Source organism: Palaemon carinicauda, chromosome 34 (genome assembly GCF_036898095.1).
Source record: "Palaemon carinicauda isolate YSFRI2023 chromosome 34, ASM3689809v2, whole genome shotgun sequence".
In the NCBI taxonomy this organism is placed as follows: Eukaryota; Metazoa; Arthropoda; class Malacostraca; order Decapoda; family Palaemonidae; genus Palaemon; species Palaemon carinicauda.
This window is the reverse complement of record NC_090758.1, coordinates 71909338-72134337: the sequence shown is the minus strand read 5'-3', so window position 1 is coordinate 72134337 and position 225000 is coordinate 71909338. Positions and strand designations below refer to the sequence as shown.

General features: G+C 44.3%; 2 protein-coding genes across 3 annotated transcripts in view; one reads left to right on the top strand and one right to left on the bottom strand.

Moving 5' to 3' along the window:
* The window catches only part of LOC137626445 (major facilitator superfamily domain-containing protein 6-A-like), a 27117-nt gene extending 22827 nt beyond the window's left edge, over window positions 1–4290 (bottom strand). Inside the window, 1 exon segment of the mRNA XM_068357440.1 lies at window positions 3690–4290. The gene's annotated coding sequence lies outside the window, so the exon portion shown is untranslated.
* An 11367-nt stretch (window positions 4291–15657) lies between these two features.
* LOC137626444 (DNA-directed RNA polymerase III subunit RPC5-like) lies at window positions 15658–182846 on the top strand. 2 transcript variants are annotated; one of them, XM_068357438.1, is made up of 10 exons: window positions 15658–15824; window positions 85983–86084; window positions 86316–86470; window positions 95781–95980; window positions 97534–97681; window positions 117637–117863; window positions 145981–146189; window positions 158465–158631; window positions 174717–174795; window positions 182470–182846. In XM_068357438.1, exons 1-10 carry the CDS (start codon window positions 15789–15791, stop codon window positions 182596–182598), a joined length of 1452 nt encoding a protein of 483 aa, XP_068213539.1. In that variant the 5' UTR covers window positions 15658–15788; the 3' UTR covers window positions 182599–182846. The 2 variants fall into 2 exon arrangements, with proteins under 2 accessions (XP_068213539.1, XP_068213540.1); XM_068357439.1 differs by lacking the exon at window positions 15658–15824 and having other exon boundaries at window positions 86292–86470.
* The last annotated feature ends 42154 nt before the right edge of the window (window positions 182847–225000 follow it).

The window sequence follows — 225000 nt, the reverse complement described above, 5'->3', positions numbered from 1 at the left end:
TACTAATAATAATAATGATAATAGCGGTCGCAAATCTTAATCTTATTAAAGTTGTGAAATATTTTTTTTTCATTTTTTTTTAAAGTTGTGAAATATCTTTTTTTTTTCATTGTTTTTTTTTTTTTTTGTCTCAAAACAAAAAGGGCTTAAATGCTGAGATCACCTATTTCCTGGATATATTTTGCTATTTCGTAAAGGTAAACAATAACATTAAAATAATTCTTTTAAAAAAACATCCTTAATCTTTCAAAACAGGAAGAGAATTTCGTATGATCTATTTGTAAACATGAAACGGCCTCTGCCATTCATGAGTGGCCCTTAAACCTTTAAACTGACAGGAGGCGTTTTTCGAGGGCATAGATGACCCTCTTCAGCTGGTCTCATGACCCAGGTTTCTATGACGAAAGAAATTTTGATAATTCTCAAAACAAGAGCTGACAGATCATCTGTTCAGATAATCTCTGAGACAGAGAAGGACCAGCTTGTACCAGAGGGAACTTTGTTACAATCTCCACATAGTCATTTGTAAACTCCGGATTCGGTATCTGGTTTGTTCTGGTCAATAAGGGGGAGATATATATATATATATATATATATATATATATATATATATATATATATATATATATATATATATATATAAAAGGATGGTAACTTTATTATTTCCAATTACATTTTAAGCACTATATATGAGTTTTATTGTTCCTAAAATCTCTCTTATTGTTCAATGCAAAGTCTCTATAGCATAGTGTTTTATCTTTGTTGTCATTATTATTATTACTTGCTAAGGTACAACTCTTGTTAAAAAAGCAAGATGCTATAATCCCAAGGGCTCCAACAGGAAAAAAATAGCTCAGTGAGGAGAGGAAGTAAGGAAATAAATATACGATATAAGAAGTAATGGACGATTGAAATTAAATATTAGGAAAAATCGATATCATTGAAACAGATATTTCATGTATAAAGTATAAAAAGACTTATGTCAGCCCGTTCATTATAAAAATAGTGTGCATGAGTGTAAAATCAATTTACCATGACATTTCTGTAAAGATTAGAACAGCTTGTAATATTTTTCTTAAAAACTGAAGTTTAAATTATTCGTATACATCTCAAACTAGTTATTCTACCTGGCGTATGCTATCTTAATTTTCTTCCTCTTGTTTTGTAAAGTTTTTATATATTATATATGAAAGATTTATTTTCATGATTTTATTGATCTTAAGATATATATATATATATATATATATATATATATATATATATATATATATATATATATATATATATATATATATATATATACATATATATATATATATATATATACATATATATATATATATATATATATATATATATATGTATATATATATATATATATGTATATATATACATATATAAATACATATATATATATGTATATATATATATATATATATATATATATATATATATATATATATATATATATATATATATATATATATATATATATATATATATGCATGTGTGTGTGTGCGTTTTCATGTGATACCCAGACTTTCTAACTATAAAGCATTCCCAAAGGAAATTAACTGATTAAATTTTCAGTTGGATCTAACTCAACCATCTAGCTTAGATAAGCTGATAAGACTCTCTCTCTCTCTCTCTCTCCTCTCTCTCTCTCTCTCTCTCTCTCTCTCTCTCTCTCTCTCTCTATGGGAGGTACGTTAATTATAGTCTCCCTCACACCTGGCCGGATTGAATTATAATTCTTTAATTACACTTAGTTCAATCAAAATCAAATTCCCATTTGAGGTAAATAACTCTTCTTCCTCCATTGGCCAAAAGGAATCAATATTTTTGAACTATGATGGAAGGTTTTAATTATTTAATTATAATATAATATACTATAAGAGAGATGACCCGAGTGCCATATGTGAATGAGATCATGGCGAGGAGCAGATGGAGATGGTTTGGTCATGCTCTTCGCACTCCCCAAGAGAGATCAGTTCACCTACGTTCAGTTGGGCTCCACAAGGCACTAGAAGTGTTGGAAGACCCAGACCTACATGGGTGAGGACTATGAAGCGCGAAGTAGGAGATGAAGAATGGAAAAGTATTGATCCAAAAGCCCAAGATAGAGACGACTGGTGAAATCTAACCGAGGCCCTTTGTGTCAATAAGCCTAGGATGATAATTTGAATGATATTCTCTCTATTTTTGGTGTTCAGCAGCTGACTGTAGTAAGTCTAGTCAAAGATAATTTGGAATAATAAAATCTCTGATCTAAATATTAATCTCTGGAACCGTCGTTCAGTTACTTCTTTAACCAAGATTTTTCCTTACATAATTCTGACAAGATTTTTTTTTTTCATAATTCTGACAAGATTTTTTTTTTTTCATAATTCTGCCAAGATTTTTTTTCATAATTCTGACAAGATTTTGTTTCATAATTCTGACAAGATTTTTTTTCATAATTCTGCCAAGATTTTTTTCATAATTCTGACAAGATTTTTTTTCATAATTCTGCCAAGATTTTTTTCATAATTCTGACAAGATTTTTTTTCATAATTCTGCCAAGATTTTTTTCATAATTCTGACAAGATATTTTTTCATAATTCTGACCATCCCATGCTTAGATATTCACAGACAACATTATCCACGATGTATTCTGTTAATTCTAACATTCAAATGGCTAAAAACTACAGTGTATTCTAGAAGATTTATTCCGGATTTGGATAAATTATATTAGCGAATAATCTCTTGTTACTTATTTTAAATTTCTTTTTATGGTTTTGTTGATTTTCTTTTACAATTTTCTATTTCCTGTGGCATTGTAATTTTCATAATATTGTTGCAGATTACCTTTTGATGATGATAATAATAATAATAATAGTAATAATAGTAATAATAGTAATAATAATAATAATAATAATAATAACAATAATGTTTTAAGAAGAGGTCCAGTGGCGGACGAAAGTGTAGAGCATTTCTACATATACACACTACCTTTCAATTTTCCTTATGTGGACTAGTATATATAAAGTTATTTTCGTGCTAAGCAAGATTATCTCTCTCTCTCTCTCTCTCTCTCTCTCTCTCTCTCTCTCTCTCTCTCTCTCTCTCTCTCTCTCTCTCTCTTTATATATATATATATATATATATATATATATATATATATATATATATATATATATATATATATATATATATATATATATATATATATATATACATATATATATATATATATATATATATATATATATATATACATACATATATATATATATATATACATATACATATATATATATATATGTATATATGTATATATCAAACTAATATGGGCGGGTCAGACTAGTAGCTTATAACTTTGCTGATCATGGCATTACACAATCCCTTGCACCATGTTAAGGTATCCCCACTCAGAAAGGGTGTTGGATATATATATATATATATATATATATATATATATATATATATATATATATATATATATACATATACATATATATATATATATATATATATATATATATATATATATATATATATATATACATCAGCAAAAATATCATTAATCTTATTCATATTCTAGTAAATCCTTAGATTTTATACAAATGATGCAAACTTTATATTATGTCATAATTTCAAATATTATAAATACTAACCAAAAGAAAAAAACTGACAATAATTCATCTTACCTTAACAAAAAATAAAAAGCAGAACTGGTTCTGTTTTTTTTTTTCCTTTGTCACAGAAAAACTAGTTTTTTTTTTCTAGTGTTCGAGTTAACCATTTAAGAACTCTGAACTGTTTTGAGCATATTCTCACGTTTGAATTAAACTTCTATTTTTAAAACTATAATTCAACAATATCATAAAGAACCTTGTGATAAAATTAAACATATGTAGGCTAATATCTTACTCGCAAATACCTTTAAAACATATAAACAATTAATTAACAATTAAAACAAAAACATTAAACATGTTATATTTGTATTAAGCTGCTATACCGTTTTTGTTCACACTTCAAAGACGAATTTTACAATATTTGAAAAAAAAAAGACAGCACTCACTATTTCAACACTTCTTTTAAAAACTAAACAATAAATTACGGTGATAATCGTAGCTCATAAATTAAGTGCAAGATCTATATATAATTCGTGAAGATAATATTAAAATCAAACGAAATAGAAGACGACTTAGGAACAGAAATTGCTGGCGAAGTGGGCATGGTTAAATCGAGACGTTTTAACCTAGGGAGGAAACGTCTATATCGTCTGAAAGTCAGACCTCAACTGAGGTGAAGTCTGAAGTCACTGTACAGTATACTGGGCTCAGTGGGGCCGTGGGCTGACTCGAGAACCAGGGTTAGCAGATTATTTCCACTGGATTATCGTACACAAGCCTTAAAATTATCGTTTTTTTAACCAAAGTTATCGTACACACTTTCAACATGATTGTTAAGGAGTAACATAAATGACTTATTTCAAGGTATTTTATTATAATTGTTTAATCAACACACACACACACACACACACACACACACACACACACATATATATATATATATATATATATATATATATATATATATATATATATATATATATATACATAGCCTATATATATATATATATATATATATATATATATATATATATATATATATATATATATATATATATATAGTGTATGTGTGTGTGTGTGTGTACCTAAGGTATATATCGTACATCCTACCGTACATTCAAGAAGAAACTCTTGCATCTGAATTTCGATTAAATCTCACCTTTTTTGCGTTTTATATAAACAAGTCCCTTTTATTGGTTTTAAAACCTCTTTTAGGTTTTTAATGACAATTGAAATGGTTTCCATGTGATTGAGCATTAATATTAAAGTTATTAATAGAAATATTAATAGCTAGGTCTAATCCCTGTGACTGGTTTTAACTGGAAATCAAATGGGTCTTCGACTTTTTCTTTTTTTTTATAAAGTTTGTCCTGAACTCAATTTAGGAAAAGTTAAGGACTCAGTTCAGCCGCACTGTTCATTTGCTTACATTTAGGCCTATGAAATATTGCCCAAATTTAATTTCCGTATTTATAGGCTCAATTATTTTGTGCGTCTTAGGCCTATAGTAGTTAGAATCATTAAGAAAAAAATATATTAAAATGGCAAAGCGGACGAAGGAGTTAAAAGGTTACACAAGCTAACATATAACAAAGAAAATCTATGCAAAACTCATGTTAGTGTTTCCTGTATATCCATAGAACATAGACTCCACCCTCCTGTTCAATGTGGACTTCCGGTGGTGTTTTTGTACACACACACACAAACTCTCTCTCTCTCTCTCTCTCTCTCTCTCTCTCTCTCTCTCTCTCTCTCTCTCTCTCTCTCTTAGCATTATCATCAGCCGTATAGCTAGTTCACTACAGGACAAAGTCCTCAAATATGTCCTTTCCTCTCGCGTGTGTTAATGATCTTTCTTTGCTAGTCCACAGCCGCAAATTTTCTTAGTTCGTTAATCCATCGTCTCCTCTTCCTTCTCCTGCTTATTTGGCAATCTCTATGGACCCATTCTGTTGTTCTTAATGTTGCGTTTATATATATATATATATATATATATATATATATATATATATATGTATATATATATATATATATATATATATATATATATATATATATATATATATATATATATATATATATATATATATATTGTAAGGACACCGATCCTTTCGTCGTCCAGAAAATCGACAAACTACTTATTTATTTGAAATCTCTGTTCGCCACACTGTGGTTTCCCATGTATATATATTCCGCTCTACCAGAGCTTCATTTTGACATATGTATCATTTCATAACATGTTTCTGTTAACCCATAATTCATATATTTGTAAGTGTAAGAAAACACATATATTTTGGTGGGCACTTCAATCTGATTTGGCACCAGCGTCATCCTACCTTTCCGTCCGCACCTTGTAATATACTCCCGTGCACATTCGAATGTGCACGGGAGTATATTACAAGGTGCGGACGGAAAGGTAGGATGACGCTGGTGCCAAATCAGATTGAAGTGCCCACCAAAATATATGTGTTTTCTTACACTTACAAATATATGAATTATGGGTTAACAGAAACATGTTATGAAATGATACATATGTCAAAATGAAGCTCTGGTAGAGCGGAATATATATACATGGGAAACCACAGTGTGGCGAACAGAGATTTCAAATAAATAAGTAGTTTGTCGATTTTCTGGACGACGAAAGGATCGGTGTCCTTACAATATATATATATATATATATATATATATATATATATATATATATATAAAAGGTAAGGCAATCTATACAGACAGACAGACAGAATAAAGTATCAGTTGATCTTGGTGACGCTTGTCTCACTCTCCTTACAATATATATATATATATATATATATATATATATATATATATATATATATATATATATATATATATATATATATATATATATATAGGCCTATATATATACATACATACATTCATGCATACATCTACCCATAGAAGAGCCCGAATTTCTTGACCTACTGTTAATATCTAGTCCATGGGCACATTGAAGGAAGCGATGTCATTCTTTCAACCTTGAAATCCTGATGACTTCAATAGACGTCATATGAGCAGTACACGTTAATTGACTTCATCCTGTGGTTTATCATCCTGCTATGGATTATTAACAAGTTGTGCTTTTATGGGAAATAAAAAAAGCTACTTGATTTTTTAAGGTTTTCTTTAACTGAAAAGCAAAATTGGATTTAGGTCTACCGTGGTTGAGCGAAGATTTTTTTTTAGTATCAATTTTCATTTATTTTTATTAACCTAGGCTCTAAGGTATTTCATATATTTCCAATAGCCTAGACTTGAAGGTCTTCTATTCATTTTCATTTGTCTAGACTTTAAAGTATTTTACTTATTTTCATTAGCCTAGACTCTAAAACGGGTTTTGAGTAAAGTGAAAAATCTATTTTTGGGTGAAATAGCCATGTCATCCTGATGGAAGGTTCCTTTAGGTAGCTTTCTAAGGGAGATTTGCTAGAGTAATATTCCCAGAGAATTAACATAGGTCTCCAGAATTCTAACTCCTGGCGCGAGTATTCTTAATATATCTTTAAGGATATCGCATAATATCAGGGGACGTATTTTTCGATACGACACATAGCAATCTTCACCCCGAATAGATTTAACTCTTTGAGGGGGAAGAGTGGCGAACGAAAGGGGAGCCGTTATCAAGGTACCCGGTGGACCTCCTCCCTGTACTACTATGGCCCATCATTCCTTTTCCGTCCGCACTCTGTAATATAGTGACCGTTGCAAGTTTAGTAAACCAACTCACCTTCAGGGAAGAAGTCAAATATCTCAAGGGAAAAGCGGATGCCAGACTGGCAGCTATGAGATATATGACAAAACACAATGGCAGAGCAAATGAGCATGTCCAAAAGAAATACTATCTAGCTTGTTCCAGAGCGCTAGTGAAATATGCCGCTCCAACACTTACAAATCTAACAGATACACAAAAAGCCTCAGTAGAGGTAATTCAGAACAATGCCATGAGGCTCATGCTAGGAGCTTCAATATGGACAAGACTGTGCAACCTAAGGATGTAGACTGGACTACCATCCCTTGAGGATAGAATTGCACTAAGAAATGCAAGCACAATTGTAAAGATGTTTTTCTCACACAGAGACTCTATTACCAAAAAAAAAAAAAAAAAAGAGTAAGAGAGGAACTGTCAAAGCCCCCTGAGGTTCAAACCCCAAGCTCTTATGGCAAAGACCATAGCAACATGCTGCAACAATATAAAGAGCCTGAGCCTAACCGAAGTTATCCTGCAGCTAAGACCAGACTCAGCGCAGGGTGCACAGCACATTCCACCTTGGAGGTAGCAAGTAGTAACCCACAGGTACACCAAGTTTCTAAGGGCAAAGGAAGATTGCACAATGGAGGAACTCAGAGATGCAGCTCAAGCAGCAATCAGCTTAGCAGGAACAACTGGGGCACAGATCTACTATACTGACGGTACACTAGACCCTGGAACCCAAACAGAGGGAGCTGCAGTTTTCTCCAGCAACTTCACAGCCTGCTGGAGGACATCCAACCATGCCTCCACTATGCAGACAGAGCTTGTTGCAATACAACAAGCACTAAAATACTCTATTGAAAATTAGTAAGGACCAGTAGTCATACATACTGATTCACAGGTTGTTTGTATACACAGGCTCAGACTGGGATACAAGGCTAACTGGGAAATCCTGGACAACATTCAGAGACCGTGTGATCACTGTGATGTCACACCACAACACGCCCTCCTGCACTACTTTCTAGAGTGCAGAGAAACAGCACAGCTGAGAGATGATCTACAGGTAGATACCAACTCACCACAGGCCTGGCAAGCCGCGGCCACACTGAGAAAAGCAATTGTTGAAAACATAGACACACAATTGCTTTCAAGACTACCTCCACCAAGGCAATGACCTCAAAATTTGCATCTAACCATCTCATCCCCTCACCGTAAGGCCCTATTCACATCATCCTCTGTATTTTCTAAACTTAACCTACTACTAAGAGCTTTCTGGCTAGTACAGTGGTAACGTGTTTGCCTAGCATTTCGCATGGCAAGAGATCGATCCCCGCCCAGGACCGTGAGTTTAAGCTGTTTACTGGGGAGGCTACTGCTGTGGTAGGGCACCACAGTGGGGGGTTGGGCTTGCCCGGCTGACGTTCTGGTGAGCATCTATTCTGATGGAACTGGAACTGAAACCAGTCACCTTTAACCTTTAACCTTTAAAAGGTAGGAAAACCCCACCTGCCTCCTTTCCCCTACTATTCAAAGGCCTCACACCCCCAACTTTCTAACTACCACTATTCGTGAAATGATGGCCCTCCACTACTACCACCATCATCCTTACCCTGTCCACAACTATCTCTACTACTGAAAAATCTTCAAATTTCCTCTTATGTGATAACCAACCTTATATATCTTTACCGGTTACCTACTCGCCGACCAAGGGAATGGCCCGTGCCAACAAGAACTGTTGGCTTTAATCCACAACAACAACACATTAGCAAACCAGGTTCAGTTCTCACTCTGATCCCACAGAGAGAGAGAGGACCTTCTGGCTGCTGCTAAGCTGTCTCACCTCGCTGACTGCCGACCACCTGCTACTTTCACCTGGGGATTTAGCTGCTGCTGACTGCTGCTATTTTGCTGCTTTCTCTGCCTGCAGAGATCGCCGTCACTGTCGCTGTCGCCAGTATTCCTGCCTGTAGGGGCTGCCTTGTGCTACCCCTACTGTGTAGGCTGCTGTAGGGCACCTTTCAGCGCCACTGTCAAGGGCCTTGCCCTCAAAAACTGGCTGATCTTCAGCCTCTTTTATAAAGGACTTATTAGGCTTTCTTCTAAAGCTATCCTAACTTTTTCAACTACTTACAGATCCTCCTGTGAAACATCCAGTAGCCCTTGTGGTCTTAAAATTCTGGTCAAAGCAGGACTCAAGGATAAATAACTTCCCACTCTCACCGTCTGTGGCAAGTGGGACAAGGTGGCTAGGCTTGGCACCTATAAGCCAAGGCTAGGAGATAGGGCTTTGCTAACCTGGCATAAATAAGTCAGGATTTAAAAGACACACACTTAGTTTCAATAAAGTAATAGGATTGTACTTTGTTTTATTTCATCCCAAAACCTCCCTGCCTGCAGGAGTGGATTGCTGGGCCGTCTTAGTGCTTTGTAAGCAGTAAGGAGGCTCCCCAGCTGCGACTTGTGCAGGTCAGTACCAAGCTACAAATAGGATAGATAGGACCTTCCTGATTAACCGTTATCTTACAAATACTGTTGCTCATCCTTCTATCTCTAACTGTAACTTTGTCTGGGGCCTTAGGGCTTAAAGGGTTGGAAAACCCAACCAGACACACTGTCTGTCTTCCTCCCCCCCCCCCCCTATGGACTTGGATAGGAATCGACAATGGCAGAACTAGAACTCATGGCTTGCGACCAACCCAATAGGAAAAGGGTATAGGAAGACACTAACCAAGACAAGGAAAGCCGGAATAGACTCAGGTCACGAGAAAAAAGAAACAGGCAAAAACGAATTCTGCCCCTGCCCCTGCTGAAACCAGACCTCAGGCTCAAACCATCGAAGGAAACAGGAACTCAACCACTGAAGAGAATAACATCAGTAAGACCTAATACTTTAGGGTACTAGTCAGCAACTCCTTGGAGGCATCTAAGGCTATTGCAGCCTTTGAGGAAAAACATAGAAATTTTAAAATAGTAGCTAAATCCAACCAACAAGGGCAGTGGACCATCTCCATGAAGGATGCCAGAGCCTTAATTACTCTGAGAGGCACCTCAGACATTAATCTGAAGGAGCTCAGAGAGGAGGAGAAAGTTGAGAATGCTGTTGTTGTGGGCTACCCCCCTGACATGATGGAAAACCATCTGACACAACTGCCAAACATCACTGCGGAAGACAGGATGACAAACATGGCAGGCTATTTAACCAAGGCCATCCTTGTGACTTTCAAGGGGCCTCACCCCAAGAAAGTTGACCTAGGTATCTTCGGTAGTTTCTGGGTAAAGAAATATTACCCAGATCCCCTAAGATGCTACCATTGCCAGAAATTTGGCCAGCATAAGTACCACTGCCAGGCCAAATTTCCTACCTGTGCAGTGTGCAGTCAGAGACATCCTACTCAGGACTGCATAGATAAAAAGGCGGCAGGAATACCAACCACGCCTAAATGCCCTAATTGCAAAAAGGGCCACATTACCATGTCTTGGGGATGTCCTGAAAGAGTAGCAAGGGTTATTGCTGCCCTCCCCAAGGAGAAAAGAGAGGAGCCTAGAGGAAGGATGGCTCCCAAACCTCTGCCAAGAAGAAGGTTTTACTCGCAAGAGGAACTTAGGAAAAGCTCTAGAGCTAGATCCTTCTCTAGAGCCCCAACATCAACACCTCAACCCCAAAACCAATGCCCAGAACGATTTTCATTAGGACCACAGTCCTAAGGGGAAAACTCACTGACCTTGTCACCTCATCCACCCCATCCACTGAGGTCAAGACAAATGTCTTCGCTGCCAGGGACCCTAGACAATTTAGTTCAACATACACTCAGGAATAAGAGTCCTTAACTGGAACTCGGCCAGAGTGAGGCCAAAAATATCCTCCCTAATTGCGGTATGCAAAACGGAGGAGATAGATGTCATCCTATTACAAGAGACATTCCAAACAACAGGTAAAAAACTCAAAATGGCAGGTTACAATGCCTACACCACACCACAGATAGGCACGGACAAAGGCTTAGCTACATTAGTCAGAACAACAATACCAACAACACGGTTACACAACCCAATTCCTTGCGGTACCAATGTAGAGACACTGAGAGTAACAGTAACATTACTGAACCAAAAAGTAGATACAATATATATAATATATACAGGAAAATAAACAGGGAAGACTCAGGAGAACTGCAACTGACACACCTCTTTGCTCATGCAAAAAGAACACTAACACTTATATGTGGGGATTTTAATGCACATCATCACATATTATCATCCCCATCAATGACAAACCCTTCAGGGGAACACATAGCCTTCTCCCTGGAGGAATTTGAAGGAGTCACCCTAATAACACAGGGCAACCTACACACTTAAGAGGAGGCAGACTAGATCTGACATTTGCTCCAACAGCAATAAGACACCTAACCAGATAGCGAGTGCACTCAACCCTGATTAGTGACCACTTTGCCACAGTAACAGAATTGGAGATACAACAGCTACCTCCAATTCCACCACCTCCACCAAGATGGAATCAGGACCTAGCAGACTGTGTCTACTTTCAACTAGCCATAGAGGGATGGACAGTAAGCTAAAATCCTCCAGAGGACTTACATCAACTAGAGAAAAAACTAGTTGATGCGTTCCACAACGCAGCTAACAAAGCTATGCCCCTAAAGGTAGCAAGAGGTAACCACAGATACAATGACTCCTAGTAGTACTGCCCAGAAATAAGGAGACTTAAAACAAGACTAAATAGGATCACAAAAATCTACAGAAGGAGACCCACAGTTGAAAATAGAGATCTACTGCAAACAGATAAAAATGAACTACAACAAAAAATCCATGAAATAAGAATAGAAGAATGGATGGAATGGTGCACAAACTTGTTACAGTACACAGCACTCAAAGAGTTATGGAAATAGCCACCCAGAGTAGCCAGAAAAAAGAAGACATCAGTTGCAACATACCCAAACCCACAAGAGGTGACAGAAAGAATTGCAACAGCCTTTGCAAACAGAACATTATCAGCTAATCTCTCACCTGAAACCAGAATGTTGCTAGAGCAACTGGCACCAGCCAGGTGGGAGGAGATTAACACAGCCTGCTAGCTACAGGATGACACAGACACCCACAATTGAGGAATGAATGGCAGTACACAAGACAGGAAAAGACACTACTACGCCAGGAGCAGACTGGATCACTTACACAATGATCAAACTCATGGGTCCAGCAGGAGAAACCGCATACCTGAGGTTGATGAACAGAACACACCTTAAGCACACAAGGCCTCAAACCTGGAGACAGCAAGACACACAGCCGATCCCCAAGCCAAAGGATCCAGGAAATCCCAGACCAATAGCCTTAGTATCCTGCATGGAAAAAACAGGAGAAAAAATGGTTCTAAACAGACTGAAATACATAATTGGCTCCCTACACAAGCAGCTGTATGCATATCAGGAGGGAATTGGAACTTCTGAATGCATTACTGACGTTCTCAACTGTATCAATCAAAAGAAGGCAACAATAGCCTTCATAGACTTTGATAAAGCTTTTGAGCTTGTCAGCCCAGCAGCAATGCTGCATTCAGTAGCCAGAAAGGGAGTAAAAAGTCACCTACTAGCATGGACTAAAAACTCCATGCTAGGAAGACAACCTAGATTCAAATTCCAAGGAGTGATTTCGACTTTTCACGAATCGGAAAATGGCTCACCACAAGGAGGGATTCTCAGCCCCCTCATCTTCAACATCCTCATGGAAAATATAGCCTCACTCCAACTCCACGAAGGAATAGAGATATTTATCTATGCGGATGATGTATGTGTAATGGCTAGAGGACCAGTCAGAATTGTCAGAATGCAGGGAGCACTGAATATGAGCTGGGACTGAAAATAAACTTTGGTAAAACCAAAACAATGACAATCAAAGCTCCAAACCCCCTGCATCCACTCTCAATAGGAATGGAGCCCCTAGAACGGGTGGACAGTTACACATACTTGTGAGTTGTAATAGACAAGCAACTCACCTTCATGGAGGAAGTCAAATATCTCAAAGAAAAAGCGGATGCCAGACAGGCAGCCATGAGATACATGACTAAACTCAATGACGGAGCAAATGAGCATGTTCAAAAGAAGTACTACCTAGCCTGTTCCAGGACGCTAGTGGACTATACCGCTCTAACCCTTACAATCTTGACACACACTCAAAAAGGCCTAGTAGAGGTAATTCAAAACAATGCCACGAGGCTCATGCTAGGAGCCCCAATATGGACAAAACTGTGCAACATAAAGATGGAAACTGGACTACCATCTCTTGAAGACAGGATTGCACAGAGAAATGCATCCATAATTGCAAGGATGTTCCTCTCAGACAGAGACTCTATAACCAAAGGAGGGTACGAGAGGAACTATCAAAGCACCCTGAGGTTCAAACCCCAAGCTCCTTTGGCAAGGACCATAGCAACAACATAAAGAGCCTGGGCCTAACTGAGGGTATCATGCAGCTAAGGCCAGACTCAGCGGAGGGCGCACTCCACATTCCACCTTGGAAGAAACAAGTAGCAACCTTCAGATATACCAAGCTTCCAAGAGCAAAGGAAGACTGCACAATAGAGGAACTTACAAATGCAACCCAGGCAGTAACCCGCTTATCAGAAACAGCAGGGGCACATATCTACTTTACAGATGGTACAGTAGACCCTAGAGACCAAACAGAGGGAGCTGCAGTATTCGCCAGTAACCTTACGGCCTATTGGAGGACATCCAACAATGTCTTCACCATGCAGACAGAGCTTGTTGCAATAAAACAAGCACTACAATACTTCATTGGCATTGAGGAAGGACCAGTAGTCATACATACTGATTCACGATCCTCAATGCAAGCCTTGCAATAGGAAAAGAATAAAGAAAACAAGGCCCTGCTAGCTGGTGTCAAAACACTTTTGTATCAGCCCAATGAAAGAGACAGACACGTAACTCTAAACTGGATCCCCAGTCACATCGGGATACCATTACCAGGGAATGAGAAGGCTGACGAACTAGCCAAAAGCATCAGACACATCCAAAGTGTACAGGTGCATATATATATATATATATATATATATATATATATATATATATATATATATATATATATATATATATATATATATATATATATATATATATATATACATATTATTATTATTATTATTATTACATGCTAAGCTACAACCCTAGTTGGAAAAGCAGGATGCTATAAGCCCAGGGGCCCCAACAGGGAAAATAGCTCAGTGAGGAAAGGAAACAAGGAAAAATAAAATATTTTAAGAATAGTAACAACATTAAAATAAATATTTCCTATATAAACAATAAAAACTTCAACAACACAAGAGAAAGAGAAACTAGATAGAACACTGTGCCTGAGTGTACCCTCAAGCAAGAGAACTCTAACCCAAGACAGTGGAAGGCCATGGTACAGAGGCTATAGCACTACCCAAGACTAGAGAACAATGGTTTGATTTTGGAGTGTCCTTCTCCTAGAAGAGCTGCTTCCCATAGCTAAAGAGTCTCTTCTACCCTTACCAAGAGGAAAGTAGCCACTGAACAATTACATTGCCGTAGTTAACCCCTTGGGCGAAGAAGAATTGTTTAGTAATCTCAGTGTTGTCAGGTGTATGAGGACAGAGGAGAATCTGTAAAGAATAGGCCAGACTATTCGGTGTCTGTGTAGGCAAAGGGAAAGAACCGTAACCAGAGAGAAGGATCCAATATGGTACTGTCTGGCCAGTCAAAGGACCCCCTAACTCTCTAGCGGTAGTATCTCAATATATATATATATATATATATATATATATATATATATATATATATATATATATATATATATATATATATATATATATATATATATATATGTGTGTGTGTGTGTGTGTGTGTGTGTGTGTGTGTGTGTGTGTGTGTGTGTGCGTGCGTGTGTATCTTTGCACTCGTAGGCCTATATATATAATGCTAGAATTCTTCGATCCTTCTAACATCTTTGTTTACGATTTTTTTTAACTCAACCTTACATCTGAATACATATAGGCTACTGTAGTTGATTTCATTTTTTCACTTGCTACAAAGCACACAATACAAATAAAGAAGGTCAGAAACTTATCAGTCTCATCATTATCATCATTATTACTGCTACTATTATCATCACCAATAAATAATAAGTGTTTTTGTTGTTGTTTTTTAGCATCTTGGATAATTATAAGCAGGTACGACATTTTTATGGTAATGTACGACATTTCTTAGCTGTTTGGTACAACAACACCAAAAGTATCTGGCAGTGGGCCAGATCTCCTACTAAAATGGAAGAAGAAGAAGAAGAAGAAGTATCTGGCAACGCTGTTCGACAGATCGCGATGTAAACAAACCAATGTGGCCGAAGACTGGACTGACGTTAAGCCTTATCTTGTGCTTCTGGATTCTTATTAGTTTAGTAAATTGTGTCTAAATCATTTAAATATGAAAACTGACGACAGTGATCCGGTAGTGGCCGAGGTAAGTCTCAAGTGTGTGCTGAAACTTTAAAAGAAACTTCGTGTCCAGGTTCAGACTTAGCGTAACTCACCGCAAGTCGGGCTTAGACTTAGCGCAACTCAGGGCTTAGACTTGGCCAAATTTACCGTATGTTAGACTTATATTTAGCCTAACTCAGCTTAGGTCAGGCTCAGACGTAGCCTAACACAATTTAATGCACTGCAGGTCATGGCCACGTAATCTAATTTATCTCGGGCCCGGCTAAGGCCAAATAAGAATAGCCACTATGGTGCCTTTGTAGAATGACGGACTGGACCTCTAAGGTATATAGAATACCATCTAACTTAACCTATAAGCCATTGTAATTAATTTAGTTTAATGGTAAAGGCAATATCTCAATTATTACGTGTCAAATTGATATTTTTCTGATGGAAATCATCCTTTATATTGGTCTAATATATCATTTGAATTACATTTACAATTTACATATGAATTATAGTGGTGTACATATGATTGCTGCCACCTGTACGTATGATGATGGCAGACCAAGAATACGCCAGCATAAGGGGCGTCGCCTGGGACCGTTTGGCGAGTAGGTAAGGTCACGGCTTGTAGGTTAGGTTTCTGGGGGAGAGTTTAGGTTAGTTGGTGTCCATCTTTATGCATTCTGAAGGAGGAACTGGCCGTTGATATGCAAAGGCTCCGTATTATATTTACAATTTACATATCATTAACCTTTACCACGGCAATATTTTCAAAGTACTGTCCAGTCCACGCACTAGTCATGGGAAGCTCCTGCTAAGTTTACCAAATTCACGATAGTTAAAGCCTCTGTCGTCTTAGATTATAAAGCATTAGTTTTTACCATTTATGCTGTCCCATCCACATACATTCTTACCTTTCAGTTAAGTTTGTAGTTGGTTGGGACACATCCTGTAAATTTGCAATCAAGGCTAGAAAATGGTTCCAGCATTATACAAGGCTCCAATCCAGCTATTTTTCTGTCTTTGCTTTGTTTTATTGTTGTGGTTTCAATATTTATGTTTGAAAACGCACATTTTAAAAGGGGAATAAACACAAGAACCCCAACTAACATAAAGTTCAACTAACTTAACCTAGGAGCTGAAGAACCCCCCACCTAACTTAAGGTTCACCTAACTTAACCTAGGAGCTGAAGAACCCCCCCACCTAACTTAAGGTTCAACTAACTTAACCTAGGAGCTGAAGAACCCCCCACCTAACTTAAGGTTCAACTAACTTAACCTACGAGCTGAAGAACTCCGCCTAACTTAAGGTTCAACTAATTTAATCTAGAAGCTGATTATTCCCCTTAGACTGCCATATTCTTAGCATATCTAAGGCAGAGTCTCAACCCTATGTTTGCTTCCCAACTGGCTTCACGTTTGGTAAGGTAACATTAGTAAATAATAAGACTATTTTCGAATTATGTTTCAGGCCATAATAAACAAAAAATAAGGTTGATTTGACAGGTAATAAGAAAGTTTACACCTGTCCCAACGAACTGCATTCACCCCGACCTAGGATGCTATATTGTCTTACCTTATTAGTCAGAGTCTGATGTTCTCGGGTGACGGGTAGAAATATCACTGGAACGACCTGTAGTGTGGGAAGACCCAAATTACACTTACAAATGTTTTAGGTTTATTCTTACAAACTTTGGCGTGATAGTGCCAGTATTGTTGATCCGAACGTAAACTGCAAGGCTTACCATACTTAGTTTCTCTGGGAAGAACACCAGGGTAACATTAAAATTGGAAAAAAATTAATTACGTAAAATAAGGCTAAGTGTTGAACAACTCTCACAACTGTTGGATTTTACATTTGAAGGGAACTGCCATAGTGCATTTTTTAACGTATTTTATGAAATCCCAATAAAAAAACTTTATTAGAATGTACAGTATGTCAAATATGATTGGGTAATTTGAGGTTAGGCTTAGTGGTGAAGAAGTGAAGTAATAGAGTTAAATGGAGGACTAACATAACTGTAATTATGCTTGCTTAAGTAGATGGCGTTTATTGTACGACAGACAGGGATACAAATGATCCTGCGGAAGGGTAAATACTCATTTTTTGTGTGTTTAAAGGGCCGGTCTGTTGTTCTGCAATTGCTCTTGTGGTTTGAAAATTTTTTATAATTATACTTGGAGGAAGTTAATTGTTTATTTATGGTAGTCGACCCAACTACTCCCAAGACCTAGCAAATGTCAACAAATTTGTACAATATCTATGAAATAGCATGTACTGTATTTTAAGGCATTTCAAATGTCATTGATGGCGATAACTATCGTAAATCCATACAGTAGTTTATTAGTTATGGTAGTCAATTTATCCTTACTAAAAAACTATTGGTTTGTTAGTTATTTTCATTAAAAACATTCAAAGCACCATAATATAAACCTTGTACCAGTAAGGATTATTGCATTAATTCACAATTTTCAATATTAAACTTACCCGATAATCATGTAGCTGTCAACTCCGTTGCCCGACAGAATTCTACGGAAGGGATACGCCAGCGATCGCTATACAAGAGGGGGGTGTACTCACAAGCGCCACCTGTGGCCAGGTACTGCAGTACTTCTTGTTGACACCACTTCAATTTTTCCTCTGTCGTGCTTCCGGCAAGACGTTCATGGATACGCTTATAATTTTGGAGTCTTGTTCACGGTTTTTGGTGAAGTATTGCTCTAAGATTTCAGCTTTCGCTATTCAGGAAGTTTTATTATTAGCTTAGCTAACTTTTGGAATTAATTTGATTAATTATGGTGACGAAGAGAGTATGAACTCTCTTTCACCTTTAAATGGCCGACCCTTCCCTTAGACGGTAGTGTTGGTGTCTAAGAGAGTATAGACTCTCTTTCTTAATTTTGCTTAACAAAAGTTATAGATTTATTTTATATCTCTCCGCCTTTTATAGGCCTCTTCGATTAACTTCCTTTTATTATAAACTTATTAAAATTAATTTTTATATTTGTTTATTTTCGACCTTTCCTAATAGTAGGCGGTCTTTTCTTGGTACCGAAGTTAATTAACATTGAGCCCGTCATTTCGGTTTTACCTGTTAACATATTATGCTATTTTAATGTTTTTGAAAGAATTTCTTTGATAGTCTCGTACTGTTTTCAAAGTTGAACTAACGTTTTGTTTTGTCTCTGCAGTTGTTGACGTTCAGAACGTTCAACTTGCGCTCTATCGTTACGATAGAGAGAGAATTTTCACGGTGTCACGTTGCAGTAAGATTAACCGTGTCTAGCGTTTTGTTCATTCTTTCTTAACTTAATGGTTTTAATTCTAATAAAGGAACTTTTCATTTTGGGAAATATTTTCCTTTAACAATAATATGTTTTAACGATATATATGATTGGGCTCTTCTCTCAGGTTCTAAGTCAAGAGAGAGAGAGAGAGAGAGAGAGATAGAGACGGAGGGAGAAAGAGGAGGATAAACGTTTCGTTCAAGCGAGTAACGTTGTTATCGTTTTTGCTCTTCTCCCTAGTCTCTTTAGGGGAAGAAGGTAAACGTTTCTAGAGTTTAGTCTCTTTCCAGCCACTGAATTATTTATCTTTCATTAGATTTTTCTGTTACATTGTAATTCTGTTTTCGCAATTACTAACTTTTGAGAAAGGATAGAATTGCGTGTTTCAGGTACAAACCACTTAAAGTTTCGAGTTCAGTGAAATAAGTGCAAACAGAAAATCTAAAGTGATAAGTGATTAGCGCAAAGTGTGTCAGTGTTGTGCGTGAGGGTACTTCTGTGCGTGCCAGTCGTCCTCCCAGTCCGGGACCTCTTGCAAGCTCCCAAGCCCAGGGGAGAAGCAATGTCGAAGGGCAAAAGGGTTCGGCAGGCCTTGATCGGCGCACAGAAGTATCCTCGGTGGTTGCGGGCGTGTCTTACAAGACCGTCACTCCCACCCGCAGACGATTGAGCCCTTATTTTCCTCGTCTGCAGAAGAAATTTCGGGGAGAAAACGCTGGTCTCAGGTCTCAAGACCTCTTAAACGTAAAGTCCAGACCTATGCCAGACGTACGAAGTTAGAGTTCAACAACCCGGATGCAGTCATTGGGTTAGCTCTGACTCTCCTCAGTCATCAGGTGACTGCACACCTCCTTAGAGAGGTAAGGCGGTGCCTCAACAGACCTTATCGTCTGTTGATCCCAAGACGACTTTGCTGCAGTCCATGCAGTCGCAGCTTGCGGTCTTAATGCGTGAGTTTCAGGCTGAGAAGGTTACACCTCCTCAGTCCAGTCTGCCAGGCGTACGAAGTTGAGGTTCCTCAGGCTACCTTACCGCGTTCTGAGTTGCCAGTTACCAGCGGTGTGCAGCAACCTCCGCCTCCTCCTGCGAGAGCTCCGCCTCTCCGCAGTCCAGTCTGCCAGGCGTACGAAGTTGAGGTTCCTCAGGCTACCTTAACGCGTTCTGAGTTGCCAGTTACCAGCGTTGTGCAGCAACCTTAACCTTCCTTAAGGCAACCTCAGCAATGGGAGCAGGAGTCTTATGCCTTACTTCCTCCGCTTCCGCTTGCGGTTCCACCAGCGAGGCAACAATCTCTTGAGGTACGACAACCTCTTCCATCAATGAGGCAGCCACCTCAGCACTCGCTGCAGCGACCTAAACCCTCCTCAAGGCAAGAGTCTCAACTCCTTAGGCTAGCACCTCAGGAACCTCAACTCGCGAGACAAGAACTGCGTTCTGCGCAGCCGCTACCTCAACTCTCGCAGCTCACACCTCAGGAACCTTAACTCGTTCCTCAGGAACCTGCTACTGCGCATCCGCAATCCTTACAGCAAGCGCAACTCTTGAGGCAGCAACCTCATGCTATGAGTCAGCCACCTCAACGCATGCATCTGCCATTTTTTCCTCAACTTGAGCTTCTTCCCATTCAACTTGGGAATAACAATGACAATAATAACACCTCATTACTTTCATAACTTGCATTTGTAATCATATACATGTATGCCTACACAAACATTATGATAATGGAGGTTATTTGTATTACTTATATAAAAATATATATGTATTCCTTGCAATATATATTTTTAACAAATCGCAAAATATGGCAAAAATATCTTCTAAACAAATGAATCATGAGTTATGAATGTAAGGTAATATTATGTTGATATTAAACCCCATGCAAGCATGCATGAAGTAATGCAGTGTTGCCAACAGGGCGAGTTTCCCTTTCCTGAGGTAAAGTAGATTATAGTACATTTAGTGTAGCTTAATTCTACGATTATCATGCCGGCTATCAAATTCATCAACAAAACAGTCTAAATCAATTCCCTCGGCACGTGCACTTTCAATGGACGGTAATGCGATATTACTCACTCTAGCACTGGTCATGGAATTTCTGAGAAATGTTACACGCCATGCAACACGCTCTGCTTACCTTACAGCATGCTCTACATACAGCATGCTCTGCATACAGCATGCTCTGCATACAACATGCTCTGCATACCTTACCGCATGCTTCTCAGTCACACATCTTTGGTTGTTGCCAACTCACTAGACTGTCAAGCAGTTTCATAACGTTGCCTTCTAGTCTGCTGCTTTTGCACCAGTGAAACCCTCACTGAGAGAACTTAGCTTTTCTCGGATATGGTCCCTGTAGATGAGAAAGTGCTTTTCTCCCTCCTTCTGATATTCCCTTGAGGACTCTGTCATTTGGAGAGGAGCCTTTAGCTGCGTAGCCTCCTATGGACTTTTATTTAAGCATAACATGCTCCCAGGGAAGGTAATGGTTCCACTTCAGTCGCTAACCCCGTCTGTTACCACACCTGCTCCCATAGACCTTGAGCTGTGTTGCAAGACATGCAGTCCAAGCTTAGTCCTTGTTAGAGGTTTTTTTTTTGTTTACGGAGTCAGTGTGTCACTGGGAAGACGTTCAACAACCAGCAGAAGTGACTTGTTGTGACGCAGTGCGGCAACCTCAGCAACCCGATAAGGAGTTGTCTGTACGACCCAGACAGTCTAGACAGCTTCGGGTTGTCACTGTACTTCCTCGCTTCCCCATGGTTGACAGTTCACAGACTGTGCAGCAGTACCATGATCTTGTGTCCGGCTCCGTCAGACGACTGGCTTTTAAGAGCTCCCACAAGTCGTCGCTGTCTGGAGATTCTCAGATGGACTATGGATCTGACCAAGGAACTGGGCCTCCTGGTCAATTTTGAGGAGTCTCAGCTCGTCCCATCCCAGACCATTGTCTCCCTGGGTATGGATCTTCAGAGTCGAGCTTTTCGGGCTTTTTCGTCGGCCCCAAGGATCTTCCAAGCCCTAGAATGCATCCAGAGCATGCTGAGAAGGAACCGATGCTCAGTCAGGTAGTGGATGAGTCTAACAGGGACACTTTCATCGCTGGCCCTGTTCATCGTGTTAGGGTGACTCCACCTCCCCCCCTTCAGTATCATCTAGCTGCTCACTGGATAAAGGACATGACGCTAGAGACGGTCTCAGTTCCTGTTTCCGAAGAGAGGAGGTCTTCTCTCGCGTGGTGTAAGAACAGCTTTCTTCTCAAGGAAGTCTATCTTTGGCTGTTCAGAAACCCGACCGCCTTCTCCTCTCGGACGCATCAGACACGGGCTGGGGTGCGACTTTGGACGGACAGGAATGCTCGGGAACATGGAATCAGGAACAAAGGACACTTCACATCAATTGCAAGGAGTTGTTGGCGGTTCTTCTGGCCTTGATAAACTTCAAGTCCCTCCAGCTTAACAAAGTGGTGGAGGTGGACTCTGACAACACCACAGCCCTGGCTTACATCTTCAAGCAGGGAGGGACTCTTTCGTGAAGTTGTTCTAGATCGCAAGGGACCTCCTCATCTGGTCTAAAGATCGAAAGCTCACGCTGGTAACGAGGTTCATTCAGGGCGGTATGAATGTCATGGCAGATCACCTCAGCCGGAAGGGTCAGGTCATCCCCACAGAGTGGACCCTTCACAAGAATGTTTGCAGCAGACTTTGGGCCCTGTGGGGTCAGCCAACCATAGATCTGTTCGCTACCTCGATAACCTAGAGACTCCTGTTGTATTGTTCTCCGATTCCAGACCCAGCAGCAGTTCACGTGGATGCTTTTCTGCTGGATTGGTTCCATCTCGACCTGTATGCATTCCCGCCGTTCAAGATTGTCAACAGGGTACTTCAGAAGTTCTCCTCTCGCAAAGGGACACGGCTGACGTTGGTTGGCTCCGCTCTGGCCCGCGAGAGAATGGTTCTTAGAGGTACTGCAATGGCTGGTCGACATTCCCAGGACTCTTCCTCTAGGAGTGAACCTTCTACGTCTACCTCACGTAAAGAAGGTACACCCAAACCTCCACGCTCTTCATCTGACTGCCTTCAGACTTTCGAAAGACTCTCAAGAGCTAGGGGCTTTTCGAAGGAGGCAGCCAGAGCGATTGCCAAAGCAAGGAGAACATCCACTCTCAGAATCTATCAGTCTCAAGGGGAAGTCTTCCGTAGCTGGTACAAGACCAATGCAGTTTCCTCAACCAGTACCACTGTAACCCAGATTGCTGACTTCCTGTTATATCTAAGGAAAGTAAGATCCCTTTCAGCTCCTACGATCAAGGGTTACAGAAGTATGTTGGCAGCGGTTTTCCGCCACAGAGGCTTGGATCTTTCCACCAACAAAGATCTACAGGACCTCCCTAGGTCTTTTGAGACCTCAAAGGAACGTCGGTTGTCCACTCCAGGCTGGAATCTAGACGTGGTCCTAAGGTTCCTTATGTCATCAAGATTTGAACCTCTCCAATCAGCCTCTTTTTAGGACCTCACATTAAAAACTCTTTTCCTCGTGTGCTTGACAACAGCTAAAAGAGTAAGTGAGATCCACACCTTCAGCAGGATCATTGTTTTCACATCTGAAACGGCTACATGTTCCTTGCAACTCGGTTTTTGCTAAACGAGCTTCCTTCACGTCCTTGGCCTAAGTCGTTCGAGATCCCAAGCCTGTCCAACTTGGTGGGGAATGAACTGGAGAGAGTACTTTGCCCAGTTAGAGCTCTTAGGTACTATCTAAAAAGGTCTTAACCTTTACGAGGACAATCAGAAGCCTTATGGTGTGCTATCAAGAAACCTTCTTTTCCAAGTTCTAAGAACTCAGTTTCTTACTATTCAGGCTTCTGATTAGAGAAGCACATTCTCATCTGAAGGAAGAAGACCTTGCTTTGCTGAAGGTAAGGACACATGAAGTGAGAGCTGTGGCTACTTCAGTGGCCTTCAAACAGAGCCATTCTCTGCAGAGTGTTATGGATGCAACCTATTGGAGAAGCAAGTCAGTGTTCGCATCATTCTATCTCAAAGATGTCCAGTCTCTTTACGAGTACTGCTACATCCTGGGACCATTCGTAGCAACGAATGCAGTAGTAGGCGAGGGCTCAGCCACTACATTCCCATAATCCCATAACCTTTTAACCTTTCTCTTGAATACTTTTTATGGGTTGTACGGTCGGCTAAGAAGCCTTCCACATCCTTGTTGATTTGGCGGGTGGTCAATTCTTTCTTGAGAAGCGCCGAGGTTAAAGGTTGTGATGAGGTCCTTTAGTATGGGTTGCAGCCCTTGATACTTCAGCACCTTAGAGTTGTTCAGCCTCCTAAGAGGAACGCTGCGCTCAGTAAGGAAGACGAACTTATTTAAGGCAGAGTAATGGCTCAAGTCGACTTCCTTACCAGGTACTTGTAATTTCATTGTTATTTTGAATAACTGATAATATGAAATACGGGATACTTAGCTTCTTGATATACATGTACACTGGTTTTCACCCACCTCCCTGGGTGTGAATCAGCTACATGATTATCGGGTAAGTTTAATATTGAAAAATGTTATTTTCATTAGTAAAATAAAATTTTGAATATACTTACCCGATAATCATGATTTAATTGACCCACCCTTCCTCCCCATAGTACCAGTGGACCGAGGAAAAATTGAAGTGGTGTCAACAAGAAGTACTGCAGTACCTGGCCACAGGTGGCGCTTGTGAGTACACCCCCCTCTTGTATAGCGATCGCTGGCGTATCCCTTCCGTAGAATTCTGTCGGGCAACGGAGTTGACAGCTACATGATTATCGGGTAAGTATATTCAAAAATTTATTTTACTAATGAAAATAACATTTTTAACAAATCGCAAAATATGGCAAAAATATCTTCTAAACAAATGAATCATGAGTTATGAATGTAAGGTAATATTATGTTGATATTAAACCCCATGCAAGCATGCATGAAGTAATGCAGTGTTGCCAACAGGGCGAGTTTCCCTTTCCTGAGGTGAAGTAGATTATAGTACATTTAGTGTAGCTTAATTCTACGATTATCATGCCGGCTATCAAATTCATCAACAAAACAGTCTAAATCAAATCCCTCGGCACGTGCACTTTCAATGGACGGTAATGCGATATTACTCACTCTAGCACTGGTCATGGAATTTCTGAGAAATGTTACACGCCATGCAACACGCTCTGCTTACCTTACAGCATGCTCTACATACAGCATGCTCTGCATACAGCATGCTCTGCATACAGCATGCTCTGCATACAACATGCTCTGCATACCTTACCGCATGCTTCTCAGTCACACATCTTTGGTTGTTGCCAACTCACTAGACTGTCAAGCAGTTTCATAACGTTGCCTTCTAGTCTGCTGCTTTTGCACCAGTGAAACCCTCACTGAGAGAACTTAGCTTTTCTCGGATATGGTCCCTGTAGATGAGAAAGTGCTTTTCTCCCTCCTTCTGATATTCCCTTGAGGACTCTGTCATTTGGAGAGGAGCCTTTAGCTGCGTAGCCTCCTATGGACTTTTATTTAAGCATAACATGCTCCCAGGGAAGGTAATGGTTCCACTTCAGTCGCTAACCCCGTCTGTTACCACACCTGCTCCCATAGACCTTGAGCTGTGTTGCAAGACATGCAGTCCAAGCTTAGTCCTTGTTAGAGGTTTTTTTTTTGTTTACGGAGTCAGTGTGTCACTGGGAAGACGTTCAACAACCAGCAGAAGTGACTTGTTGTGACGCAGTGCGGCAACCTCAGCAACCCGATAAGGAGTTGTCTGTACGACCCAGACAGTCTAGACAGCTTCGGGTTGTCACTGTACTTCCTCGCTTCCCCATGGTTGACAGTTCACAGACTGTGCAGCAGTACCATGATCTTGTGTCCGGCTCCGTCAGACGACTGGCTTTTAAGAGCTCCCACAAGTCGTCGCTGTCTGGAGATTCTCAGATGGACTATGGATCTGACCAAGGAACTGGGCCTCCTGGTCAATTTTGAGGAGTCTCAGCTCGTCCCATCCCAGACCATTGTCTCCCTGGGTATGGATCTTCAGAGTCGAGCTTTTCGGGCTTTTTCGTCGGCCCCAAGGATCTTCCAAGCCCTAGAATGCATCCAGAGCATGCTGAGAAGGAACCGATGCTCAGTCAGGTAGTGGATGAGTCTAACAGGGACACTTTCATCGCTGGCCCTGTTCATCGTGTTAGGGTGACTCCACCTCCCCCCCTTCAGTATCATCTAGCTGCTCACTGGATAAAGGACATGACGCTAGAGACGGTCTCAGTTCCTGTTTCCGAAGAGAGGAGGTCTTCTCTCGCGTGGTGTAAGAACAGCTTTCTTCTCAAGGAAGTCTATCTTTGGCTGTTCAGAAACCCGACCGCCTTCTCCTCTCGGACGCATCAGACACGGGCTGGGGTGCGACTTTGGACGGACAGGAATGCTCGGGAACATGGAATCAGGAACAAAGGACACTTCACATCAATTGCAAGGAGTTGTTGGCGGTTCTTCTGGCCTTGATAAACTTCAAGTCCCTCCAGCTTAACAAAGTGGTGGAGGTGGACTCTGACAACACCACAGCCCTGGCTTACATCTTCAAGCAGGGAGGGACTCTTTCGTGAAGTTGTTCTAGATCGCAAGGGACCTCCTCATCTGGTCTAAAGATCGAAAGCTCACGCTGGTAACGAGGTTCATTCAGGGCGGTATGAATGTCATGGCAGATCACCTCAGCCGGAAGGGTCAGGTCATCCCCACAGAGTGGACCCTTCACAAGAATGTTTGCAGCAGACTTTGGGCCCTGTGGGGTCAGCCAACCATAGATCTGTTCGCTACCTCGATAACCTAGAGACTCCTGTTGTATTGTTCTCCGATTCCAGACCCAGCAGCAGTTCACGTGGATGCTTTTCTGCTGGATTGGTTCCATCTCGACCTGTATGCATTCCCGCCGTTCAAGATTGTCAACAGGGTACTTCAGAAGTTCTCCTCTCGCAAAGGGACACGGCTGACGTTGGTTGGCTCCGCTCTGGCCCGCGAGAGAATGGTTCTTAGAGGTACTGCAATGGCTGGTCGACATTCCCAGGACTCTTCCTCTAGGAGTGAACCTTCTACGTCTACCTCACGTAAAGAAGGTACACCCAAACCTCCACGCTCTTCATCTGACTGCCTTCAGACTTTCGAAAGACTCTCAAGAGCTAGGGGCTTTTCGAAGGAGGCAGCCAGAGCGATTGCCAAAGCAAGGAGAACATCCACTCTCAGAATCTATCAGTCTCAAGGGGAAGTCTTCCGTAGCTGGTACAAGACCAATGCAGTTTCCTCAACCAGTACCACTGTAACCCAGATTGCTGACTTCCTGTTATATCTAAGGAAAGTAAGATCCCTTTCAGCTCCTACGATCAAGGGTTACAGAAGTATGTTGGCAGCGGTTTTCCGCCACAGAGGCTTGGATCTTTCCACCAACAAAGATCTACAGGACCTCCCTAGGTCTTTTGAGACCTCAAAGGAACGTCGGTTGTCCACTCCAGGCTGGAATCTAGACGTGGTCCTAAGGTTCCTTATGTCATCAAGATTTGAACCTCTCCAATCAGCCTCTTTTTAGGACCTCACATTAAAAACTCTTTTCCTCGTGTGCTTGACAACAGCTAAAAGAGTAAGTGAGATCCACACCTTCAGCAGGATCATTGTTTTCACATCTGAAACGGCTACATGTTCCTTGCAACTCGGTTTTTGCTAAACGAGCTTCCTTCACGTCCTTGGCCTAAGTCGTTCGAGATCCCAAGCCTGTCCAACTTGGTGGGGAATGAACTGGAGAGAGTACTTTGCCCAGTTAGAGCTCTTAGGTACTATCTAAAAAGGTCTTAACCTTTACGAGGACAATCAGAAGCCTTATGGTGTGCTATCAAGAAACCTTCTTTTCCAAGTTCTAAGAACTCAGTTTCTTACTATTCAGGCTTCTGATTAGAGAAGCACATTCTCATCTGAAGGAAGAAGACCTTGCTTTGCTGAAGGTAAGGACACATGAAGTGAGAGCTGTGGCTACTTCAGTGGCCTTCAAACAGAGCCATTCTCTGCAGAGTGTTATGGATGCAACCTATTGGAGAAGCAAGTCAGTGTTCGCATCATTCTATCTCAAAGATGTCCAGTCTCTTTACGAGTACTGCTACACCCTGGGACCATTCGTAGCAACGAATGCAGTAGTAGGCGAGGGCTCAGCCACTACATTCCCATAATCCCATAACCTTTTAACCTTTCTCTTGAATACTTTTTATGGGTTGTACGGTCGGCTAAGAAGCCTTCCACATCCTTGTTGATTTGGCGGGTGGTCAATTCTTTCTTGAGAAGCGCCGAGGTTAAAGGTTGTGATGAGGTCCTTTAGTATGGGTTGCAGCCCTTGATACTTCAGCACCTTAGAGTTGTTCAGCCTCCTAAGAGGAACGCTGCGCTCAGTAAGGAAGACGAACTTATTTAAGGCAGAGTAATGGCTCAAGTCGACTTCCTTACCAGGTACTTGTAATTTCATTGTTATTTTGAATAACTGATAATATGAAATACGGGATACTTAGCTTCTTGATATACATGTACACTGGTTTTCACCCACCTCCCTGGGTGTGAATCAGCTACATGATTATCGGGTAAGTTTAATATTGAAAAATGTTATTTTCATTAGTAAAATAAATTTTTGAATATACTTACCCGATAATCATGATTTAATTGACCCACCCTTCCTCCCCATAGTACCAGTGGACCGAGGAAAAATTGAAGTGGTGTCAACAAGAAGTACTGCAGTACCTGGCCACAGGTGGCGCTTGTGAGTACACCCCCCTCTTGTATAGCGATCGCTGGCGTATCCCTTCCGTAGAATTCTGTCGGGCAACGGAGTTGACAGCTACATGATTATCGGGTAAGTATATTCAAAAATTTATTTTACTAATGAAAATAACATTTTTACCAGAATAGGCAAGACTGACGCTACCTCTTAACTTGGGCTAGAGGCTTTGGAGCGTTTGAAGGAGGTTAAGTAAAACGTCCTAACTTCACTTCTTGCCTTCCTTTCTTTACCTTATCTTACCTAAACTACTAGAAAAATGTTTTATGTCTTTGCCCACACAATACATACTACTGTACTAACTTTTATTTTAACAGGCTTTGATATGAAATAGGAATCTGGTGAGGTTTTCCAAATTACTTGGTTAAACCTCACCTTGGCCAGTTCTTAAATCGTTACCGGTTCACCATAACTTGTAGATATAGTGTCCATACTATGCTGCAAACCAAGCCCACATCGTCCTTACTCATAAGGCAGTGAGCCCCCCAAATACTTTACAGTAATCCACTTAGGGTGCCGTGTGCATACTCATCAAAGATCTTGGAATTGAAACGGTGCGCGTGTAGAGTTATGCTGGCCGCTTTGCTGTACAGTAGGTTATATACTGTACTGTATCTAGTTTGCCCTAATTATATGGAAAGCAGCTTTACCCCCTTGCATCAAAAGCGCGGAGGCCTATTGAGATTGTACATTATGATATTGAATAAACATACATTGTTTTAACACCGCTTGCATGTAAGCAGATACACGTATTCATATCCTCTCCATGTTCTTCATGCCAAATAAATTCCTTATGTGTAAATTTGGTCACAAGCAATTTCACCCATGAAATATTTTTTTCAAATACATTGGAACCTTGGTATACGAGCATGATCCGTTCCAGGAATAAGTTTGTAAAACAAAATGTACATGAATTGAAATCATTTTTCTCAAAAGAAATCAAAGAAAAGCACAAGTTACTCATACTGTAGTACGGTATGCTGTAAATCTTTTTTAAAGGTTTGTAATGTTATGTAAACAGGAAATTATAACCCCTAACGTAAAAAGCGAGTACAAATTGGTAATTAACAATAAAGAATAGAAATATCAACAAATTAAGTCGCACTTTAACTTTGAGGAGTGTCGTGGTTGGCATACGGGAGACGAGAGAGGAGGAGGAGCGGCTTTCTACTTGGAGGGAGAATCTCCCTCCCGGAGAACTGAAGGTAAAATATTGAAAGTTCTCTCTCTTGAATGAACGACATTCACTATCACTAACTGAATCACTTAATTTAGATTTTGTTTTTGACACTTCGTCGCCTTTTTTCACTCTAAGGTAAACTTAAGAAACGTACATGGCTGAGGACTATGAAGCGTTAAGTAGGAGTGGACGATGGGAGAAATATTGATTTAAAAGCTCAATATAGATATGACTGGCGAAATCTAACCGAGGTCCTTTGCGTCAATAGATGATGATAAGGTTAACTTTTACCTGGAACAATTGCTTTTGTCTATTTTTTTTTTAAAACCATATGGAAATTAGACGTTGCCTTGTCCGTAAATAGGTTTGCCGCTCGCCCTGCCGAAGCCTTAACCGGGCGATGTTTCTAAAGATTTTGCAAGGCTTTGCCTGAGGTAGCGCGCCAGCGCTCACCTGCGCCCCATCAACCTCCTGCGTGCCAGTAACCCCCTGCGCGCCAGCGCTCGCCAATGCGCCAGCGCGCTCCTGCGCGCCAGTGATCTCCTACGCGCCAGCGCTCTCCCGCACGCCAGCGCCCACGTACATCCATCTCTCCTGCGCGCCCACGATCTTCAGATCTGGGAGCTGTAGGGAAGTCAAGGACTTCGCCTACACACCACGGCTCGCCAACGCACCGCTGCAGTCTCCAGCGCGCCATCCCTCGCCAGCGCGCAATCTCCCGCGTTCACCTGCTCGCGCCCACGAGGATACGCCCACGCCCATCCTCTCCAGCAGTTATGTACCGCCATCCTGATGCGCGCCCACGCACACAGGTTCCGACTGCGCGCGTGCGCCCTACGACATCTTCTGGGGCGCGCGAACTCTGGCCCGCACGCCCACGGGGACAACATCCTGATCCTGCGCGCGCGAGCGCACAATCAGCCTCCTGTGCACTCTCCTGTGTCTCCCGCGCGCGCTTCTAGGTGCCATCACACGCCTGCGAGCCCTCGCAATCGCCCGCGCGCACGCACATCCTCTCCAGCAGTTATGCGCCGCCATCCTGACGCGCACCCATGCACACAGGTTCCGACTGCGCGCGCCCGCCCTACGACATCTTCTGGGGCGCGCGAACTCTTGCCCGCACGCCCACGGGGACAACATCCTGATCCTGCGCGCGCGAGCGCACAATCAGCCTCCTGTGCACTCTCCTGTGTCTCCCGCGCGCGCTTCTAGGCGCCTTCACACGCCTGCGAGCCCGCGCGCATTAGCAGTCCCCCGCGCACGACCTCGAGTATTCCCCATAGCGCGAGCGCCAATACCCTCGTGCGCGAGGCTGCAGGACAACGCACGGCAAGGTCGCCATCGCCACATTCCCCTCCCCGCAAGCGCAGAACAGCGCGCTCGGCGGTGGAGGGGAAGCTTTCAGAAAGGTCCAGGAACACTTCTTCTTTTCAGGTGAACCCCCCCATGGAACCCAGAGGGAGTGTCTGACAAGCCAACAGCCATAGTTCGGGGCACTAATCAGAGCGGTTATACAGGCTTTCAAGCCTGTTCTCTCTGAATTGGGCCACAAATCCTCGGCTGCGTCTACCCCTCTGAAGAGAAAAAGAGGAGTTTTGGACGCGGTGACTTCTCCAAGAACTAAGCTGTCTCCTCATAAGCCCTCGAGGCAGGTTGCCTCCCCCCCAGACTTTTTCTCCGTCCCTGTTGGACGAGGATTTCCTGTCCTCAGGGGAGTCACGTGAGGTGAGACGTTCCCCCATCGCACCCATGAGGGAAACCCCACCTCGCGTTGAAAAGTCTTCCCGGGTAGGGGCGGAGAAGAACTTGCCTCCGTCTTTGTTAGAGTCCTGCATCCTTCCCAGGAAGGAGACGAAGGACTCGAAGACAGTGCCAAAATCCTCGACGAGACTTAGGAAGGAGCCAACTAGTCACTCGGAGAACGTCCACGATTCTCCCCAAGAAGAGCCTTTGGGGACAGGAGACTTCGCTGCAAGTCCGACATCCGGAGGAGAACTACAAGAGTCAGAACATGCATTTTGGCAGGTTCTGACTCTTATGAGGACTCTCAATGGGTTTGCCAACCCTGAGATTCCCCCTTGAGAGGGCAAAGACACGGTCTTGGACCGAGTATTTGGAACTCAAAAACCTTCTAAGGCCAGTGCAGCTCTGCCCTTGTCTAAGGGGGTTAAGAGTACCAGGGACAAGATCGCGGTCCAGCTCTCTGAGTTAGCCTCCTCCAACCGCTCCAGTGCCGGCAACAAATTTCCCCACCTCCTCGCGTACAGCAGAGGAGGTACTTCGAGATCTTGGAGGAGCCTTGTTTAGCTCTTCCTCTTCACCATTCTTTGAAAGAGCTTACCAGGGGAGTCCCTCTTTATTATTATTATTTTTTCAATATTAATCTTACCCGATAATCATGTAGCTGTCAACTCTGTTGCCGACAGAAATCTACGGTCGGGATACGCCAGCGATCGCTATACAGGTGGGGGTGAACACCACAGCGCCATCTGTGGTCAGGTACTCTAGTACTTCTTGTCAACACCACCTCAATTTTTCCTCTGTCGTGCCTCCGGCTAGACCTACATGGATACGCTGTTGATTCTGGAGTTATTGCTCACGATTTGGTGATGTATTTGCTCTAGAGTTTAGCCTTCGCTATTCAGGAAGCTATTTCATTAGCTTAGCAAGTTTTTGGAATTAATTTGATTTAATTGTTGATTTAATTTTGGTTCGAAGAGAGTATGAACTCTCTTTCACTTTTAAATGACCGACCCTTCCCTTAGACGGAAGTGTTGGTGTCGAAGAGAGTATAGACTCTCTTAATTTTGCTTAACAAAGTTATAGAATTATTTTATATCTCTCCGCCTTTTATAGGCCTCTTTGATTAACTTCCTTTTATTATAAACTTATTTAAATTAATTTTTATATTTGTTTATATTCGACCTTTCCTAATAGTAGGCGGTCTTTTCTTGGTAATGAAGTTAATTAACTTTGAGCCCGTCATTTCGTTTTTACCTGTTAACATATGCTATTTTAATGTTTTTGAAAGAATTTCTTTGATAGTCTTGTACTGTTTTCAAAGTTGAACTAACGTTTTGTTTTGTCTCTCCAGTTGTTGACGTTCAGAACGTTCAACTTGCGCTCTATCGTTACGATAGAGAGAGAGTCTATCACGGTGTCACGTTGCAGTAAGAGTAAACCGATTCTAGCGTTTTGTTCATTCTTTCTTAGCTTAAATGGTTCTATTCTAATAAAGGAACTTTTTATTTGGGAAACCTTTCAGTTTTTTCCTTTAACAATAATATGTTTTAACGATTTATATAATTGGGCTCTTCTCTCAGGTGCTAAGTCGAGAGAGAGAGAGATAGAGACGGAGGGAGAGAGAGGAGGATAAACGTTTTGTTCAAGCGGGTAACGTTGTTATCGTTTTTGTTCTTCTCCCTAGTCTCTTTAGGGGAAGAAGGTAAACGTTTCTAGAGTTTTATTCTTGTTCTCAGACTTTATGCGGTGAGAGATTTTAAACGTAGTTTATTTGATCTAGTGTTTAATCTCTTTTCCAGCCACTGAATTATTTATCTTTCATTATGTTTTTCTGTTACATTGTAATACTGTTTTCGCAATTACTAACTTTTAATGAAGGATAGAATTGCGTGTTTCAGGTACAAACCACTTAAAGTTTCGAGTTCAGTGAAATAAGTGCAAACAGAAAATCAAAAGTGATAAAGTGATAAGCGCAAAGTGTGTCAGTGTTGTGCGTGAGGGTTCGTCTGTTCGTGCCAGTTGTTCGCCTAGTCTGGGACCTCTTACAAGCTCCCAAGCCCAGGGGAGAAGTAATGTCGAAGGACTTATGGGTTCAGCAGGCCTTGATCGACGAACAGACGTTTCCCTCCGTGGTTTCGGGTGTAACCAACTCACGTAGCCGACGTGATCACCCCACCCACACTAAGACGAGAGAGCCCATTTATTCCTCGTCTGCGGAAGAGGTTTCTCGCAGAAACCATGGACCAAATCTTGCAGCTTTTAAGTGCAAGTCGGTCCCTTCCGCGCAAGTCCAACTCCTAGGTGGTGCCATTAGCACTGGGTCAGTTCGGACTTGCTGCAGTACGACAACTGCACACCTCCCAGAGAGGCAAGGTGGTATCGCAACAGACAGTAACTCCGTCTGTTGCCGCACCAGCTGTTTTAGACCCTCAGTTTCAACGGACAGTAGCTCCGTTTGTTGTTGTCTTTCTTAAACTCTAGTGGTCTATGCTGCTGACAATGCAGTCTCAGCTTGCGGTGTTGATGCAGGAGTTTCAGGCAGAGAAGGTTTACACACCTCCTCCTGCGAGCGCTCCTCCTCCTCTACGCAGTCCAGTCTGCCAGACGTACGAAGTTGAGGTTCCTCAAGCTACCTCCATGCGTGAGCTACCGCGTTGGGAGTTGCCAGATACCAGCGTTGTGCAGCAACCTCCACCTTCCTTGAGGCAGGAACCTCTTACCACGCGGCAACCTCCTCAACAATGGGGACAGGAGTCTTATGCCTTACAACCTCCTCTACCTTTGAGGCAAGAGTTTCTTGCAGTAAGACCATCCTCGAGGCAGCAACCTCTTGAGGTACGACAACCTCTGCCATCCTTGAGGCAGCCACCTCAGCTCTCGCAGCTGATACCTCCACTTTCCTCGAGGCGAGAACCTCAACTCTCGAGGCAAGCACCTCAAGAACCTCAACTCGTGAGACAGGAGCCTCTTTCTGCGCAGCCGCCACCTCAACTCTTGAGGCAGGAGCCTTATGCTTTGCAGCAACCTCCTCTACCCTTGAGGTAGGAGCCTAATGCATTGCGACTACTTCCTCCATCCTCGAGGCAGCTACCTCTTGCGGTGCGACAACCTCCACCATCCTCGAGGCAGCAACCTCAACTCCACCTCTGCGCAGTCCACCCTGCCAGACGTATGAAGTTGAGGTTCCTCAACCTACAGCCACCTCCACTCTTGAGGCAAGAACCTCAACTCTTGAATGGACTCTCGTGGCATGGTTGGTTTCGACCTGGCCTTTCATTAGAAGGGGCTAGCGTTCGATCCCAAGTATGAGGTAGAAATTTATTTCTATTTTGAACACGATGTTGTGTTGATATTTATCCATATTGACTCATTAGGGGTAATTTGAATGAATTACTACCAATTGTGTCACGTGGTGGCCCGGGGAAATCTGGTAAAACTCGCTGGTAAAGAGACTGATGTCTCACCAGGTAAATCCTCGGACAGCTAGATTAGTGTCAGGTTCAGATTTCTTTAAAAAATCCTCCTCTACCCATGAGGCAGCCTCATGCTTATGAGGAGCCTCATGCTATGCGGCATCCTCCTCAAACCATGAGGCAAAAGCCTCATGCTATGCGGCAACCGCCTCAACCCATGAGGCAGGAGCCTCATATTATGCGGCATCCTCCTCAACGCATGCGGCATAAGCCTCATCCCTTGCAGCTTGAGCCTCATCCCATGCAGCATGAGTCTCATACCATGCAGCATGAGCCTCATCCCATGCAGCATGAGCCTCATCCCATGCAGCATAAGCCGCACGCCATGCAACATGCTCTGCTTACCTTACAGCATGCTCTACATACAGCATGCTCTGCATACCTTACCGCATGCTTCTCAGTCACACATCTTTGGTTGTTGCCAACTCACTAGACTGTCAAGCAGTTTCATACGTTGCCTTCTAGTCTGCTGCTTTTGCACCAGTGAAACCCTCACTGAAAGAACTTAGCTTTTCTCGGATATGGTTCCTGTAGATGAGAAAGTGCTATTCTCCCTCCTTCTGATTTTCCCTTGAGGACTCTGTCATTTGGAGAGGAGCCTTTAGCTGCTTAGCCTCCTATGGACTTTTATTTAAGCATGGTATGCTTCCAGGGAGGGTAATGGTTCCACTTCAGTCGCTAACCCCGTCTGTTACCACACCTGCTCCCATAGACCTTGAGCTGTGTTGCAAGACATGCAGTCCAAGCTTAGTCCTTGTTAGAGGATTTTTTGTTTACGGAGTCAGTGTGTCACTGGGAAGACGTTCAACAACCAGCAGAAGTGTCTTGTTGTGACGCAGTGCGGCAACCTCAGCAACCCGATAAGGAGTTATCTGTACGACCCAGACAGTCTAGACAGCTTCGGGTTGTCACTGTACTTCCTCGCTTCCCCATGGTTGACAGTTCACAGACTGTGCAGCAGTACCATGATCTTGTGTCCGGCTCCGTCAGACAACTAGCTTTTAAGAGCTCCCACAAGTCGTCGCTGTCTGGAGATTCTCAGATGGACTATGGATCTGACCAAGGAACTGGGCCTCCTGGTCAATTTTGAGGAGTCCCAGCTCGTCCCATCCCAGACCATTGTCTACCTGGGTATGGATCTTCAGAGTCGAGCTTTTCGGGCTTTTCCGTCGGCCCCAAAGATATACTAAGCCCTAGATTGCATCCAGAGCATGCTGAGAAGGAACCGATGCTCAGTCAGGTAGTGGATGAGTCTAACAGGGACACTTTCATCGCTGGCACTGTTCATCGAGTTAGGGAGACCCCACCTCCCCCCCTTCAGTATCATCTAGCTGCTCACTGGATAAAGGACATGACGCTAGAGACGATCTCAGTTCCTGTTTCCGAAGAGAGGAGGTCTACTCTCACGTGGTGAAAGAACAGCTTTCTTCTCAAGGAAGTCTACCTTTGGCTGTTCAGAAACCCGACCGCCGTCTCTTCTCTGACGCATCAGACACGGGCTGGGGTGCGACTTTGGACGGACAGGAATGCTCGGGAACATGGAATCAGGAGCTAAGGACACTTCACATCTATTGCAAGGAGCTGTTGGCGGTTCATCTGACCTTGATAAACTTCAAGTCCCTCCAGCTTAACAAGGTGGTGGAGGTGGACTCTGACAACACCACAGCCTTGGCTTACATCTCCAAGCAGGGAGGGACTCATTCGTGGAAGTTGTTCTAGATCGCAAGGGACCTCCTCATCTGGTTAAAAGATCGAAAGCTCACGCTGGTAACGAGGTTCATTCAGGGGGATATGAATGTCATGGCAGATCGCCTTAGCCGGAAGGGTCAGGTCATCCCCACAGAGTGGACCCTTCACAAGAATGTTTGCAGCAGACTTTGGGCCCTGTGGGGTCAGCCAACCATAGATCTGTTCGCTACCTCGATAACCTAGAGGCTCCCGTTGTATTGTTCTCCGATTCCAGACCCAGCAGCAGTTCACGTGGATGCTTTTCTGCTGGATTGGTCCCATCTCGACATGTATGCATTCCCGCCGTTCAAGATTGTCAACAGGGTACTTCAGAAGTTCGCCTCTCGCAAAGGGACACGGCTGACGTTGGTTGGCTCCGCTCTGGCCCGCGAGAGAATGGTTCATAGAGGTACTGCAATGGCTGGTCGACGTTCCCAGGACTCTTCCTCTAGGAGTGGACCTTCTACGTCTACCTCACGTAAAGAAGGTACATCCAAACCTCCACGCTCTTCGTCTGACTGCCTTCAGACTTTCGAAAGACTCTCAAGAGCTAGGGGCTTTTCGAAGGAGGCAGCCAGAGCGATTGCCAGAGCAAGGAGGACATCCACTCTCAGAGTCTATCAGTCTAAAGGGGAAGTCTTCCGAAGCTGGTACAAGGCCAATGCAGTTTCCTCATCCAGTACCACTGTAACCCAGATTGCTGACTTCCTGTTACATCTAAGGAACGTAAGATCCCTTTCAGCTCCTACGATTAAGGGTTACAGAAGTATGTTGGCAGCGGTTTTCCGCCACAGAGGCTTGGATCTTTCCACCAACAAAGATCTACAGGACCTCCTTAGGTCTTTTAAGACCTCAAAGGAACGTCGGTTGTCCACTCCAGGCTGGAATCTAGACGTGGTCCTAAGGTTCCTTATGTCATCAAGATTTGAACCTCTCCAATCAGCCTCTTTTAAGGACCTCACATTAAAAACTCTTTTCCTCGTGTGCTTGACAACAGCTAAAAGAGTAAGTGAGATCCACGCCTTCAGCAGGAACATAGTTTTCACATCTGAAACGGCTACATGTTCCTTGCAGCTCGGTTTTTTGCTAAAACGAGCTTCCTTCACGTCCTTGGCCTAAGTCGTTCGAGATCCCAAGCCTGTCCTACTTGGTGGGGGACGAACTGGAGAGAGTACTTTGCCCAGTTAGAGCTCTTAGGTACTATCTAAAAAGGTCATAACCTTTACGAGGACAATCAGAAGCCTTATGGTGGGCTATCAAGAAGCCTTCTCTTCCAAGGTCTAAGAACTCAGTTTCTTACCTATTCAGGCTCCTGATTAGGGAAGCACATTCTCATCTGAAGGAAGAAGACCTTGCTTTGCTGAAGGTAAGGACACATGAAGTGAGAGCTGTGGCTACCTCAGTGGCCCTCAAACAGAACCGTTCTCTGCAGAGTGTTATGGATGCAACCTATTGGAGAAGCAAGTCAGTGTTCGCATCATTCTATCTCAAAGATGTCCAGTCTCTTTACGAGAACTGCTACACCCTGGGACCATTCGTAGCAACGAATGCAGTAGTAGGCGGGGGCTCAGCCACTACATTCCCATAATCCCATAACCTTTTTAACCTTTCTCTTGAATACTTTTTATGGATTGTACGGTCGGCTAAGAAGCCTTCCACATCCTTGTTGATTTGGCGGGTGGTCAATTCTTTCTTGAGAAGCGCCGAGGTTAAAGGTTGTGATGAGGTCCTTTAGTATGGGTTGCAGCCCTTTATACTTCAGCACCTAAGAGTCGTTCAGCATCCTAAGAGGACCGCTACGCTCAGTAAGAAAGACGTACTTAATAAAGGTAGAGTAATGGTTCAAGTCGTCTTCCTTACCAGGTACTTATTTATTTTATGTTATTTTTGAATAACTAATAAAATAAAATACGGGATACTTAGCTTCTGTGTTAACATGTATGCTGGTCTCCACCCACCACCCTGGGTGTGAATCAGCTACATGATTATCGGGTAAGATTAATATTGAAAAATTTTATTTTCATTAGTAAAATAAATTTTTGAATATACTTACCCGATAATCATGATTTAATTGACCCACCCTTCCTCCCCATAGAGAACCAGTGGACCGAGGAAAAAATTGAGGTGGTGTTGACAAGAAGTACTAGAGTACCTGACCACAGATGGCGCTGTGGTGTTCACCCCCACCTGTATAGCGATCGCTGGCGTATCCCGACCGTAGATTTCTGTCGGCAACAGAGTTGACAGCTACATGATTATCGGGTAAGTATATTCAAAAATTTATTTTACTAATGAAAATAACATATTATTACTATCCAAGCTACAACCCTAATTGGAAAAGCAAGATGCTATAAGCCCAGGGGCTCCAATAGGGAAAAATAGCCCAGTGAGGAAAGGGAATAAGGAAATAAATAAATGAAGAGAACAAATTAACAATAAATCATTCTAAAAAAGTAAGAACGTCTAAACAGATATGTCATATATAAACTATTAACAAGGTAAAAAACAGATATGTCATATATAAATTATAATAAGACTCATGTCTGTCTGGTCAACAAAAAAGCATTTGCTCCAACTTTGAACTTTTGAAGTTCTACTGATTCAACTACCCGATTAGGAAGATCATTCCACAACTTGGTAACAGATGGAATAAAACTTCTAGAGTACTGCGTAGTATTGAGCCTCATGATGGTGAAGGCCTAGCTATTAGAATTAACTGCCTGCCTAGTATTACGAACAGGATAGAATTGTCCAAGGAGATCTGAATGTAAAGGATGGTCAGAGTTATGAAAAATCTTATGGAACATGCATAATGAACTAATTGAACGACGGTGCCAGAGATTAATATCTAGATCAGGAATAAGAAATTTAATAGACCCTAAGTTTCTGTCCAACAAATTAAGATGAGAATCAGCAGCTGAAGACCAGACAGGAGAACAATACTCAAAACAAGGTAGAATGAAAGAATTAAAACACTTCTTCAGAATAGATTGATCACCGAAAATCTTAAAAGACTTTCTCAATAAGCCTGTTTTTTGTGCAATTGAGAAACTCCAACCGGCAGCTCTCATTCTCGGCAACTGAGATCCTTAACCAGGAGAAGGTTGCGAAGTGTGCTATGCAAGCCACTTTTTGGCTGGATATCTGGTTAGGGACCTTAGGTATCCTGATATGCTCTGAGGATTTCTCCAAAGAATGTACCAGGAAAGTTATGGAGACGTTCCTCCTCTCAGGCACTCGCACGATCAAGTTTCTGGCCCTCCAAGTCTCGAACTTGTGGACGAACACCATCCTGAAACGTCGGGATGCGGTGGCTGAGAGGTTCCATCAGAAGGTCCCTAGCACCGAGATAAACAGGCTCAGGCATTCTTCCTTGGAAGGAACGAATCCGTTTGAGCCTAAAGACATGGATCATGCTGCTGAGAGGTGGAGGAAGTCCCACCAAGACTCTCTCCTACATAGGGCTTTGACATCCAAACCCTATAAGCCTCCAGCACCCCAGCAGTCCTGTCCTACTAAGACCACGAAACCGACAACGGCAGCGAAGACAGTGGTGTCTAAGCCCTTTCCTGTCAAGGCCAGGACAGGCAAAAAGTCCTCTAGCGGAGGTAAAAATCCTAGAGGGAGCAGCCGAGGCCGCAAACGCTAGGATTGGCATTCCCCCTGCACGTCCACTTGTGGGGGGGATGCCTACAAAGTTGCGCAGACAGGTGGTAGCAACTCGGGGCCGATTCCTGGACGATTTCCGTAATCAGTCAGGGATATCGTGTCCCGTTCACAACATCTCTACCTCCCCTGACGACGAATCCAGTGTCATTGAGCTCACCTGCCATGGGATCAGCAAGGGGGCAAGCACTTCGGGCAGAAGTCCAGACACTGTTGAAGAAGGGCGCTCTCCAAGAGGTCCTCGACGGGTCCCCAGGCTTCTTCAGTCGACACTTTCTTGTAAAGAAGGCGTCTGTAGGCTGGAGACCAGTCATCGACCTCTCGGCTCTGAACAAGTTTGTCAAACAAACTCCGTTCAGCATGGAGACGGCAGACACGGTCAGACTAGCAGTGAGACCGCAAGACTTCATGTGTACACTGGATCTGAAGGACGCGTACTTCCAGATCCCAGTCCATCCGTCTTCAAGGAAGTACTTAAGATTCAGCCTAGACAACAAGGAGTACCAGTTCAAGGTGCTGTTTTTCGGTCTCTCCACAGCCCCTCAGGTGTTCACCAGAGTGTTCACCCTAATATCTTCGTGGGCACACAGGATCGGCATCCGTCTCCTCTGTTATCTGGACGACTGGCTGATCCTAGCAGACTCGGTGTCATTCCTTCTTTAACACCGAGACAAACTTCTGGGACTTTGCCAGAATCTGGGGATCATGGTAAATCTCGAGAAGTCCTCTGTGTTTCCCACTCAAAGACTGGTACTGTATACCTAGGCATGATTATGGACACCAATCTCCACAAAGCCTTCCCATCAGATGACAGGATAGCAAGGCTGAGGAAGGTCGCAAGCCCTTTTCTCAGACGAGAAGAACTTCCAGCCCAATCGTGGTTACGTCTCCTTTGGTCACCTCTCATCTTTGGCTCGTCTAGTAACGAACGGTCGTCTCAGGATGAGATCCCTCCAGTGGCGTCTCAAGTCCCTGTGGAATCAAGGCTACGATTCCTTGGACGTCCTGATCCCTAGGGGACCTGCGGAACGGACGGACCTCCAGTGGTGGGTGACAGACGAGAACCTACGAAGAGGAGTGGATCTTCTCGTCCTCCCCCGGATTTGATGCTGTTTTCGGACGCCTCAAAGAAAGAGTGGGGGCCCACGTACTTCACCACACGACCTCAGGCCTATGGTCAGAATCAGAAAAGTGCCTCCATATAAATCTTCTAGAGATGAAGGCTGTCTTTTTGGCCCATCAACAGTTCCAACAATGCCTGGCGGGTCACTCTGTGGTGGTGATGAGTGACAACACCACAGTAGTGGCTTACATCAACAAACAAGGAGGTACCTTTTCGAAGCAGCTATTCCATCTTGCAGTAGAGAGACTGAGATTGACTGAAGTCCATTCGATTCCACTATCGGCACGTTTTATTCCAGGCAAGAGGAATGTGCTCGCCGACAATCTGAGCAGAGCGTCTCAGATAATGAGTACCGAGTGGTCTTTGGATCATCTAGTAACCAACAAAGTCCTAACTTTGTGGGGTTCCCCAACGGGGGATCTGTTCGCTACAGCTCTGAACATCAAGCTTACACTGTACTGCTCCCCAGTCCCGGATCCCAAGATGCCTTCCTACAACGGTAGGACAACATCGACGTTTACGCCTTTCCCACGTTCTGTCTGATGAGGAGGGTGCTCAACAAGACCAGAATATCGGTCAATCTTTCAATGACCCTCATAGTTCCGCTATGGCATCACGCGGAATGGTTTCCGGACCTTCTGCAACTCCTAACGGAATTACCAAGAGAACTCCCTCCACGACACGATCTACTCAGACAACCACATGCCAACATCTTCCACAAAGCTGTAGCTTCGCTACGACTTCACGCCTGGAGACTATCCAGCATCTCCTCGCTGAGAGAGGATTTTCGCAACAAGTTGCGATCAGGATGTCTGGACATCTGTGAAAGTCATCCACAGCGGTCTACCAGGCAAAGTGGAAAGTCTTCTGTGGTTGGTGTCGTGGAAGGGGTATCTCTCCACTCGATGCCACTATTCCAACAATAGCGGAGTTCCTCGTGTATTTGCTGGAAGAAATGCGCCTTTCAGTCTCGGCGGTGAAAGGCTATCGCTCAGCCTTAAGTCTAGCCTTCAGGCTCAAAGGAATGGACATTTTTTCTTCGCTGGAACTTTCCTTACTCATACAGTTATGAACTTACCTGCCCTCAGTCGGAAGTGAGACCTCCTCCATGGAACGTGGTTCGAGTTCTCAGGTCTCTTAAGAGACCTCCCTATGAACCATTACGCCAGGCTTCAGACCGCCACCTAACTTGAAAGATGGTGTTCCTACTAGCTTTGGCTTCGGCCAAGCGTGTTAGTGAACTTCATGGTCTCTCGTATGACATCGCCCATTCAAGGGGATGGGGGAAGGTAACGTTCAGATTCGTCCCTGAGTTTATTGCTAAGACTCAGAATCCGGGAGTAGCGGATCCTTGGTCCAACCCCTTCCAGATTTTGAGTCTCCGTTCTGTAACAGATGACCCAGACCATCTCCTACTATGCCCAGTAAGGAGTTTGAGGCTATATCTCAAAAGAACGGGTGCAGTCCGTCTTCAGGTGCCAGCGTAAGAGTAGGATCACCAAGAACACCATCTCGGCATGGATTCGCAGGATGATTCATCTGGCCATGAATCCAGACCCTCCTCCGTCACGTCGCCCTAGAGCACAGTGACGCAGGTTCTTCAAGCTGGGGTATGGAAGCGTCAGCCCACTACCTGCAAGACATGACCCACAGGAGGCTCGATACGTTCTCTATCGGCTCTGTGGTGGCTGCACAACAACTGGTTTAAAACCTCAAGCTCCTTATTGGACAAGTAGCAGAAGGTTGAGGGCATTGTTGCCTGGTTTCAGTCTGCATAAATGAAAAGGTATGTCTGGCCCTTATTCTTTTCTTCATCTTCCCCTCTCTTGGGGAAAGCAGCATCGTGGGTTCTCTGCATAGCTGACCTCAAACCACTGCAGGTAAACCATGTTTCCTTGTGTTCCTAGTATTACGCTAATACTGCCACGTCTCCATACCCTGACAGGTGGTATTGGGAGAGTCCTTGCCTAAAGTTTCCATCTAAAGAACTTCAGGTCAACTTTCTAGGACGAGTCACACTTCATTATACCTTCACACACTGCTTGCGTAGGCCGCAGTCCTTGCATAGCAAGGTTCTAGCGAGGTGCAGGGACTCGTTATTTTTGAGTGCTGACATACTCAAATAATGAGCCCCCGGGCAAAGCCAAAAAGCCAGTACTGGCTGGGACGTCCACCCTTCCTAATGGGTGAATCGCCCCTATTAAATGGCGTGGTTTGTATGTCAGTTACGGAACAAATGACAAATTCGTAGATAATTTGTATTTTTCCTAACTATACAAACCTTAGCTATTTAATCAAACTTGCCCGCCAGCCCTATCCCCCTTGAAGTCCTACCTCCAAGCAAAGTGAGCTCAAGCACAGGTGTGTGTGATGGGGGGGGGGGGTAGCAAGCTACCCTCCCCTACCCCCGCTAACTAGTGATGGGGTAGTAAACCCTCGTTATAATTCTAACGACTCGTCATTTCAGCTACGCTGAAAGTAATACCCCTAATAAATAGCTAAGGTTTGTACAGTTAGGAAAAATACAATTTTCAATATTAAACTTACCCGATAATCATGTAGCTGTCAACTCCGTTGCCCGACAGAATTCTACGGGAGGGATACGCCAGCTATCACTATACTAGAAGGGGGTGTACTCACCAGCGCCACCTGTGGCCAGGTACTGCAGTACTTCTTGTTGACACCACCTCACTTTTTCCTCTGTCGTGCTTCCGGCAAGACATTCATGGGATACGCTTATGATCTTGGAGTATTTTCACGGCTTTTGGTGAAGTATTTCTCTCAGATTTCGGCTGTCGCTTTACTGGAAAACTTCTATATTAGCTTAGATAGCTATTATTTAGTTCTGATTAATGGTTAACGATCTTTTTGCTTGATTTGGAATCCCCACTTGGCTAACTCTTTGATTCAAGATGTCTGACATTTCACAAGCCCCACCCCATAGACGATGTAGGTCTTGTAATAGGCGTATTCCGAAGGCCTCGGTAGATCCTCACACCGCTTGTTCTGACTGTAGGGAAAGACCCTGTCAGTTGGAAGATCGATGTGAGGAATGCGCCGGACTTTCGGAACTTGAATTTGTCCGATTTCTTAAATATTCAACCAAGTTAGAGAGAGAGAGAGTTAGGAGGAGTTCTTCTCGCTCTTCACTTTTTTCCTCACCTCATGATCCCCTACCTTTTCCTCCCCCTGTAGTGGCTACCCCCGAACCTACTATTTGCCCTCAACCTGATATGTCTGTTGTTTTGCGTGCCATTCAGGCTTTAGGTGACAAAGTGGAATCGGTGGTTAGTGATCATAAGTCTCTTATGGCCGAAGTCAAGGAACTTAAGGTCAAAAGTGCAGTGGGAGGTAATAGTGCCACGAGTGTCAGTGCAGTGCCAAGTGCTAGTGTCAGTGTCAGTGTGGTGCGTGAGGGTACTTCTGTGCGTGCCAGTCGTCCTCCCAGTCCGGGACCTCTTGCAAACTCCCAAGCCCAGGGGAGAAGCAATGTCGAAGGGCAAAAGGGTTCGGCAGGCCTTGATCGGCGCACAGAAGTATCCTCGGTGGTTGCGGGCGTGTCTTACAAAGACCGTCACTCCCACCCGCAGACGATTGAGCCCGTCTTTTACTCGTCTGCTGAAGAATTATCAGGGAGAAAACGTTGGACTCAGGTCTCAAGACCTCTCAAACGCAGAGTCCAGACCTCAAGAGCTCTACAACCTGGCTGCAGTCATTGGATCAGCTCTGACTCGCCGCAGTCATCAGTTGACTGCACACCTCCTAAGAGGAGTAAGGTGCTGCCGCAACAGATCTCTTCTGTTAAGGCTTTGCCTCAGCAGACCTTAGTGTCTGCCGACCCCAAGTTGACTCTACTGCAGTCCATGCAGTCACAACTTGCGGTCTTAATGCGTGAGTGTCAGGCTGAGAAGGTCACACCTCCTCCTGCGATCGCTCCGCCTAACCGCAGTCCTGTCTGCCAGGCGTACGATGTTGAGGCTCCTCAGGATACCTTACCACGTACTGAGTTGCCAGTTTCCAGCGGTGTGCAGCTACCTCCGCCTTCCTTAAGGCAACCTCAGCAATGGGAACAGGAAGCTTATACCTTACTTCCTCCGCTTCCACTTGCGGTTCCACCAGTGAGGCAACACTCTCTTGAGGTACAACAACCTCTCCCATCCATGAGGCAGACACCTCAGCTCTCGCTGCAGCGACCTCAAGGCGAGAGCCTCAACACCTTAGCCTTGCGCCTCAGGAACCTCAACTCGCGAGACAAGAACTGCGTTCTGCGCAGCCACTACCTCAACTCTCGCAGCTCACACCTCAGGAACCTCAACTCGTTCCTCAGGAACCTGCTACTACGCATCCGCTAACCTTACAGCAAGCGCAACTCTTGAGTCAAGACACTCATGCCAGGAGTCAGCCTCCTCTACCCATGCGCCTACCTTCTGCTACTCCTTTTGACCAGCCTTTGCAGCCTGAACCTCAGGTTTTGCCTCAGCAACAGAGACTTGAGGATGAAACCACAAGCGTTTTTGCTCCCGCTCGTGCAGATTCTGCTGTTCAGCATACCTTACCTCTCACTTCGCTACACTCTGGTGATGAGGTTTCTGATGATGAGGCTGCACACCTGGATCCCTCATCAGACGTGGAAGAATCCAAGTCTTCTGCTCCTCCGATAGACTTTCGTAAGGTCCTGGCTCTTTTCAGAGAGGTATACCCAGACCATTTTGTCTCTGCTACCCCCCGCTCTCCGCCATCTGAGTTTTCGCTGGGCATGCAGCCAGCCAAGTCAACTTATACTAAGCTCGTCTTTGCAAGGTCCTCTAAGAGAGCTCTAAGAATTTTAGGGGAGTGGTTGCAGTCTAAGCAGCAACTAGGAAAGACTTCCTTTATGTTCCCACCGACTAAGCTCACTTCTAAAGCGGGCGTATGGTATGCCACAGGAGAGGAACCAGGCTTGGGAGTTCCTGCCTCTGCCCAGGCTGACTTCTCGAGTTTGGTCGACTCTCCTCGTAGAACAGCAATGAGGCGCTCTAAGGTTTGCTGGACCTTCTCCGATCTAGACCACTTACTAAAGGGTGTATTTCGTGCCTTTGAGATGTTCAATTTTCTAGACTGGTGCCTGGGGGCCCTTAGCAAGAAGACCTCCCCTGCGGACAAAGACTCGGCCATGCTTTTAATGTCCTGCATGGATAAAGCTATTAGGGATGGATCTGGCGAGCTTGCTTCAATTTTTGTGTCAGGAGTTCTTAAGAAAAGGGAACAACTTTGTACCTTCCTTTCTTCCAGCATCACACCTTGTCAAAGGTCTCAACTCCTTTTCGCTCCGCTTTCTAAGTTCTTGTTTCCCGAAGAACTTATCAAGGACTTGTCTGCGGCAATGATTCAGAAAGACACGCATGATCTTGTGGCCTCTTCAGCTCGTAAGACTAAGGTTGCTCCCTCAGTCCCCAGGACTTACCGCACCCCAGTTGCTGATACGCCTGCTACGAGGTTTATTCCGCCCTTTCGTGGCAGAGCCCCCAGCCGAGGAAGCTCCCGTCCAGACTCTTCCAGGAGCAAGTCTAGGAAAGGTTCCAAGACTTCTCAAGGCAAACACTGACTCTCCTCCTCTCCAGACAGCAGTAGGAGCCAGACTCAAGATCTTCTGGCAAGCTTGGGAAAAGAGAGGTGCAGACGCCCAGTCTGTCAGGTGGCTGAGGGAGGGTTACAGGATACCATTCTGCCGCAAACCCCCTCTGACCACTTCTCCCATCAACCTCTCTCCCAACTACAAGGAAAAGGACAAGAGGCTAGCGTTGCACCAGGAGGTGTCGCTCCTGTTACAGAAGAAGGCAGTGGTTATAGTCCGGGACCATCAATCCCCGGGCTTCTACAACCGTCTCTTTCTGGTGGCCAAGAAGACAGGAGGTTGGAGACCGGTGCTGGACGTCAGCGCACTCAATGCTTATGTCACCAAGCAGACGTTCACTATGGAGACGACGAAGTCGGTCCTAGCAGCGGTCAGGCAGGAGGACTGGATGGTCTCGTTGGATCTGAAAGACGCATACTTTCACGTTCCTATTCATCCAGACTCCCAACCTTTCCTGAGATTCGTTTTTGGAAAGGTTGTGTACCAATTCCAAGCCCTGTGTTTTGGCCTAAGCACAGCTCCTATGGTGTTTACGCTTCTGATGAGGAATATTGCAAAATTCCTCCACTTATCCGACATCAGAGCCTCCCTTTACCTAGACGACTGGCTGTTGAGAGCCTCCACGAGTCGTCGCTGTCTGGAGAGTCTCAACTAGACTTTGGACTTGATCAAGGAACTGGGTCTGTTAGTCAACTTCGAAAAGTCCCAGCTCATTCCCTCCCAATCCATTGTTTACCTGGGAATGGAGATTCGGAGTCAGGATTTTCGGGCTTTTCCATCGGCCCCAAGGATAAGCCAAGCCCTAGATTGCATCCTGAGCATGCTGAAGAGGAGCAGTTGCTCGGTGAGACAGTGGATGAGTCTCACAGGGACCCTGTCATCATTAGCCCTGTTCGTCGAGTTAGGGAGACTCCACCTCCGCCCTCTTCAATTCCATCTAGCAGCTCATTGGGACAAGGATTTGACGCTCGAAGCAGTCTCTATCCCGGTCACCAAAGAGATGAAGACCACTCTCTTGTGGTGGAAGACCAACCTCCTTCTCAAAGAGGGCCTATCGTTAGCGATTCAGACCCCCAATCTTCATCTCTTCTCGGATGCATCAGACTCGGGCTGGGGCGCGACCTTGAACGGACAGGAATGCTCGGGAACGTGGAACAAGGAACAGGTAACGCTCCACATCAACTGCAAGGAGCTCCTGGCAGTTCATTTGGCCCTATTGAACTTCAAGTCCCTCCTGCTAGGCAAGGCGGTGGAGGTGAACTCCGACAACACCACAGCCTTAGCTTACATCTCCAAGCAGGGAGGGACCCATTCGAGGAACCTGTACGAGATCGCAAGGGACCTCCTCATTTGGTCAAGAAGTCTAAACCTCACCCTAGTAACGAGGTTCATTCAGGGCAACATGAACGTCTCAGCAGATCGCCTAAGCAGAAAAGATCAGGTCATCCCCACGGAATGGACCCTTCACAAGAGCGTGTGCAACAGAATTTGGACCTTGTGGGGTCAGCCTACAATAGATCTGTTTGCCACCTCCATGACCAAGAGACTTCCTTTGTACTGTTCCCCAGTTCCAGACCCAGCAGCAGTTCATGTGGATGCTTTTCTGCTGAATTGGTCCCATCTCGACCTTTACGCATTCCCACCGTTCAAGATCATCAACAGAGTCATTCAAAAGTTCATCTCGCACGAAGGGACACGGCTGACGCTGGTTGCTCCCCTTTGGCCTGCAAGAGAATGGTTCACAGAGGTACTACAATGGCTGGTCGACATCCCCAGGACTCTTCCTCTAAGAGTGGACCTTCTACGTCAACCTCACGTAGACAAGTTGCACCCAAACCTCCACGCTCTTCGGCTGACTGCCTTCAGACTGTCGAAAGATTCGCTAGAGCTAGAGGCTTTTCGAAAGAGGCAGCCAGTGCGATTGCCAGAGCAAGGAGGGTATCCACTCGTAGAGTCTACCAATCCAAGTGGGAAGTCTTCCGGAGCTGGTGTAGAGCCAATGCAGTTTCATCCACCAATACCTCTGTAACCCAAATAGCTGACTTCCTATTACATCTAAGGAATGAGAGATCCCTTTCGGCTCCTACGATTAAAGGGTACAGGAGTATGTTGGCTTCAGTTCTCCGCCACAGAGGTTTGGACCTTTCTTCCAACAAGGACCTTCAAGACATCCTTAAGTCTTTTGAGACTGCTAAAGAACGTCGTTTACCCACTCCAGGCTGGAATCTAGACGTAGTCTTAAGGTTCCTTATGTCGCCTAGGTTCGAACCTCTCCAGTCAGCTTCCTTCAAGGACCTTACCCTCAAGCCTTTTTTCCTCGTCTGCCTTGCAACAGCTAAAAGAGTCAGTGAGGTTCATGCCTTCAGCAAGAACATTGGGTTCACATCCGAATCTGCAACATGTTCTTTACAGCTCGGATTTTTAGCTAAGAATGAACTTCCTTCACGTCCTTGGCCTAGATCGTTTGAAATTCCTAGCCTTTCCAACATGGTAGGTAACGAGCTAGAAAGAGTTCTTTGCCCTGTCAGAGCTCTGAAGTATTATCTTAATAGGTCAAAACCTATACGAGGACAGTCAGAAGCCTTATGGTGTGCAATCAAGAAACCTTCGATGCCCATGTCCAAAAACGGACTTTCGTATTATATAAGGCTTCTGATTAGAGAAGCCCATTCTCATATGAAGGAGGAAGACCTTGCTTTGCTGAAGGTAAGGACCCACGAAGTGAGAGCCGTAGCCACTTCGATGGCCTTTAATAAAAACCGTTCTCTGCAGAGCATAATGGATGCAACTTATTGGAGGAGCAAGTCAGTGTTTGCATCATTTTATCTTAAAGATGTCCAGTCTCTTTACGAGAACTGCTACACCCTGGGACCATTCGTAGCAGCGAGTGCAGTAGTAGGTGAGGGCTCAGCCACTACATTCCCTTAATCCCATAACCTTTTTTAACCTTTCTCTTGAATGCTTTTATTGTTGTTTTTATGGTTGTTACGGTAGGCTAAGAAGCCTTCCGCATCCTTTTGATTTGGCGGGTGGTCAATTCATTCTTGAGAAGCGCCTGGGTTAGAGGTTGTGTAGAGGTCCTTTAGTAGGGGTTGCAGCCCTATATACTTTAGCACCTTAGAGTTGATTCAGCCTCCTAAGAGGAACGCTGCGCTCAGTAAGGAAGACGAACTTAATAAAGGCAGAGTAACGGTTCAAGTCGACTTCCTTACCAGGTACTTATTATTTCATTGTTATTCTGAAATAACTGATTATATGAAATACGGGATACTTAGCTATCCTTTAGTCATGTACACTGGTTTTCACCCACCCCCCTGGGTGTGAATCAGCTACATGATTATCGGGTAAGTTTAATATTGAAAAATGTTATTTTCATTAGTAAAATAAATTTTTGAATATACTTACCCGATAATCATGATTTAATTGACCCGCCCTTCCTAAGGTTTGTACAGTTAGGAAAAATACAAATTATCTACAAATTTGTCATATTACCGGCTGATCCATGGAGATTTGGAGTGGTGGTGGGTGGCAGGAACTCGATCTCGATGGATTTTAATTCCTCCATCAGGTCGTTTCCAATGGCTGGAGGATGGGCAGGAACATTGTTGGTAAGCAACAAGGCTTAGAGTGGGATATTCTTGCTCATTAGTAGTGTGGAGGTATCTTTTCCTAAAAAGAAAAGTAAGAGAGGTTATTTTTTTATGAAACATGAGTGAAGACAAACGTCAACAGACAACTGTGTACGGAAGCAGAAAGGCATTATGAAACAGTTCTGCTTTGACTAACTGGCTAATAGTTTCCTATACATGTAAATGCATGGTACTGTATTGCATAGGAAAGATAAATGTACTTGACCTGTAAATGAAGAATTTTAACTTAGTCTACCAAAGACAGTTTAGGGATATTAATTTTCCCCTTTTTTTAAAGTTTTGCAATTTCTCATGCCAACTTTCTTTAAAGTTCATGTACTGTAGTACGAACGGGAGCAAGTTGTGTTGTCTTAGATTAAACTTGGTCTGTTATCATCGTACTGTATTCCTATTTGATTAATTCACCTGGGTGAGTGATAGTGGCTCTTCTGTTTTCCAAAAGTAGCCCTCATTTTTCCCACTAAATAACTATACCCAAGGTGATATTTCATATATAAAACAAGGAAGTTTATGAGACTTGAAAATTACTGGAAATTCTGTATCGTTTCAATACTACTTTGGATGCCAGAACACTTCAAATCATTCATTCATTCAATACTACTTTCTGGGCTCAACCTGTGTCGCTCCGTGAAATGCTCCTTAAAGCACCATTTCAAAGGTATAATAGTGGAAGAGCTATTACGGGTAGACAAGTTCCCAAGGAAACCGTCATCTAGCCAAAAGAGCAAGCTCGGTCCGCCTGGGTCCGGACTTTAAATGAGTGGGAATGTGTCAATACCAAGTTAACCCCTCATAAGAATACATACACTATGTTTGAGGTGAAGGGGCAAACCTCGAAACCATGTACCACCAAGGTAGTAGGCCTTACCTTACAGGTGGATATGGAAGGCAAGCCCACGCCGCAACTAAGGAAGACAGAACTAACTTCCCTGCTGTTCCCAGGAGGCCAAGAATGCTGGATCGATGCACCAGCTACTTTCACGGCAGGGTCATTGAACAAGGACTGTGCCACCACACAGTTTAGTGAACGCCTCCCCGGACTTCCAGACTCTCTGGTTAATATGAAATACAGTGCAAGAACCAGGCTGGGTAGATCTATCAACTCAGCCACGATGACGGAGATGACTTTGTTAGTCTACGAGAGGAGCCACTTTTTTAAGACCCTGACAAAGTCTTTGCCTCACGCACTACAGTGTGATACATGTGACTTTGCAGTGGTTCGTCGCACTTGCCGGAAGCTCGTCTTACTTGAGGACTCCATTAGGCATGAGCCTAACAGGTTCCTTAAGGCCTCGTTCTGGAGAGCGGACTTCTTCCCGGAGGACGTGGTAAATAGCGTCCTCGGAGAAGCAGCTGGAGTCAACCAAAGCCTCAGAGTCCGGTGGGGTCTAATTCCAAAAAGAAAATTCGAGCCCACCGGACCGCAATCACGAGGCAGGAGATGACCAAGGAAGTTTCAGTCCTTCCAAAGGCCACAGGCTCAGGATGTGCAACAGGCAATGCCAGTATCCCAGGTGAGCCAGCCTTCCACCACAAAATCAATATGTGTGGGTAAGCCAACCACCTCAACAACCGATAGCCACTTCTCCGTTTATTGCGTCTCCGGCGTACAGTATCATCCTTCCTTCGAAACACAGGGAGAATTTCACGGATATAATACGCATGCGAGAGGTAGTAGAGATAGGGGAGCCTTCCTGCATGGAGGACTCCCCAGATAGGAGGAACGCTCTACCTCTTTCGGAGCCGTTGGGCATTCAGCAATTGGCATACGTCATAATGAAAGTTCTGGGGTGGAGATGGATGAAAAAAGCCCCCTCCACCAACCAGTTTTTATCAGATTCCAACGGCAGACTGGACACTTTACACAGCAGATCTTCTTCTGAAGAAAGCAATAAAAGAGGTAATATGCTTAAAATTTCAAGCACGTTTGTTCAGAGTGCCAAAGAAAGACTCGGACAAACGAAGAGTAACCTAGATCTGTCCTATTTGAATACATATATTCAATGCGACTAGTTCCATATGCTGACCGTCTCGCAGGTGAGGACCTTTTGTCCCCGTGGGGCCATCACCACCTCTATAGATCTTACAGGCGTTTATTTTCATGTTCCGATAGCATGGCATTTTCGTCATTTCCTAGGTTTGAAGCTAGGCAAACGGGCTTACACCTTCAAGGTGATGCCATTCGGACTCAACATAGCGATCAAGTTATTCACTAAGTTGGCGGAGACAGTAGTCCAAGAGATGAGGACTCAAGGAATACAGTTAGTGGCCTCCCTAGACAGTTGGTTTATCTGGGCCAACAGCGTCAAGGAATGCCACAAGGGGTCAGGCAAAGTAATAAAACTTCTGGAATACTTAGGTTTCCAAATAAATTTCAAAAAGTCCCGTCTTTCTCCAGCAACGTGCTTCCAGTGGTTAGGTCTTTAATGGATCCTGACCTCACACAAGCGGTCGATTCCACCACAGAAGAGGATAGAGATAGTAAGAAACACAAGAGGATCTCTCAAGGACAAACTAACGACCCGGAGAAACCAAGAAAGAATCCTAAGTTTACTCCAGTTTCCCTCAGTAACAGACACATCACTGAGAGTCAATCTGGAAGACATCAATCGAGTTTGGAGGTCCAAAGAAAATAAGAAATATCGAGACAACTTCTCGGATTCCACCTACACTATGGAAAAGACTTCAACAATAGACGAAGGTCAAAAACTAGCAAACTCAGTACTGTACCTTTACGATTCCCAGCCACAACATTGGTGGTCCATTTAGATGACTCCCTAAGCGTTTAGGGAGGCTATTCCCAATACGAATAGGTCTAGGGGTTGTGGACAGTGACACTCCAACTACACATCAATATCTTAGAAGTCATGGTAGTGTTCTTGACTAATAATTCTTTCCTCGTCACAGAAACAACATATCAGTCTAATACTAGACAGCCAAGTGATAGTCCACTGCATAAACAGGGGAGGTTCCAAATCATGTCGCGTAAATCAAGTGATGGTAGCTATCTTTTCAATGGCAACATGGAACCTTTACTACCTGTCAGCTGTTCACCTGGCGGGAGTAAGAAATGTGGTTGAGGCTGATCTAACAAGGACACCTCCGCGGGAGTCGGAATGGTCCTTGGCCAAAAATGTCACTTAATTGGACCTGCCAACAGGTTCCGGGTCTCCAAGTAGACCTATTTGCCACGGAATCCAACCACAAGCCACAATGTCATGTGGCCCCCAACCTGGACCCTCTGGCCTATGTCACAAACGACATGTCCATAGATTGGAACAACTGACGGAGATTTACCTGATTCCACCTTTAAACATGCTAATGAAAGTCCTGGACAAGCTCAGGACTTTCAAAGGTCGGATTGCCCTTATAGCCCTCAATTGGCCCAATGCTACTGGTTCCCTATCTTGGTGGAACTAGGACTCCGACCTCGGCGGATTCCCGAACCAAGTTAAGATGGATGGTTCTATCTCACAGTGTGTCTGCTTCCTCACGGATTCAGAGTGCCTTCACTTTATGGACTATCTGAGATTTGCAGCAGAAAGAGATGCTGAGTTTGACCCTTTTAACACATTGTCCCTAGTGTCAGGTATAGGAGATTCTACCCTTAGGCAATATGATTCTGATGTAAAAAAGTTAGCCAATTCTGGAAGACTCAGAGGTTCGGACGCTGACTACGAATCTGGCAGTTACCTTTTTCAGAACTTTCTTGGATGGAGATCTAGGCAATAATGCTATTACTATGATTAAATCTGCTTAAAAGAAAATTTTTCAATATTAATCTTACCCGGTGATCATGTAGCTGCAACTCTGTTGCCCGACAGAAAAAACCTACGGTCGGGATACGCCAGCGATCGCTATACAGGTGGGGGTGTACAACAACAGCGCCATCTGTCGAGTAGGTACTCAGGTACTTCTTGTCAATAAGAACCAAATTTTCTCTCTGTCGTGCCACCGGCAAGACCTACTTGATACGCTGTTGTTTCTGGAGTTGATTTTCACGCTATTTGGTGATGTATTCTCTCTAGTTATTAGCTTTCGCTGTACAGGAGTTATCATCAATACCTTATCAAGCTTTATTGATTAGATTTTGGATTATTTGTTGACGACTTGGATAGATTTTGGATTTCCCCTTTTGACTGATTCAAGATGTCTGACCCTACTCAAGTCCCCAAGTACAGGCAGTGTAGCGCTAGGGACTGTTCTAGGCGTCTTCCGAAGGCCTCTATCGATCCTCACACCGTTTGTTCCAATTGTAGGGGTAAAGCCTGTCAATTGGAAGATCGATGTGAGGAATGCGCTGGGCTTTCGGAATTCGATTTTCAAGAATTCCTTAAGAATGCACGTAGGCTAGAGAAGGATAGGATCAGGAGGAGTTCTTCTCGCTCTTTTGATTTTTCCTCTCCCCATGCCCCTCAACCTATTCCTTCCCCTGTAGTGGTTACACCCGACCCTTCTACTAGCTCGCAGCAACCCTCAATGGCGGACATGTTGCGTGCCATTCAGGCTCTTGGTGACCGAGTTGAGTCATTAGCGAATGACCGCAATCAGGTCTTAGCCGACGTCAAAGAGTTGAAGGAGAAAAGTGCAGTGGGAAGTGTAGTGAGTGCTAGTGCTGTGAAAAGTGTCCGTGTTACGCATGAGGGTGCATCTGTTCGTGCCAGTCGTCCTCCCAGTCCGGGACCTCTTGCAAGCTCCCAAGCCCAGGGGAGAAGCAATGTCGAAGGACCAAAGGGTTCGACAGGCCTTGATCAGCGTACAGATGTACCCTCAGTGGTTGCGGACGTATCTTGCAGAGATCGTCCCACCCACAACCAGACGAGTGAGCCCATTCATTCCTCGTCTGCGGAATTAGTTTCTCGTCAGAAACGCTGGACCAAGGTCTCACGACCTCTCAAGCGCAAGGTCCCTTCCGAGCGAGTCCAACGGCCCAGGTGTAGCCACTGGGTCAGTTCGGACTCGCCGCAGTCTTCCGAAGACTGCACACCTCCCAAGAGAGGTAGAGTTGTTCCGCAGCAGGCAATAACTCCGTCTGTTGCTGCACCATCCGCTGTAGATCCTAAGTGGTCTTTGCTGCAGTCTATGCAGACTCAGCTAGCTTCCTTCATGCAGGAGTATCGTGCTGAGAAGGTTGAAGCTGCTCCCGTTAACCCACAACCTGCCACGGTTGTGCGCTCAGCTGACACTGCGGCTGCCTGCTCCCACACTCCGGCTGTGAGAGCTCCACCACCGATGCGCAGTCGACCCTGCCAGACGCATGTTGACGTTAGCCGACATGCGGCACCCTCCGTTGACATGCGTGAGCTACCGCATCAGCAGTGGGAAGGTGCTGTCAAGCTGCCGTGTTTTGACGCAATGCGGCAGTCTCCGCAACCCACGGCAGTCCCCACCACGCACCTCCACTCCGCTTTTGTTGTTGCCAGCTCTCAGACTGACCAGCAGCGGCATGATGTTGGATCCAGTGCAGCTACGCATGCACCCGTGCTGCCGGATTCAGCCGTTCAGCTTTCTTCTACTCCTTTGCCGCTTCCTCCTCAGCTTTCGGATGAAGGAATATCTGATGACGACCAAGCTGCTCATTTGGACGATCAACACTCCGACATAGACGAACCCAAGACTACGCCTCCCTCCTTAGACTTTAGGAAAGTCCTTGCTCTGTTTAGGGAGTTGTATCCGGACCAGTTTGTGTCTGCAGCCCCACGCTCACCTCCCTCTGAGTTCGCTTTAGGCATGCAGTCAGCAGCTCCTGCCTTTACGAAGCTCGTACTCGCGCGCTCTTCCAAGAGAGCTTTAAGGGTACTGGGAGAGTGGTTGCAGGCCAAGAAGCAACTTGGGAAGACGTCCTTCATCTTTCCCCCCACCAAGCTTGCTTCCAAATCTAGCGTCTGGTATGCCACGGGAGAAGATCTCGGCTTGGGAGTTCCTGCCTCTGCCCAGGGCGACTTCTCAAGTCTGGTAGACTCTCCCCGCAGACTGGCTATGAGACGCTCCAAGATTTGCTGGACCTTTTCGGACATGGACCATCTTTTGAAGGGAGTTTTTCGTGCGTTTGAGATCTTCAACTTCCTGGACTGGTGTTTGGGAGCGTTAAGCAGAAAGACCTCCCCTTCGGATAAGGACTCTGCCATGCTCATCATGTCATGCATGGACAAAGCCATTCGGGATGGGTCTGGCGAGCTTGCGGCTTCTTTCGTGTCTGGAGTTCTTAAGAAGCGAGATCACCTTTGCTCCTTCTTGTCGGCGGGGATCACACCATGTCAAAAGTCAGAGTTGTTGTTTGCTCCGCTGTCCAAGTGTCTCTTTCCTGAAGAGCTGATCAAGGGGATTGCCGCCTCGTTGATCCAGAAGGATACCCATGACCTGGTGGCGTCATCCGCTCGTAAAGTCACAGCTTTACCTTCCGTGCCTAGACCTAGGATGGACACACCAGCGTCTAGGTTCATTCCGCCCTTTCGTGGCAGAACCTCCAGCAGAGGAGGTACCCGTGCCGATAGTCAACGTGGCAAAAAGAAGAAGGGTTCCAAGTCCTCAAAAGGCAGAGTCTGACTGCCAACCTCTCCAGACAGCAGTGGGAGCCAGGCTCAAGAACTACTGGCAGGCCTGGGAGAACAGGGGTGCAGACGCACAGTCTGTGAAGTTGCTCAGAGAGGGGTACAGGATTCCATTCTTGCGCAAGCCCCCTCTAGCAACTACTCCCATCGACCTCTCTCCCAGGTACAGAGAGGAGGACAAGAGGCTAGCTTTACAGCAAGAGGTGTCTCTCTTGCTACAAAAGGGAGCGGTAGTCATAGTCTGGGACCATCAATCCCCGGGCTTCTACAACCGTCTCTTCTTAGTAGCGAAGAAGACAGGAGGGTGGAGACCGGTGCTGGACGTCAGTGCTCTCAATGTCTTTGTCACCAAGCAGACGTTCACCATGGAGACGACGAAGTCGGTGCTAGCATCGGTCAGGAAGGAAGACTGAATGGTCTCGTTAGACCTAAAGGACGCGTACTTTCACGTCCCCGTCCATCCAGACTCCCAACCTTTCCTAAGGTTCGTCTTTGGGAAGGTCGTTTACCAGTTCCAAGCCCTGTGCTTTGGCCTAAGCACGGCACCTCTAGTGTTTACCAAACTGATGAGGAATATTGCCAAATTCCTACATTTGGCAGACATCAGAGCCTCCCTCTATTTGGACGACTGGCTTTTAAGAGCTCCGTCAAGTCGTCGCTGTCTGGAGAATCTCAAATGGACTATGGATCTGACCAAGGAATTGGGTCTCCTGGTCAATATAGAAAAGTCCCAACTCGTCCCATCCCAAACTATAGTCTATCTAGGTATGGAGATTCAGAGTCGAGCTTTTCGGGCTTTTCCGTCGGCCCCCAGAATCAGTCAAGCCCAAGAATGCATCCAGAGCATGCTGAAAAGGAACCGATGTTCAGTCAGACAGTGGATGAGTCTAATAGGGACGCTTTCATCGCTGGACCAGTTCATCGTGTTAGGGAGACTCCACCTCCGACCCCTTCAGTATCACCTAGCTGCTCACTGGAGAAAGGACATGACGCTAGGAGCGGTCTCAGTTCCTATATCCGAAGAGATGAAGTCTGCACTGACTTGGTGGAAGAACAGCATTCTTCTCAAGGAAGGTCTACCACTGGCTGTTCAGACCCCCGACCACCTTCTCTTCTCGGACGCATCGGACACGGGCTGGGGTGCGACACTGGACGGTCGGGAATGCTCGGGCACGTGGAATCCGGATCAAAGAGCACTTCACATCAACTGCAAGGAGCTACTGGCAGTTCATCTGGCCTTGAGAAGCTTCAAGTCCCTCCTTCTAGGCAAGGTAGTGGAGGTGAACTCCGACAACACTACAGCCTTGGCGTACATCTCCAAGCAAGGAGGGACTCATTCGAGGAAGTTGTTCGAGATCGCAAGGGACCTCCTCACCTGGTCAAGAGATCGAGAGATATCGCTTGTAACGAGGTTCATTCAAGGCGACATGAACGTCATGGCGGACCGCCTCAGCCGGAAGGGTCAGATCATCCCTACAGAATGGACCCTTCACAAGAATGTTTGCAACAGACTATGGGCCCTGTGGGGTCAGCCCACCATAGATCTGTTCGCTACCTTGATGACCAAGAGGCTCCCAATTTATTGCTCACCGATTCCGGACCCAGCAGCAGTTCACGTAGATGCCTTTCTTCTGGATTGGTCCCATCTAGACCTTTATGCGTTCCCCCGTTCAAGATTGTCAACAAGGTACTGCAGAAGTTCGCCTCTCACGAAGGGACAAGGTTGACGTTGGTTGCTCCCCTCTGGCCCGCGAGAGAATGGTTCACCGAGGTACTGCAATGGCTAGTAGACGTTCCCAGGACTCTTCCTCTAAGAGTGGACCTTCTACGTCAGCCGCACGTAAAGAAGGTACACCCAAGCCTCCACGCTCTTCGTCTGACTGCCTTCAGACTATCGAAAGACACTCAAGAGCTAGAGGCTTTTCGAAGGAGGCAGCCAGAGCGATTGCCAGAGCAAGGAGGACATCCACTCTCAAGGTCTACCAGTCAAAATGGGAAGTCTTCCGAAGCTGGTGCAAGGCGAATTCAGTATCCTCAACCAGTACCTCTGTAACGCAGATAGCTGACTTCCTTTTACACCTAAGGAATGTAAGATCCCTCTCAGCTCCTACGATCAAAGGTTACAGAAGCATGTTGGCAGCAGTCTTCCGCCACAGAGGCTTAGATCTTTCCACCAACAAAGATCTACAGGACCTCCTTAAGTCTTTTGAGACCTCAAAGGAGCGTCGGTTAGCCACACCTGGTTGGAACTTAGACGTGGTTTTAAGGTTCCTGATGTCAGCAAGGTTCGAACCGCTTCAATCAGCCTCTTTTAAAGATCTCACTTTGAAGACTCTTTTCCTCGTTTGCTTAGCAACAGCTAAAAGAGTCAGTGAGATACACGCCTTCAGCAGGAACTTAGGATTTACATCTGAAACGGCTACATGTTCCTTACAGCTTGGTTTTTTGGCTAAAAACGAGCTCCCTTCTCGTCCTTGGCCCAAATCGTTCGAGATTCCAAGTCTGTCCAGCTTGGTTGGAAACGAACAAGAGAGAGTACTTTGCCCAGTAAGAGCTCTTAAGTACTATTTAAGACGTACAAAGCCATTACGAGGACAATCAGAAGCTTTATAGTGTTCTATTAAGAAACCTGCTTTACCGATGTCGAAGAACGCAGTCTCTTATTACATCAGACTTTTGATTAGAGAAGCCCATTCTCATCTGAATGAGGAAGACCATGCTTTGCTGAAGGTAAGGACACATGAAGTTAGAGCTGTCGCTACTTCAGTGGCCTTCAAACAGAACAGATCTCTGCAGAGTGTAATGGATGCAACCTATTGGAGAAGCAAGTCAGTGTTCGCATCATTTTACCTTAAAGATATCCAGTCTCTTTACGAGAACTGCTACACCCTGGGACCATTCGTAGCAGCGAGTGCAGTAGTAGGTGAGGGCTCACCCACTACATTCCCATAATCCCATAACCTTTTTTAATCTTTCTCTTGAAATGCTTTTTATTGTTGTTTTTGGGTTGTAAGGAAGGCTAAGAAGCCTTTCGCATCCTGGTTGATTTGGCGGGTGGTCAAATTCTTTCTTGAGAAGCGCCGAGATTAGAGGTTGTGATGAGGTCCTTTAGTATGGGTTGCAGCCCTTCATACTTCAGCACCTAGGAGTCGCTCAGCATCCTAAGAGGATCGCGAGGCTCAGTAAGGAAGACGTACTTAAAAGGCAGAGTAATTGTTCAAATCGACTTCCTTACCAGGTACTTATTTATTTTATGTTTGTTATTTTGAATAACTGCTAAAATGAAATACGGGATACTTAGCTTCTATTGTTAACATGTATGCTGGTCTCCACCCACCCCCCTGGGTGTGAATCAGCTACATGATCACCGGGTAAGATTAATATTGAAAAATGTTATTTTCCTTAGTAAAATAAATTTTTGAATATACTTACCCGGTGATCATGAATTAAAGGACCCTCCCTTCCTCCCCATAGAGACCCAGTGGACCGAGGAGAAAATTGGTTCTTGTTGACAAGAAGTACCCGAGTACCTACTCGACAGATGGCGCTGTTGTTGTACACCCCCACCTGTATAGCGATCGCTGGCGTATCCCGACCGTAGGTTTTTTCTGTCGGGCAACAGAGTTGCAGCTACATGATCACCGGGTAAGTATATTCAAAAATTTATTTTACTAAGGAAAATAACATATTTCAAATCGGGTTCATTTTTAATCTTACAGATTCGTAATTTTCAATATTAAACTTAGCCGGTGATTATATCAGCTGCAGCTCTGCTGCCCGACAGAAAAACTCTACGGTCAAAATACGCCAGCGATCGCTATGCAGGAGGGGGTGTACATCAACAGCGCCATCTGTCGAGCAGGTACTTAGTACTCCATGTAAACAAAGAACCAATTTTCTCTCTGTCGTGCCACCGGCAAGACCTACTAAATTCGCTGTTGCTTACTGGATTGGTTTTCACAGATTTTGGTGAAGTACACATTTCTAGTTATTAGCTTTCGCTTTGCAGAGGTTATCTTCAATACATCCTTGCATTCTTTTATTGATTTTTGGATTATTTGTTGACGACTTTGGATAGATTTTGAATTCCCCTTTGACTAATTCAAGATGGCTGACCCTTCTCAAGTCCCTAAATACAGAAAGTGTAGTGTTAGGGACTGTTCAAGGCGTCTTCCGAAGGCCTCTATCGATCCGCACACCGTTTGTTCCAATTGTCGGGATAAAACCTGTCAATTGGAAGATCGATGTGAGGAATGCGTTGGGCTTTCGGAATTCGATTTTCTCGAATTCCTGAAATATTCTCGTAGGCTAGAGAGAGATAGAGTCAGGAGAAGTTCATCTCGCTCCGTTGATATTTCCTCTCCTCATGCCCCACAACCTATTCCTTCCCCTGTAGTGGTTGCTCCTGATCCCCCTTCTAGCACTCAACAACCTTCGATGGCAGATATGATGCGTGCCATCCAGGCTCTGGGTGAGAGAGTCGAGTCATTGGCGAGTGACCGTAACCAACTCATGGCAGACGTCAAGGAGTTGAAGTGTAAGAGTGCAGTGGGTAGTGACAAAGTGAGTGGTAGTGTTGTGGAAAGTGTTAGTGTTGCGCTTGAGGGTGCGTCTGTTCGTGCCTGTCGTCCTCCCAGTCAGGGACCTCTTGCAAGCTCCCAAGCCCAGGGGAGAAGCAATGTCGTACGACCAAAGGGTTCGACAGGCTTTAATCAGCGGACAGACGTTCCCTCCGTGGTTTCGGACGTATCTTACCAAGATCGCCCCACCCACAAGAAGACGAGAGAGCCCATTTATTCCTCATCTGCGGAAGATGTTTCTCGAAAGAAACAATGGACCAAGGTCTCACGGCCTCTTAAACGCAAGTCGGTCCCTTCCGCGCAAGTCCAACGGCCCAGTTGTAGCCACTGGGTCAGTTCGGACTCGCTGCAGTCTTCCGATGACTGCACACCTCCTAAGAGAGGCAAAGCGGTAACGCATCAGGCATTAACACCGTCTGTTGCCGCACCTGCTACTGTAGATCCTAAGTGGTCTTTGCTGCAGACCATGCAGACGCAGTTAACGTCATTAATGCAGGACTTTCGTGCGGAGAAGGTTGACGCTGCACCACCCGTTAGCCTACAACCACCCACGGTTGTGCGTCCAGTGGACGCTGAGGCTACCTTCTCCCGCACTCCAGCTGTGAGAGTCCCGCCACCCATGCGCAGTGTACCCTGCCAGCCGCATGTTGACGTTCAGCGACGCACGGAACCCTCCGTTGACGTTCGCGAGTTACAACAACAACCTAAGTTGTTTTGTTTTGACGCGGTGCGTCAACCTCCGCAACCCAGTGTGGTTACCACTACTCGCCCACAGCAGACTAGACAGTCAGGAGTAGACGCTTTGCGCCCCCGCGCTGCTATGGCTGTTGCCAGCTCACAGACTGGCCAACAGTTCCATGACGTTGCGTCCAGTGCAGTCACGCATGCACCCGTGCTGCCAGACTCAGCTGAACAGCCAATTCCTACTCCTTTGCCGCTTCCTCCTCAGTATTCAGACGATGGACTCTCTGATGATGACGACGCTGCACACTTTGACAACCCGCATACGGACATCGACGAACCCAAGACCACGCCTCCCTCCTTGGACTTTAGGAAAGTTCTTGCACTGTTCAAGGAGATGTATCCTGATCAGTTTGTTTCTGCAGCCCCACGCTCTCCTCCATCTGAGTTCGCTTTAGGCACGCAGTCATCCGCACCTGCCTTTACGAAGCTCGTCCTCGCCCGCTCGTCTAAGAGAGCTATAAGAGTGTTGGGAGAATGGATGCAGTCCAAAAAGCACCTTGGGAAGACAGCATTCTTGTTTCCCCCTGCGAAACTCGCTTCCAGATCGAGCGTCTGGTATGCCACGGGAGAAGTTCTCGGCTTGGGAGTTCCTGCCTCTGCCCAGGGCGACTTCTCAAGTCTAGTAGACTCTCCCCGCAGGCTAGCCATGAGACGCTCCAAGATTTGTTGGACTCCTTCAGACTTAGACCATCTGATGAAAGGAGTGTTCAGAGCCTTCGAGGTTTTTAACTTTTTGGATTGGTGTTTGGGAGCGTTGAGCAGGAAGACCTCACCTTCTGACAAGGAAACTTCCATGCTCATTATGTCCTGCATGGACAAGGCCATACGGGACGGTTCCAGTGAGCTTGCGGCTTCGTTCGTTTCCGGGGTCCTCAAGAAACGGGAAATCCTTTGCTCCTTCTTGTCAGCTGGAGTTACGCAATGTCAGAGATCGGAACTTATGTTTGCTCCTCTCTCAAAGTGCCTTTTCCCAGAGGAGTTGATCAAGGAGATTGCTGCCTCCTTGATTCAAAAAGACACGCATGACCTGGTTGCGTCATCTGCCAGCAAAGCCACCCCTTTGCCTACCGTGTCTAGACCCAGGATGGACACTCCAGCGTCCAGATTTATTCCGCCCTTTCGTGGCAGAGCCTCCAGCAGAGGAGGTGCTCGTGCCGAAGGGAGACGTGGGATTAAGAAAAAAGGTACCAAGTCCTTTAAAGGCAGAGTCTGACTGCCACCTTCTTCAGACAGCAGTGGGAGCCAGACTCAAGAACTACTGGCAGTCCTGGGAGAACAGGGGCGCAGATGCACAATCTGTGAAGTTGCTCAGAGAAGGGTACAAGATCCCATTTGTATGCAAACCCCCTCTAGCAACGTCTCCCATCGACCTCTCTCCCAGGTACAGAGAGGAGGACAAGAGACTAGCTTTGAAGCAAGAGGTGTCTCTCTTACTAGAAAAGGGAGCGGTAGTCAAAGTCCGGGACCATCAATCCCCGGGCTTCTACAACCGTCTCTTCTTAGTGGTAAAGAAGACAGGAGGGTGGAGACCGGTGCTAGACGTCAGTGCTCTGAATGTCTTTGTCACAAAGCAGACGTTCGCCATGGAGACGACAAAGTCTGTTCTAGCAGCGGTCAGGAAGGAAGACTGGATGGTCTCTTTAGACCTAAAGGACGCTTACTTTCACGTCCCCATCCACCCAGATTCCCAACCTTTTCTAAGGTTCGTTTACGGGAAGGTTGTCTACCAATTTCAAGCCCTGTGCTTTGGCCTAAGCACGGCGCCTCTTGTGTTTACGAAACTGATGAGGAATATTGCCAAATTCCTGCATTTAGCAGACATCAGAGCCTCCCTCTATTTGGACGACTGGCTTCTAAGAGCTTCTTCCAGTCGTCGCTGTCTGGAGAATCTAAAGTGGACTCTAGATCTGACCAAGGAATTGGGTCTCCTGGTCAATATGGAAAAGTCCCAACTGGTCCCATCCCAAACTATAGTGTACTTAGGGATGGAGATTCACAGTCAAGCTTTTCGGGCTTTTCCGTCGGCCCCCAGAATAAGTCAAGCCCAAGGATGCATCCAGAACATGCTAAAGAAGGACCGATGTTCAGTCAGACAGTGGATGAGTCTGATAGGGACTCTTTCATCCCTGGACCAGTTCATTGCGTTAGGGAGACTGCACCTCCGTCCCCTTCAATTTCACCTAGCTGTTCACTGGAGAAAGGACAAGACGCTAGAAGCGGTCTCGATCCCCATTTCCGAGAAGATGAAGTCATCACTGACTTGATGGAAGGACAACATCTACCTCAGAGAGGGTCTGCCCCTGGCTGTTCAGACCCCCAACCACGTTCTCTTCTCGGACGCATCGGACACGGGCTGGGGTGCGACATTAGACGGTCGGGAATGCTCGGGAACTTGGAACTCGGATCAAAGAACGTTACATATCAACTGCAAGGAGCTACTGGCAGTTCATCTGGCCTTGAAAAGCTTCAAGTCCCTCCTTCTAGGCAAGGTGGTGGAGGTGAACTCAGACAACACCACGGCCTTGGCGTACATCTCCAAGCAAGGAGGGACCCATTCTATGACGTTGTACGAGATCGCAAGGGACCTCCTCACCTGGTCAAGAGATCTAAACCTGTCTCTAGTAACGAGGTTCATTCAAGGCAACATGAATGTCATGGCGGACCGCCTCAGTCGGAAGGGTCAAATCATCCCAACAGAATGGACCCTACACAAGAATGTGTGCAAGAGACTATGGGCCACATGGGGCCAACCTACCATAGATCTCTTTGCAACCTCGATGACCAAGAGGCTCCCAAATTATTGCTCGCCAATCCCGGACCCAGCAGCAGTTCATATAGATGCTTTTCTACTGGATTGGTCCCATCTAGACCTTTATGCATTCCCCCCGTTCAAGATTGTCAACAAGGTACTGCAGAAGTTCGCCTCTCACGAAGGGACAAGGTTGACGTTAGTTGCTCCCCTCTGGCCCGCGAGAGAATGGTTCACCGAGGTACTTCAATGGCTGGTGGACGTTCCCAGAACTCTTCCTCTAAGAGTGGACCTTCTACGTCAGCCACACGTAAAGAAGGTACACCCAAGCCTCCACGCTCTTCGTCTGACTGCCTTCAGACTATCGAAAGACTCTCGAGAGCTAGAGGCTTTTCGAAGGAGGCAGCCAGGGCGATTGCTAGAGCAAGGAGGACATCCACTCTTAGAGTCTACCAGTCGAAGTGGGAAGTCTTCCGAAGCTGGTGCAAGTCGGTATCAGTATCCTCAACCAGTACCTCTGTAACCCAAATAGCTGACTTCCTATTATACCTGAGGAAGGAAAGATCTCTTTCAGCTCCCACGATCAAAGGTTACAGAAGCATGTTGGCAGCAGTCTTCCGTCACAGAGGCTTAGATCTTTCTAACAACAAAGATCTACAGGACCTCCTTAAGTCTTTTGAGACCTCGAAGGAGCATCGTTTGGCCACACCAGGTTGGAATTTAGACGTGGTACTAAGATTCCTTATGTCAGAAAGGTTCGAGCCACTACAATCAGCCTCCTTTAAAGATCTCACTTTAAAGACTCTTTTCCTCGTCTGCTTGGCAACAGCTAAAAGAGTCAGTGAGATACACGCCTTCAGCAGGAACATCGGATTTTCATCTGAAACGGCTACATGTTCTTTACAGCTTGGTTTTCTAGCCAAAAACGAACTACCTTCTCGTCCTTGGCCGAAATCGTTCGATATTCCAAGCCTTTCTAATTTGGTTGGAAATGAACTAGAAAGAGTCTTATGCCCTGTTAGAGCTCTTAAGTTCTATTTAAGACGAACTAAACCTTTACGAGGACAGTCAGAAGCTTTATGGTGTGCTATTAAGAAACCTTCTTTACCTATGTCAAAGAATGCAGTTTCCTATTATATCAGACTGTTGATACGAGAAGCTCATTCCCATCTGAATGAGGAAGACCATGCTTTGCTGAAGGTAAGGACACATGAAGTTAGAGCTGTCGCAACTTCAGTGGCCTTTAAACGAAATAGATCTCTGCAGAGTATAATGGACGCAACCTATTGGAGAAGCAAGTCAGTGTTCGCGTCTTTTTATCTTAAAGATGTCCAGTCTCTTTACGAGAACTGCTACACCCTGGGACCATTCGTAGCAGTGAGTGCAGTAGTGGGTGAGGGCTCAACCACTACATTCCCCTAATTCCATAACCTTTTTTAATCTTTCTCTTGAAATGTTTTTTATTGTTGTTTTTTGGGTTGTCCGGAAGGCTAAGAAGCCTTTCGCATCCTGGTTGATTTGGCGGGTGGTCAAATTCTTTTCTTGAGAAGCGCCTAGATTAGAGGTTTTGATGAGGTCCTTTAGTATGGGTTGCAACCCTTGATACTTCAGCTCCTAGGAGTCGCTCAGCATCCTAAGAGGATCGCGAGGCTCAGTAAGGAAGACGTACTTAAAAAGGCAGAGTAATTGTTCAATTCGACTTCCTTACCAGGTACTTATTTATTTTATGTTTGTTATTTTGAATAACTGCTAAAATGAAATACAAAATACTTAGCTCATAATAATGTAAACATGTATTGCTGGTCTCTACCCACCCCCCTGGGTGTGAATCAGCTGATATAATCACCGGCTAAGTTTAATATTGAAAAATGTTATTTTTATTAATAAAATAAATTTTTGAATATACTTACCCTGTGATTATACAGGGGGTCCTCGGGTTACGACGCTGATCCGTTCTTAAGACGCGGTGTAACCCGAATTTCCGTGTAAGTCGGAACACCATAAATATACGTACTGTACTGTACTGTAAAGTATTACTGTATACTGTACTATAATAAAATGTATCAAATGACATAAAAACAATATTAGAAAAAGAGAAAACAATTCCTTACCACATGAATTAAAGTAAATATCAATAAAAAAAGAAAACAATTCCTTACCACATGAATTAAAGTAAATATCAATAAAAAAAGAAAACAATTCCTTACCACATGAATTAAAGTAAATATCAATAAAAAAAAAAGAAAACAATTCCTTACCACATGAATTAAAGTAAATATCAATAAAAAAAGAAAACAATTCCTTACCACATGAATTAAAGTAAATATCAATAAAAAAAAAGAAAACAATTCCTTACCACATGAATTAAAGTAAATATCAATAAAAAAAGAAAACAATTCCTTACCACATGAATTAAAGTAAATATCAATAAAAAAAAAGAAAACAATTCCATACCACATGAATTAAAGTAAATATCAATAAAAAAAAAAAGAGAACAATTCCTTACCTTATTCCTATGGTTGGCTTGCACACTGGAAGGGATGTTGCAAGGGACGGAGAGACTGGTTTATTGTGGAGAGGAAGGTGCAGAAGATGCTGGAGAAACTGGGGCAGGTGAATCAGGATTCTCTGGAAGTGAGACAGAAGATGCTGGAGAAGCTGGGGCAGGCGAGTCTGGAGGTGAAGAGCCTACAAGAGGTGGTGGAGAAGCAGAGGCAGCTGAGGTTGATGGCAGAGGCTCTGTAGCAATAGAGGCAGCTGAGGTTGATGGTAGAGGCTCTGTTGCAGGCAAATCTGGAGTAGTAGAGGCAGCTGATGTAGAGGGTGCAGTTCTCTCTACTTTCTTAAAATACCGCTCCAGGTTAGACTGGACAGAGAGGATCCTCTTCTCATCCAAAATCTCCTTATAACACTGCAGTAAGTCCATGACACCTCTGGAAACCCTGGTGAACCTGTCCATGTTGGGATCTTGAGCCTCGAAAGTTGCCAATGCTTGTTGTATCTCGGCAAAACCTTTTGACAAGCCCTGCCTTGTGAAAGCCTTAGGGTCTGGGGTGGGGGCTTCTTCCTCTTCCTCTATGATCTGCTTCTCCAGTTGTATCAAGTCCCCAGCAGATAACTCCTCTCCATGAGATTCTAGCAGCTCCGTAACATCATCAACCTCCATCTCCAAATCGGTTTCCTTACTCAGGGCAACAATGTTCTTGATAACATGGTCAACTGTGTCCTCAAACCCATGAAAATCATTAACAAATTGAGGACATAGCTTCCTCCAAACACCATTCATGTTTGTAACCTTCACCTCCTCCCAGGAATCAGCAATGTTCTTAATAGCATCAAGGATGTTGTAGGACTTCCAAAAGTCCTTCAGAGTCAAGTCCTTCTTCGTTTCAGTTGCCTGTAATGCCATAGCAATTGTTCTTCGGAGGTAGTAGGCCTTGAATGAAGCAATCACTCCCTGGTCCATAGGCTGTAAAAGGGCCGTGGTATTAGGTGGAAGGTAAACCACCTTCACATTAGGGTGAAAGTCTCCCAGCTGGGCAGGGTGTCCAGGGGCATTGTCCAGCAATAGCAACACCTTAAAGGGGATACCCTTTTGGGCGCAATACCGCTCCACACTAGGTACAAAATGGTTGATAAACCAGTCTTCAAACACTGCAAGTGTCACCCATGCCTTCTTATTTGCCTTCCAAATGACTGGGAGTTGACTCTTCCAAATTCCCTTGAGTGCCCTTGGATTTTCAGCCTGATAGACCAGCATGGGCTTCAGTTTGAAGTCGCCAGCAGCATTTCCCCCAAGAAGCAAAGTTAGCCTCTCCTTGCCTGCTTTATGACCGGGTGCTGACTTCTCCTCCTTTGCTATGTACGTGCGGTTAGGCATGCGCTTCCAGAATAAACCTGTCTCATCCGCATTGAACACCTGATAAGCAGAATAACCCCCCTCCCTAATTATCTCAGCCAACGCTTTAGGAAATTCACTTGCTGCTTTCTCATCCCCACTAGCAGCTTCACCTTGCACTTTAAGATTATGGTAATTGGCCCGAGCCTTAAATCGCATAAACCAACCCCTACTAGCCGAAAACTCTTCACTTTCACTTTCTCCCCCCTTTCTTTTTTCAACGCTTCAAACAACCTTTTAGCCTTCTCTTGAATAACCATTAAGCTCACTGGAATACGCCGTTGATTTTGATCTTCCAACCAAAGCACTAATAACCTTTCCATTTCGATAATTAAACCACTACGCTGTTTCGTCATCACTGTTGCTTTCATTGGAGCAGATCCTTTTACGTGTTCAACAATGCGCTCCTTATCTTTAAGGATAGTAGCCACGGTCGAACAGCTAAGGCCAAGCGATCGGCCAATGTTCGTTGGCGTTTCACCGTTTTTAGACCGCTTAATAATGTCTAATTTCACTTCCATGGTGATGGCCTTCCTTTTCTTCGATGCACTACCATCAGAAGAATCTGCCTTGCGCTTTGGAGCCATAATGAAGGGCAAAAAGTTCAAAAAAACGATCAAACACGTGAGAGAAAGAACAGGCAATCACAACCAAAAATGGCGTATGAGTGGAACTGAGCGACGCCGTCTTCCTCGCCCACAACCACCGCAAAGCGTATTCATCCACCGCGCGCTAGAAACTAGTTCGCAATTGTTTACGTCGCTTACGACGCTAACGGTGTAAGACGGAACGACGCTTAATATTATTTTTATATTTTCATGGGGCGCGTTCGTAACGGCGAAACCGCGTAAGTCGGGACCGTCGTAACCCGAGGACCTACTGTATATTAAAGGACCCTCCCTTCCTCCCCAATAGAGACCCAGTGGACCGAGGAGAAAATTGGTTCTTTGTTTACATGGAGTACTAAGTACCTGCTCGACAGATGGCGCTGTTGATGTACACCCCCTCCTGCATAGCGATCGCTGGCGTATTTTGACCGTAGAGTTTTTCTGTCGGGCAGCAGAGCTGCAGCTGATATAATCACCGGGTAAGTATATTTAAAAATTTATTTTATTAATAAAAATAACATTTTTTGTCTATTCCGTGAGCCTGTACTAGACTAAAACCAGTAACTCGCCCTCACGCAGTTTCATGGGTTTTAGATGATGTCCTTGATCTAGATTCTGACTCTGATGTTGACTCATGCACTCATTAAAGCGCTTCTTAGGAAGACATTTTTTTATAAGTTTAGCCTCAGGAGCCAGAATATCTAAACTCTGAGCATTATCTAGAGAACCAAATCATATTGATTTTCTTTCTTCTGAATTTTATTCTCTCTAGATACAAAATTCCTAGAAAAGAATGAGGATCCACAGAATAGATGGTCCCCGTGGAAGATTGTCCCACTTCCACGCCAGCGTCAATGACCTCGGATGTCAGGATGCCTGAAAACTTTAAATCAATCAATCAATCAATCAATCCCACTTCCACAGGATCTATCTCTGTGCCCAGTTATCACTCTGGAAAACTATTTAGATAGACCTTCAGGACCTTTGTTTATTAGAAAGGATGGAGGAACCATTTCTCTGAAAGGAATCAGACAATAGACTCTTTATTTCATTAAAAGAACCAAGCCGGAATCTGTACCACATGCCCAAGATATCCGGGCTGTAGCAACACCAGTCAATTATTTTCGTCGCATGAATTTTGAAGGATTAAAAAGATAACGTGGTTCCTCCAGATTTAACAGAACCATTTTAATAGGGTCCTATCTTCATACATATTTTCCCTCTTAGTGCCTTGTCTCCTAATAAGGAGCAGGGCGGCACCTGCCTTCCCTTTTCCCCCTACTTTAACGGGTGTATTAAGAGATTGGTATATTAAAGAGTTTAGTAAAACACTCTTAATTGAATTACTTTATTTTTAATTCAGTTCCTTAACTTTTTGTGTATTTCCAAGCTTATGGGACCAATTCTCTGTTAATATTTCACGGAGCGACACAGGTCGAGCCCAGAAAAGGGATTTTGACAAAGAAAAAATCTTTTTTCAATATTAATCTTACCCGATGATCATGTAGCTGTCAACTCCGTTGCCCGACAGAAATCTACGGTCGGGATACGCCAGCGATCGCTATACAGGTGGGAGTGTACTCACCAGCGCCATCTGTGGTCAGGTACTCAAGTACTTCTTGTCAACAAGACCTCAATTTTTCCTCTGTCGTGCCACCGGCAAGACCTACATGGATACGCTGTTGATTTTGGAGTCTTTTGTTCACGTTTTGGTGAAGTATTTGCTCTGAAATTTAGCCTTCGCTGTACAGGAAGCTTTAGCCTTAGCTTAGCAAGCTTTTGGTATTAATTTGATTCATTGGTTAACGATCTTTGCTTTACTTTGGAATTCCCCCTTTGACTACTTCTAAAATTCAAGATGTCTGACCATTCCCAAGTTCCTAAATACAGGCGATGTAGTGTTAGGACTTGTAATAGGCGTCTTCCGAAGGCCTCTGTTGATCCTCACACCGTATGTTCCAATTGTAGGGGAAAATCCTGTCAATTGGAAGATCGATGTGGGGAATGTGCTGGGCTTTCGGAATTCGATTTTAATGAATTCCTCAGATATACTCATAGGTTAGAGAAGGAGAGAGATAGGAGGAGTTCTTCTCGCTCTTTGGATATTTCCTCTCCCCATGCCCCTCAACCTTTTCCTTCCCCTGTGGTGGTGACCCCCGAACCTGCTACGAGTGCTCAGCCTGCAATGGCTGATATGTTGCGTGCCATTCAGGCTCTCGGTGATAAGGTGGAGTCGTTGGTTAGTGACCGCAATCAGCTTTTGGCAGATGTCAGAGAGCTGAAAGCGAAGAGTGCAGTGGGAAGTGTTAGTGCTAGTGCTGTGCATAGTGTCAGTGTCAGTGTTGCGCATGAGGATACATCTGTGCGTGCCAGTCGTCCTCCCAGTCCGGGACCTCTTGCAAGCTCCCAAGCCCAGGGGAGAAGCAATGTCGAAGGACCAAAGGGTTCGGCAGGCCTTGATCGGCGCACAGATGTATCCTCAGTGGTTGCGGACGTATCTGCTAAGGATCGTCCCTTCCACTCCCATACGAATGAGCCCTTACATTCCTCGTCTGTGGAAGAGGTTTCCAGGAGGAAACGGTGGACAAAGGTCTCACGACCGCTCAAACGTAAGGTCCCTTCCGAGCTAGTCCAACGGCCCAGGTGTAGCCACTGGGTCAGTTCGGACTCGCCGCAGTCATCTGATGACTGCACACCTCCCAAGAGAGGTAGAGTGGTCCCTCAACAGGCCTCTGCTCCAACCACTGTAGACCCTAAGTGGTCCATGCTGCAGACTATGAAGTCTCAGCTTGCGGCTTTTATGCAGGAGTATCATGCAGAGAAGGTTAACACCCCTCCTCCTGTGAGAGCTCCTCCACCGTTGCGCAGTCCTCACTGCCAGACGCATGTTCGTGCTGCACCTTCTGCTTACATGCGTGAGCTGCCGCATCGGGAGTTGCCGGGTTCCAGCACTATGCGGCATTCTCCTCAGCCCATGCAGCATGCTCTGCAGACCTTACAGCATGCTCCGCATACCATGCAGCATGAGCCGCATTCCATGCAGCATGAGCCTCATACCATGCAGCATGAGCCTCATCCCATGCAGCATGAGCCACATACCATGCAGCATGAGCCGCATACCATGCAGCATGAGCCGCATCCCATGCAGCATGAGCCGCATGCCATGCAGCATGAGCCGCATGCCTTACAGCATGCTCTGCATACCACACCGCATGCTCCTCAGCCCACCGCAGACCCTCCCTCTCACCGGCCCCCTGCTTTTGTTGTTGCCAGCTCACAGTCTGTCCAGCAGAGGCATGATGATGGATCCGCAGGTACGCATGCACCCGTTCTGCAGGATTCAGCCGTTCAGCTTGCTGCTCTGCCTTTGCCTCCTACAACTCAACTGTCGGGTGAGGAGGTTTCTGAGGATGAAGCTGCTCATCTAGATGATCCTCACTCTGATGTTGAAGGACACAAGTCTTCGCCACCCTCCTTAGACTTTCGCAAAGTCCTTGCTTTGTTCAGAGAGTTGTACCCTGAACACTTTGTGTCTGCAACCCCTCGTTCTCCTCCCTCCGAGTTTGCTCTGGGCATGCAGTCTACTGCGCCTGCCTTCACCAAGCTTGTTCTCGCCAGATCATCAAGGAGAGCTTTGAGGGTTATGGGGGATTGGTTGCAGTCCAAGAAGCAACTGGGAAGGACCTCTTTTGTGTTTCCTCCTCCCAAGCTGGCTTCTAAGTCGAGCGTCTGGTATGCCACGGGAGAGGAACCTGGCTTGGGGGTTCCTGCCTCTGCCCAGGCCGACTTCTCAAGTCTGGTTGACTCTCCCCGCAGGTCGGCTATGAGACGTTCGAAGATCTGCTGGTCCTTTTCAGATCTTGATCACATGTTAAAGGGAGTCTTTCGTGCCTTCGAGATATTCAACTTCCTCGATTGGTGTCTGGGAGCCTTAAGCAGGAAGACTGCCCCTTCTGACAAGGACTCAGCCATGCTGATCATGTCCAGCATGGACAAGGCAATACGGGATGGGTCTGGCGAGCTTGCGGCTTCTTATGTATCAGGGGTCCTCAAGAAAAGAGAACATCTGTGCTCCTTCTTATCTGCTGGTATCACCCCTTGCCAGAGGTCATAGTTGCTGTTTGCTCCTCTTTCCAAGTGTCTGTTTCCGGAGGAGTTAATTAAGGGGATGGCTGCCTCTCTTCTCCAGAAGGATACGCATGACCTCATGGCTTCTTCTGCACGTAAGGCTAAGACCTTACCTTCCGTGCCTAAACCTTACCGCCCCTTAGCAGTTGATACACCTGCTTCCAGGTTCATCCCGCCCTTTCGTGGCAGAACCTCCAGCAGAGGAGGTACCCGTGCAGACAGTCACCGTGGCAAGTCCAAGAAGGGTTCCAAGTCCACAAGAGGCAAGTTTTGACTGCCTTCCTCTCCAGACAGCTGTAGGAGCCAGACTCAAGACCTTCTGGCAAGCTTGGGAGAGCAGAGGTGCAGACGCTCAGTCTGTGAAGTGGCTGAGGGAGGGATACAGAATTCCATTCTGCCGCAATCCCCCTCTAGCTACATCTCCCATCAACCTCTCTCCCAACTACAAGGAGAAGGACAAGAGGCTAGCGTTGCAACAAGAGGTGTCGCTCTTGCTACAAAAGGAGGCAGTGGTCATAGTCCGGGACCATCAATCCCCGGGCTTTTACAACCGTCTCTTCCTGGTAGCCAAGAAGACAGGAGGTTGGAGACCGGTGCTGGACGTCAGTGCGCTCAATGCTTATGTCACCAAGCAGACGTTCACGATGAAGACGACGAAGTCGGTCCTAGCAGCGGTCAGGCAGGAGGACTGGATGGTCTCGTTAGACCTGAAAGACGCATACTTTCACGTCCCCATCCATCCAGACTCCCAACCTTTCCTGAGATTCGTCTTTGGAAAGGTTGTGTACCAGTTCCAAGCCCTGTGCTTTGGCCTAAGCACGGCACCTCTTGTGTTTACGCGACTGATGAGGAATATTGCGAAATTCCTTCACTTGGCAGACATCAGAGCCTCCCTCTATTTAGACGACTGGCTTTTAAGAGCTCCCACAAGTCGTCGTTGTCTGGAGAATCTCAGATGGACTATGGATCTGACCAAGGAACTGGGCCTCCTGGTCAATTTAGAGAAGTCCCAGCTCGTCCCATCCCAGACCATTGTTTACCTGGGTATGGAGATTCAGAGTCGAGCTTTTCGGGCTTTTCCGTCGGCCCCAAGGATCAACCAAGCCCTAGAGTGCATCCTGAGCATGCTGAGAAGGAACCGATGCTCAGTAAGGCAGTGGATGAGTCTAACAGGGACACTTTCATCGCTGGCCCTGTTCATCGAGTTAGGGAGACTCCACCTCCGCCCCCTTCAGTATCATCTGGCTGCTCACTGGATCAAGGACATGACGCTAGAGACGGTCTCAATTCCTGTTTCCGAAGAGATGAGGTCTACTCTAACGTGGTGGAAGAACAGCATTCTTCTCAAGGAAGGTCTTTCGTTGGCTGTTCAGACCCCCGACCACCGTCTCTTCTCGGACGCATCAGACTCGGGCTGGGGTGCGACATTGGACGGACAGGAATGCTCGGGAACATGGAATCAGGAGCAAAGGACACTTCACATCAATTGCAAGGAGTTGTTGGCGGTTCATCTGGCCTTAATGAACTTCAAGTCCCTCCAGCTAAACAAGGTGGTGGAGGTGAACTCCGACAACACCACAGCCTTGGCTTACATCTCCAAGCAGGGGGGGACTCATTCGAGGAAGTTGTTCGAGATCGCAAGGGACCTCCTCATTTGGTCAAAAGATTGAAGGCTCACGCTGGTAACGAGGTTCATTCAGGGCGATATGAATGTCATGGCAGATCGCCTCAGCCGGAAGGGTCAGGTCATCCCCACAGAGTGGACCCTTCACAAGAATGTTTGCAGCAGACTTTGGTCCCTGTGGGGTCAGCCAACCATAGATCTGTTCGCTACCTCGATGACCAAGAGGCTCCCATTGTATTGTTCTCCGATTCCAGACCCGGCAGCAGTTCACGTGGATGCCTTTCTGCTGGATTGGTCCCATCTCGACCTGTATGCATTCTCGCCGTTCAAGATTGTCAACAGGGTACTTCAGAAATTCGCCTCTCACAAAGGGACACGGCTGACGTTGGTTGCTCCCCTCTGGCCCGCGAGAGAATGGTTCACAGAGGTACTGCAATGGCTGGTCGACGTTCCCAGGACTCTCCCTCTAAGAGTGGACCTTCTGCGTCAACCTCACGTAAAGAAGGTACACCCAAGCCTCCACGCTCTTCGTCTGACTGCCTTCAGACTATCGAAAGACTCTCAAGAGCTAGAGGCTTTTCGAAGGAGGCAGCCAGAGCGATTGCCAGAGCAAGGAGGACATCCACTCTCAGAGTCTATCAATCTAAATGGGAAGTCTTCCGAAGCTGGTGCAAGGCCAATGCAGTTTCCTCAACCAGTACCACTGTAACCCAGATTGCTGACTTCCTGTTACATCTAAGGAACGTTAGATCCCTATCAGCTCCTACGATCAAGGGTTACAGAAGTATGTTGGCAGCGGTTTTCCGCCACAGAGGCTTGGATCTTTCCTCCAACAAAGATCTACAGGACATCCTTAGGTCTTTTGAGACCTCTAAGGAACGTCGGTTGTCCACTCCAGGCTGGAATCTAGACGTGGTCCTAAGGTTCCTTATGTCATCTAGATTTGAACCGCTCCAATCAGCCTCTTTCAAGGACCTCACATTAAAAACTCTTTTCCTCGTATGCCTAGCAACAGCTAAAAGAGTAAGTGAGATCCACGCCTTCAGCAGGAACATAGGTTTCACATCGGAAACGGCTACATGTTCCTTGCAGCTCGGTTTTTTGGCTAAAAACGAGCTTCCTTCACGTCCTTGGCCTAAATCGTTCGAGATCCCTAGCCTATCCAACTTGGTGGGTAACGAGTTGGAGAGAGTACTTTGCCCAGTCAGAGCTCTTAAGTACTATCTGAAAAGGTCAAAACCCTTACGAGGACAATCAGAAGCCTTATGGTGTGCTGTTAAGAAGCCTTCGCTACCAATGTCTAAGAACGCAGTTTCTTACTACATCAGGCTTCTGATTAGAGAAGCTCATTCTCATATGAAGGAAGAAGACCTTGCTTTGCTGAAGGTAAGGACACATGAAGTGAGAGCTGTGGCTACTTCAGTGGCCTTCAAACAGAACCGTTCTCTGCAGAATGTTATGGATGCAACCTATTGGAGAAGCAAGTCAGTGTTCGCATCATTCTATCTCAAAGATGTCCAGTCTCTTTACGAGAACTGCTACACCCTGGGACCATTCGTAGCAGCGAGTGCAGTAGTAGGTGAGGGCTCAGCCACTACATTCCCATAATCCCATAACCTTTTTAACCTTTCTCTTGATTACTTTTATTGTTGTTTTTGGGTTGTACGGTCGGCTAAGAAGCCTTCCGCATCCTGGTTGATTTGGCGGGTGGTCAATTCTTTCTTGAGAAGCGCCTAGGTTAAAGGTTGTGATGAGGTCCTTTAGTATGGGTTGCAGCCCTTTATACTTCAGCACCTAAGAGTCGTTCAGCATCCTAAGAGGACCGCTACGCTCAGTAAGGAAGACGTACTTATTAAAGGCAGAGTAATGGTTCAAGTCGACTTCCTTACCAGGTACTTATTTATTTTATATTGTTATTTTGAATAACTAATAAAAATGAAATACGGGATACTTAGCTTCTTTGTTAACATGTATACTGGTCTCCACCCAGCACCCTGGGTGTGAATCAGCTACATGATCATCGGGTAAGATTAATATTGAAAAATGTTATTTTCATTAGTAAAATAAATTTTTGAATATACTTACCCGATGATCATGATTTAAAGGACCCGCCCTTCCTCCCCATAGAGAACCAGTGGACCGAGGAGAAAATTGAGGTCTTTTTGACAAGAAGTACTTGAGTACCTGACCACAGATGGCGCTGGTGAGTACACCCCCACCTGTATAGCGATCGCTGGCATATCCCGACCGTAGATTTCTGTCGGGCAACGGAGTTGACAGCTACATGATCATCGGGTAAGTATATTCAAAAATTTATTTTACTAATGAAAATAACATTTTCTGGGCGAGGAACCTGTGTCGCCCAATGCACCCTCCCTCCTTTTTCCTCACCCTAGGCTGGCCCAAGCTTGGGGTGCTAGTAGGAATGATGGGAGAAGGATAGGTGGGGGTGGTGGTGGTGGGGGGGGGGGGCAGTAGCTGTAGTGAACGACACCGTAGTAACGGGGGATTTTGAGGAGGGAGAAGTCTAGTTGGAAAGGGACCTCTGGTAGTGGTATCACTCGCCCCAGTTTTAATACTGACACCCTTTAGGGGTGAGCGAGCTGGGTATATTCCTGGCATTCCATGCACCGTTTTTCTCTGGTATATTTAGCAGTATTTATACTGGCGGTCACAGGTTCCTCGCCCAGAAATAGATTTTTCCTTCGTCAAAGTCCCTTTTTTATATACATATGTATGCGGGTTTAAGCTCATCAAAGCGTCAATATTATTATTATTATCATTATTATTGCTATTACTTGCTAAGCTACAACCCTAGGTGGAAAAGCAGAATGCTATAAGCCCAGGGGTCTCAAGTTGAAAGGAGGAACTCTCTCCCCACTTGATTGTAGTTCTCGTTGTGTGGATTATATCTTCTGTACACTTTGAGAAAGAGGTTAACTACTGTACTGTGCTTTTAGGGTTGAATAAAATCTCTCTCCAAGAGGTTTGCATTTATGAAATGTGAACGCCCTTACAAACTCCATATTTTGTGTGACCTTAGTTTGCCCCAGCTTGTAAGGTCTTTTGGTAGTTATGAAATATATTGTAGACATCATCATGACTAGATTGAGTGGGTCATATATTGTAGGAGGTTTGTAATGATTAGATATGTTCTAAATTTTGTATTTCAATTTGATAGGAGTGTGAGTAAGTCCCGCTGTGTAAGAGGTTTATGGAATTAAGTAATTCCTCGCCATATCCCAGTTCACGTATCTCTTCTCCAGTACATTGAGGATTTATAAATGTATATAAATCTATATCATAGACTCTTTAGTGTATACAGTATCATCAGTATCATGGGTTTCTGTGGGCAGATGATATTAATATTTTTCATATTCTAATTATTTTTATATTAAAGATAGTTTTTCAATATTAAACTTAGCCGGTGATTATATCGGCTGCAGCTCTGCTGCCCGACAGAAAAACTCTACGGTCAAAATACGCCAGCGATCGCTATGCAGGAGGGGGTGTACATCAACAGCGCCATCTGTCGAGCAGGTACTTAGTACTCCATGTAAACAAAGAACCAATTTTCTCTCTGTCGTGCCACCGGCAAGACCTACTAAATTCGCTGTTGCTTACTGGATTGGTTTTCACAGATTTTGGTGAAGTACACATTTCTAGTTATTAGCTTTCGCTTTGCAGAGGTTATCTTCAATACATCCTTGCATTCTTTTATTGATTTTTGGATTATTTGTTGACGACTTTGGATAGATTTTGAATTCCCCTTTGACTAATTCAAGATGGCTGACCCTTCTCAAGTCCCTAAATACAGAAAGTGTAGTGCTAGGGACTGTTCAAGGCGTCTTCCGAAGGCCTCTATTGATCCGCACACCGTTTGTTCCAATTGTCGGGATAAAACCTGTCAATTGGAAGATCGATGTGAGGAATGCGTTGGGCTTTCGGAATTCGATTTTCTCGAATTCCTGAAATATTCACGTAGGCTAGAGAGAGATAGAGTCAGGAGAAGTTCATCTCGCTCCGTTGATATTTCCTCTCCTCATGCCCCACAACCTATTCCTTCCCCTGTAGTGGTTGCTCCTGATCCCCCTTCTAGCACTCAACAACCTTCGATGGCAGATATGATGCGTGCCATCCAGGCTCTGGGTGAGAGAGTCGAGTCATTGGCGAGTGACCGTAACCAACTCATGGCAGACGTCAAGGAGTTGAAGTGTAAGAGTGCAGTGGGTAGTGACAAAGTGAGTGGTAGTGTTGTGGAAAGTGTTAGTGTTGCGCTTGAGGGTGCGTCTGTTCGTGCCTGTCGTCCTCCCAGTCCGGGACCTCTTGCAAGCTCCCAAGCCCAGGGGAGAAGCAATGTCGTACGACCAAAGGGTTCGACAGGCTTTAATCAGCGGACAGACGTTCCCTCCGTGGTTTCGGACGTATCTTACCAAGATCGCCCCACCCACAAGAAGACGAGAGAGCCCATTTATTCCTCGTCTGCGGAAGATGTTTCTCGAAAGAAACAATGGACCAAGGTCTCACGGCCTCTTAAACGCAAGTCGGTCCCTTCCGCGCAAGTCCAACGGCCCAGTTGTAGCCACTGGGTCAGTTCGGACTTGTTGCAGTCTTCCGATGACTGCACACCTCCTAAGAGAGGCAAAGCGGTAACGCATCAGGCATTAACACCGTCTGTTGCCGCACCTGCTACTGTAGATCCTAAGTGGTCTTTGCTGCAGACCATGCAGACGCAGTTAACGTCATTAATGCAGGACTTTCGTGCGGAGAAGGTTGACGCTGCACCACCCGTTAGCCTACAACCACCCACGGTTGTGCGTCCAGTGGACGCTGAGGCTACCTTCTCCCGCACTCCAGCTGTGAGAGTCCCGCCACCCATGCGCAGTGTACCCTGCCAGCCGCATGTTGACGTTCAGCGACGCACGGAACCCTCCGTTGACGTTCGCGAGTTACAACAACAACCTAAGTTGTTTTGTTTTGACGCGGTGCGTCAACCTCCGCAACCCAGTGTGGTTACCACTACTCGCCCACAGCAGACTAGACAGTCAGGAGTAGACGCTTTGCGCCCCCGCGCTGCTATGGCTGTTGCCAGCTCACAGACTGGCCAACAGTTCCATGACGTTGCGTCCAGTGCAGTCACGCATGCACCCGTGCTGCCGGACTCAGCTGAACAGCCAATTCCTACTCCTTTGCCGCTTCCTCCTCAGTATTCAGACGATGGACTCTCTGATGATGACGACGCTGCACACTTTGACGACCCGCATACGGACATCGACGAACCCAAGACCACGCCTCCCTCCTTGGACTTTAGGAAAGTTCTTGCACTGTTCAAGGAGATGTATCCTGATCAGTTTGTTTCTGCAGCCCCACGCTCTCCTCCATCTGAGTTCGCTTTAGGCACGCAGTCATCCGCACCTGCCTTTACGAAGCTCGTCCTCGCCCGCTCGTCTAAGAGAGCTATAAGAGTGTTGGGAGAATGAATGCAGTCCAAAAAGCACCTTGGGAAGACAGCATTCTTGTTTCCCCCTGCGAAACTCGCTTCCAGATCGAGCGTCTGGTATGCCACGGGAGAAGTTCTCGGCTTGGGAGTTCCTGCCTCTGCCCAGGGCGACTTCTCAAGTCTAGTACACTCTCCCCGCAGGCTAGCCATGAGACGCTCCAAGAATTGTTGGACTCCTTCAGACTTAGACCATCTGATGAAAGGAGTGTTCAGAGCCTTCGAGGTTTTTAACTTTTTGGATTGGTGTTTGGGAGAGTTGAGCAGGAAGACCTCACCTTCTGACAAGGAAACTTCCATGATCATTATGTCCTGCATGGACAAGGCCATACGGGACGGTTCCAGTGAGCTTGTGGCTTCGTTCGTTTCCGGGGTCCTCAAGAAACGGGAAAACCTTTGCTCCTTCTTGTCAGCTGGAGTTACGCAATGTCAGAGATCGGAACTTATGTTTGCTCCTCTCTCAAAGTGCCTCCTTGATTCAAAAAGACACGCATGATCTGGTTGCGTCATCTGCCCGCAAAGCCACCCCTTTGCCTACCGTGTCTAGACCCAGGATGGACACTCCAGCGTCCAGATTTATTCCGCCCTTTCGTGGCAGAGCCTCCAGCAGAGGAGGTGCTCGTGCCGAAGGGAGACGTGGGATTAAGAAAAAAGGTACCAAGTCCTTTAAAGGCAGAGTCTGACTGCCACCTTCTTCAGACAGCAGTGGGAGCCAGACTCAAGAACTACTGGCAGTCCTGGGAGAACTGGGGCGCAGATGCACAATCTGTGAAGTTGCTCAGAGAAGGGTACAAGATCCCGTTTGTACGCAAACCCCCTCTAGCAACGTCTCCCATCGACCTCTCTCCCAGGTACAGAGAGGAGGACAAGAGACTAGCTTTGAAGCAAGAGGTGTCTCTCTTACTAGAAAAGGGAGCGGTAGTCAAAGTCCGGGACCATCAATCCCCGGGCTTCTACAACCGTCTCTTCTTAGTGGTAAAGAAGACAGGAGGGTGGAGACCGGTGCTAGACGTCAGTGCTCTGAATGTCTTTGTCACAAAGCAGACGTTCGCCATGGAGACGACAAAGTCTGTTCTAGCAGCGGTCAGGAAGGAAGACTGGATGGTCTCTTTAGACCTAAAGGACGCTTACTTTCACGTCCCCATCCACCCAGATTCCCAACCTTTTCTAAGGTTCGTTTACGGGAAGGTTGTCTACCAATTTCAAGCCCTGTGCTTTGGCCTAAGCACGGCGCCTCTTGTGTTTACGAAACTGATGAGGAATATTGCCAAATTCCTGCATTTAGCAGACATCAGAGCCTCCCTCTATTTGGACGACTGGCTTCTAAGAGCTTCTTCCAGTCGTCGCTGTCTGGAGAATCTAAAGTGGACTCTAGATCTGACCAAGGAATTGGGTCTCCTGGTCAATATGGAAAAGTCCCAACTGGTCCCATCCCAAACTATAGTGTACTTAGGGATGGAGATTCACAGTCAAGCTTTTCGGGCTTTTCCGTCGGCCCCCAGAATAAGTCAAGCCCAAGGATGCATCCAGAACATGCTAAAGAAGGACCGATGTTCAGTCAGACAGTGGATGAGTCTGATAGGGACTCTCTCATCCCTGGACCAGTTCATTGCGTTAGGGAGACTGCACCTCCGTCCCCTTCAATTTCACCTAGCTGTTCACTGGAGAAAGGACAAGACGCTAGAAGCGTTCTCGATCCCCATTTCCGAGAAGATGAAGTCATCACTGACTTGGTGGAAGGACAACATCTACCTCAGAGAGGGTCTGCCCCTGGCTGTTCAGACCCCCAACCACGTTCTCTTCTCGGACGCATCGGACACGGGCTGGGGTGCGACATTAGACGGTCGGGAATGCTCGGGAACTTGGAACTCGGATCAAAGAACGTTACATATCAACTGCAAGGAGCTACTGGCAGTTCATCTGGCCTTGAAAAGCTTCAAGTCCCTCCTTCTAGGCAAGGTGGTGGAGGTGAACTCAGACAACACCACGGCCTTGGCGTACATCTCCAAGCAAGGAGGGACCCATTCTATGACGTTGTACGAGATCGCAAGGGACCTCCTCACCTGGTCAAGAGATCTAAACCTGTCTCTAGTAACGAGGTTCATTCAAGGCAACATGAATGTCATGGCGGACCGCCTCAGTCGGAAGGGTCAAATCATCCCAACAGAATGGACCCTACACAAGAATGTGTGCAAGAGACTATGGGCCACATGGGGCCAACCTACCATAGATCTCTTTGCAACCTCGATGACCAAGAGGCTCCCAAATTATTGCTCGCCAATCCCGGACCCAGCAGCAGTTCATATAGATGCTTTTCTACTGGATTGGTCCCATCTAGACCTTTATGCATTCCCCCCGTTCAAGATTGTCAACAAGGTACTGCAGAAGTTCGCCTCTCACGAAGGGACAAGGTTGACGTTAGTTGCTCCCCTCTGGCCCGCGAGAGAATGGTTCACCGAGGTACTTCAATGGCTGGTGGACGTTCCCAGAACTCTTCCTCTAAGAGTGGACCTTCTACGTCAGCCACACGTAAAGAAGGTACACCCAAGCCTCCTTGCTCTTCGTCTGACTGCCTTCAGACTATCGAAAGACTCTCGAGAGCTAGAGGCTTTTCGAAGGAGGCAGCCAGGGCGATTGCTAGAGCAAGGAGGACATCCACTCTTAGAGTCTACCAGTCGAAGTGGGAAGTCTTCCGAAGCTGGTGCAAGTCGGTATCAGTATCCTCAACCAGTACCTCTGTAACCCAAATAGCTGACTTCCTATTATACCTGAGGAAGGAAAGATCTCTTTCAGCTCCCACGATCAAAGGTTACAGAAGCATGTTGGCAGCAGTCTTCCGTCACAGAGGCTTAGATCTTTCTAACAACAAAGATCTACAGGACCTCCTTAAGTCTTTTGAGACCTCGAAGGAGCGTCGTTTGGCCACACCAGGTTGGAATTTAGACGTGGTACTAAGATTCCTTATGTCAGAAAGGTTCGAGCCACTACAATCAGCCTCCTTTAAAGATCTCACTTTAAAGACTCTTTTCCTCGTCTGCTTAGCAACAGCTAAAAGAGTCAGTGAGATACACGCCTTCAGCAGGAACATCGGATTTTCATCTGAAACGGCTACATGTTCTTTACAGCTTGGTTTTCTAGCCAAAAACGAACTACCTTCTCGTCCTTGGCCGAAATCGTTCGATATTCCAAGCCTTTCTAATTTGGTTGGAAATGAACTAGAAAGAGTCTTATGCCCTGTTAGAGCTCTTAAGTTCTATTTAAGACGAACTAAACCTTTACGAGGACAGTCAGAAGCTTTATGGTGTGCTATTAAGAAACCTTCTTTACCTATGTCAAAGAATGCAGTTTCCTATTATATCAGACTGTTGATACGAGAAGCTCATTCCCATCTGAATGAGGAAGACCATGCTTTGCTGAAGGTAAGGACACATGAAGTTAGAGCTGTCGCAACTTCAGTGGCCTTTAAACAAAATAGATCTCTGCAGAGTATAATGGACGCAACCTATTGGAGAAGCAAGTCAGTGTTCGCGTCTTTTTATCTTAAAGATATCCAGTCTCTTTACGAGAACTGCTACACCCTGGGACTATTCGTAGCAGCGAGTGCAGTAGTGGGTGAGGGCTCAACCACTACATTCCCCTAATTCCATAACCTTTTTTAATCTTTCTCTTGAAATGTTTTTTATTGTTGTTTTTTGGGTTGTCCGGAAGGCTAAGAAGCCTTTCGCATCCTGGTTGATTTGGCGGGTGGTCAAATTCTTTTCTTGAGAAGCGCCTAGATTAGAGGTTTTGATGAGGTCCTTTATTATGGGTTGCAACCCTTGATACTTCAGCTCCTAGGAGTCGCTCAGCATCCTAAGAGGATCGCGAGGCTCAGTAAGGAAGACGTACTTAAAAAGGCAGAGTAATTGTTCAATTCGACTTCCTTACCAGGTACTTATTTATTTTATGTTTGTTATTTTGAATAACTGCTAAAATGAAATACAAAATACTTAGCTCATAATAATGTAAACATGTATTGCTGGTCTCTACCCACCCCCCTGGGTGTGAATCAGCTGATATAATCACCGGCTAAGTTTAATATTGAAAAATGTTATTTTTATTAATAAAATAAATTTTTGAATATACTTACCCGGTGATTATATATTAAAGGACCCTCCCTTCCTCCCCAATAGAGATCCAGTGGACCGAGGAGAAAATTGGTTCTTTGTTTACATGGAGTACTAAGTACCTGCTCGACAGATGGCGCTGTTGATGTACACCCCCTCCTGCATAGCGATCGTTGGCATATTTTGACCGTAGAGTTTTTCTGTCGGGCAGATAGTTTTTAGACATAAAAGCTTAAATTTATGAAGATAAAAACATGAATAATTGTAAAAATAATGGAAAAATTATATATTAGATTTCTGTATCGACTTCATGGTTTTCCAGCTACCACTTAAAATGTAACCAAGGAATTACTTAACACCAAAGACTTTGTATATTCAAACATTCAAGTGTAAATGTCTCTTTTCTTGCTAAGAGTTTCTTCTATTTACAGATTCCGGTGTACTTGGCAAAAACACTCGCACAACAATTGTACGTTTTACAGTTCCCCGTTCGACCACATTCTCACAATTATGACGAGTCCACTATTCTTAAGGTTGGTACAGTAGATCTTATTCCACTTTAATCATTTACGGAAGAAGAGGGAGTTGTGATTACTATAACATGAAACATTGACTGATTCCCTTTTATTTCTCACGGGGAAAGTAGTCTTTGCTTACGAGCATTTTGGGGTGCAGGCTTAATCTCAGAATGGATTAAACTCATATACCGATGTTCCATTGTATTTTCAAATAACTTTGAGTCTCGATCAATTCTAACATGACAGACAAAGATACGGCCGAAGAGCGGACAAATAGAGATGGAGATGGGTCTGCGCACAAGGGGACCTACGTACGACAAAAGCAGGGGGGAGCAGATTGCCCTGAATGTGGACGGAGCGTTCCGGGACAAGCGAGATTCCGAAGATAATTTTTATAAAAGGTTTGTTGGTTGATGGAAAGTAGATGTTTTTATTACTTCCGTTTGTTGAGTAATGGAAATTAATGTTTTTATATTACCTATTTGTTCCGTAACTGAAATACAAACCACGCTATTTACATGGGGTAATTACTTCGGCGTAGCTGAATGACGAGCCATAAAGTTTTAACGAGGGTTTCCTACCCCGCCGCTAGTTAGAGGGGGGTAGGGAGGGGTAGCTAGCTACCCCCCCCCCCTCACACACACCGGTGAAAGGCTCACTTTACTTTTGGCTCGGAGAGACATCAGACGTGTCTGCGCTCTCCTCCATTTTTGACTGCAATATTTTGTTTGCTTTCTCTTTTCAGTGTGTGTGAAGTTGGCCTCTATTTCTCATCATGCGTACGTGCCCTGGACTTTCTGGCCGCCCTTGTGGTACCTTTTTATCGGCCTTGGATACTGATCCTCACTCCTTATGCCCTCAGTGTAGGGGCCAACGGTGTGATAGGTGTAACGTATGTATTGAGTGTAGGGAGTGTTCTACCTCCCAGTGGGAGAGGTTTGCCCGGTGATGCAAGAAGAAGGCTAAAAGGGATATTTCTCCTTCAGAGGTTTCTCGGAAGAGAGAAAATCCCAAGACCTCTTCTTCCGTCGCCCTTTCCTCCTCCGAAGCTCCCACTCGAGCGGCCTCTCCCGAGAGGCCGGCGAGTGGTAGCGTATAGCGCATTGCTGTTAACCGATCCCGGGGTGAGGGAGAGGTAGTTGCCTCCCATAGTGAGGCAGCTGCCCCTCCTCCCCCGGAGGAGGAATTTGTGTCTAGAAATGATCTTTTGCAGCTTTGGGCTTCCTTGGGGGCTACAGGGTTCGCCCTCCTAGGAAGCTCTGTTTGACATGATCAAACTGGGTGCGGCCGTCAAACAATCCCCAACTTCAGTGGAGATAGATCCTCTGTCTGTGGTTGACGTTGTGGTGACGGAAACATCCCATGGGTCTAGCCAAACGCCCGTTCCTGTGGCTGAGGTAGCTGAAGGCTTAGACTCCCCCTCCGAACATCCTTCGAGGGAGGAGCTAAGTCCCACGGTCTCTCCTGCCGATGATTCTCCCTCTCGGGGGAGTTCACTAACAGAGACTCCTCTTCGGAGGCCCACCGATGGTCAGCTTGCTGATCCCACGGCCCCTCGTGGGCGTTTAAGGCGGAAGACTTGACCTCCCCTTCACCGTAGAGGCCTTTCTTCCCCTTACAAGGGGGTTAAGAGGCGCCTCTTCTGCTCGTCGTCGCCACAGTCCTCTGCGGAGGAAATGACTCGCCGTTCTCCAGTTCTGCCAGCTATCAACCTAGACCTCTCCGGGGATCGTTTGCGATCCCCTTCGGAGGATGGTCGTCCTTCGGGACATGGTGACCTGTCACCCAGACCATCTACTTCCAGAGTTCCTGATGCGCATGACGAGCCACCTGATACTGCCACTGCGCAGTCTCCGGGCCCTTCGGGGCTGAAAGAGTTTGAGCTCAAAACTGCGCCTCTTGCTCTCAAGCGCCAGGCACCGCCTGAGCGCTCACCTGCTGCCGACGCTGCTGTTCCTGACTTAGCGCTTCGGCGCTCACCCTCAGGCGTTCGCGCCTCCGTTCCTGTTACGCGCCAGGGTCCCCCTGCGCACCCACGAGTTCCTGATATAACGCGCCAGCGCTCACCTGCGAATATGCGCCCAGTTCCTGATACGGCGCTACAGCGCTCACCTGCGCATACGCGCTCACCGGTGCCCCAGCGGCCACCTGCGCTAACGCGCCCAACAGCAATTCCTGATACGGCACTCCTGCGCTCACCTGTGCATACCCGTCCACCGGTGCCCCAGCGGCCACCTGCGCACACACGCCCTCAACCGCGCGCGGTCCAAGTTGGCACACAGGCGCCCACAGGTTCCTTCGGACTCATCGAGCCCGGAGGAACTTGAGTTGGCGCACAGGCGCCCACAGGTTCCTACGGATTCATCGCACCCGTCTGGGGAGACGCGCGGTTCCAGCTCCAGCGCCCACGCGCTCGCCTACGCGCTACAACATCTTAGCGCGTCGCCCAGGAGGCCACCAAGTTAGCGCACGGGCACTCACGGTCGCCTCTGGGCTCTCCCTCTAGACCGCAAGGGCTTGCATATGCAACCGCACGCTACGCTCCGGTGACGCGCCCAGTTCCTTTTTTCAAGGCGACTAAGGCTGCCATTCAGCCTACACCAGAGCGCCCTTATCCAACGGCGCGCCCTGCATGACCGCCGCAACAAAGCACTCCGGTGCGCCCGCATCCTGATGCGCGCCCACGATCACCAGCGCAGCCGACGCGCCCGCAGGCGAGCATGCCGGTCTTATCCGACCAGCGCCAACCTCCGCGCCAATGCGCCATCCAGGTCGCTCGCGACCCTGCTCCAGCGCTAACGCACCCTCGACCGGTTCTTCCGGACACGCGCTCAGGCGCCCCCATTATCTCACGCCCTTCGGGGCTGCACCAGGTCGCTGCGCGACCGCGCGTTCGTTCGCCTCCTGCGCTGGCTCCTGATCGCCACGCGATCTCGCGACCACGCTCCCGCTTTTGCGGCCACGCGCCCACGCTATCTCCAGCGCGCCATCGTGCCATCGCTCCTGAGTCCCCGCCTGCCTACCATCGCGCCCTCGCGCGCGAGATTCCAGTTTCGCGCCAGCTGTTCACGCGCGACCCTGACCAGGGCCCGGTGTACGAGCCCCAACGCGAGCGCCGCCAGGCGGATTCTTCATCGTCGCGTTCCCCTCCCCGCAAGCGCAGACCAGCACGCTCGCCAGAGGAAGGGCGCTTCCCGGACAGGTCTAGGGACTCTTCTCTTCCAGCCCTGCAGGCGAACCCTCGTTTGTCGACTCCTCCTAAGCATCCCTCGATCCCCTTCCCTCCAGAAGGGGTGTCTGACAGCGCGACTGTCAGTCGGCAGCCCTTGTGCGGGCTATTAAGCCCTCCCTCTCTGATTTGGGCCACGATCCAGCGGCAGCCTCCTCCCCCGTGAAGAGAAAGAGAGGAGTCTCTCCCGTGGATCCTCCTCCGAGGCCTATTCTGTTTCCGCGCAGAGCCTTGCGCAAGGCTCCTTCTCCACCCCAGACCTTCTCTCCCTCCCCTGTGGAGGAGTATTACCCCTCCTCAGGAGAGTCGGATGAGCCGGACCACTCCCCCAATGAGAGGTCTTCTCGCCCAGAGGTGGAGAAGAGCCTGCCCCCTTCGCTACTCGAGTCCTGCATCCCTCCCAGGAGGGAACCTAAGGACTCTAAGACGATTCCCAAATCGTCGGCGAGGATCAGGCAGGAACCGTCTAGAGCCTTCGAGGATATCCACGTGTCCCCCCAGGAAGAGCCACTGGGGACGGGAGACTTCGTTGCCAGTCCTCCGGGAGGAGAGCACCAGGAGTCAGAACATACGTTCTGGCAAGTCCTGACCCTCATGAGGAGCCTTAACGGGATCCCAGATCCTGAAGTCCCACCTCGTGAAGGGAAGGACACGGTCCTGGACCGGGTCTACGGCGCCCAGAAACCCCCTAGGGCCAATGCAGCTTTGCCCTGGTCTCACGGGATGAAGAGTGCCAGGGACAAGGTCGAGGGTCAGCTCTCTGAGCTTGCCTCCTCCAGCAGATCAAGTGCCGGTAACAAGCTCCTCCCTCCTCCTCGAGTCCACCAGAAGAGATATTTCGAGATCCTCGTGGAGTCTCGTCTGGGTCTTCCCTTACACCACTCCGTGGAAGGGCTCACAGGGGGAGTCCCTCTTGAGAGACTCTCCAACTGGCACGTGTCCTTCTCAGCCTCTGAGATCCTAAGCCAGGAGAAGGTCACCAAGTGTGTCATGCAGGCAACTTCGTGGCTCGACATCTGGCTAGGGTCTCTGGGCATCCTGGTGCAGTCCGAGGATCTCTCCAAGGAAAGCACCAGGAAAGCGCTGGAAACCTTTCTTCTCTCGGGAACACGGACCATTGAGTTTCTGGCCCACCAAGTCTCGAGCTTGTGGGCCAAGCGTCGGGACGCTGTGGCCGAGAGGTTCCACCATAAGGTCCCCAGTGCAGAGCTAGCAGGCTCAGACACACTTCCGTACTCGGTAAGAGCCTGTTTGAGCCCAAGGACATGGAGCTCACTGCTGAGAGGTGGAGGAAATCCAACCAGGATTCCCTCATCCATAAGGCCCTGACATCGAGACCCTACAAACTTCCGGCAGTCCAGCAGCCCCGTCCGGCAAAGGACACAAAGAAGACGACAACGGCGAAGCCCAAGGTGTCTAAGCCCTTTCCTGCCAAGGGCAGAAGGGGCAAGAAGTCCTCCAGGGGAGGCAAAAACCCTAGAGGTACCAGCCGAGGCCGGAAGCGCTAGGGTTGGCAATTCCCCTGTATGTCCACCAGTGGGGGGATGCCTACAGAGTTGCGCGACAAGGTTGCAGCAACTCAGGGTGGATGCCTGGACGATCTCTGTGATCTCCCTAGGTTATCGCATCCCGTTCACAGCCTCTCTACCTCTTTTGACAGCGAATCCAGTGTCGTTGAGCTCCTTTGCCATGGGATCGGCAAAGGGGCAGGCCCTCCGGGCCGAAGTCCAGACCATGTTGGAGAAGGACGCTCTCCAGGAGGTAGTAGACGGGTCCCCAGGCTTCTACAGTTGACTCTTTCTTGTGAGAAAGGCGTCTGGAGGCTGGAGACCAGTCATCGACCTCTAGACCCTGAACGGGTTTGTCAAGCAGACTCCGTTCAGCATGGAGACGTCAGACACGGTCAGACTTGCGGTGAGACCACTAGACTTCATGTGCACGCTGGACCTGAAGGACGCGTACTTCCAGATCCCAATCCATCCGTCTTCAAGGAAGTACCTGAGATTTTGCCTAGACAACAATATCTACCAGTTCAAGGTGCTGTGTTTCGGTCTCTCCACAGCTCCTCAGGTGTTCACCAGAGTATTCACCATCATCTCTTCATGGGCCCATAGGATCGGCATCCGTCTCCTTCGTTATCTGGACGACTGGCTGATCCTAGCAGACTCGGAGGCAACCCTTCTTCGCCACCAAGACAGACTCCTCGAAGTTTGCCAGGATCTAGGGATCGTAATAAATCTCGAGAAGTCCTCCCTGCAGCCCTCTCAGAAACTGGTATATCTAGGCATGGTCATAGACACCAATCTCCACAAAGCCTTCCCATCAAACGAAAAGATAGCAAGGCTGAGGAAGGTTGCGAAACCTTTCCTCAATCGAGAAGAACTCCCAGCCCAGTTGTGGCTTCGTCTCCTCGGCCACCTCTCCTCCCTGACCCGCCTCGTTCCCAACAGTCGCCTCAGGATGAGATCTCAAGTCTCGGTGGAGCCAAGAAAACGACTCCCCGGACGCCTTGATCCCTATGGGACCTGCGGAACGGGCGGACCTCAGTTGGTGGGTGGCAGACGAGAATCTGCGAGAGGGAGTGGATCTTCTCGTCCCTTACCCGGATTTGATGCTGTTTTCGGACGCATCAAACAAAGGGTGGGGGCCCTCGTTCTGAGCCACCGGATCTCAGGCCTGTGGTCAGAATCAGAAAAGTACCTTCATATAAACCTGCTAGAAATGAAGGCCGTGTTCCTGGCACTTCAGAAGTTCCACCAAGTCCTGGCAGGCCACTCTGTAGTGGTGATGAGCGACAACACCACAGTGGTGGCTTATATCAACAAGCAGGGAGGTACCTTTTCGGAACAGCTGTCCCATCTTGCAGTAGAGATTCTGAGATGGTCCGAAGTCCACTCGACTTCACTAGCGGCTCGATTCATTCCGGGCAAAAGGAATGTGCTCGCCGACAGTCTGAGCAGAGCGACGCAGATAGTGAGTACCGAGTGGTCTTTGGATCCTCAGATAGCCAACAAAGTCCTGACTTTGTGGGGTTCCCCGACTGTGGATCTGTTCGCTACGGCGCTGAACACCAAGCTTCCGCTGTACTGCTCCCCAGTCCCGGACCCCAAGGCTCTCTGGCAGGATGCCTTCCAACAACGGTGGGACAACGTCGATGTGTACGCCTTTCCCCCGTGCTGTCTGATGAGGAGGCTACTCAACAAGACCAGAACATCGGTCAATCTCTCAATGACCTTGATAGGTCCGCTATGGCATCATGCAGAGTGGTTCCCGGACCTTCTGCAACTCCTCATGGAGATCCCGAGGGAGCTCCCTCCATGTCGCGAGCTACTCAAACAACCACACTCCAACATCTACCACAAAGCTGTAGCTTCGCTTTGACTTCACGCCTGGAGACTATCCAGCATCTCCTCACAGAGAGAAGATTTTTGCAACAAGTTGCGAACAGGATGTCTGGCCACCTGCGCAAGTCATCCGCAGGAGTCTACCAGGCGAAGTGGCGAGTTTTCTGTGGTTGGTGCCGTGGAAGGGGTATCTCTCCCCTCGATGCTACTTTACCAGCAATAGCGGAGTTCCTCGTTTATCTGCGGGAGGAAATGCGCCTTTCAGTCTCGGCAGTGAAAGGCTATCGCTCAGCCTTAAGTCTTGCCTTCAGGCTTAAAGGAATGGACATTTCGTCCTTGCTGGAACTCTCTCTCCTCATACGGAGTTACGAGCTGACCTGCCCTCAGTCGGAAGTGAGACCTCCTCCTTGGAACGTGGTTCGAGTTCTCAGGTCTCTTAAGAGTCCTCCCTATGATCCATTACGCCAGACTTCTGATCGCCACCTTACCTGGAAGACGGTGTTCCTGCTAGCTTTGGCCTCGGCCAAGAGTCAGTGAGCTTCATGGTCTCTCGTACGACGTCGCCCATTCAAGGGGATGGGGGGAGGTAACGTTCAGCTTCGTCCCTGAGTTTGTTCCCAAGACTCAGAACCCTAGAGTGCCGGACCCTCGGTTCGACTCCTTCAGGGTTTCGAGTCTCCGTTCTGTAACAGATGACCCAGACCATCTCCTACTGTGCCCAGTGAGGAGTCTGAGGTTGTATCTTAAAAGAACAGCTGCAGTTCGCCCCCAGGTGCGAGCTTTGTTCGTGAGCACCGGGGAGACGAAGAGGAGGGTCACCAGGAATACCATCTCGGCCTGGATCCGCAAGGTAATACATCTGGCCTTGAATCCTGACCCTCCTCCGTCACGTCGCCCTAGAGCGCATGACGTCAGGGGCGTGGGTACGTCCCTGGCCTTCAAGAAGAACTTTTCAGTGGCGCAGGTCCTGCAAGCTGGGGTGTGGAAGCGTCAGATCACCTTTACGGCCCACTACCTGCAAGACGTGACACACAGGAGGCTCGATACGTTTTCTATCGGCCCCATGGTGGCTGCACAACAGCTGGTCTAACCTCAGGCTCCTTATTGGACAAGTAGCAGAAGGCTAAGGGCATTGTTAGCCAGTTTTAGTCTGTGTGAATGAAAAGATCTGTCTGGCCCTTTTCTTTTCTTCCTCCTCTTCTCCCTGGGAGAAAACAGCATCCTGGGTCCTTTGCACAGCTGACCTCGAACCTCTGCAGGTAAACCATGCTTCATTAGTGTTCCTAGTATTAAGTTGTAATACTGTCATGTCCCCATACCCTGACAAGGTGGTATTGGGAGAGTCCTAGCCCAGATTTCCATCTGAAGAACTCCAGGTCAACTTCCTAGGACGAGTCACTGCTCACTTTCACACACAGCTTACGTAGGCCGCTGCAGTCTCACAACTGCCAGCGAGGAGCAGGGACCCCCTTACCCCATGAGTTCGTGCAAACTCGGGTTCGGGGTCCCCGGGCAAGCCAAAGCCAGTATGGCAGGGTACTTACCACCCTTCCTAAGGGTTGAGTCACCCCATGTAAATATCGTGGTTTGTATTTCAGTTACGGAACAAATGACAAATTCGTAGATAATTTGTATTTTTCCTAACTATAAAAACCTTAGCTATTTACACATATGTGCCCACCAGCCCTGTCCCCCAATATAAGTCCTACCTCTAAGTAAAGTGAGCCTTTCACCGGTATGTGTGAGGGGGTGGGGGGTAGCTAGCTACCCCTCCCTACCCTCCGCTAACTAGCGGCAGGGTAGGAAACCCTCGTTAAAACTTTATGGCTCGTCATTCAGCTACGGCAAAGTAATTACCCCATGTAAATAGTTAAGGTTTGTATAGTTAGGAAAAATACAGAATATCTACGAATTTGTCATGTTTATTTAATTATCTGTTTGTTTGTTTGTTAGTAGGATTACATCAAGGCTTGTTGCTGGATCTTCACCAAATTTTAATAGTGGATAGGTATTATGATCCGGGAGAACCCATTGTGTACAGTATTGCGATTCTGGTTATTATATTATACTGTAGACTTATTCACGGTCAATATATGGAAAAGGGAAAGCTAGGTCTCTTGACTTCAGTACAGTACGGTAGATTTATTCACGGTCAACATATATTGACAACCTTCATTAGCGGTCTAAAATCTCTGGATTGCACTTTCTACTTGTTCTTGATATATCATGATTTACTTGAGAACAACGGAGTTTAAAGGCTGCTCATGAATCGTAGAAGCAAGGGATAATGACAATGCCATATAGACTGGCCATATACATGCATGATCAGTGACCAAGCTTTGCTGTGTACCTCTAAAGGTTTAAAGGCCACTCATGAATGGCAGGGGCAAGGGACAGTGACAAAAGCAAAGGATTGATATCTTTGGAACTTAAAAATTTTTAAATCCTTGATTTTATTTATCATTGGGCTGCAGTTTCAGTTTCCTTGCTTTGGAAAGTTGCCATCCAAATGCTTCTTGTTATTTTTCATGTAACTTGGCAGTAATATACTGTACTCTCCCAGGAAATTTTCCGTATTTTACTGAAATTCAAGAAATAATGTAAAAATGAAAAGGTACCATAATGAGGAATTTATTATTTGTAAATTATATTATTCATTAAAAAGCTTTCTTTCTAAAATTTATATACTTTTAAGAAATTTTTAGACTTTTGATCTGTGTTATTCTCACATTACTTTCTGGTTTCATGAAGAAGGTAATCTTCAGTAAAGAAAGGCGAGCTTGTCAAAAGCCTCGAGTTAATATCATGTCCCAAGATTTTATCTCTTTGCCATTATCCTACTTTTATTCTCATATTTTTTATTATTTGTATCTTAATCTTATACTATTTACTTGTTCTTCTTTGTCTGCTACTTTTCCCACTTTTATGTGGGGTTGATGTTCACTATCTCCATTGGCCATATTGGTTTTGGCTAATTTTTCATGACCAGATGCCTTTCCTGCCGCCAACCCTCCCCATTTATCCGGGCATGGGTCCGGCACCAAGTTTAGGCTGGGTTAATCTTATACTATTTAATATGCTTTGTATATTAATAATGTTATTTCCACTGATACAGCGCATTACTTATCCCACAAAAAGCAACGTGATGGACAAACTGGTGCTGACGTCGACTAAGGCGCTGAGTGACGTCAGTCGTTATGCAGTAGGCGTAGTCCGCGATTCTGGTCTCCACTTAACCCCCTTAGCGTCGGTGTTTGCCCTGCGGCCGTCCCTCTCCTATCTCGACCAGGCCGACAAACGCGGGAAAAAGGAGAGGAAGGACTCGACAGGAGAGGAGGGTAAGTTTTTACTGCTGGAAGTATTTTTATTACCAACATAACGACCTCGATAAAAATTTATCAAATTTTCCTTCTTGCTGTCGTCCCAAGTCGTGGCTCAATTTGCCACTTGCCATTTACCAAGAGACATGAGAAGACAAGGCTTCCGGGCAAAAACCAATAACTAATTATTATTATTATCATTAGCTAAGCTACAACCCTAGTTTGAGAAGCAGGATGCTAAAAGCCTAAATAATGAACAGATTAAAATATTGTAAAAACTGTAACTACATTTAAAAGATTATTTCACATATATATATACTGTATATATAAACTATAGAAACTTAAAAACAAAACAAAAGGAAGAAAAATAAGATAGAATAATATGACTTACTTCTCTGCTCCTCACTTTGGTTAAGGGGACATTTTAGGTTAGTGGTAACAACTTTATAAATCTGAATAGTTGTTCGGTTTTGCCATAACTTTATAAATCTGAATTATTGTTCTTTGTGTTTGGCAGGGAACTTCTGTTTTCACGTACCTCTTGGTACATGGCATTATTATTATTGTTATTATTATTATTACTTGCTAGGCTACAACCCTAGTTGGAAAAGGATGCTATAAGCCAGGGGCCTCTCAAGCAAGAGAACTCAAACCCAAGACAATGGAAGACCATGGTACAGAGGCTATGGCACCAGCCTAGACTAGAGAACAATTATTTGATTTTGGAGTGTCCTAGAAGAGCTGCTTACCATAGCAAAAGTGGATAATTACAAGACAGTTAACCGGTTCATAAAGAGGCAGGTTGAAGTGTCCCGTTCTTTAGGTCCAGTCTAAGACAGAGATGAAGCCACATGAAAGCAAACTCAGTGTATCTAATACAGTATAATCCTTTATAAATGAGAACATGTTATTCTTACCTGCATTGGGGTGTGATCCAAGCAAGTACTCCAGACTTGTGTGTTTCTGCTTCCGAGTGTGGATAATATTTTTTATGTTTTATCTGTGTGTATTTAGTATTAAATCTTTTTTTCTTGTGTGAGTAGTATTTTCTTTGCCCCAATTTGAATGCAGAAAAACTTCGGTATTTACGGAAAGTCGTCAGCTTGTAAACATATTAAGTTCAAAGAAGCTGTTTGCTAGACGAATTTTGTTAAGTTTTGGCCTGTTGGAGCCCCTGGGCTTATAGCATCTTGCTTTTCAAACTAGGGATGTAGCTTAGCAAGTAATGATAATAATAACAACAATAGTGTAGTCTTCACCTGACTCACATGCCTATATTTTCAGCTGCAAAGTCAACAAATAAACATTTTTCTTATTACAAATGTCAGCTTCCTTACTACATTGCATCATATAATATTATTTTACAGTATTTTAATATGAACTTTTGATACATTATTTGAGGTTTACGATTTCAGGTGGGTTTGAGTTTGTACAGTATCTCCGAATGTTTGCAAGTTGAGGAGCTTCCAGTAATTATTTTATGAAGTCTGTAGCTGTTCGGAATATCACTCGTGGAAAACTAAACGATCGGTTATCATGTGAGTATGTCGCTGATCAAAATTTTCTTCCAGATTCTGACGAAGAGGACAAGGTCAAAAAAGTCACGGTGAGGTTTGAAAAGCCCGAGACGGAACGAAGCCGCAAGGCCAAGGAAAAGAGCTACGGGTTTTTGCTCCGGCAAATTAAAGAGGAGCCGTGGATTGAGGTGAATTATAACAAGTGAGCATCAGAATTGCATTTTTACTCAAATTTGTTGGTATTTTAATGTTTTTCTTATTTATGCTAATGCCAGTTGGACACATTTAGGTGCACATATTCTTAAGAATTCTAATTCCCAAATGAAATAGAAAAGAGAAACAAGGCAAAAAGTATTGGATTTAATGTTAAAAGAGTTAATAAACTGTCTTGTGATTGAGGGAATTTATAAACTGTTCTGAGAGTGAATTAGAAAAGGATTAGATTTAGGAAAAGTGTTGATAAACTGTCTCTTAAGGGAATTTATAAACTGTTCTGATAGTTAATTCATAAACTGACCAGTTAAAAAACTCCCAAATTATCCAGTGAGTGAATTCATAAATTGCACAGTGAGTGAATTTTATAAACTGCAGTAAGCAAATTGACAAACTGTCCACATGAAAAACGAAAGGTTTTATAAAGGCAAGGAAACAAGTTGAAAGCGAATTCCATTTCTCAGTGAGGAAGGACAAGGCTGTCTGTTAAGCTGACGCTACCAAAGCTGCCAATATCGAGATGATTCAAGTTTGGCATTCCCCTTTGAGGTCACTTTTAGGAGTGGCCTAATCTAAATCAGTAGAAATTAGATGGAGCAGCCAAGGATGTTTTATTTATCAAATGAATTTTTTACGCTCAATTTTATCAAGGAAATAAACAAAATAAAATGTACCCAAATATGAGGGCATTATTCCAAGGAAAGGAAGAGTAAGGTCACCAATGTTATTATTTCTGGGCCCGAACCTGTGCCGCCCAGTGAATAAGCTCCATTTAGCACTTATTCTTAGGTAATTTACTGCTAAATATACCAGAGAAAAAATGTAAAGGAGTGCTAGGTTAACTAGCTCGCTCACCTATTGGTGTCGGTATAAAATTGGGCGTATAATCCAGAGGTCCCGCACTATTTAGATTAATCCACGACAGAAACCCCAATAGAGGAGAGCCGTTCAACCTCACTCGGTACTACTAACAATGCATCCGCTCAGAACCCAACTCCTTTTAGCACGACGAGTATAGTAACCCGCATTTTTGTTGTGCTCTCGATTTTGGTTTATTTTCCATTGAATTATGGCTTCTTCGTCGGTTTCCCAGGAGACACCGTCTAAGTTAAGTACCAAGCTGGGTTTTACTGTGTTTTGAGCAACCTAGATCGTTTAATATTTATATTATAGGAGTTTATTCTCTTCGTTCATATCGATCTTGCTTGATTTCACTACAGTTGGTACTCCTTTTTTTGAGAGCTTTTAAGTTTCACTTGCGGTGTTACTATGTGTATTATTTTTATTATCAAATATTATTTGTTATTGTGAATATTCATTATTTAGCGTTTAGAATCCTCGTGGTTCAATTTTAGGGCCGATATCATTTACGTATCGTTATGGCTGCCGACCTTCGTGCTAGGCGGCAATGTTATTTTTAGCCATCAGGTGTGTCTTTTGTGATTTAATTATTATGTTGCATGCCTTGCCCAAAAATTTTCTATGTGTTTATTCATATAATTTTTAACGCTATTATTATTATAATGAATATTTGTGCCATTACTCCGTTTGATCTGTCTGGTTGGGGATCGTCAGTTGGTAGCCCTGCTGCCTCGTATCACGTGATCCTCCCCCACGCTCCCCCTCTCGCTAGGTGGGCGGCTAGGCTTCTCCCCCCTCCACTAAGGGACCGTTGCCTTCCCTCCTTTTAGAGGGGGTAGTTCAGTGTTTATGGACTTTGTCCTCCGGGTGGCCCGGCGGGTTCGTCTCTGTCTAGTCTGGTTGGCCACCGGTCAACAGAGTTGGATCCCGGTGCACCCTATTTTATATTCACTTTTCATTCTGGCTTATGTTATACGAAACCCTCCGGGTTCGGTTGGCGGTCCTTAGCTACAGTTCCGCCCCCCTATTATTTTATAACATTTCCTATGATGATTATATATGACAGATCACTACCCCGGAGTCCCTAAATGAATTGGTATTGGATATACTTTTATTTCCCGGCCCGGGGTCTACCCCGCCCCGGGAAATCAGACACTATGTGTCTTAATTCCTTGTTATTGCATCCTTTTTTATGCTCCCGGCTTGACCGGAATGGATTGCTATACTTTAGTTTCAAGTTAGACTTATGTTTAGGCCCGGGTCCTCCGGTCCCGCCCCTATGTAAGAATATTACAATTAAGCTCTAACCTTGCGTTAGACCTATGTTAGGCCCGGGTCCTCCGGACCCGCCCCTACCTAAGAATATTACAGTTAAGCTCTATTCTTGTGTTAGACCTATGTTAGGCCCGGGTCCTCCGGACCCGCCCCTACTTAAAAGAATATTACAGTTAAGCTCTAATCTTGTGTTAGACCTATGTTAGGCCCGGGTCCTCCGGACCCGCCCCTACTTAAGAGAATTACAGTTTCTCATATACTATTCTTTTTATAGATGGTGCATTGTCTGACGCCGGCCTGTGCAGCTGTTCTGCACCAGCCTTGTGGCCACTCCGTCTGCTGATCTCACGCCCCTTGTGGGGTTCAACTGGAAGACGTTGTGGTATGGCACCCGGATAACTGTGTGATTTGCTTCGACCTCATCACTACCCTTGGATCTGACTCGGTGAGTCCCGTTGGCTATATTGCCTTCTTATTTATTTTACTATTAGTAAGATATCTATGGTCTTGAAGGACCATTGGGAGTCTTCCCTTTTATAATTCCCACTATTATTTCAGGCATCCCCGGAGCAAAAGTCTGCGGCTCGGGCCACACTGAAGGTGTGGGTTGGTGGGTTTGCCCGGAATGTGAAGTCTAAGCGGCCGTACGTCCTATCTGAGGACTACTGCACCATGGTTTACCCCAACGCCAAGTCTTCAGCTGCTGTGGCTAGGCATGTGGCAGCTCCCATCATTGCCCACATTGATGCCACTATAACGGGTCTCATCGACCCAGAGCAAGATCCATCGGACGCCCCCGGAGGTCTGGAGGACAATGTTGCCTCCATGAACCTGGACGTCGAACCAATGTTACTAGACGAGCCGGATACAGGTAGTGTGGTAAGTGAGGCAGGTGTGTCCGGCGCTGAGATTCCTATCCTCAGCCCCGCTCTTTCTTCTTCTTCTGATCGCTCTTCTTTTCATGGATTTTCTGGGGACCGTGATTCGTCTCAACGATCATACCCGGTTCCCCCTAAGGATAAGTCTACTTCAAGAACCTTACCCAAAGCTCGCAAGCCTCACAAGACTTCTCATGGCTCTAAACATTGTACGAACCCGTCTTCAAAGACCTCTGGTTCCTCCTCTAAGTCTCACGACCCGGGAGTTCATTCCGCCCCTCCTGCTGCTAGCCCGGGCCTTTCCGAATCAGCCATGCTTCGCATCGTGTCGGAGATGCAGGCAAAGTTGGTTTCGGAGATGCAGTCGAAGATGGACACGATGTTCTCTAACTTCGGTCAGAGACTTGGGGCTTTAGAGCAAGGAGCTCCGGAGAGAGTCCAAAGCTCTCTCATCCCGGATGCCTCTAAGCTCCCGCCGTTTGCCAAGAACAACCCCTGGCGTATGGCTCTTCATTCCCCGTTCTCAGACGGAATGTTGACTCTGGAGGGCCTTGGCACTCGTCCTCTAGAGGACTTTGAATTCTTTCCTCCTGGTCTGGCATTTCCATTTCATGGTTATGCCAGGCTTACCGAGGAAGCTTTAGTTCGATTAGACAAGGTCCCCAAAGAGACGGTCATCTTCCCGAAGGAGCAAGCCCAATCTGTTTGGGCCAGATTTTTGAACGACATCGGCTGCACTAACACCATGCTGACGCCTTACAAAAGCTCCTTTACGATGTTCTTAATGGACAAGAACACCTTGACTCCATGCGTCAATAAGGTGGCAGAGCTTGCCTTCCAATATGCTCTGGAGGAGGAGCCCTTGCCTCCCATCCGATAGGTGGATCCAATCTCCCTCCTTCTTCCCTCAGGCATTGAGTGTTGGGACAACGTCCATACCACCTTTACCTCCGGCAAGCTTGCAGCAGACTGTGCCTCAGTTTTGTTTAGTGAGAGGCTTCCCCGTCTCCCGGAATCCCTCATTAAACAGGAATATGATTCCCGCCTACGTGTGGGTCGTACTCTAAACTTGGCCACATCCACGGAGTCGATAGCCTTGACTTACGATACGGAGAGTATTTTTAAGTCTCTCAACAAGGCTACGTTACAGTCTTTATATTATGACTTGTATGACTTCGCTACTGCTAAACGCAGATGTCGCAAGCATGTCCTAGCTGAGGCGACGATTAGGCATGAACCTAATAAGCTCATCCGGTCCTCCTGTTGGGGTTCAAATCTCTTCCCCGAGGTTCTCGTAGAGGAAGTCTTGGCGGAGGCCACTAGGGTTAATCAGAGCCTTAAAGCCCGTTGGGGTTTGACCCCTAAACGCAAATATGACCCCGCAAATTATCAAGCCCGGGGTAGGAAGAAGCTTAGACCATATACCTCCACCCAGTTCAGGCAACAGCAGAGTGCTTCATCCAACTTCCGGCTGCCTCTTCCTCCATCTTCTGTTGTCCCCGCACAGCCTTCCACCTCTCAGGCTCCTTCGGACGACTATGTCACCGTTCTGCTCCCTAAGAGCCAGCTTTCTGGTGCCTCCGCCACTTCTCCTGCCTTTAACCAGTCTTACGAGGCTCATAGCTCTTCCCAGAGTTATGGTAGAGGCAGAGGCTACCACCATGGTTCTAACCAGAACAAAGGCAGGGGAAGAGCCTTTCGCAGAGGAAAGAACTTCCGAGGCGGACGTGGAGGCAACTCCTCAAACCAATACTGAGGTGCAGCAGGTAGGGGAGAGGCTCTATGCCTTCCGCAACAAATGGAGGTTCAGTCCCTGAGCGTTCAGTATCATCTCCAAGGGACTGGGGTGGAGTTGGATTCAAGGACCTCCTCCTCCGAACAAATTTCGTCAACATTCCACTCCGGACCTGGTCGAATTTGTCCAGGATCTTTTACTAAAGAACGCCATACAAGAAACGAAACATCTGAAGTTTCAAGGTTGGCTGTTCAGTGTCCCGAAGAAGGATTCAGACAAGAGAAGAGTGATTCTAGATCTATCCCTTCTCAACTTGTCCATTCAATGCGACAAGTTTCGAATGCTTACCGTCTCGCAGGTGCGGACCTTACTTCCCCGTGGGGCCGTCACCACCTCTATCGATCTTACAGACGCCTACTATCACGTCCCGATAGCGAGACACTTCCGTCCGTACCTAGGCTTTCGCTTAGGGGACAAAAGTTACTCCTTCAAGGTGATGCCTTTCGGGCTCAACATCGCCCCAAGGATCTTCACAAAGTTAGCAGAAGTCGCTGTTCAGGAACTCAGGAATTCAAAGTTCCAATGGCTCGGCCTGCAATGGGATCTTATATCTCATACTCTGTGTCTTCCCAGACCCAAGAGGTTAGAGATTGCAAGGAACACCAAACGCTTTCTCAAAGACAAAGTAAGTTCCAGACGACTCCAAGAGAGGATTCTGGGGTCCCTTCAGTTTGCCTCAGTGACGGATCTTCTTCTGAAGGCAAAATTGAAAGATATCAATCGTGTCTGGCGTTCGAGGGCGAACCGGAAGCTCCGGGACAGGAAAGTCCGCCTTCCTCCCATTCTACGGGAAAGACTTCTTCCTTGGACAAGAGCAAACAGTCTGTCAAAGTCAGTTCCCCTTTGATTTCCGCCTCCGGAATTAATCATTCACACAGACGCATCCTTATCAGGTTGGGGCGGCTATTCTCAGCTCAAGAAAGTTCAAGGTCTTTGGACTCCCTTGTTCCGCCATTTTCACATCAATGTGCTAGAGGCCATGGCAGTTCTTCTAACCCTGAAACGTCTCGCTCTTCCCAAGAAACAACACCTTCGTCTGGTCCTCGACAGCGAAGTGGTGGTCCGCTGCCTCAACAGAGGCGGGTCAAAGTCAGGGCCTCTGAACCATGTTCTAGTAGCCATATTCTCCCTAGCAGCCTCGAACCATTGGCATCTTTCAGCTGTCCACCTGGCGGGAGTCCGGAATGTAGTGGCAGACGCCCTGTCCCGGACCTCCCCTCTAGAATCGGAATGGTCACTCGATCTAAGGTCATTTCGGTGGATTCTCTCTCAGGTTCCCGGTCTCCAAGTGGACCTCTTCGCCACGGAATCCAACCACAAATTGAGAGTATATGTGGCTCCCAATCTAGACCCTCAGGCTTACGCCACAGACGCCATGTCACAGAATTGGGACAACTGGGAAAAGATTTATCTCTTTCCCCCGGTGAATCTTTTGCTGAAAGTTCTAGACAAACTGAGATCCTTCAAGGGACAGGTAGCCTTGGTCGCACCCAACTGGCCCAAGAGCAACTGATATCCTCTCCTGCGAGAGTTGAGACTATACCCTCACCCGATACCCAATCCGGTTCTGTCTCAGATAGTACAAACACGCGTTGTGTACGCTTTCTCAAACATTCAGAGCGCCCTAACTTTATGGACTTTATGAAGTTTGCGGCTATGCATGGTGCCAATATGGATCCTCAAAACACCTTGTTCCTAGAATCGGATAAACGGGATTCCACCATCCGCCAGTATGACTCTGCAGTTAAAAAGTTGGCAAAATTTTTAATAGACTCAGACGTGAACTGTATGAACTTGAACCTTACAGTCACTTTCTTTTAGATCTTTATTAGAATCAGGTCTGGCAGCCAATACTATCACCACTATTAAATCGGCTCTGAAAAAGATCTTCCTAGTGGGTTTTAACATAGACTTAACCGACTCTTTGTTAGCTTCAATTCCGAAAGCTTGTGCCAGACTGAAACCGGTTACTCGTCCTACCCCGGTGACCTGGTTCCTTAATGACGTACTCAAATTGGCTTCTGATACCATTAACAGTTCTTTTGATTACATGCCCCTTCTCAGGAAAACACTTTTCCTGGTGAGCTTGGCTTCCGGGGCAAGAATTTCTGAATTGGCAGCCTTGTCGAGAGACCCGGGTCATATTGACTTTCTGCCTTCGGGAGAGGTCCTTCTTTCTCCTAACAAATTCTTTTTGGCTAAGAACGAAGACCCTCAAAACAGATGGACCTCCTGGAAAATTGTTCCCCTCACGCAAGACCCGTCTCTGTGCCCTGTCACTACTCTTAGGTCTTATTTATCCCGGACCTCCTCTAACTCTTCGGGGCCTCTATTCGTTAGAGAACAAGGCGGTACCATTACTATTAAAGGGATCAGGCAACAAATTTTGTATTTTATTAAACAAGCTAACCCTGACTCTTTTTCTCTTGCACATGATATCAGGGCGGTTGCTACCTCGGTGAACTTCTTTCACCACATGAATTTTACAGACCTCTCCAGGTTTACAGGGTGGAAATCACCGTCAGTGTTCAAGAAACACTACCTTAAACATTTGGAAGCCCTAAAATTTTCTACAGTAGCCGCAGGGAGCGTAGTTACTCCCAGGTAACTCACAGGTTAAGGCCTTGTCTCTTTATCTCTCCCTCTTACCTGCCTCATTTATACCCTATTGTATTCGTTGGTCTCGCACCTGAATACTGTTATTATATTTGTAAATTTTTATATACTCCTGAGTATCTGTATATATTATCACTCACGGCATTATTATACCTACCTTATTGGATTTATGTTCATATTCAAGATACCCTTATAATTGTTTTTTGGTACTCATCTCTGATTAAAGCATCCTGTATTTCCCTTACGCTTATGTTTTTTCCTTTATTTTGCAAGTTTGGTGACATTTTCTCTTGTATAGATTCACTGGGCGGCACAGGTTCGGGCCCAGAAAAGGGATTTTGACGTAGGAAAAATCTATTTCTGGGCGAAGGACCTGTGCCGCCCAGTGAACCCTCCCAGCTCCTCTCCCTTGGAGTCCCCAAACTTTGGGTGCTAAGGAGTTGGGTTCTGAGCGGATGCATTGTTAGTAGTACCGAGTGAGGTTGAACGGCTCTCCTCTATTGGGGTTTCTGTCGTGGATTAATCTAAATAGTGCGGGACCTCTGGATTATACGCCCAATTTTATACCGACACCAATAGGTGAGCGAGCTAGTTAACCTAGCACTCCTTTACATTTTTTCTCTGGTATATTTAGCAGTAAATTACCTAAGAATAAGTGCTAAATGGAGCTTATTCACTGGGCGGCACAGGTCCTTCGCCCAGAAATAGATTTTTCCTACGTCAAAATCCCTTTTTTGGGGAGGGTTAACCACAGTCTACAGAGACTGGTGGTTTATAGTGTGGGGTTTGAGATTATATCCAGCTTCCTTAGAAGTCTGTCACACTCTTAACTATTCTTGCTGTTTCAAGTAGCACACACACTTTAGCACCAGTCCTGGGGCTAAATTGGCTCCTACCTTCTTAAAATTCCTTTTCAATGACTTGGGTATGGTCCCTAGTGTTCCTGTGATTATTGGCACCCCTTCCACCTTTATATTTCATACCCTTCTCAATTCAATTTGCAAATCCTGATACTTTTTTTTTTTATTTTCTCTCCCCCGTTATCTTCCACGCCCGAGTCCCACAGTAATGCGACATCTACGAGTGATATTTTTTCGACCAGTGACGTTCCAAAACCCTCGTTTCTATGACTCAAGCTCTTCTTTCCCACTGCAGATTATACATATTTTGTTTTTTTACATTCATTCAAGTTATAATTCAATGTAATTTTCTCAGTAAACTTATAATATTCCAATTGCAGAATTTCACCAGTTATTGCATAACTCAAAGTATACCTTTCGTTATCAACATTTAGAAAATTACTCACCACTCCTGTGATGTCTGGTTGATATGCTATTTTATCACTCCATCTGTCCTTATACTGTAGTCCCAGGGTAGTCAAGCCTGATCATTTTCTACCACATCTTAAGGTTGATGTTCGTACCATTTGTTGCTGCGTTGCATTTCATATTTTCTGCGTACTCCAATGGAGATCTTTAGTCACTGTACCATGTTTCTTGTATTGATGCTAAGCAAGTGCTGGACAGTCACTAGCAACGTGGTTAATGGTTTCTTTTTTTACCATTCTTTTCCTGCGTTTTCATGTGATGTTATATCCGTATACTGTATACAGTAGCTCATTGAGTATATCTTATTCTTGTGGCTAAAGGTCACAAGAAAGATTCTACATATTTTTTGTCTCTAAACAGCACAGACAACAGTAGGAGCCAGACTAAACAACTTCTGGCGAGTCTGCGAGAGGAGAGGAGTAGACCTTTGGTCAGTACTATCTCTAAAGGAGGGATGCGGATTCCTTTTGCTAGTGAAACCTCCTTTAATAGTAACTCCGATAGACCTCTCTGACAGATAGAGAGAGGAGCCAAAGAAACAGGCTATGCAACATCAAATGTCTCTTCTTGGAGAAGGAGACTATTGACCAGTTCTGGTTTTAAGTGCTCTCAACGCCTTCATTCAGAAGACAAAGTTCTCCATGGAGACTTTGATATCAGTTCTAGCAGCAGTAAGGAAGGACGTCTGGATGGTCTCTTTAGACCTCCAGGAGGCTTTCGTCCACATCTTCATCCATCCGAACTTCAAGCAATACCTGAAGGTTCGTGTATAGGAGGAAGTTATCCAGCTTTGGGCTCTATGTTTCGGCCTAAGCACCAGCCCTCAGTAGATGGTGCTTCTGCTAGGACCTGTCGTTCTTCTAACCATAGACCTCTTCCAAGCTCCCCAATGCCTGGGAGAAGGTTTGTCGACCATAGATCTCTTTAAAGGTACCCAACCCCTGGGAGAAGGAATGTTGATGTTCTAACCATAGACCTCTTCCAAGCTCCCTAACCCCTGGGAGAATGAATGTCGACCATAGATCTCTTCCAAGCTCCCCTACCCCGGGGAGAAGGAATGTCGAAAGACAAAAGAAAACAAGATGTTTTAGCTCCCGAGCAGGCGAGGAACGAGCATACCTATTGACACCTTCCAAGACGCTCGCCTTCTCATAGGGAAGGTGAGGTTAAAGTGTTTTCGTCATCTTCGTATGACGCAGTGCCCAGATGAGGCTGGTGTCGAGCTTCAAGACCTCTGAAAAGGAAGATGGACACGGTCAATTATCGTCTTATCGTGACACCGCAAGGTACTGGTTGTAGGCTTTAGAGCAGTCCTGAGCGTTTTCATTCTACCGAAGAGAGCTCTCCTGCCAAGCGTCCTTTCGGGACATCGGCAACTGTCAAGAAATGTCCAACTCACCCAGTTGCAGGACAGTTTTCTGAGCCTGGCATGACCTTGGTTCTTGCTCCTCCTCCACCTTCAATCTGGTTATTGTCTTCAGGACGCTACACGCTCTTTAAACGGCGTAGAGAAGCGGACTTTTGGTAAACATGACGTCTCCTGTATCACAAGAAGTGAACCCTAATTTTAATATGCTGCAAAATATACAACAGAAACTCTCTTTGCTCATGCAAGTTTTTCAGCCTGCCGACATCAAGAGAGTAGCAGGCCTGGACCCTAAGCGTCAGGATGCTTCACACCTGGACGCCAAGCGTCGTAAGGCTTATAGTCGAGAGGTTCTTGATAACGAACGTCTTTACAACTCCATCGTTAAATGGCGTGTTTCAGTCGCTTTAACCAAAAGGAGTCAAGCGGCCAGACGTGATGTCGAGCGTCCAGCTAACGTGACGTCGAGCGTCCAGCTTAAATGTGATGTCGAGCGTCCAGCTTAAACGTGACGTCGAGCATCCAGCAGGACGTGACGTCGAGTGTGCTGCAGGACGTGACGTCGAGCGTGCTGCAGGACGTGACGTCGAGCGTGCTGCAGGACGTGACGTCGAGCGTGCTGCAGGACGTGACGTCGAGCGTCCTGCAGGACGTGACGTCGAGCATCAAGCAGAACGCGACGTCGAGTGTCAAACAGCTCGTGACGTGTACGCTTTCCACCGTTCAATATTCATTACAAAGTGATGCAATAAAGTTTGGGTCACACGAAGGGACCAGATTGACTCTAGTGGCCCACTTTTGGCCCTCAAGAGAGTGGTTCACAGAGGTTCTGGAATGGATGGTAAACACTCGAAGTTTTTCATTAAGAGTACTTCTACTGATAACCCTACTTGGAAAGTTACCATCAGCAATCTCCAAGCTCTTCACCTAACTGTCTTCAGATTATCGGAAAACTCACAAGAGCTAGAGGTTTTTCGAAGGAGGCAGCTAGGGCTATTGCAAGAACAAGAAGGACGTCTTCCTTCTAGGTTTACCAATCCAAGTAGGACGTTTTTAGAGAGTGGTGCAGAGTCAACTTTGTTTCCTCTCCCAGTACCTCTATAACTCAGATTACTGACTTCCTGTTATATCTTCAAAGGAACGTAATTTTTTCATCCTCTTCCATCAAAGGATACAATAGTATGTCAGTAACCGTATTCAGGCCAACACTTGGACCTTTCCTATATTAAGGACCTACAGGAACTTCTCAAATCGTTCGAAACATCAAAGCAATAGTTCCAGGATTCACCAGCTTGGAATCTGGATATAGTCCTGAAGTTCATTAAGAGTGACAGGTTTGAGCCCTTGCATTCAGCTTCATTTAAGGACCTCACGATGAAGACTCTATTTTTAGTCAGTTTGGCGACAGCTAAAAGAGTCAGTGGGATTCATGCTTTTTGTGAAAACGGTTTTCTCGAGATACAAAGCTATCGGCTCATTGCAGTTAGGCTTTCTCACCAAGAATGAACGTTCTTCTCAACCTTGGCCCATGGCTTTTGAGTTTCCGAACCTTTCGGATATGGTTGGCGAGGAGTTGGAGAAGGGTCCTGTGTCCAGTAAAAGCCCTGAAGTTCTTCCTGGACTGAACGGAAAAGTTGCGAGGCAAGACAGAAGCTATTTGGTGCTCGGTCTAGTAGCCCTCGTTTCAGAGGTCGAAGAATGCACTTTCATTCTTCGTCTGATTCTTTATAAGAGAAACTCTGCACATTGCAGTAAGGCATACCGCAAGCGTTTTAAAGTCAGACGCATGAAGTTAGAACTGTAGCAACTTCGGTGGCCTTCAGGCAGAATAAATTGTTGCAGAGCATTATAGACACAACCTTTAGGAGGAGTAAATCTGTGTTCACTTCACATTATTAAAACGTGTCCAGACTCTTTATGAGGACTGCTTCACTCTGGGACCATTCGTAACAACGAGTGCTGTAGTGGGGGAAGGATCCACCTCTACATTCCCATAATCCTAATACCCTTTTCTTCTCTTGGAACTTTTGTATTTTTATGGTTGTTCGTGGAGATTGCGACAGTCTTCCAGAATCATTGACTCCAGCAGGTGGTCAATTTGTTCCTTGAGAGCGCCCCGGAACAAGGGTATTGGAGGAGGTCCTATCACATAGAGGTTTTTAGACCGGTTCGACAGCTCCTAAAGGTCTTCAGCCCCCTGGGTGGATCGCTGGATCTCATAAGGAAAGCGGACATAATGAAAGAATTCATTGAAGTCAGCTTCCTTATCAGGTACAAACCCTTAAGCATGTTTATTAACTCTTAAGTAAAATTCCAACAATGTTGGCTGTCTCTAACCCTCCACCTAAGGTGTTAATCAGCTATATATATAACTACCGGTTAAGTCTTATGTTTAAAAATTATATTTTCATTATAAAATAAATTTTTGAACATACTTACCCAGTAGTTATATATAATTAAATTCCCACCCTCCTCCCCTCTAGAGACTAGAGGCATGGAAGATCTGAGGAATCATGGAATGGTTCCAGGTATCTCGCTAGGGGCGTACAAGTGGTACACCTGGCTACCCAATCTGCGATTGCCGCAAGTTTTGAAATTTCTGCCGGACGTCAGGGACGTATAGCTATACAGTGAACCCTTGTTTATCGCGGTAGATAGGTTCCAGACCCGACCGCGATAGGTGAAAATCCGCGAAGTAGTGACACCATATTTACCTATTTATTTAACATGTATATTCAGACTTTTAAAACCTTCCCTTGTACGTAGTACTGTTAAAAAACTACCCTTTAATGTACAGAACACTTAATGCATGTACTACAGTACCCTAAACTAAAACAGGCACAAAAATTTCAAGGGGATTTTATATCATGCGTTTCCTAAACACGCCAAAAAGCACGATAAAAAATGGCAACCAATGTTTTGTTTACGTTTCTCTGATCATAATGAAGAAACAAACGCATTTAGTGTACACATCTGTGTATAGGTTAGTTTTTGCATCGATTATATTGATTATTCAGTACAGTATGTTGATTTTGTTATTACCAATGTTTTACTTAATTTTTCTTAGGACTTCCAAATGAAATGTTTTTCTTTATGATGCCGCCTGAAATGACGGCGTCATAAAGTACGCTCAGTAAACAACCACGCTCAGTAAACAAAGAAGGCATTTAACGCGCATGATGAAAGTGATAAATAATTATATTACAGTAAAAGTTTTTAGAAAATATGTTATTACAAATATTATTTACCGTATCTATATAAAATCATACAGTACATACTGTACGTAGCAAAGCAGGAAAACAATTTGAGAGAGAGAGAGAGAGAGAGAGAGAGAGAGAGAGAGAGAGAGAGAGAGAGAGAGAGAGAGAGATTGATTGTTTTACGTACGTAAATGTAAATTTTAAACAAAAAAAAATATGATAGATTACAACATGTATACTCTTCAGACTTTTAAAACCTTCCCTTTAACTTAATGCATACAGTACTAAACTAAAACAGGCACAAATATTAAAATGTTAGAATATTAAAGTAAAAAATAAAGATTGTTACTGTACTAACCACGAAAGAAGTTGAAGAAAAACTTGAATGATGATGGCGATGAATTTGCTGCACAGTAGAAATGATGATGATGAAGCTGATGAGGTCTACTGTGCAGCCAATGATAGTATTTTACGTCTCTTCAGACGGAGGTGTCTTTTCCTGGGACACCTCTTCAACTTCTTCCTGGGAAACTTCTTCAATTTCTTCCGAAGCCGTACTAGCAGGAGGAACTGGCTCTTTTTTGCGAGGCTGGAAGAACATTGTGATCGGAAGTCGCTGCCGCTGCTTCTTTTTTCGCTCTAAGAGCATCCTGTAGGGAGTCATGTCTTCTTCGATCTTGTTGCAGAATTGCATAGACCGAACCATATCCTCGTCCCACTCTTGCAACATTTCTTTCACCTCCTTTATATGGTTGCAGACCTTGGCAAGCCGTTCTAATGTTAAGCCGTTTCTTCGACTTTTTCTTGGGTCTCTTCCTGTGTTTCGCTCTCTTCTTCACTGGCCGATTTCGTCAGGTCTTCTAGGTCTGCGTCAGTTAGCGGCTGGGAATGGCAGTCCAACAATTCGTCGACGTCTTCAGTCGTCATGTAGCCAAACCCGTCACCTCCAATTATCGCAGCCAACTGCACAGATTTGCGTATTGCAGAGTGTTGGATTTCAGACGGAGTAAATCCCTCGTCGTCGTAAACAATCTGGGGCCACAACTTCTTCCAGCTCGCACTCACGGTTGCAGGTTTCATTTCTTGCAGTGCCTTCCGAATGTTCTGCAGGCACGTGGCTATGGTGTACTGCCACCAGTACGCCTTCAAATTAAAATCTTCATCTTCATCTTCTTGGGCAGCATCCACACACGCAACGAGGTCCGCCAAGGTATTCTTTGTGTAGAGGGCCTTGAACGCCCTGATAACCCCCTGGTCCATCGGTTGAATTAATGACGTGGTGTTGTGTGGCAGGAACTCAACCTGAACGCCCTCACGCGACATGTCAGTTGCGTGTCCACCAGCGTTATCCATAAGGAGAAGGATCTTGAATGGCATGCACTTCTCTAAGAGATATTGACTGACTTGCGGGATGAAACACTGGTGGAACCAGTTGGAGGTCAGCATCTTCGTAATCCATGCTTTTGGATTATGCATCCAGTACACGGGAAGGAGATTCTTATTCTTATTTTTCAAAGCGCGAGGATTTTTCGACTTGTAAATAAGCCCCGGCTTTAGCAAAAATCCAGCAGCATTGCCACACATCACGAGGGTAACGCGATCCTTGAATGCTTTAAAGCCAGAGGCTTTAGCTTCTTCTTTGAACAAGAAAGTTTGCGACGGCATTCTCTTCCAAAACAAGCCGGTCTCATCCATACTAAACACTTGTTCCGGCTTGTATCCACCTTCGGCGATAATATTCTTGAACGTCTGGTTCACGTAAGTTTCAGCAGCGGCAGTGTCAGCGGAAGCAGCCTCGCCATGCAGGGAAACGCTTTTCAGGGCGAAGCGTTTCTGAAACTTCGCGAACCATCCTTTGCTGGCGGAAAAACGTTGTTTCTGAGGCTGGGAATCAGTGTATGTCCCTGGTTGAGGTTCATTTACATCATCATCTTCTTCAGCATGGTCGCCATTGTCGTCTTGAGGTTCCTTTGCCGCAAAATTCTCATACAAGCTCAAAGCCTTTGTTCGGATGGTGTTCGTATCCAAGGCCATGTTCTTTTTCCGGCAGTCGGCAATCCACACTGCTAAAGCACCTTCCATGCGTACGATCGTTTTATTACGTGTGGTAACGACTCGCTTCGCTGATCTGCTAAAGGTAATGGTAGTCGTCTTTCTAATATTCGCCTCGTCCTTCTTGATATAGCGAACGGTGGATTCGTTGACTCCAAAATGGCGGGCTGCGGCTGCGTAACTTCTACCGTCTTTTAACATATCGAGAAGCGTCACCTTCTCAGCAATCGTTATCATCTTTCGGTGGCGTTCAGGCTCACTACCAGCCTTAGTAGAAGCAGAACGCTTGGGAGGCATTGTACAGTAGGGTTTAACAGAAAGTTCAACAAAAAGTTCAACTTAAAACAGTCACGCACAGCACAGATTAAAGTTCACAATAACTTAACAACATCTACACAGCAATACGGTTACAAAGTGACCGCGAATACGTAGATGCTGCGGGTTGGAGATGCGGGCAAAACACCAATCACAGGCTAGATAACAAAACTTGGGTTCTGATTCATCATCTATCAGCGCTTGAACCAATCACAACCCGTCTTATATGCTACGTAGGTTACCAATTCAAAGTACAAGGTACCCTACGTATACAGTAATAATTATAATAATAATAATAATAATAAATAATGATAATAATAACAATAATAATAATAATAATAATAATAATAATAACAATAATAATTTTAATAACAACAACAACAATAATAATAATAATAATAATACAGCTTTACGTACGCTATTTTACGCTTGTTTTGTTGTAGGATACAGTATGTCTCTCTCTCTCTCTCTCTCTCTCTCTCTCTCTCTCTCTCTCTCTCTCTCTCTCTCACGCTTATTTGAGATGTGATTTTTGCAACAAAGAATATTATTGGATGCAGTACTACGTATGTATACATACAAAAGATTCATGGAAAAGATGCACATCCATTACATTTGTAGTACAGTAGTAGCCATCAGCAGCCTTACACCATTCTAATATGGTATGACTGCATCTGATTTGCGTTTCATGTTCGATTTAATTTTACTACGTACTGTATACAGTACTGAATTATCGTATGATCACATTCTCTTTTCGTGTTTTATTTCTTTCTGTGCTGAATTATATGTCATATGTAATGCAATGAACAATCAGTAAGAGCAGATATTACTAATTACAGTATTAATGGAATTACAGGTAACGAAATATCGTATTTGGGGTCTTCAGATATCGCGGTATTATCAAAATTTCCGGAAAATCCGCGATATGTATATATATATATATATATATATATATATATATATATATATATGGGTTATGAAAAAAACCCGCGAAGTGGTGAATCCGTGATGGTCGAACCGCGAAGTAGCGAGGGCTCACTGTATATATAACTACCGGGTAAGTATGTTCAAAAATTTATTTTATAATGAAAATATCATTTTGGTGTGTAAAGTCCTTGGAGCATGTGATGCCCTTCTTACAATATCCAATGCTGTACAGAAATCCCTTGATTGTGGTCAGGAAGTACGTATGATTGGCCTTGATTTTAGTGCTGCCTTTGACCATGTCAATCGTGAGGCCCTTGTTTTCAAACTCTAACAGTTGGGAGTGGGTGGGTTGTCTTTTAGCATTATTATGGAATTTTTAAGCAAAAGATCACTAAGAGTTGTTGATGGGCACCATAGTGAGTATAGGAATGTGATATCTGATGTTCCTCAGGGTAGTGTTCTTGGCCCATTACTTTTCATACTTTATACACATGACATGTGGTTTGACCTAGAAAACCTACTAGTTGCATATGCAGATGATGCTAGTCTCTTTAGATCAATTCCATCTCCTGAATGTAGATCTGGGCTTGTTGAATCCCTTAATAGAGATCTAGCTAAAATTAGTGCATGGTGCAAATTATGGGGACATGAAGTTGAATCCTAACAAAACTCAAAGTATAATGGTACGTAGGTCAAGGACAGTGGCTTCTCAACATTCGGATCTCAGCATTGATAATGTTTCTTTATCTCTGTATAACTTTTAAAGTGTAATTCTTGACAAAATTTACTTTTGAGAAACACATTAGGTCTGTCTTCTTCCATTGCACAAAAATTGGCTTAGTGAGAAAGTCTTTTAAGATATTTGTTGTTCAATCAATTCAGAAGAAATGTTTTAATTCTTTTATTCTACCTTGTTTCGAGTATTGTTCTGTCTGATCTTCAGCTGCAGATTTTCATCTTAATTTGTTGGACAGGAACTTACGGTCTATTAGGTTTCTTATTCCTGATCCAGATATTAATCTCTGGCACCATCGTTCAATTAGTTTCTTCTGCATTTTGCATAAGATTTTTTATAATTCTTATCGTCCTTTACATTAAGATCTTCCTGGACAGTTCCATCCTGTTTGTAATACTAGTCATGCATTTAATTCGGTTAGTTGAATCGATTGAACTTCAGAAGTTCAAGTATGCAGCAAATGCTTTTATATTGAAGAGGCTGACATAAGTCTTTTTATAGTATATATATGAAACATCTGTTTTGATGTTGTTACTGTTTTTAGAATATTTTATTTTGATTGTTCATTATTTCTCAGATCGTTTGTTTATTTCCTTATTTCCTCTCTTCATTGGGCTATTTTTCCCTGTTGGGGCCCTTTGGCTTATAGCATCTTGCTTTTCCAACTAGGGTTGTAGCTTAGCTAATAATAATAATAATAATAATGAGTCAGTCTAAGAGTCAAGTTCTAGAAGGGCAAGTTATTCTTTTGGTTTAGACCAGTGCAGCCGATAGTAACGTGACGAGTGTTAAGATTTCTAGACAACCAGATCACACCTTTCCTAGTAATCTGTAGTTTGTTGATGAAACTTCAATATAAATGCTATTTCCATTGCTGGTACCTCTAAGAGGCCAATCCTCATTTGCTAATTTATACCTTTGAGATGTGACTTATGAATGAATATTGTATTTATTACCTTTGGGAGTAGTGGTAGTAGCCAGGCAGGTCTTACCATCAACAGAGGACACAGAGGGATTATTTTCCTCTTTCTTTTTAGTATCGTCCCTCTAATGATATTAAGAGGATTTATTTTCAGGAATTACCAACCTCTAGGTCTGTATGGCAAACTTCTCCAGAGATAACATTTACGTAATAGTAAGCCCTTTGGTTTATCTTTTAGGGTTCGCCTTCATATGCAACATGCCAATCGAATCTGTTTTGAGCCGCTATCCTATACAGTGTAGCGATTCAAGCCATATAAGTAAGTAATGATTTTGCAATGAAGCAATTATGAAGCACAATCATACCTAGAAAGAGAAAGTCAGCATAAAATTAGCGCAAAATAACAATGTTCGTTAATGTCTATGGCAACCTTGAGGAGAGAGAAGAGACGTCCGCTCTCTATAAGCCAAAGAGAAAAAGTGACTAGTTCACTCTGAGTATATATACAGGTGGCTGGTACCCCTAGCCACCCTCTACCCAGTCTGTGGGTAGGGTTGCTACCTCGCAACAATAGTCTAATTGGCTACCTTTCAGCTTTGCTGAAAGAATATCCATGATAAATAACTCCGGGTTTGTATTAGTTACAAATTTTTTACAAATTTATCAATTTTACATATTTTTGCAATTGTAAAGTTTGTAGAGGACAAAAATATTTGTTTTGTGAAGAAAAGTTTGTTGAGCATTTTATCTGATTTTGAGTCTCTCTGTTTTCAAGATTTTAAAATGTATAAGAAGCATAGGTTTTATAGATAAGATTTAATTTCTGTTTATCACAGATTCATATCTTATTATTTCTTTTTTTGATTTATTAGATCCAATATATTTATATATAATTCAGGCCATTTATATAAGAGTAGAGTTCAACTCATTGGACTGATATATCTCCATATTTTTACTAATAATAATACAGACACAAAACTCTTATAGTATTCTGTATTATCTCCTAGCGGGCTTGTTAATCCTGCAAATTCATTCGTAGAATTCATAAAAGTGGGACATGTTCACGCGATTATTAAAGTTCTCTTTGCCAGACAAAAACTACAGTGTGTGTGGACATTTGGAAATTATGATTGTGGTCTGTATGTGAAAGAGAAATTGTACTGATAAACCTTTAGGCGCTCATATGATTTTTAGCGTCTAGACTCTAATTTGACTAATAGCTTCCAGGCACTCGTTTGACAATTTGTTTTTTTAAAACATGTAAATTTTAAATGAACTTGTATTTTCATTTACCATAATGTACTTTTTCTTATCCTTATCCTCTCTACAACTTCTGATTACAATGTCTTATTTCTCCATCGTGCAATTTGATAAACCTCTAGATACTCATTTGATTTTTAGCGTCTAGACTCTGATTTGACTATTAGCTTCCAGACACACTTTTGACAATTTTGTTTTTTGAAAAATGCAAATTTTAAATGACCTTGTATTTTCATTTACCTTACTGTACTTTTTCTTATCTTTATCCACTCTACAACTTAAGTGACCTTGTACTTTTTCTTATTCTTATCCACTCTACAACTTCTAATTACAACCTCTGATTTCTCCATCGTGCAATACTTAATTAGCTATGTTCTCTGAAGGAAATTTTCATTGAATATTCTACTTTCCAGGTACGGCAGTGACAAGAGCGAGTTCGAGTCTCGCAAACTGTACTGCATGTACGAAGACGAACTGGTGGACCAGTTCAGCCTGTCGTCGAAGGACTATCTCAACCAGTTAGTACCGCCAACGGAAGAGGTGAAGATGCTTACTCCTGGACTCCCAACTCATCTGATGTCAAAGTCAGGGTTGATATCCCTTGATCTTCACAACCATGTGAAGACTGTTATGATCAATGGTAATATATATATATAAAAAGTTTAATTTTCTGACAAAGGCCATCTTCCTTATTGTGTATCACATTTGTTGTTTCCATATTCGGCAAATGACGATTCGGTAAGTGCTGGGAGGAGTGAGCCAAAGCATGAGTTTTAAAAAAACTGGTTGAGGGTACACTCGATCTCACTATTCTAGTTTAGTCTCGTGGGAAATGTTCACATGTTTAGCAATGGTATGATTGTTAATCCTCTTCTGTAAGTAGTATTGTCAATATTTTTTTGCTGAAAGTGTATCAAGGTAGTACAATTTCAAACAGTTTAGTTAAGAATGAAGACCTATAGAAGGACTCAGGGAAAACAGAAAAATAGGTTTAGAGGGAGACCCAAACCTAGTTAGGAAAAGAGTGGAAAAACCTATAAAAAGGCTGGCAGTGGCTATGATCTCCATACCCCCATAAAGGAAGAAGGTTTAAAACTGTTTGGAATGATATGGTCTCCGTAACGACCAGAAATCCTAGGAGTGTAGTCTTAACTTCTGGTTTCAGATGTTGAATATTGTTTTGGACCATTCAAGACAAGATGTGTGCATCCTGTACAGTCGACAATGTCATATCCACAGAATACTTCATCATTATCATCATCATTTCCTCCCACGCTTATTGATGCAAAGGCCCTCAGTTAAATTTCGCCAGTCTTCTCTAACTTTAGCTTTTGATTCAATACTTCTCCATTTATCATCTACTTCACGCTTCATAGTCCTCAGCCATGTAGGCCTGGAGCTTCCAACTCTTCTTGTGCCTTGTTGAGCCCAGCTGAATGTTTGGTGAACTAATCTTTTTCCTTCCAATGATATTTCATCTTCCACTGCATACTCCATTCTCATCAGCTATGTCTTTTTTATATTTATCTTCAGCCCAACCTTGTGTGATATTTCTTGCATTCTGATAAGTAAGCATTGCAAATCCTGTGGTGTTCTGCTAATAAGGACAGCCTCATCAACATATTCTAGGTCTGGTAATTTCCTATCACCAATCCAGTCCAATCCTACTCCACCATCTCCGACTATTCTACACATTACAAAATCCATGCGGAGGATAAACAACATAGGTGACAACATATTCCCTTGAAGTATTCCAATGTTCACTGGAAATTCATTTGATAGAACTCCATTAACATTAACTTTGCTTTTTAAATATAAAACTTACCCGCTGGTTATATAAGAATAGCTAAAGTCCCTGGACGCCCGGCAGGAAATTCAAAATCAAGCGCGGCTTATCGCAGATATGCCAGGTGTACACTAGCGCCCTCGCGGTACTACAGGTAGAACTATACTAAACCACTTCAGATTTTCTCTGCCGCCATAGCTGGCTGTACTATTGGAAATTCTCTCTCGTTTTCTTATTCTGTTTGGACGTTATTTGGTGATGTACTAACGTTTTTTGAGTTTGGGCTTTCGCTTATTTGTTTTATTTGATCTGTGATCACGTATTTATAACTTAAAAGGTAGATTTAGAAGGTTTTTCAACCTATTTTAAACCTCACGAAAGCATTAGGGCGGGATGTAAACATTTCGTCCATTGATGACGTCACAGCCTCTTCCGTAGGCTAAAAGTCTGTCTTGTTTTTTACAAGGAATGATAAGTGAATATTTTCTTTTGAAGTATTAAGTTATAAATTAAATTAAAGGATTATTATTTCGAGAAAATTTTATCCTTTTAATAGTTTTTTCTTTAGATAATCTTCGATCTGTTTGCAAAGATTAACTAGTGTTCAGTTCATTTTTGTTACGCAGTTGTCAGTATCGTTACAATATTACAATGTTTTATAGCGATTTTTATAAGTTGTACTATATGAAAGGAACATTTTATTTTGCATTTCATCGGTCCTTTTAGTATTTTTCCTTAGTCAGAGATTAAAGGAAGTTAAAGTTCAGTTAATGTTTATACGATGCAGTATTCGTTACAATCGATGTAGCGCATGATTCTATGTATCGTTGTTTCCTTAGTGGTTTTTGGAATACTAAAATTGTTCGTATAGTAAGTATAAATGTTCCAATGAATACGAGTGATGATTCGTCTTTTATTGGAATTCCTTAATTTAAGGGTTTATTTTAATTTATAAATATATCTTTGTTCCAACACGGAGTACTTACCTCGAACTACTTTCTTAGGAGTATCTGGGATCTCCTCCCAACCGACCCGAATTTTGTGTAGCTTACCCTACTCCCGTTTTCTATGCGGGGAACCTCTGGCGGAGTGATACACGCCATAAGACGACCCGGGTCTGAGAGCATGCTTGTTCAGATCTCGATCTCCAGTAAGTTTCTGGTCGCGTCGCGGATAACATCCCGACGCTCTCTTTTACCCAGTGCGACCCTTTGTGTCCCATGCGGTTCCCACGTGGTCCCTTTGTGCTCTTCCTTATCCTTTTCCCTCTGTGTTCCTGTGTCTCGCGGTGCCTTACTAGTGCGTTATGGAGCATCCCCGTCATTGCCCTGGGCCTATGGCCGGAAAATCGTGTGGCGCCTTCCTCTCAAAACCTGAAGTTGACCCGCACTCCTTGTGTTCTTCGTGTAGGGGCAGTGTGTGTTCCCTACAGCCACGTGTCCGGAGTGCGTGTCCTGGAACAAGGTGCAGTGGGTGCGCTACGGCACCAAGAAAAAGAAGTCCTCTAGGAGATCGCCTAGGAAACAGAGCGTCTCTTCGCCTCTTGCTTCGTCTGGCGTTTCTTCGGACAGTCTCTCTCTGCTGCCTTCCCCTACCCAGAGTAGGGGACGAGGTAAGTCAGTTGCAGGGAAGAGGCCTGTGGCCCATCTCCAGGAGTCTGATTTACCTGATAGTGGGATTGTGTCGTCAATCCAGGCAAGTGGGGGGCCTGAAGGAGGGACAGGAGTTTGTTCGGGGGACGGAGCCCTGGTGCAAGCAGGGCCCGTCTCGTTGGACGATCCTATGTGGGGAAAAACTGCTGCAGCCTCTTTTCCCGCCTCTTGGGCATGTATTTCAGGTGTGTCCGCAGCCGAGGGTACCGCTGAGAAGGAAGACTCGCCGCTGTCAGACCCCCTCGCGTGGGCGCCTCCGAAGACACCCTTCAGATCACCCTTGAGGATGGAAGAGGAGTTCAAGACCTGGTTCCCCAGCGAGGAGTTCCCCCACTCCCCTCCAGCGCCTTCAGCTACGTTCCCGTCCATCTTCCTGGAGCCTTCATCGCCGACCGAACGCCGTGTGGACCCACCAGCAACGCGGCGCGACTCATGCCCTTCAGTGAGGTCCTACAAGTCTTCGGGCTTCCCTGTCGAGGCCTACTCCTACTCCTCGGAAGACGGAGCCCCGAGGGACCATAGGAGACGGGGAGATAGGTCCGGCAGGAGACGGTCACGCTCACAATCCCGTTCCAGATCCCGCCACGTGGGTAGGCGCTCTAGATCCCCCAGGAGGAAGTATAGGAGAAGCGACTCCCCGGAGGAAGAATGGGTGCAGGTCGTCATCCCACGTAGCCAACTCCTGGAGGCGTCAGCAGTCCCGGGCACCTCGGGCTGGCTCCCTAAGGCCCGCTCGCCAGTGAGGTACGTCCCCAGCAGTAGGTATGATCAACGGAGGGAGTCGTCTCTTCAGGCCCCAAGGGACAGGCATAAGTCCGCGAAGGTTCCGACTCCATCCGCCCAGCGGAGAGAGTCGCCCCTTCGGTCTGGCAGCCACGTCCCTGCCTCAAAGTCAACAATGAGTCGTCCGGAACGAGAGAGACTCCTTCCTTCTACGAGCAAGCCCGCAGACCCCTGGTCCTCCGGAAGAAGAGAGAAGTCCAGGACGGAGGCCTCCGTCCCTGCAGCGATGCCCATCCTACACCCTGAACCGCCGAGACTGGACCACTCCAGGAAGATGCCTCGTCCCCGTCGGAGGTCCTCCGTCACGAGAATGTAGATGACGGCGTAGAAGGTTCGGCAGCAGAAGTGTCAGCCTACAGGAGAGTGATAAGCCTCATTAGACGTCACCACAGGCTGGACAAACCTGAGCCCTCCACTGACGAAGTGTGGCTCTCGAGCCTCAGCAGGCTGGTGGATGCGCCTGTGCAACAGAGGCCCTCACTAGCCCTTCCTTTGGCTAGGGATGTTAGGCTGGGTATGGCGCACGTTGACGGGATCGTGGCCAACCACGCGGAAGCTCCCAAGAGCCAGAGCGCCTCCAAACTTCTCCAGGGCCTAAAGACCCAGAGCCCATTCTACCTTCCTGAAGGACACTGCGCGGGTCCCTGTACGGTGGAGCCAGCAGTCGCCATCCTGGGACAAGGAGCAGCAGAGGAGAGGGCTACCACTGCCCTAGTATGTTTCTCCCCTTCGGAAACTTCCATGATAGAGGAGCTAACCAAGGACCTGGTACACGTATCATCGTGGCTAGATTGGTGGGCCTCCACGCTGGTGGGGTTTCAGTCCTCGCTCGACCTCGCAGTCCCGGAGAACCAGGCTTTGCTGAAGGAGCTGATTAGCTTGGGAGGTAAGGCCGTAAAGTTCCTCTCCTACCAGTCCATCGCGCAGGCCGCCAATTGGATACTGCGGAAGAGGGACACAGTGCTCAACAAGCTCGCCAGGAGGCTCCCGGACAGAGAAGCGAGGTCCCTGAGGAACCTACCTCTGTGGGACGACTCAGTGTTCCCCCTGAAGGCAGTAGAGGAGACGGTAGAGAGGGTCAGGAAGCTAAAGGATGCGGGAGAACCCAGACCCCCTCCAGTGACAAGATTTGCCCATAGAAGGGCACCCTCCGACGTCTCTCTCCCTCCTTGCTCCTCACCTAGCCAGCCCAGGAGAGACACCCCTACTACGGCCTGGCCTCAGCCTTCGCAGCCCCCCCGTAGAGGAACGCATGCTGCGCAGTCAGCCTTCAGGCCTTCCTATTCGGCCGCCAGAAGAGGTCGTTCAGGCTGCGCCTCTCAAAGGAGGTTGGGAGAGAGGCCCCCTACTCCAGCCGAAGCCTCAGCTGGGGGGATGCCTCAAACGTTCTTGGCAAGCATAGAGAGACCACGGAGCAGATCCATGGACCGTAACAGTTGTGAAAGAAAGGTACAGGTTGCCCTTTCTGGCGGACCCCCCCACCTCTGATACCAGATCTACAGGCGGAGTGGTTGGCACCCAATGACCCCTTGAGAAGGACGGCCCTACAAAAAGAAGTCTCTGCGATGCTGGCGAAAGGGGCAATAGAACCAGTCAAGAACCTGGGTCCAGGGTTCTACAGCAGACTCTTCCTGGTGGAGAAAGCGACAGGGGGCTGGAGACCAGTCATAGACCTCTCAGCCCTCAACAGGTTCGTGTGCAAGACCGACTTCAAGATGGACACTCCTAAGTCGGTCCTAGCGGCCTTGTGGGAGGGAGACTTCATGATGTCCATAGACCTTTAGGATGCATACTTCCAAATCCCTGTTCACCCCTCCAGCAGGAAGTACCTAAGGGTAAAATGGGGTACCCAAACGTTGCAGTTCAAGACCCTCTGCTTCGGTCTGTCCACAGCCCCTCAGGTCTTCACGAGGGTTTTCGCAACAGTCTCAGCCTGGGCACACGAACACGGTATCCGCCTGATTCGGTACCTGGACGACTGGTTGTTGCTTTCAGCCTTAGGGGAAGTACTGAGGGAGCAAGGCGCGAAGTTCCTGCAGTTCTGCAACATCCTGGGTATCATCATCAACCTGGGGAAGTCCCAACATATACCCTCCACCAGGATGAACTACCTCGGAATGGTCCTGGACTCACGGTTGGCGAGAGCCTTCCCTTCCGCGGAGAGACTGGACAACTTGGACCAGATCTACCGGCCCTTCCTGTCGAACCAGCCCAGGAGAGCCAAGGACTGGCAAAGACTGATAGGCCACCTCGTGTCGTTAGAGAAGCTAGTCCCACAGGGGAGACTCAAACTCAGGGGAGTACAATGGAACCTGAAGGATACCTGGAACCAGAGAGACTCCCTACACAATGTGGTCCCGATGTCCCAGGAGACGAAGGAAGTCCTAGAGTAGTGGCACGACAGATCGAACACCCTCAAAGGAATGCCCTTCGCAGCCGACCCTCCGGAGATGCTCCTGTTCACGGACGCATCCAAGGAGGGTTGGGGTGCTCATCTCCTCGACAGCACAGCAAGAGGACGAGGGTTAGCTGAAGAGAAGAACCTGCACATAAACGTGCTAGAATGATGGCAGTGCGAAGAACGTGCCTAGAGCTCGTCCATCGGCTCCGGGGAAACACCGTGGCACTGATATTGGACAACGCCACGGTGGTGGCCTACATAAAAAAGCAAGGAGGACTGAAATCGAAGGAGCTGTGCGACCTCACGTTGGAGTTACAGGAATGGGCCGAAGCAGAGCAGATCAAGATCTCGGCCAGATTCATCCCAGGGAAGAGAAACGTCCTGGCCGACGGCCTCAGCAGAATGGGTCAAGTGGTAGGGTCCGAGTGGTCCTTGCACCCGTAAATGGCCAAGACTCTCATTCAGAAGTGGGGCTCGCCAGTGATAGACCTCTTCGCCACGAGACTGATCGCACAGCTCCCCGTGTTTTGTTCTCCTGTGCCAGATCCGGAGGCGGCGCTCGAGGACGCCTTCCATCACCCTTGGGACAACCTCGACGTTTACGCCTTCCTCCCTTCGGGATGCTCAGGCAAGTCCTCAACAGGGTGGCGGGATGTAAACAAAAACAACCCCCACACCCTTGAATCTTACTTCTGACAATTGTCTCTGCAACACAAACTTTCCCCTGACGTTATCATAAACTGGACTCTTAGACTAAAGGGCAACAAAAACAAAACATAACCTTAAAACTATATTTACCGCAACCAAAACAAAAAATCATACATCATTAAACAAACTTAACACAAAACAGACAAAAATAACACTTTTATATTTATATTATAGCGGTGTGTGGGTACACAGAACTCACCAATCACAAAACCTTTAAGAATCCAACACCAACAGTCCCCACACAGTAACGAAAAACACTTAACACTAAAATAAATCACTTAATACTAAACCCAATCATATACCACAACCCAGCAAAAATATTCAACACTTCAAACTAAACATAAGAGAAACCTCTTAATATTTCATATACGTGTGTGGCCACCGTCGTCCACAAACTCCCCACACTGGCAACTCAGTCCTTATCGCCAATTGCCACAAATCCCTGGCAAACAATCACTGCAGTCAATTTGACTGTCCAATAACATTAAAGGTGGTCATCATCATATCATCATCATCATCATCATGTCATCATCATCAACAAGAACAAATCTATTTTCAGCCGGGTCGTCAACAATTAAAATTCTTTCAATATCTCGCAGTCTAAATATAAACATCCGCAGTCTGCTCCTAAGTTCATATTATACGGTCCAGGTCGTCATCAATCTATCAAAAATTTAAGTCTCTCCAAAGGAGGAATCACGGCCTGCCAAAATAAAAAAGAAAAACACTTATGAACACTCCTAACTAACTTAACTATCGCACTATAATCAAAGATAAACAATAAACTTTCTATCATTCACGAACGCGCCTAACAAAAATGAATAAAAACAGTACAGTACTTACTCCGAATATAAAAAAACTAAACAGCCGGCTTTCGAAGAACAAAAAAATAACAACCGACTCCTTCTACAGTCAGAGATCCAATGCTTTCGCCCAAGACATTCATCACCGCCCTATCCTAGCTAAAAAAAATGTAAACAAACAACCTCAAATATACCGACAGTCTTTCCAACAACAACCAATCATTCGCTAATTCCCTTGTTCTTCGGCGCGCACCGCGGACACACAAACATACGCGCACACAACCACACATACTCTCGCGCACGCGCGATCTAACAAATTTAAAGCAAATGAAATTCTCTCTCTCTCTCTCTCTGACAAAACTAAAGCAAATGAAATTCTCTCTCTCTCTCTCTCTCTCTGACAAAACTAAAGCAAATAAACACTTTTTTTCTCTCTCTCTCTCTCTCTCTCTCTCTCTCTCTCTCTCTCTCTCTCTCTCTCTCTCTCTCTCTCACACAAAACTAAGCAAATAAAACTTTCCCTCTCTTGCGGTTTGACAAAACTTGAGTAAATAAACACTCACTCTCTCTCTCTCTCTCTCTCTCTCTCTCTCTCTCTCTCTCTCTCTCTCTCTCTCTCTCTCTCTCTCTCTCTCTCTCGATTTGGCAAACAAAAAAATAAATTAAAATGAAATTAGTCCTCCACATTCCTCCCCCCTTACTTTGCCAAATCCTCACACAACACTTACCTATTTTCTCATTACCCAGTCGCAATCAGGAACAGGGCCTCGGCTTCGATTAACTGGGCCTTCATATACCTGCACTCTCTCATTCACTTCTTCCATGTCGTTTTCATTCAACGTACTATTACGATTACCGTCTATGTTCTGCTCGTCTAAGATATCATTCACTATTTCATCTACCTCGGTTTCATCTGGCCCGAAAATCCCACTAATTTCTGTCAACAATTCATCCATTACATCTAAACCATTTTCTACTTTAACAAAAGAATCATTCATACTGCTTATCATTCTCCTATCTTTCATTCTCGTGTTCGTCATACGTTCTCTTGCCTCATCTAACGAAAAATCACACACACTATAAGTATCATTCTTACTCATCCAAGTTTCATCTGTATTAATACATTTGTCTTCCGTACTCACCTGTACATTTACACCCTTGTCCTGCTTATTCTGATTCCCGCCAACAACTACAAAATTTTCCTGTCTTTTATCCCCAGTAAAATTCTCAGACTTCTTTTTCCTTTCATACTCTACTAACACAAATTGCTTATCTTCTAAACCCAACGCCTCACACATACTCGGTTCATACTTGTTCGTTTTCAGCCATTTATTCATACCATTCTCCTGAATATATCTTGGTACCTCCTTCCATTTTCGCAACTGATTGTGGTGTGCCCTAACCTTTTCCACACTACCATCCACACTTACTTTACCTAAAACATAACTCAACCCACTAGAACCAACATCTAACACCTCATATGGACCTTCAAACTTATCACGTACCTTAATGACATTCATTCTTCCTTTTTCAATTACTTCTTTTAACACTTTCTCTCCCACTTTGTAGCTTTCAAATCTCTCATTTGCTTTCTTCCAAACATCTCTATCATTCTCGGACACACTCAATCTCGGTCTTACTATCTTTTCAAAATTCAACACAAACTTACACGGAGACATACCAGTACTCTTGTGCACCGTCGCATTATACGCCCACAACGCACGCCCAACATATAAATCCCAATCATTATCACATGTACTCATCATCCGCAAAATTTCTGTCAAGGTTCTTACCGTCTTTTCAGCCAAACCATTCGCACTTGGCATATACGGAGTCGAATATACATGTTCAATGCCCCATTCTCTTAACATCTGCTCAAACTCCCATCCAACAAACTCCGGACCATTGTCACTTAACATTTTTGCAGGCTTACACACACTCATCGGCAACATCACTTGACTTACCATTCTCGCTACAGTCTCACTTCTTTTATTCTTGATGGGTACTGCATACGCAAACTTGCTCATATGATCGACCATGACAATCATTCCCACATGTCTCCTCGCAGTCACAGGCAACGAAACACAATCAATCACAAACATCTCAAATGGCTCTTTCATACGTAACCTCAAAATAGGCGGACTTGCATGCATGCTCTGATACTTTCCCTTCAGACAATCCTCACAAGTAGTCGCTACATCCCTACAAATTTGACTCAACCCAGGCGTAAACAACCTCTCTCGCATGCATTCCCACAATTTATTCTTCCCCATATGCCCATACCTGTCATGCACTACCATACACATACTTACAGCTGCATGCATTGGAAATACAGGAACATATATATCTTCATCCATTCCCCTATGCAAAAAATACACAATATTCTTACAAACAATAAATCTTTTAACAACTTTCTTATACGCTTCCAAATCACACGGCCATTCTTCCACCCTAATACCATTTAAAATACATTCACGTAACCTATTTATTTCGAAACATTCACCTTGCATTTCTTCCACCTCTTCTTTGCTCAACAAATCATCTTCACTTTTTGCAATATCAATCATGCCAACAAAATTCGCCATGAATACACTATTATCCTCAATTACTATTACCTTACAGCCATTCTTAGAAAGCAAACCCTTACCAACATCAACTGACACATGGTGCAACCTCAAAAAATCTATTCCCATTAAAAAACAACTAGGCATTTCATTCTCTCCCATTACAATAAAATTATGTTCAACTTCCATACTCCCTAGTTTCACCTTCAACCTCACTTCTTCCCAAACAAGTAAACTTCCCTGACCTATTCCATGAATTCTCACACTCGTACACTGTCTTTTCACTTCCCAATTGTACCTCTCAATTTCCCTGATAACCGACTCATTTACTAATGACACTTGAGCACCCGTATCAATTAAACTACAATATTCATTCTCATTTATATTCACATATGTCATCATCCTTCCTTTTACACCATGCATACATACATTTACTCTCCTTTCAATTCTGTCGCTCACTTCACCAATATGTTCATCATCATATTCACTGTCCTCTATACAGTTATATCTTAGGTTAAGGTCACTTGCACCATTATCCTTCTCGCTCAACAATTTGCAACATTCCTCCTTACATTGAATCCTCAAAATATATTCCCTATCATTCTCCTTACATGCCCTATATTCCATCGGTCGATTCCATCCAAAATACAAATACACAGTTACACCATACAACATACTTACCACCATTAATATCTTTGATAATAATTCCCCTTCTAGTACACTATTCTCCTCCTCATATACCATTTCTTTTGACACTTCATTCATCACCCTTCTTTTAAGCTCAGTTACACTACCTGGTATTTCCGTATTTAACCCCTCTTGTACCAACTTACTTAAACCCATTAGGATACACTTATATACCATATCTTTCCCTTCACAACTCTGCTCCACAACTAAACCTTCAGGCAACCTTTCAGAATTCTGATTACTCTCTTTATCTTCCATCCTCCCATGCATCCTCGACATCGCATCTGCTATCACATTCTTATTTCCCGGTACATATTCTAACCGAAAATCAAATTCATTCAGATCCTCTATGGTCCTAGCAACCCTTGCATTCACACACTCTTTCCTTATCATATACACTAGGGGCTGATGGTCAGTACGCACAATGAATTTTACACCATACAAAAATACTTTCAATGCTTTCACACAAAATCGTATTGCAGCCAATTCCCTGTCAATCGTCGAATACTTACGCTCAGCTTTATTAAATGCTTTACTAACATACGCTATTACTCTCAATTGCTCTTCTCCATTTACTCTCTGCATTTGAACCAAACAACCACCCATACTAACCCCACTCGCATCCGAATACAACTCTAGCATATTCGCATTTTCACTGTAGTCTGGAAATGCCAAAGTGACGTCTTTCGCGGCCTCTTCCTTCAACCTTTCAAACGCTTCTATCATCCGATCATCCCATTTTAACTTCGTACTATTCCTTTTACCCGTCCATTCATTCAAAGGCTTCCCTATACCTGAACAATCTCTAACAAACTTGCGCCCAAACTCAACCAAACCAAGAAAACCTCGCAACTCACGCACAGTCCGGGGACGTGGAAATTCTCGCACCTTATTCACAAACTTGTCACTCTTCCTTATACCAGATTCACCCACTACATGCCCAAGAAATTCCACCTCCCTGGACAACCACGTACACTTCTCAAGCTTAATTTTCACACCAACTTCAATTAACCGCCTCAACACTGCCTCAAGCAACCGCATATGTTCCTCAACAGTCTCGCTCGCAATCAGAATATCATCTATAAAAACAGTCATCTTCTGTCGATCGAAACCAGCCAATACAACATTCATCGCTCTTTGGAAGGCAGCAGGCGCATTAGCAAGACCAAAACTCAACCTTTTAAATTGAAAGTGACAATTTGTACTTGAAAATGCGGTAATGGGCCTGCTCCCCTCTGCCAGAGGCATCTGGTAATAGCCACGCACCAAATCTAATTTAGTAAAAACTTTCATTCCATGCATCTTATAAACACAATCAGACACCATATTCATCGGAAAACGTTCTTTAACAGTCACCTCATTCACCTTCCTATAATCAATACACATACGTAAACTTCCATCAGGCTTTCGTACAGGGACAATAGGGCTATTCCAGGCACTCTCACTCCTTTCTATTACACCCATACGCTCTAATTCCTGACACTGCTCCTCTATCTCCTTGGCAATAGGTGGAGAAAAATGCCTGGGACGCTGATATATGGGGGTATCATCACTAAGAACTATTTTAAATTCTGGCAGGTCTGACCCCCCACAATCATCGTCACCGAGACTTATAACTCTCCGCTTATCCCATAACATCTTAAGCAATCGTTCCCTTTCGACCTCACTTATACTCTCATCTAACTTAATTCTTCCTTTCAACGTATCGTAATCCCAATCGTCATCGTTCTTTACCTTACCAGCCATTACCTGTCTCGCCTTAACATACCTTCCATCCTCTACATTGATCAGTGTATACATACATCCCATGCAATCGCCCTCACGTATTCCACGTACTCTCTTCCTCCTAACACTCGGCAACAACCTTACATACACCTGGGGTTCCTGCATATTCATAACACCATCATATATATATACGCACTCGTTTTCACCAAATTACCTGCTTCCATACCTTCCACTACATATTCATCCTTGTCACTATTTGAAATTCCCAGACTGCTCGGCCATGCAACTTTTACACTAATAACCTCGCCTTTCTTACCCGATAACTTTACACTTTCCTTTGCTACCAACGGCACTCCCTTCCACACCTTCGTACTCACTCTGCCATCTTCCTTTAAATAAAATTCCCCACAAATATTACCTTTAACCTTTATTTCTATCATATTCACACTTGGATGTACAATCATACCACATTTTTTCAGAAATTTATACCCAAGCAGTACGTCATATTTCTCATTCGCTCCCTCGACCACGTAAAAATCATTATCCTCCATCATCAGCCCCCCAATCATAACATTTTCCCGCAACTTTCCTTGCACAGGCATACGCAAATTACCAATACCTTTTACTTCACCCTTACATCCCTTAAATTCACAAACCTCTTTTACCTTATCATATGCATTCCTAAACATTAAATTGACACCACAACCAGTATCAATCAAACCAACCAACTCTACACCATTAAAAATCATTTTCACACTCATGCAATCATGTGCTCTTTCTCCCATCACATCTTCATGCAATAAACCCTCACGAACATGCATCACATTCACTCCCCACACACACGAGGACTCACCCAGCTGAACCCTCTGATTAATTAGTTTCCCGAACATCCTGGCTGACTTGATCCCTTCTTTCTACAAACCCTAGCTACATGCCCATCTGCACCACATTCAGTACACTTACCCCGCGGCTCCTTGCACATTCTAGCATAATGACCATCCTTACCACAATTACCACAAATTACATTCGTACGATTACTACGGCATCCACTCGCTATGTGCCCAGTCATACCACACCGATAACACTTAACCACTTTCTCTTTCTTACAGTCGCTAATACGATGCCCTGTCTCTCCACACCCGAAACATGCTCCTAATGCCCATCTACACTCGTTCTTTTTATGTCCTACCTTCCCACACCTATAACACCTCTCCACGGATACCACTACCTAACCTAATTTGCTGCGTACTAGCACTTCTATCTCTCCAAACTTGATTTCCCTGTCTAAACCCGTCATTTCTTGGCATGGGTATTCCTACATTACTCACCCTAACACTTCTATCTATTACACTATCAGCTGCCCTCTCATAACAGCATCTCTAAAACTACCAAATTCTGGCACACTTTCCTCCATTCCAGTTCTTACACTCACAGATTTACTTTCTTTCATACACCTATCCAACTCGTAATCCTCAACTATCTCTAAAATATCATCCCAAGTCAATCTCTCTCTAGTCCATCTCATTTTCTCCTTCCGTTTCAAATTAATAAACTCACACACACTCTCTGGTACTGTACCCAAAAACTTCTTCATTAGTTCCTTATTTTCATTTATTCCTTCGTCCCCATACTTCTTTCTAGCCAATGTTTCTAACCGACATACATACATCGAGATTGCTTCACCCACCTTCATTCGTGCTTCATCAAAATAATTTTTTCGCTTATACCTAACACTACCTTTCATACGTTTTACCTGTTCAATTATCCTCTTCTTTACACTTTCATACTCAACCTCTCCTACACTCATTATCACCCCATACATCGTCAACAAATATCCTGACAAAAATTCTCCCAACTCCCTAGCCCAAACTCTCTTACTATCCCCATACTTAGCCTGACAAAACTTTTCATATTCCCTAAAGAAGTCATATACATCCCTACTGCTATGTTCATTAAAACTTTCACACCTAGGTACCTCTCTCATAAACACCGTCTTACAAACTTCCTCTACTTCATTCTCACTACTATCTTCACTGTCTACTCCCTTCTTGTTGCCTTCTTCTTCATTTGAATACAATGAATCTAGTTCTACACTCAAAGTCCTATCTTTAACTATTCCCTTCTTACCCTTTTTCTTACTTACTACCTTCACCCATTCATGATCATCCTCACTCACACCCTGACCTTTCTTCTTTTCTTTCTTCACATTATCTTTACCTTTCTTCTCAGTCTTCCTATCACCCTTCGTTCCAATCTTACTATGTCTAGTCCCTTTATTTTCAATATCACTATCACTACCTTCCCCATTATCACTTACCCTATCCTCTTCCACCATCAACCCGTTACCAGAAGCAGAAGCCACTCCTCCGACTGCACCTTCACCCATGACAGTTTTCATCATCCCCATTACTTGCCCTATCATAGCTTCCATTCGTTTCTCATTTTCTCGCATCCTCATCTCAACACCCTCTTCCACTCTCTCTACAGTTCCCTGAAGTTCCCTAAGTTTCCTTTGCATCTCCTCATTCTCACTACTTAACCTCGCATTCTCCAACAACAACCTCTCCTCTCGCTCATTAGACAACCGCAATTCCTCCTTTAAAATATACAACTGTTCTTCCATTTCTTCCATTTTGATACCATTAATATTTTAGGTATTTCCTAAACTTATTTTACCCTTGTCCAACAGTCCAATTTCAATCCCACCTTCAACAGTCGTGTCCCTGTTCGGGCGCCAAATTTATGTGGCGGGATGTCAACAAAAACAACCCCCACACCCTTGAATCTTACTTCTGACAATTGTCTCTGCAACACAAACTTTCCCCTGACGTTATCATAAACTGGACTCTTAGACTAAAGGGCAACAAAAACAAAACATAACCTTAAAACTATATTTACCGCAACCAAAACAAAAAATCATACATCATTAAACAAACTTAACACAAAACAGACAAAAATAACACTTTTATATTTATATTATAGCGGTGTGTGGGTACACAGAACTCACCAATCACAAAACCTTTAAGAATCCAACACCAACAGTCCCCACACAGTAACGAAAAACACTTAACACTAAAATAAATCACTTAATACTAAACCCAATCATATACCACAACCCAGCAAAAATATTCAACGCTTCAAACTAAACATAAGAGAAACCTCTTAATATTTCATATACGTGTGTGGCCACCGTCGTCCACAAACTCCCCACACTGGCAACTCAGTCCTTATCGCCAATTGCCACAAATCCCTGGCAAACAATCACTGCAGTCAATTTGACTGTCCAATAACATTAAAGGTGGTCATCATCATCATCATGTCATCATCATCAACAAGAACAAATCTATTTTCAGCCGGGTCGTCAACAATTAAAATTCTTTCAATATCTCGCAGTCTAAATATAAACATCCGCAGTCTGCTCCTAAGTTCATATTATACGGTCCAGGTCGTCATCAATCTATCAGAAATTTAAGTCTCTCCAAAGGAGGAATCACGGCCTGCCAAAATAAAAAAGAAAAACACTTATGAACACTCCTAACTAACTTAACTATCGCACTATAATCAAAGATAAACAATAAACTTTCTATCATTCACGAACGCGCCTAACAAAAATGAATAAAAACAGTACTTACTCCGAATATAAAAAAAACTAAACAGCCGGCTTTCGAAGAACAAAAAAAATAACAACCGACTCCTTCTACAGTCAGAGATCCAATGCTTTCGCCCAAGACATTCATCACCGCCCTATCCTAGCTAAAAAAAATGTAAACAAACAACCTCAAATATACCGACAGTCTTTCCAACAACAACCAATCATTCGCTAATTCCCTTGTTCTTCGGCGCGCACCGCGGACACACAAACATACGTGCACACAACCACACATACTCTCTCGCGCACGCGCGATCTAACAAAACTAAAGCAAATGAAACTCTCTCTCTCTCTCTCTCTCTCTCTCTGACAAAACTAAAGCAAATGAAATTCTCTCTCTCTCTCTCTCTCTGACAAAACTAAAGCAAATAAACACTTTTTTTTTTCTCTCTCTCTCTCTCTCTCTCTCTCTCTCTCTCTCTCTCTCCTCTCTCTCTCTCTCTCTCTCCTCTCTCTCTCTCTCTCTCTCACACAAAACTAAGCAAATAAAACTTTCTCTCTTGCGGTTTGACAAAACTTGAGTAAATAAACTCTCTCTCTCTCCTCTCTCTCTCTCTCTCTCTCTCTCTCTCTCTCTCTCTCTCTCTCTCTCTCTCTCTCTCTCTCTCTCTCTCGATTTGGCAAACAAAAAAATAAATTAAAATAAAATTAGTCCTCCACAACAGGGTGAGGCGAGCGGACAACCTGTGGATGACTTTGGTAGCGCCTTGGTGGCCGGAGAGAGAGTGGTTCGCGGATCTAAAGGAACTGGCTCGCTTTCCACCTTGGCCCCTTCCGGACAGACCAGACCTTCTCCGGCAACTGCACTTTTAAAGGTTCCACGAAAACCCTCGGTCCCTCTGCCTTCACGCGTGGAGGTTATCGAGCGTCTCCTGAGGAAGGAAGGATATTCGGCGAAGACGGCAACAAGGATGTCAGGGTACCTGAGACGTTCGTCAGCCGCAGTATACCAGGCAAAATGGGCTACCTTCACTAAGTGGTACGTCTCGAAGAACATCAAGCTGTTGCAGGTCTCCATCCCAGAGATAGCGGACTTCCTGGTCTATCTCAGGGACGAGGTAATCATGTCCATCCCAGCCATTAAAGGAGTCTGGGGTGCCCTGGGCCAAGTCTTCCTCCTGAAGTCCTGAAGGGCATCGACCTGGGTACCTCCAGACACATCTCGATGCTCTTCAAGAGCTTCGAGCAATCGTGCCCCCCTCAGGGCGTTAGGATGCCCCAGTGGGACGTGGCTAGAGTCCTGAAGATGCTGTCAGAACCTCCCTTCGAACCCCTAAAGGACATCTTGGACAGAGAGCTCACCCTCAAGACAGTTTTTCTGTTAGCGCTGGCGTCAGCAAAACGGGTAGGGGAGATTCATGGACTGTCGTATGAGGTATCACACTCGAAGGGCTGGCGTGAAGCTACCTTCAGGTTCGTACCATCCTTCATGGCGAAGACTCAGAATCCAGCAGTCTGGGACCCCAGGTTTGAAGGATTCTCAGTGCCGGCAATCTCTCGTTCGGACAACCCGAGGGACTTGCTTCTGTGCCCTGTCAGAGCGGTACGGAAGTACTTAGAGAGGACAGCCAGACTTCGACCCGAAATCAAGAGTCTGTTCGTCTCCTCAGGACTAGTAAAGAAGCCAATCTCCAAGAATACGATCTCCTTCTGGGTACGGCAGGTGATCACGAGAGCCTACAGTAGTGCAGGGGTTCCTCTTCTGGGGAAGCCTAGACCCCTCGACATCAGAGGGCTAAGTACTTCGTTGGCCTTTGAGAAGAACATGGCAGTGGGCCAAATCCTGAGGGCAGGTACATGGGCTAGTCAGTCAACCTTCACAGCTCACTACTTGAAGGATTGTTCGAGGAGGTCCCTGGACGGATTCTCTCGGTCCCGTCATTTCCGCGCTCCAAAAGATTTAAAGGTGTAGCCCCGGGGAAAACCACTTGCAGTATGTCCAAGAGACACAGGTTCCTTCCTTACCCCCCTTTTTTCCCCTATTACCTTCCCTAAAATGACCCTAAAATCCTTTATCTGCCATGGGATACACTGTCAGTGAATGAATACGTCTCCAAGGATTTTTACAGAGGTGAGTTACTTAGACAATAAGATAGTTTTTTGGGTAGTTTTCCCTATTTCTCATGTTTTCCTTTGGGGGTCAGGAGAACCTAGCCTCCTATGTAGGTTCCCCTTTTTCTCTCCTTATCACGGTCTCTGGGTCCTGAGGGACTCTCCCACTTCCTAAGGTATAAGTCTCCTAAGAAATTAGTTCGAGGTAAGTACTCCGTGTTGGAACAAATCACAAATTTTAAGTAATTTGTATTTTTCCTAACGGTGCTTACCTCGAACTATTTTCGGGTTATGGCCTGCCCATCCTACCCCGAGTGCCTTACAGGACTTAGTAGAAACCTATCTGTCAAAAAATTACTGGAGATCGAGACCTGAGCAAGCATGCTCTCTGACCCCGGGTCATCTCATGGCGCGTATCACTCCGCCAAAGGTTACCCCGCATAGAAAACGGGAGTAGGGTAAACTACACAAAATTCTGGTCGGTTAGGAGATCCCAGATACTCCTTAGAAAGTAGTTCAAGGTAAGTACTGTTAGGAAAAATATAAATTACTTAAAATTTGTGATATTAAGGTAATATTTAATATTTGGTTGCATTTATATGGGATTCAGTGACTTCATTCCCATTCAAACGATTGACAGAATTGTAAGTCTCTCTCTAAGAGTTCATTTCGTTTGAGAGAACGTATACTTTGGTTTTCAAATAATTGTGAAACTATCTTTTTACCAAAGAGTAAAATGCAAATTTTTTAGTGCTAAATTATGCAGTGAATTTTATTCAGTGGAGAGTGCTTCTATTCGGACCTGTTGTGAGCCTAGCCATAGATCTCTGTCAAGCTCCCAGACCCAGGGGAGAAGTTAAGTCGAACGGCGAAAGGAATCGAGAGGGTAGCCAGGCGTTACAGTCTTTTAAGACCTGAACAGAAGTCCTCTGGAGCGTTTTCTGTCAATCCCCAGAACGCTCGCCCTCGCTATAGATAAAGCGAGGTGTTAGTGTTTTCAAACATAATATGCGCGCTTCAGGCGCTAAGCTGAAAACAAAATTAGATTCGTTCTGTGTATTTACGTTTCATACGGCGCAGACTTAGTGCCGCCGCCTCCACCTGATGAGTGTCGTCTCCCGACAGTAGCAAGCGCTAGGGATCGATGAAGATAATGCTGAATACATTTCACCTGAGTTTGATTCTGATCTTTGCTGTTAGGCGTGAAACAGCAATTATCTTCGTTTATGTAGTCTTATCAGCCTGCCGTTGGGTGTCACGATTCCAGTCTTGACACGGTCGCACAGGCGACGTGTCTTTAACGGTGATGACTCGTTGTCGCACAGGTGGCCTACCAGCCGCAATGTTCAACGGTTCGAGGAAGTGGATGCATCACTTCGATTACCTGCTCAACGCAAACCGACCGTTCATAGCGCTTAGTGTCAGTCTGTTCAGCCGCGCCGACATTCGCCAGGCAGCAGATCATGCTACCAAGCGACATGACAGACAGCAGAGCTGGCGAAGTGTCAGCGGAACGGTGCGGCAACGGAAGCGGAACGTCAACGGAACGGAGCGTCAGTGTGGACGCTTCAGCGCCAGTGTAGGCGCTTCAGCGTCAGTGTGGACGCTTCAGCACCAGTGTGGACGCTTCAGCGCCAGTGTGGAAGCTTCAGCGTCAGTGTGGACGCTTCGCTACCTATGACAATAGACTTTGATGTCTACCTAACCATGATCGTCTAGCGTTGGGTTATTCTTGCTCCAGGCGCTATATTAAGAAATAAATCTTAACTAGAAAGATATTATATTCTCGGACCAAGGCCTGCTGGGCTAACTCTTGGTTGAGAGAACTAGAATTAAAACCTCTAAGCATTGAGGTCTGAATTCAGAATCCTAAGGAGTGGATTCCTAAAAATCAAGACTTTTCTTCCTAGGATAGAGTATTGTAGGAGGAAGGGAATAACTTTTAGAAACTCATGAGAATTTTTCAGAAGTTTCCCTTTTATTTTACACCTGCTGCTCCTCGTTTCGTCTTCAGAGTTTTCGCTAGTTGAGTTGATGGTGTCTATTCCTTTTTTTAATACTAGCCAGGCTACAACCCTAGTTGAGAAAGCAAGATGCTTTAACTCAAGGGGCTCCTATAGGGAAAGATGGCTCAGTAAGTTAATAAGAAAATAAATAAATAGATGAATTAACATTAAATCTTTCTCAGAGAAATAGCGAACCTTACTGTAGAGGTTGATGCAGCGCCTGCAGCTGCAACAGCAGGAAGTGCATTAAGGCCTTTATGAGAATATAGTGTAAGAGTATATCTCCCACCACGGGCAGATCTTTTATGATTTAATGTATTATTTTTTAAAACGCTCTTGTTTAGTGACTCATAAATATAGCACAGTGCAACAGCAAGAAGTGCATTAAAGCCTTTATGAGAATAGAGTGTAAGAGTATATCTCCCACCACGGGCAGATCTTTTATGATTTAATGTATTATGTTTTAAAACGCCCTTGTTTAGTGACTCATAAACATAGCACAGTGCACTGGAGGTGGTATTTGTTCGTGTTCGTCTTACTCCTAGCCTTACACCTCTTCCTTATGTTCCAACCCCGGGGAGAAAGAATGTCGGTAGGCTGAAGTACATTGTGGATCTTGTGCGTTAAACGCATATTCTGCCGAGCGATCCTATTGATGCAGTCCAAGACGTTCCCTCTCCGCTTTGGAATGATGAAGTGAAGCTCTTTTCTTCGCCTACGATTGTCGAACTATGACGTCACAACCATGTGACATAGTATCTTGAAAAGAGCGAAGTTGGAATGTCTTGAAGCGATCAGTTCGTCATCGCTATGGTATCATGGATCTTGTAACTTTTTTCTGCGTAATAGGATGCAGTTCCCTGACGAGGATGATGTTCTACGTTCTTCCTGTCTACTAAACTAGGAAGTTACTCGTCATGTATGCACGCGAACAGAACTTACCCTCGCAGCAGGTGTGTTGCGATGCTTAAACGGGAAGCAATCGAGTGTGTTTTTTCTTCCACGAGAGAAGGGAAGTCAGACAATTCTCCTATAATCCTGGCTCTTCCTCTGGAATCTGAAGCACATTCAGGGAAGAAAGAGTTTGTCCTCGTCAAAGGACGCAAAACATAGACTTGGTAGTCACCAATCAATACGTCCAAGACCTTTCAGGAATCATATGTTTTCTAAAAACTTATCCCGCAGTAACTGATGTTCGCCGGAACTTTTCTCTGTTGAAAAAAGGCGACGTGTCAGCACCAAAATCGGGTAAGACACATAATTCTTCGAGAGAGAAGGTGCTCAGTTTGCTTCTGTTCACACTTCTCTCCCAGTTTGGGGAAATGTCTAGTACTTTCTTCTGGGGTTTAGCGACTACTGTTGACGGTATCTCACAACATTGGATACGTTCAGGTTGCGCACAAGGCGCGTTGGAAATGTCATAAGGGCTCTCCCAATTCACTCACGGGACTGCGGTTGATGATCTCTTATAGCCTTCGCTCACTCGTGAATTGGCGCACACGCTGCCCCGCGAATGTAGGTTTGGTCTGAGCTAAAAGAGGTCAATTTCATCTCTTTTTAGCGTTTATGATTCTCGGGGGGAAAAATTTTTTTCTCCTAAAAGAGTAAGGACTACCATAGACCAAAGGGATGGTTTTCCGTTAGTATCAAACAGCGTAGTTCTTCAATGCTCAGCAACGCTTCCTTGCAGAGATATGCTCGTCTTACGGGAAGCGTTAGAGCAGACGCTTGTAGCAGCGCAGACCCACACACAGTCAAAGACGCAGACGCCAGTCTGGTCGTATGTTGGACGCTGACAGTCAAAGTTGATCCTTTCAACAAGTTGTCCCATCTTCGTGGTCTGCGGGACACACGACAACCACTCATGCGGACGCATGCTACATGCGGGCAACTCTCGGCAAACAGGTCAATCTGAAATCCTAAGCAATCTGGACGCATGTGCCAACCTGGACATATACTGGATAAGGTCAGTCAGTTTTTTTCCGCGTCATGATAGACTAACAGTTGCTCCTTTGCGCCAGTGACTGGACACGATGCTGTTGCCTCCTTGCAGCACGCTGTAGATTTACAACAGGCGAGACGCACACAGAGCGCTATATCCACTCGACAAGGTGAATGCATACAGCACGCTGGTACCTTACGGGAATGCAAGCATATGCGACATTATAGTCGCGTACTAGACGTATACAGTCAAGTCTTTTGCTCACAGCAGTATGGACAGACTTTTGTCTCTTCTTCGCGTCTCTCTGGCCTCGCAGCTAACGCTTCCTCACGTCAACCTTTGGCTTTAAGTGTGTTGAACGTTTGTTGGTACACACGATCAGGTCTTAACTTCACAGCATGAGGTTCATGTTGTTGATGCCTCTTTTCAGCAAGCCTAGCTTCAATAACAATTTCTTGCCACTGATCTGGATGCGTTTTGGGAGGAGGTCTAGATCTTGACTCTCTCTCTCACGATATGTTGAGTATATACAGCAGGCTGGAACCATACTGGACTCATGCTGGGACCATGCTGGGTGCATGCTGGAAGCATGTCATCAGTCCGTTTTCCTGTGTCAGGATCACAAACGCTTTATTTTAAACCATCAAGCTTTAGGTCTAGCTGCCTCCAGTATTTCGGAAAACCCGTAAGATCTAGAGGGTTGTTCAAAGGAGATAGCTGAGGCTATCGCTTGCACAAAGGACCTTTGCCTCAAGGTTTTGCAACCCAAATAGGATGTTTTATGGAGTGGTGTAGAGCTAAAGCCGGCTCTTCATCTGGTATCCCTAAGACAAGTGGCCTATTTCTTCTTAGACCTTAGAAGAAAACACATTTTTCCTCCTCGACCATCAAAGGGTACAGGAGTATGCGGGCAGCTTTCTTCAGACGCAGAAGATTGGATCTATCAAGTAAAAACCTTATAGATCTTCTCAGATCATTTGAGATGACTTGGAAGCGTCGGCAAGATTCGCCACCCTGAAATTTAGGGGTCGTTTCTGGAATTTCGCGGTAGTGATAGATCCGAGCCTTTTCACTTGGTTTCTTTTTTAAGGCCTAACTTTGGAGACTTTCTGAGTAAGTCTACCATAGTTGAGAGTCAGTGAAGTTCACTCGTTTAGCAAGAACATGGACTTCACAATGGTTAAGCCATAGGCGCCTTGCAACCTGGATTCTTGGTCGTTAACAAACGTCCTTCTCATCCATGGCCTAAATCTTTCGGGATCACTATCCTCTCGCATTTGGTTTGTGAAGGGCTGAGAAGAGTTTTTTGCCTGGTTAAAACGATGAAGTTTTATCAGGACAGGACCAAAGAAGTTAAGAGTCTATTCATGACTCTTTGGTGCATGGTCAAGAAGCCTGCGCTATCTATGTCTAAAACGCCCTTATCATCTCGTATAGACTTTAATTACAAAGGTTCTTTCACACTGTTGTGTAACAGATCATAAGATGTCGAAAGAGTAAAGACTCATGAAGTTAGAGCTGTAGGAGCTTCTGTAACTTTTAAACTAAACTGTTCTCTGCAAAGCATCGCGTATACAGCCTTGTGAAACATCCACCACTACATTTCCCTAATTTCCTAGTACCCCTGTTCTTCTCTTGGAACTGTTATGTATGTTTTTTTATGATGTACGTGAAGATTGGTGGGTAATCTTCCGCAATCTTTGATCTAGTCAGGTGGTCATTTTGTTCCTAGAGAGCACCCGGAACAAGGGTATTAGTTGAGGTCCTGTCATGTTATAGGTTATTGAACCGTTTGACAGCTCCTAGAGATCATCAGCCCGCTGGGAGGACCGCTGGATCTTCTAAGGATAGCAGACAAAATGAGGCAGAGCATTGCTGTCAGCTTCCTTATCAGGTGAGAACCTCTTAAGTTGTTTATGTAACTCTTAAGTGAATTTCCAATTTTGTAGCTGTTTCTCACCCGCCACCAAGGGTGTCAATCAGCTATTCTTATATAACCAGCGGGTAAGTTTTATATTTAAAAATGATATTTTCATAATAAAATAAATTTTTGAATATACTTACCTGCTGGTTATATAAGTTAAAAACCCACCCTCCTCCCCTCTAGAGACCATGGGGCATGGAAAATCTGAAGTGGTTTGGTATAGTTCTACCTGTAGTACTGCAGGGGCGCTAGTGTACACCTGGCATATCTGCGATAAGCCGTGCGAGATTTTTAATTTCTTGCCTGGCATCCAGGGACTTTAGCCATTCTTATACAGTGGTACCTCTACATACGAATTTAATCCGTTCCAGAACCAACTTCGGATGTAGAAAATGTTCGAATGTCGAAACAAATTTTCCCATAAGAATACATTGAAATAGGATTAATCCGTGGTTGAGCCCAAAAACCTATGATAACTTCTTAATAAACTACTACACATAATTTCCCATGAGAATAATGCACACTAAATTAGATAATAGACATGTAAAAAAGAAGAATTAGCAAAAAATGATAAATAAGAAACGGGTTTTTAGCGTCACTTTACCTTAGAAACTCCAGCGCCGGTGTTGTTGTTCTTGCTACGCAGAGAGGAGACGGACGGGCGGCGAGGAGCTAGAGAGGTTAACTACGATAAACGTACACTACCGTAACTTATTCTAACTTACACTAAGTGAACTTTAACATAACTTAGCTTATTTTTTTTTATATATATTTTATATTTTCTTTTACATTTTCTTTTTTTCTTTTTGATGATTAATTTTAATCACTTTCACTCTCTACACTTAAAATTGATTGAATTTCTTTCGCTTCACTCTTTGCCATTTTCTTTGTTTCACTTTCTTCCGCTTCACTCTTTGCCGTTTTCTTTGAATCACTTACATCCTCTTCATCACGAGTTCGCTTCGTAGTTTTATTAAAGAAATTATCAATAGATAGTTGCTTGGTACGGCTTTTCAGAATGTTTCGAAAGTGAGTTAGGCAAACATCATCGAACTGCGCAACTACATGACAAACCTGCAATTTTTTTGGGTGGTATTTGTCGATGAAGTCGACCACGTCTTGATATTTTCCTAACACCTCTTTTATATGCGCCAAACCTAACACATGTTCTACCTTCTCGATCCCTTCCTCGTCATCACTCATGTGCTCAGACATAGCATGGAGTTCCTTGAGCTCCTCTGTGGTAAGTTCGTTGTGATGTTCGGCGACGAGTTCTGTGATGTCATCTGCGTCGACCTCCAGACCCATGGACTTGCCAAGGGAGACGATTTCCTCTACGTCTTCCGCTGCACCCACCACGGGATCAGGTTCGAGGTCAAAACCTTCGAAATCTCTGGGAGAAACTGCATCAGGCCACAGTTTCTTCCAGGCAGAATTGAGGGTCCGTCGAGTTAATCCCACCCAAGCCTGATCTGTGATCTTCAAGCAGTGCACGATGTTGAAGTGACCTCCTCCAAAATTCACGCAAAGTTAAGTTGGTGCTTTGCGTGACATTAAAGCACTGCTTAAATAAGTGCTTGGTGTACAGCTTCTTAAAATTAGAGATGACTTGCTGGAGGATAGAGGCGGTTTTCGGTGGAAGATACAGCACCTTTATGAACTTAAATTCATCGAAGATATCATCTTCAAGTCCGGGGGGGGGGGGGGGGGGGGGGGGCGAGCGGGTGCATTGTCAAGGCATAACAGGCACTTTAAAGGCAATTTCTGTTCATGAAGATACTTCTTCACGGAAGGGCCGAAAACTTGGTTAACCCATTGTACAAGGAACTGCCTAGTGACCCAGGCCTTCGAGTTGGATCGCCAGAAAACATGAAGCTGGTCCTTATCGACGTTGTGTGCCTTAAAGGCCCTAGGGTTCTTGGAATGGTAAACCAGTAAGGGCTTGACTTTAAAGTCCCCGCTAGCGTTGGCACATAGGGCAAGAGTCAACCGATCCTTCATTGGCTTATGCCCAGGCAATTTCTTCTCTTCGGCGGTGATGTAGGTTCGACTGGGCATCTTCTTCCAAAACAGCCCGGTTTCATCACAATTAAACACTTGCTGCTCTACGTAGCCTTCTTCCAGCACGATCCTTTCAAAGTTCTTGACAAAGTCAGCTGCAGCCTTTGTGTCCGCAGTAGCAGCCTCTCCATGGCGAACAACTGAATGAATCCCGGACCGTTTCTTAAATTTCTCAAACCAGCCACGAGATGCCTTGAAATCGTCTGAGGAAGGTTCAGTTGAACTCTCCCCAGCATCACCTCCAGAGCTCTCCTCCTTCAAGTCCGTAAAGATGGCGTGCGCCTTCTCGCAGATGACGGTTTCGGTGATGGTGTCGCCAACAATCTCTCTGTCCTTGATCCAGACTAGCAGAAGTCGTTCCATCTCTTCTATGATAGGGCTACGGCGTTTTGAAATAATGGTGATCCCCTTAGAAGGTTTCACTGCTTTAATAGCTTCCTTCTGTTTAAGGATTGTCGAGATCGTCGATATATTACGGCCATACTGTTTAGCAAGTTCACTCACGCGGACGCCACGCTCATGTTTTTCAATAATTTCCTGCTTTACGTTTAAAGAAAGCATTTCCTTCTTCCTTTTCTCACCACTATCACTACCACTTGCAAAACTAAGCCTTTTAGGACCCGTACTTTACGTAAATTACTGTAAAAGGATGCACGTAAAAAATCACGATTAAAAAACAGTTAATAGCAGAACGCACAGGGCACAACCGCAAGAAGCCGACGAGAACAGAGGACTGACCCAAGCCGTGCTAATTGAGGGTCCCTCCGAGGTCGAAGTTCTGCCTTCTATCGGCGGAAATAAATAACACATCAGGTACTATGAGCACCGACTACGCGTACGAGTATTGTTTACTTCGGGTGTCGAAAAAAAAATTCTGGTGTTGAGTAGGAACGTGTTCGAGTTATACTTCGCGTGTCAAAAAATTCGGATATAACCGGTACGACGAAAATTGCTTACTTCGTGTGTCGAAATAAAATTCGGGTGTAGAGTAAAAAATTTGCTCGAATTTTACTTCGGATGTTGGAAAATTCGGATGTAGATACGTTCGAATGTAGAGCTTCCACTGTATAACCAGCGGGTAAGTATATTCAAAAATTTATTTTATTATGAAAATATAATTTTGCTATGCCCATGAACAGACTTAATCAAATTAACATGTTTAAGAGGAATACCATAATAATGCAGGACTCTCCACAAAATTGGCTGGTGCTCACTGTCAAAGGCTTTTTCGTAGTCCACAAATGCCATCAAAAGTGGATTTCTAAATTCTACTCATTGCTATACAACATGTGTCAAAAGGAAAATTTGGTCAGTACAATTTATACCTTTTCTAAATCCTGCTTGATATATGTTCTTAATATCACACCATTCTTCATAAATTGTGTGCTCTTTGTCTTTTAAAGTCTTGAAGGCTGCAAATCAATTCTTACATTCAATTGCAAAGGTTTCTCTGTGCTCATCCTGTCGAAGCTTGGTTGTATCAAATCATAATTTCAATAGTTTTCTGTGGAATAAAAAGTTTTTTGGTAGAAACTAAGGTAAAGGTGTGCCTGATGCCAGGTCTGAAGGTCTTTTCTTATAAAATAAATTCTTTATATATTATGGTTAGTTATCAAAAAATTTCCAATATTTCAAATGATTATCTCTTGAACCATGTTTTAAAGTTATATGTTAAAGTTCCAGTAGGCTCTGCTGCTTCCTCCGGTCGCCTTGGATGACCGCGGAGGTAGCAGCAGTAGGGGATTCACCGTTATGAAGCTTCATGTGTGGTGGATAACGGGGGAGGGTGGGCTGTGGCACCCTAGCAGTATGAGCCAAACTCGATTGAGTCCCTTGTCAGGCTGGGAGGAACATAGAGAGGAAAGGTCCCCCTTTTTTTTTCATTTGTTTAATGTCGGCTACCCCCCAAAATTGGAAGAAGTGACTTGATGTTTGTATGTATGATGTTAAAGTTCTCTTTTTATTTGTGGAAAACTGAACGAAGATTATTGGGTAATCGTCCTTTATCTTGCAGCGGGTGTGGCCTCCTTCACAGAGCTGATTGAAGTGTTAGATCGAGGTAGCACCGCAGAATTCACGCTGTCAGTCCTGAAAGTCCTCCAGCAGGTGGCAGTGCTTGTGCAAGGGAACTGGGTCGTTAAGAGTGACCTCCTGTATCCAAAAGACAGCAGCTCGGAGACGGGAGTTTCAAACGAACTGATTCAACGGGGACGCGATTTTGTCGTAAGTGCTTTGGTTCTGTTATTGGGTTTTCAAGGTTCATTAGACTTGATTATAGATTTATAGATAAATATTCTTAACCTCCATTTTAGATTTATAGATAAATATTCTTAACCTCAATTTAGATTTATAGATAAATATTCTTAACCTCCATTTTAGATTTATAGATAAATATTCTTAACCTCAATTTAGATTTATAGATAAATATTCTTAACCTCTATTTAATTATAGATTTATAGATAAATATTCTTAACCTCTATTTGATTATAGATTTATTGATAGATATTCTTAACCTCTATTTAATTATAGATTTATGGATAAATATTCTTAACCTGTATTTAATTATAGATTTATAGATAAATATTCTTAACCTGTATTTAATTATAGATTTATAGATGAGTATTCTTAACCACAATTTAGATTTATAGATAAATATTCTTAACCTCCATTTAATTATAGAGTTATAGGTAAATATTCTTAACCTCTATTTAATCATAGTTTTCAATATTAAACTTACCCGATAATCATGTAGCTGTCAACTCCGTTGCCCGACAGAATTCTATGGAGGGATACGCCAGCTATCACAATACTAGAAGGGGGTGTACTTACCAGCGCCACCTGTGGCCAGGTACTCAAGTACTTCTTGTTGACACCTCCTCAATTATTCCTCTGTCGTGCTTCCGGCAAGACGTTCTGGGATACGCTTATGGTCTTCGAGTTTATTCACGGCTAATTGGTGAAGTATTCTCTCAGATTAACGGCTGTCGCTTTACTGGAAACCTTCTTATATTAGCTAGATAGCTTTTATATAGTCCTGATTAACGGTTAACGATTTTTGCTTGTTTTTGGAACCCCCTTTGGCTAACTCTTTGGATTCAAGATGTCTGACATTTCGCAAGCCCCCTCCCATAGACGATGTAGGTCTTGCAATAGGCGTATTCCGAAGGCCTCGGTAGATCCTCACACCGCTTGTTCTGACTGTAGGGACAGGCCCTGTCAGTTAGAAAATCGATGTGAGGAATGCGCCGGACTTTCGGAATTGGAATTTGTCCGTCTTTTGAAATATTCAACTAAGTTAGAGAGAGGTAGAGTTAGGAGGAGTTCTTCTCACTCTTCACTGTTTTCCTCACCTCATGATCCCCTACCTTTTCCTACCCCTGTAGTGGCTACCCCCGAACCTACTGTTTGCCCTCCGCCCGATATGTCAGTTGTTTTGCGTGCTATTCAGGCTTTAGGCGATAAAGTAGAGTCAGTGGTAAGTGACCATAAGTCTCTGATGGCCGAAGTTAAAGAACTGAAGGTCAAGAGTGCAGTGGGTGGAGTTAGTGCCAGTGCTGTGACGAGTGCTAGTGTCAGTGCAGTGCCAAGTGCTAGTGTTAGTGCCAGTGTGGTGCGTGAGGATTTTTCTGTGCGAGCCAGTCGTCCTCCCAGTCCGGGACCTCTTGCAAGCTCCCAAGCCCAGGGGAGAAGCAATGTCGAAGGGCATAAGGGTTCGGCAGGCCTTGTTAGGCGCACAGAATTATCCTCGGTGGTTGCGGGCGTGTCTTCCAAAGACCGTCACTCCCACCTGCAGACGATTGAGCCCGTCTTTATCTCGTCCGCTGATCAACTGTCAGGGAAGAAACGTTGGTCTCAGGTCTCGAGACCGCTTAAACGTAGAGTCCAGTCCGCGAGTGCTCAGCCAGGTTGCAGTCATTGGCTCAGCTCTGACTCGCCTCAGTCATCTGTCGACTGTACTCCGCCCAAGAGGAGTAAGGTTCTGCCACAACAGAGCTCGACTGTTAAGGCTTTACCTCAGTCTACTGTCGTTTCTGCCGATCCCAAGTGGACTCTGCTTCAGTCCATGCAAGCACAGCTTTCGGACTTGATGCGTGAGTGTCGGGCTGAGAGTGTTGCACCTCCGCCTCCGCCTACACTCCCTCCGCCTGCTCTCGCTCCGCCTGCGCTCGCCCCGCCTGCGCTCGCTCCGCCTGGTCGCAGCACCATCTGCCAGGCATACGATGTTGAGCCACATTCTGAGTTCGCTGTTCCCAGTGGTGTTCAGCCTCAGCCTTCTTTAAGGCAACCTTTACTTTGGGATCAGGAGGATTATTCCACTCTTCCTCCGCCTGCCCTTGCTGCTCCACCAGTGGTGCAACTCTCGGTTGAGGTACAACAACCTCTCCCGTCCATGAGTCAGTCTCCTCAGCTCTCGCTGCAGCGAGCTCAACCCTCCTCAAGGCAAGCTCCTCTACACCCTGGACTTGCGCCTCAGGAGCCTCAGCTTGCGAGAACTTTACCTTGTTCTGCGCAGCCTCAACCTCATCATGCTCCGCTCATATCACAGGAACAGGAACTTGCTACTCCGCCTCCGTCCACCGCTCAGCAAGCGCAATCCTTGGGTTCTACCTCTCATGCTAGGAGTCAACCTCCTCCACCCATGCGCCTTCCTTCTGCTTCGTCTGTTGTTCAGCCTTTGCAGTCTGAGCCTCAGGTTTTCCCTCAACAGTTACTTGAAGAGGAAACCACTGTTATTGTTCCTACCCGTTCTGACTCTGCGGTTCAGCATTCTTGTCCGATCTCTTCGCTACACTCTGGTGATGAGGTGTCGGAGGATGAGGAGGCACACCTGGATCCCTCATCAGACGTGGACGAATCCAAGCTTTCTCCACAGTCTATTGATTTTCGTAAGGTCTTGGCTCTACTCAGGGAGATTTACCCAGACCACTTTGTCTCTGCTATTCCCCGCTCTCCGCCATCTGAGTTTTCGCTGGGCGTACAACAAGCTAAGTCCTCCTATACTAAGCTTGTCCTAGCTAGATCCTCTAAGAGGGTTTTAAGGATCTTAGGGGAGTGGCTGCAGTCTAAACAACACCTTGGCAAGACTTCCTTCATGTTCCCTCCAACGAAGCTCACTTCGAAAGCGAGCGTTTGGTATGCCACAGGGGAAGCACCAGGCTTGGGAGTACCTGCCTCTGCCCAGGCTGACTTCTCAAGTCTGGTAGACTCGCCTCGGAGAACTGCTATGAGGCGCTCGAAGGTTTGTTGGACCTTCTCAGACCTGGATCACTTACTGAAAGGGATGTTTAGAGCATTTGAAATGTTCAACTTTCTCGACTGGTGCCTGGGGGCCCTCAGCAAGAAAACCTCTCCTGCGGACAAAGATTCTGCCATGCTATTAATGTCCTGCATGGATAAGGCCATCAGAGATGGATCGGGTGAGCTAGCGTCGATGTTTGTATCAGGGGTGTTGAAGAAAAGGGAACAACTGTGTACCTTCCTTTCCGCCAGCATTACACCTTGCCAACGGTCACAACTCCTTTTTGCTCCGCTCTCGAAGTTCCTCTTTCCCGAAGAGCTAGTTAAGGACTTGTCTGCTGCCCTGATACAAAAGGATACGCACGATCTTGTAGCCTCATCGGCTCGTAAGTCTAAGGTTGCTACCTCAGTCCCCAAGACTTATCGCTCCCCAGTGGCTGATACCCCTGCTTCGAGGTTCATACCGCCCTTTCGTGGTAGAGCCCCCAGCCGAGGAAGCTCCCGTCCAGACTCTCACAGGAGCAAGTCTAGGAAAGGATCCAGGACATCTAAAGGAAAAAACTGACTCTCCGCATCTCCAGACAACAGTAGGAGCCAGACTCAAGATCTTCTGGCGAGCCTGGGAGAAGAGAGGTGCAGACGCCCAGTCTGTCAGTTGGCTGAGGAACGGTTACAGGATTCCATTCTGCCTCAAACCACCTCTGACCACATCGCCCATCAACCTCTCTCCCAACTACAAAGAAGAGGACAAGAGGCTAGCATTGCAACAGGAGGTGTCGCTACTTGTGCAGAAGAAGGCAGTGGTTATAGTCCGGGACCATCAATCCCCGGGCTTCTACAACCGTCTCTTTCTTGTGGCCAAGAAGACAGGAGGTTGGAGACCGGTGCTGGACGTCAGCGCTCTCAACGAGTATGTCACCAAGCAGACGTTCACGATGGAGACGACCAAGTCGGTCTTAGCAGCGGTCAGACAGGAGGACTGGATGGTCTCGTTGGACTTGAAAGATGCATACTTTCACGTTCCTATTCATCCAGACTCCCAACCTTTCCTGAGATTCGTTTTCGGAAAGGTTGTCTATCAATTCCAAGCCCTGTGTTTTGGCCTAAGCACAGCTCCTATGGTCTTTACTCATCTGATGAGGAATGTAGCAAAATTCCTACACTTGTCGAACATCAGAGCCTCCCTCTACCTAGACGACTGGCTGTTGAGAGCCTCCACGAGTCGTCGTTGTCTGGAGAATCTCAATTGGACTTTAGACTTAATCAGAGACCTAGGTCTATTAGTCAATATAGAGAAGTCTCAACTCATTCCCTCCCAATCCATTGTGTACCTGGGAATGGAGATTCGGAGTCAGGATTTTCGGGCTTTTCCATCGGCCCCCAGGATAAGCCAAGCCCTAGAGTGCATCATGAGCATGCTGAAGAGGAGCAGTTGCTCAGTGAGACAGTGGATGAGTCTCACAGGGACCCTCTCATCATTGGCCCTGTTTGTCGAGCTAGGGAGACTCCACCTCCGCCCTCTTCAATTCCATCTTGCAGCTCATTGGGACAAGGGTTCGACTCTCGAAGCGGTCTCTATCCCTATCAACCAAGAGATGAAGACCACTCTCCTGTGGTGGAAGCACAACCTCCTTCTCAAGGAGGGTCTATCATTGGCCATTCAGACCCCCAATCTTCATCTCTTCTCAGATGCTTCGGACTCGGGCTGGGGTGCAACCTTGGACGGACGGGAATGCTCGGGAACGTGGAACGAGGAACAAGGATTACTCCACATCAACTGCAAGGAGCTGCTAGCAGTTCATCTAGCCCTGTTGAACTTCAAGTCCCTCCTGCTAGGCAAAGTGGTGGAGGTGAACTCAGACAATACCACAGCCTTGGCTTACATCTCCAAGCAAGGAGGGACCCATTCGAGGAGCCTATACGAGATCGCAAGGGACCTCCTCATTTGGTCAAGAGGTCTAAACCTCACTCTGGTCACGAGGTTCATTCAGGGCGATATGAACGTCTCAGCAGATCGCCTAAGCAGAAGGAATCAGGTCATTCCCACGGAATGGACCCTCCACAAGAGTGTGTGCAACAGACTTTGGACCTTGTGGGGTCAACCTACCATAGATCTGTTTGCCACCTCCATAACCAAGAGACTTCCGCTGTATTGTTCCCCTGTTCCAGACCCTGCAGCAGTTCATGTGGATGCTTTTCTACTGAACTGGTCCCATCTCGACCTGTACGCATTCCCTCCGTTCAAGATAATAAACAAAGTTCTGCAGAAATTCGTCTCGCACAAAGGGACACGGCTGACGCTGGTTGCTCCCCTTTGGCCTGCAAGAGAATGGTTCACAGAGGTACTTCAATGGCTAGTCGACTTCCCCAGGACTCTACCTCTAAGAGTGGACCTTCTACGTCAACCTCACGTAGACAGGTTGCACCCAAACCTCCACGCTCTTCGGCTGACTGCCTTCAGACTGTCGAAAGATTCGCTAGAGCTAGAGGCTTTTCGAAGGAGGCAGCCAGTGCGATTGCCAGAGCAAGAAGGGTTTCCACTCGTAGAGTCTACCAGTCTAAGTGGGAGGTCTTCCGAAGCTGGTGTAGAGCCAATTCAATATCCTCTACCAATACCTCTGTGACCCAAATAGCTGACTTCCTTCTACATCTTAGGAATGAGAGATCCCTTTCAGCACCTACGATTAAAGGATATAGGAGTATGTTGGCTTCAGTTCTCCGCCACAGAGGTTTGGACCTGTCTTCCAACAAGGACCTTCAAGACATTCTTAAGTCTTTTGAGACGTCTAAAGAACGTCGTCTTTCCACTCCAGGCTGGAATCTAGACGTAGTCTTAAGGTTCCTTATGTCATCTAGGTTCGAACCTCTCCAGTCAGCTTCCTTTAAGGACCTTACCCTCAAGACTCTTTTTCTCGTTTGCCTTGCAACAGCTAAGAGAGTCAGTGAGGTTCATGCCTTCAGCAAGAACATTGGTTTCACAACCGAATCTGCAACATGTTCTTTTCAGCTTGGATTCCTAGCAAAGAACGAGCTTCCTTCACGTCCTTGGCCTAGATCGTTCGAAATACCTAGCCTCTCCAACATGGTAGGTAACGAACTAGAGAGAGTTCTTTGCCCTGTCAGAGCTCTCAAATATTATCTTAAGAGGTCTAAACCTATTCGAGGACAGTCAGAAGCCTTATGGTGTGCCATCAAGAAACCCTCGAGACCCATGTCCAAGAATGGGCTTTCGTTTTATATAAGGCTTCTGATCAGAGAAGCACATTCTCACTTAAAGGAGGAAGACCTTGCATTGCTGAAGGTAAGGACCCACGAAGTAAGAGCCGTAGCTACTTCGATGGCCTTTAATAAAAACCGTTCTCTGCAGAGCATAATGGATGCAACCTATTGGAGGAGCAAGTCAGTGTTTGCATCATTTTATCTGAAAGATGTCCAGTCTCTTTACGAGAACTGCTACACCCTGGGACCATTCGTAGCAGCGAGTGCAGTAGTAGGTGAGGGCTCAGCCACTACATTCCCTTAATCCCATAACCTTTTTTAACCTTTCTCTTGAATACTTTTATTGTTGTTTTTATGGTTGTTACGGTAGGCTAAGAAGCCTTCCGCATCCTTGGATTTGGCGGGTGGTCTATTCATTCTTGAGAAGCGCCTGGGTTAAAGGTTTGGTAGAGGTCCTTTAGTAGGGGTTGCAACCCCGTGTACTTTGGCACCTTTGGGTTGATTCAGCCTCCAAGAGGAACGCTGCGCTCAGTAAGGAAGACGAACTTTAAATAAGAGGCAGAGTAACGGTTCTATTCGACTTCCTTACCAGGTACTTATTATTTCATTGTTATTTGAGATAACTGTTATATGAAATATGGGATACTTAGCTATCCTTTAATCTTGTACACTGGTTTTCACCCACCTCCCTGGGTGTGAATCAGCTACATGATTATCGGGTAAGTTTAATATTGAAAAATGTTATTTTTATTAGTAAAATAAATTTTTGAATATACTTACCCGATAATCATGATTTAATCGACCCTCCCTTCCTCCCCAGAGAGAACCAGTGGACCGAGGAATAATTGAGGAGGTGTCAACAAGAAGTACTTGAGTACCTGGCCACAGGTGGCGCTGGTAAGTACACCCCCTTCTAGTATTGTGATAGCTGGCGTATCCCTCCATAGAATTCTGTCGGGCAACGGAGTTGACAGCTACATGATTATCGGGTAAGTATATTCAAAAATTTATTTTACTAATAAAAATAACATATTTATAGAAAAATATTCTTAACCTCTATTTAATTATAGATTTATAGATAAATATTCTTAACCTCTATTTAATTATAGATTTATAGATAAATATTCTTAACCTCTATTTAATTATAGATTTTAAACATAAAACTTACCCGCTGGTTATATAAGAATGGCTAGCGTTCCTGACACCTCGGCAGAACTAATTCAAAACTCGCGGCTAACGTAGGTATGTCAGGTGTACACTAGTGCCCTGGTGGACTACAGGTAGAACTACCCCCACTTCATCAGATTTTTCCTGCCGGTCGTGCTGGTCGGAACGTTGAAAATTCACTCGCTTATTTACATTCAATTGGACGGTTTATTTGGTGGTAGAGGAAAATCGTGTGCTTATGGGAATCGGTTTGAAGAATGTTCTTCGTTAACGGAAAGTCAGTGGGTAGCTTACGTGCGTTATACTCAGAAATTAGAGAAAAGAGTCACTACGGTAAGGGAATGGATGAGTCTTCTGGGAACCCTCTCGTCCCTAGAGAAGTTTGTATCTCTGGGAAGATTGCATCTGCGCCCTCTTCAATTCCACCTCAATGCTCATTGGAAAAGGGGAGACAGTCTCGACAAGGAGAGCATTCCCATTATGAATACAATCAAATCACATCTTTAGTGGTGGAACAATGCTCACAAACTCAACGAGGGCCTCTCGTTGGAACAGAGGAACCCAGACCTCTTGTTGTTTTCAGACGCCTCAAATTCTGGGTGGGGAGCAACATTGGGAAGAAGAGAGATCTCAGGGTGTTGGACAAAGGATCAGAAGGCTCTTCATATCAATCAGAAGGGGCTATTAGCAGTACACTTAGCCCTAGAAAGATTCGAGGGGCTGTCCTGGACAAGGTGGTACAGGTCAATTCGGACAGCACGATGGCCCTAGCGTACATAGCGAAGGAGGGGGGGACCCACTCAAAGCTGCTGTACGAATCAGCGAAATCTCTACTCCTTTGGGCAAAGGAAAGGAGGATTCTTTTATTGACTCGATTCATTCAAGGAGCCAAGAATGTGAGGGCGGACTGGCTCAGCAGGAGAGGCCAAGTTCTGTCCACGGAATGGATGCTGCATCTGGAGGTTTGCAAGAAGCTGTGGCGATTATTGGGTCGCCACCTCATAGATCTCTTTGCAACCTCAAAAACAAATATGTCGGGAATGTATTGCTCTCCGGTACCGGATCCCAAGGCAGCTCACATAGACGCGTTTCTGCTGGATTGGACACACATGGATGTTTACGCGTTTCCACTCTAATCACTCCTTTTTGGCCATCAAGGGTCTGGTTCCCAGAGATCCTGGAGTGGTTAGTGGACATGCCGAGAAGCCTCCCGTTAAGAGCAGATCTTCTCAGACAGCCCCATTTGGCAAGAAATCACCAAAACCTCTGAGCTCTACGTCTGACTGCCTTCAGACTATCGAAAGCCTCACAAGATGTAGAGGCTTTTCGAAGGAGGCAGCCAAGGCTATTGCAAGAGCAAGGAGAACCTCTACCATTAGAGTATGTCAGTCCAAGTGGGAGGTTTTCAGCGAATGGTGTAGAGCTAACTCGGTTTCTTCCTCCAATACCTCTATAGCACAGATTGTCGACTTCCTTTTAGATCTGAGGAATAAGCGTAACTTCTCGGTCCCAACGATTAAAGGATACAGAAGTATGCTGGCAACAGTTTTCAGACATAGAAATCTGGATCTCTCCAACAATAAAGATTTACAAGATCTACTTATATAGGTCTTTTGAAACATCTAAGAGATGTCATCAAGTATCACCAGCTTGGAACTTGGATGTGGTACTTAGATTTCTTATGAGTGGCAGGTTCTAGCCTCTGCACTCGGCTACTTTTAAAGATATGACTCTGAAGGCCCTGTTCTTGGTGAGCTTGGCAACGGCTAAGAGAGTAAGTGAGCTCCATGCTTTCAGCAAGAACATTGGATTTAGAAACGGAAAAGCAATATGTTCTTTGCAGCAGGGTTTTCTGGCCAAGAATGAACTTCCTTCTCGACCATGGCCAAAATCTTTTGAGATTTCCAATCTTTATGACTTAGTGGGCGATGAGTTAGAGAAAGTGCTCTGTCCCGTTAGAGCTTTAAGGATATATTTAGAAAGAACAAAGAGCTTGAGAGGCAACTCGGAGGCGCTTTGGTGTGCTGGCAAGAAGCCCTCGCAGCCTATGTCGAAAAATGCGCTTTCCTTTTTTATGAGGCTTTTAATTAGAGAAGCTCATTCACAGTGTAATGAGGCAGATCTTAGACTGCTCAAGATGAAGGCTCACGAAGTAAGAGCAGTGGCTACTTCAGTGGCTTTTAAACAGAATCGTTCTCTGCAAAGCATAAGGATGCGACTTTTTGGAGAAGTAAATCTGTATTCGCATCTCATTATTTAAAACATGTGCAGACTCTTTATGAGGACTGCTATACTTTGGGTCCATTCGTTGCTGCGAATGCGGTAGTAGGTGAAGGATCTACCACTACGTTCCCCTAATACCCAGTACCCTTTTTCTTTCTCTTGGAACTTTGTTGTCTTTAAGGTTGTATGTGTAGACTGGTCGACAGTCTTCCGCAATCTATTGATTTGGTCAGGTGGTCGTGTTGTTCCTAGAGAGCGCCCGGAACAAGGGTATTAGTTGAGGTCCTGTCATGTTAGAGGTTATGGCACCGTTTGACAGCTCCTAGAGATCTTCAGCCCCCTGGGTGGACCGCTGGATCTTTTAAGGATAACAGACAGAATAAGGCAGAGAACCATTGCAGTCTGTTTCCTTATCAGGTACGAACCGCTTATTTTAGTTATATGTAACTATTAAGTGAATTTTCAATCAAATTGCTGTCTCAGACCCGCCACCAAGGGTGTCAATCAGCCATTCTTATATAACCAGCGGGTAAGTTTTATGTTTAAAAATGATATTTTCATAATAAAATAAATTTTTGAACATACTTACCCGCTGGTTATATAAGTTATAATCCCACCCTCCTTCCCTCTGGAGACCTAGAGGCAAGAAAAATCTGATGAAGTGAGGGTAGTTCTACCTGTAGTCCACCAGGGCACTAGTGTACACCTGACATACCTGCGTTAGCCGCGAGTTTTGAATTAGTTCTGCCGAGGCGTCAGGAACGCTAGCCATTCTTATATAACCAGCGGGTAAGTATGTTCAAAAAATTTATTTTATTATGAAAATATCATTTTATGGATAAATATTCGTAACCTCTATTCAATTATAGACTTATAGATAAATATTTTAAACCCCTATTTAATTATAGATTTACTGTATAGATAAATATTCTTAGCCTCTATTTAATTATATATTTATAGGTAAATATTCTTAACCTCTATTTAATTATAGATTTATTGATAAATATTCTTAACCTCAATTTAGATTTATAGATAAATATTCTTAACCTCTATAGAAAACTGAGAAATGTAGGGAGGTTAGGTGCTCCTCTCCTCCCAGCACATTTACTGTATTCCGATGATTATTATTACTAGCTAAGCTACAACCCTAGTTGGAAAAACAAGATGCTATAAGCCCAAGGGTTCCAACAGGGAAAATTAGCCCAGTTAGGAAAGGAAATAAAGAAATAAATGAACTTCAAGAGAAGTAATGAATAATTAAAAAATATCCCAAGAACAGTAACAACATTAAAATAGATCTTTCATATATAAACTATAAGAACATCAAATAAACAAGAAAAAGAGAAATAACATAGAATAGTGTACCTCATGGAAAGCAATTCTACCCCCAAGACAGTGGAAGACCATGGTACAGAGGCTATAGCACTACCCAAGACTAGATAACAATGGTTTGATTTTGGATTCCTCCTAGTTTTCTGGTTTATATAAAAGGACAGCAGATTTTCATGTTCAAAATGTGCATACGGAACATATGAATAATTTTGCAATGCAAAAATTCACTTTACGTCAGATCTCTTTGGGTTTTACTGTATTGGTAACTAAAAATATCCCGTTCTGGGTCCACAAGTCCTGTACTGATCTATGCAGCAGAAGACTGGCACTGATAAAAAAAAATGATTTTGATAAGATGCAAACTTAGATCATGATTGGAATATTATTATTATTATCATTACTTGCTAATCTACAACCCTAGTTGGAAAAGCAGGGTGCTATAAGCCCAGGAGCCCCAACAGGGAAAATAGCCCAGTGAGGAAAGGAAACAATGAAAAATAGAATATTAAGAATAGTAACATTAAAATATATATTTCCTTTGTAAACTCTAAAAATCTAACAAAACAAGAAGAGAAATTAAATAGAACAGTGTGCCCGATTGTACCCACAAGCAAGAGAACTCTAACCCAAGACAGTGGAAGATCATGGTACAGAGGCTATGGCAATACCCTGGACTTGAGAACAATGGTTTAATTTTGTAGTGTCCTCCTAGAAGAGACGCTTAACATAGCTGAAGAGTCTCTTCTACCCTTACCAAGAGGAAAGTAGCCACTGAACAATTACAGTGCAGTAACCCCTTGGGTGAAGAATTGTTTGGTAATCTCAGTGTTGTCAGGTGTATGAGGACAAAGGAGAATATGTAAAGAATAGGCCAGACTATTCAGTGTATGCGTAGGCAAAGGGAAACTGGACCGTAACCAGAGAGAAGGATCCAATGTACTACTGTCTGGCCAATCAAAAGACCCCATAACTCTAGCGGTAGTATCTCAATGGGTGGCTGGCGCCCTGGCTAGCCTACTGCCTAATAATGTGTTGACCAGAAGCAGAGATGGTTTTAACATGTGATGCAAAGCAATAAGGAAGAAATGTAAATTGGAAGTGACATTACTAATGAAACCGGTCGGAAGGAATAGGAAATCTTGGAAAGAGGTGTCACTTGGAGATCCAACCTTGTTGGAAATTCAGAAAGACAGATTAGGTGATAGAAGATAATGAAGAAAAGATACGTAATGATAATAGTTACGTAGGTTTTGATGTTTCATAGCTTAAATCTCTTTTATCTGTGATATATTGTAATAAATATTGACTTTTCTTTACAGTTATACATGTTCACCAAGAATACGGTCTTGCGGCGATCCGAAGTGACCGAGACAATAAGACTACCGGGTAACGACATTAAGGAAATTCTGTCGGGCGTTTCGGCATATTGTCCAGCAAGGTCTGTCTGGGAATTCTTGCTCCCAACTGACACAGCTTTTGTGAAGAAGTAAGTCCTCATTTCATAGTTGTTCCGTAACCGAAATACAAACCACGCTATTTACGTAGGGTATTGCTTTCGGCGTAGCTGAAATGGCGATCCATTAGATTTTTAACGAGGGTTAACTACCCCTGCGCTAGTTAGCAGGGGTAGGGGAGGGGTAGCTAGCTACCCCTCCCCCCTCACACACTGGTGAACTGATTCACTTCGCTTATGGCTCGGACGATGAACGGATGTCTCTGTTCCCGTCCTCGCATGGCAGCCTTTTATTGTTTTGTCTTCACTTAATTACTTACTTTCTTTACTCATGTATAGATGTAAACATTTTTTTATGTTTATGTATATATTTGAGTATAGAAATCAGTAAGTTTCCTTTTCAGTGTTCGTGCTGTGTGTGTGTGTGTACGATATCACCGTGTGGCCGCCGGCAGTCAGGCCACTACGATGTATTTTCATGGGCCGCGATCTCTTCCTTGGTCCTTCGGTCGCCTCCTTCCACGGGCGCCGTGGGGAGTCGTCATCGCTGGACTTATTATTCTGTTCTCCGCTACTCCTCTTTTCCTACGGGGAAGGTGGGGTTCAGCGTAGGATCGCGAGAGTGTAGTTTGACTACGGTCTCTCTCTCTCTCTCTCTGGAGGTCGTTCACCTTTTACTACGTTTTCTACGATAGCTCCTCCTTTCGGGTGGAGTTGCTACGCAGTACTTTTTATCTTAATTATTTTTTTATTGTTAAAGCTAATTGTATTTGTTAACTTTTCAGTTTTATAGAATGTTTCCCTTCGGGGTGTTTCGTTCTTACTTTTAGTGAACATTCCTTTACGAATTGCATTTTTATAACTGTTATTATTCAGTTTTGGTTACAGTTCTCGCCCTTCCCCCTTCCCGTGAGTGTAGGTGGGGTTGGGGCTCTTGCCTGTCATGTAATTCTTGTGTTCTTTTCCCTCGGGTTTCCTCTTCGGAGTCTTCCCTTGGGAATGAATGTTAACTAATTACTTTTTATTTTCACAGTTAACGATCTGTTTTCCGTTTGCCTAATGTGACAACGAAGCAGAGCTGTCTTGTTGGGACTCGGGGAGTCGGCTGTTGCTGCCTCCTCTATAGGACTTCGTCAGGGGCGTGTCTCCTTCTGGTAGTTCTCCCGAGGCACCCGACAGCTCTTCAGTTCATGTTAGAACTCTCCGGAGGTTCGCCTCCTTGGGTGGGTAACTTCCCTTCCGAGGGAGGTTACCTGCCCAGGTTTGAGTGTCTTTCCCTTTCGGGGGAAACTTCTCTTACCTTTAATAATTATATGTTCCTGGTCCTCCGGCGGTTTTGCTCTTGGTGCTGAGCGACCGCTTTTGTAACCTTGCTCAAGGGGCTGAGCGGTTACCTCTCGGACCATAGTTTTTGTGCGACTATGCTCTTGGTGCTGAGCGGTCGCACCTGCAGCTACGCTCAAGGGGCTGAGCAGCTGCAGGAGCGCCTCTTCAGAGGTTGGCTCCTAGGTCACTGGCTGACCCTTCGGCCCTTGGGCCCCATCTTCAGTCTCTTCTACGAAGTTTTCCTCTCTCGTTCGCGAGAGAGGACACTCATAGAGACTCCTCTTCGCAGGACTCCTGCTGTTGTTGCTGAAGGCTCAGTCCCCTTCGGGGGACAGCTGAGCCCTACGGTCTCTCCTGCGAGTGTTTCTTCCCCTTCACAGAGACTCCTCTTTGGAGGTCTCCTTCTGCTGTTGTTGCTGTTGTTGCTGAGGGCTCAGTCTCCTTCGGGGGCAGCTGATGCCACGGTCTCTCCTGCGAGTGCTTCTCCCCCTTGGGGGAGTTCACTACAGAGACTCTTCTTCGGAGGTCTGATGATGGTGCTCCTGCCTGTGGTCGTCTTCATCTTCACCCTCCCCGCAGAGGATCCTCCTGCCAGACCTTCTCCTGGACGCAGATGCGCTGTGGGCGCCAACGTACCTCGTTTCCTACGAGCACCGGTCACTGTGGGGCTAAGGGCTTACTCCACATTGTGGGTAAGTCACTTAAGTGCTAGGTTTTACCTGCGCGCCCATGTTTTCATGCGCACTCGCGCGCAGTAGCGCTCTTGCGCTCTCCTGCTGTGTTCCAGACTTCTCTCCTGCGATCTCCTGTAGCTGAGTCTTGCCGTAGATCTCCTGATCGCCAGCGCTCACCTGCGCCTCGGAGTCCTTCTGTGCGCCAGCCCTCTTCAGCTTGCCAGCGCGCATCTGGATGCCCTTTCCTGCTAGGCACCTTAGGCGCTAACGGTCTCCTGTACGCCCACGATCACCTGCGCGCCAGCACACATCTGCGCTCCCTTTTTCTAATGTGCGCAATGCGCGCCAACCTTCGCCCTCGCGCCCACGATCTTTGGATCTAGGCACAGGCAAGGAGATTGTTCCTTCTTTTTACACCCTCGTTTGCCTTCTCGCCAGCGCACATCTGCTCGCCCTTTTCCTGATGTGCGCAAGGCACACCAGCGTTCTCCACGAGCTTTCAGATGTGGGTGGAAGCGAAAGTCTTGATTCCTTCACCTCCTCGCTGACGATCTTCTGTGCTCTAGATTTGACCGAGTCTCTTAGCGCCCGCGCGCCCATGAGAAGTCTTCTGTACTTGCCCACGAGCGTTAGCTATTATGCGCAACCTCACCATCTAGTTCTGCCCCTCGCTGATATCTTCCGGCCGCGCAACCGCGCTCCATCGATCTCCTAGCGATCGAGCGCGATTCTTCGCCTGACCGCTAGCGTTTTCAACGCGCCAACGCATCCACGCTTCAGTCCGCGGTACGCGGCCACGCGTTGGCTCTCCTGTACGCGATCGGTCGCTACGCACCATCGCTCGCCAACGCGCCATCTCCCGCAATGAACCATCGCTCGCCAATCGCGCCATCGCTCACTTACGCGTTTTTCGGTCTTCCGACCGTGCCCGCGCGCTCACACGTCCTCACGCGCATGCGCACACATGTTCGCCCGCGCGCGAACCAACGATTGTACCATCGCGCGAGCGCCAAGGGTGATTTCGACCGCGATTCCCGTCGGGTTTTCGCAACACGAACAACCTGGCGAGTATTTCTGGAGCGCGTACTTTCAGATCATCATAGTCACGATCTTCACCTCATAAGCGCAGAGCATGACATGTACAAACCATGAAGAATCTTCAGAAGAGTCTGGGTAACATTCTTCTCCCTCTTCAGGCAGGCCCCATCATCCCTCTCCTCAGGATCGCCCGATTCCCTTCCCTCCAACGGTGGCTGCTGACACTGCCTCTGTCAGTTGTCAACAGCGGGAATACTTCGAGATCATGGGGTAGCCTGATCTAGCTCTTCCTCTCCAACATTCCGTGCAACGGACCTTCTGGGGTTTTTTCCCTCGAGAAACTCTCCGCCGGGCAGGTGACATTTTCATCTTCGGGAATCTTGAACCAGGAGGAAGCCACGAAGGGTGCCAGGCAGGCCACCTCGTGGCTGATCGTCGAGCTTGAGTCTCTGACCATCCGGTCGCGACCCAAGGTTTTATACAAGGAAGCTCCGGGAAGGTTATGGAACTTTCCTCCTCTCGGACACGTGCACCTTTCGTTTCCCGACACCAAGTGTCGAACTTGTCGACAAACTCGATGTTGAAGCATTGAGATGCAGTGACCGAGAGGTTTTCTCTCGTTGGTCCCTACCGTGGATTTCGGCAACCCAGACTCTCTTCCATCCTTGGAAGGGGCTTGTTTCAGCCCAAGGACAAGGAACGAGCTGCTGAGAGGTGGGGAGAATCGCATCACGATTCGCTCCTCCAAGTCGCTTATATCCAGTCCCTACCAGCCTCCAGCGCCTCAACTTCTACAGCCTCGTTCAACCTAGGACACCAGAACTGGCATGGGAAGCTAGACAAGGTGTCTATGCAGCCTCCCCCCTCCTGTCGGGGACGAAGGGCGAGGAGCCCTCCTGGGAGGGTAATGATCTTAGAGGGGGCGGCCTAGGCCGCAAACGCTAGGATTAGCAACCCCTACCTGCATCCCCCAGTGGGGGGGGGGATGCCTGGATTTGCGCTTTCAAGTGGCAGCAACTCAGGGCAGATTCCTGAACGATCTCCATGATCAGCCAGGGGTTTCGTGTCCCATTTCGTAGCTTCTCTTCCTCCCCTGTCAGCGAATCCGGTGTCGCTGAGCCCCTATGCCATGGGATCGGCAAAGGGGCTAGCCCCTCGGGCAGAGGGTGAGACCATGCTCTAGAAGGATGCTCTCCAAGGTTGTCGGCGGCTCTCCCCAAGGTTCTTCAAACGACTCTTTCTTGTAAGAAGCGCCTGAAGGCTGGCGACCCGCCATCGTCCTCTTAGCCCTGAACAAGTTTGTCGTACAAACTTCGGTCAGTATGATACAACAGTTTCGCTCAGACTTGTAGGGAAACCACAAGACTTCATGTGCATACTGTATCCGAGAGACAGGTACTTCCAGATCCCAATCCATCCGTCTTTACAGGAAGTACTTGGAATTCAGCCTAGGCAACAGATATACCAGTTCAAGGTGCGGTGCTTCGATCTTTCCTCAGCCCCGCAGGCATTCCGCCTCCTTCGCTTTCTGGATGACTGGTTACCCGGGCGGTTTCGGTATCGACCCCCCTTCAACGCCGAGACAAGCCTCTGGGACTTTGCCAAGATCTAAGGATCATGCTAAATCTTGAGAAGTTTTCTCTGTTTCCATCGCAACAACTGGTATATCTAGGCTTAAGTTTAGTCTCCAATCTCCGTTAAGCCTTCCCTTCAGATGACAGGATAGCAAGGCGGAGGAGAGTAGGAGAACCTTTCCTCAGGCGAGGAGAGTCTCCAGCCCTTTTCTGGTTACGCCTCCTAGGTCACCTTCCTCCTTGACTCCTCTAGTCCCAAACACTCGCCTCGGAATGAGTGTCCTGCTTTGGCGACTCAAGTCCCGGTGGAATCAAGACCACGATTCCCCAGACATTCTGGTCCTATGGGACCTGCCAAACGAGGGATCCTGCTGTGGTGGTTGACCTACGAAGCCTTTGCTAGGGAGTGGATCTTCTCGTCCCTCCTCCGCATTTGATGCTGTCCTCGGACGCGTCAAAAAAGGGGGGGGGGCCCACGTTCTGAACCAAAGGATCTCAAGCCTATGGCCAGAGCTAGAAGGGTACCTCCACATCAATTGGCTAGGGATGAAGGCCATATTCTGGCCGTCAACAGTCCCAACTGGCTCCGGCGAGTCACTCCATGAGCGACAACACCATGGTAGTTGCTTTTCATCAAGCGGGGAGGTACTTTTTCATAACAGTCTTCCCATCCTACAGTAGAGATACTGAGATGAGCCGAAGTCCACTCAATTCCAATATCGGCTCGCTTCATTCCGGACAAGGAATGTGCTCTCCGACAGTCGGAACAGGGCAACGCAGATAGAGAATACCGAGTGGTCTTTGGAACCCCCAGTAGCCAGAAAGCTCGGACCTTGTGGTCCTGTTCGCGACGACCTTGAATTTCAAGCTGTCGCTGTACTTCTCCCCAGCCCCGGACCCCAAGGCACCCTGCCGAGATGTCTTCCCACATCGGTGGGACAACATCGACGTCTACACCTGGCCACCGTTGGGTCTGTGGGGAAAGGGGGCTCAACAAGACCAGACTTTCGGTCAACCTGTCGATGACTCTGATAGCTCCGCTACAGCATCAGGCAGAGTGGTTTCCGAACCTTCTGCTTCCCTTGATGGAACTCCCGAGAGAGTTTTCCCCATGACAAGAGCTATAGCAACCACACCACTACATCTACCACAAGCCGTAGCTCCGCTTCGGCTCCATGCCTGGAGTCCATCCAGCATCTCCTCACTGAGAGAGGCGTTCCGCCATAGGTCGCGGAGCGGATGTCTTGACACCTGCGAAGTCATCCGCAGGGGTCCACCAGGCGAGGTGTAGAGTCTTCTGTGGTTGGTGTCGTGGGAGAGGTATCTCTCCCCTCGATGCCACTATTCCAGCGTTAGCGGAGTTATTGTCCATCTGCGGGAGGAATTGCGCCTTTTGCTCTCGGCTTTAAAGCCTATCGCTCAGCCTCAAGCCTGGCCTTCAGGCTCTAAGGTTAGACAATTCCTCCTCGCTGGATCTTTCTTCGCTCATACGAAGCTACAAACTTAACTGCACCCAGTCGGAAGTGAGACCTCCTCCATGGTACATGGCTCGGGTTCTTAGGGATCTTAAGGCTTCTCCCTGTGAACCATTACGCTAGTCATCTGACAGGCACCTGACTTAGAAGACGGTGCTCCGGCTCACTCTGGCTTCAGCCAAGCGTATCAGCGTTCTTCATGGTCTCTCGTACGACTTCGCCCATTCAAGAGGATAGGGAGAGGTAACGTTCGGGTTCGTCCCTGAGTCTGTTTCTAGACTCAAGATCTTGGAGTCCCAAACCTTCGGTTTGACTCCTTCAGGATTTCGACTCTCCGTTCTGTAACAGATGACCCAGGCCTTCTCCTACTATGCCCAGCAAGGAGTCATAGGTGTTATCTTAAAGAACAGCTGCAATTCGTCCTCACGTGCATCCCTGTTTGGGAGCACAGGAAGGACGAAGAGGAGGGTCACCAAGAATACCTTTGCAGCCTGGATTCTAGGACTATCCATCTCGCCCTGAATCCAGACCCTCCTCCGTCATGTAGCCTTAGAGCACACGATGTCAGAGGCATCGCAACGTCTCTAAGAAGACTACTCTGTGACGCAGGTGCTACAAACTGGAGTCTAGAAGCCTCGGACGACCTTCACAGCCCACTACCTTCAGGACGTGACCCACAGGAGCCTCGATACGTTTTGCTATCGGCCTGTGGTGGCTACACAACAGCTGGTCTAACCTCAGGCTCCTTAATGGACAAGTAGCAGAAGGTTGGGGGCATTGTTACCCGGTGTCAGACTGCATGATTGAAAGAGGTATGTCTGGCCCTTACTTCTTTCTTCATCCTCCCCTCTCTTGGGGAAAGCAGCATCCTAGGTTCTCTGCATAGCTGACCTCAAACCTCTGCAGGTAAACCATGCTTCCTTGTGTTCCTAGTATTAAAATGATACTGTCGCGTCCCCCATACCCTGACGAGGTGGTATTGGGAAAGTCCTAGCCCTGAATTCCATCTAGAGGTCTTCAGGTTGACTGCCTAGGACAAGTCACGCTTCTTCCCTCCACACACAAGCTTATGTAGGACGCACACTCCTTGTGGAGCAAGGAACTTGCGAGGTGCAGGGACTCTTTTTCTCGAAGTGCTGCTCACTCGGATTCTGAGTCCCCGGGTAAAACCAAAGCCAGTATGGCTGGGGACTTTCCATCCTTCCTAAGGGGTAAGTCACCCTATGTAAATAGCGTGGTTTGTATTTCGGTTACGGAACAAATGACAAATTCGGAGATAATTTGTATTTTTCCTAACCATACAAACCTTAGCTATTTACACATATTTGCCCGCCAGCCCTGTCCCCCAAGTCAAGTCCTACCTCTAAGCGAAGTGAATCGGTTCACCAGTGTGTGAGGGGGGAGGGGTAGCTAGCTACCCCTCCCTTACCCCTGCTAACTAGCGCAGGGGTAGTTAACCCTCGTTAAAAATCTAATGGTTCGCCATTTCAGCTACGCCGAAAGCAATACCCTATGTAAATAGCTAAGGTTTGTATGGTTAGGAAAAATACAAATTATCTCCGAATTTGTCATTTTATCAGTTATTTATTTTACTTTTTTACATATACCAAGGCATTTCCCCCCATTTTTTCCCCTATGGCCACGGGGTCATAAAAACAATTAGAATAGGGCCAACGTATCCCTACGTGTCGTAAGAGGCGACTAAAAGGGACGAGACGAGCGGCTGGGAACCCCCTCTCCTGTATTATAATCCTGTGAGACATCAAAGAGGTGGAGCTGGGGGGAGAGTGACTGCTCCCCACACTCTAGTTTTGGGGTGTTTGAATGTGCGTGGATGTAGTACGATAGAGAGTAAAAGATGTGAGATTGGAAGTATGTTTAGGAATAGAAGGATGGATATCTTGGCTTTGTGTGAGACAAAGATAAAAGGGATAGGTGAAGTGATGTTTGGTGAATTGTTCTTAGTTACCTTATTTTTGTCTGGGCTGTGACACCCTAGCAGTACCAGCCAAACTCGGCTGAATCCCTTGTCAGGATGGGAGAACCGGAGGGGAAAGATCCCCATTTGTTCATTTGTTTGATGTGGCTACCCCCCAAAATTTGGGGGAAGTGCCTTGGAAAAATAGATAAATGGATTTATCTTTTATAGTTTATGAAGTTTATCCTCTTTTTTCTTTTTTTCAAACAAGGCTGATTTCTCTATGGCCTTGTAACAATCCATCTGCTTTTTTAACCAGTTGCAGCTCGGCTTGTAATGATAGTACATACATACATATACCAAGGAACTTCCCCCAATTTTGGGGGGTAGCCGACATGAAACAAATGAAACAAAAAAGGGGACCCCTCCTCTCTACGTTCCTCCCAGCCTGACAAGAGACTCAACCGAGTTCAGCTGGTACTGCTAGTAATACAGTAATATAAATTACTTTGCACCTGTAATTTCACACGGATGGTGAAGCAGGTATGAGGTTTTTTCCAGGCAGATATATTAAAATATTGACCAAATGGGAGCTGGTAGAAATTGCTAAAAACAACTGCTAGTGATCTTTATCAAGGAAATCTTATAGCTACAAGATAGCCAAAGTTTAGGTTGTAAGCTTAGGGGTTTTTTTGTCACTGAATGTTGCCATCTTTGGTGTAGACTTAACAGTTCCTTCTTTGCTTTAACCTGATGGCTCTGTCACTCGCTACCCAAAGGAATAGACAATCCTTTACACAGTAATAAAAAAATCAACCTGCCCCATTCCTTTTTTGTTGAAGCTAAGCTAAGCTAACTAGTCAACCTTTTCGGGCCTTTAAAATTAAAGCACATTTACTGGACCTTAATACTAATGGTGGTGAAGACCTAAATGTACATGACATGGAAATGATGAATGGAGAGGTATTGAATTCAAAGCTCAAGATGAAGACGACTGGTGAAACCTAACCGAGTCCCTTTGCGTCAATAGACGTAGAATGTGATAATGATGATGATGGATGATGACTGGACCTTGATAATAATGGTGGCGAAGACCTCGATATATTTTTCCTTCTGTCTTTTTATAAAGACAACCAAGTTCTTAGCTCCTAAGTTGTCTTGATTTTTAAGTTAGCACTTCAAAGTTATTTTGCACATGTTGGAAAATTATTAATGTTATTCCATTAGGTAAATGTATTTGTGGTAGCTCTAGCTCTGCTAATTACTGCCTAATTTCAATAGCTTCCATATTGTTTAAAATTTATGAAAGTCTTTTGACAAAATATTTAAATAGGTATGCAGAAGGCAATCATCTGTTCCATAGTTTGATTTTCACATAAGCCTTGGAGAATGTGATGACCTTCTTACAATTTCCAATGCGATGCAGAAATCCCTTCATTGTAGTCAGGAAGTTTGCATGATTGGCTTCTATTTTAATGCTTCCTTTAACCTTGTTAATCATGAGGCCTTGGTTTTCAAACCCAAACCGTTGGTAGTGGGTGAGTCTTTTCTTGGCATCATTATTGATTTTCAAAAATAATGGCAGAGTATTTTTTAAGGTTACCATACTAATTATTAGAATGTAATATATGATGTTCCTCAGGATTGTGTTCTAAGCTCGTTACTTTTCATTCTATATACACGATATGTTGACTGGCCTAGAAAACAAGATTGTTACATATTCATATGCAGCTAATACTACTTTGCATCAATTCCATTTGAATATGGTTGCTGAATCACTTATAGAGATCTAACTGAAATCAGTTCATGGTGCAAATCATGGGCGATGAAGGTAAAGCCTAACAAAACTTAAAGTAGAATTGTATGTAGGTAGAGGACAGTGGCTCCTCAACAATGAGATCTTTACATTGACAATGTCTCTTTAACTATACACAATTCATTCAAGATTCTATGTGTGATTCTTGATAGCAAATTTACTCTGGAGAAACATCCAGTTTTTTCCTTTTTCAATTTCACAAACAATTGGCTTATTGAGAAAAAGTTTTTTGGTGATCAATCCATTATAAATAAATATTTTGCCTTGCGTATCCTTCTTCTATCTGGTCTCCAGCTGTCGAATCCCATCTCAATTTCTTGGATAGAAACTTATGTCTAATAAATTCCTTATTCTTCATTAGGATATTAGTCTCTGGCACCATCATTCAGTTATTTCTATATGGATATTGCACAAATGTTTTCCCAATTCGTAATATTAGGTATGAAGTTAATTCCAAAAGTCTTATCTTCTACATCATGAGGCTCAATACCACACCACATACTAGAAGTTTGTTCCGTAACTGACATACAAACCACGCTATTTAATAGGGGTTATTACTTTCGGCGTAACTGAAATGACGAGCCATTAAAATTTTAACGAGGGTTTACTACCCCACCGCCAGTTAGGGGGGGTAGCCTGCTACCCCCCCCCCCCCCCCCCCTCACACACACACCTGTGCTTGTGCTCACTTTACTTTTGGCTCGGAGCAAGTACGGTTGTTGCCTCTCTCCCTCCTCGCCTATTTTGGACTGCCATTAATTTTTGTCTTTTTACTTACTTTTTCTTATACTTGTAATATATAAATAAACATTCTTTATGTTTATGTATATATTTTTGTATAGAAATGTAGTAAGTTTTATTTTCAGTGTTGTGCTGTGTTCCCCTCCAGAGGGAGTGTCTGACAGCACAGCCGGCAGCCCTGGTTTGGGGCTCTAATCAGAGCGGTAGCACAGGCTTTCAAGCCTGTTCTCTCTGAGTTGGGCCACAAATCCTTGGCTGCATCTACTACCCTGAAGAGGAAAAGAGGAGTTTCGGACACGGTAACTTCTCCGAGGACGAAGCTGTCTCCTCGTAAATCTTCGAGGCAGGCCCCCTCCCCCCTCAGACTTTTCTCCCTCCCCTTCGGACGAGGATTTCCCGTCCTCAGGAGAGTCACGTAAGGTGAGACGTTCCCCCATCACATCATTGAGGGAACCCCACCTCGCGCGGTAAAGTCTTCTCGAATAGGGGTGGAGAAGAGCCTGCCTCCGTCGTTGTTGGCGTCCTGCATCCCTCCCAGGAGGGAGTCAAAGGACTCCCAAGACAATACCGGGAGGCCCCTAGCACCGAAATCTATAGGCTCAGACATTCTTCCGTTATGGGAACGAACCTGTTTGAGCCTAAGGACATGGAGCAGGCTGATGAGAGGTGGAGGAAGTCACCAAGACCCCCTCCTACATAGGGCTTTGACATTCAAGCCCTATAAACCTCCAGCACCCCAGCAGCCACGTCCCACCAAGACAACGGCAGCGAAGACAGTGGTGTCTAAGCCCTTTCCGGTCAAGGACAAGAAAGGCAAGAAGTCCTCCAGGGGAGGGAAGAATCCTAGAGGGAGCAGCCGAGGCCGCAAACGTTAGGATTGGCAGTACCCCTGCATGTCCGCCAGTGGGGGGATGCCTACAAGGTTGCGCAGACAGGTGGCAGCAACTCGGGGCCAATTCCTGGACGATTTCCGTAATCAGTCAGGGATATCGCGTCCCGTTCACAACATCTCTACCTCCCCTGAGGACGAATTTGGTGTCATTTAGCTCCCTTGCCATGGGATCAGCAAGGGGGCAGACCCTTAGGGCAGAGGTCCAGATTAAAGCAAACTCCGTTCAGCATGGAGACCGCAAACACTGTCAATCTTGCAGGGAAGCCGCAAGACTTCATGTGTATACTGGATCTGAAGGACATGTACTTCCAGATCCCAGTCCATCCGTCTTCAAGGAAGTACTTAGGATTCAGCCTAGACCACAAGGGGTACCAGTTCAAGGTGCTGTGTTTCGGTCTCTCCACAGCACCACAGGGTTTCACCAGAAGTGTTCACCCTAATATCATCGTGGGCACGCAGGATCGGCATCCGTCTCCTCCGTTAACTGGATGACTGACTGATCCTAGCAGACTCGGAGTCATCCCTTCTTCGACACCGAGACAAACTTCTAGGACTTTGCCAGGATCTGGGGATCATGGTAAATCTCAAGAAGTCCTCTCTGCTTCCCACTCAAGACTGGTTTACCTAGGCATGATTATAGACACCAATCTCCACAAAGCCTTCCCATCAGATGACAGGATAGCAAGGCTGAGAGGGGTCGCAAGCCCTTTCCTCAGTCGAGAAGAGCTTCCAACCCAATCGTGGTTACGTCTCCTTGGTCACCTTTCATCTTTGGCTTGTCTAGTTCCAACAATCGCCTCAGGATGAGATCTCTCCTGTGGCGGCTCAAGTCCCGGTGGAATCAAGGTTGCCATTCCCTGAACGTCATGATCCCTATGGGTCCTGCGGAACGGACAGACCGCCAGTGGTGGGTGACAGATGAGAACCTACGAAGAGGAGTGGATATTCTCGTTCTTCCCCCGGATTTAATGCTGTTTTCGGACGCCTCAAAGAATGGGTGGGTGGGGGGGGGGCCACGTTCTGTACCACAGGACCTCAGGCCTGTGGTCAGAATCAGAAAAATGCCTCCATATAAATCATCTAGAGATGAAGGCCGGTTTGTTGGCTCTTCAGCAGTTCCAACATTACCTGGCAGGTCACTCTGTGGTGGTGATAAGCGACAACACCACAGTAGTGGCTTACTTCAACAAGCAAGGAGGTACCTTTTCGAAGCAGCCATCCCATCTTGCAGTAGAGATACTGAGATGGACCGAAGTCCGCTCGATTCTACTATCGGCGCGTTTCATTCCAGAGAAGAGGAATGTGCTCGCCGACAATCTGAGCAGAGCGTCTCAGATAGTGAGTATCGAGTGGTCTTTGTGTCATCTAGTAGCCAACAAAATCCTGACTTTGTGGGGTTCCCCGACTGTGGATCTGTTCGCGACAGCGCTGATCTTCAAGATTCCACTGTACTTCCCCCTAATCCCGGATCCCAAGGCGCTCTGGCAAGATGCCTCCCAACAATGGTGGGACAACACCAACGTGTACGCCTTTCCCCCGTTCTGTCTGATGAGGAGGGTGCTCAACAAGACCAGAATATCGGTCAATTTTTCAATGACCCTCATAACTCCGCTATGGCATCACGCGGAATGGTTCCCGGACCTTCTGCAATTCCTAACGGAACTTCCGAGAGAATTCCTTCCACGACACGATCTACTCAGACAACCACACGCCAGCATCTTCCACAAAGCCGTAGCTTCGCTACGACTTCACGCCTGGTGACTATCCAGCATCTCCTCGCTGAGAGAGGATTTTTCGCAACAAGTTGTGATTAGGATGTCTGGACATCTGTGAAAATCATCCGCATCTGTCTACCAGGCAAAGTGGAAAGTCTTCTGTGGTTGGTATCGTGGAAGGGGTATCTCTCCACTCGATGCCACTATTCCAGCAATAGCGGAGTTCCTCGTGTTTTTGCGGGAAGAAAATGCGCCTTTCAGTATCGGGGGTGAAAGGCTATCGCTCAGCCTTAAGTCTAGCCCTCAGGCTCAAAGAAATGATCTCTTCTTCCTCGCTGGAACTTTCTCTACTCATACGAGGTTATGAACTTACCTGCCCTCAGTCGGATGTGAGACCTCCTCCATGGAACGTGGTTCGAGTTCTCAGGTCTCTTAAGAGACCTCACTATGGACCAGTACGCCAGGCTTCAGTTCTCCTCCTAACTTGGAAGACGGTGTTCTTACTAGCTTTGGCTTCGGCCAAGTGAGTCAATGAACTTCATGGTCTCTCATATGACATCACCCATGCAAGGGTAGGGGAGGGAGGTAACGTTCAAATTCGTCCCTGAGTTTGGTGCTAAGACGCAAAATCAGGGGGTGCCGGACGCTCGGTTCGACTCCTTCCAGATTTCGAGTCTCCGTTCTGTAACAGATGTCCCAGACCTTCTCCTACTGTGCCCAGTAAGGAGTCTGAGGCTATATCTCAGAAGAACGGCTGCAGTCCGTCCCTAGGTGCAAGCATTGTTAGCACTGGGAGGATTAAGAGAAGGGTCATCAAGAACACCATCTCGGCATGGATTCGTAGGGTGATGCATCTGTCCCTGAATCCAGATCCTCCTCTGTCACTTCGCCCTAGAGCACATGATGTCAGGGGCGTAGCTACATCCCTGGCCTTCAAGAGAAATTTCTCAATGATGCAGGTCCTTCAAGCTGGAGTGTGGAAGCGTCAGACAACCTTCACAGCCCACTACCTGCACGACCTGACCCACAGGAGGCTCGATACGTTGTCTATCGGCCCTGTGGTGGCTGCACAACAGCTGGTTTAAAACCTCAGGCTCCTTAGTGGACAAGTAGCAGAAGGTTGAGGGCATTGTTACCCGGTTTTAGTCTGCATGAATGAAAAGATTTGTCTGGCCCTTACTCTTTTCTTCATCCTCCCCTCTCTTGGGGAAAGCAGCATCCTGGGTTCTCTACACAGCTGACCTCAAACCACTGCAGGTAAACCATGTTTCCTTGTGTTCCGAGTATTAAGATAATACTGTCACGTTCCCATACCCTGACGAGGTGGTATCGGGAGAGTCCTAGCCTAAAGTTTCCTTCTAAGGGACTACAGGTCAACTTCCTAGGACGAGTCACACTTTATTTTACCTTCACACACAGCTTGCTTAGGCCACAGTCCTTGCGTAGCAAGGTTCTAGCGAGGTGCAGGGACTCCTTATTGCTGAGTGCGAACACACTCAAATATTGAGTCCACGTGCAAAGCCAAAAGCCAGTACTAGCAGGGACTTTCCACCCTTCCTAGTGGGTGAGTCACCCCTATTAAATAGCGTGGTTTGTATGTCAGTTACGGAACAAATGACAAATTCGTAGGTACAGTAATTTGTATTTTTCCTAACTATACAAACCTTAGCTATTTAATCAAACTTGCCCGCCTGCCCTATCCCCCTGGTAGTCCTACCTCCAAGCAAAGTGAGCTCAAGCACAGGTGTGTGTGAGGGGGGGATAGCAGGCTAACCCCCTACCCCCCGCTAACTAGCGGTGGGGTAGTAAACCCTCGTTAAAATTTTAATGGCTCGTCATTTCAGCTACGCCGAAAGTAATAACCCCTATTTAATAGCTAAGGTTTGTATAGTTAGGAATAATACAAATTACCTACGAATTTGTCATTTTTATTCCAGCTGTGACGAGATTGTGAAATGATATTCCTAATCTGTGTTGAATGTGGAACTTCCGAAGTTCAAACTACTATAGTTTCAAAGGTTTTTCTGTTGAACTGGTTGAAAAAAGTCTTATTTCATAGTTTATACATGACATTATTTTAATGTTCTTACTGGTCTGTATGTATTGTATATTTTTTTATTATATGTGTATAGTTTATTAGGTATTTCTCTATGTCCTTTCCTCACTAGACTAGTTTCTCTTCTGGAGCACTTACCCTTGTAGCACCTGCATTTCCAACAAGGGTTGTAGCTTGGCAAGTAGCTATGATTATAGATTATAGCTTGATCCTTCGTCTCTCCTCTGATTTGCCGTTCTAAGAGATGGACACCTCATCTGCCTTTAATATTTATTAAACATCCTTTTCTAGTTTACACAAAAAATCTATTGCTTAGATAATGTTAGGGAGTTTTTAAATTAATTTTCATAGAGATAGCCTTTTCTATTTACATTTTATTATCAACAATTACTGTACACAATCTCAAGACAAGACTAAGAGAGGGCCGTACTTCACACATGGAAGAAATGCTATTATGTCATAGTTAATATTTCATGCGCTCTGCTAAATGCATGGTGAAGTGTAGGGAAATTACTGCTTTTGTATCTTGAAAACTTTATTTGATGGAGTAAATTTCTATTATATTAATATAAAGTAAAGGAATTAATAACATTCTGGTCATTTACGTATAAAAAAAAAATTATTCTTTATATGCTAAATGTATTTTGAAAAATTCAATTTATTCTTGATCAACCCCTAATTAAAATTATATGTCGTTAGTGTTGGTTAGTAGATTATTCAAGTATAATAGATGATATTTATGTTGCACATTAATTATTCTTCATCAACTATGTTCTGCAGTATGATCTTTTGAAATTCTTAAATTCAATCCAACCAAAACAATTTTCTTCATTACGATTTTTGCAGTCTTTAAATTCCAGGCAGTCTTGACAACATAACGTCCTAAATTCTAGATATCCCGACGTGTTCCAACGGCAGCAGATGATCTGGCAGTCGAGAAGTGAACAGCTAGCCCACGTCTTTACTGAAAAGGTGAATGACTTTATATTTAGAAAAAGAATGATATTGATAGTGTTGTTTATTTAACCCTTTTACCCCCAAAGGACGTACTAGTACGTTTCACAAAACTCATCCCTTTACCCCCATGGACGTACCGGTACGTCCTAGCAAAAAACTGCTATTTACATTTTTTTTTTTTTCATATTTTTGATAATTTTTTGAGAAACTTCAGGCATTTTCCAAGAGAATGAGACCAACCTGACCTCTCTATGATGAAAATTAAGGCTGTTAGAGCAATTTAAAAAAATATACTGCAAAATGTGCTTGAAAAAAAATAACCCCTGGGGGTTAAAGGTTGGAAAGTTCCAAATGGCCTGGGGGTAAAAGGGTTATATCATACAGTTTATTTTTTCATAGTTGCATCTTTATCTTAAATATGAAAAAATTAAAGGTCTTCATTTGTTTCTTAATCAACACCCTACAATACTTATAGAGAAGGTCATACACTTATAAACCTAATAGGTCCCAAGAAGCTGTTCGTAAGAATTTTCATGAATTTTATCTCAGGGTAGGCCTAACCTAACTCCAATGCTTATGATTTCCAGCTACTAAAGTAAAAAAATACTCCTGTTTTATATGAAAAGAATATCAGATTGATTGCAAATGTCATTTTGCTAATTGTATAAAATTCATATAATATTGATATATTAAAGTATTTCTTTATCTTATCACAGTATATAAACTATCGATACAATATCTCTGTTTTACGATTTCAGTCTGATTTGTTTGTATCTCCGATTGTTTATAAGCTGATGACTTTCTTATACAGTTTAGTTTTTCATAGTTGCATCTTTATATCAAATATGGAAAATGTGAAAGCTGTTCATTTGTTTCTTAGCAAACCCACCACAGTACTTATGTACAGCCCACGTCCGTTCTGCGTAAATCTCAAACACTATTACAAATCGAAAGAAACATTGTGTGCTGGCTGTGCCACACCTTTGTCCATAGGATCTAGCAACCGACCGTCAATGTGCATTGTGCTTACTTTAATAAGTGGAAGTAATTGCAATTTATCTTATGTATTAGTAATGATGGGCTGGGCAATGGCGGTGGGGTAGTTTATCCACCCTGGCAGGCTCAACCATACCGCTAAGGCCAGTTCTGAGAGACCAGACCAAGACTGGACCCCTATAGGCCTTCTCCTTTATTTAAGATAGGCAAAGGCTAGAAGGAAAACTCCAAAATCAAACCAAACAAGACCCCAACGGCGGAGCTTCCCAGCGCCGGCGGAAGAGGGCAATGCCTGTCGGGCAGGCAACAAGGCGGGCCTTGACATAACAAGAACCCGGCAGCCCGATGCAACCAACATCGGAGAAGCCGCCTGTCTCATATGTCTTGAGCCGCGGTGAAAACGGTGTGGGCCAAGTGTGTGTGCGTGGCCGTTGCAAAGCCACGACCACCCAAAAAAATATACCCAGCTACTGGCATTCTGTCGTTTCCTCCTCCCTTCTTCATCTCTTTCTCAGGAGGCTGATGGCTAACGACAGAACCCAATACTCGGACACGAGTGGGCACCGACGACGACGATATCTAAGTAAAAGGCCAGCCAAGAGCCTTCCTTGTTGAAGGGGTTTGTTAAAGGACAGAAGAAGACTTGAGCCTCCATTAAGTATTACAATTACAGTACTGTAAACCTGAACCTTGGGTCAGCAAATCAAGGGACCTTATTATTTCCATTAATCACTTGGAGTACAAGACAATTTGCCTGGGTTTTACAGGCATCTTCTTATGGTACAGAAGGAAGCTAATCACCAGCCTCAGCATGCTGTAAGTTTTGGCAGAAAATTCCATACAGGATGGAATCAGTGACCTAAGTTTGTCATCATTTCAGATTAGGTAGTTTCCCATTGTCTCGGCACTTGTAAAATCAGGAAAGGAAGATTCCCGGTATCTCTGGGCTCAAAAGATACACATTTTACTCCTCTGTTCATTTGGCTGTAAGGAAATGCTTTCACTAATTAAATATTTATTTAGGAAATCAGCGATTTTAGTGTTGCAGGATCCAGCGCTCTGTTATTTGGCAGTGAACATTTTTATGGCTAGAAATAAATGATATCAAGATAGTAACAAGGTTTGTTTCAGAAATTGACAGAGTAGCATGATAAATAAGAGCTTGGTCCATTTATTCAAATGTCTTTATTATTGAACAATGACCACGGTCAATCTGAAATGAACATAAAACATATTTAGAATAAATGATGAACAATGTATATAACTCAAATGAATATAAAACATATTAAGAATAAATGATGAATAATGTATATAACTCAATGTTATATAAACATTATCTCCCCTCAAGTTTTTAAACGGCCTTTTAAAATGTCTCTCGTGGCGGTCGGTTTAAAACTGATGTCAAAACATTGGGTGGCAATTGAACATCCAAATTATAGGTTCATGAACACTAAACTCCTGTTAGCGTGTGAAGGAACGGAAACTTGAAAAACAATTATTGTCATGTGTTGATCATGATGACACTATAGCTAGTTCACCTCGAAATCACAGTGCCATGTTGGCGGTCGACGGGTACGACTGGACTTGCATTGCTCCAAAGTTGGCATGGCAGGAGTTAACTACGATGGAGAGTTTGTGCTATCATTGGGAGGCGGAATCTCTGCTTGATGATTCGCAGTGTTACCGAGGTCGTTGGGATAGCATTCCGGAGCAGCAACATCAAAATGAATGTCAGGGGTAGTACCACTTGGTAACGGCAAAGTGGTCAGTGGAAGAGTACCATGTGTGTCCGGATTTTGGGTTGTCGGAATGGTGTCCTTCACAATGGTCTCAGACGTTTTAGTGGTCGAAGGATTGGCAATAGGTACAATCTTATTCCGATTATAGTCATCTCTAATTGTACGGACTTCTGGAATACTCCTGACAGGCACGTATTGTCTCAAAAACTTCCGGTTCCTTAGCGTGACTCTACCAGAGCCATCAACTCTGACGACGTATTGGTCGAATTGGCGGACTTCTATGATGACACCGGTTTTGTCCCATTTCAGGGGGTGATTTCGTGTTTGATTTTGGATGCGAACCCTGTCACCTATGGACAGTGGGGGTAGTCTCTTAGTGTGCTCTGATAAGCGCTCTCCCTGTTTAAGGTGTCGATGTCTTAGGGCCTCCTCTCTTGCATTGAGTGTTTCCTTCCACGTGTCGTGGGGACGGTACCTGCCGGGCGGGACAGGTATGAAGTCTCTGATGGGACGACCAAATACACATATTGCAGGAGATAACTTGGTATCTCTGTCAGGTGTGTTCCTGTATTGGAGCATCGCACGTTGGAATTCATCAGTGTTGAGATCACCGTTACTGCCCGTGTTGTCCGCTAAAAGACGCTTGACAGTTTTGACGCCTATTTCGGCTCTGCAATTACTATGTGGGAAGGCCACAGAGGAAAGGCGGTGATGGACTCCCCAGTCCTTTAAAAATTGCCTAGTTGCCGTCGCTGTAAATTCAGGTCCACCATCAGATGTCAATTCATCCGGAATCCCAAATGTCACAAATGTTCGGCGTAGTGAAGTTATAAGACCCTCTGCACCGTTCGAAGATCGTTCAACTATGGGCCAATTCGAGTATCGATCAACTATAACTAAATATCCAACTCCTCGGTAGTGAAAGTAATCTGCACAAACACATTGGAATGGGTAGTCTGGAGATATAAGGGGTGTAGGCGGAGCACTAGGATTCGAAGGCGCGATGCGATTGCAGTGGTTGCATCCAGCTCGAAGTGCTGTTATAGCGGGTGTTATCCCTGGCCAAAACACAGATGACTCTGCTCGCGATACCATAGAGGTAATTCCTTGATGTGCTGAATGAAGAGATGTGAGAATTTCCTGACGAAGGGCTGGAGGAATAACTATACGCTCCTTGTATAGTATCACACCATCAACAGTGTAGAGATGCTCGCGGAATTGATACAAGTATCAATATCATTGTCAGTGGAAACAGAATATGCTGATGGCAATTTGTGTAGGGGAACATTTCTCATGGAAGGTACACTGTCAACTGATGCAATGTCATCTTGAAGCGATAGCTTTTCAGATTTTCCAGTTGGGTGGCGCGATACTCCATCTGTAATGAGATGCTTGACCCCTGGGGTATGAATCATGCGAAATCGATAGCGGAGGGACTTTTCCTTCAAGTTTCTGAGACGTGAATTTGATATGTCCTCCAATGATCTGTCACCAAATATTTTCAACAGGGGTTTATGGTCAACTGCGACCACAAGATCTTCACAGCCAAGAACAAAGTATCTTGCCTTATCTAGAGCATCGACGACTGCCAACGCTTCACCTTCAACTGGTGCATATCGAGAGACAGCTGCATGTGTGAACCTTCTTCCAACCAGTGCGACAACAAAATGGTCGGTTGTCTGGACAGTCGCAATGTTTCTGGAACAGCCAGAATCCAATTCCTGATTTTGACCAATCGGTGGCGAGACAGCTAGGTTTTGTCTTGTCAAAGATTCGCACGCCTTCTTCAATTTCGTTGATAATGGCAGTTTTAGACTCCTCAAAGAGTGCATTAATATTGTCATTCCAGGTGAATGGTGTTCCTGGTTTCAATAACTGTCTGAATGGTAGCATTTTGTCGGTCATGCTGAAAGCATACGATACTTGGTTTACTAAACCAAACCAAGATCTGACATCGGTGATATTTCTGGGGGTTGGAAAGTCCATAATTGCACTAAGATATCGTGCACATGGGCGAACTGTGTCTGGGGTTATTTCGAATCCGGCGAATTCAGCTGTGTCTTCTGCGAAACGAAATTTGTCAGGGTTGAGTGTTATGCCGTGTCTTCCACATATGTCGAGCCATTGTACAGCTTGGAAAAAACTCTCCTCTATTGAGTCAGACCAAAGAAGAACATCGTCGACACATTTAGTTTTGTTGGGTATCTCGGCAACTATTTCATCATACTGTCGAGTATATCCGTCGCCAGAAGCAATATACCCTTGAGGGGCTGTTTTATAACGATAGCGTCCCCAAGGAGTGATAAACGTAGTTAAGTGACTGTCAGATTCCTGAATCGGTACACTGTGGTATCCGTTCCAGGCATCAAAGACGGTTTTCTTTTTTCCTTGTGGTACTGACCTTGCTTGGTGAAATGGAGAAGGCGTATGATACGTTTCTCTCTTAGCGTGCACATTGAGAGGCTGAAAATCAACTGTTCGTCGAGGTGTGCCATTTTTCTTAGCACATACAACCATCCGATGGCACCAAGTTACTGGTTTTCCGATTGGGACAGGTTCAAGGACACCAAGGCGGACGTCCTGGTCAAGTCCAGCTTTAACTTCCTCTTGCCAGTGTAACGGCACTGGCACTGGTGTGTGACGAGCAACAGGATCAGCATTCGGATCGATCATCAACTTCATTGGGGGTCCATCCATTAGTGGTAACGGTTGGTGGTCACATACGTTGAATGTACTTGATTCGTAGTACTCCAAGAAGTAGTCCTTTAGTTTAGACCGGTTGGACTCGATTGCACTGAACGGTAATTCTGTAGGCGGCGGAGGTGGTAGTTGACGTTTTGGGCAGTCACATTGATTAGCTAGTCCACTAACGCTTCCTATTTCATTGTTGGTGGCATCCGGAGTTTCCGATTGTGTGTCATAGATTTCACCAATAGTTGGAAAACTATCCGATATCATGCCAAGGGCGATGCAGAAGGAAGGCCTTGCAAGAGATTGATGTTTTAATGTTAGTGGAGTATGTCTCTGGGTAAATTGCTTGCAATGATCTTCAATATAACTTTCTCTTCAAGTAGACCAAACAGCCTGAAAGAAACACACTAGTTTGTCCCTAGGATCACAGGTGTGGTGAAGCCTCTCATTCTTTCAGAGTCCTCAGGAAGATTCTAGACAAGCTTTTGAGATTCTAGGTACTGGATCAATTTGGTTTTTGCCCTTAGCTGTTTAGCTTTCGAAGGGTTCTTCAAAGACCAAACTACAGTACTTCCAAATTGTTTGAGTTTTACTATGACCAGTGTTCATGTTGTGAATCTTGGTTATAACACACCTGCTCCTCTATTCAGCAGGTGTGTTCCCAGTTGCCTTCAATGCAGCAGCAGCAGTTAGGAATGCTGTGCCAGACGTAGCTATCTTGCGATAGATCTAGGGCAGTCCTCCAGAACTTCCCCTTCAAAAGAATTGACTATCAATTAAAAGTTTCACTGTCATGGGACTTGTTATAGAAACTATGCACTAGCTTTCTGCAAGCACAAACTTGTGAAGAGATCAATAGGGCAGCTGGACTTATGCCTTAAGATCACAGAAACTGCAGTTGGAGACAGTACCAGAGAGGACCAGAGACATGCTGAGGAACCAACTCATGTCTGCCTCATCTCTTTGACCTTAGCTGTGACCAGACTCCTACAGTTGCCGATAATAGCGACAGCAAGGAGAAACGCTAACAGGATCATGGGGTAAGCCCACAGCATAAGTAACAGTACTGGAAGGAATATATATAATGAAACAGTTAGCTCTTATACCAAGGTTTAAGATTACAGTACCATACTCCAGCACAACAATGAACTCTTCTATCGGTGATCAAGATGATGGTGGATATACTGTGCTATTGCGGAGATCCGCTGTGTAATACACCTTTAAAACTTTTATCAAGGATCAAGCCATAAGCAGATGTAATGTGTATTACATTGTCTTTGCTATAAACAGCAACAGTGCATCCACCCGTACGAACCTTGAGCAAAGTCCTTTCTTACTATATTTATTACTATCGAATGCTTGTCAAGAAGTTTACATCTGTCTCCTAACCTTGCAGATTAATGTGCTTATGACAGAAGATTTGAATTGAGCTTTATTATTATTATTATTACTGGCTAAGCTACGACCGCCGTTGGAAAAGCAGGATGGTACAAGCCCTTAAGGGGTCCAACAAGGAAATAAATAAACTGCAAGAGAAGTAATGAACAATTAACATTAATCATTAATGTTAATCCTATTTTTGAAGGTCCTTTAGCATTTACCAGGTATTAACTGGCTAAAGCAATGCTGTGTACTGTTCAGAGTACAGAGGCAGTGCCTCCTTCATCAAAATTAGAGTTCTCTTGCTTGAGGGTACACCATTCTATCTTATTTCTATTCCTCTAGTTTTGTTTAAAGTTTTTATAGTTTATAAAGGAAATATTTATTTTAATGCTGTTACAATTCTTAAAATATTTCATTTTTCCTTGTTTCCTTTCCTCACTGGGCTATTTTCCCTGTTGGAGCCCCTGGGCTTATAGCATCCTGCTTTTCCAACTAGGGTTGTAGCTTAGCAAGTAATAATAATAATAATTGTAGGTGGGACATCATTGAGAAGTACTCTGTATAAAGACAATTGAATATGTGAAATAGGAGTTTATAAACATAAAAACTCATAAGTCTTGCATTTTAAGAAATCATCAATAGAATATTAAATGCAAAATCATATGTACAGTAGAATATCAGCGTTTATAAAATTCTGTATCATAATTTTGTATTTTTCACATAATTCTTAAAGATTAAACAGTAAATTATTAATGGTCACCTTATCTTTATTTATAATGAACACTGTAATAAGATAGAGATTTGGTGTTCATTATAGTAATTTAAATTTATTGAAAAAAATGTAGTTCTTATATTATAATAATTAATGTAATCATTTCAGCAAATCAAGCAAGAAGATTCGAAACCTGGGCCATCTCGCAAATCTCAACTGTTGCACGCTAGAACAAGTTCCACCGAAGATCAGTCTTCTAATTTGAAGCAGCGGAAGTCTAGTTCCGATTTCAGCTGAGGGCAACTTTAAATAGGATTTCCGTTTTGATGGAAATTTACTGTGATCTCCGATTTAATTTTAAATTCCTTTATTTTTCACGTAATCGTTTTACAGTATAGCTAAGTTAACTCATTTCTCAAATTTTCATGTATTTTAAAATTTTTGCTACCTTTTCTTACAGTGAAGTTTTCAATGGAGGAGTATATGTATTTATTATTGTTTTAAGTGCAAATTAAAACCCCTACAAATACACCTAGTCCTGGGTATATGATTATTTCATTTATAAGTTAGGTTCATGCTAAATCAGATTATTTAAAGTACATGTAACTATTTTATTGATCATAAATTTACATTGTCCAATAACAGTTAGTTTTTAAGGTACACACTCGGTAGTGTTATTTGGTATAGAAGGGATAATGGAAAATGAACAGGTCATTACACAAAAGTGATATGCTGTGGTCAAAAATCTATTTTTATATTTGTTCACATATGAATACAAACCATTATTTTTAAATGGGTGTATGACTTTAGCAAAGTTGGAACTACTGTTAAACTTTAGTAGTAATACAAGCACTTTTTACTTCAGATGTGAGCAGTACGTACATGCTGTTGCTGCCTCTCAATTTTAAATACTGTATTCTAATTTCTTTTCCTTCTCTTTCCAGAATAAACAGATAGAATGTAAACATGTTATGTGTCTGGTAAACCTAGATAATTTAAATGAAAGGTACAAGGATATGCATTATCATCATCGTTGTCTCTTATGCCTATTGACGCAAGGGGCCTCCCATCAAGATCTGCACCAGCGGCGGCTCCAGGCCGGCTCACGCCGAGACTCTTCGACGCTCACTGATTCGACCTTCCTACTTGCCAGGGCTTCCATAGCGCCTCTCCAGCGCCAAAGACATGTAATCTGCATTGATCTCCGACAAGGCTATGCAGTTGTTTCAAATTAAAGTCACAGGAAGCGAGTCACATTAATGTGGAAACCTGCCATTAACACTAATCACCCTTGTGACTTACAAGAGCATGAGTATTCGCGGTCATCACCTCGTTACGTATGGCTGAATGACAACAACCTGAACCTCAGAAAGCCGAGACTATCCCTTGAGTGCCTTACCGAGTCCTGCTATGGAAGCGTTGAAGGGTGTGATCTTTGCCGATTGGCTTGTTTTTCCATGGGAGCATCGACTTTTTTTCTAAAATTTTGACTCCAAAGAAGGCTGACAAGAAGATTGTGTGTTCTCCTCCTCTTCAAGTTTTCTTCCTCCTTTGCCCCAGATTCTTAAAATGCTTCTATTTCTAAGAAGAAAGCATCAAAGAACTCCAAGAACACCGATCAATAGGAGTCGTGAGAGACACAACCAATCTTTCCCCCGTTTACGTGCTAGACATGCGAGCGGTAATAAGAACCAACCCCGATAGGAAAAGTACTTTGTATTGATAAATGGTAGACGCCTACACTCCTGCTCAAACTCCCATCTGAACAAGCACACACACACTGTTGGTCAGAATGAAAGACAATGCCCTTTTCTGGAGCCAATGATAGTGTCTCCTCGCTTTTACAAGCGACGAGACGTTCCCTTACATCGAGAGATGAGTTCCATGATTATCACCTTGTGAACATTCCCCTTGTACCTCCCGGGTCGCTGGATACAATTCCAGTTGCTCCCACAGTAGGGAAAGAAATCACCTATGATCTGTTCCTTCCTCACATGCCCAGTTCATTCACTAGGAAACTCGTATGCGCACCCGGGAACAAGAGTTCTACCGGGTACACGAAATTGGCAACAAGATCCATTACCTCCTGGTGACTAGTACGTACACTATATGACTGCTTGCTGCCTGATATCCTGCTCACCAATACGCATCACAGGGACCAAAATATTCTGAACTATATTAGTCTTGGGGGCATGACTGCCAAGAGCAAGTCTGTTTCCAAAGGGAAAGCAGATTATCAGTCTAGCCCCACTTCAACTTCCTCGTGGATTTATACGCAAGAACACATAAGGGTCAGGCAAAAAAAAATTAAACATTCTTGCTCTTCGAGGAAAGAACTATCAACCAAAATGATTATCGAGACTTTCCCCCTTAGTAAGGGGAGGAGGAGCCTCTGGTTTTTAATACCTCAATGTCCTTGCACTTTAGTCTGACACCAGCAGATGTGGAGAACCCCAAGATAGTATTCGTTTGTCAAGGTTCCTACACCCGCTCTTAAATCCAATGAACTTGGAGAGGTTACCGTGGTTACTATGACAGTGTGGTCTCAGTCACTGATCAGCGCTTTAGCACTCTTCAATGATAAAAGACCTCACGAGAGGTGGCATGGTTGGAACTGCTCACATGGCAAGAGTAAATTTACAAACCCCTAGTCCTGATTGAGTAAGATCCTACCTTCTGCACTTCCTCAAGAAAGAAGATTCTATGTTGGTAAAGTACAGTAGGTTGGTTCCATCCTGTGCAGAAGGGGTGAACTTCTTAGCACACCAGTCAGGTAACTAATGGGCCAACTGGTGCATGAAGAAAGGGATGCTGTTGGTTACCGATTCTCCAGACAAGTCGGACAGGGGAACGTACTTTTCCTGAAAAAGACATAGAAACAACAGTGAGAAGTGGAGGAAGGCTAGCCATGCCTCCCTCGTCCACAATTATAGTCAAGGATCCAGGCCCTTCGAAGGCAGCCCTGACTAGGTATTTGGAGTGCTATACCATCAGAATCTACATTGAAGAAAGGTCCAGCAGCCTCCAAAGCTTGATATGGACACTAGTTGCTTCTTCCTCTTCCTCTAAGAAAGAGGCAGAAAGTGCTCCACCTATTTATGTCTAACTTGGCCTGTGTAGGAGGAAATGGACGCCGAACTCCATTGGACAACGTGGCAGCAACATTCTCTCCCAAAATTGCCGAAAGCTGTCCTTGATGGTAGAAGTTGAAGCGATGCATTGGAAGAATGCGCTCGGAGTCGTTCAATAGTTTTTCGGAGTTCTAAAGTAGGCTCTTCCTGGTGCAAAAATCAATCGAGGGCTGGAGACTAGTAATCAACGTCACATCACAAAACAAGTTTGTTCATCAATGTGCGTTTTTCACTGAGAGGATGCCAAGTACTGTACAGCCTGCCATTAGACAGGCAGCTTTTGGTGGATATGAAGAAAACTTATTCCCAAATATCGTATCCATCCTTATGTCCTATGGTAAATACCTCAGTGCTTTGGACTGTTCATATCTCCCCAAGTATCAACTCAATTGTTCACTCGTATCAGCTTGGGCCCACTCCATTGGGATACAGTACATCTACTGATATCTCTCTACTCCTGGCAGTTGCTACAGGTTCAAGATCGAGTACTCTCCTTTTGGACCAATCTGTGGATCATGGGAAATTGAGAAAAGTTAGTTTCACACCCAAACTGAGGAGGAAGTACCTGGACATGCTGACAGAGAAGCCACTAGTTAGTCTTCCCTTCGAAACATCCCATTAGTAGGCTCAGCAAGGCAGCGCAACCTTTCGTGTTCAAGCGAGAACTCCCAGCTCGGCTGTGGTAATGTCTTCTGGAACACCATTCCTAGAATGCTGTAGATCTTTCAGTGAATTTATTCCAGGCACGGTAATGTACTACTGGACACGCTGAGTTGTCAGACAGGTTGTACATTCTGCGTGGTCTTTTCATCCTTACTTCTTGCTCTCTGGGAATCACTGGGAATTGACGTGTTCGTCACACTGCTAAACTGTTGAAGGATGCTGTCTTACACCAAAAGGCTCACCTGGACACCTATACATTACCTCCCTTTCAGGCTGAATTGTTGGCTGATCAATGGAGTGTTGATCGCAGTAGGTCCCAGGTGAACGTGATCCTGATCTTTTATCATGTTTAATTGCGCTCCAAGAGAACTATCTCCATGGAACACTTGAACACTTCTCTGTTAGACACATCACAGCTACAACCAATGCATGAAGTCGATTGAACTTCACAGTTGGAGACTATACAGCATATCCTCTGAGCAAAAGGCTTTTAGTGAGGGACTGTTCAAGATATGTCTTGGTACCTGCGATGGTTTTCTACACTGCTCTAAAGGGGAAATTAAACCATTTATTACCATAGGCCAGACCACTTAGCACAGGTAACGGACTTCCTCATCCCTCTCTCTACCAAGAGAAGCACCTTAATCGCAGCTGGTTAAGGCTACCTCCCAGCCTTGAGCACAATCCTTTGAGTAACATAATCCTTCTGCTCTTTGTGGGAGCTGTCTTCATTCATGAGAAGCCTTGAGTAGTTTTGCCCATCCCAAGAACTCAGGCCCTGGAGTGGGATATGACAGAGTTCTCAAGTCTATTACAAGTCCTCCATACTAGCCTTTGAGAAGATCATCAAAAAAGAACTTTCTAGACAGTCTTTAGGCTAGCATTAGCTTCGAAAAATTGCGTTGGTGAGCTTTTGGTATGACACTAGTCATTCCTAAGAATGGAAGGTCACCTTTAGCTTAGCTGGTTCCTGAGTGCATGGCCAAGACCCAAACTCCAGCTGTCCACAATATCAGGTTCAAGTCCTCCATCTCCTCCCTGTCCTACAGGCTCCGTGGTGCTATCTTAAAACCGAGCTCGAAAGTCTTTTCTTATCCCTTTAGTGCCTATCTCTCAACCAGCAAGGGGGTTGGAAGTCCAATTGTGCCAAGGACTCACAAGTTAGATATATCAGATCTTCCTTAGCACTCGGGAAGAACCTGTCAGTGGCTCAGGTATTAAGATAGGATTCTGTTTACACCGGGTGACTTTACCTCCCACTACCTGAGGGACTATACCCCTAAGTCCTTGGGTGGCTGATCAACAGCCTAGGTAGCCAGCCTAACTCTCACAAGAAAAATGCATCTCGTCTAAGGAAGTGGTTTCAACATGACCTTAGAAGGAAAGGTAGAATGATTGCTTTCTACTCTTAATTTCTTTTCCCTTTCGAGGATGCAGCAGTCGTGGCCATTATGAACTGGACTGGACGTCAAATGCGTGCAAGCTTCATGATCAGGCAACCTTTCTTTACAGCAGGATCTGTTCTCATGAAGGCGAGGAAGCATGATAATACCTTCAATCTCATTTCTTTTAATCATCATCATCATCGTCTCCTCCTATGCCTATGACGCAAAGGGCATCGGTTAGATTTCGCAGGTCGTCTCTATCTTGAGCTTTTAATTCAATACTTCTTCATTCATTATCTCCTACTTTTCACTTCATAGTCCTCAGCCATGTAGGTCTGGGTCTTCCAAGTCTTCTAGTGCCTTGTGGAGCCCAACTGAACTTTTGGTGAACTAATCTCTTGGGGAGTGCAAAGACCATGCCCAAACCATCTCCATCTACCCCTCATTGTTTTAATAGCAAAAGAAATTGTTTTGAAGATGTATGACTCCAAAATGCATAGGAAACATGTCCAACCTTGCATCATCAGCAACTTAAGCTGCGCTGGATCCGTCATACATCATGGCTTCTCTAAGATCTCCAGGTCTTCATCCATTACCAGTGGGTAATGTTGCCGAAGACACTGGATGCCTCATTACAAACAACCCAGGTTTGCTAAGCAGGCTTCTTCCCTTTCGCACAGAATGCTGAAACGACATCTCAGCCAGTGAAATTAAGGAAAAAAGATCATCCCTTTGCTCTTTCCTGCAAGGGACAAGTCCTGTACAGGACTTCATATTCTGTCCTTGGTGTCAAATCATACAATTTTCACTATGTAGATCAGAAATTTCGCACCATGGACTGACTTAGGGGTTTCCTTGTACCAACAGAATGTCAACACACAACCAGTGGATTCTGGGTGGCACTGCTGCTGTTAAACTCGGCTGAATAGTTATTTGGTGTACCTAAGTAATTAGTTTAGTACAGTATCTCGAATGCTGTCTAATAATTGCCACATCAATTAGCTACTGTATATTACATGTAGTGTAACATGCATACATACATATACCCAGGCACTTCCCCCAATTTTGGGGGGTAGTCGACATCAACAAATGAAACAAAAACAAAAAGGGGACCTCTACTCTCTACGTTCCTCCCAGCCTGACAAGGGACTCAACCGAGTTCAGCTGGTACTGCTAGGGTGCCACAGCCCACCCTCCCCAGTTATCCACCACAGATGAAGCTTCATAATGCTGAATTCCCTACTGTTGCTACCTCCTCGGTCATCTAAGGCACCAGAGGAAGCAGCAGGGCCTACCGGAACTGCGTCACAATCGCTCGCCATTCATTCCTATATCTAGCACGCTCTCTTGCCTCTCACATCTATCCTCCCATCACCCAGATCTTTCTTCACTCCATCCATCCACCCAAACCTTGGCCTTCCTCTTGTACTTCTCCCATCAACTCTTGCATTCATCACCTTCTTTAGCAGACAGCCATTTTCCATTCTCTCAACATGGCCAAACCACCTCAACACATTCATATCCACTCTAGCTGCCGACTCATTTCTTACACCCGTTCTCACCCTCACCACTTCGTTCCTAACCCTATCTACTCGAGATAAACCAGCCATACTCCTTAGACAATTCATCTCAAACACATTCAATTTCTGTCTCTCCATCACTTTCATTCCCCACAATTCCGATCCATACATCACAGTTGGTACAATCACTTTCTCATATAGAACTCTCTTTACATTCATGCCCAACCCTCTATTTTTTACTACTTCCTTAACTGCCCCCAACACTTTGCAACCTTCATTCACTCACTGACATACATCTGCTTCCACTCCACCATTTGCTGCAACAACAGACCCCAAGTACTTGAACTGATCCACCTCCTCAAGTAACTCTCCATTCAACATGGCATTCAACCTTGCACCACCTTCCCTTCTCGTACATCTCATAACCATACTCTTACCCACATTAACTCTCAACTTCCTTCTCTCACACACTCTTCCAAATTCTGTCACTAATCGGCCAAGCTTCTCTTCTGTATCTGCAACCTGTACAGTATCATCCGCAAACAGCAACTGATTTACCTCCCATTCATGGTCACTCTCGTCTACCAGTTTTAATCCTCATCCAAGCACTCGAGCATTCACCTCTCTCACCACTCCATCAACATACAAGTTAAACAACCACGGCGACATCACACTTCCCTGTCTCAGCCCCACTCTCACCGGAAACCAATCACTCACTTCATTTCCTATCCTAATACATGCTTTACTACCTTTGTAGAAACTTTTCACTGCTTGCAACAACCTTCCACCAACTCTATATAACCTCATCACATTCCACATTGCTTCCCTATCAACTCTATCTTACGCTTTCTCCAGATCCATAAACGCAACATACACCTCCTTACCTTTTGCTAAATATTTCTTGCATATCTGCCTAACTGTAAAAATCTGATTCATACAACCCTTACCTCTTCTAAAACCACCCTGTACTTCTAAGATTGCATTCTCTGTTTTATCCATAATCCTATTAATCATTACTCTACCATACACTTTTCCAACTACACTCAACCATTCAAGTACAGTCACACCCTCTTCCTTCAACATCTCAGCTCTCACACCATCCATACCAGATGCTTTTCCTTCTCTCGTTTCATCTAGTGCTCTCCTCACTTCCTCTATTGTAATCTCTCTCTCATTCTCATCTCCCATCACCGGCACCTCAACACCTGCAACAGTAATTATATCTGCCTCCCTATTATCCTCAACATTCAGTAAACTTTCAAAATATTCCACCCACCTTTTCCTTGCCTCCTCTCCTTTTAACAACCTTCCATTTCCATCTTTCACTGTGTCTTCAATTCTTGAGCCAGTCTTCCTTACTCTCTTGACTTCTTTCCAAAACTTCTTATTCTCTTCATATGAATGACCCAATCCCTGACCCCACCTCAGGTCAGTTGCCCTCTTTGCCTCACGTACCTTGCGCTTTACTTCCACATTTTTCTCTCTATATTTTTCATACTTCTCTATACTATTACTCTGCAGCCATTCTTCAAAAGCCCTCTTTTTCTCTTCCACTTTTACCTTCACTCCTTCATTCCACCATTCACTGCCCTTCCTTATGCTGCCTCCAACAACCTTCTTGCCACACACATCACTTGCAATCCCAACAAAATTTTCTTTTACTAACTTCCACTCCTCCTTTAAACTACCAGTTTCTCTTACTTTCACTTCGTCATATGCCATTTTCAACCTTTCCTGATATTTACTTTTTACCACCGGTTTTATTAGCTCTTCAACCCTCACTAGCTCCCTTTTACATCCACCTACTCTATTCCCCCACTCTTTTGCTACAACTAATTTTCCTTCCACCAAAAAATGATCACACATACCGTTAGCCATACCCCTAAACATGTGCACGTCTTTCAATCTTCCAAACATTCTTTTAGTTATCAACACATAATCCATTAATGCCCTTTCTAATACTCTTCCATTTGCCATTCTTACCCATGTATACTTGTTTTTATCTTTCTTTTTGGAAAAGCTAGAACTTATCACCATCTATTGCTCAACACACATATCTACCAGTCTCTCACCACTCCCATTTTCACCTGGTACGCCATACTTCCCAATGACACCTTCTACCTCTCCAGCGCCCACTCTAGCATTTAAGTCACCCATGACAACTACATAATTCCTTCTACCCAGTCCTTCTACACACCTAGTTAATTCATTCCAGAACTCATTCCGCTCTTCACTTTTCTCACTACCTGGCCCATACGCACTGACAAACGCCCAACATTCCCTACCCAACCTAACCCTTACCCACATTAACCTAGATGATATCTCCTTCCATTCCACTACTTTACCTGTCATCCATTCACTCAGCAATAAAGCCACACCCTCTCTCGCTCTTCCCCTTTCAATCCCAGACACTCTACCAGACATTTCACCAAACATCTCTTCACATTTTTCCTTTTATCTTTGTCTCACACAAGGCCAATACATCCATCCTTCTCTTCCTAAACAAACTTCCAATCTCACATCTTTTACTCTCTATCGTACTACATCCACGCACATTCAAACACCCCAAAACTAGAGTGCGGGGAGCAGTCACTCTCCCCCCAGCTCCATCTCTTTTAAACATAAATGTTTAATTACACAGCTGCGCTTGAAGTGACGGTTTGCCTGTGCGTGAAAGCTGTTCCGAGGGTAACTGGGCTTTACATTGGTTTGTATTTAGTTACCTGGATGGTGTACATATCGCAATAGACTTGAATGATACTGGATGAATGATTGGGCAAGGTGTAGGTCATACATTTTTATTCCTCAACCTAGTTGTTTCACATACCTTACTGTGCATGATTGTAGTTGAGATAGTAAAAGGATGAACCCTCGTCCATAATTGCGATGGAAAAGATTTAAGAGTTAGTGGCGTGTCTGAACATCAGTCAGGAGCGAGTCATTGTTGCTGACCTGCCAATATATGCATTAGCCAAGCAGGTCCTAAAATGTACAGGAGGAAAAGTTCTTCATAATGTCTGAAGGCTTGCCTATTGAGAATGTATTCGCCTCTCTCTCTAGCGACTGATGGTGGAGTAATTGATACCGCAGTGTTGAATTCACTATTTATTTATTGTGATCAAACCTGGTAACATGAACAATATATGCAAGTTAATATCATTATAAACTTGAAATGTTATTGATCTTAAATACATGTACCAGACAACGAATAACACAATTTTCAATATTAATCTTACCCGATAATCATGTAGCTGTCAACTCTGTTGCCGACAGAAATCTACGGTCGGGATACGCCAGCGATCGCTATACAGGTGGGGGTGAACACCACAGCGCCATCTGTGGTCAGGTACTCCAGTACTTCTTGTCAACACCACCTCAATTTTTCCTCTGTCGTGCCTCCGGCTAGACCTACATGGATACGCTGTTGATTCTGGAGTTTTTGCTCACGATTTGGTGATGTATTTGCTCTAGAGTTTAGCTTTCGCTATTCAGGAAGTTTTATCATTAGCTTAGCTAGCTTTTGGAATTAATTTGATTAATTATGGTGACGAAGAGAGTATGAACTCTCTTTCACTTTTAAATGGCCGACCCTTCCCTTAGACGGAAGTGTTGGTGTCTAAGAGAGTATAGACTCTCTTTCTTAATTTTGCTTAACAAAAGTTATAGATTTATTTTATATCTCTCCGCCTTTTATAGGCCTCTTCGATTAACTTCCTTTTATTATAAACTTATTAAAATTAATTTTTATATTTGTTTATATTCGACCTTTCCTAATAGTAGGCGGTCTTTTCTTGGTACCGAAGTTAATTAACATTGAGCCCGTCATTTCGTTTTTACCTGTTAACATATTATGCTATTTTAATGTTTTTGAAAGAATTTCTTTGATAGTCTCGTACTGTTTTCAAAGTTGAACTAACGTTTTGTTTTGTCTCTGCTGTTGTTGACGTTCAGAACGTTCAACTTGCGCTCTATCGTTACGATAGAGAGAGAATTTTCACGGTGTCACATTGCAGTAAGAGTAAACCGATTCTAGCGTTTTGTTCATTCTTTCTTAGCTTAATGGTTTTAATTCTAATAAAGGAACTTTTTATTTGGGAAATCTTTCAGTTTTTTTCCTTTAACAATAATATGTTTTAACGATATATATGATTGGGCTCATCTCTCAGGTTCTAAGTCAAGAGAGAGAGAGAGAGAGATAGAGACGGAGGGAGAGAGAGGAGGATAAACGTTTCGTTCAAGCGAGTAACGTTGTTATCGTTTTTGCTCTTCTCCCTAGTCTCTTTAGGGGAAGAAGGTAAACGTTTCTAGAGTTTTATTCTTGTTCTCAAGCTTTATGCGGTGAGAGATTTTAAACGTAGTTTATTTGATCTAGTGTTTAGTCTCTTTCCAACCACTGAATTATTTATCTTTCATTATATTTTTCTGTTACATTGTAATTCTGTTTTCGCAATTACTAACTTTTAAGGAAGGATAGAATTGCGTGTTTCAGGTACAAACCACTTAAAGTTTCGAGTTCAGTGAAATAAGTGCAAACAGAAAATCAAAAGTGATAAAGTGATAAGCGCAAAGTGTTACAGTGTTGCGTTCGAGGGTTCGTCTGTTCGTGCCAGTTGTTCGCCTAGTCTGGGACCTCTTACAAGCTCCCAAGCCCAGGGGAGAAGTAATGTCGAAGGACTTATGGGTTCAGCAGGCCTTGATCGACGAACAGACGTTTCCCTCCGTGGTTTCGGGTGTATCTACACACGTTGCCGACGTGATCACCCCACCCACACAAAGACGAGAGAGCCCTTTTATTCCTCGTCTGCGGAAGAGGTTTCTCGCAGAAACCATGGACCAAATCTTGCAGCTTTTAAGTGCAAGTCGGTCCCTTCCGCGCAAGTCCAACTCCTAGGTGTAGCCATTAGCACTGGGTCAGTTCGGACTTGCTGCAGTACGACAACTGCACACCTCCCAGAGAGGCAAGGTGGTATCGCAACAGGCAGTAGCTCCGTCTGTTGCCGCACCAGCTGTTTTAGACCCTCAGTCTCAACGGACAGTAGCTCCGTTTGTTGTTGTCTTTCTTAAACTCTAGTGGTCTATGCTGCAGACAATGCAGTCTCAGCTTGCGGTGTTGATGCAGGAGTTTCAGGCAGAGAAGGTTAACACACCTCCTCCTGCGAGCGCTCCTCCACCTCTACGCAGTCCAGCCTGCCAGACGTTTGATGTTGAGGTTCCTCAAGCTACCTCCATGCGTGAGCTGCCGCATTGGGAGTTGCCAGATACCAGCTCTGTGCAGCAACCTCCACTTTCCTTGAGGCAGGAGCCTCTTGCCACGCGGCAACCTCCTCAACACTTGAGGCAGGAGCCTTATGCTTTGCAGCAACCTCCTCTACCCTTGAGGTAGGAGCCTCATGCGTTGCGACTACCTCCTCCATCCTCGAGGCAACAACCTCTTGCGGTGCGACAACCTCCACCATCCTCGAGGCAGCAACCTCAACTCCACCTCTGCGCAGTCCACCCTGCCAGACGTATGATGTTGAGGTTCCTCAACCTACCTCCACGCGTGAGCTGCCGCATTGGGAGTTGCCAGATACCAACGCTATGCAGCAACCTCTTGCGTTGCGGCAACCTCCACCATCCTTGAGGCAGCAACCTCAACTCTTGTGGCAGCCACCTCCACTCTTGAGAACCTCAACTCTTGAGGAACCTCATGCTATGAGGCAGCCGCCTCAACGCATGCAGCAACCGCATTCTTCACAGCATGAGCCTCTCTCTGCGCAGCTACCTCCTCAACCCTTGAGGCAGACGCAACTCTTGAGGCAGGAACCTCACAGGAGCCTCATGCTATGCGGCATCCTCCTCAAACCATGAGGCAGGAGCCTCATGCTATGCGGCATCCTCCTCAACCCATGAGGCAGGAGCCTCATGCTATGCAACATCCTCCTCTACCCATGAGGCAGCCTCATGCTATGCGGCATCCTCCTCAACCCATGAGGCAGGAGCCTCATGCTATGCGGCATCCTCCTCAACCCATGAGGCAGGAGTCTCATGCTATGAGGAGCCTCATGCTATGCGGCATCCTCCTCAAACCATGAGGCAGGAGCCTCATGCTATGCGGCAACCGCCTCAACCCATGAGGCAGGAGCCTCATACTATGCGGCATCCTCCTCAACGCATGCGGCATAAGCCTCTTCCCTTGCAGCTTGAGCCTCATCCCATGCAGCATGAGCCTCATACCATGCAGCATGAGCCTCATCCCATGCAGCATGAGCCTCATCCCATGCAGCATAAGCCGCACGCCATGCAACATGCTCTGCTTACCTTACAGCATGCTCTACATACAGCATGCTCTGCATACAGCATGCTCTGCATACCTTACCGCATGCTTCTCAGTCACACATCTTTGGTTGTTGCCAACTCACTAGACTGTCAAGCAGTTTCATAACGTTGCCTTCTAGTCTGCTGCTTTTGCACCAGTGAAACCCTCACCGAGAGAACTTAGCTTTTCTCGGATATGGTTCCTGTAGATGAGAAAGTGCTATTCTCCCTCCTTCTGATATTCCCTTGAGGACTCTGTCATTTGGAGAGGAGCCTTTAGCTGCGTAGCCTCCTATGGACTTTTATTTAAGCATAACATGCTTCCAGGGAAGGTAATGGTTCCACTTCAGTCGCTAACCCCGTCTGTTACCACACCTGCTCCCATAGACCTTGAGCTGTGTTGCAAGACATGCAGTCCAAGCTTAGTCCTTGTTAGAGGATTTTTTGTTTACGGAGTCAGTGTGTCACTGGGAAGACGTTCAACAACCAGCAGAAGTGACTTGTTGTGACGCAGTGCGGCAACTTCAGCAACCCGATAAGGAGTTGTCTGTACGACCCAGACAGTCTAGACAGCTTCGGGTTGTCACTGTACATCCTCGCTTCCCCATGGTTAACAGTTCACAGACTGTGCAGCAGTACCATGATCTTGTGTCCGGCTCCGTCAGACGACTAGCTTTTAAGAGCTCCCACAAGTCGTCGCTGTCTGGAGATTCTCAGATGGACTATGGATCTGACCAAGGAACTGGGCCTCCTGGTCAATTTTGAGGAGTCCCAGCTCGTCCCATCCCAGACCATTGTCTACCTGGGTATGGATCTTCAGAGTCGAGCTTTTCGGGCTTTTCCGTCGGCCCCAAAGATCTACTAAGCCCTAGTTTGCATCCAGAGCATGCTGAGAAGGAACCGATGCTCAGTCAGGTAGTGGATGAGTCTAACAGGGACACTTTCATCACTGGCCCTGTTCATCGAGTTAGGGAGACCCCACCTCCGCCCCCTTCAGTATCATCTAGCGGCTCACTGGATAAAGGACATGACGCTAGAGACGATCTCAGTTCCTGTTTCCGAAGAGAGGAGGTCTACTCTCACGTGGTGAAAGAACAGCTTTCTTCTCAAGGAAGTCTACCTTTGGCTGTTCAGAAACCCGACCGCCGTCTCTTCTCTGACGCATCAGACACGGGCTGGGGTGCGACTTTGGACGGACAGGAATGCTCGGGAACATGGAATCAGGAGCTAAGGACACTTCACATCTTTTGCAAGGAGCTGTTGGCGGTTCATCTGGCCTTGATAAACTTCAAGTCCCTCCAGCTTAACAAGGTGGTGGAGGTGGACTCTGACAACACCACAGCCTTGGCTTACATCTCCAAGCAGGGAGGGACTCATTCGTGGAAGTTGTTCTAGATCGCAAGGGACCTCCTCATCTGGTTAAAAGATCGAAAGCTCACGCTGGTAACGAGGTTCATTCAGGGCGATATGAATGTCATGGCAGATCGCCTTAGCCGGAAGGGTCAGGTCATCCCCACAGAGTGGACCCTTCACAAGAATGTTTGCAGCAGACTTTGGGCCCTGTGGGGTCAGCCAACCATAGATCTGTTCGCTACCTCGATAACCTAGAGGCTCCCGTTGTATTGTTCTCCGATTCCAGACCCAGCAGCAGTTCACGTGGATGCTTTTCTGCTGGATTGGTCCCATCTCGACCTGTATGCATTCCCGCCGTTCAAGATTGTCAACAGGGTACTTCAGAAGTTCGCCTCTCGCAAAGGGACACGGCTGACGTTGGTTGGCTCCGCTCTGGCCCGCGAGAGAATGGTTCATAGAGGTACTGCAATGGCTGGTCGACATTCCCAGGACTCTTCCTCTAGGAGTGGACCTTCTACGTCTACCTCACGTAAAGAAGGTACATCCAAACCTCCACGCTCTTCGTCTGACTGCCTTCAGTCTTTCGAAAGACTCTCAAGAGCTAGGGGCTTTTCGAAGGAGGCAGCCAGAGTGATTACCAGAGCAAGGAGGACATCCACTCTCAGAGTCTATCAGTCTAAAGGGGAAGTCTTCCGAAGCTGGTACAAGGCCAATGCAGTTTCCTCATCCAGTACCACTGTAACCCAGATTGCTGACTTCCTGTTACATCTAAGGAACGTAAGATCCCTTTCAGCTCCTACGATTAAGGGTTACAGAAGTATGTTGGCAGCGGTTTTCCGCCACAGAGGCTTGGATCTTTCCACCAACAAAGATCTACAGGACCTCCTTAGGTCTTTTAAGACCTCAAAGGAACGTCGGTTGTCCACTCCAGGCTGGAATCTAGACGTGGTCCTAAGGTTCCTTATGTCATCAAGATTTGAACCTCTCCAATCAGCCTCTTTTTAGGACCTCACGTTGAAAACTCTTTTCCTTGTGTGCTTGACAACAGCTAAAAGAGTAAGTGAGATCCACGCCTTCAGCAGGAACATAGTTTTCACATCTGAAACGGCTACATGTTCCTTGCAGCTCGGTTTTTTGCTAAAACGAGCTTCCTTCACGTCCTTGGCCTAAGTCGTTCGAGATCCCAAGCCTGTCCAACTTGGTGGGGGACGAACTGGAGAGAGTACTTTGCCCAGTTAGAGCTCTTAGGTACTATCTAAAAAGGTCATAACCTTTACGAGGACAATCAGAAGCCTTATGGTGTGCTATCAAGAAGCCTTCTCTTCCAAGGTCTAAGAACTCAGTTTCTTACCTATTCAGGCTCCTGATTAGGGAAGCACATTCTCATCTGAAGGAAGAAGACCTTGCTTTGCTGAAGGTAAGGACACATGAAGTGGGAACTGTGGCTACTTCAGTGGCCTTCAAACAGAGCCATTCTCTGCAGAGTGTTATGGATGCAACCTATTGGAGAAGCAAGTCAGTGTTCGCATCATTCTATCTCAAAGATGTTCAGTCTCTTTACGAGTACTGCTACACCCTGGGACCATTCGTAGCAACGAATGCAGTAGTAGGCGAGGGCTCAGCCACTACATTCCCATAATCCCATAACCTTTTAACCTTTCTCTTGAATACTTTTTATGGGTTGTACGGTCGGCTAAGAAGCCTTCCACATCCTTGTTGATTTGACGGGTGGTCAATTCTTTCTTGAGAAGCGCCGAGGTTAAAGGTTGTGATGAGGTCCTTTAGTATGGGTTGCAGCCCTTTATACTTCAGCACCTAAGAGTCGTTCAGCATCCTAAGAGGACCGCTACGCTCAGTAAGGAAGACGTACTTAATAAAGGCAGAGTAATGGTTCAAGTCGTCTTCCTTACCAGGTACTTATTTATTTTATGTTATTTTTGAATAACTAATAAAATAAAATACGGGATACTTAGCTTCTTTGTTAACATATATGCTGGTCTCCACCCACCACCCTGGGTGTGAATCAGCTACATGATTATCGGGTAAGATTAATATTGAAAAATGTTATTTTCATTAGTAAAATAAATTTTTGAATATACTTACCCGATAATCATGATTTAATTGACCCACCCTTCCTCCCCATAGAGAACCAGTGGACCGAGGAAAAAATTGAGGTGGTGTTGACAAGAAGTACTGGAGTACCTGACCACAGATGGCGCTGTGGTGTTCACCCCCACCTGTATAGCGATCGCTGGCGTATCCCAACCGTAGATTTCTGTCGGCAACAGAGTTGACAGCTACATGATTATCGGGTAAGTATATTCAAAAATTTATTTTACTAATGAAAATAACATTTTATTAGTGTCATTAGACTCTTAGATTACAGTTATTACATAACTGTGCACAACATTATACACTGAAATCCATCGGCGCACTATTCCAGGACAGTGGTTGGACAGAAGCCCTCATGGAATCAGGTATAGAATCAATGGGACTGTTGATTAATTTCTGACAATTTTGAGCATTGATTTGGCACAACATATGCACCAGATAATAGCATGCAGTTTGTCCAAGCTAGACTCCAACACTATCATCATTTATGAACAGTTTGCCCCACAGAATTCAAAGATGTTTGTAGAGTATACAATGCTCGATGTCCTTCCTACAATACTAGCACAAACATTATGTTTAATGTCTACTGACAATCTGGTCTGAAAGCTGAAACTAGATTAATACGAGGACACTGTGCAATGTGACAAGAAAGACAAAATTCCCTTAAACTGGGAAACTTCCGAAGAGAAAATGACGAAAGCCGAGCTGTTGAAATTTCTGGCTGATAATATTACACATATGGCCACACCGAATATAGCCATTGCGACCAGGGAAGGAGATACTGTTAGCAACTGTACTATCAGTTTGTCTGAGGCCTATCATGCAGCCATGAAGCTGATATATGGATCTGTTTGCATGCCAGGCATGCAACATAAGCAGATTGAAAATTCATCATGGTCAAAGCCAGCGACACAGATGCTGTCGTCATTGCAGCCAGGGTTCTACAAGAACTTCAGGAACTAGGTCTGCTGCAGACCTAGTTCCTGAAGTTCCCGCAGAATCCTGAACACTGACTGCCGCCACCACAAACCTCTTGATCTCTTGCACTTGCTTAGCATAGTGTTTGAAAAACTCCCTGGATGACTTCAATCCAGTATACGAGCGAAGACTTTCGAAATCCATATTTTGGAAGAAATTCAAAGATAAAGCAATCTTTCTCGGATCATGACCTGCAGGTGTACTGTCCGGATCCGCTATGCGAATGAAGTAGGTGATCTTCGCCCTTAGTTGTTTCAGAGACAGATTTGAACCTGAAGTTTCTCCTTTAAAGAGCTGTCCTCCCCCAAAGTCTGAAGTTCTACGAAGATAGACTTTTAGGCACTCTACTGAACGTAGAGAGACTTCCTTCAGAGGGCAGATTCTCCAGGGACCCCATCTTTTGGTGGGTAGCTTGTTTTTAGCGAGAAATGTCGGGTCAGGAAAAAGATTCAGTTCTCCCCTTTCCGTGAACTGAATATGGCCCTCATCTCTCGAAAGGGCCACTATTTCACTAACTCTGGCCCCCGAGGCTAGTGTAAATAGGAATATAACTTTTTGGGTCAAATCTATCAGAGATCAATCTTCATTGTTCAGAGTTGATGCCAAGTGAAGAACCTTATCCAAGGACCACGAAATGGGTCTTGGAGGTGCTGCAGGCTTAAGTCTAGCGCAGGCCTTAGGAATCTTGTTAAAGATTTCATTAGAGAAGTCTACCTGGAAGGCGTACAGCAAGGGTCTAGTCAAGGCAGATTTACACCTAGATATTGTGTTGGCTGCTAATCCTTGTTCATGAAGATGAATAAAGAATGATAAACAGAAATCTGTCGAGATTTCTTTTGGTTTCTTTGCCTTGATAAAAGCAACCCATTTCTTCCAGGACGACTCATATTGTCTTCTGGTAGATTTAGACTTTATATTCTTCTAAAAAGTTTATACTGTCTCTCGAAATGCTCAGGAGAGAAAATCATGAGATGAAGGTTTCGGTTTTCTGTGATGAAGCGGAGACAGTCGACTTCTGCACTTGTTGAGTCAGAACTGGGTCCGGCAACGGGACCAGCTTCAGCCGCAGTTCCAATAATAGAGGAAACCAGATGCTGTTCGGCCACTTGTGAGCCGCTATAGCTGCCGTTCCCTGAAAGGATCTCAGTTTGTTGAGGACTTTCAGCAGAAGATTGGGTGGAGGGAACAGGTAAATCCTGGACCATCTGTTCCAATCGAGGGACATCGCGTCCACTGCATCCACTAGAGGGTCCTCGTATGGGGCCACGTAACGAGGTAGCTTCTTGTTGTCGCTCGTCGCGAAGAGGTCGATTTGCAGTTCTGGGACTTGACGTAAGATGAAGGAGAATGATCCTGCGTCTAGGGACCACCTGACTCTATCGACATGAGCCTGGATAGAGCGTCCGCCGTCACATTGCGGAACCCTTGGAGGTAAACTGCTGATAAGTGCCATCTCTTCTTTTCCTCCAAACGGAAGATGGCCAACATCACTTGGTTGATTTGGGGTGATCTCAAGCCTTGTCGATTCAGACATCTCATTATTACCTTGCTGTCTAGATCTAGTCTTATGTAGGTCGAGCAGTGAGGATCCAGTTTCTTCAGAGTTAGAAAAACTACCATGGCTTCCAGAATATTGATGTGGAAGGCCTTGAATAGAGAGGGCCAAGTCCTCTGACTTTCCAATGGTGAGAGTGACCTTCCCATCCTTCCTTTGAGGCGTCCGTGTGAATGATGACTGAAGGTGGAGGTGGTTGTCAGAGCACCGATTTCCTTAGGTGCTTGGCGTCCGACCACGGCTTGAGAAGTGATCGTAGACGAGTCGGTATTGGTCTTCTTAGATCTCTTTGAGCGTCTGATGCGTATCTTCTCTAGACTCCTGTTGCATCCTTTAATTGTGCTCTTAGCACTGGGTCTGTCACTGATGCGAACTGAAGAGATCCCAGCACTCTCTCCTGTTGGCGTCTTGATATCCGATCGGATTTTAGAAGTCTCTAGACAGATCCCGCTATCTCTCTCCTCTCCTTTGATGGAATGGAGAGGCGGTGTGACTGTAAGTTCCAATGAATTCCAAGCCATTGAAACTTTTGAGCTGGAGATAGTCAAGACTTTTTGACGTTGATCTTGAATCCCAGATGTTCCAGGAACTGGATCACTGTCTTGGAGGCTTGCATGCATTCCGTCTCGGATGCTGCCCACACCAGCCAATCGTCCAGGTAGGCTACTACCTGAACTCCTTTTAGGCGTAGTTGATGAACGACTGCATTTGCAAGCTTCATGAAGATCCTTGGAGCTATGTTTAGTCCGAAGGGCATAGCTCTGAAGACGTATTGTTTCTTCTGTAGCTTGAATCCTAGGTAGGAGGAAATTTGGCGATTGATTTGGATATGCCAGTAGGCATCTGCCATGTCTCTGGAGACTGTATATGCCTTCTTGGGCAACAGGGACCTTATGTGTTGAAGGGTTAACATCCTGAACTTGTAGTTTACTATGAACTTGTTGAGTGGCGACAAGTCCAGAATGACTCTGAGTTTGTCCGAGTCCTTCTTGGGAACACAAAACAGCCTTCCTTGGAATTTGATGGACTTTGCCCTCTTTATTACTCTTTTGCTCAAGAGTTCTTGAATATATTCTTCCAGAATGCGGGAGGAGTGTTGGAAGAATTGAGGGAAAGGTGGTGGAGCTACATTCCAGCTCCAACCTAGTCCGTTCTTGATTAGGCTGTGGGCCCAGGGATCGAAGGTCCAACGATTCCGGAATGAGAATAGTCTTCCTCCTACCGGAAGCATCTCACTTTGATTGTTGACCGGAGGACTTGCCTCCTTGACCGCGTCCTCCTTTTATTGCCTCTGCCTTTTGAGGGGCGTCTAGAGGAACCTCTGAACGTTCCTCTGGCTTTCGGCCGAAAGGTAGTAGACTGCCTCTCAAAAGCTGTGGTAAAGGCTGGTGACTGTTTTGCCACTTGCTGGGGGTACCAACTGGTAAGTAGTTGGAGGTTGTGCTACCACCTGGGGCACCGCGGTCGCGGGAAGTTGTTGTTGTCTTGGCGGAGAGAGGGCACTCTTGGCCTCTTTGTCTTCCGCTTAGGTTGGGGACCCTCATCCGGGGAAGACTTCCTCTTCATTGACAAGTGAATTGAATTGAATATAGGATTTAGGCATTAAGCCAAGCACTGGGGCATCAAAGGCCATTCAGCACTATATAACGAAAATCATTCAATCATATCTGTATACTCACACCATTTAGTATCATTTTAACCTTTAATACAAATCGCAACACTTTCATACAATAAAATCTAGATGTGAAATAAATAGGGATTAAAAGGGTAAAATAAATAAATAAATTAATAAAATCAATTATAGCTCGTAATATAACCCAATACTTTGTATAAATTTTCTCAAGTTCAGGGTATTACAGTTTTCCCCCCAGTATATCTCTTAAAGATTTGTCCTGGAGTAAATGTGTCCTCCTCTGAAGATTAAAAACAGGACAATCGACTAAAATATGATTAACATCCATTGTCACTTGACAGGTATTACAAATAGGGGCCTGTCTCCCTTCCCCACTCTTCATTAAATAATTGTGCGTTGCATGTGTATGGCCAATACGCAGCCTAGTTAAAATAATGGTATCCCTCCTACTTGTAGAATTACAAGATGACCATTTATCCACCAATGGGTGGATTTGTTTCAATTTTGTATTGGTGGTCAGTTCAGACCATCGAGCTTGCCACTTATTTTTACAGTAAAGATGAATCTCACTTTTAAGATCTTTGTAAGGAATACTCAAGGGGGATGGATTACTTAGCCCTGAAGCTTCCTTGGCTGCCTTATCTACTTGTTCATTTCCATCCACCCCAACATGGGCAGGGACCCAACAGAAGTGAACACTGATTCTCTTCCTAGACTGCAGAAGTACTAACCAGTCCTGCACCTCTTGTACTAGATGATGACCTGGCATAACTTGTTTTAATGATAGTAAAACACTATTGGAATCCGTAAAAATTGTATTAAAACTATTTTGGTTGCCATTTTTAAAAATATGTTGGACTGCGAGAATTATTGCGTACAGCTCAGCAGTAAAAATTGAACAAGAGGATGGGAGTTTCCTTCTAATAACAATATCCCCCACCACAGCTGCACTTCCAACTCCTGCAGCCGATTTGGAGCCATCTGTAAAAACATGTTTCCCATGATGTTGAGCAGCATGATTTAAAAACTCACTTTTCATTACCCTACTAGGTAAGGTATTTTTCCCTCCTGCCGTAAAACATACTTTAACAGGTGGATTACACCAAGGAGAAGACTTGGGATATCCTACCTCTGCTATCTGTGCTGTTAACAAGCCTACTTCTCTAGCATCATTTTTCAGCTGTACTTCCAAAGGCTTAGGCACTCTAGATCTGTTAGGAGCCCGATCTAAAGGCGCCCTAACATATTTACAGTTAGGATTGTTTCTCACAGCAAGGGACCCAGCTAAAAACCTCAAACTCAACTCCTCTCTGCGAATGGAAAGGGGAGGTATGCCAGAATCAACATAGAGACTGTCAATGGGAGATGTTCTGTAAGCACCTGTGCAGATGCGAAGCCCAGCATTGTGAACAATATCAAGTTTTCCAAGTAAAGTCTTTGTAGCTGACCCATATATTTGGCATGCATAGTCTAACTTGCTCAGACACAAAGATGTATAAATTCTAAGCAAAGTTGTTCTATCAGCACCCCAATCAAAATGCGATATCACTTTTAGAATGTTCAGTGACTTCTTAACCCTGATAGATAGGTCATTTATATGGGGACCAAATGTCATTTTCTTGTCGAAAATGACTCCAAGAAACTTGACACTATCCTCATATGGCAAAATACAATCATTTAAGAAAAGGGTGGGGATCTCTTCCCTTTTACGAGTACGAGTAAAGCGAATGGCTTTGGTCTTCTGAGGAGAAAACATGAATCCACGAGAATTTGCCAATGCGGAAGCAGCATTTATTGCAATTTGAAGATTTTGGCATGCTTGTAGTGCAGATGATCCACAACAATAAATTGCAAAGTCATCGACAAATAGTGATCCTTTTATGCCAGGAGGTATGTGACTAATGAGACTATTAATAGCAACAGCAAACAAGGTCACACTCAATACGCTGCCTTGGGGGACACCTTCTTCTTGCATGTAGGATGAAGATAGTTCTGACCCTACTCTCACTTTAATTGAGCGGTTCGATAAAAATTCTTCAATAAAAGAGAACATATGTCCTCCTATACCCCACGAGGCCAATTGCTTTAAAATACCACCCCTCCAGGTGGTGTCATATGCCTTTTCGAGGTCAAAAAAGACACCCACCACCTGGTTTTGGTTAGAAAAAGCATTTGAAATTTCCCTTGATAACATCAGCAAAGGGTCTAGAGTACTTCGGTTCTTCCTAAAACCAAACTGTCTGTTAGATAAAAGATTTTTTGATTCTAGATACCACACAAGTCTGTTGTTGATCATTCTCTCAAATAGTTTGCATATGCAACTGGTCAAGGATATGGGCCTATAACTAGATGGCAGTTCTGGGTCTTTACCAGATTTGTGGCCTGGAATTACAATTGAAGTATGCCAGGAATCAGGAGATGTATGGGAAGCCCATAGACCATTAAAGGTTTCTAATAAAAATTCCTTGGTATCCACTGGAAGATGTGATATCATTTTATACCGGATGCCATCCTCACCTGGGGCAGTTAAAGAAGAGCTGGAGATAGCATTTTGCATCTCCTCCATACTAAAAGGCAGGTTAAAAGCTTCAGTATTTGAGGAAGCAGGAGGAACAACAGATGTTGATGCTCTAATTTGTTGAAATGCTGGGGAATAGTTGTCAGCACTTGATACATGAGCAAAGTGCTTAGCAAGAACCTCTGCTACATCTTTGGGGTCAGATATATATCTATTATTTTCCCTTAGTATTGGTAGAGGCTTAGGGACGAATTTACCTTGAAGTTTTCTAATCTTGTCCCATATTTCCTTTGAAGGAGTTTTGGTATTAATATTAGATATATATTTCTTCCAAGATGCTCTCTTTGCTTTTTTGAAAATTCTTTTTTGTTTGGCACAAGCTCTGAGATATGCTATTCTATCTGCTAAATAGTTTGTCCTCAAGTATCTTCTGAAGCAAGTTCGGGTCACTTTTCTTGCGTTGGCACATTCTTTACTCCACCAAGGAACTACAGAGCGATGAGGTAAACCGCATGTTTTAGGTATAAACTTGCTAGCATTATCATTAATAATATTTTCAAGATGTTGATAGGCATGCACTGGAGATGTAAATTCATCATATTCTTTATCAGTGTGTGAACAGTTTTCATAAGCTGCCTCATCTATCTTCCATTTTGGTGGACACTGAGAAGGAAGATTATGGACATAATTTAACATTATTGGCCAATGGTCACTGCCATGTAGGTGTTCATTTACTGACCAAAGGTAGTCCAATCGAATGGATGAAGAACAGATTGACAAATCAATGGCTGATGTAGAGTTGTGGAATACATCATACCTAGTTGGAGAACCATCATTCATTAGTATTACATCATTGTTGTCGATTAATTCTTCAACAAGATTACCCCATCTATCGCACACATTTCCACCCCATAAAGTATGCTTTGCATTAAAATCACCCATTAAAATAAAAGGGGCAGGAAGCTGATTGATCAAGTTTTGGAGGTCAGAAAGTCTAAGCCTTCTTGGATTACCAGCATGATCTAAGAGGAAAAGTTCTAAGGATGGTTCAATATATAGCGAGCATAAAGTAATTTTTTTCCCGATATGAGTTCTAACTGCACATGCCTGTAGTGGTGTATTGAGTAGGATTGTTTCAAATTTTACAGATTTGTGAATAATAAAACCTGTACCACCTTGAGCTCTTGCAGCTTGCAAAGGAGGGGATCTACAAAAATTATAATTGAGTCCAGGATTAAATGGTTTGTCACTGATCTTGGTTTCCTGTAGGAAAATTACCTTCGTGTCTGAGTCCCTGGTTAAAGTTTTTATTTGCTCAATGCTAGTAATTAGACCTCTGCAATTCCACTGGATGATAGACATTATCTTTTGTTATTATTTTTCTTTGTCTCATTTGTCTTTGGGGACTTTTCAGATGAAGCCATGTAAGGCCTGGAGATGGAAGGCTTTACTAGGCCACCACTCTTCTTTTCTTTCTTTCTAGGATCTTTATAAGAGTCAACCTTAGGATCATGAGCAGTAGGGCACTTACCCGACTTAGATGAAGGTGAGGATGATGGGGACCTTTTCCTCTTTGGAAGATCTTGTTTTCCAATCTCCATCAAATCAGGTAGAGATTCTGCCTGAGACAATACATTTAAGGTGGTGGAAGCCACATTGGCTTCCTTGGAGGATTGTGCTAGAACTTCAACAGTTCGAGCACTTAACCCAGAAGGCTGGGCTACTACCTCTAGGGGAGATGCTCCTATCGGTGACAATACTTTTGGTGTGTTGGAAACCATATTGACCTTTTTGGAGGTTTGTGCTCTGGCTTTTATAGGCTGAGCACTTGACCCAGATGGGTGGGCTACTACCACTAAGGGAGATGCACCTGACGGGCCAGGTGCTGCCACTGGTCCCCCTGTGGTAGTAAGGGGTAGTGGATTATAATCTTTTGTTGGCATCTTAACCGCGCGAGCAAAATTAAGTTGCCGATTGAGTAAATGCTTTGCATAACCTACACTTATATGTTCAGCATTTGCTTTCAAGATTGCAGCTTCTTCTTTCTTGTATTCTCTACATCTTTTATCATTTGATTTATGATGATCTTTACAGTTTGCACAGGTTGTATCTCTGTTGCATTGGCCATGTTCTAACAAAGAACAGTTAATACAGATCTTCGTATTATTGCAGTACCGGGAAGGGTGACCGTACTTGAAACAATTAAAGCATTGTAAAGGCCTAGGTTTATATTCTCGAACACATACTCTTTCATTCTCAATAATTATATGATCTGGTATAACAGGGGTTTCAAATGTTAAAACTACCATGCTTGTTTGAGGGATCTTACTTACTTTCCAAACATTAGCAGGGCACATGTCCAGAATTTCTGGTTCTGAAAATTCATATAGATCTTTATCAAAAACTACTCCTTTACCATAGCTGAAGCTCATAATGTGGTTTAATATCCTTAATAGGATCACTTTCTGCAATCTTCATGCCACAAAGCATGTGAGCTTGAGTATCTGATTTTGCATTAATCAAAACAGATTGCTTACCATATCTACTAATATCCTTTTAATTAAACCAACTTTTTTTTTTGTATAATTTTACTAATCTTATAATAGTTATAATTATCTATCTTCCCAGATGCAATTATCCATGTTGGGGGCTTGGGGGTTCTTACTTCTGGAAGTCTATGCTCTATTTCTTTTTCCATCCATTCTTCTGGTTTATATACCTCTAGGTGTCTTGGTGCTTTATCACATAGAGCCCCAGAAATCAAACAATTGTCAATTTTTATGCTCTCTAAATTTTTATTTGCTTCTAAAGCAATCTCAAAACTTGAAAATGATACCAAAGCTTCCCAAAAGCCTTTACTACCATTAAGCTCCATTGAAATTTCTTTGATTGCCCCAAATCTACAGAAGGCTTCATGAATTATGTCATAGCTACAACCAATTGGTATGTTTTTTAAGTGGAGAATTTTCAGATTTTTTGTTGGATCTGGTAATGAGCCAGAACCAGAGAGTAAAGTATTACTGTTATTACAAGCATCATTTTCCACCAGTGCCGATAAATTGTCTTTAACAACACTGGTCAGAGAAGTATTGTTGGAGGAATCCTTTTTATTGCCGAGTTTGTCAACAGAGCTTTCCCTATTTAAACAAGCAGAAGTCGTCGACGGTGTCTGGGGTTCGCCATTTGATCCAGGGGTACAGGGAATATTAAGTTTACTCATTAATTATTTTTTCAGGGGGAGGGAAGGGGTCATAATAACAATGAAAAAAAAAACAATGGAAAAAAATAAAGTTTAAGGGAGAGAAAAAATTAAGACTGTCTGAAATTCCAAAGAAGACACCGTTAGCATTTCCTGGAATTAATTTCTCCACCAATGACACCTGTGAAAACTGCTTACCAAATGTCCACTCCCTACCCTACCACAAAGGGATGGTACCACTATGATTAGAGTGGCTCAAGTGTATGCCAAACCCGCTTGATGGGACTGAGAGCATTTCAAGAATACAATCATCCCCACTCTAATCATAGTGGCAGGCAAACCGGACAGAATGCCGAGAGTCCTATCTCTATAAAATCGCCAACCCCTGGAATCCGAAGGCCAAATTTCCTACGAGATAGTTCCGCGTGCCAGTATGGGAATACTGACACTCCTAGGTGTCCAAACATTTTCGGGCAGTTGGCAAGACCACCACAGCTCCCACAATTGATTTTGAAATAAAAACCAATCATGGATACAATGTCCCCTCTAAAAAACCTGGACAGTGAAATGGGTAAGAGAGTTTTGACAGCAAGGTTGGAGACAGCTGATAATTATGAAGGAGGAATAAGCAATAAGAGGTAATAGAAAAAGAATAAGAGAAATTTAGAGTCAAACTGAGGAAAAGAAATTCCCCAGTTCGAGAGCCCTCTTGCCCGTCACAAGCCTTCAGCACGGGAATGATATGCCGTGCTGAAGCCCGGTGACTTCATCAAGGCATTCTCTCGTTAAGAGGGCTCTTCATTGACAAGCCCCACTTCTTGAGAAGGTTCCTATTCTCCGAGGCGGCCTTATCAACTACTTCCTTGACCTCTTCACTTGGAAAGAGGTCCTTTTCCCAGATACTGGACGATATCAGCTTCCTTGGTTCGTGTCTCACCGCAGCCGAGGCGAACACAAACTCTCTACAAGCCCTCCTGGCTTTAATAAAGCCATACAGGTCTTTCGTCACAGTTGCCAGATGTGTTTTGGCAACAACCATAAACATATCTGGATTCTGAGGATTGCTTGCCATTGTCTCCAAGATAGTTTGGAGAGACAGAGGCGGCAAGTCTTTCTTTAGTCTCCTTTTCCCTGCGCAGGAAAAACTCAGACAACTTGGGGAGGTCTTCGCCAAGCTGACGTCCAGCAATATCTGCCTCCAACTTCCCGACTGAGAAGGTAAGATGCACGTCCTTTCAGTCTTTCTGGTCCAAAGGTAAGGCAAGGGACAACGGTTTACACTCGTCGAGTGTAGGGCACGGTTTCCCTGCCTCTATCGCCTTCAATGCTGCTTTATACCCTTTTTCCATAATGGGGAAGGCTCGGGAAGATGACGCAATAAAGGATGGGTGTTTCTTACTTAAGAGCCGGCACCTCTGAATTAGTGAAGGCCCTCTCCTTCAAAGTGCTTGCCAACAAAGCCTGTGCTTTGGCATGGTCAAAAACTATGACCTCTTTTGGCTCCGTCTCCTCCTTTGATACTGGCTCTGCCTTCAGACGCACGAAGCAGTCTGGGTAAGCCTCCAAGCTGGGCCAGAATTGTACATCTTCGATGGGTACTGATCCCAGCTTCTTGGAAATATAAATCTTCCCAGTTGTCATAGGCATGTATTCTGCATGCCTCCAAGGGTTCACATCCATGCAAGAAGGAAGTTCCTTGATATTAAGTCTCTTGTGAGACCCACGAGATGCTGCAAGTTGGCGAATTTCCAACCTTAATGCAGCCTCCTTTTCAGCATTCTGCTTCTGAATCTGCAGCACCGTCATAATGGGAGCCAGAGTCTTCCCGATGTCGTCAGATGGGGGAGCAGTCGATGTCGAGGGAATTGGTTCTGGGGCAGGAACCGATGAGACCGAAACTGTTTCGACCTCTTCCTCCTCGGTATCAGGAGCCATGGTCGATTCCTCTTCCTGACCTTCCGCAAGAAGGTCCTTTTCAGTGCCCTCTGACACTTCTGACATCCTGTCATCAAGTTGGATGTCTTTCAAAGCGTCCGAGATATCAGACTCTACTGGTATCTGGACACAAGGGATCTTTGGATGAGGCTGAGGAATAACTGCATCTTTAGATGCCCTAGGGAAAAGATAGGCCTGCATCTTCTCATTTGGAAGGTAAAGCCCCGTGGTGTTCTTCTGAAAACCGCGGACCCATTTACACAGCTTCTCCCTTGCTGCATCCCTTGACTCCGCTGATTGGGGGTCATCGAAAGCCTCAGTAGCCAAGTTCTTACAGATATTGCATACCTGGGGGTCCCAATACTTCAGAGCTCCCTTGGTAACAGCACAGCGTGAGTGCGTCCTGCACATCTCATGGCCGCAGAAGTTCTAGCTGCGTACATTGCAGAACATACTCCCACACTTGGGTTGGTCCTCCTGTAGAGAGAGGAAAATAAAATGAGTATATAGTGAATCATCTCACAGGATTAGGTATACAATTATTTTGTCTTTTGCATGTAGCTTAGGGTAGATAAGCTAGAAATGAAGTAGGAAAGACACATACGTGTGTTTCCTGCCCAGCCGATTGCTGTGACCTCCCTCAAAATTAAAACCCTGGGTGATCTATTTTAGGACACCCATCGGAAGATTTCTATCGTAAGGGATAGGTAAGCGTAACTTAACAATAGCTTCCAGATGTTTTAATATTGGGGATAGTTATCTGTGATCACTATTAGTGTATAGAAAGAACTTACTTACTTTATATTATATGGTCTCAACAATAGGCTGCGCATGATAACAGAATAGGTTGGAAAATTTTTAGGCTACCGTATAATCTATACAGTGAACCCTCGCTACTTCGCGGTTCGACCATCGCGGATTCACCACTTCGCGGATTTTTTCCATAACCCATATATATACAGTAATATATATATATATATATATATATATATATATATATATATATATATATATATATATATATATATATATATATATGTATGCATGTATTTATGTATATATGTAGGCATGTATATGTGTATACATATAAATATATATATATATACACACACACACACACACACATATATATATATATATATATATATATATATATATATATATATATATATATATATATATATATATATATATATATATATATATATATATATCTATCTATATATCTAAAGTAGGAAGATGTGATGTAGTTCTAAGGGAAAAGTATGGGAAATATGTCTGGGTAATAAGCAAAGCTCTACCTCCAGTTTGTTTCTACATTATGATCAGAGATAAATGTAAACAAAACATTGGTTGCCATTTTTTATCGTGCTTTTTAGCATGTTTAGGAAATGCATGATATAAAATCACCTTTAATATTTGTGCCTGTTTTAGTTTAGGGTACTGTAGTACATGCATTAAGTGTTCTGTACATTAAAGGGTAGTTTGTTAACAGTACTATGTACAAGGGAAGGTTTTAAAAGTCTGAATATACATGTTGAATAAATAGGTAAATATGGTGTCACTACTTCGCGGATTTTCACCTATCGCGGCCGCGACTGGAACCTATCTACCGCGATAAACGAGGGTTCACTGTACTGTAGTTTTCTGTTTGCAGTATAGTCTATTGCAAATTTACTGGCTACTGTATAGTCATATACTGTAGTACCCGCCGGCATATGTCGGCAGGCTAGCACCTCGGTACAGTTCAGACGATATATTGTCAGCATTGGTAGTGGCCGGCAGTTCGCCGGCTGCCGGAGGGTCACCGGCTGTTGGTAGTCTATGCCAGCAGGTGATTAAATATTGTATATGGCGGTCGGCAGCAGCTCTGCCTTACCGCTTTCTTCCAGAATGAGGGTTCAAATGGAAGGGGAGAATGTATCATTCAAGCTTCCATCCATCCACAACCATTGCCGGTCCCTGCCGGCCAAGTTTATGAATGACAGTCCAAGAGAGGACTGAAGAACACTCAACAGTAAAGGGGCATCTGCCGGCAGCCGGTGCAGCCGTACTACAGAGAGAAACCTGAGCCAGTCCGCAACCTGCCGGCAATCGGTTCGATTGTAGGACAATGGTCAAGAGTCTGTGATGGCTAGGCCATCACTAAAGGACATAATGGGGAGGGGGTAAGGGTCCTATAAGGTGTGGAAGGAGCCGGCAGTATTGCCTGTCCTACATCACCCAACGAAACTCTGTTCTAGTATCAAGCTATCCCATGTGGCTAGAGAATTCTATTCTCGAGCCTAGGATTGGCTTAATCTATTTTTGGGTGAGGTAGCCATGTCGTCCTGATGGAAGTTCCTTCAAAGTTAGCTTCCTAGGTATATTTGACTACAGTGATATATCCCAGAGAATTTACCAAAGGTATCCAGAATTCTAACTCCTGGAGCGAATATCCCTTAAAAAATTTTTCGAAGGGATATCGCGTAATATCAGAGGACGTATTCTTGACACGTCTCATGGCTATCTACGCCCCCAATAGAGCTTTCACTTCGAGGGGAAAGGGAGGCAAGAATAAGGAGAGTCGTTACAGAGACATCGCTCTCAACGCTCCCCACTGCTCTGCAAATAGTGCGCCAATCCGCCACCGCGAGGCGCCACCGTCATTCTTTGCAGATACAGTACCATAGGGAGGGATTCATTATCTTTTTGTCCCAAAAGAGGGTGGGTCCATCAGGACGACATGGCTACCTCACCCAAGAATAGATTTTTCGCTTCGCTCAAAATCCATTTTTTTGGGCTCAGGCCATGTCGTCGTGATGGAAGTGTACCAGAGCATTAATGTATCTGTGGATTTTCAATAGTGTCGTTCATCTCAAGCTAAATCTTTCCTCTTCGGTCTTTAGACCTAGAGACACTTGATGTTACCGTTATACATCAATCAGCTGATCATGAAATATGTCAGTTCTTCCTGCCCCCTGCAGGGAAGAGTTTGGGTAGACTCGAGGAAAAAACCCAAGGATTGTGAGTTCAAGGAACAATCTAGCAAACAGTTTGTATATTAGTATCAACATATACGTAAAGCATAGTCTGTACTAGGATGGTATTGGTTTGGGCAGGTTACTGTACCTCCCGGGTCTGTCGATGAAGAGACGGACAGGTTTATATACGTGTAGGAAACCTTAAACAGTAAAATGAACAGTCTAGTACAACAAGATCTTACCTGTTTGCCTGGAACAAAATGAATCTTAGTTCCGGTATTTACTTAAATATCAGAAAGAGTCAAGGATGCTTTGACTTATACATACAATGAAATATTTGGGGCGAAAGAGAGACAAATATTCGTTCTATTGTTTATTACAAAAATAGAAATCATGGTTGTATTCAATTACAATGTATGCTGAATAATTCTGCATAAAAGCATAAACAGTAATAACAGGAATAAATAGGGTTTACCTGAAAAGGAAAACATTAGCCATTCTAAGGGAAATATAAAATTTCACTATACATTCTGTTGTTACTAGGAACACTGTGCATATAAGAATGCCTGGCACTTGTGTCAGCTTATTATGCTTAATGTCACCTGTGTAGGGAGAACAGTCTATAGTGTTATCACTTAAACACAAAACTCAACATAGTCTTACGAGTCTATCATGTACACCCTTCACTATAAGTCCCGAATAGTGCACTGTTCTTTGCAGTAATCAAGCAGCAGGTTTTATTACACTGCCCGCCGCCACCACATGAAATTTAATTTCTTGTAATTGCTTCGCGTAGTGCTTGAAGAAGACCCTCGAGGACTTCCATCCAGTATAAGCACGAAGACTTTCAAACGACATCGTTTGGAAGAAATTCAGAGACGAGGCAACTTTCCTCGGATCATGACCTGCGGGTGTACTGTCTGGATTCGCTCTGCGAATGAAGTAGGTGATTTTCGCCCTAATCTGTTTCAAGGATAACGTTGAACCGGAAGTCTCTCCCCTGAAAAGCTGACCTCCCTTAAAGTCTGAAGTTCTACGAAGATAGACCTTTAGGCATTCCACTGGGCAGAGGGATGCTTCTTCCTTCAGAGGGCAGATTCTCCAGGGACCCCATCTCTTAGTGGGCAGCTCGTTCTTGGCGAGAAACGTCGGGTCCGAAAAGAGGTTCAGTTCTCCATTGTCTGTGAACTGAATGTGGCCATCATCCCTCGAGAGGGCCACTATTTCGCTAACTCTGGCTCCCGAGGCTAGTGCAAATAAGAATATCACCTTCTGAGTCAAGTCTTTCAGCGAGCAATCTTCATTGTTCAGGGTTGATGCTAAATGAAGAACTTTGTTCAAAGACCATGAAATGGGCTTAGGAGGAGCTGCGGACCGAAGTTTTGCGCAGGCTTTAGGGATCTTGTTGAAGATTTTGTTGGAAAAGTCTACCTGGAAGGCATAAAGTATTGATCTGGCCTGGGCGGATTTACATGTAGTTATCGTATTGGCTGCTAAACCTTGTTCATGAAGATGGATGAAGGACAAACAGAAGTCCGTAGAAATCTCCTTAGCTTTCTTCGCCTTGACAAAGGCCACCCATTTCTTCCAGGAAGACTCATATTGTCTTCTTGTTGACTTTTACTTGTATTCTTCTAGGAAGTTGATACTGTCCCTAGAAATCCCAAACCGTTTCTTGACCGCTAAGGCGAGAAAATCATGAGATGAAGGTTCTGGGTTTTCACTGATGAAGCTGAGACAGTCAATTTCTGCACTTGCTGAGTCAGAACTGGGTCCGGCAACGGGATCAGTTTCAGGCGTAGTTCCGTTACCAGGGGGAACCAAAACGCTGTTGGGCCACTTGTGGGCCACTATTGCTGCCGTCCCCCGAAAGGATCTCAGCTTGTCGAGGACTTTCAGCAGAGGGTTGGTTGGAGGGAATAGGTAGATCTTGGACCATCTGTTCCAATCTATGGACATTACATCCATTGCTTACGCTAGGGGATCCTCGTACGGGGCTACGTACCGGGGTAGCTTCTTGTTGTCGCTCGTTGCAAAGAGGTCTATCTGTAATCCTGTGACTTTGCGTAAGATGAAGGAGAATGATCTTGCATCTAGGGACCATTCTGACTCTATCGGTTTGGTCCTGGATAGAGCGTCCGCTGTCACATTGTGAAACCCTTGAAGGTGGACTGCTGACAAGTGCCATCTCTTCTTCTCCGCTAGGCGGAGGATGGCTAGTATCACTTGATTTATGTGAGGCGATCTCGAGCCCTGTCGATTTGGGAATCTCATTATGACTTCGCTGTCTAGAACCAGATGGATGTGGATTGAGCAGCGGAGTTTCAGTTTCTTTAGAGAAAGTAAAACTGCCATGGCTTCCAGAAAGTTGATGTGGAAGGTTTTGAAGAGGAACCATAAATACAATCAAAAGTAGATTTATATATATATATATATATATATATATATATATATATATATATATATATATATATATATATATATATATATATATATATATATATATATAAATCTACTTTTGATTGTATTTATGGACTATAATCAAGCCTTTCATAGTTTTCATCGGCCAATTATTTGGAGAATTATTCGTTATTAAATATCATTGTAAGGATTAATAAGCTACAACTAGAGTTAAGTGAAAGAATGGGAAAAGCAAATCAGACAATGGTTAGGTTAAGTAAAATTTGGAAATCAAATCCCATGAAATTATATATAAAAATCAAACTATATATATATATATATATATATATATATATATATATATATATATATATATATATATATATATATATATATATATATATATATATATATATATATATATACATATACATATATATATATATATATATATATATATATATATATATACATATATATATATATATATATATATATATATATATATATATATATATATATATATATATATATATATATATATATATTTAGTGAGATTGGTGTTTCTCTATGGACATGAGTCATGGTATGACGATGAAACAATTTCCAATAGATTTAGTAGACTTGAGAATAAAGCCCTCAGAAGGATACTGGGAATTAAATGGTAGGACAGGATTTGAAATGAAACTATAAGAGAAATGACTCGAGTGCCTATGTGGAGGAGATCATGATGAGGGGTAGATGAAGATGAAGTGCTCTTCGCACTCCCAAGAGAGATTAGTTCACCAACCCTTCAGCTGGGCTCCTAGAGGCACTAGGAGAGTTGGACGACCCAGGCCTACATGGCTGAGGACTATGAAGCACATATTGGGAGATGATGAATGGAGAAGTATTGGATTAAAAACTCAGGATAAAGACCACCAGCAAAATATAATCGAGGTCCTTTACGTCCCTAGGCGTAGGGGGAGATGATGATAATGTTTATATATATACATATATATATATATATATATATATATATATATATATATATATATATATATATATATGTATATATATATATATATATATATATATATATATATATATATATACATATATATATATATATATATATATATATAAATATATTTGTATATATATATATATATATATATATATATATATATATATATATACATATATATATATATATATATATATATATATACAAATATATATATATATATATAAATATATATATATATATATATATATATATATATATAATATATATATACAAATATATTTATATATTATATATATATATATATATATATATGTATATATATATATATATATATATATATATATATATATATATATATATATATTATACATATATATATATATATATATATATATATATATATATATATATATATATATATATATATTTATATTTGTATATATATATATATATATATATATATATATATATATATATATATATATATATATATATATATATACACATGCATCGCAGAAAGTCATAAATCCCTTGTCCAACCACCATTTCTTTTTCCACGTGTGGCACTTGCAACAAGATGAGTATCGACATAAAGAAAGATTTGCAGCTATTTCCACGAGGTCTCTGTAAACTTCATCTGAGATTACTGGCGCCATCTCTTATCTGATCTCCGAAATGCGAAGGAACCATCGCAATTATTTCTTTGTAGAGATCTTTCAATTCTTTTTGATTATTTATTGTTTTATACATTCTTTTTTTCCTATCTAGGTTTGATAGTTCAGCATATGCTTATACCATCTATATAATTTTATATTATGTTTTTGGGATTGTGGTTCAATATTAAAATCCAAGACTTAGAATTCTATAATAAATTCAAAGAACACAATGATTAATATTAATAATTCAATGACATAAAAAAGTAATTAGTCTAGTTTAGAGAGAAACTCTTTTCATAATTGGCAAAGGAGGAAAACATTTTAGATTTTTTTTAAAGAAAATATCTTCATTGTATTTTAGCCGTGAGAAAACTTTTTCTTTTAATTAGTATTTGCAAATGAAAATAAAAGTAATATGTATATTACTTGTAGTTTTAACTTATATCTCTAAAGACCTATTAGGTATTTATGTTATTTAATAATCACAAAATTTAAAATAAATTATTTAAAAAAACCTCTTCTTTCAATAAAATATTCACCTCAAATTTAAAATGGAATTTCCAATTTCCTGAAGTTATCTTTGTGATTCCTCTTCATGAATCCGTACAATAGAGTTTCAGGCCTCTGAAATTCAGTGTAAAGGAGAAGGCTACAGTTCCACCTGACCGGGTTCTCGTTGTTGGCCACCACAAAGACTTTCATGGAGGAAGAAAGGAATTGTTCATTTTCTATCTCGCTATGTAATTAATACGAGGTATATATGTCTTTATTATTATTATTATTATCATTATTATTATTATTATATATACATACATATATATATATATATATATATATATATATATATATATATATATATATATATATATATATATATATATGTACAATATATATAATCATCATTACTTGCTAAGCTCTAACCGGGAAAGCAACCCAGCGAGGAAAGGATACAAGGAAAATTAAAATTCTTAAGAAGAGTAACATTAAAATAAATGTCTCCTATATAAACTATAAAAAACTTTGACAAAACAAGAGGAAGACATACAAGACAGAGCAGCGTGCCCAAGAGTAACACAAGACAGTGGAAGACCATGGTACAGAGGCTATAGTACTACCCAAGACTAGAGAACATTGGTTTGATTTTGAAGTGTCCTTCTCCCAGAAGAGCTGCTGACCATAGCTAAAGAGTCTCTTCTACCCTTACCAAAAGGAAAGTGGCCACTGAACAATTAGTGCAGTAATTACTTGGATGAAACAGAATTGTTTGATAATGTCGGTGTTTTCAGGTGTATGAGGACAGAGGAGAATAAGTAAATAGTAGGCCAGACTATTTGCTGTGTGTGTAGGTAAAGGGAAATGAACCATAATCAGGGAGAAGGGTCCAAAGTCTAAATTCAAAGGAAGAAACCGTTAATATTATCAATATTCCTCTTCTTCTTCTTCTCCTTCTTCTTCTTCTCCTTCTTCTTCTTCTTCTGATTGTCCAGGGGAAGTTATTTGATTCTTTATTTGACGATTAAATATTCTTTTACCTTTATCCATTTATAGAATCAGACTATCAGTTATTCTTTACTTTTCTTTGGAGGGAAAGGTTAGATCAACTGGTGATGGTCAGAATGCAAAGCAACTTTACTCGAGCATACGAATGGAAGATTTATTTTTCTAATTTTATTCACAGATTATTTAAAACACGACTTTTGTTGCTTAAATGGTCAATGTGAATTAATTGGGGTCAAAATGTCATTAGAATCTATTTTCTAACCCAATTGATATATCAATATAATATGATAAAGAAATATGAATTTCCATTTCGTTCTTTTAGTTTATCTAATTCTAGGAGTTTTTTTTTTATGACATTTTATATTTGAATTCCTAATTACAGTTTTCATTTTATTATCCTAAAAGGCTATATATATATATATATATATATATATATATATATATATATATATATATATATATATATATATATATATATATATATATATCTATATATATATATATATATATATATATATATATATATATATATATATATATATATATATATATATCCATCCATATACCAAGGCACTTCCCCCAATTTTGGGGGGTAGCCGACACCAACAATGAAACAAAACAAAAAGGGGACCTCTACTCTCTATGTTCCTTCAGCCTAATCAGGGACTCAACCGAGTTCAGCTGGTACTGCTAGGGTGCCACAGCCCAACCTCCCACATTTCCACCACAGATGAAGCTTCATAATGCTGACTCCCCTACTGCTGCTACCTCCGCGGTCATCTAAGGCACCGGAGGAAGCAGCAGGGCCTACTGGAACTGCGTCACAATCGCTCGCCATTCATTCCTATTTCTAGCACGCTCTCTTGCCTCTCTCACATCTATCCTCCTATCACCCAGAGCTTTCTTCACACCATCCATCCACCCAAACCTTGGCCTTCCTCTTGTACTTCTCCCATCAACTCTTGCATTCATCACCTTCTTTAGCAGACAACCATTTTCCATTCTCTCAACATGGCCAAACCACCTCAACACATTCATATCCACTCTAGCCGCTAACTCATTTCTTACACCCGTTCTCTCCCTCACCACTTCGTTCCTAACCCTATCTACTCGAGATACACCAGCCATACTCCTTAGACACTTCATCTCAAACACATTCAATTTCTGTCTCTCCATCACTTTCATTCCCCACGACTCCGATCCATACATCACAGTTGGTACAATCACTTTCTCATACAGAACTCTCTTTACATTCATGCCCAACCCTCTATTTTTTACTACTCCCTTAACTGCCCCCAACACTTTGCAACCTTCATTCACTCTCTGACGTACATCTGCTTCCACTCCACCATTTGCTGCAACAATAGACCCCAAGTACTTAAACTGATCCACCTCCTCAAGTAACTCTCCATTCAACATGACATTCAACCTTGCACCACCTTCCCTTCTCGTTCATCTCATAACCTTACTCTCACCCACATTGACTCTCAACTTCCTTCTCTCACACACCCTTCCAAATTCTGTCACTAGTCGGTCAAGCTTCTCTTCTGTGTCTGCTACCAGTACAGTATCATCCGCAAACAACAACTGATTTACCTCCCATTCATGGTCATTCTTGCCTACCAGTTTTAATCCTCGTCCAAGCACTCGAGCATTCACCTCTCTCACCACTCCATCAACATACAAGTTAAACAACCACGGCGACATCACACATCCCTGTCTCAGCCCCACTCTCACCGGAAACCAATCACTCACTTCATTTCCTATTCTAACACATGCTTTACTACCTTTGTATAAACTTTTCACTGCTTGCAACAACCTTCCACCAACTCCATATAACCTCATCACATTCCACATAGCTTCCCTATCAACTCTATCATATGCTTTCTCCAGATCCATAAACGCAACATACACCTCCTTACCTTTTGCTAAATATTTCTCGCATATCTGCCTAACTGTAAAAATCTGATTCATACAACCCCTACCTCTTCTAAAACCACCCTGTACTTCCAAGATTGCATTCTCTGTTTTATCCTTAATCCTATTAATCAATACTCTACCATACACTTTTCCAACTACACTCAACAAACTAATACCTCTTGAATTACAACACTCATGCACATCTCCCTTACCCTTATATAGTGGTACAATACATGCACAAACCCAATCTACTGGTACCATTGACAACACAAAACACATATTAAACAATCTCACCAACCATTCAAGTACAGTCACACCCCCTTCCTTCAACATCTCGGCTTTCACACCGTCCATACCAGATGCTTTTCCTACTCTCGTTTCATCTAGTGCTCTCCTCACTTCATCTATTGTTATCTCTCTCTCTTTCTCATCTCCCATCACTGGCACCTCAACACCTGGAACAGCAATTATATATAGATATATATAAATAAATATATATATATAAATATATATATATAGATATATATATATATATATATATATATATATATATATATATATATATATATATATATATATATATATATATATATATAGATAGATAGATAGATAGATAGATAGATAGATATATAATTATATGTATATATATATATATATATATATATATATATATATATATATATATATATATATATATATATATATATATATATATATATATATATATATATATATGCTTTTAAGTATCTATTATTATACTCACGTTCATATTAATCTATCTTCTTACTAATTATCCAATTAACTAGTTCATCTACTTATGGATCCTACCAGTCTATCTATTCAAACTATATATGTATCTATTTTTTCAGATCATCAGTGAATACAATAATTTCCTAATTTCGAAATAATTTGTTAATGACTCAGAAAAAGAAACATCTTGTTTGGAGTGGAAGTCTGGTCTCTAGGGTTGACAGACAAAGTAATTGAGAGTTGAACTTAAGTTGGAAAGATTCTCCCAGCCTTTGTTTGTGTGTGTGTTTTTGCGTTTAAGCATGTATATATGTATGTATATCTATGTTTATCTTGTGTCTTTTATCCCACGAGAGTTTGATTTCAAATAGATGAAAAAAATCTGTTTATTTCATCTTTAGTAAAATGTTATTGAATTTGGCTGTTGTTTATTATTTCTCGTACTCCGCTTCAATTTGTTTGTTCTTAATATCTTATAAATCATTTTATGTCTCCAAAGGTGTGATTCAATCTTAATGAAATGTCAGGTGAGAATTTTTTCATTGAAAATTTATATTTTTTTCTTTCTGTTATATAAAAAGATGAAAAGAATAGAAGATTAAAAAGAAATGTTATCAAGCCAAATAATAATAATAATAATAATAATAATAATAATAATAATAATAATAATAATAACCTCTTTCTTTAGCATATGTGGCACTGAGACTCAAGAGGCCAATGAGTGCCAGAGGGGATTATGAAGTAGAGTTTAAGAGTATGGACATCAAGAGGGAATAAAGGAAGCGGGAACAAAGGGAATGTAGAGGGATATGCAGTGGGTGCAGCAAGGGGACAAAAGGACGTTGCTAAAACCTTTAAAAAATGCCTAGAGTGCAATTGTTAAGGTTTACTGTTGGCAATTCCATATTTGGTAATGATAAAGACGAATATTAGGATGATCCTTCAAAACTCCTTTTCATATTGATGTCTCTGGAGTTTCTCTAGAAAATAAACTGAAGTGTTTACAACAATCTTATGTACAAAGATAAGAAAATATCAACAAACAAACAGGTGTTTACAAATAATATTGTGCACAAAGATTTTAAAAATCAGATGTCAGAAGAGACTTTGAATAAAAACTTTGAAACGAAAAATTGAATAACAAGTTGGTAAAAGCATTGTTAATAGAGAACTGAAGATTGAAAAAAAATAAATAATGGAAAAATCAAATACTTAAATAGGTAGGTGTAGGAATAGAATAAAAGCCGAATAATTCAATAAATAAAAATGTGATCTACTCCCAACTTAGAGAGAAATTACAAATTTTAAGTGTTAATTTTTTAAAATAAATTGAATAGACTAATACAGGCAAGTGATTGGAACAAGAATTTTCAAGATAATTGTGTTATAAATTTGTCTGATAAACCTGTATCAAGTGAAGTAAAAAAGGCCTTGGGGCGTGGTTTATCATTCGCAGTAAATAAAAAACCTAATAGTGTAGATATTGCCTCTACCTTTGCAAAGTTGGAAAAAACTAAGAAAATTCCTCAGTGTAACATCGACATTGCTAAAGGGCTTATTTATTCGGTGATGGGATATGCAAACACCTGCAATTTTCCTAAACGGTTTTTAACAGCCTTAAAATCGTTGAAAAATGACTGTGAATTACATATTACAAAAGCAGACAAAGCTAATGTATTAGTTATTATGAACAAAACAACTTATTTAGAAAAGATGTATGTTCTTTTATCTGATGTTTCCACTTACATAAAATTGAGAGTTAATCCCTTAGACGAGGTCATCAAAGATTTTAATAAAAACTTGAAATCTATCTTAAAACAAGAGAAATCCTTAATTAATGCCTTTATCTCTACTGGTCCGCCTTTGCCTTATTTATATGGTTTAATTAAAACCCATAAAACAGGATATCCAATCAGACCAATTATCAGTGCTACAGGTTCTATTAACTATAAATTATCCAAATATTTAGTCAAATTACTTTCCCCGATCTTAGGATCTATTTCAACCTCTCATATAAAAAAATTCTGTTGATCTATGCGGAAAATTACAAAAAGTTAACCTTACGTCTAGACATAGATTAGTAAGTTTTGATGTAACTTCATTGTTTACCAAAGTGCCGGTTGATGACTTATTGTATTTCCCGTCGGGTATTTTAGATGCTTATGATTTACCTTCATCAACCCATATTATTATTGAAATCATTTGTTTGTGCATTAAAAATTGTAAATTTAGTTTTAATGGAGATTTCTATGAACAAGTTTTTGGTATGGCTATGGGTAATCCTTTGTCCCCACTTTTATCCAATATATATATATATGGAGTTTTTTTGAATCTAGATTAATACTTTGTGTGGTCTTCCCAAATTGTGTGGTATCGATATGTTGATGATGTTCTAGGTATTTTAGAAGAACATTTTAATCTTGAGGGTTTTGTTTCAATCATTAATTCATTAGTACCATCAATAAAATTCACTATAGAAAATAAAGAAAATAACCGTATCCCATTTTTAGACGTTTTAATAGTTAGAGAAACAGATAAATTTAAGTTTTCCATATATAGAAAGCCTACAAATAATTTTTCATATGTACATTTTTACTCCGGTCATTCTAAAAATATAAAGCATTCAGTTTTTTCCTCCATGTACCTTAGGGCATTGAGAATCTGTAGCCCAGATTACATTGAGGACGAGTTCACTAAAATAGAAAAAATGGCAACAGATCTTTGTTATCCCAAATATTTCTTAGAAAAATGTATGAATAAGGCTAAGAAAACATTTTATAGTGTCCAATTAGAGAGGAAGGAAACAATTAATATGCTTTGTTTGCCATTTCATGTTTGTTTTTTAGATGTTATACCCCTTTTGAAAAAACTAGACATTGCTGTAGTGTTTAAATACAATTGTACATTAAAAAAACATGTTAATTAAGAATAGTTCTGGAAATGAAAATAATGTAATTTAAAGCATTCCTTGTTCAGAGTGTAACCTATTTTATGTCGGCCAAACATCAAAAAGTATACCAGTCAAATTAAAACAGCATCAGGTGGCCGTCTCCAGGGGTTCTCTTAATAATGCCTTGACCACCCACTGGTTAGGGTCAAGTCACAAAATTGGTTGGTCAAAGGCGGAAAAAGTAATCCATGTGAATGACTATTTCCAAAGGAATATTGTTGAATCATTTTTAATCTCCTGTACTCAAGGTAGAAATTTGTATCTAAGCCCAG

Bases quoted from the DNA above. Each gene is read 5' to 3' on its own strand.
- LOC137626444 (XM_068357438.1), top strand. From the start codon at position 15,789: ATGAAAACTGACGACAGTGATCCGGTAGTGGCCGAG. The intron at 86,471-95,780 runs GTTTGTTGGTTG...TCCCACAAAAAG, and splicing joins GAAGATAATTTTTATAAAAG to CAACGTGATGGACAAACTGG. The intron at 174,796-182,469 runs GTGAATGACTTT...TAATCATTTCAG, and splicing joins CCCACGTCTTTACTGAAAAG to CAAATCAAGCAAGAAGATTC.